The following is a 257,992-nucleotide window of genomic DNA, read 5'->3' on the forward strand; positions in this document are numbered from 1 at the left end:
AGGAACAGGGAGTGACAGCAGGGACAGGGAGAGTGCCAGCAGGGACAGGGAGATTGACAGCAGGGACAGAGAGTGACAGCAGGGACATACAGGTGGGACAGAGAAAGGCAGCAGAGTAAGAGCAGCTCACCTTAGACTGTGATCGGCGGTGCAGAGGAGGAGGCTGGGTTTGGCTGCGGCAGTGCAGAGAACGAGGCTGTGGGCAGCGGATGGGCAGATGAGGCTGCGGTTGCCAGCAGCGGCTGGGTGCAGGAGGTTGCGGTCATTTGCAGTGGCATAGGCTGTGATCTCTGGCGTTATGGAGGAAGAGGCTGTGGATTGCGGCGGTGGTGCGGAAAAGGCTGTGGTCGGGACATAGAGAGTGACAACAGGGACAGGGAGAGCGACAGCAGGGACAGAGAAGAGAGAGAGACAGCACAGACAGTATGTGGTCATTAGGTCATCAGTCAAACGGTTGACCACTATTGATCGACACTCAAAAGGTCAACTCATAATAAAGGTTGACATGGTCAAAATGTTAACACAAGCAAAAGGTCGACATGAAAATTATTTTTTCAGAGATTTTATTTTTTTAAACGGACTTATTTATACTTTACCATCCCAGTGGGTATAGAAGGAGAAAAAACTGTGTGCACAAAGAATGGCGAGTGCAGAAAAACTCATGCTGACGTCTGATGTCAACCTTTTTTCATGTCAACCTTTTGACCATGTTGACCTAATGCATGTTGACCTTTCATGTATACCCCCAGACCCCCCTTCCTTAGGCCAGTGCAGAGGGAGTACTGTGCACCGGCAGGCCCTCTACCCATAGGCCTCGGAGTGTTGTGTACCCCAGGGCCCATAGCAAGGTGGAGTGAAGGAGCCAAGCATGGCAACGGCCACCCCCTCCAGGACTTGTGCAGCTGCAGTGTAATACAATGCTGTGCAAATGAATGCTTTTTAGCGTGCGGCACTGAATTAGGCCCAGAGTCCACATGACCCAGCCATGGAGACAAGGGTCAACATTTTTTTTTAAGTGGATTTTGCTTTTGCTGTGTTTAGTGGAACTGGGGTTATGTGGGTGAGGCACCAATTGATGCCCCACCCACAACTGTAACTCCCCCCACAATATCCAAAATAAGGGGCACTAAAATCTATATTCGCTTACAAAACAATTGGCCAGGGTTGCGCCGTCCCTGGCTATGTGCCCGGTCACAGCCCACACACACTGGTGCATACAGGAGGCAGGTGACAGACAATGTACACTAGGTATTAGAAGTGGGACATGAGTCACATGACCGACATCCCGAGCTTCTTTCTTTGGGAAAGCAAAAGGTCTGCAGGAGCCAGGAGGGCAGGTGCCATGTGGGAACCATTTACTTATTTTATTTAGCCATATATTTAATAGAGTCCACTAATAAAGAAACTATAGTTGCAGCATTTTCAGTGACAAATCTTTAAAAAATCTGTGACAGTCCCACGCTGCATGGCAGGGGCAGCAGGCGGCGGGCAGGAAGGGGTTACTAGAAGAAGCGACGCGGGTAACAAGAGGATACAATGTATCAGTGCCCTTCTTCTGTTCCTGGCTGCTGCTGCGGGGTGGCGGGAACCTTCACCAGTGGGCGGCGCTACTCCGGGCCGGGAGGGGCTGCGGAGTGGGCGGGAACCTCAACTAATGGGCGATTCTACTCAAGGCCGTGAATCTACACTAGTGGGCGGGGCTACTCCGGGCCGAGGAGGGGGCGGTGGCTGCTGCATGCTTCTTCTTCGGTTTCGTTTCTCTGCGACTGTGCGACATAGGACAGGAGCGGGAGACAGGGGCATCTCTACCAGTACCCAGCCTGTAAGTGGCATTCATTATCTCCTGCCTAGCCGCACCACAGGGTTATACACCCACTGTCATGCTGGCACTGCAGCCTGGCGTTACATACGGTGTGATGCTGGCACTGCACCCTGGCGTTATATACCTACCCTGTGATGCTGGCACTGCACCCTGGGGTTACATACCCTGTGATGCGGCCACCACACCCCTGGCATTATATACCCTGTGATTCTGGCACCATACCTCTGTCATTACATACCCTGTGATGCTGCCACCACACCCCTGGCATTATATACCCTGTGATTCTGGCACCATACCTCTGTCATTACATACCCTGTGATGCTGGCACTGCACACTGGCGATACATACCCTGTGATGCTGGCATTGTACCCTGGGGTTACCTGCTGAAGCTGGAACTGTAATCCTGGCCTTACATACCCTGTGGTGCTGACACTGCACCCTGGCGTTATATACCCTGTGATGCTGGCACTGCACCCTAGGGTTACATATGCTGTGATGCTGGCACTGCACCCTGGTGTTATATACCTACCATGTGATGCTGGCACTGCACCATGGGGTTACTTACCCTGTGATGCTGGCACCATACCCCTGTCATTACATACCCTGTAATGCTGGCACTGCACACTGGGGTTACATACCCTGTGATAATGGCACTGTGATGCTGACATTGCACCCTGGCGTTATATACCCTGTGATAATGGCACTGTGATGCTGGCATTGTACCCTGGGGTTACCTGCTGGAACTGTATTCCTGGCATTACATACCCTGTGATGCTGGCACTATACCCTGGCGTTGCATACCCTGTGGTCCTGGTACTGCACCCTGACCTTACCCTCAGATGCTGGCACTGCACCTTAGTGTTATAGTCTGCACCCTGGGGTCACATACCCTGTGATGCATGCACTGCACCCTGACATTACAGGAATGGGATCATTCGTCAGACTGCATTTAGGTCTACACCATTGTGTCGACCTGACTGAAGGTCAACATGGGTTAGGTCGACAGGGTCATTAGGTCCTTTTATTTATTTATTTTTTCAAGCGTCGACACAGGCACAGGCTACGCTCGGCACACTATTTTATTCTCCCACCACGCCCTAGTGGATGGTAGGGCATGAAATACCGCCTGTCGGCACATGTCAACTCATAAAACAGTCAAATGACCCTATGTCGACCTAATGACCCTGTCGCCCTTATAAAAATCGACCTAATGACCCTGTCGACCTTCAGTCATGTGGACCTTCAGTCATGTCGACCTAAATGCAGGTCGACCTAGTGGTGTAGACCTAATGCTTGTAAACCTAAATGCTGTAGACAATATGACCGTATCCCACATTACATACCCTGTGATGCTGTCACTGCTCTCTGGTGATATATACTCTGTGATGCTGGCACTGCACCCTGGCAGTACATACCCTGCATTGATTGCACTGCAGTGCACCCTGGCGATACATACCCTGCGATGCTGGCACTGCACCTTGGGGTTAAATGTACTGTCATGCTGGCACTGCACACTGGCATTACATACCCTGTGATGCTGGCAATGCACCCATGCTGGGCGATGGAGGCCATTGAAGCTGCAGAATGGAGAAAAGATTTTGCGCTACAGTTCAGGGATATGTGTTCTAAATTTGTATTTGATGTTATATTGCTGTAATGTTGCTTCAGTAAAAATGCAGAAAAGTGGGGGTAATCTGTTAAATCTGAAATTAAATGCATAGCTTGTAATTAGAGTGTTTGGGTGCTCTAAAAGGGAGGGATATATTAAGCTAAAAATGCGGTAAAACCCCCATTTTGGGGGTTTTGTAATGTACGAATACCCAGCCACCGCATCATCGCCTATGGCAGGGGTTCCTAAACTTTTTTTAATCAGGGCACCCTGAAGCATCAGAATTATTTTGCGGCACCCCTAGGCTAAAGGTTTTTTATTGAGAAAGTTAGAAACAAATATTAAGTTAAATAAATTGTGTTTATCTCATCCTTAGGGTCAGTTATGTGATAATGAACAGGATTCCCTTCTGTTTGTCCACAATTTGACTATTATATTGGACATAAATAACTTGAATTGGTTCTGGACCACCAACCCAGGGCATCCCTGCAACTCCTCCGAGGCACCCCAGGGTGCCACGGCACACAGATTGGGAACCACTGGCCTATGGGCTTCTATCACCGCCCACTACCTCCGCCGACTCTCCCCCTCCCCAGGCTTACTTTCCTGGACCAGGAAGGTAAACCCCTCCTCCCCTTATCAACGCAGCCGAGCATCCTTCCGGCTGCAGGGGGGAGGAGGAGGTGCCAGGGACAGCCTACTTAGCTGTTCCGTCGTGAGGGGAGGAGGAAGCGCCCCTCCGCACCACATCACAGGTATCGCGGGGGGCCACCGCATATGTTAATACATATGAGCTAGCATTGCTGCGGCTGGGCGGTTATGTATATTGTTGTTGACCCCACAGTGCATTCTATCTATTAATACATCCCGCTCCAAGTGCAATTTTATAAATCCTAATATATGGGGAAACTTAGTATTTTTTCAATCCCAAATCCCCAAAAATTCTCAATCCTGTGATTCCCGGGATTGGCAACCCTAATTTAAAAAAAAAACGTAAGTAGTCGGTGCAGTGGGCGGTGCCACTGGGGAACGGGACAGGTGCTGCAGCTGGTAAGCGGGGTAGGGAGTGCAGGGGTGCCCCACTGAGCAGCGGGGCAGGCGGTGAGTGAGTGCGCCATGCGCAGCGTGACCTTTAACATCACGTCACACTGTGCAGAGGCGCGTGCCAGTTCGGGAACAGCCAGGCAGCGTTTGAGCAAGTGCTAATCCCAATCCCGGGATTGAAATCTCAGCGATTTTGGGGCCAAATCCCGGGATCCCACCGATCCTGAGATTGGTCACCCTAGTTGTCAGTAACAGAAGGTTGCATGGAGAAAGACTCTGTTGGCAGTGAGGCCGGTATCGGGTCTAGAAGGAGAATGCAGACGGGGTTCTGCGGAGAACAAACTGACCTCTTGTGGTTATACTACACCTGCCATGGTGGTGGTGGGGCTGGGGTTCTGTGACAGTATTCCATCCAGTTCGTGCACCAGATTTCACTGCTCCTGTCCCATACCGATAACTACCATGTATCAGTCAAGGAGGTCTACAAGGCGGTCTGTGGTCTTGATTAATATAAGGCACTAATCTATCCTGAGTGTAAAGTGCTGGACTCTGATGTGTCAAGTTTACTAGGTATGTAATAGTGATTAGTAATGTGCCCTGTGCACACCATATAAGTGTTTTTGCACCGTGTTTCTGGCGCTCCATGCAGGACCTCAACAAAGTTAATATGAGCTAGTTTAATGGGGGTTATTGAGACCTGATCACACAGCGGCGCACGTATGCGGCGTGCAATAAAATCCTACTTTTTCTATTTGTTGGCCGCATGCAAAAGAGATTGACAGGAAGCAGGCCTTTGGGGTGGTATCTGGACATTTTTTGGGAGTGTCAGTGTATGGACAGCGATGACCGCGTTCATCGCTGCGGGCAAAGCTGCACAGTGCATACACACTGAGCAGCTTTCCCCCTGCCCGGTGCTGATGGAGGGGGGAGGACGGCATTCCATAGCGGAGCGCTATGCAAAGCCGTCCTGGAAGCCGCTCATCTGCTGGTATAACCAGCAGATGAACGGCTTTCCCGGCGATGTTGCGCAGCAGCGCTCACTGCCGGGCCATACACACTCCTGTTTTGAGCAACTTTCAGCTCAAAGCCGCCCAGTGTGTATGCGCCTTAACTATCATTTGATAACTATTATTGATGTATACGTTCTTATTTTATAGATTGCAGGGAGGAGGCAAATGCCCCAGCGCTGACCCTGCTTACTGAGATAAGAGTAGCGGGTCAGGTTTCCCATCCCTGGCCTAAGTGGATCTCTGTTCCTTACTGACCCCATCAGAGCATGGTGAGTAATGTAAAGCTGTGTACTGTATCTTGTTTTTCCGCTGTTTGAAAATTCGGGAGTATTGTACAAGAGTACACAACAACCCAGGATTTATGTCTGTGGAATCGTCTGAACCCGAGAACCGAGTAGGGTTTTAAAGAGAAGGACCAGTGCCTGACTAACCAATAGAAGGACCAGTGCCTGACTAACCAATAAAAGGACCAGTGCCTGATTAACCAATAGAAGAACCAGTGCCTGATTAACCAATAGAAGGACCAGTGCCTGATTAACCAATAGAACAGGGCTGGGCAACACCGGCCCTCCAGATGTTGATGAACTACACATCCCAGCATGCCTTGCATCCGTTTCAGCATGGCCACATAGCAAAACTAATGCAAAGCATTCTGGGATGTGTAGTTCATTAACATCTGGAGGGCCGGTGTTGCCCAGCCCTGCAATAGAAGGACCAGTGCCTGATTAACCAATAGAAGGACCAGTGCCTGATTAACCAATAGAAGGACCAGTGCCTGATTAACCAATAGAAGGACCAGTGCCTGATTAACCAATAGAAGGACCAGTGCCTGATTAACCAATAGAAGGACCAGTGCCTGATTAACCAATAGAAGGACCAGTGCCTGATTAACCAATAGAAGGACCAGTGCCTGATTAACCAATAGAAGGACCAGTGCCTGATTAACCTATAGGCTAATTAGTCTGTGGCCTAGGGCGCCAGCATGGGGGAGGGGACACCTTGCAGGTGACGGCCGAGGAATAAAACTAAGGCCTAATTTATTCCATGCTTTTTAGCTATCACCCGTCCCGGTGTACTGTGGGGGGTAAAGTTCTTAAGGTGACTGCCAGATGGCTGTGCCAATGTAACTTACTGATGGAACCAATACTTTATGTACATTGTACTACAGCGCCAGCCGGGCAGCCTAAAGCCAAAGTTTCCTTCCCACGCCACAAGCATTAGATCCTACATGTCAGTTGTATAACCTTTGTTACATGCACATGGGCAGTATGACTGGCGTGTTCCTGAGCACCCATACATGTGTGTGTCTAGCAGCATTACAAGGGGAGCTACGTGTATAGGGCACCTCAAACCTTTAATCAGGCCCTGCAGTGAAAATGGGTAACCAAGGTCATCCAATCCAGGACACGTTCAGAGTATGGGGAGAGCCGCTTTCAAGATTAGGTCATATCCAAATGCCGATATTGCACCAGTGTGCAATGGGAACAGCACCGACCCAGGAATAACCTGGGCTGGGTGGGTTTCAAATACTGGCAGGGACCCGGGATAAGAACCAGTGACATCATTAACCATATTCATAAATGTTGTGTCAGTTATAGGGGGATATGCAATCACGGCTAATTGTCGATTGCCGGGATCACGACAATCCACGGCCGTTATCGTCAGAACGGGTCCAACAGCTTCTAAAGTCGGACTTCGTTCTGCCGAGATCCCTCTTCAATACTGTCGGTAAAGAGACAGCATTGAATAGGGTCCCACCGCTATTTCCCTCGTCGGTAATAGCGGCGGTGCATTGCAAACCCCCCCATAAACTGTAAGTGCTGCTGTAGGACAAGTGAAAAAATGACCCCTAGCAACCTATGAGATCCTAGCTTTCAGTGTTATAGACTACATAAGTGAGAGCTAGACTCTGATTAGTAAATGTTTATCAGTTTTGAGCAGCTGAACTCAGTAACGTACAGACACTCATGTGTCAGTTGCTGTGACTAGCGTTCCCGCGACCATGCACCTGCCATCCATAGAATCTCATGGGTGTGTGTACACCTGCGCTAAGGGGTCATAGGCTGTCGTGGCTAGACGCAATCGTTCCCAGGATAGACGGGGGAGGGGACATATTTGTATGTGTGTGTTCCTTACTCTATTCTTCTCACGTTTATCTGGTCAGAAGGTCGACAGTAACTAGTAGGATGTCAACATGGTTCAAACGGTCATCAGACATTCTGAAAATGTGGACGGCTTCACAGTGCGGGCATCTGAATTGAAAATGCGTCATTCTGTGGATGCCGACAGTGAAGGTTTGGTTGTGGGGGACGGGGTTAAGGTGCCCATATATCGGACGATTGCGGTGAATTGGGCCGTGAAATCATCCGAACTCGGCTCGGTTTGATGTCCCCTCAGGTCCCGTGCGCATCAGACCCGAGCAGGTGGTCGGACCTGCTGGCCGTCCGACATGGGACCTCTTTCTCATGCAGCAGGGGGTGGGCTGCGGGGTCTGTCCAGGTGGTGGAGGGTAGCAGGCAGCGGGGTCTGTCCAGGCGGTGGCTGGGAGGCTGCTGGAGCTTGTAGCAACATTTTGCGGGCGTCGGGATGCGGCTGCTAAATATTTTGAAATGACTGGCCGGCCATTGTTTGGCTGAGACTCAGCCAATCAAAGGCCGGCCAGTCATTTCATAATAATCAGCAGCCACATCCCGCTGCCTGGCAAAATGCCGCTACAAGCTCCAGCCACCGCCGCTCAGACGGACCCACTGACTGCCCAAACCCCCCCCCCCCCCACCACCACCACCACCAGATGACAGGACCCTGCTGCCCCCCCCCCCCAGCAGCTCCCCGGGAGAACTACATGCGATTTATTGCATGTAAAAATGGCACATCAAGTGTTAGATCACATGGGAGCCTCCCGGGGAGCTGCCGGGGGGCTCCGGGCAAACTGGTCCGACTTTTCCTTAGGAAAAATCGGGGCCAGTGTATGGGGGCCTTCATGGTTAGATACTAGGGGGTGGAGCATCAAAGGTCCACTTTGGAAGTGGCGGTCACATGCTGCCTTTCCGAAAACATTGTGACAATTGCTCCGCCCCATGTGCACGGATGTCACGGGAGCCCACAGGACAAGCTTCATTCCCCAGATATGTAGCTGTTGCATTCCGTGATACACTGACATTTCTGTCTGGGTTAGTAGTGTTCATTGTAGCACCCGCTATCTTTGAAAACCCATGCAGTTCCTCTTCCGTGCCTGGGGTGTTGCTGTCTGCTGTAGTGCTTCTAGCACAGTGTGGTCTGTATATAAGCACTGGTATGCAAACCAGACCTGTGCTAGAAACACCACAGCAGACAGCGACACCCCAGGCAGGGAACAGGAACTGCATGGGTTTTCAAAGATAGCGGGTGCTAGAATGAACACTAGTGGTGAAATGTAATAGGATGAGAGATTCAGAAAGTGAGAGATTTGGTAAGAAATCTCCAGTTTTTTTTAAACGGCAATCATTTACACTGCAAAACCAGTTTGATTTTGCAGTGTAAATGATTGCCGCTTTTAAAAAACTGGAGATTTCTCACTTTTTGAATCTCTCATCCCTGTTACATTTCACCCTTAGGTAGGATTATGCTCTTGCTTGAATGATGAAGCTAAAAACATTTTACATGTTAACATTGCAGTAAATAAACCTATTTTCCCAGCAGTGGATTGCTTCTAACTAGGCAGAACAATTTGGCCTTACTTTTCCGATCTCTGCTGTAAAAAATGTTTTTGTTAAAAACACCAAAACTTATAATTATATTCCAAAGCAGAAATGATTTCTTCCAGGTGCATCTTCCCTCCTATCCTTCATTTCACATCCAATGATGTTCAGTTAATTAGCTAAACAATAAATGGTACTTGTCCTGCTCAGCTGTGATAGCTCCTGGCAGGGGTCCTTTGTGGAGCTTTAACGCTTTCCTTCAAAAATATGTTCCTTTAACCCTTTCTCTGCGGAGTTTTTGTTTTTTTCCGGCCTTCAATGCAGTTTGCATTGTGGTCTGAGACAGGGCGCATGTGAGGTGCCTGCAGGTCTGTAAATGTGTTTTTTGTATACGTTGTGGTGCAAATGTCCATCGTTGTGGCGCGCTTTGTAGATTAAAACTTACACATAGCAACTTTAGGTAGTGTTACGCTTATAGGCCAATCAGCACCGATGGGGACTTTACCCCAGTGCTAAGTGTGCCCATCAATTGCCTCCTCCCATTTCCTGACCCAGAACCAGTAACAACACGTCGCACAGCGGACGTGGCAGAGAGACTCTAGGTCCATACACACTGGGCGACAATGCCCAGTGTGTATGGACAGCATTGATAGCGTTCATCGCTGGGGGGAATGCCGCTCAGTCTATACACACTGAGCGGCTTTCCCCCTGCCCGGCGCCGATGGAGGGGAGAGGACCGCTTTGCATAGCGCATCGCTATGCAAAGCCGTCATCAAAGCCGCTCATCTGCTGGTAATAAAAGCAGATGAGCGGCTTTCCCAGCGATGATGCGGGAGCGCGCAGCAGCGCTCACCGCTCATTGCTGGGGCCTACACACTGGGCGGCTTTGAGCTGAAAGCCGCTCAAACATGCTGTTTTGAGCGGCTTTTAGCTCAAAGTCGCCCGATGTGTATGGTCCTTTAGTCTGGTGTGAGCAGGTGCTCTGTGGTCATTCTAGTACCCTGCCACTTCAAAAAACCATGCAGTTCCTGTTGCCTGGCTGGGGTGTTGCTCTCTGCTGTGGTGCTTCTAGCACCGTGTGGTCTGTATTTCACCAATCATATGGAGACCAGACCTGTGCTTGAAGCACCTAATCAGGGAGCAACACCACAGGCAGGAAAGTGGAACTGCATGGGTTTTGGAAGAGGCATGGTGCTAGAATGATCACTAGGGGAGACCTCGGTGCCTCTGTATAACCCTGCTGATTCCACCACTGCTTCTCTCTCCATGCCTGTTTGTCCTGTCATTTAGCCAGTGTGTCTCTTTATCTCTGCTGGAGGGCTACAGACAGGTATGTCCAGTAACACCCATAAGGGGGATGCGGCAGTGGCGTGCATTGTGGTCAGTGGCTGGGGAGGTACAGTATTAAAATAAATATTTATTTTTACTTTCCAACTAATAACACCCCTCCATTTTCCAGGAATGTCAGTAAAAACGCAGGCATGTCCAGGTGTTTTAATTGAGGTTGTGTGACGTCAGCTCTGTCGCAGGGTCAGACTTACATTTTCCCAGGAAATAATTTGATGGTGAGTGAATTGCGTATGGATGTGCAACAGGATAGTGGATTGCTAAATGTTCGCAACTCACTCAGATGTGATGTCACCTGGTTCCTAGTAAGTTGATAGGCTGCTTTCTCAGTGATGTCACCTGGTTTCTAGTAAGTTGATAGGCTGCATTCTCAGTGATGTCACCTGGTTCCTAATAAGTTGATAGGCTGCTTTCTCAATGATGTCACCTGGTTCCTAATAAGTTGATAGGCTGCTTTCTCAGTGATGTCACCTGGTTTCTAGTAAGTTGATAGGCTGCATTCTCAGTGATGTCACCTGGTTCCTAGTAAGTTGATAGGCTGCATTCTCAGTGATAGAAGCAAAAGAACAGAGTGCGCCAATATTTTAACTCTCCACCACCAATAAAAAAACTGTAATGACACTTTTCCACAATTTAATACATAATAAAAATTGAATATATTAAAACTTTGTTTGCAGTTTGTGTCGTATTCGTATGGTGCATTGAAACACCCAACGCATTTCGTCACACTGACTTCCTCAGGGGTGACTTTCAATATGTTGTTAGTGTAGTGTATGGCAATACTACACACGGAACGACTTCCACTTTACAGACAAGATGGACCTCGAATGGATCCTACTGGGATGTGCGGTTATGCAGCATCGTTTCTCTTAAAAGTTTTGTATAAAAACCGGGTTCAATCGACAGGGAGACAAATCGTTCTTTCCCAAAATAGGCCTTTGGCAAAAAGTGCTGGAGCTCACAGTCTGTCATCCACTGCATATCAGACTGTGAGCGACACAAACTGCAAACAGAGTTTGAATATATTCAAATTTTATTATGTATTAAATTATGGAAAATTGTGATAAGTGTCATTACAGTTTTTTTATTGGTGGTGGAGAGTTAAAATATTGGCACACTCTGTTCTTTTGCTTCTATCCATTCCCACTCTTCCCCTACTAACAGAGGGGACAAACAGAGTTGCAGCCAACAAACACGTCCTGAATCAGCGCATTGAAAGGGTATTCTCTTTTTGCATTCTCAGTGATGTCACCTGGTTCCCAATAAGTTGATAGGCTGCTTTCTGAGTGATGTCACCTGGTTCCTAGTAAGTTGATAGGCTGCATTTTTAGTGATGTCACCTGGTTCCTAATGAGTTGGTAGGCTGCATTCTCAGTGATAAGCAACTGGTAAAACAGGGTGGATCATTGAAAATGGATCACTTGGGTAAAGTAATAACAACAATACATTTATTATTCATAAAGTACAACAATTATCAATGAATATATAAAAAATAGCATGAGAATGTGCACTTAAAAAGTCAATCAGAAATGGGGGGGGGTGGTTAAATGACATGCAAAGATGCAAATTCCGCAGCTTTGCATGTCAATCAGAATGACCTCAATGAACTGGTTAATAGATCTTGAGGACCGGTTTGGCCACTACAGCTGTAGACACACAGTGCGCATTAACAATCAAACAAAAAAATCCTCTGAAATCTTTTTCTCAGCAGTTGGTAGTGTCACCAAGCGCCCACTGCAAACATGGACGGTACTTCCGGAGGTTATAACACGAGACGGAAAAGAAAGTCGAATGATTCCACTGATACACAGAGAATTGACTGGAAACGAACCAAAGTGGACGGCCTGTCCCGCCTTGCCGACTATGAGTCCAGCACGTCAGGGGAAGAGAACGGGGAAGACGATGAGGACAGCAGCTCCTCGGGGGAGAGCGAAGAGATCGAGTCAGAAGAACGGGCGCCTTCTGCAGGCAGCGGAGAAGAGGGTGGTCGCATTAAAAAACCCAGGCGGAAGAGCGCTACTGCCGTCCTACACAGCAGCGACAGCAGTGACAGTGGCTCCGACTTCGGCACAATTGTAAGAAAAGTCAACATTAAACCGTACCGCCGTGTGATAGAGGACGAGGACCAAGAGATGTGTGCAGACAAAGTACAGAGTCAGAGCACAGCTCTGAGGGACTCCGGAGTGACGTCAGAAGATGAAGAGAAAGAGGCACACAGCAAGAAACAGAAGAGGCTGCAGAACCTCCAGCAGCTTGCAGAAAAGAGACGTTCCCGATGCCGGACAAGCAGTCGGGAACCATTGGAGGAGGAACAGGTATCTCTTTCTTTTTTTATTTCTCCCCTTACTGACAACAATATCTTTTGCTCTAGAGCACAGGTTCTCAAAGTCGGTCCTCAGGACCCCACACAGCGCATGTTTTGCATTTTGCAGGTCTCCTCACAGAAGTAAAGTAATAATATGTGCATATGTAATGAGCGGCTGGCTCATTAATTATGCACTGCGCTGGGGACCAATAGTGCTCACTGCTGCTTGGGTACCGTTTCAGACCCGTTCAGACACCAAAAAAAACGGGTCTGAAACGGGTAGGACCTTGCTTTATTACCGTTTTAAAATACCAGTTACTTTAAAACGGTAAATTCACTCTGGACCTTTCAGACTGCACATATTACCTTTTTGAAACGGTAAAAAAACGGCAATATACCGGTTAATATGTGCGGTCTGAAAGGGGAAATAAACAACCAACCAATCAGCTCCTGCTTAACATTTTTCAAACACAGTCTGACATGGCAGGTAGGAGCTGATTGGCTAGCTGTTTATCACTCTCCATTTTATCACTTTTGAAGCTTAGTGCATCTGGCCCAATGTCTTAACTGAAGGACCTATTTATCAACAAGTTTTAGCCATTTAGAACTCTTTGTGTATGACAAATGGTGATCCAGCCAATCGGCTCCCAGCGGTCGTGTGTTTGAAAAACAACAGTCTGGAGCGGATTAGTTGGAGCAACAGTTAACATACGCAATGAGTTTTAAATAGCCAACACTCATTGATAAACGGTGCCATGATTGTGACATATGTGCACGTATAGAAGGTGCAGATACAGCTGTAATCAAGGGACGATAAAATGGCGCACCCCACCCCCAACAATACAAAACAATGATTGAAATGTTTACATACAAGTTACGTGTAAAGTCAATTGGTCAACTTTGCATTGGTCGACATGGTTTTTTTTTTTTTTTTACTTTTTCACACATTGTCGACCCTTTATACCATTACCTTCACATGTGCAGTGGACATCGTTGTACTCTCCCGTGCGTCGTTAAGGATGATTGATGTCTGCAGAACATGCAGGTTAATTTGGCTATATAGCAACACGACCCGTACATTCCCCTGGGTCCCACTGACGTCGCTGAACGATAACGTTTACCGATATCGTTCAGTGTGTAATCGCAATATTGGCACCCACGACTTTTCCTGTTAATTATATCGTCCACGTGTAGTGTGTTTGGGGCTTAATTGATCTTCTGCAAGATCTGAATCCCTTGTACATCTTTTATTTGATCTCTTACAGTTAATCTCAAGCGACACGAACCCGACCCCTGAAGCACAGAGTGACAGTGAGGACAGTGACAATATGTCAGACTTCATAGCACCTGATGACGAGGAGAATCCGGATGAGGAAGCCACGTGTCAGGAACTGTTTGTGAAACATAACCTTTCTCAGTGTAAGCGTTCATTGTTACTCTGTGAATCTAGTTGGAAAGAATATGGCTTTGATACCCATGAGAGGGCAGCCAGTTCAGTCAGGCATGGGGGGTGTGGCCACTGACAGGGTGTGTTAGGGGCAGGGCAGCCAAGGTACGATGAGTGAGTGTGGGGGGGTGGTTTGCATCCTCGTGTCCACGCCCCATGCTGGTATTTAAGGAAATGCACAGCGGGGGCTGGGCTACAAAGCCACAAATTGAATCGCTTGCTCGCACAGACGCCACTCCCTTTAATATATGCAGGGATATTACTCAAACATGTCTTTGCCCTGTGTAATTGCTACCTATACATATGCAGATCATACATGGAGTAATGATAGATTTCCTATACGTAATAACAGCTTCTGTGTTGTGTTTTCCAGTTGCTGGCAGTGACCTGCAGTCTCACCTTCGCAAGGTCATTCATGCGTTACTAATCAATATAGTTGATAAAGACTTTCTTAGAACACTGTATGGTAAGTAACTTTGTTCTTCCCAATACGTTGCCTACAGTAGTTTGTATTACTCTTAGGAGCGGCAGTGATGCAGCTTACCGGAGAATACAACGCGGGTCCGGGTCCCAGGCTAAAGTAGGCACTGCCACCATTCTGGGGGGGGGGGGGGGATTTACAAACATTCAATGGGTACGAATGCTCCCCCCCCCCCCCCTTCCTCCACAAATATAACCAGCCCCAGGCTCTTGGCCCAGTCCTGGTTCCAAAAATATGGGGGACAATATTTTTGTAACCAGCAGCGGGTTCCAACAGTCAACAGGGTAATGCCACTGCTGGGGGACACTTTTTATATAAGGTAACGTGCCCATGCCAGTAACCTGTGGCCAGTCTGTCCTGGGGGGAGTGGGTACCCCACCCCCGGCCAGAACTGAAGCCCGGGGCTATCCGCTGCACCCCTGGGAGGTGAGTGTCAGGTTTATAGCATAAGAGTAAAAATTATAACAGAAAATAAACAAGGCAGGGACTTGGCGAACCACAAGTCCAAACATACAGGGCATTAATGGGCCCGCTGGGACTTCTAGTCCCACAACAATCCCCAAATAAAAACACACCTAATAGAGTATAACTTTATTACATACACCATCCATACTCCATACATACATACATACTCACATATCTTGAGCCCATAAGTTCGATTCATTTCTCCAGTAGAATCCCAATGCGGACCTGTGGGGAAAAAATTATACTTACCTCCTCCAGTGTAGAATGCGTCCTCTTTGGTCCATAGTAGCATCCAAGGGGTTTAAAAAAAAAAAGTGAACAACCGTAACCAGCGGACACGAGGAGCTGCTTGTTTACACAAGCAGGCCCATTATACTATGCTCTATTTCCGCGCTGTACGGTTCTGCAGAATTTAATGGTAATGAATGAATACACAATAATAATGGTTTGTGTTTTTGTTCCCTGTAGATGGAATAAGGGAGAAGAAATATGCTAAAGACTTGTTGAATTCGCTGAATTACTTAGAGGAACGCATCATAGCACCTCGTCTGGACAAGCTCACCAGCAGCTGTCGCTGGAGCGCCTCTTACAAGGTACGCACCAGACACTAGGACAGTGCTGGAGGACCCGAGTACCGACTAGAGAGGAGAGGGCCTGGACACAGACTGCACACACAGGCCGCCTCCTCGCTAGATGGGCCCCTGGTTCTGAGGCCTACAATAAACACCATGGGGGGGAGATTTATCAAACTTCTAAAGAGGATAAGGGAAGATGTTTCCAATAGCAACCAATAAGATTCCAGATTTTATAGAAAGTACTATATAAGTGCTAGCTGGAATCTGATTGGTTGGTATGGCCAACACCCCTGCTTATGCTCTTCAGAAGGTTAGGTATATTTCTCTTTGTGCAGCCTTGCGAGTCAACCAGAATAAGGGCCTACTGATGGAGCAGCTCTAAATGGAACTGCTCCTGGCGATAGAATCGCCAATCGCTGCCCCACGCCAGCCGCCAGAAGGGGGCGCATGATTCGCGTGTGTGCCCCATTTCGTCAGAGCTGCCGGTCCTCTGCACCTCCCTGCAGCCCACACTAACTGCCCCCACTTCCTGCCCATCTCCCTGAAGCGGAGACAGACAGGGAAGCCGCTCCCCACCGCCTTTGCTGACCTTGTGCGTCCCCGTCAGATGGCGCTCCTGTTCGCTGAAAGGCGCTCCCTCTGTATATGGATAGGTCCTGTCATTGATAAGCTTGGACAATAAAACTATACTACAGCTGAGTATACAGAAAGTGTATGAACCATCAGGTGTGTTCTCCAACACAGTTACATTCAAATGGTTCCATTCGGTCACCCCTGTAATCTCAGGGGCAACCAATCAGAATCTACTTCTCATTTATTTAGCACCTTCTAGAATATAAGAGATCATATATGATTGGTTGCTAATAGCAACATCCCATCTTCAGTAGATCTCCCATCTTAAAATATAAACCTCACAGTGTTTATGTGATCATAGTTACTGCTTCCCTCCCGGGCTGGCTGTACAGTGGGTTATTACTCTATATGTTCTGCTACGTGCCTGAAACTATGGAAGTACAGAAGGCAAAGGACCCGATTCATGCCTGGTCGCACGGCTGCGAATATGCACAGCGGCCGATTACCGTCACACTGCGCATGCGGACAGCCCGTAGTACACATGCGCAAGGCCGTCCTGCGATGGAAGCCTGCTACTTCTTTTATAATCACACGCCATTTGCAAGGTGATTGACAGGAAGTAGGCGTCTGGGGGCAGAGACCGGCCATTTTGTGGGAGTGCTAAGAAAAAAGCAGGCGTGCCTAGAAAAACGATGGGAGTGTCCGGTAAACCTCTAGGCGCACCTGAGCATTTTAGGGGGCGGGTGTGTGACGTCAGCTCCAGGCCGGACATGCCTTTTTCTATCGCACCGCCAGCCTCTCCTTGCGATTTCCCGGCCAGGTCTGATTACTCCCTGAGGGCGAGATGCACTAAGCCTTGAAAACCACCAACCAATCAGCTCCTACCTGACATTTTTTTAAACACCACCTGTGACATGGAAGTAAGGAGCTGATTGGCTGGTGGTTTATCACTCTCCATTTTATCACTTTTTAAGCTTAGTACATCTGGCCCAAAGTGTCTAATAGGAGTACACTTTTGTGAAATTGTTTAAACATTGTATATATTCACTAAACACCTATCAGCCCTATGCATTAGACATAATGGTATGCAGTTATATTGTCGACGGTCAGCAACTTCGTTCAGAATGTCGACATGCAACATGTCGACATTGGCAAAATGTCAACATTTTCCAAATGTCTATCTTATGAACATATCATTATTAGGGGTAGGCTGCGGTTAGGTTGAGGTCAGGCTGTGATTAGAGTAAGATGGTATTGTCGACATTGTCAGCGTCTACATGTGTATTGTCCCCGCGATGTGGATTGTCAAATCTTGGACACAGACTTCTTGGTGTTCAGATCCTACGGCCAGACTGCGATCTGCTATCATCGCAAGTCGCATCCGATGTTAGCGGCAGTTATCTAAGGCCGCATCCTCAGACGCAGCACTCGGATCTCAGGATGCATGCAGGAGGAGGCTGTCTCTGTAGACATTGTCATTTTGTTTGTGCGGATTTGCAGAGCGATTCAGTGCTGGAGACAGAAATGCTGCAGCATCCTCATAGCAAGTGTCTGCTGATTACACAGTCTCAGCTGTGGCTTAACTGGATGTTTCTGATTATTCTTGCAGGAGCGGGTCAGCTGCTACCCTCACCTTTTCATAATGCACACAGGCTCTGCTGAGCAGTGCTGCGATGCCTGTAAGCTGCGCCGGTGTTGCAGGTACAAGGTGGTCTTATCAGGGCAAGCCTACGACAAGAACACTTTACAAAAAGACGACTTTCTGTCACATGACAAACAGGTAACAAGTCCGATGTATGGTAAAGACTCGTTATTCTAGTAGTACAAATGGTATCACAAGCTGAAATGGTTACGTTGATCTTTGTAAAGCTGGTGTAATATTTGCTGTTATCATTGGATCATAGGTTTTCAGTGCAGATCATGATAAAAACACTATTTTTTACACATTCGCCAGCAGGGGGCCGAACTGAAGTGGCTCCCTACCCGTGTCCCCTGCCAGCTCTCCCGGGGAAGCTTCTGCTGCCTGTGTCCCCGGGAACCCTCCTTCTCCCCCACAAATTCTGGGGCAGGCAGGGAGGCTTACATCTCCCTGCCTGCCGCCATCGGAACGCTGCAGAGGTTAAAATTCGCCGCCGTCAGGGGCAGCGAGCCCCTGTGGTGTTGAATAGGGTGACAGGGAGGGCTGAAAGCAAATGCTGCAGCCCTCCGGAACCCTGCAAATGTGCAGCGAATCCTAAACAGGATTCCCTGCACATAGCGTAATTTGTCATTGACTACTGCCCTACTGGTTTTCCTTTTTGATATTGAAATGACAGACACTTGCACGCATACTTGCCTACATGACCCTCTCCATGAGGGACACAATGCTCTGTTCCTGAACTTCCCTGGTAATGTAGGATTGCCATCTCCTGTGGTGAAACACCTTTCTTTTCAATTACCTAGCTCCCCACAGGTGCTGGCAAACATACATTACCAGGGAAGTCCAGGAGCAGAGCATTTCTCCCTGAAGGAGAGGGTCAGGTAGGCAAGTATTCTTGCACGTGGTATCAGCAAGTGAGCAACCACACTAATGGGCCCTACATACGCAGAGATGTGTGCCAGAGATACATAACGGGAGATTCAGCACAAGAGATTTCACTCTTGTGACTCATTTCAGACAATGAGCCACATACAGAGAGATTTGTGTCAGAGATTCATAATGGGAGATTCAGCACGGGAGATTTTAAATCTGTCACAGAAAGTGAAGTAAAAACACTGCACTTCATCACAAAAATGTTATTATTACTGAACACATCTAGCACATAACTTTATGTCTTCTTTAATAAGTATTCTTTCACCTCCCCTAATATGCTACCCCCCCCCCCAAAAAAAAAAAATTAAATCATGGTGGCTAGTGGTTCCCCCTGAACCGAATGCAAACCCATATGCAAACTATTAAACGTTGGTGGTACAGTGGGAGCTGACAAAAAAATACTTACCAAGTCCGGGGTCCAGCGTCTCATCCGCTGTCATACAGACAATAATTTTGTAAAAAAAAATGGCATGGGGTCCCCCCCCCCCCCAGGCATGACCAGCCCCGGGCTTTTTGAGTGGTCCTGGTTCCCAAAATCCAGAGGACAAAGTGCGTGGGGTCCCCCAGATTTTGGGGACCAGCACCAGGCTCTTGAGCTGGCCCTGGTTTCCAAAATACGGGGGACAAAATGAATAGGGGTCCCCCATATTTTGGAGACCAGCACCAGGCTCAACTAGCAGGGGGTGTAATGCCATAGCCAGGGGACACGCTTGATGGTGTCCCGTGGCCAAAGCATTACCCACCCTAACTAGTCAGCCCAGGCCGGGAGTTTTTGGGGAGGTGGGGACCCCCCAAATAAGGGGGTCCCCCCTCTCCAGGGCACCCCAGGCCTGGGCTGCAGCCCGGGGCTATCCCCTGCACCCCTGGGCGGTGGGTGCAGGGTTGATAGCTTATTTAACAGTAATATTGTCTTTTACAGTAGGACTACAGGTCCCAGCAAGCCTGCCCCACATGTGGGCACTTGGGAGATCCACAGGTACCAGCATGTGGGGCATTAAAGGCCCGCCGGTACCTATAGCCCCCCTGTAAAGGAAATATTAAAATAAAACAACAAACACTGGTTTTAAATGTTTTATTTAATAAAAACACAAACACAGAGTTTTTAGTATTTTATTAAACTGCATCTGGTCTTCACCTGGGGGCAGCGGCCCCCTAAGCTCTTTTGCATGGCCGCCGCCTCCCAGGGCTTCTGCCTCTTCATCTGTGTTCTTCACCTGGGGGGCGGCAGCCTTTTAAGCTCTTTTGCATGGCCGCCGCCTCCCAGGGCTTCTGCCTCTTCATCTGTGTTCTTCACCTGGGGGGCGGCGGCCTTTTAAGCTCTTTTGCATTGGCCGCGCCTCCCAGGACTTCAGGAGCTCTTCACTCCTCCTCCGCCGTCGGACTGACTGCCCCGACCCTGTCTCGAGCTGGCTAATATAGCCAGCTCTAGGGGGCGGGGCAATGACGCGGCGAGCCGTGATTGGCTGGCCGCGGCCATTTTGAAATTTGATTTTTTTTTTTTTTTTAACATCTCCGTGACCCGTCCCGATGCTGCCGCCGAGAGGAGAGGTGAGGTGGGGGTGGCGATGGGTGCTCCTGCTGGTGGGGGAGGGAGGTCAGGGGTGGCGGCGGTGCGGGGTGCGGCGGTTCTGCGGTGCGGGGTGCGGCGGGTCTGCGGCGTCCGCAGTCGCTCAGTCTCAGTCCTGCCCGCAGCCACACATGCGGGAGATGAGCAGGAGCTTTCTGAGCGACTGCTCTGAATTGTACAGCCCGTCCGTTCTGAATCTTGGACAGATTCAGAACGGCGGGTGCGCGCATGTAAATCGCTGTGTGGGCTATATACACAGCGATTTACATGCATCTTCAGGCATTTTCTGAGCGATTTGTTAGAATCGCTCAGAAAATGCCTGAATATCGTGCTGTATGTGGGGGCCATAATAGTAATGATGGTATGTTAATCACCTATCTACAAGTGTCTGAAGAAGGTTGTTCATAGTCAGGGAATACACAGCTAAGGTAGGCATGGATTCAGGCATTTGTAGTCCGATATCAAACTCGGAGGTTCGCTACTCATACCCCTTTTACACCAAAATCCCTGGTCGGACCCTGGTCTTGGAACACAGGAGTTTCCAGGGTTGGACCCAGCTTCATACCCCATTTACACAGCACTGTGACACAGGTCTGCACTGTTTACACGGATTCAGTATTGAATCCCGGCGGTCGGGATCCCGGCGTTCGGAATCCCGACAGCCGAAATGCCGACAAGGGGGGGGCGTGGATCGCCCCCCCTTGCGGGCTCGCTGCGCTCGCCACGCAGCGGGCACACTAATTTATTCTCCCTCCAGGGGTGTCGTGGACACCCACGGAGGGAGAATGTGTCGGCATTTTGGCGGTCGGGATTCCGGCGTCGGGATTCTGAACGCCGGGATCCCGACCGCCGGGATTGTAACTGCATCCCGTTTACACTGAACCTGGGTCAGACCTGCATTTCCCTATGGATGACATTAAAAATGGCCATTTTAGGACTGATAAACTGCCAGCCAACCTTCCCTCAATGATTTAAAATAAAAATGAAAAGACATGACAAGTTAGCATTGAAGAATTTTATTCAGTGCTCAAGCACACATAGCAGTTAAAAGTGCAACATCTCCCATGTGCTCCTGTGAGGAGGCCTGCAAAACATGCGCTGGCATGTGTGTGTGTGTGTGTGTGTGTGTGTGTGTGTGGGGGGGGGGGGGGGGAGTATTTCCTGATATCCCGCTGGATACACAACGTCTAATGTGTACACAGCTTTAGTCTGGGGCACAAATTAAAGATCTCACAAACATTGACAAGTGTTTATCTTTATTTAGGTACTGTTCGTGGGCGCTGTTTGCGCCAATCGTAGCAAAGCGTACCACAGGCTTTGGCACTACAAATACTGTCTGTCCCTGCGCTGTGCTCGGTTCCTTCGTGAATCTGAGGACCTTTCTGCAAAGGAAATAGTGCAGCAAGCTTTATCTAAGATGGAAGAGGAGGAATTTATTGACAAGGTAAAGTATGCAAACAGTACTTCAAAAATTGATAAAATGGAGAGTGATAAAAAAGCAGCCAATCAGCTCCTGCCTGACATTTTTCAAACCCAGCCTGTAACATGACAGATAGGAGCTGATTGGCTGTTTATCACCCTCCATTTTATCACTTTTTGAGGCTTAGTGCATCTGGCCCCTAGTCTGCTATAGTGTGCGTCTGTGCTTATTATACAGTACTATATCTTCTATATAATAAGTTGAAGAGTCTGTGTGCGTGTGTGTGTGTGTCCGTCGCATTGCGGACACACCGTGGCACTCAGAGACACCAAATTTGGCAACAATATAATAAGTTGAAGAGTCTGTGTGCGTGTGTGTGTGTGTGTGTGTGCATGTCCGTCGCATTGCGGACACACCGTGGCACTCAGAGACACCAAATTTGGCAACAAGATACCTCTGGACCCGGTGGTGTGCACCTCGAAGCCGTTTTTGGGAATTTTCACTTAGAATTTTAAAAAACACCAAGTTTGGATTTTCCTTCATTGATGATCTGGGGAAAAGATCGACGATCTGGGAAACCGTGGACGAAGGAACAACTCCACACCTGATTTCATTGCTGTCATTGAGTATGACAGACACATTCTAACATTATGGTGAAGGCTTTAAACAATTAGGAAATAATTGAGGATATACATAGACCACATTAACACACACACACACGTACACATTGTACACGCGCACACACAGTACACCACATACGCACACATAGCACACAACACACACATTTATACGGAGAGCACCTCACACACTTAAGCTGTGTACACACTGGGGAGATAGGGGCTAAAATCGCTGGAAACACACCGCATGCAGTACAATACAAATCCATACACACTACAACACACACCCAAAAACAGTACAACAAACACACAACTCCTGGCTTCAATCAATTCTAGGGAGACGGACCACGATAAAATGGCCGCCCCATAAAGCAGACAGTTCTCTGAAACTGTTTGCGGTATGGGGGCGTCCATTTTATCGTGGTTCGTCTGCATAGAATTATTAATTGAAGCCAGGAGGGGAGCCGGGACGCGCAGACAGGTAAGCCTGCGGCGATGGGGGGGGGGCGGGGGGGGCGCCCCAAACCAAGCTACGCCACTGAGAACACACACACTTAAACATTGCCAGGATATGCACAGCACACTACACACACATATATACGTAGCGCACCTCACAAACTTACACATTCGGCAGATATACACACAACACACACACATAACACACAACTCACAGTACAACACACACCAACATTCACTACAACACACACCCAAAAACAGTACAATACACAGAACACACACTTAAACATTGCACAGATACACACACATAACATACCTCTAACAGCACAACACACACCCACATTCACCACACACACCCAAAAAAACAGTACAACACACACAAAACACACATTTAAACATTGCACAGATACACAAAGACACAACACACACATTCTGTAGATACATAGCACACCTCACACACTAACGCATTGGACAGATACATACAATATAACACACAAAACCACATACATTACAACACACACACAAAAACAGTACAACACACACAAACACACAGAACACATAAAAAATTATTTGCCGTTTATTTAACAGTCTGTACCGGCAAATAAAAACTGTACCTAATGTACCATTTTTACTTTGTTCCCCATATCCGTCTCTCCAGTCCTCCAGTTGCACTGACAAATCTTTGTCCTGGCCAATGCACCCATTGATCAATACAAAGTGGGTACACTGCACTCACCCTGTTAGTCAGTTGGATATCAGGCACTGCTCTGCCTTAAGGGTTTCCCAGACTCTTTTGGTTCATAGATAATGTTTGGTCGATGGGCATGAGCGCTGCATGCATTTGTTTGAATGTTATGAGTGTAAGAAGTTGAAGAATAAGACTGAGATGAAGATTTGTCATGTTATAGTGTACAATTTACTCAATAAATCGTGAAAAAAATATGTGTACATAGAAGTACAATCAAGAAATGAAAGTAGGATTAAAAAATAAATTATGATTCAAACTGATAATTGTTTGGATGGCGGTGGGTTGCGAAACAAATCTATAGGTGGAGGGGGTATGGATATTGTGGGCATAATTGGTGTTTGGTACACCTACAGGGGGTACCCAGATGATGAGAACATTTCACTACAGTGTCACCGTAGGGGGATTTCCAGTTGGGGTTCAGGTGGTCTTTTAGGGACCCCTTTACAATCCCGTTGGTCTCTTCTCCTGGAGCCTATGGTCTCCCTCAGTGATTGACTATCATTAAGGGAGACCGTAAGCTCAAGGAGAAGAGACCTACAGGATTGTAAAGGGTCCCTAAAAGACCACCTGGACCCCAATTGGGAATCCCCCTATGGTGACACTGTAGTGAAAATCCCATCAATTGAGGGCCCCATGTAGGTGTAACAAACACCAATTATGCCCACAATATCCATACCCCCACCTATAGATTTGTTTCACAACCCACCCCATCCAAACAATTATCAGTTTGAATCAGAACTTATTTTTTAATCCTACTTTCATTTCTTGATTGTACTTCTATGTACACTTACATTTTTTTCACGATTTATTGAGTAAATTGTACACTTTGTAACATGGCAATTCTTTTTCTCAGTCTTATTCTTCAACTTCTTACACTTAAACCTTATCAATGCACCCATTGATGATTGTTATGGCTGGATCAGTGGATTGGCTCGGCGGGTGTAGGGAAGAATTTGGCCCATTGCACCCATTCCCAGTGGGGCATTACAGTGGTGCAGGTAGCGTGTGTCGCGTCATGACATCATGTGGCCAGGCCCGTGGACCTGCTCCCACACTCAGGGGCTGCCCCACTGTTTGGTAGAGATGCCCGTGCATGTGCTTTACAGATCCCCAGACCTCAGAGACTGCTGCAGGTTCGGTGAGGGGAGTGGCAGTGGCAGGGAGCAGTGAATTTTTAATTAATTATGGCGGGGTAAGTATTGCCCACCCCGGTCCCTTCGCACTCAGCGCCTGTAATTACACACCCTAGAAACTGTACAATTTGAAAGTATAGAAATGGAGGTGTGGCCACGTCCCTTTCTGATTTTGTACCGATTTCTGACCCTCAGATGTTGGAGGATATGTCATACAGTAAGTGCTAAATCTCAGGAGTGGATGTGGAATTCATCAACACATACAAGTTATCAACTCAGGAGCGTTGTGTATCAAACAACAACACCACACCTGATTTCATTGCCGTCATTGAGTATCAATGCAAACACATTCTAACATTATGGTGGAATCTATAACAAATTACAATCTTAGGTCTTTGGCACAGCATATTGTAAGATGACAATTTTCAGCAATTTTGGAAATAAAGAAACCCCAAGGGTTTCCCGGGCAACGCCGGGCGGGTCAGCTAGTAAATAATATTTTATGCTCCCAATGTTCTAAGGGACTATTTTTCACTTTTGCATAAATTAACTACAGAGGATCAATCCCCGATGTTCTAGTGCAGACGGCGTAGTGATATATTTGGGGGAGCATTGCTAGACCACATCAATCTCTTGCAGCTGACCTGTACACCTGCTGTGGTGGAACTACACATCCCAGCATGCCTTGCCATAGTTTTAGTATTCATTAATCGCAAAACTGTGGCAAGGCATGATGGGACTTGTAGGTTCACAACAGCTGGAGGGCCAAAGTTTGGACATGCCTGCTGTACACAGTAGGGCTACTCAGACAGATGAGTTGCAGACTCATGATAATATTGCAGACAAGTAGGTCACTACGGTTTAATCTCATGATCGTTTCTCCTATGTTGCAGGAAGTCGAATGTCTTGAAGAATATTTGAACGAAGCGGATTTTTTCCAGGAAGAAGACCGGGAGTCGCTTATAAGTTAACCCGTGTGCTATGTGCGATGTTAGAGTTGCACCGTTTGTAAAGCCGCTTAACAAATTTTATATCGTGTTTAAAACAAATTTTAATTAACTGTCTATTGGTTTTAGCTCATCGTGTCACTGTTATCTTAAAACAATATTATAGATGCTTATTAATTTTTTATATCAATGTTTTACAGTTCCTGTTTCTTTTTGCATGTAAAAAAGCATTAACTCCACAAACACTGGCGCTACGTATTATTCTGAGCTTATGTTGTCTTTTTACTGAAAGAGTGCCAGGGTACGGCAGGGGCAAACGCAGGATTTTCAGAAGGGGGTTTCCAGAGGGGCGGAGCAAAGCACGGAGATGGACACTTAGGTGACCCAGTATATGCCGGGTCAGTTAAAGTATTATAGATAGACCAAATGTATATAAATAATAGTAATAATAATTATAAATAAATCTCTTATATATTTGGCTACATCTGTCACTCAAAGTGTGTGAGTGTGTCTAACGCTGGGTGGAGCCTCTGACTCACATGACTGACTCACATGACAGAGAACCAGCCCAGTGAGCCCACAGTGCCAGACACCCTCTGCCTCCCCATGTTGCCCAGCTACTCCACAGCCACCAGGTGAGCCCCCCCCCCCCCCCCGCACGAGATTCGCAGCACCCCTGCGACCCCCCTCCCGCGATTAGCTGCAACCCCCCGCGACACACCCCCCCCCCCCCCCCGCGCGATTCGACAGGATTAAATGGCACATGCAAAACACTGACATGGCTATGGTCGACAATTAAAAAGGTTGACATGAGTTTTTGAAGATTTATTTTTCATTTTTTGAATGTTTTCATATTCATTCTCATGTGTCGACATGGACACCAATGAAGTGCCACCCTTATGTCAACATTTACATGTGTCGACCTTTCTGTGTTGATTTTTTCTTGTGGCGATTCGCGGCAACCCGTCGTCGTCCCCTTTCCCCCCTCCTGCGATTTGTGACCCCCCCCCGCGCGCGCGTGATTAGCGGACACCAGGAAACCCCCGCCCGCAATTCTGCACCCCTCCCTCCCTTGAGTCATGGCACCCCCCGCGCCCCTCTCGCATTTCACGGCTCCCTTGCGCCCCTCTTTAGTCCCCAGTATACCCACACACCCCTATCACTACCCAGCTTCCTGCTCTCCTGAACCGTAACTTCCACCACTGGGGAGTCGCTGACGCTGTTTTGCCCACATGCCCCTATCATGCCTCATAGCCCAGCCTCCTGCTCTCATGCACCCGAACTCCCACCCAGTAGGACTAGACACTGACTCAGGACCACCATCCTGTACTCCTGTACTGCCACGCTGGACCCTCACCCACTGGCAGAAGCTGCACAGTGTCTCCCACCCTCCTCTTTAGTCCCCCTTATCCCCACACACCCCTATCACTACCCAGCCTCCTGTTTTCCTGTGTCGTGACCTCCGCCAGTGGGGAGCCGCTGACTCAAAAACACCCTACTATACTATTGCACACACACACACCTAAACAACATGCACACACAGCCCCCCACACCCACAAATGTCACTGTACCATCCACACTATCAATGTACATCTTACTCTGTATCCGCTTTTTAATTAAACAAAACAATACACACCCCCTTCCAAATCATATGCTCTCTATTTAACACATTTCACCTATAACTCAAGTTGCAATACAGGCCATCTTTCATACAATTCTAAACATATTTCTCATATACAAATGTTCACAAATTAAGGGGGCGCAGCCCTTACGACGGTGTGAAGAGCGCCCGTAGGGCGCGATGAATCACCTAATAAATATATTTATATATATATATATACACACACACACACACATACATACATACATACATACATACATACATACATACATACATACATACATAAGAATAATACATGGTCAAAAGGTCCACACAAACAAAATGTCAACAGCTGAAAAGATTGAGATTATTTTTTCTTTTTTTTACTTTTTCAAACTATACCATCCACATAGACTTTGAATGGCCCGAAGCAAGCATGCAAAGGGACGTGGTACATTATTAAAGGGTCCACGCACTCAAGTGTTGATATTGATACCACATACTTTTCCTAATATACCACACTCCATAGGGCCTGGGCAAGTTTCATTGAGACAACCACTGGTGGTGTATAAGGACGCATCAATCGGTATCCCAGCAAGTTCAGGGCAACCTTAGAGCTGTTGTGGGCATTCTGAAGGAAGTGGGTGGGCAGCTGACATCCAGTGATGTCATCTACCCTCCCCTGGCACCCACATCACCGGGCGATTTCCATAGGAATCCCCAGTGTTTTCATGGGAATGCTCCAGCCTGCCGCCCCACCAGCCGCAATGTTGTTCACCTGGCGCATGTGCATTTAGAAAAGATTGAGTTTGCATGCGAGCGAACATACCTGAATAAGGTCCATAGTCACAGATGGACAACTGCCAGTGGACACGTACTGTAGTACCTGAGAGCAACCATCGCAGTCCTAGGAACAAATGACAAACATTAATACCAGTTTGGAAGCGTTGATACAGTAGTCACACAGTATCGGTTTCCGGTAGGCATCCTTGGCAAACCATTCAACCTGTCAGAGCTGGAAAATGATATATAACAGCATATAACCCTGGTAAAGAAGCCCCCAAGTGGAAGGGTGCGACTACATCCCAATTTAGTCAGTTTGAGGGTATGAATACTTACTCCCCAGCAGTGGCGTAACTACTGTAAGGCAGTCCCAGCTGCCGCTTGGGCGAGCAAGCCACAGTGGGGTCTGTGTGGCACTGGCACCAGCTCGATGCACTGTTATGCTGCTGCCTGTCGCGGTCCACTGGCTGATCACCGGAGGCTAGTCAGCTGCAGCGCGGGTGCGGCCATGGCAGAGATGACATCCTTCCACTGATTCAATTGACTGTACACAGAGCCGGCTATTGCCTACTGTGTACAGGATGGGCAGGAGGATGGGCGTGCTGGGGCAGCCTGGGATGCGTTGGAGCCAAGGGAAGAAGCAGTGTCTGCTGGTCTCTCTGCCTCTATCCTACTTCAGCATCCTCGTTATGCATGTGCACACGCTGGGGAAACACGCTGGAGAGGAGTCCGGGGGGGCACACATTTTTTGGCAGGGGGGAGCAAAATTTATAGTTACGCCACTGCTCCCCAGACTTGCTCGCCCCGGTGCAGGGTGCAGCGGCTGATCCACCAATCAGCTGATGAGGCAGCTGCCTTTAGTGCTGGGACTTGGTGGGTGCCACCGGGCTGTAAAAGTACTGTAAGGATGTCTCCCTTATTGGGCCTACACATGAGGCGAAAGCTGAATGATGGCAGATCACTCAGCGCTGCACAGCAATGTGTTGGCGCTGTGTGCTGAGCGATCTGTCAATCTGACTGGATTTATCCTGCATGCTGGACTACGCAGGGGCTACGCATCGCTATGGTACCCACACACGGAGCGATGTACGGTCATTCTCGAAGCGATCTAGTCAAATTAAGTCAGAGTGCTTAGAAAATGGGCTGAAATCACCCTGTATGTAGACCCCATTACTATACGGCTTTTAGCATCTGAGGGCCCACTGCCCCCAGGGCCGGTGCAAGCCTCCCCCCCCCCCCCCGCCCCAGGCAAATCCTCCGCCCGCCACCCGATGCACCCCCCACGTTCTTCTGGGGGGGGGGGGGGCGATACTGCGGCGGGCACCCGCGCTCCGGGGGGGGGGATTGGGGGGGTGTTTGCGGGCGATACTACAGCGGGCGCCTGCACTCCCGGAGGGTGGGTACGGGCAATACTGCTGCCGCAGCCCCTGCGTCCAGGGGGGGGGAGGCAGCATTGATTCACAGGCGGGTTCGGGGGTGGGGGAAGAGAGAAGCCCTCTGTCTTACCTGCTCCCCGCTCCCAGCTTTCTATGGTACCTCTCCTCGGCGGGTCATTACCGCCCTCCAGTGGCCGGCGCCCAAGGCAAATGCCTAGTCCTGCCTAGTGGTGGCGCCGGCCCTGACTGCCCCACTAGTTATTATTATCTACCTGTGGCCGTGCACAGCGAGGCAGTGATGCCAGGGACTAGTGCAGCAAGCTGTCCCCTCCACTGCCCAGCCGGTCATGGAAGCTCTGACACCAGAGGATTTGCCATTCCACACATTATTGTGCTCTTTTGGCCACTTATAAAATGAAGCAATATAAGTGTATCACACACATACACACCTAGCCTGCTGTGAGTGTGGATAATTGGGTTGACAGTAATTAGTTGTGAAACTACACATCCCAGCATGCATTGCCACAGTTTTAGCATTCCCTAATACCAAAACTGTGGCAAGGCATGCTGGGACTTGTAGTTTCACAACAGCTGGCGAGCCACAGGTACCCAGGCCTGGTCTAGGTCAACAAGCTAAAGGTTGACACAGAAATGGTCAACACAACCGTGACATGCAGAGCTCTTCAAAATGAATCAGTCCCTATCATTCCAAGGTGCATTCTCACAATCAGCCACCAGATGGCTCTGTGGTTCATATCTATCTCATGACGGATATCACTGCAGCTGCAGTTACCTGCTTTATCCAGCAGAGGGCCCCGGCGGAATGTGTGCACATTGCAACTTGCACACAATGAAATCCTCTGTGCACTGGTGAAAGTGCTGGCTACAGGCTAGTATCAGCAGACTGGGCTGATGACAACAAGCAACAACAACACAAAAAAGTTTAGGAAAGCGGTAGATACATTGTTATTTCCCATGGATGTCCCTGCAGGAGACCAGTGTCTGTAGACAGGGAAGATCAGGGTCCTCTGTTCCTGTCCTGGTGGAGATGAAACTTTCACATGATGTAAGGGAATATTTCTGCTGAACAAGAGGCTGGAGGATCCTGTACCCAGGAAGCCTGGCAGCGCTCATCACAGTCACTGAGGAGCCCCATAAGGTAAGATTGCTGGGGGGGGGGGGGGGTGGGGGGTGTTATACCATCTGCCTGTCCTATTGCAGAATACTTCCATCCCCCTGTGCTAGTGCCTGTGGGACTACAAGAGTCAGCATGCACTGCCATCCTGCTTGCTAGCCACCTCTGTACTAGACAGGACCTGGCACAATTGCATTTCTTGTGTAGCACAATGAAAGGCTGAGCTCTGTGTAATGTGCACTCATGGGCTGCATGTTACTGTGACCTTAGTGCATGGTCCTCCTGTAATTCTCCTTAACCTTCCGAGCACCAGTGGGAAGGAACAGACAGTTCCTGAACGGATTTGGGTTACAGGAGCGGAGATCTGGGTTATAGTGGCAGGGGTCAAAATGCATCAAATTTGATGCAGTTTCTGATTACGTCGCTTATGTATGTGTCAGGTGTTATAAAGGATTCACCTAAAGACTATTGGGCTGTATTGGTGTCATGTGATTACTGTAAACCATCAGGGGGGGGGGGGGGGTATGCTGAAAGAAGAGATACTGGGGTACATTTACTAAGATAATAGTGCTATTAAAGATGGGATGTTGCCCGTAGCAACCTACAGTATCCGATTCTACTTATTTATTTAGCACCTTCTAGAACATAATAACCATAACTCCCATTTTAGTAAATCTACCCCTGCTCACGTGGAGAGTTAATGGGAGAAATTTACTCAGATGGGAATTCTATTTCACATGGGAAGTTGAATTAATAAGAAGTAGATTTTGTTTGGTTGCCCAAAGCAACTTCCCATGTGAAATATAAAGTACATTGCCCCCAATGTGTCAATTTAGTCTTTATTTACTTACCCAGTTGGCTGATATCATTGATCCAAATTGAACTAGTTTGGTTATTGATCAGTGGGTTGGTGAATCAGACCTATGGCATCCCTTGACACATCTGTGAGATTATTGGCCAACCAAGGAGAGCAGAGATGGGCAGAGTCGCCTGATTGGCCCAGTGAAGGGCGGAGGCGCCTGATTGGCCCAGTCTGTACAATTTTGCCCTCTTCATGTGCAGCCAAATGGCTTCCTGATCCGTCCGTACAGTCAGCTGGGCAATATGTATATATTTTGGCCAGTTCTAAGTCGTAAATATGATAAAAGTTAAATTTTCTATCTTCTAGGACAAGGTCGTCTTTGAACAAATTTGTGTTTTCTTTGGTATCCTTATCCCGGATCATCTCAGAGCTGGCGCCTGCCCGGTTTATGTGGGACTAACGTGGACATATTAACCATCTGTAGCTGAATTGACCCCCGGGGAAACGTGTCTCCATACAGTAACAGAATTATGGGGGAAACGGCCCCCCCTCAACCCCCGGCGGGGAGTCTTGGAATTGGAGTATCTAGCGTTGGTCTCCTTGGCGCTGGGCCAGTAGCCCCTCGTTTGCACAGCGCCATAGTGGAGCGTTTGCGGGCCCGGATCGCCGTGTGCCGCCAGCATCACCTGAACTGCGAAGGACGCTATGAGCGTAGCAGGGCGGAGACCTCGGACAGAGAGCGGGAAAATACCCTCCAACTGCTGACCCTTGTCCAACACGGCCAGGGCACCAGGAAGGGTAGTAAGCACAGCAAGAGCGCCTGTGCGGTGCCGCCGGACTACCGCCAGCAGCAGCTACTGAGCGATAACGGCGGCGAGGCCAATGGCGAGCAGCACCACCCAACGCCTAATGGACTGGGTCAAAGAAACTCGGCTCTCATCGCTGTAAGTACAGTAGCATCAATTTATTGTTATCCGTTTCATTTATTCCTGAAGGTTCACTTGATGTTTTCAATGTAATTTATATCTGGAATTCATGTCTAACAAGACGCGTTGCAACCGTCATCTGGTAGAGCAAAGTTGGTAGAGCAAAAAATGATACAGTGGAGAGTGATAAACAGCCAGCCAATCAGCTCCTACCTGTCATTTTTCAAACCCATGGCGGGATTCTCAAAAACGAAATATCCCGGACCTGTGATCTCCTCCTCCCTGCACTGAAAATCATCTTCCAGGTGCAGTGAGGAGGAAGAGAGGCCGCCCGCAGCAGCAGTAGCTCTGGGTAAGGGAGGGAGGGTGGGCCACTGGGGACCCGCTGCGCATCGCCGGCCACAACGCTAAGGACAGCTCTTAACGCAAGAGCTGTCCTTTGCCATAATTATCGCATATGTTAGTGCATATGCGATAATTATGTCTGCGGTAGAAGGCGATGTGCGGCGAAGTGTGGGCGCGGTTTTCCAACAGTCAGAGAGAATTTATTCACAGAGAGCGCGACAGTTTGGGGCCATTTGGTGGTAGTATCGGGGATTGGTGGCAAAAATGCAGGGGTGTCATGATGTCATGTTTTGGGGGCGTGTTTGATGCTGCAAGCCAAGAACTTGATCTGCGAACAGCGCTGTGTCTTTGTGATCAGCCGTTTGGATCTGCAAAGCTGCCGGTAGCCTTCCTCAGTACTGAACCTTGTAGTTGAGTATTTGAGTATTTTTGTTTGGTATCTGTATGCAAAGCCGCAGCTGCCATGGAATTGGCTTCCTTCTCTGAATCAGGGGTGCCAGGTGACGTCCCGACGGATTCGGGATGTCAGTACACCGACATCGGAATCCCGACTGTAAATTGTCCAGACAGTCGGGATCCCGTCTGACGGGCTATTCTCCCTTGTGACCTCATAGGGGGAGATTAGAACCTGTGGTGGGTGCAGCGTGCCACCAAACCCGCAGCGTGGCATGCACAATGAGCCCGCAAGGGTCTTCTCTGCACTCGCCCCCGTCGGAGTTCCAGTTCGTGGGCGCGCACATCGTTAATGTTATACATATGGTATGCATACAAGCTGAACAATATAACAAATTTGTCGTTACCATTTGTTGTTTAAAATATTGTCTAGTGTGTACCCAGCTTTAGCCACTGACTGGCTGGTTCTCCGTCTCTCTCCACGTGATTTCCCTACAAGGTTTGTTACCTCTCACCCGGTATTGTATAAGTCCGCCTGGTTTGGGATTAGGGCTCATTGTCATGTAGCTTAATACATTACTTCATGCAAATAGAAATGAATGCAGGGTCCGGATGACTGTTCCACTGTGATTCATCCGGGCAGTTTATGTGTTGCTGAAGCTAAAGTTCTGCATAATGTGCACTAATAGAGTGATGACTGATCTCCGGCTTCAGTCTCCCTGTGAGCTCACCAGTGACAGGGACTCCTCACTCACACTTGTGACTCCTCCGACGATCACTCTGCTCTGAGCTGTCCCACCAGTGACAGGGACTCCTCGCTCACACTTGTGACTCCTCCGATCACTCTGCTCTGAGCTGTCGCACCAGTGACAGGGACTCCTCACTCACACTTGTGACTCCTCTGATCACTCTGCGCTGAGCTGTTGCACCAGTGACAGGGACTCCTCACTCACACTTGTGACTCCTCCGACGATCACTCTGCTCTGAGCTTTCCCACCAGTGACAGGGACTCCTCTCTCACACTTGTGACTCCTCCGACGATCACTCTTGTATAAGTCCGCCTTGTTTGGGATTAGGGCTCCTTGTCATGTAGCTTAATACATTACTTCATGCAAATAGAAATGAATGCAGGGTCCGGATGACTGTTCCACTGTGATTCATCCGGGCAGTTCATGTGTTGCTGATGCTAAAGTTCTGCATAATGTGCACTAATAGAGTGATGACTGATCTCTGGCTTCAGTCTCCCTGTGAGCTCACCAGTGACAGGGACTCCTCACTCACACTTGTGACTCCTCCGACGATCACTCTGCTCTGAGCTGTCCCACCAGTGACAGGGACTCCTCGCTCACACTTGTGACTCCTCCGATCACTCTGCTCTGAGCTGTCGCACCAGTGACAGGGACTCCTCACTCACACTTGTGACTCCTCTGATCACTCTGCGCTGAGCTGTTGCACCAGTGACAGGGACTCCTCACTCACACTTGTGACTCCTCCGACGATCACTCTGCTCTGAGCTGTCCCACCAGTGACAGGGACTCCTCACTCACACTTGTGACTCCTCCGACGATCACTCTGCTCTGAGCTGTCCCACCAGTGACAGGGACTCCTCACTCACACTTGTGACTCCTCTGATCACTCTGCTCTGAGCTGTCTCACCAGTGACAGGGACTCTTCACACACACTTGTGACTCCTCCGACGATCACTCTGCTCTGAGCTGTCGCACCAGTGACAGGGACTCCTCACTCACACTTGTGACTCCTCCAACGATCACTCTGCTCTGAGCTGTCCCACCAGTGACAGGGAGTCCTCACTCACACTTGTGACTCCTCTGATCAATCTGCGCTGAGATATCGCACCAGTGACAGGGACTCCTCACTCACACTTGTGACTCCTCCGACGATCACTCTGCTCTGAGCTGTCCCACCAGTGACAGGGAGTCCTCACTCACACTTGTGACTCCTCTGATCACTCTGCGCTGAGATATCGCACCAGTGACAGGGACTCCTCACTCACACTTGTGACTCCTCTGATCACTCTGCGCTGAGATATCGCACCAGTGACAGGGACTCCTCGCTCACACTTGTGACTCCACGACGATCACTCTGCTCTGAGCTGTCGCACCAGTGACTGGGACTCCTCACTCACACTTGTGACTCCTCTGATCACTCTGCTCTTAGCTGTCCCACCAGTGACAGGGACTCCTCACTCACACTTGTGACTCCTCCGACGATCACTCTGCTCTGAGCTGTCAAACCAGTGACAGGGACTCCTCACTCACACTTGTGATTCCTCTGATCACTCTATCGCACCAGTGACAGGGATTCCTCACTCACACTTGTGACTCCACCGACGATCACTCTGCTCTGAGCTGTCGCACCAGTGACTGGGACTCCTCACTCACACTTGTGACTCCTCTGATCACTCTGGATTTATTTTCTTTTGCAAAGAAAGAGTTCTGGTCTAAGGCTGGGCCTGCTGAATATGCCGCTCCCCAGATGTTGTGGAACTAGTTATCTCAGCATGCCCTGACACCGTTTTGATATTAGGGCATGATAAATTCATGCTGGGATGTGTAGTTCCACCACATCAGCTGTAAAGATATACCGTATGTTGAATACCCTTGGTCTAAGGCAGTGATGGCTAACCTTGACATGCGGGTGTGGTATAATACACCAACAGTCGGGATTCCGACAGTCATTACTCAGACGTCGGAATCCCGACTGCACAGCGAGGGGAGCGCAATGAAGCACCTTGTGGGCTCACTGCAAACGCCACGCTGCGGGCACGGTGGAAAGCTGCGCTCGCCACCTATTTCATTCTCCCTCTATGGGGGACTCCTCTCTCACCAGTGACAGGGACTCCTCTCTCACACTTGTGACTCCTCCGACGATCACTCTTGTATAAGTCCGCCTTGTTTGGGATTAGGGCTCCTTGTCATGTAGCTTAATACATTACTTCATGCAAATAGAAATGAATGCAGGGTCCGGATGACTGTTCCACTGTGATTCATCCGGGCAGTTCATGTGTTGCTGATGCTAAAGTTCTGCATAATGTGCACTAATAGAGTGATGACTGATCTCTGGCTTCAGTCTCCCTGTGAGCTCACCAGTGACAGGGACTCCTCACTCACACTTGTGACTCCTCCGACGATCACTCTGCTCTGAGCTGTCCCACCAGTGACAGGGACTCCTCGCTCACACTTGTGACTCCTCCGATCACTCTGCTCTGAGCTGTCGCACCAGTGACAGGGACTCCTCACTCACACTTGTGACTCCTCTGATCACTCTGCGCTGAGCTGTTGCACCAGTGACAGGGACTCCTCACTCACACTTGTGACTCCTCCGACGATCACTCTGCTCTGAGCTGTCCCACCAGTGACAGGGACTCCTCACTCACACTTGTGACTCCTCCGACGATCACTCTGCTCTGAGCTGTCCCACCAGTGACAGGGACTCCTCACTCACACTTGTGACTCCTCTGATCACTCTGCTCTGAGCTGTCTCACCAGTGACAGGGACTCTTCACACACACTTGTGACTCCTCCGACGATCACTCTGCTCTGAGCTGTCGCACCAGTGACAGGGACTCCTCACTCACACTTGTGACTCCTCCAACGATCACTCTGCTCTGAGCTGTCCCACCAGTGACAGGGAGTCCTCACTCACACTTGTGACTCCTCTGATCAATCTGCGCTGAGATATCGCACCAGTGACAGGGACTCCTCACTCACACTTGTGACTCCTCCGACGATCACTCTGCTCTGAGCTGTCCCACCAGTGACAGGGAGTCCTCACTCACACTTGTGACTCCTCTGATCACTCTGCGCTGAGATATCGCACCAGTGACAGGGACTCCTCACTCACACTTGTGACTCCTCTGATCACTCTGCGCTGAGATATCGCACCAGTGACAGGGACTCCTCGCTCACACTTGTGACTCCACGACGATCACTCTGCTCTGAGCTGTCGCACCAGTGACTGGGACTCCTCACTCACACTTGTGACTCCTCTGATCACTCTGCTCTTAGCTGTCCCACCAGTGACAGGGACTCCTCACTCACACTTGTGACTCCTCCGACGATCACTCTGCTCTGAGCTGTCAAACCAGTGACAGGGACTCCTCACTCACACTTGTGATTCCTCTGATCACTCTATCGCACCAGTGACAGGGATTCCTCACTCACACTTGTGACTCCACCGACGATCACTCTGCTCTGAGCTGTCGCACCAGTGACTGGGACTCCTCACTCACACTTGTGACTCCTCTGATCACTCTGGATTTATTTTCTTTTGCAAAGAAAGAGTTCTGGTCTAAGGCTGGGCCTGCTGAATATGCCGCTCCCCAGATGTTGTGGAACTAGTTATCTCAGCATGCCCTGACACCGTTTTGATATTAGGGCATGATAAATTCATGCTGGGATGTGTAGTTCCACCACATCAGCTGTAAAGATATACCGTATGTTGAATACCCTTGGTCTAAGGCAGTGATGGCTAACCTTGACATGCGGGTGTGGTATAATACACCAACAGTCGGGATTCCGACAGTCATTACTCAGACGTCGGAATCCCGACTGCACAGCGAGGGGAGCGCAATGAAGCACCTTGTGGGCTCACTGCAAACGCCACGCTGCGGGCACGGTGGAAAGCTGCGCTCGCCACCTATTTCATTCTCCCTCTATGGGGGACTCCTCTCTCACCAGTGACAGGGACTCCTCTCTCACACTTGTGACTCCTCCGACGATCACTCTTGTATAAGTCCGCCTTGTTTGGGATTAGGGCTCCTTGTCATGTAGCTTAATACATTACTTCATGCAAATAGAAATGAATGCAGGGTCCGGATGACTGTTCCACTGTGATTCATCCGGGCAGTTCATGTGTTGCTGATGCTAAAGTTCTGCATAATGTGCACTAATAGAGTGATGACTGATCTCTGGCTTCAGTCTCCCTGTGAGCTCACCAGTGACAGGGACTCCTCACTCACACTTGTGACTCCTCCGACGATCACTCTGCTCTGAGCTGTCCCACCAGTGACAGGGACTCCTCGCTCACACTTGTGACTCCTCCGATCACTCTGCTCTGAGCTGTCGCACCAGTGACAGGGACTCCTCACTCACACTTGTGACTCCTCTGATCACTCTGCGCTGAGCTGTTGCACCAGTGACAGGGACTCCTCACTCACACTTGTGACTCCTCCGACGATCACTCTGCTCTGAGCTGTCCCACCAGTGACAGGGACTCCTCACTCACACTTGTGACTCCTCCGACGATCACTCTGCTCTGAGCTGTCCCACCAGTGACAGGGACTCCTCACTCACACTTGTGACTCCTCTGATCACTCTGCTCTGAGCTGTCTCACCAGTGACAGGGACTCTTCACACACACTTGTGACTCCTCCGACGATCACTCTGCTCTGAGCTGTCGCACCAGTGACAGGGACTCCTCACTCACACTTGTGACTCCTCCAACGATCACTCTGCTCTGAGCTGTCCCACCAGTGACAGGGAGTCCTCACTCACACTTGTGACTCCTCTGATCAATCTGCGCTGAGATATCGCACCAGTGACAGGGACTCCTCACTCACACTTGTGACTCCTCCGACGATCACTCTGCTCTGAGCTGTCCCACCAGTGACAGGGAGTCCTCACTCACACTTGTGACTCCTCTGATCACTCTGCGCTGAGATATCGCACCAGTGACAGGGACTCCTCACTCACACTTGTGACTCCTCTGATCACTCTGCGCTGAGATATCGCACCAGTGACAGGGACTCCTCGCTCACACTTGTGACTCCACGACGATCACTCTGCTCTGAGCTGTCGCACCAGTGACTGGGACTCCTCACTCACACTTGTGACTCCTCTGATCACTCTGCTCTTAGCTGTCCCACCAGTGACAGGGACTCCTCACTCACACTTGTGACTCCTCCGACGATCACTCTGCTCTGAGCTGTCAAACCAGTGACAGGGACTCCTCACTCACACTTGTGATTCCTCTGATCACTCTATCGCACCAGTGACAGGGATTCCTCACTCACACTTGTGACTCCACCGACGATCACTCTGCTCTGAGCTGTCGCACCAGTGACTGGGACTCCTCACTCACACTTGTGACTCCTCTGATCACTCTGGATTTATTTTCTTTTGCAAAGAAAGAGTTCTGGTCTAAGGCTGGGCCTGCTGAATATGCCGCTCCCCAGATGTTGTGGAACTAGTTATCTCAGCATGCCCTGACACCGTTTTGATATTAGGGCATGATAAATTCATGCTGGGATGTGTAGTTCCACCACATCAGCTGTAAAGATATACCGTATGTTGAATACCCTTGGTCTAAGGCAGTGATGGCTAACCTTGACATGCGGGTGTGGTATAATACACCAACAGTCGGGATTCCGACAGTCATTACTCAGACGTCGGAATCCCGACTGCACAGCGAGGGGAGCGCAATGAAGCACCTTGTGGGCTCACTGCAAACGCCACGCTGCGGGCACGGTGGAAAGCTGCGCTCGCCACCTATTTCATTCTCCCTCTATGGGGGTCGTGGACCCCCACGAGGGAGCAGTCGGGATTCCGACGTCGGAGTAATGACTGGTTGAATCCCGACTGTCGGGGAGCCGTCCGGCACCCTGACATGCTGGTATGTGCAGTTTAACAATAACTGGCGTGTCAAGGTTAGCCATCACTGGTCTAAGGGGTATCCTGGCAGTGGGTATGCTGATAATATCAACGCTCGCTTCCCGATTCCTGCCAGGACACCGGTGCCGGTCATCCATATGTATCATGGTGTAAGAGCTGGTAAACAAGGAAAGGAAAGGTAATTGAGTGCACCCTGTAACTGTCACCACTTTTTAAATCTTTTTTCTGGTACTTGTTTAGTTTCAGGGCGGCAGTTACGTAGTTTATGTAGTGCTGTATTGAGAATACCAATACAGCACTATGGTGCCTACGTAAACTACGTAACTGCTTCCGGAGCCCTGAAACTACACAATGGTTAATATCCCCACTATCCACATCATACCCCTAGTATCCACGTTGGCATAGAGCAGATTTTTATAAAGCGTGGCGAGCGCAGCGTGCCCCGCGAGTCCGCTGGCCACACTTCGGGCTCGGTGGCTCGCTGCGCTCGCCACACTTCGGGCTAGAGATACATGCCTAGTGTGTATCACTTTACAGAGGAACTGAGACTGTCCCTGTGGTATAGGGCAATATATGTGTACTAAGCATTTCCCATAGAGCATTACCCTGCATGAACCCTGCGTGCAATGTGGAAATTCAGGTCAGTCTGAGAGAACACTTTCCTGAAACGTTTATACCTGTCCATCCGACTCCATCATTAATTATCTTTATTTCTTGGCACTATTAACGAGTCAGTGCAATTAGGAGCGATGTACAGAAGTACGCACATCATACGCTAACTGGTGGTAGTCAATGACTTAATACACACACCTGTGCTTCTGCAAGCTGCACATGTTGGGGTCCCTGATCTGTGCAGTTTATGGACATGATGCATCACAGGTAGAGAACACGCACCGTGTATTCCTGCAGCAGCTGAACCGGGTGGTTTCTGTTGCTGGGAGAATGCTAATGACGAGCTGCCAGCTTAGCCGGCTGTAGTGTACTCAGCCTGTAGGGACACGTTGTGGTAATTTATGTAAGGGAACACTAGAAGCAGGCCCACCGGTGCAGCCAGCTTACACTACCGGCCTGATTACACAGAGGGCTTAGCTGTCCCCAGAAACTCTGTACTACAGAATAATGGAGGAATAGTGAAGGGATTAGCACTGTTCATTGCAGGGTTTGGTTTATTTTTGAGAAAACATTTTTAGTACATATGAGTCGTTATATTTATACCGGGTTTTTGCCAGGGCAAGCAGTAATTCCCCATGTGCTGTCTCAGTGTGAAAGGGTCTTTGTGAAATTCCCGGGCGTTATGCCCTGGGAATTACACACGGGTTTTTTGCAGGGTTTTTCCTGGGTAATACACGGGTGTATGGCAGTGTGAACAGGCTAGACCTGGGTTTTTCACACATGATGCCAAAAAACAAGCTCATTGGGTGATGTAATCATGTGATATGTGACAGCCAGCCAATAAAAAGCTGTTTTTTAAACAGCCAATCACAGCAATTTGTACAAATTTTCCAACACCCAATCAAATTCCACACACTTGTTGGAAGGCAGACCATGGAAAGCAGTGTGAAAGGGGCAGACACAGGAAATTCCCGGGTCTGAGGTGCAGTATGAATGGGGTAAGAAAAATCCGGCAAGAAAAACTCGGAATTTTGCAGGGGTGGCAATGAGAACGCAACATTAGTAAAGTCGACGCAATCCTCAAGGCACCCTACATGTTTTAAGTGTATCCATGCTTGTCCACAGGTGACTTAATTACTATCTCAGTCAGTTTAAACATCTGGGCTAAGCCATGGACTGTTAGGGGGCCTTGAGGACCGAGTTTAGTAACCACTGTCATAGCTAGTTGGTTGTCATGGGCACCTTCACTATTTGTCCACTATTCAAGTTTTGACAAATCTCCCTGTATTCACTAAGCTGCACCTGCTAACAGCCCCATTTCCCAGAGGACAGCTAATTACAGATCATACTTGCCTACCTGACCCTCTCCTTCAGGGAGAAAATGTTCTGTTCCTGGACTTCCTGGTAATGTAGGATTGCCATCACCTGTGGTGAGCTAGGTAATTGATAAGAAAGGTGTTTCACCACAGGTGATGGCAATCCTACATTACCAGGGATGTCCAGGAATAGAGCATTTTCTCCCTGAAGGAGAGGGGCAGGTAGGCAAGTATGATCTGTAATTAGCTGTCCTCTGGGAAATGGGGCTGTTAGCAGGTACAGAAGTGATAAGAGATGAGTACCATTTTTTTTTAAATTTCTTTATGGTTCTCAAGTTCAGTCTTCAGGACTCCAAACAGCTCATGTTTTCTAGGACTCTTCACAAGTGAAATAATTAGCTCCACCTGTGGATCTTTTCAAATGTGTCAGTCAGTAATGAGTGCACCTGTGCACCTGCCGGGTGACCTGGAAAAAATTAGCTGTTCAGGGTCCTGGGGAAAGAGTTTTTTTAAGCATTGCTCTTAAATATTTTGCCATGTTCCGCCTTGCTTTCTTTATGTGGTGGCATTTGGAAGCAGGGTACTCTTTACCTAGAAGGGAGCACCCATCGTGGCCATCTCGGGCATTAAATGCACTAAAAAATCGGGTGCGATGCGACCGACGCGATGCCCGCGATTTCCCATAGGGAACAATGTTAAATGTCTCAATTGACCCAATTTTCCTGTTCAATGCCTCAATTGACCCGATTTTTCCATAGGAAACAATGTTAAATGGGCCACAGAGGCCAAATAGGCACCCTGAAGCGTGAAATGGCCCCCACAATTGTTAACGCCACCCCACGATCAACGTGAACCCGAAGCGTGGCGAGCGGCGGCGGTACGCGTCCTACGACCTTTTCATACCCCCACTATCCACGTCGGCGTGGAGTTGAGAATAGAAAGTGTGGCGAGCGCAGCGAGCCACCGAGCCTGAAGCGTTGCGAGCGGACGCGGACAGCTGTGAAGCCCGCGAGGGGACGCGGATACCTGTGAAGGTATCCGCGTCCCCTCGCCACACTTCGAGCTCGGTGGCTCGCTGCGCTCGCCACACTTTCTATTCTCAACTCCACGCCGACGTGGATAGTGGGGGTAAAATCCTCACTCATTTACCAGCATACCTCTGTATTGATACATTGGAAAACAAGTGGCGATACACAGGGCCTTAAGCGACGGGAAATCAAGGCCATTTAAGCAATGACTTCCTTTGGGCCAGATTGCCTTTACGTTCTGGAAATAATAATGTATGGAAGAATCACTGTTCAATACTTCATTTGCATGACATAGGTCTCTAGCGACAGATGTCCAGTTTGTCGCGCAGCAGGGCCAATGAACGTCCAAGGATTACTAACACGAGAAATGGGAATCACCCGTATACACTGAGCGATGTAGCCGGTTATCGTTACACAAGGAAAAATTGTCCCTACATTGCTCCAATGTGTATGGACCGGGTATTGAAGGGGGCGTGGCCTAATCGAGCCCCCCCATCAGACTGGGGCAAGACCTGTATGGTGCCATAGAGGGAGAAAGTGTCGGGATTTCGAACGCCGGGATTATAACTGCATCCCTTATAGAGAGAGTTAGATTTGTGTGAGTTATTTTGTTTCTGTGCAGGGTAAATACTGGCTGCATTATTTTTATACTGCAATTAAGATTTCAGTTTCAGCACACCCCACCCAAATTTAACTCTCTCTGCACATGTTACATCTGCCCCACCTGCAGTGCACATGGGGGGTTATTCTAGTTCATTCTTTCTGACAAAATCCTTCTTAGATGGACAAAACCATGTGCACTGCGGGTGGGGCAGATGTAACTTGTGCAGAGAGAATTAGATTTGGGTGGGGTTTTTCTTCAAAGTGAGATCTATATTGCAGTGTAAAATCATGCAGTCAGTATTTTCCCTGCACAGAAACAAAAAAACTTACCCAAATCTAATTCTCTCTGCACATGTTACATCTGCCCCCCCTGCAGTGCACATGGTTTTGTCCATCTAAGAAGGATTTTGTCAGAAAGAATGAACTAGAATAAACCCCATGGTTTTGCCCATTTTAAGAACAAATTTATACTGCGATCAGATCTGAATAGGGGCCATAGGGTGGATTCGCAGGTCCCGGCATTTCCAGGAATGCTGGGAGTAGTAGTGCCACAACGGCTGTGTGGCCACAGGTCACCTGTGTAGCACTGTTTATATAATGTGAGTAATCCGTGCTGGTTTGTAGGGTGGAGACATCAGTGTAACTAACACCTCTCTCTGCAAGCCATCAGATGCAAGCACAGCCAAGTGTGACTCACTGCCGCTGATGTATGTCACCTCACAGCGCTCTTACTTAATGCTCATTAATTTCCTCTGAATGGTGATAGGTCCTAATGGGAAGAAAGTGACTCTTTCAGATTCCTCTATCTCAGTGATCTCAGCCATCAGTCAGCATCTTTCCACATGTTTACAGAACACCTCGGCTGGAGCAGTTAGCAGAGGTGTGACGGGCGACCCACCCATGTTCATTAGCACCACGCTGCACCTGAAGACTTGCATGACACTTTCCAGCCACGGGGAAGCTGTGACTGTCAGCGAGTGGGACGGGGACACTTTACAGCCACGGGGAAGATCTGACTGTCAGCGAGAGGAACAGGGACACTTTCCAGCCACGGGGAAGCTCTGTCTGTCAGCGAGAGGGACGGGGACACTTTCCAGCCACGGGGAAGCTGTGACTGTCAGCGAGAGGGACAGGGACACTTTCCAGCCACGGGGAAGCTCTGACTGTCAGCGAGAGGGATGGGGACACTTTCCAGCCACGGAGAAGCTATGACTATCAGCGAGAGGGACGGGGACACTTTCCAGCCACAGGGAAGTTCGGACTGTCAGCGAGAAGGATGGGGACACTTTCCAGCCACAGGGAAGTTCGGACTGTCAGCGAGAAGGACAGGGACACTGAAACATGGAAGCTAGAAGCTTACTAGCTGTTACTTTATCTCTCTCACTTTAACCTATCCAAGTACATGTTCCCCAAAGTGTTTTAATATTTGCGGTTAGCCCACAAATACTTTAATTTGAGGAATATCCTGCAGGTATTCAGTGGTATGCCCCAATACTCTATAGTGGTGCATATACGGCATACCACTGTCCACCCAGCCTCAGACACAATTTCAGAACTGGTCCAGTTGCTATGGCGAACAGGGCAGGGGTAACAGGAGGTCAAGTTGGAGAACCCTATGAAGGGTGTAGATAGAAATCTACCCGCCGGCACGTCACCCATCGGTTACTAATACAGCTGCATTACATTTGTACCCCCATAAGTGTAGACATACAGTAACTATCCACGGGTAGCTCTGCTCTCCTGTACAAGAGGTCTTTGCTGTGTCAAGCGAGAGGAAGAATGACACGCGTTGCCGTGGATTAATAATCTAATGTTAATTGAGTTAGATTTGCCAGGCATGAAGCCTGTTTGATCCCTCTGCGTATTATGTTGCGTATAACACCCGTTAAGTCCGATAGCCGGCACTTTGGCTAATATCTTAGCATCAGCGTTAATTAAGTATATGGGGCAGAATGAGCCAAATATCTGTATAATCTGCCTTTTGTTTGAATACAACGATTGTAGGGGGGGGGGAGGGGCTACAAATCCAAAGGAATATTTAATCGAGGTAGAAAATGGCAGAATATTTTTGTTTAAATCTGTGCCATCTGTTCCAGGCATGTGGTTGGCTTTAAGGGCAGATGTACTAAGCCCCGGAGAGAGACGTTGCCCCTTCCTAGCCCCCACATGGCAGTTGTCAATCATGCATCTGCTTAGGGGGCACTGATACTGTCTGCGCAGACAGATATCTGCAAGTAGTCAGTGATCAGGCATGTCCAAACTGTGGCCTCCAGCTGTTGTGAAACTACACATCCCAGCATGTTTTGCCATAGTTTTAGCATCCCCTAATAGCAAAACTGTGGCAAGGCATGATGGGACTTGTAGTTCCACAACAGCTGGAGGGCCATAGTTTGGACATGCCTGGTATATGAGGTAAAGTACTACCACTGACCGCTAGAGGCCACTTAACGGACTAAAGTGAAAGCAAATTTTGCAGGGACACTGATTTGTTTCAAACTTGCTGGATATGGGGAGAGGGAGCTGTGAAGACAGAGATTGTTAGGTAAAGCCAATTATTCCTATTTTTATCCACCTGGCAGCTCCCAATTAGTTTACTGGAGCACTACTGGGAAAACAAAACAATTAAACAAAGAGAGCGCCTTGGATAAAAAATATATAGGAATATATTTTATTGCATCAAAAAAAGTTAATACATAACAAGCATCTAAAATAAGAGACAGTATCTCACCTCAACAGATATATTTAAAAAAAATTATATTCAATCCTTGTGACCCTAGTATACACACACACTTTAAATTTAATAATACCGTGTTCACACTGCCAGTGTGAACTACACGGCATTTACCAGGCATTTAAATGCCAGGAGCAGCGGGGAGGGACCCCCGTTCTCACTGCTAGGAAAATTACCAGGCGAAGCAAATCTACCAGGTATTTTGCCTTTTAAAACAGTTTTTTTGCCAGTGTGAACGGGTCAACCCATGTCTGCATACCCGGATCTCAAACACGGCTAAAAAGAAGGGTTTTACCTGTGTATGAGATCCGGGAATACAGACACGATTGACCCGTTCGGGATGTAGTTTAAATTCCGGCAGTCGGGATCCCGACACTTTCTCCCCCCGTGGGTGTCCACGACACCCTCGGAGGGAGAATAAATTAGTGTGCCGAGCGTAGCGATTCACTGGGCCCGCTGCATGGCGAGCGCAGCGAGCCCGCAAGGGGGGGCGATCCACGTCCCCCCCTTGTCGGGATTTCGGCGTTCGGGATTTTGAACGCCGGGATCCCGACCGCCGTCTTTTCATGCCGAATCTGACCCGTTCACACTGCTTAAAAACCCATGTTAAAAGGCAAATTACTGGGTCGACATGCTAGACCCGGGAATTTGCCTGCACTGAGAATGGGGCATTAGTCAGAAATCCTCACAATTCAAAAAGAGGGCTGACATCCTCTTTCTGAAATTAGGACATTATATCTATTTTTTGGTAATATAGATGGGTATTAGATTTCTTATAAACACTCGTAAGATAGTAACAACCCAGCTGATCCGGATGATAAAGTAGCAAAATAGTTTTGCTTCCAGATATATTTAAGCAATCGTGCTAATATCTTGTCTTCTTATGCAAAATACTGTGGGTGGCTTATTATATACCACGAATGCTTAAATATATCGGGATACAAAACTATTTTTCTACTTTATCATCTTTGTTTAATTGTTTTATATGCCACACCTACCGTAGCAGTTTGTTAAGGTCCGTAGGTCCGTACGGGGGGGGGGGGGCGCGCGGTTCGAGCCCCGTGCTGAGCGATGTGTGCTGAGCAGGGTATTGCCAATGCTTATAGGCAAACACTGCGATGCAAGCACTGTCTGTCTCTGTGGGCGATGGCGACGCCGCGCATCACCAATGCTATAGGCATATACCTGTGTATCTTTATTGGGTATGGGTCATAGGGTCGACATGCATTACGTCGACCACTGAAGGCCGACACCTGAAATAGGTCCACATAGCTAAAGTCGACAGGATCGGAAGGTTGACACAAGCATTAGGTCGACAATGGGAAGGTCAACCTATTGCATGCCGACATTCATAGTGTCGACCTAGTGACCATATCCCGCTTTACTGTTTCATGCAGTTTTTCCAAGATGTATCTGTCTTATTAATGTGTTTTCTTTAGAAGCTGGAGACACAGAAGCTGAGCTGTACTCAGTGTCTGTGTTCCTGTACGGTTTAGGTCCAGATGTTGAAGAACTACATTTCCCAGCATGCCCTGACAGTTTTGGCATGCTCTTATAGGAAAAAATGTGGCAATGCATATTGGAACATGTAGTTTCACAACATCTGGAGGGCCATAGGTTGAAGACCCATGGTTTAGACCAGGCATGTCCAACCTGCGGCTAAAACTACACATCCCAGCATGCATTGCCATTATTCTAGCATTCCCTAATAGCCAAATTGTGGCAAGGCATGCTGGGATGTGTAGTTTTAGCACATCTGGAGGGCCGCAGATTGGACAAGCCTGGTTTAGACTAAACAGACCGTTGCTCCATGTTCCGCCTCTTTCTCTTCATCTGTCGCTCCATGTTCCTCCTCTTTCCCTTCATCTGTCGCTCTATGTTTTTCCTCTTTCCCTTCATCTGTCGCTCTATGTTCCTCCTCTTTTCCTTCATCTGTCGCTCTATGTTCTTCCGCTTTCCCTTCATCTGTCGCTCTATGTTCCTCCTCTTTCTCCATCTGCCGCTCTATGTTCCTCCTCTTTCCCTTCATCTGTCGCTCTATGTTCCTCCACTTTCCCTTCATCTGTCGCTCTATGTTCCTCCTCTTTCCCTTCATCTGTTGCTCTATGTTCCTCCTCTTTCCCTTCATCTGTCGCTCTATGTTCCTCCTCTTTCCCTTCATCTGTTGCTCTATGTTCCCCCTCTTTCCCTTCATCTGTCGCTCTATGTTCCTCATCTTTCCCTTCATCTGTCGCTCTATGTTCCTCCTCGTTCCCTTCATCTGTCGCTCCATTTTTCTCCTCTTTCCCTTCATCTGTCGCTCTATGTTTCTCCTCTTTCCCTTCATCTGTCGCTCTATGTTCCTCCGCTTTCCCTTCATCTGTCGCTCTATGTTCCTCCTCTTTCTCTTCATCTGTCGCTCTATGTTCCCCCTCTTTCCCTTCATCTGTCGCTCTATGTTCCTCCTCTTTCTCTTCATCTGTCGCTCTATGTTCCCCCTCTTTCCCTTCATCTGTCGCTCTATGTTCCCCCTCTTTCCCTTCATCTGTCGCTCTATGTTCCTCCTCTTTCCCTTCATCTGTCGCTCTATGTTCCTCCTCTTTCCCTTCATCTGTCGCTCTATGTTCCTCCTCTTTCCCTTCATCTGTCGCTCTATGTTCCTCCTCTTTCCCTTCATCTGTCGCTCCATGTTCCTCCTCTTTCCCTTCATCTGTCGCTCTATGTTCCTCCTCTTTCCCTTCATCTGTCGCTCTATGTTCTTCCGCTTTCCCTTCATCTGTCGCTCTATGTTCCTCCTCTTTCTCCATCTGCCGCTCTATGTTCCTCCTCTTTCCCTTCATCTGTCACTCCATGTTCCTCCTCTTTCCCTTCATCTGTAGGACAAAGACCGATTTGGTTGCTAATAATTATGGCCCTCATTCTGGTCCGTTCGCACGGACCAGAATATTCACAAGGGCATCAATGGTGGGCATATGCACAGGGTCATTCCTGCGCAGGTGCATACCACGGGTGTATGCGTCCAAGGCGAACCGATTGTTCACCTGGCGCATGAACCCAAGTGTACGGGCGGGGGACGGAGAGGGGCAGCGGGCAGGCCCATTTGCATATAAGAACGCCCAGTGTTTTATGGGCGTTCCCATGAGAATGCTGAGCTTTCTCCTGCTAATGGTCCGATGACAAAGGGGCGGGGGGCGGAAAGCTGACACCATCGGATGTCAGCTGCCCGCCCACTTCCCTCAGAGTGCACACGCACATCTAAGGTTGCTCAGAGCAACCTTAGATGTGCATGTGCCTTCTACATCATTCGATAGTCGAATAAGGTGGGTGTGTCCCCGCAGTCTGTGAAGATCCTGCATGCTGGATCAATCTAGTTAATTGCGGGTCAGGGCCAGTGTACTTACCTGAGGACACTCGCCCTGACCGATCGTTCAGCACGGACGCATCACTGTGCAGCGCTGTGTGCTGAGCGATCTTGCTGACTGATCTACATTGCTAAGTTCACTCAGCAACATCTCCCCGTGTGTAGGCCCCTTAGAACAGATTGATACATATCCCCTCAGGGAGACATTAATACAAAACAATCAACAAAAACAAAACTGAAGAAGAAAGACAGAGCGGATCATACAAGTCAGAGATAAGATTGTGGACAGGCACCAATGTGCGGAATAGTACAGGACATCTCCCAGAGGCCCGCACTATAGTGTAACCGGAGTATACACATACAGCTCCAATGTCCAGATCAGGTCGCCCCTGATGTGGGGCACAAGGCACCCATCAGATAAGCTACGGTGATGCCAGCTGGGCAGAGGCTGCTGAAGTGAGTAGCTGTGATGGAAGATAATGAGCATGGATAGCAATCTCCAAGGCCTTCCGCAAGAAAGGGTGAGAGGTCTGTGAGGAAGCAACCGCAGCTGGATAAATACACATGGGCCCTTATTCTGGTTCACTCGCAAAGGCAAATTCCTGCAGGGGGGGCAGATGTAACATGTGCAGAGAGAGTTAGATTTGGGTGGGGTTTTACTTCAAAGTGAGATCTATATTGCAGTGTAAAAATAAAGCAGTCGGTATTTTCCCTGCACGGAAACAAAATAACTCACCCAAATCTAAATCTCTCTGCACATGTTACATCTGCCCCCCCTGCAGTGCACATGGTTTTGTCCATTTGAGGACATCATTTGCCTTATGATGTCTGCACTCCGTGATAACACATGCTTATTGGGAGTACTCTCTGTAACTTAATTGGTTTAGAACTACTGGGTTAGAGGGAGAAGAAGCAATAAAGTACCAACCAATCCGCTTTTTGACTGTCATTTTACAGGCCGGGTTTAAAAAATGACAGTTAAAAGTGGACATGTGGTACTTTATCTCTCTCCAAGATTTGATACGTCTCTCCCTTGAGTTATTTCCTACATGTAAAGACCAGCTTCATTCTCAGTGTGTGGATAGCAGCTCTATAGGAATAAGACAGCTCTGGGGGAGATAATTATCCGCAGATATATGTGTGATATAACCGAGGTTATCGGCGGCCACAGCAGTACAAGGGAAATGAGAGAGAACCTTATCCGTGCAGGAATTGTTCAGTGTCTTCCTCCTTGCTTTCCCTCAGCTACCTTGCGGTTATTGTAGCAATAGAATTGTGTGGGAAAATGTATTTCCTAAATAGCATACTTTGGATTCCGTAAAGTTACATCTGCATTCCATTACATTGCCTGCTCTTAACTCGTTCAGCACTGCCGGCGGGCTGCCCAGAGGAAACTCACTGAGGGCCAGATGTATCAAGCATCATAAGTGATAAACAACCAGCCAATCAGCTCCTGCCTGTCATGTCACAGTCTGGTTTTGAACAATGGCAGGTAGGAGCTGATTGGCTTGTTGTTTATCACTCTCCATTTTATTACATTTTATCACTTTTTGAAGCTTGATACATCTGGCCCTGAGACCGTTCTTCCCGACTGACGTCTGGATTCATAGCTCACTGGAATCAAGGCGAAAGATCCTCGCTGTTTTAGGGTATATCGATAAAGTAATAATTGAAGAGTTTGAATATTTATACCCATGTTTTGCATGTTAATTAGTTGGGTAGGTTCATCAAGCTCTTAACACATTGGGGTGGACATGTGTCAACCCTTGGAGTGAGATAAAGTGTAAAGAGAGATAAAGTAATAGCCAGGTTTTGTCATTTTGCAGTCAGCATTTAAAAAAAGCTGATTGGTTACGGTCGCTCCCTTTTCCTCCTAGCACTTGCCAATGCCGCCACCCCACTGGGTCCCCGTCACCGTCAATATCGGCATTGGCGGGGACTCGTGTAGTGTGTACAGGGCTTGACACAGCATAAAATCCGCCAACTGGTTCTGCACAGGCACATTTTTTTCCTTTAAAGCCCTTCACCTCTTTTTGACTAAGGCAGGGGTTCCCAATCTTTTTTGAATCACGGCACCCTAGAGTATCAGAATTTTACCATGGCACCCTTGGGTGTAGAAAAATAAATAGAAAATTAAGTAGATTGTGTTTGTATGTGATACTTTGGTTCAGTTATGTGGTAAAGGGCAGGATTTGCTTCTGATTGTACACATATTTGATTGGCAGCCACCAGCACTGGTTTGGACATAAATAATTGATCATAAATAATTTGAATTGGTCTTGGACCACCAACCCGTGGCACCCCTGCAAGTGTCCCGAGGCACCCCAGGGAGCCACGGCACACAGTTTGGGAACCACTGGACTAAGGAGTTGGGACAGAGGAGGGCAGGGAGTGGCCTATCATAGTGCGAGCATAGTAAGGGCGTGTCTGCTAAATTGTGAGGAAACTCAAACCCCTACAGTTACTTGTATACCCCTGATAGTGTTTGTTTATTTATTTGTTTATTTACCATTTCTTATATATTTCAGCATATTCCGCTGCGCTTTACAGTAGCTGTGTAATTTGCAGGTACCAGAGTACTGGTATATATAATATATACATAGTGATGGTGGCCAGTGGTAGCTGACTGCTTCTGATTGACTGACTGATTGCAAATTCACCTTATATCTTATCTAATATGTGTTTGTTCATTTCTTGTGCATCTTTTTTGTAGAATCATCTGCTGAAAATGGCATGTACAGTATAATTGCATTTATTACAGCTGTATGTAAGCGCTGTCCTTTGCGATCCAAGGACTTCTGGGTTTAGGACCTAGGAGTCCTGGCAGTTACAGTGGAGGTATAGCGGAGCTCCTGGCAGTGAGAGTGGATGTATAGCGGAGCTCCTGGCAGTGACAGTGGAGTTATAACGGAGCTCCTGGCGGTTACAGTGGAGGTATAGCGGAGCTCCTGACAGTGACAGTGGAGGTATAGCGGAGCTCCTGGCAGTGACAGTGGAGTTATAGCGGAGCTCCTGACAGTGACAGTGGAGATATAGCGGAGCTCCTGGCAGTTACAGTGGAGGTATAGCGGAGCTCCTGGCAGTGACAGTGGAGGTATAGCGGAGCTCCTGGCAGTTATAGTGAGCTTATAGCAGAGCTATAGCGGAGCTCCTGACAGTGACAGTGGAGTTATAGCGGAGCTCCTGACAGTGACAGTGGAGTTATAGCGGAGCTCCTGACAGTGACAGTGGAGATATAGCGGAGCTCCTGGCAGTTACAGTGGAGGTATAGCGGAGCTCCTGGCAGTTATAGTGAGCTTATAGCAGAGCTCCTGGTGGTTACAGTGGAGGTATAGCGGAGCTCCTGGCAGTGACAGTGGAGGTATAGCGGAGCTCCTGGCAGTGACAGTGGAGGTATAGCGGAGCTCCTGGCAGTGACAGTGGAGGTATAGCGGAGCTCCTGGCAGTTACAGTGGAGGTATAGCGGAGCTCCTGGCAGTTACAGTGGAGGTATAGCGGAGCTCCTGGCAATGACAGCAGAGGTATAGCGGAGCTCCTGGCAGTTACAGTGGAGGTATAGCGGAGCTCCTGGCAGTTACAGTGGAGGTATAGCGGAGCTCCTGGCAGTTATAGTGAGCTTATAGCAGAGCTCCTGGTGGTTACAGTGGAGGTATAGCGGCGCTCCTGGCAGTGACAGTGGAGTTATAGCGGAGCTCCTGGCAGTGACAGTGGAGTTATAGCGGAGCTCCTGGCAGTTACAGTGGAGGTATAGCGGAGCTCCTGGCAGTGACAGTGGAGTTATAGCGGAGCTCCTGGCAGTGACAGTGGAGTTATAGCGGAGCTCCTGGCAGTTACAGTGGAGGTATAGCGGAGCTCCTGGCGGTTACAGTGGAGGTATAGCGGAGCTCCTGGCAGTGACAGTGGAGGTATAGCGGAGCTCCTGGCAATGACAGTGGAGGTATAGCGGAGCTCCTGGCAGTTACAGTGGAGCTATAGCGGAGCTCCTGGCGGTTACAGTGGAGGTATAGCGGAGCTCCTGGCAGTGACAGTGGAGGTATAGCGGAGCTCCTGGCAGTTACAGTGGAGGTAAAGCGGAGCTCCTGGCAGTGACAGTGGAGGTATAGCGGAGCTCCTGGCAGTTACAGTGGAGGTAAAGCGGAGCTCCTGGCGGTTACAGTGGAGGTATAGCGGAGCTCCTGGCGGTTACAGTGGAGGTATAGCGGAGCTCCTGGCAGTGACAGTGGAGGTATAGCGGAGCTCCTGGCAGTGACAGTGGAGTTATAGCGGAGCTCCTGGCGGTTACAGTGAAGGTATAGAGGAGGGGATATGGTCCTATTGTCGACAGCACTTAGGTCGACACCGTTGGGCCGACAGGGGTCAAGGTCGACAGGTCGTTACGTCGACGTGGGTTAGGTCGACAGGTCGGATGGTCGATGTGTTTTTTTTTACTGTTTTTTTAGCCTACATGTGCCAACAGGCGGTATTTCACTAGGGCGTGGTGGGAGAATAAAATAGTGCCCGAAGCATTGCGAGCGCAGCGAGGAGCTGCAGTTGACTTCCAACTGTGTCCATGTCGCCTGTGTCGACATTCGGGTAAAAAAAAAAACAGTAAAAAAAAAAACATGTCGACCTAATGCTGTGCTGACCTAAACCCATGTTGACCTAGCCACCTGTCGACCTAGCCACCTGTCGACCTAGACACCTGTCGACCCAACGGTGTCGGCCTAATGAATGTCGACCTAAGTGGTGTCGACAATATGATCCAGACCCTAGCGGAGCTCCTGGCGGTGACAGTGGAGTTAATCCAGAGCTCCAGGCAATTGCCATAGATTTATGGTGGAGCCAGTTTATGTGCACCAGCGCTGGACCTGACCCACGGAAGGTGGCCACGTAGAAACGTATGGAGGAACAACTACTCAGTAGAAAAGATGAAAGTTACCGGTGACTTCTGGTGTTCCTGCCGGGGTCTGAATCTAGCAGGAAGTAATATGAATGTAGGTAGACTTAGCAGCAGTATTAGTGGCAAGAAGAATGGGGTGTGTTGTTTCCGTTTGGCTGGAAGGGGGATGGCGGGAGTGGAGTTTTCCTTTTAAGTCATTTTAAAGTTATGTGATCGCTTTGGGGTCCTCTTGGTTTCCTCTCCGAGCAGCCTGAACCGTCACCAGTTAAAGTATAGGAATAAATCGGCAAGGCCGCACGCTTTCATCTCGCTGAAGTTGAGAAAGAAATGGTAACGCGATCCGGCCGTTCCCTCACACAAGATAGCTTAGATTAACTGCATTAATATCTATAGCTGTCCTTAGGAGCCGAATAGATGGGAACAATTGTTGTCTGTGCTGATGAGTTCAGTGTTGTCATGGAGAAGCCCAAGACGTGAGGGGAGTTAGTGTTTTGTTGGGCAGGGGTCCAAGCTCCAGAAGAGAGCGAGCTGCACAGAACTGTGTGTGCCCTGTTACTAAGGCAGAAGGGAAAGGGGAAAAGCTGCGTTCGGCGGCAGCAGATGGGCTGGAATACCTATGCGTCTTCCATAGGGTGGTCTTACTGGAGCAAGTGCTACAGTACCGATATATTGTTCCGTAATGTCAGGTTGCTAAATATTTACTTAGCATTATGGGTAATTACGAGTATTTTTTTGCTGCTCCCTGTTCTGTTGACCCAACCGGTCAGATTCTACGTCTTAATTATTTAGCACCTCCATGAAGATAATAGGTAGAATCTTTAATAGAACTCCCATCTTAGTAAATTTATCCGTAACTCACTGTGAGCAGTGCTGCTATATAATGCATGGAAAAGAGGCGTGTCATTGGCGTCCAGCCAATCAGCTCCTGGCAATTTACATATTGGAGCTGATTGGCTGGTGCATTATCACCTGGCACATAAGGTTCTTTATGGGGATAGATAGCAGTTCTCCAAGCTTCATATACTTACCCCTGAGTACTGAGCGCACCTCACGGGTTCTCGCACTGCACATCTCAACTTCTACGTACATATGGTGTTATCGCTTGTGCCTGTTTGCTTACATTTTGCATTATAATTACTGGGGGCCAGATGTACTGAGCCTTGAAAAGTGATGAACTGGAGAGTGAAAAACAGCCGGCCAATCAGCTCCTACCTGTCATGTCACAGGCTAGGTTTAAAAAGTGACAGGTAGGAGCTGATTGGCTGGCTGTTTATCACTCTCTTTTCTTTTCTGCTAGAATGATCTGTGACGGATCCCTCACACAGCGCTGCGATGAGATGCCCATAGGCTTCTGCAGGGAATCGCCAGCTTTTGCTGGCAATTCCCTCCGCAGCTCTGACCCTGCGGTTAGAGCATACAGAAATGCGGTAAAAACCCAGATAGCAGGATATAACAGGATACAATAGAGAAATGATAGACAGACTCTTACTTGGTTGCTAGGGGCAACATCACCTCTCTTCATTTTTAGAAGCTTTAGTAAATGTAGCCCTTAGTGACCACACTTGTGTGTATTATAGGGTGGATTTTGTTATGTAAGCCTTTTCAGGTCATCTGTCCAAGGTAAGCTTTATATAAACTGTTTTTTAACTTTATAAAAAAAAAAAAAAGTGTTCCCCAATGAGTTCTTATTAGGACCTCAAACACCGCTTTTGGCAAAGCCCGTCAGTGCCAGGGATCCCTAAACGCTGCTCATGTCAGCGGCACACAGTAGCTGTATAGATATAACCCAAACGCTATATAACTGTTTACCCAAAACTAACATACATTTTATGGGCTTTCCAGCACACCCGCTGCTCATTAGCTCTATAGAACATAACTGCAGGAGCTCTGGGCCATATAACATACATACAGGAATACATCGCTGGCATACCACCGCGCCAAAATAATCACAAATTGCCAAGACATGCCCCCTTGTTTGCTGCCTCTGACCTTATTTATGCTATAATATCATGTGGAGTGAGGGCCAGCAGCCTCTTCTGTGTGTGGTTCAGTGAGCTGCAGAATACTCACAGTAGAATTCCCTTTATAAGTGTCATACGACCTATATTTAATGTAATATCATGGGTGAAATGTAATAGGAAGAAAAGAAAACGTGGGGCGCTTGGGTATGACAAGGAATTCACAATTTATTTAAAAAACATATACCACAACAATACATACAATGATACAATTAAAAACAAGATGTCAATAAAGTGCTAATGAAATAAGAATTAAACAATCTATCCCCTTATGATAGGAAAAGAAGGGGGTTGATTTTAGATGGTAAAAGTCCAATTCATTTTCCAAGGTACAATGTCCTTTAAGAACAAGGCCGTTCACATAGGTGATTCACCGCGTTGGGCAAATTAGTGTGCACACTTTTATTTAATGCAGCACAGATATCCTGCTCATAGGAGTAGTAGCAGTCACAATTTAAACACAGGACTTCTGTCACACAGAATGCAGTGACAGTGTCCGTCCTCTATTTTTAAAGTGGATCTTACTGCTCTGTAGCGCTGGCAGGTATCGGCAATGATGGATTAGTGCAACTGCACTGTAGCGCCTGCTTACTTGTGCCTCTCGGCTGGCTCAGCTGTTAAATGAGAGCGCACAGCCGGTTGTTGTATTTGGCCGGTACCGTCTCCTTGCCGCAATCGATGTTATCTCCATGTTACGCTCTGCCACAGCGTGTCTGCTGGAGTCAGGAGTCGGCGGCTGGTACAGGTGGTTTCTCCGTTTTTTTAAGGCAGCAGTAGGCAGGTACCTTCAGCAGGGGATCTGGATACTCTGTAGGACGCGTTTCGCCGCACACTGGGCGGCTTTATCAACCAAGCTTGGTTGATAAAGCCGCCCAGTGTGCGGCGAAACGCGTCCTACAGAGTATCCAGATCCCCTGCTGAAGGTACCTGCCTACTGCTGCCTTAAAAAAACGGAGAAACCACCTGTACCAGCCGCCGACTCCTGACTCCAGCAGACACGCTGTGGCAGAGCGTAACACGGAGATAACATCGATTGCGGCAAGGAGACGGTACCGGCCAAATACAACAACCGGCTGTGCGCTCTCATTCAACAGCTGAGCCAGCCGAGAGGCACAAGCAAGCAGGCGCTACAGTGCAGTTGCACTAATCCATCATTGCCGATACCTGCCAGCGCTACAGAGCAGTAAGATCCACTTTAAAAATAGAGGACGGACACTGTCACTGCATTCTGTGTGACAGAAGTCCTGTGTTTAAATTGTGACTGCTACTACTCCTATGAGCAGGATATCTGTGCTGCATTAAATAAAAGTGTGCACACTAATTTGCCCAACGCGGTGAATCACCTATGTGAACGGCCTTGTTCTTAAAGGACATTGTACCTTGGAAAATGAATTGGACTTTTACCATCTAAAATCAACCCCCTTCTTTTCCTATCATAAGGGGATAGATCTTTAATGCTTATTTCATTAGCACTTTATTGACATCTTGTTTTTAATTGTATCATTGTATGTATTGTTGTGGTATATGTTTTTTAAATAAATTGTGAATTCCTTGTCATACCCAAGCGCCCCACGTTTTCTTTTCTTCTTGTCTAATTTTAGAGGCTAGCAATCCTCTAACGTGGTGGCTGCAGGGGGACAAGTTACACCCCTCCTGTCCCGAGCGCCAAAGACCACTTCTTGGTTTCTGAAATGTAATAGGAGATAGAACATCCCCCCCATAGGGTGAAATCTCCTAACATCCGCACCCCAGCCCCGCCCCCTATCGCCCTCCCATCGCATTCATAATTATCGCTTATGCACTACTAACATATGCGATAATTATGGCAAAGGACAGCTCTTGCGTTAAGAGCTGTCCTTTGCGGTGACCCGGCGGCTCCCCCCTCCCTCCCTTACCTGGCTGCGGGGATGCTGGGTCTCCTCCTCCCTGCACCTGGAAGAAGATCAGTGCAAGGAGGAGGAGGTCACAGTCCCGGACGCAGGTGAGGGGGGGGCAATGCGGGGCGGCGGGGGTCCTTGCGGGTCGGTGCGGGGCGGCGGTGGGTCGGTGCAGGGGGGGGGGTCGCATTAGAAGCCCATAGGCCCCTATGGGGCATCGCCAGATTTTTCTTTTTGCTTAGTGCATCCCAAAATGCGGTAAAAACCCCAATAATGTGGTTTTTACCGCATTTTTAGCTTAGAGAATCTCCCCCTCGATCACGGATTCCCATTTATAATTCCGAAACGTCTATGCTACCACAATAAATAAATTAATAATGTAATGACCAGGCAAGCACAAGCGCATGCACTTCTTCACCGCCAGCGACATTGGGGTGAGGGAAACTTGCCGATGTCGGCATTGACAGAGCGCCGGCCATGCTGCGTTCCGCACCAAGGCCTTTGCTGGCAATGTCCTAAGTTATCTTGCATGTACAGAAGACGGAGGTTGTTTCTACATATTTCTACATATATAGATTACATTACTGTTCACCTAACACAATGGTTTTAGTGACTTAAAACCTCATAGTTGGAAACTTTCAAATGTAGTTCTCAAAATTATATTTGTGAAAATTTCAGCGTCAGTCCAATTAACAAAATTAAGGTGACCCATATCCTAAGGAGAAACTCCCGTCTGTAATAAAGAACTAAAAACTCCTTATGTATCCTCAGGATATACAATCTGAAGCTGAGAAAATGTGATTATATCAGGCCTGGTGGAAAACAGTCCGCACTATAAAACTCAACAGCTCACATCATAAAACAATCGCCCTGTGCCACTTTTGTGGTGTTAACAACCTCTCTGAGGACAAAGGGGGCCCAGAGGTGATCTGAAAGTAGACGTATGTCTCTTTTGTCTTCAGTAGGGGCCTCCGAGCCTTATGACTGCTTGGGAGACTGATGAATAATGTGCAAGGTCATATCTCAAATTCCCATGTATAATTCTGAGACGTCTGTGCTACCACAATAAATCCAGTAAACAAGTGTCTGATAGAATGCCGGCTCGTTGTGTTCGCTCCAAAATTGTGCACAAAACTGTTAGAAAATGAGATTATTGCACAGATGGAGTCATGGTAATCTCACATTTCCGCTGATTAAATCACATGTAATTGAATGGAAGTTAATGACATGTGTAGGAAGTAGACCCTTTCCATTCTCCAAGCATCTTCAAGCATAATTCATCTGTGGGTCGAGCTTGCGGCTCCGGCTCTATGCAACTTATTTCCCCTCACAGTTCGAGAGACCCCCACTCTAGAATCCTTCAAAATCAGACTCAAGACTTTCCTGTTTACTCAAGCATTTCCATAATTCCCTTAAGTATAGTTTATGAAAAGCTTTTCTGTCCTTCATTGTTACGGTACTGTATTACATTCATTCTGTCTGTTAAGCGCCTTGAGTCCTATTGGAGAAAGAGTGCTATATAAATAAAATTATTATTATTATCTGGAATACCACCAGTTAGCAGTGAATGGCTCAGAGAGCAGCAATCCTTATGGCCCCCATACACTTGTGCTATTTGGGCTCATTTCACCCAAATCCAATGTATCGAGTCGAGAAATTGGGTTAAATCAGTCCAAATCACATGTGTTTGACATCCCATCCAATCCACTGTGCGGATGGGTGTTGGAGGTCGGACCTGCTTTGCACGTCTGACATTCATCTCGGACCCCCTCCCGGTGGTGGGGAATGCATCACCTGCAGAAGGACCGCATGAGATCGGATCGGATGGCCATTCCCTGTTTTGACTTATCGCAATAGTGAATGGCCACGTTAAGCTAACTCACTATCGTTAACGACTTCCTTCATCTGCTGAACATGCAGGTCAACTTTGGATATATAACTAACGACCCACTAGTTCAGCGGGTCCCGGTGACATCACTGAACAATATCATTTATGGGTATCGTTCAGTGTGTACATTTTTTTTGACAAGCGGCACCGCTGATATAACTACATTATTATATTGTCTAGTGTTTATGGGGCTTGATGCTTAAATACTCCTGGATGCATTTCATCTGGATTCATTTGAGTAGTATTCAATTAAAAGTTTCGTAATGTGCAGCGAATCCTGTTTAGGATTCGCTGCACATTCGCCAGCATTCTCCGGACTGGAGGATTCACTGGCAGCCCTCCCTCTCCCCCTATTCAACGCGCCAGGGGCTCGCTGCCCCTGATGGCGAGTTTGTACCCCCCCGGAGCCAGGGGGACGGCGGAAGGCAGGGAGATGGAAGCATCCCTGCCTGCGCCAGACGCTGCACACAGCAGCAGGGGGGAGAAGGAGAGCTGGTGGGGACACAGGCAGCAGAAGCTGCCACCCCGAGGAGACAGGACAGGCGGGGAGGTGATGGGAATGCTGCACTCGTCCCGCTCGTGCATATCTAATGAGCGGGACCCAATGCAGTGAATATTAATGAGCGACTCCCCGCACCGCTGTGACATCATCTGTAAAAAAATAAATAAAATTACATATATACTCATGTGCTGCAAGTACATGAATCCAAATAGCATGCCCTATGACTATTTTAGGGGTATTCATAGGCAGTCGTATGCCATTGACCAGCTGGAACTACAACTCTAGAGCAAATTCATCATATAGAGCAGTAGTTCCAAAACCCTAAGGGCGGTTTCACACTGTCCGGCTCCTGCCGGACGGTGAAATCCCGCACGGCCAGGGAGCCGTGCCGCACACAGTAGTTGTGAATGGACACTATTGTGTCCATTCACACGGGACGGCCACGGCCCGGCCGCACGGCTGCAGCCGGATCCCACCACTGGAAGGGACGGCTGCCGGGCTGTGGCCATCCCCTCCATGATAAACTAGTGTGTGCGGCACGGCTCCCTGGCCGTGCGGGATTTCACCGTCCGGCAGGAGCCGGAGTGTGTGAAACCAGCCTACCAGTGCATGTTTTCTAGGTCTCCTCACAGAATCGCAAGTGAAATAATTAGCTCCACCTGTGGATGTTTTAAAATATATCATGAGCAATGAACACACCTGTGCACCTTCTGGATGACCTGAAAAATGTGAACTGTTGAAGGTCCTTGAAGACCAAGTTTGGAACCACTGATATAGAGGAACCACTGCTGTCTACAATTCACTGTCTACTGTAGATTAGCGGTTCACATGCGGTGGGTCTTGATCACTAAATGAGTCACGACCATCTCAACATGGAGTTGCGACTCCATGTTGCTGACCCTCAGGCTGATGACTTCTCTGATCTCTTAGTCAGTGAATCAAGGGGTTTTTTTTTTTTCTAAGATGAGATTTCCCTTAAAGATTAGATGTTGCTATGGGCAACCAATCACATTCTATCTAATTTCTTCTAGAAGGTGCTATAATAAGAAGTAGAATCTGATTGGTTGTTATGGTCAAACCCCAAGGAGTCTGAACGGTTGATCAGCCATGTATGTGCCATCTGCTGACCACACGGTAACTTGCTAGGGACCTGTAATTATCATTGATTGGGTCCCAGAGCAAAGTAGTTTGAGAACCCCTGTAGTAGATCCTACACTGGCCTAATCCTCCGTTATCAGTGGTGTCTAAGGAAGAAGAAACTATTTATGAGGGGGGGGAAGCCGCCATTGCATCGGTCATAGCAGTCTCCAGAAATGTTCAATCAGGTTATCCAATGAAAAACTTGTATTGGAACGAACAAAACAGGCCAGTACTTTTTCCGAAGCCTGACTTAAGGATGTGTCAGACGCCAAAGATTTATTAAATCCACAATGTACAGTACATTTAGAAGTATTGCTCTAATAGCCACTTGGCACTACACGGTTCTGAAGAAGCTTCATCAGTGTTCTGACGTTTCCTGTGAAGAAACAACGCTTCCTTAGAACCAACCAAGAGATCGTCATACAGTATACTAATACATGTACCAATTGTTCCCACAATATTGAGCGGCCAACTGGCCTTAATTTCCAAAACAGTCAGAGGATTTATAGAGTTCTCTCTGGAAATGTCCCTATTTTTGCAAATTGCTTCTCTTGTTCTGTTTATACAAGTTTTCTTTATTTTTCATGTTCTGTCTTTGTAAGTTAATCATTTTTAAAGAATAACAGTTAAAGTAATTAATCCCAGCTATGCTCAGTGATTATATCATGATATAAATGATAATGCTCTATGGCCCACTTGGAAAGGACCCACGTGCATGCCTTCCCACCATAGAGTTGGCTCTGGAGCCTACAGCAGGGCGCGTTATCTTGTATTCAGTATGTCTCCTAGAATACTCTATTCAACTTTTTCCATATAGGACTTATTTATTAATATTACATCAACCAATCAGTGACTACCTTTGGCTGGCTGAATTGCTCTAGACAGATTCATTTATATGTATCAGTGCATTCCAATCCCCCCCCCCCCCAGACCCTTTTTTTTTTTTCATACTTACCTCGTCCCCCGATGTCCACGGCGGCCTCTGGGATCCTCTTCAGGGGCATCTCCGGTCCTAGGGGTGAATTGCGCAACGTCACCTGCACGCACTCGCACAATCCACCCCTGGGACTGGAGATGCCGCTGAAGAGGATCCCGGTAAACGCCGGGGGACTCAGTGGGGCCAATGGGGCACCACCAAAGGACCAAGCATGAACAAAAAAAAATTATTCCAAAATCCGAAAAAAATCCCTTATCCAAAATGCTTGTGGTCCCGAGCATTTCGGATAAGGGTTACTCAACCTGTATGAGGACAGCTGCTTGAATATGTCCGCAATGCACACGCCCCATCTTTCAGATCCTCTGTGTCTGGGGAAGGGGTGACAATTTATTAGGGGAGGGCATAGAAATTGTCAAAACTCGCTGCTCACATGAGACCTGTATTTGTCTATTGGACAACTCTTAAGAAAGGTGTATTCCGATGCCAAAACTCAGTAATACAAACATAACATAGCATTTGAAGGCAGATAAGAACCACTTGGCCCATCTAGTCTGCCCCTTTAGGTTTAAAGTATTAGGGTTAGGGTTTAGTGTAGTGGTTCCCAAAATTTCATGAGTCAGCAACCCTAGTATAAAAGTTTTTTATTAATGAATTTGGAATAAAATATCACTTTAAACATAGATAATATGATCTGAGACTCCTCTGCAATAGCCTTGTGGCACTCTAGGGTGTCTATGTACACAGTTTGGGAACCATTGGGTTAAGATATTTGCGCTAGGGTATGGATTAAGGGTTATTTAGAAATAGAGAATTTGACGGTACATAAGAACCACTTTGTCCATCTAGCCTGTCCATTTAGAGTTAGGGTATTGGGGCTAGATTAGGTTTTACATAGAAATATAGAATTTAACAGATTAGAGCCCCTTGGCCCATCTAGTCTGCATGTTTTCTAAACTTAGGGTAACCATAAATCCCATTTGATCAATATATTCTATATTTGCCTCTACCAAATCCAGGGCCTGATTAAAGGTTCCAGGTGCCCTAGGCTAATACACATGTAGCTCCCCTTGTAATGCTGCTGTGTTGGCGCTCAGGGACTGGGCAAGCACAACAAAGCCCCTCGCGGGCTCGCTGCACTCGCCACGCTGCGGGCACGGTGGCTCGCTATGCTCGCCACCTATTGTATTCTCCCTCTATGGGGGTCGTGGACACCCATGAGGGAGAATAGCCGGTGGCCGTCGGGACCCCGAGTTTCGAGGTTTTGACTGTCGGGATCCCGACATCGGGGTAATGACTGTCGGGCTCCCAACTGTCGGGAAACTGTCCGGCACCCAAACACTTGTGGTGTCCTGACGCCCTAGGCTGCAGCCTAAGCAGCCTACACATGCATGCACTGAAAAATGAAAAAATATATTTTGTTATTAATGCTTTTGGCTTGTTATTGGGTTGTCCAGTTGGTTTCTGTTGAGATAATGGAAGAGGTGTCACGACAGATACAGGCAAAAGCTGTAAAATTATTAGGGTTAGCGTATTGATTAGGGCTAGTACCATTAGGGTTAGGTTGACATTAATGTCGATATCGTATAACCATGTCAACATGTTGTACAACGACGCAATCTTGTCGACATTCTCAAAATACACTGAACCCATGAAATCTTACTGTTGATTGGGTACACATGAGGACATGCTTTCGCATAGAATGCTTCATTAGGAACTAAAAGTTCTCCTTTCAGTTCCGCATTTGTAAGCGGTTACCAGTATTCTCTCCACTTCATAGTAAAACCGTATTGTAAATAAATAAATAAATTTGTAGTATTTTCCATTGCCGTCCTTATCTTACCAGATATTACACCCTATTCCTCCAGGCATGTGCTCTGCTAAAGAGCCGGCCAGCTGGGATCTCACATGTTTGAACCCTGGGTTATACATCTCCGCTCTGAACTTCAAGTTTACATATAGAGGAAAAAGTCACATTCCATTCACACTGAGGTTCTTCCACTTCCTTCCGACAGCTTATTTAAGAATCCTCCAACTTTTTCTCACGTCTCCAGACAAAGGATGTTTTTGTGCAGCTGATGAGTGCAACATCATTTTTATATTCTCCTTGATCAGAATAACAATTTTATAAGTGTAGGGGAAAAACTGTGTTTTGTTCAGGAAGGGACAGAGCGCGGCTTTGCAGTGTTAGATAAACCTTACGGCGTCCAGCTCAGCCGCCAACTGCCTAATCAACCGGTCACTGGGTTCCTTGTCTGGTCATAGCTGGTATCCTGAGATCAGTCGCTATTGGTTAATGCAGCCATCACAGCATCCTTAAATGGGCGTGGTTATCAGAAATCTTTATGGTGGTTTAATAAACCAGTGCACATTGTAATGGGAGATCCCAGGAACGGTTTCAAATCTTCGGAGCCCATCGATCAGGCACCGCCGCCGCACCACAGTTCCCCCTGCCCCTGTGGCAAAAGAGTATGGTGGCACAGCACTAGTTTGAGGAGGAATACATTTTACTACTAAACACCATGAGATTAGTGGGCTGTTCAGCTCCCCTGGGACCGGACAGTGGCAAGCCCACATCACCAGTCCCCCAACCCCCCCCCCCCCCCCAAAATCCAAAACCCCATTTTTTTTTACATTTTCTATATGTATTTCATTCATTTTATTTTAATCCATTGTGATAGATATATATAGATATATATATATATAGATATCTATATATATATATATATATATATATATTGTTTGCACGTAATCCGGCATTGTGATCTACATTACAGTGTATATTCAATAAAAATAATATATCACCAACCCAACCGCACTAGTTCCTAAAAATAAGGCAGACACCTATATCTAGCTATAGCAGCATTATACAGCACCCATCAGGAGCTGAGCGCAGTATCACCAATCCAATTTGCTCTTTACTCATTCCAGGCTTGTCACCTGTGATACTGCTGCTAGCCCCGACCACTGGTAACTCGGTGCGCTGTCCAACCCAGCAATTTTTTTCCACATGTCGACTTTTTGCACATTGAACATTTGGTGTCAACATATTGACTATCAACCGAGACACTGTAGACTTATCATCCAGATACCGTTCCTGTATACAGAGGGGTCAAAATGAGACCTTTCCAAGTCTATATGTGACATGAGGATACAGTGTAAACGAGAAAACCGTTGCTCCCAATCTTAGGAGATAGATCTTTCTGAAACATTGCTGGTTCCACAAGGCCACACCTCCTGCAACAGGGGTGTGGTCATGATGCCGTGGTTGTGGTCACTTTATTGTGTGGTGTGTCTATCATTTTTATAAAATTCAGGCCAAATGTAATAGGGTGAGAGATTTTGGGAGAGTTTTCCCTTTTTTTTTTTAAGTGGCAATCATTTACACTGAAAACACCAGGTTGATTTTGCCATGTAATTGATTGACGCTTTAAAAAAGGAAAACTCTCCCAAATCTCTCGCTTTCTGATTCTCACACCGTTACCTTTGGCCCCTCGTGTGCCACCAAAACCATTTTGAAAGTATGCTTTTATTATTATTATTAATAATAATATTTTTTTATATATCTCTAAATAAATATTTTCAGTATTTACACACGGTAGTTATTAAAGGCACTGGTGACATTTGATCCATGATATCAGTCGTCCCTAAGAATTTATTATATAAAGCACAAAAATACTCTTTGTATACAAAAATCTTCCTAATTATAGTCGCAGTAAGCCCCGTCCAAAACATTTTATTTGCATAAAAAACACTGAAGTAAATACGAGGTGTTTATGTGGTGTGACCACGAAGCACGTAGACGTAAATATATTCAGCGTGAATGCCTTGATTTTTTTCCCCAATTAACAAACATTGCTTTAATTTTGTGTGGCTAGGCCGCCAATAATCCCCTCTCAGAGTTAAATTTAGCTAACTTGTTAAACTTAGCTTATTGATGGTTTATGTAAAATACAGATCTTTACCAAATAAGGACTCACAAATCTTATTTTTATTGTTGTTTCAAAATAAAAAAAATATTTCTAAAAGTTGTTAATCTTAATAGATCAAATAAATTGTCCTCACTGACTGCATAGTACAGGCATGTCCAAACTATGGCCCTCCAGCTGTTGTGAAACTACACATCCCAGCATGCCTTGCCATAGTTGTAGCATTCCCTAATAGCAAAACTGTGGCAAGGCATGATGGGACTTATAGTTTCACAACAGCTGGAGGGACATAGTTTGGACATGCCTGGTATAGTACAAACCCCTGGACCTACAAACATGAAATTTGGCGGGAATATTCCTTTCGTGATGTAAGCACCCGCTAAGCAGGGATTTTTCTAAATTCCACACCTAAGGGGGTGAAAAGAGGTAAAAGGTGTTTTCATAGATTCCTCAATATATCTTAGGCCCAATGAGATATCAAGTTGGTTGTAGCTTACAAAAGTTTCCCACACAAATAAAGTATAATAATAATATATTTTTATTATTATTGCTTATTGCTGCCATTGCGAGTCGCAGTTTATCAAGGATTATGATAAACAAATCCATCTAAACGGCCCAGTTTTCAATTGAAAACATCTGAGGATACAGGAAGACCCCCAAGGACGTCATTAATCACACTCAGTCATTCCATAGGGTGCAAATGAAGTAGAGGTTTGTGGAGTTGGTGGTAAAACTGGATGATGCCATCTACTACCTTTCAACATACTCAATCCTCCTGACCTCCAGGGTAACAAGCTTTTCCTAAAAGTGGGGGTTCCAGTGATGTTGCTGCGGAACCTCAACCAGCTAAAATGAAATGGCACCAGGCTGCGGCTGCGGGCTATACACATGGCCGATATTGTTAACTACAGATGGAGCCGGCTTCAGTGTTGCGAAGGCTGGCGATAGAATCACCAGACCTCGCCAGCCGCCGGGCCCCGCCATCCATTAAAAGGGGGCGCACAAGAGACGATTGTGTGCCCCGTTCCGACGGAGCTCACCACTGCCTCGCCGTCGCCGGTTCCCGCCGTCTCTCCGCACCCGTAGGTGGGCAGCGTTTCTGCCGCCCAGCTGCCAAGTCCCTCTCAGCCAGTGCTCGCCAGTGGGGACATTCATCTAGCTGAGGCTAGCTGAGAGGGGCTCCATCTGTATATCGGCCACAGTCGGTATCATGTACTGTGTATGGGCCTTAGGAGGAAAGAACATGGGTAGAAAGCCTTGTCTGCGAAACGCGTTAGGGTGAAAGGACTGGGAGTAAAATGTAAAATCAGCAGCAGAAAATGGGGGTTTATCTGAATATAAATTCATTGATGAGTCATGTATCTTATTACTTGGCGTAATCTGGAACCCATCGTGGTTTGGGTATCGACTGTAGTAAACTGTACAGGGGGTTGGTTGCCAAAATTCGGTAAACATGTTTTTGTCTCTTGTAACGACTGGGAACATGAAAACAGGAGTGAGGAACATAGAGCTTGTAAAAAAAGAGAGTGATGTGGTCAGAGCAGCTGTATCCTCATTACTGGACAACGGAGTAAACAAGCCTATCATTACAGCCTGTTCATATACTGATAGTTCCTGAAAGTGATGACTCAGCGAACATGTATTCTCTGTGCACAGCTTATTTGTATAGCCAAAATGATTTCCTGTTTCTTAATAGTGCACTTTATGTGTGTGATTTATTTACTACACCGGATCTCGGCACCATGCGGCTCTCAAGCTGCTGTTGGACTATAAATTCCAGCATGCAGTAGGAGCCAGCTGAAGTGCCACAAATTGAATGATTCACTTTAAAATAAGTATTACTACTATTAGTATTTATTTATATGGTGGCACAAAGTATCTGCAGCGGCATACAGGGAACATTACAATAAAACAGGTGTCACAATCACAAATGTATAATATATAATTCAATTGTTCATATGAACCACAGTGGCAGGAATAGGTAATGTCAGCAATCACCTAGCAGTGAGTGCTACTTATGTTCGCTCTTTAAAGGGAAAGAATCATGTCTAGCTGGGTCTCTTTGTTCTATGAATGTGTGTATGGCAGATCATAAGGCTGGGAGCCGCCTCTTACGGTGGCAACTTCATGCAATGCTGCCAAATGCTTGTGTCCCATATTGCATCACTAGTTTTTTTGTAAAGAATACACTCTATTCTGATAGAGGATAGAGGTACCTTATATCAGACTGCAGAATGTGACAAAGTAGTACAATATATTAAAGCAGACCAAGAGGAACAATGACTTTTTAACAATAACCGTTAATGACCCATGATAGGGGAGGGCAGATCGACAGGATGAAAGTACCTGACCAGGAGGGGGCGTTACAGACAAGGATAGTACAGGGTGGGAACCAGGAGGATGGAGGCTACTGCCCACAAGTGTATACAGGCTGGGGGAATGGTGGTAAACTGGAAGGTGAACTGGAAATGGGTAATAAGAAGTGCATGATTAACCAATAAGCCAATAACTAGGGCACAAGGTGGGGGGGGGGGATTCCTTGTTATTGGCTGTGAAGAAAGGCGAGGAAAATAAGCACTTCGGCCTGATTGTGTAAACATCTGGCTGCAGAGCACAGACAGAAATTAGGGATGGCCATCGATGGTTGCCATTGTTGACAATAGTGTATATCGATAGTGTAATACTATGCATTGGATGATAATCAGGGTGAAATTTAATAGGATGAGAAATTCAGAAAGTGAGAGATTTTTTTTGGTTTTGCAGTGTAAATGATTGCCGCTTTAAAAACACTGGAGATTTCTTACCAAATCTCTCACATTCTGAATTTCTCATCCTATTCAATTTCACCCTGATTGTCATCCAATGTCATACTATGTTTTTACATATCGATGGTCATTCATTGTCTTTGACTGATTAGCCTGTGGGCCAATCAAAACAAGGGGGCGGGGCTTCACGGGTGATGGGGGGCGTAGCTATGCTCTGTGTCCTGGCCCTTTGAGGAAAAAAAGAAAAACTTTATTACTAGATTATTAGAAATTATTTGTTTAAGCTGGACATCGATGGTGGGAAACCATCTGGTTCTCCCCCATCGATCAGCCATAAACCATCAATGATTTTGAATCAATGGTCATCCCTAACTGAAATGAGAAAGTGAAAGTAATGGACAGTATTTACTATGTGTGAGGGCATCTAGCCAATAAACTTCAAAGATGTGTTCACTTAGTATAATTTTTTATATTTTTATTTTATTTTTGGGGGGTGTAACTAGAACTGTACGTAACACCTTTCTATAATCACAAAATGTCTCTGCTGATTATAGCATCTCCCCTTTGAGATATAATGCAGACAGCATACATGTGCGATACTCTCCCAGAAGCTGCTGTGATGGGGAGCAGCAGATGTTACAGACAGGCAGGAAGTGGCTATGACAAATAGAAAGGATTTGTACGTGAAATCTTGAGCGCTGCTTCCTGCCAGTAATTCTCCCAACACCGAAACCTGTACAGAAATGTACTATTTATTCTCCTTATCCCAAGGTCACGTTACATTTTCTTTACACCCATTGGTTGGTACTAAAGGATAAAATAAACAGACATCCCTCACCGCATTTAATAGCCGTGTATTAGGACGCGGTGCCACCTCTCAGTCAGTAATAATTACACGCAGACGGATATGTGCGTAGCATTCATAAGAACGGATTTCCCTGGGGGTATGGGTCAGGCAGTGGTGGACGGTGAAAAGGTCGGTCACTATTGGTCAACAGGCAGTAGGTCGACTTGAAACATGAAAAAGGTCAATGTGCTTTAGGTTCAACATGGACAAATGGTCGACACAGGAAAATGCTGACACAAGTTTTTCATGTTTTTTTAAGTGAATATCTTGCTGTGCTCGGCACACTATTATATTCTCCCGCTATGCCCACTGGGATGGTGAAGTCGGCTAAAAAAAAAAATTCATGCCGGCATTTTAACTCATACTTGCCGACTTTTTTTTTTTTAAGCATGTCAGGGGGGCGGGACGAGGCAGACGTCACCAAGCCCCACCCCCCATTGCAGTCAAACAAGGCAATTTGCGGGTCCGTGGATTGGGCGAAAATAATGACGCAATGCAACCCAGCGCCGCACTGAATACTCAATGGGATGATTCAGTGCACAATGCATTACCCGTGCACACTATACAGCGGTCATGCAGATTGGTCAAAAGTACCAATATCACATGATATACATGTGTCCACATACATGTAGCCTCCTTTCACGTTAAACAGCCAGTAAATCAGTATACCGTTCCATTTCTTATGCAGATGCTGCTGCAGTCACTTTCTGAATATAGACATATATCGCTTATCATTTTAATCAGCAGAAGATGCGCGTGCATCACATTCACTCTGGTTTGCAAATAAGAAGCTATTTAACAGAAAAAGCAGGAACAAAGACCGAGTCACACGGAGCTCACAGGATATGTATAACACGACTTGTATCATACGGAGCATAGTGTTCTTCTAGTGTTGAGCTGGTGGGCACATGCCTTGTGGGGGCGTGTATTCGTACACCCGGCGACGTTAGAAGGCTCACTAAGCAGCAAGCTACCGCTGCTGAGCGAGACAACCAGAATGACCCCCAATGAGTAAAATGTATTTGCTTCAATATGGCTACATGGAACTTCCAGGTCAAAAGTACATTTAAAAGGTTTTAAAAAAACAACGTATGTAGTACCCATGCCATGACATTACTATTACTGTAAATTCTCTTCTGGTGCTTGGTAAAGGGTCTGTCTGCAAAAGGTCGAGGGAAGGGTTCAGTCATAAAGAGGTTCTCATGTTATCTGATTTCCCCTCGATGACCGAGAGCTGATGAATGGGTAAGGGTTAGACTTAAGCCAAGTCACATTCAAGTGCAAGCCTTTGAGGCAGTCCTGACTATGACTGTAGAAACAGTGAGCTTCATCCGAGGGAACAGCTTTTCGGAGATGTTAGACAGAAGCTCCAGCTTTCAGCAATAGCGACCTGAGCAGAGGCTGAACGAAGCAGAGAGCATGATGCTGGGACTGATGCGCAGAGAGCAGCAATGTGTAGCTAAGCGAGCGGGAAGGAGGGAGTGGTGACTGGACTGCACACCCTGATTCTAAAGGTTACGGTATAAATGGTAGACAGTGTCTAAAGGTCCATACACACTGGGCGACTATGCCCAGTGTGTATGGACAGCGATAATGACAATTACCGCTGGGGGGAAAGCCGCTCAGTACACACTGAGCGGCTTTCCCCCTGCCTGGCGCCGATGGAGGGGGACGAGGATGGACCTTTAGCGGAAACTATGCAAAGCCGTCCTGAAAGCTGATCATCTGCAGGTTTAACCAGCAGATGAACGGCTTTCCCGGCGATGTTGCGGGACCGCGCAGCAGCACTCACCGCTCATCGCCGGGCCATACACACTGGGCGGCTTTGAGCTGAAAGCCGCTCAAACCTCCTGTTTTGAGTGACTTTCAGCTCAAAGCCACCAAGTGTGTGTGGGCCTTAAGTCGACGGTCACTTCGTCAACCACTAATGATCAACAGTGAGTAGGTCCACATACCAAAGGTTGACATTTACAAAAGGTTGGCGCGCTTAAATTTAAAGCGGCACTAATATTAAGCAAGAAAGCTAGAAGGCTTTGCACTTTAGGTTAGCGCTACTTTAAGGGTGGTATTCAATCCGGTGTCACAACTCTCGGGCTGACCCAGTCCCGTTCTCGGTCAGCTCGGCAGGCGGCATTCAATGTCCTGTCTGCCGAGCGCCGAAAAGGGGGCGGGGTCATGAGATACGGCCATAAATCGTCGAGCTGCGGCCGTGAGCTCGACAATTCCCGGCCGTTATCGGCAAAATGGGCCCGACTGCTTGTGAAGTCGGGCCCGTTCTGCCGATATCCCCCATCGGAAATAGCGGCGGGAGATTGAATACCCCCCTAAATACCCCTTCATAAAAACAGATTGCATTATAATATTTTTCATCTGTAGTTGTCCTCAATAGAAAATATTAAACCATGTTTTATAAATAATGGATGTATAAAACTACATACTGCTCAGCAAGCAAGGCTGCCGAGTCAGAGTAGTAGTAGGTGGAGTCAGAGTAGTAGTAGGCGTGGAGTCAGAGTAGTAGTAGGTGGAGTCAGAGTCAGCAGAAATCTATCTCCTCCCGCTACAGGTACAAAAATACTAAATGAAAGCTTCTAAAAAGGAAACTAGTTGGTATTGCCCATAGCAACCAATCAGATTCTTTCTGTTATTTCCTAGGATGCAATAGAGAAATGATAGACAGAATCTGATTCGACCATTGTCTTGCAGTAAATACGTATCAGGAGGGGAATTCGGTCATTGGGTCACCAGCATGTTGGTCGACACCAGTAGGTCGACATGCAGGAAGGTCGACATGGGTTAAGTTGACAGGGTCATTAGGTGGACAGGGTCATTAGGTCGACATGGGTTAGGTTGACAGTCAAAAAGGTCGACAGAGGGTTTAAAAAATAAATAATTTGAGCCGACATGTGCCACGGTGTCCATGTCCATGTCAATTGTGTCGAAGTTGGGGACAAATTTTTTTTGCGAAAAACCCCATGTCGACCTTTTCGACTGTCAACCGAACCCATGTCGACATAATGACCCTGTCGACCTTATGCCCGTCGACCTAGACTCATGTCGACCTTCCTGCATGCCGACCTAGACTCATGTCGACCTAAATGCATGGTGACCTAATGGTGTCGACCTGATGCCTGTCGACCAACACTGTAGTGACCTAATGATCCGTACCCATCAGGAGAAAGCCGATACAGTATTGTTTGTGAGATTCATAGAGATTAATTTGGTCATTTGAGCATTATGTTTTGCTAGTGTAATTTGATATTCATTAGTTTCAGGGTATATCCTACGTTTTTGTCAAACCCTTTACAAAATGCATTATTCATTATTTGTTACACAATTACTTACACAATATTCTTTTTGAGAAGTTGTGAAAAAAATAAATATATTTTATGTTCCCTCTTACGTCGCCTCAGAACGACCTGGCGCTGAATCTGCCTTGTGCTGCTATTTTACCACAGCAAATTTGTAATGACTCCTTAATGCACCTTTGCCATCTATGAGGGCGTCAGACAGTAGTAAAAATAGAGATTTCGCCGAACCACACGTTTCATATGAATAAATACAGTTTACATTGATGAACAGAGAAGCTATTAATAACCTCCATATTGGAAACCAATTAAATTGGTCGAGACGCTATTAATCTTTTTTAATTTACAGCCCGCAAATTATATAACAGTCTGCAGCTTTTATCGCTGGCATTCTTTGGGCGTTACAGATAGCCGGGCTGCAGACTCTCTGTCACATTTCCCACATACTTTGGAATACGCTGAATGTTGCAATCTGTGGGGGGCTAGACTTTTGCGGTTGTTAATGGCCTAATAAAGTTAAATGAAAAAGAAAAAGAAGAAAGGGTTAAGGCAATTTACGTGGAGCCAGAGTGTCCCGATTATGTGTATAGCTGCATTTTATTTAGCCTTCAGTTGACCCTGTATAATCGCAAGGCTAAAGAGTTAGTCCACACTTAAAACTTAAGGCCCATACACACTGGGCGACTTTGAGCTGAAAGCCGTGAGTCAAAACAGCATGTTTAAGCATACCCTCCAACATGACCCATTCCATTAGGTACAAAATGCTCTGTTCCTGGACTTCCCTGCCAGTGGCAGTTACAGAGGTTGGAATCCAGCACAGTCCAATATTCAAAGAGGGGGGGTCACATCAACTGTCAGTGATGTCTGGGGTGGCAGTAGGTGTGACTCCCCTTTTTGAATATTGGACTGTGCTGCAGGCTCATATCTGTAACTGCCACTGGCAGGGAAGTCCAGGAACAGAGCATTTTGTACCTAATGGAATGGGTCATGTTGGAGGGTATGGTTTAAGCAGGCCTTATTTTGGTTCACACGCCCCCCCTGAGCATTCGCACAAGGAAGCAATGTTTTTCTAATGCGCCTGCGCATTTCTATGCATGTGCATATGCTTGGTGCGAGCGTTGTTATTTTGCATTCATGTTCGCGTTTCCATGGAAATTAGGCATGGTGCGGCTGCTGGGGGCGGGCAGCTGATGTCAGCTGCCCGCCCAGTTCCCGTACAGGAAACATGCAAAGCAAAGACACCAGAATGTGTCAACCATCGAATGAATAACATCCATTTTTGGGCGGCTGCGTGAGTGGTGGGCAGCATTAAATCCACACGAAGAGCTGCGAAATTTGTAGAGCCGCGTGTGGACTAGAATAAGGTCCTAAGTGGGAAGTTCAGCAGCAAAGTCTGTGTTCCTGGTAGAGGGGGAAATGTTGAAGACTATAATAAGATATGGTGAAAGACATTTTAAAAACCCATGGAAGCCTATGCAGAGGTGGTGTAGATCGGTAACACATAAATGGGGAAAGACAACATTTATCATAATGCCCAGTGGAATGTGGGAAAAGCTGTCCACCGTACTATTATTACTTCGATCTGTATCTATAATGGATTCAGCGCACATAGTCCAGGGGGCTCCTCACTGCACACCCTGCACCCATTTTTAATTACTCCAGGGTTGCCGACTTTAAAAAAATCCTCTCCGGGAGAAGCCCGGAGAGGAATCTTGCATTACGAGTTTTGGGGCGGGGCTTAACTGACGTCATTAAGCCCCGCCCCCATTACATCAAATAGCAGAAATAACTGCTATCCATGGAGGGGGCGGGGCTAAAACGTCACGATTGTGCCGTTTTAGCTCCGCCCCCTCCCCTGAGACCCGCGGATTGCGGCATATAAATGCCGCGATCGGGGGGCTCATTGGGGGTCCCCCTGATTCCGGGAGGGTTGCCCACCCTTCCGGGGGCCGGGAGGAAGGACCCGATTTTCGGGAGACTCCCGCAAATTCCGGGAGGGTCGGCAACCCTGAATTACTCACCTCTCTGGACTCCCATGGTGGCGCTGCAGCTGCTGCAGAAATCACAAGGGAAATGGAGCGGTTGCCATTTTCTTGGTGATTTGCACATGCACAGCAGATTTTGATCACTGGGAAAATGGCACCCGCGCAATACCAGAGTCTACTTCACCGGAGAGTGGAGGGGGCCTGCTTGGAGTCTACACTCTAGGCTTCCTCCTCTCTTAAACCGTCCCTGCTCCAAAAGCTAGGTTCTCGAAGAGTTGACTTTCGCAAGCCTCCTAGTTTTGCATTAATATTATTACCATTGTAAGTTTCAGGGTCAAAACCACCGGGATACGATCATTAGGTCTACAGCAACTAGGTCCACAAGCATTGGGTTGACACAACTAGGTCCACAGGCAACAAGGTCGACATGGGTTTAGGTCGACATGGGTCTAGGTCAGTGATGGCTAACCTTGACACTCCAGCTGTTGTTGAACTACACATCCCAACATGCCCTGCTACAGTTTTGCTATTTGGTCATGCTAAAACTGATGCAGGGCATGCTGGGATGTGTAGTTCAACAGCTGGAGTGTCAAGGTTAGCCATCACTGGTCTAGGTCGACATGGGTTTAGATCAACAGTTCATTAGGTCGACACAAGCATTAGTCAACATGGGCAAGGTCGACATGGGGGTTTTCACTGTTTTTTTGAGCCAACATGTGCCGACAGGTGGTATTTCATGCCCTACCATCCACTAGGGTGTGGTGGGAGAATAAAATAGTGTGCCCGAAGCATTGCGAGGGGATGCAGTGCACTTCAAACTTGTGTCCATGTCGACAGTATTGAAATTCGGGTAAAAAAAACAGGGAAAAACCCCATGTTGACCTTTTGTCTGTCGACCGTGCCCATGTTGACCTAATGCTTATGTCAACCTAATGTCCTGTCGACCTAGACACATGTCGACCTTGCTGCCTGTCGACCTAGTGGTGTCGACCCAATGCTTGTCGACATAGTTGTTGTAGACCAAACGATCCACACCCAAACCACCAATTAGTAAATCTAGCCCTAAGGCCTGTGAGACTATAACCATATTTACTCAGCATGCGGCAAAACCTTTGAATCTATTCCAAGTCGTTCTTGTAAACTGGATTTATTTTCGTGAATCAAGGTTGTCTGCCTTTGTATCGTTTCTTTTGTCAGCCAACTTGAACCCCAAAAAAAACCCTCTTAATATATATTTCTTAGATTTTCTAAAAAAAAGGAAGAATTATTTTGGTCTCTTTGAAATGTACGAAGTCGGAGTTGAATGTTTTCAAAATAGTGAAATGATTGCCGATGTGGCGATCGTTAACTAAACATTCCCACATTCTTTTATTTTTTTATTGAATTTTTTTTTTTTTTTTACTCAAACAGAAAGTGGATACTGTACATCTCCCCACTACCGCGCCATTTCATGCAATGACTAATGAGAAACATTAAACCTGTGTTGGGTCCCCCCTTGGAATAGTGACAACTCCTTGTTCTCAGGGGATGAGTAAATATCAGTGTTCCCAGGAAGATTAACTCCTAAAACCCTAACAGTCTGTTACTTCTGGGTGTAATTCAGTCACTGAGTAGGCTACACTTTATCACACCTCATTTTTATACTTTTTATTTCATAATGTCCAGTCTATTGTACGGATGTCATTATGTATGTGTGTGTGGTGGTGTTGTTTTCTTTTTTATTAAATAATATGAATGGTTTGTTTTAATAATTTAGGTGTCCCTTTTATTAACACCCTAGTATTTAAAATGTGCCCCAATTTTTGGGCATAATTTCAGGTCTTTTTTTTTCTTCCCACCTTCAGATGACTTTTATTGACTGGCTTTTTAATAGTTTCCTGCAACTTTTATTCTGAAAATATTGTTTTCTCTCTCTGGCTTCCGTAGAGGGGCGGCTCCTACCTCTTTCAGGGAGGGGGGCTGCCTCTGGAGACAGGCACCCCCCTCCCCCTGTCACCGCCATCGCCGCTGCCTTCCCGTCCCCGGCGCCTGTCCTATGACTACAAGCGCCGGGCCTGGCGCATGCGCCGTACAAACATATGTACTGCGCATATGGCCAGCTTCTATGGGCTGCTTCGGCAGCAGCCCATAGAAGTAATCATGGTCCCGGCGCCTGTACAATATAAATGACAGGCACCGGGACCAGCGCATTTGCCATTTTTGCAAGGCATCCCAATGGGACTCCCTTGGTGACTGGCAGGTCGGACTTCCAATAGGAAGTCACTGCCAGTCACAGTGAAGCCAGTGCAGACTCACAGACTGCATCTGGCTTCACTATAGTGGCGAATTTTACCTGGGGGGGGGGGGCTGCAGCCCTGCAGCCAATAGGTAAAAACCGCCACTGCTTCCGTCTTTGTTTTTCAGGCAGGTCGATACATCATCAGGTAGGCTTGTTTTCTAGTGTTGCTCTGGATATGGCCCCTGGGTAGTCGAGTCAGTGGATATATGGGCCGATTCAGACCATATCGCTGTTGTGCGAATTCGCAATCCATTCGATTATTATTATTAGTATGGTTTATAATGGCAAAATAGCAACAAAAAAATAGCATCTGGATCTAATTGCAATCCCCTTGCACTTTGATTGACAGGAAGCTTGGGTTTGGGGGCGGTATCCTGATGTTTTTTGGGAGTGTCATAAATAATGCAGCCGTGCCCACGAGTGTTCAAGGGTGTGTGATTTCAGTGCCGGCCTTGATCAGCCTGATTCTGTTGCACAGTTGTGGAAGGGTCAGAGTGAATTGCGTATCAATTTGCAGCAAATAGCGAGGTTTGCACAATTGTGTACCTAATCCTTGGGGACCGTTACCCTTGGGGCCCAATAAATTTGTCCCCTTTGTTCCCCCTTTCACCAGGCCTGTACTCCCAAATTTCATCAAATATCACCCAGGTCTCTAGTGAAATAAAGGGGGGATTTAGCAAAGCTTGGAGAGAGATCAAATACTAACCAATCAGTTCCCGGCTCATTTTACAGGCTGTATTCAAAAAGTAATGGGTCATTTGTCAATACTTTACCTCTCCGTTTTACCTCTTTCCAAGCTTTGATAAACTTCCCCCTAACAGTTAGTAGACATCATGTATCAAGCTTTAAAAGGTGATTAAAATGTTGAGTACTAAACCACCAGCCAATCAGCTCCTCCCTTCCATTTGAAAAATAACATGTAGGAGCTGATTGGTGGTTTATCACTACCCATTTTATCACTTTTTAAAGCTTGATACACCTGGCCCACTAGTTTGAGGATGCAAGTCACAGTAAATATTGTCAACGCGGCCTGTCCCCGTTTTACCCAAAAAAACGGTGGTGCTACCCCATCAGAGGGCAGGGCAGAGCTGATGCCCCCCAAACTCGCCACTTGGATCTTGTACCCAACACAGAAAGCAAAGGGCATCTGTGTTGTATCACAAGGCACCCACAACTGATCAAAGGCCACCATCTTTTCCTTCTGCCTGGTCATTCTACGCATCTCTTTGTATCATCCCCTCGGGTGTATAGCACTGTGTTGTATAATAAATGCCAAAAAAATTAAAACTAATACATCAACCCCTGCTACTCTATATCCATTGACCCCGGCACTGTGTACACAGTGGAATTGTGTCCTTGTGAAGAAAACAGGAAGGTGGTTTCCCTTTGGCTCATACACTACTTCCTGTGGAGGAAACACTGGGGTTTTTTCTAATACTTTAAAACACTGAAAGAACTATCTATTAAAGGCCAATAAACGCTAATAGGGGGGAGGTAGAGGCACTGAGTATATATTTATATTTCACAACTCAGAAACAAAGGTGAATGGGTAGAAAGGAAGTGAAAGTTTGACAGGATAATTACTTTGTAAAATCAGTAGCACTATCTGTTGTGTAATAAATATATTTTTTTCCCTATGTCGAATACTTTTCTGATTTTAAGTAGATGTATTTTTGAATAGTCTGATATGCTGTCGGCTAGGACGGGAATAGCAACTGTAGTCTAATGACCTGACACGGTGATGATTAATCGAGTCATACTGTAGATTATGATCTCGGCTCGGTGTCACTGACTGGTATAGCATCAGATATAGGGAGCAGAAAGGCCTGTTTACGGTGTGCAAGAATGGTGTATTGAGCTTCATTCAAGCTTCCATAGTGAGCTGGCCAGAGGTATTTTGTTTATGCCGAGTTAACGGGAAATGTTGTTTCGCAAACAAATTTAAATGTGTTTGGTTACCGTGCAAAAAAATAAATCATGCCTCAAAACAGCGTAAAACATACACAGTAATTACGTGACAGTGCAAGTCACGCATGTATTAAGTCATCTGTACCATTATTCACAAGTTCGTTTAATACCGTATCTGTAGGGGATGCGATCGGCAGTTGGAATACCGATGCCGGAATCCTCATCCTGAGACTGGTCAGGAGGCCGGTGTCGGAAGTCCAATGTCAATGTCGGAATTCTTTATATGACGCAACTCATCTGTAGTGTACATTCATTAAACACGGCATTATATACATAAGAGTATGACATTCAATTAAACAGTTCTTTGATAGAATAGTATTTGATATAATCTAAATGATAGTAAAGACTTTTTCTTTTTTAAATCATGCAAAAAAAAAAATCATATTTGTAAATTTGCATGTAAATCCCAATAGCAGCAATTATCCCCCAAGCCACTTTAACCCTACTTTCCCCTATTCTGCTGTTCAGCATACTCTGTTGTCACCTATACCGGGACAACCTAAAAGGGTCCCAAAAAATAACCCAGTTCGATCGATCCGGTTATCCAACCCGGGCAGCAATCAGGGTAAAACACGTGAACGACCTGGGTCACCATGCAGTGTAAACGGTTAACCCAGCTTTATCCGACCTTGGTCCAGTTTGGAACATGGGGAGAGATGGATTTCCCGGTGCTTGGAAATGATGTCCTCTCCAGGTGCCACCAGGACAGACTGCACCCGTTTACAGTGTAAGCGGCTCTGACCCAGGAATAACACGGGTTGGAACTGCAACGTGAGCAGGATTATTGGTCTTACAGGGGTAGTACCACCCACCTTTCCACTCAAGAAACTGGCTGATGGGTGGAGAAAAGTGATTGCTTTTATCGAGTAAGGCTCTTAGCATTTGACAGAAACCATAATACAGGTTGAGTATCCCTTATACGAAATGCTCGGGCCAACGGCTACGTTTCAGTGTCCGTGTCGACTGTGCCAACAATCGGGACAAAAAAAAGTGAAAAACCCCATGTTGGCCTAATGCATGTCGACATAATGACCCTGTTGACCTAACCTGTGTTGCCCTTCAGTCATGTCGACCTAGTGGTGTCAACCTAATGATTATCGACCTAGTTGCTGTCTACCCAATGATCCATATGGAGTTGGCGATAAAGTCCCCATTCCCGGCAATGAGAACCCTGCGATGCTTTTACAGCTTTGCTGAATCCCCTGCAGTTATGCGCAAAGGCGGAAGACTGTCCCGCATTTGACAATAACCCATTGCTGGCAGTGTTAGGCTGTCGGCAACACAGGAGAGGACACCGCTGAGGAGGGAGTCACCGCTGGACCTCAGTGGGCAGCAAGTAATGCTGAATGTTGGCAGTTTAAGGGGGGATACAAATCTTACCTCCCAAAAGTCCCGAAAACCGCGGGAATATCCCGGTTTTCAGGGACATTCCCGCATCTAGGGTTACCAACTCATCCCTTTAATCTGGGACACATATTAATTACACAGGTTCTGTGGCAGTTTAAAACCAGATGAAATGGAGTCTTGAGGTGTGGCAGTTTAAAACCAGGTGAAAGCCAGCCACAGAACCTGTGTAATTAATATGTGTCCCGGATTAAAGGGATGAGATGGTCACCCTACCCGCATCCCTCCCGCGGCCGGCAGTGTCCCACGGCGAGGGGGGGCTGTTGGGAGTCCCCCCTGTCGGCTGGTGAGCAGCGGGGAATAAACAGTGTCTATTCCCGCACAGTGTCTATTCCCGCAGCCAGGGGGCTGGGGGCATGGCTAGAGGCTCACAGATACTCTGGGTCATGCCCCCATAGCATCAAAACGGGGCGTGGCCTCGCGGGTGAGCCGCAAGTATAGGCTACGCCCCTAAATTAGACCACGCCCCCGAAATTTTGTGGAGCGCTTCCGGCGCGCAGTCCCCTCTCCCTCCTCCGGCTTCCGAGAAGTTGGGAGGTATGGTTCAAGGTGGGATGTTGGCCCATAGCAACCAAATGGATTCTACTTTTTTATTTAACAACTTCTAGACAATAGTAGGTAGGAGCTGATTGGTTGCTATGGGCAACCAGGGGTCCACTCAGGGGACACACATCGACGGTTATTTTTGCTAGTTGAAAAGGGTTATAAGTTTACCCCTAAGTATCCATGCGAGATGCAGTGATGCTCATATGAATATACCTCCAGTTACTATAATCAGGCATGTCCAAACTATGGCCCTCCAGCTGTTGTGAAACTACACATCCCAGCATGCCTTGCCATAGTTCTAACATTGTCTATTAGCAAAACTGTCGGAAGGCATGATGCGACTTGTAGTTTGACAACAGCTGGAGGGCCATAGTTTGGACATGCATGCTATAAATGAAATGGACCCGTAATGATTTCTATCTCCTAAGCAATTGACGGGCTACATTTTTCCCAGCATTGCTTCAGCAGCGCAGAGGTGGCGGATCCCCTTATGATCGCGGCAGCACCTTCTTCTCAGGCTGCAACGCCGTTATATGGTCAGTTCAGGGATTTAAACAGATGCAACTTAAAAACAAACACATCGAGTCGCGCCTTCCTCCCATCTGTACATTTGCCTGGCACTAAATCTTTAGTAGGACGACCTGGTAAATTTATAACGTATACAGAGGGAAAGATTCCCACACTGGTTTTTTTTCTTACTTTACTTTTTTTTTATTATTATTAAAACCAGCTGAGTCAATTCTTAGGAAGTTTTAAGAGGACAAGTTGAATTCGTACTCACCCCACACATTTCCTGGGAATACAAGCTAATTCCATCCCTTATCACACTGCGCTTTCACATTCACTTACTTTCACAGAAAAAAGGGCGAGCTTTGGTGCGGTGTTTTGCAGAACGTATAAACGTTGCGTTACTGAGCGCACATTTACTGCTGCAGGGACTGAAAGGAATTGAGCACAGCAAATGCTGCATATGTTGTCTTGTAAGATCACCACTCTTGTGGGACCACACCTGGGGGAAGATGCCAAAAGGCAGAGCGCTGCATGGCGACATTGTCCTGCGGCACCTGGCTCCTATCACTGAGAAGGAGCCAGCAGTACCGCCAGAGTCTCCAGGGGCAACAAAGCGTCTCCTAGGCACGCCCCCAGAGTGATGTAGCCATAGGGTTCCTTCAAGGCCATGCCAATATTGACAGGAAACGTCTGGAAAACCACATCCATTTTTTTGGAGCATAAAATTTCAGCACATGCTGGGGGAGGGGGGGGGGGGGTGGTGGTGTTATTGGCCGCCCCAAGTGCCGCCGTTGCGTATTCACCATTTTGCTTTATTGTTTCTCCACTCTGCTTTTACTGCTTTGAGATCCTGTACTAGCATGGCAACCACAGGCACGTGGCACATGAAGAATACATTAAAAAAAAAAAGAAGTTTGCAGAGGAGAGGGAGAGTGAAATACAACCAGCCAATCAGCTCATACCTGTCATTCTTCAAACCCAGACCATAACATGGCAGGTAGGAGATTGGCCTTAGACTTGCGGCGTCCTGCTCCGAGAACTGAGTGGGTGGCTGACATCCTGTGACTTCAGCCACCCACCCTTGGAAGCCCGGTGCCCATCTGTGTTTGAATGGAGTTGCGCAGCTTTCCTGGGTGCACCCAGCGTTTTGGTGGGTACGCAATGGAAACGTAGGGGGATTGCACGCCCCCTGCCTGCCTCCATCCCACTCCCCCTGTGGGAGCACCACAGAGACTATGCAAGTCTCTGTGTCACGACTGGGGATTTGGGACCCGGGAGTGACCTTGGTGGCTAGCTGACAACCCAATGGAAACAGGACGGAGGCAAGTGGATACAAATGAGTAAGGTTTATTGCATAGAATGAACTGGTACAGGGGACATTTGAAAGTCTGTAAAAGTCTTTGGAAAGCTGGGAACTGATAAGTTACTTGGAGGCACGTAGTAGAGGCACGGGAGCTGGAACGCACAGAGTAGGTCCACTGGAGTGCAGGTGCCGGAAGCACGGAGTTGGACCACTGGAGAGCAGGTGCCGGAAGCACGGTAGGCAGCGGTGAAGGTGGTTGCGGATGCAGGTACTGAGGCACGCAGAGGCAGGTGGACACAGGTGCAGATGCTGGAGCGTGCGGGTGCAAGTGGTCACAGGTGCAGGAAACTCGGAAGCACAGGTGCAGGTAACTCGGAAGCACAGGTGCAGGTAACTCGGAAGCACAGGTGCAGGTAACTCGGAAGCACAGGTGCAGGTAACTCGGAAGCACAGGTGCAGGTAACTCGGAAGCACAGGTGCAGGTAACTCGGAAGCACAGGTGCAGGTAACTCGGAATGCAGGAACGGATGAACACTGGTGCAGATGAACACAGGTACAGGTGAGTCGGAAGCACAGGTGCAAGTAACTCAGAAGCACAGGTGCAGGTAACTTCGGAAGGCAGGAACAGATGAACACTGGCACAGATGAACACAGGTGCAGATAAATTGGAAGCACAGGTGCAGGTAACTGGAAGCACAGGTGCAGGCGACTTGGGAACACAGGTGCTGGGACAGGAAGCAGGTACTGGATACGGGTACAGGATAACACTGGTGCAGGTACTTGTAATGCAGGAACAGGTGAACACTGCTGCAGGGTCTTGAAGGCACACAGGTGTAGGAACGCTGATGCAGGGTCTTGGAAGCACACAGGTGTAGGAATGCTGGTGCAGGTACTTGGAGACACACAGGTGTAGGGATGCTGGTGCAGGGTCTTGGAAGCTCACAGGGGTAGAAATGCTGGTGCAGGGTCTTGGAAGCTGGATACAAATGCTGGGTAACTGGAATACCACAGAGCTTAAGCAGGAACACAAGCTGAAGCTTCCTTCCAAGTTATTGACAACAATGCAAAAGCAAAGCGTCTATGCAGGGCTGGGAGGATAACCCCTCACAGCAGCACTGATTGGCCATCCGGGTGATTGGGAATGGCCACACCTGGAACAGTCTCTGGATGAGGCCAACAGGGAACTTGTATCTTTCAAGTGGTAACCACATAGTTAATGGCTGAATCAGAATCACCCAGGTGCTCGTTACAAGCAAATACTCAGATCTTGCTGCAGCAGGCTGAGAAGCAAAACTGACAGGCAGGTAAGACAGGACAAACACACTGAGTTCTGGCAGGATTGTGACACTCTGAAGGTGCTTGCACAGAAGCCCTGCACATGCGCATAATCGAATATGTGCATGCGCAGTGCTTCACCATTGGTCCCCCGTACGAACGCATATCTCCATTTTTACCCAAGTTTGTGTCTCAACACTAAAATAAACCATGTAGCTAATAATGGTTCTGCGTATACTCCCAGCCTAGCGCACAGGTCAGCGTCGCCCACCAACGTCTCTACGGCTATAAATGCAAAGGGTTACAATTATGTAAGTAAAAGGCATCGGTTACCGATCTGCATAGATAAGTGGGTGCCGGACGGGGTCCCGACAGTTGGGATCCCGACAGTCATTTACCAGACGTCGGGATCCCGACTATTAAAATACTGACGCGCGGGTTCCCGATGGCCACCGGCTATTCTCCCTCGCGGGGGTCCATGACCCCCATAGAGGGAGAATAGAATAGGTGGCGAGCGCAGTGAGCCACTGTGCCCGCACGATGGCGAGCGCAGCGAGCCTGCAAGGGGCTTTGTTGCTCTTGCCACGCTGTCTGAGTCCGGCCAGTCGGGCTAATGACTGTCGGGATCCCGACTGTTGGAACCCTGTACCACACCCAGATAAGTGGGCTAGCTAACATTTATGAGTATTCGGCAAACACAGGGCTAATAAACAGAGCCCTTAATCACCGGGATAACCCGCCATTGTGGAAGCATATGACAACCGGCGGACTGTTGTGTTTTGTAGTGAGAAGCGATGTAACATCAGTCCCCTCTCTCCCAGCAGGGAGGCGTGTCATGCTAATCGGTAGCGTATATATGTGTCTGCCAATGACTTTCTTAAGCATATGCTTTGAAAAACTCTATTGAGCTTCACCCAGGCTAAACCGTGAAGTACGGAGTCATTGTTGATGGAAGAGATTAGCGGGCCGTGAGAGAACAGACAGGAATGTAATGTTCTGTTTATGTGAGATAATGTAACAAAGGCGCGATTACATAAGGAACAGCTAGACAGCAGTACGGTATAGCCTGGGTTTTATGTTGGTGTTTGTTAGTTGTCATTCTGTCTGACGCTATCAGAGAAGGACTGATCTGATGTACTGTATGAGGGGGGGGGGGGGGGGGGGTACATAATAAAAGACCTGAGTCAGGGACAGGAAGGAAACATATGTCATAGAATGAGAGATGCCCAGGTCCCTCTCTGATTACTGACGTTACCCAGCCCATTGGATGCTGGGAGGAGAAGAATGGATTAGGAGAGAGGATATATGGAAGAGCAGCAGGACCAATCAGAGATCTATAGATTCTGCTGCATGACATCAGTTTGTTCCTGTTTTGGTCTCCGTTAATAATACTGCGTTCACCTCTGAATCAAGCCCAATGTGATATTGGGGGTGATTCAAGGTTGATCGGACTGGGGGGCGAATTTAACACCCGTTCCGTTGGTGGCGGGTCTGCGCATGACCAGACCCCGGGAGCAAACGGCTTTGACGAGTGTGAAACTCCACAGGGTTATGAGACCGGAGCAGGGGACAACCAGCATTTTATTGGATGGATGTCCCCATGAATACGCTGGGCATCCCCTTGGGAATGATACCTGCTCGGGGCAGGTGGCTGACGCCCCCTTTTTGGCCAGAAATAACAGTCCGTTACCATCGAATCGAATTATTTTTCTTCACTTCGGCCGCATGCGAGGGGAGGCGTTCTCGGGCACATCCCCTCGCATGTTATCAGGGGGATACAGGCGGCGCTGGGGGCGTTGGGCATTCGGTGGGTCTGAATTATTGGGTGTGGTATAGGGGTCCGACAGTCATTATGCCGACGTCAGGATCCCGACTGGATGGACCCAGACAGCATGGTGAGCACAACTAAGCACGTTGGCTTGCTACGCGAGCCACCTATTCTATTCTCCCTCTATGGGGGTTGTGGACCCTCACGAGGGAAAATAGCAGGTGGCCGTCGGGAACCTGGCTGTCGGTGTTTTGACAGTCGGGATCCCGACGTCGGGTGAATGCCTGTCGGGACCCCGTCCGGCACCCAAATTATTATATTGTCATTACTTTTAAGAATAAATATTTTCGGTACTTGTTTCCTAGCACGGCCACAATCGCGGGCATCGCGGGTAATTTTTAATGGTCTACGATGCGACCGACGCAATGCCCGCGATTTTCCATTGAAATGCATTGAAAAAGTCAAAATCGCATCGGTCGCATCGTATGCGGCCAAAAAAAGCATAAGATGGTACCGACGCGATGCCCGCGATTTCCCCATAGGGAACAATGTAAAATGCCTCAATTTACCCAAATCAACATAGGGAACAATGTTAAATGGGCCAGAGACTCCAAAAAACCCCCCTGACCAGTGAAATGGCCCCCCAAAAATAGTTAACGCCACCCCACGATCAACATCAACCCGAAGCGTGGCGAGCGGCTGCGGTACGCGTCCTCCGACCTTTTCATACCCCCACTATCCACGTCGGCGTGGAGTTGAGAATAGATAGTATGGCGAGGGGACGCGGATACCTGTGAAGCCCGCGAAGGGACGCGTTTACCGGTGAAGGTATCCGCGTCTCCTCGCGGGGCTCGCTGCGCTCGCCACGCTTAGGCCTCGGTGGCTCGCTGCGCTCGCCACACTATCTATTCTCAACTCCACGCCGACGTGGATAATGGGGGTATGAAAAGGTCGGAGGACGCGTACCGCCACCCCTCGCGGGCTCGCTGCGCTCGCCACGCTTCTGGTTCACGTTGATCGTGGGGTGGCGTTAACTATGTTTGGGGGGCCATTTCACTGGTCAGGGGGTTTTTTGGGGGTCTCTGGCCCATTTAACATTGTTCCCTATGTTGATTTGGTTAAATTGAGGCATTTTACATTGTTCCCTATGGGAAATCGCAGGCATCGCGTCGGTCGCATCGCATGCGATTTTTTAGCTCGCATGCGATGCGACCGACGCGATTTTTTTACCTGCGATGCCGCAGATCAAGATCGTTGTGGCCGTGCTAGGAAACAAGTACCATATTTTCTTCTGCCAAAAGCTGTACTGAAAAGTGAAGGATTTAAGAACTTACACAGCCTAACATTGACCTACTAGTACCCCTTTCACACCGGCCGCAAATTACCAGGTTAAAGCTTTTCAACCCAGGAATTTGCTGAAAACCCCGGGGTTTTCCTGTCGTGTGAAAGGGTCAACACAGGTCTTAAATCACGGTTCACCGACCCTTGCAAAGAGCATTATCAGCAGATGAACGGCTTTCCCGGCAATGATGCGGGAGGCTCACTGCTCATCGCCGGGGCAAACACACTGCTGTTTTGAGCGACTTTCAGTTCAAAGTTGCCCGGTGTGTATGAGCCTTAACTGTAAAGATCGAGTGATACCAATTCATAGACTGAGCAGCCTCACGTTCCCGTTCCAGTAATTAAAATCCTCCCTTATGATTAATTACATGGGAGGTGAAGAATAATTAATCCACACAGAGATCTCTTCATCCCTTAGTGTTAATACTCTGAATTATAATCACAATTCTTCCTTTATTTCACAGATACTTACTATGCTTTTTACATGTTTCACTGCTTATAATGGCCCTTATTCAGATCTGATCGCAGTACAAATTTGTTCTCAAAATGGGCAAAACCATGTGCACTGCAGGTGGGGCAGATGTAACATGTGCAAAGAGAGTTAGAATTGTGTGAGTTATTTTGTTTCTGTGCAGGGTAAATACTGGCTGCATTTTTTTTTACACTGCAATTTAGATTTCAGTTTCAACACACCCCAGCCAAATGAAACTCTCTCTGCACATGTTACATCTGCCCCACCTGCAGTGCACATGGTTTTGCCCATTTTGAGAACAAATTTGTACTGCGATCAGATCTGAATAAGGGCCTATATCCCATTGTAAGAAAGCTTCGAAGTTATGTAATAAAATGTAGGGCTGCATTTAATCATGAGTAATAATGTGAATGGGCAAATATTCTCTGTACAGCGCTGCGGAATATGTGTGCGCTATATAAGAAACTGTTAATAAATAAATAATAAGGGATTTATTACTTGTTGCTTATGTTAAATGCAGATCCTGCTTTATAACAAACCTGTTTTTCTGCGGATTGGCAGCTGCCCTGTTTAGTTTGCTCATGCCCATGCAAAATGTTATGGAAATAGTATATAACAATGAGCGGCATAATTAATTTATCTGTGAACTATCCAGAGTCCTCTTGGTTTTATTCAGCACTAGCAAGCGATCTTGTCCCGGAAGGTGCGCTGCGGCTTCCAGGTTCGTGTGTTTGAAAAAATGACAGTTGGGAGCATTATTTATCATATGCAACAAGCTTTAATCACAATGAGTTATATCACTTGTTGATAAATGGGCTCCTTATTATCCATAACGGGGGTTATTCTTGTTCTCATGCTCGCATGGGAGTGCAATGGTTTTAAATGCGCATTTCTGCACATGTGCATGCGCCAGGTGCGTGTTGCCACAGCAAACGGGTGCGGTTTAGCCGTCTGATTCTTGTCTCTGTGAGGGTCCTGCGATGAAATCCTGTGGGTTGTTTTTTTATCGCTGGCCGTACGCAAGGTGATTGGAAGTAATCGTCTGGTGGTGGTAACTATCCGTTTTGTGGGAGTGCCAAGAAAAACACTAGGAGTGCCAGGAAAGAAACGCTTGGAGCTACACGGAAAGCGCTGGCGGGCCTGAGCATTATAGGGGAGGGTTTGTGATGTCCGCTCGAGGCTGGATATGCCTGTATTCATCGTATCCGCTTAGTAAGTCCCTGGTTAGTTGGTGAATGGCTGACAAATGGTTGTGAACATATTAGTTCGGCCAACCACAGGTTCTGGTTGGCTCACGGGCCAGTTAGTCAAAGAAAATGGATGACCATGGATAGACTAAACCATTGGCGGTCAATAGATTTGCAGCCACACACAGCCATCCCCACAGCAAACACATTCATTTGCAAGACGGGGTTTCACTCTGGTGGGGCATCGTCAACCTGAACGTTGGCACGCTGCAATTTCACAGCCGTGCAGTCAGGTCTGAATTACCCCCAATGATGATACATAAGCATGACACTGTGACTATGCCAAAGGCGATGATCCCTTGCATTAATTGAATGCATTAGCGCCCTGGCGTTACGCACTTAGGAAACAAGCCTTACTATCGCTAATGACGATGAAGCAGCTTTTTAGCTGCATCGTGACCCCTACTACAACCCAAGCTTTAATTCAGTGCTTTGTGGCCTATTATTCAGTGCTTGCTCTCAGGGAATTTGGGAATAAAACATTTTTCCTTGAATAGTGATTAACACCAGTTTGTATCTGGCAGAACTAAGTAATTCCTACCATTATTTTACTGCGCAGTCAAACCTCTTTAATCGCTGCTCCAAAACCACTTCCTTAATCAGTCATTGATGTGAATAAAACAGATTTGGAACATACTGTAGTGGCTGTATGGGATTGATTCACAGCCTCAATGGAAGTTATACACATAGTAACATTTGGGGGGGGGGGGGGAGGCACAGAACACAAGACTGGGGCAAAGAGGTGTCCGTGATACATTGTAAAAGATAAATCTGGATTTAAAACACCTACTTTCAAATTGGGAACAAGATAGACCACCAGGATAGCAGATGTTCTCCAATGTGTTGGATTTGGCTTAAAACATTAGATTTCTAATTTTTCAAGCTTGCCACCCGTTTTAAGGCAAATTATAAAACTCACGGAGCCAGCTGTTACGCAAGTACAAATGTAATCGATTAGCCAGCAGGGGAGATATACTTGTGTGTTTTATACATTACTTTAGTGAGTTATTTTTGATGTCATTCTACAGTGTTTTTAGTTCCAAAAAAAAAAAACCCCACAAATCAAAACCCCAACTAGGATCAGTTTAAACACTTACAATTCTGGACCCCATATTTGCTACTTGTGGTCCTCTGTGACCAGGATGTGACCAAGGTGGCAGTTTTCATATTGGTCTCCAAAATATTTTGCGCCCGTTGCAGACAACATACACCCCCCTAAGTGCATACCGCTATAAGATTGCACCCGCCAGGGTGGATGGGGAGGACACCATCACTGGGACACTAATGCACTGCTCTGGGCATCCTTAGTTGTACAGCCTGCAGAGTGCGTGGCCTATAAATCCAAAGGCACGCCGCCCAGCACTGCATCGGTGAGACTGGCTACAGGGTGCTGAATGGCAGGCAGATGCAGGGTCAGCAATGGTTCTAATTGGTGGCAGATGCTTATATGTCTGGCCGGGGAGCCTGGCTGATTTCATGATGGCTGCAGTACCTAGCCTTCCGGTGATTAATATCAACAGTAGGTGGGGCTTAGGTTGGGTGGGGCTTAAGGCGGAGGACAGGGCTTAATGCTAATCAGGTTGGCTTCTTTGGACTCCATTAGCTGCATCCCATAGAAGACAGGCAGACAGACAATATAGCAGGGGAGTGACTTGCCATGAGTCCCAGGGGGAGAAAACACCTCCTCTTGGGCCTGACTGTCTGGTTTTGATTAGTAGCGAGTGCTTCTAATGGGTAGTCACTGCCACGGCTATGCAGTAGGGATAGCCATTGATGATTCATAATTATTGGCGTTTATGTTCGACGTAGAATACTATTGCCATCGATTGGGGGAGAACGAGGTGCCCCCCCCCCCCCCCCCCCCCAGGTTCTGGAACAAGGAACATAGCTCCTAGCTCCACTCCAACACCAGTTAAGCCCCACCCTCACGTTCTGGTTGGCCCACGGGCTAGTAAGTCAAAGAGAATGGATGACCTTGGATGCACTGAACCATTAGTGGTCATCGAAAACATACGGGTGCATTCTGCCATCGATAGACATTTGCACTCCGATGGCCATCCCTGTATTCTGCACTGGGGATGGGGGCTAGGTAAAGATGCCAATCACAGGGGGGGGGGGGGGGGGGTCAGACAGTCACAGTGGGGTTCCCATCCTTCCACCTGCTGGAGGTAGGGGGGTTGCATGCAGTATATCTTGCTGGGCGTAGAGGGGTCCCGGGACTCCCGAAAAAGTGGACAGGAGCACCCGAAGCATGATAGGGCAGCACACAGTCTTAGGTCATCCTGGTGAGGTGTTACATGCCCCAGAATTTCTTTCTGTTTGGACGGCTAAACTCCAGGCTGTCAAAAAGTTCTATAGCTTGTGCATTTTTTAGTTTCAGATGGAGAGGACTTTTTTGCCACATTTGAAGTCCTACCAACTTTACTCAATATTCCAACTTTCCCAGTGAAATGAATGGCTGCAGTGGGCAAGAAATCCTGAGCGGTGAGGCCGAATTATAAATAGACGTAACCTTTAGAAACAATTATTTGGACGAATAAAGCAACACAATGTGTAGAATGACCTAAAAGCAAACATTGTTCCTCTGCACAAACCATTACCTACAAGCATCCCAGCGGGGTGCGTGCTTCCAGAGCCCAGCGGCTGACCAGTTCCGCCCTGGTTGCCAGCAAGCCTTTAGTTGGGAAAGAATAAAACTGCTGAGACGAACACTTTCTCCTGGAGTGTGCTACATCACAGCACCATACACCTAATTACAAAAACACATGGGAGCACTCCAAGACACGACTTTTACCATATTGTCTAGTAAGTAGTCAGAAAGCGCACAAGCCCCACACAGGCTGACCCTCATGCACTTCCTATGGGATGGTACATTGTACTATGTACAAGTGGTGCTTGGTGGCACAATGATGTCATGTGAATCTTCTTCGGTCTGCAGCGTATTACTGTGCCCTGTGCATGGGAATTCAGATGCCAATGTTAATGTCAAAATTAAGCTTCGCTTGGTCATACCCCACCCACTCATGGGGGAGGGAACAGATGGCAACTCCTCCCCCACCCAGCCCGCAGCAGTGCAGTACTTCAACTCACATGATATGTGCACACAGTCAAGGCCACAAGGAGGCGTCACCACGCACCTGTACTGCTCATTTCTCCAGGAAGAAGGCGGAGTCTGTGACCTGTTCTCCTGGGAGTCTGTAGGGAGCCTTTAATTGGGTGTGGATTTAATAACACGCCCCTCCTTTGCCATCTCTCCACTTGCTTCCATAAAGTGACTGGCTGCCAAAGTGATTGGTGGATATAGCGCCACGCATCTACCAATCAGCATGCTGACAGCCATGCACTGTCTGGCTGCAGGCTGGGAAGCAGGAAGAGAATATTGCCATGTCCCTCTGTTTGTGTGTGATTCACAGTCATGGTGACCAGGCAGCAATCTCTACTACCTCCCAAGAAGCTCAGGAGGCAGATGTCCACAATCCAATCTGCCCCAGCTCGAAGCCCCCTAGAGTTGAGGGGCCCATGAGCAGTTGCCCATTGAGCCAATATATTAAGATGGTCCTGCCTGTGAGAGATTACATGATGAGGGAAAAGGTGAACGAGTAGAGAAGAAGAGGAGGTCACGGGAGGTTAGGTAAGTGGAAGTCTTGAGGGGGACGGTTGGCTTCAATTTAAAAATGCGCTCTGGGTGCATATTTGCGAGGCTGGAAGAAAGTGAGGGAGCGAGTTCTGGAGGAGGGCAGCGGAGCAGGGGAGGAGCATAACTTAATTGCTCTCCTGAAACCTTTGGAAGATTCACAATTTTTCATGTAGTTGCCGGCACCCCTAAAAAAATCAATACCGTCCTTCGGAAGTGGGAATGGCCTAATGATGCCATCTATGGTCATTCTGTTGTTCTAGCTCCCTATTCAGATCTGCACGAATCACATTTTTTTATAGCGCGAGGGGCGGGACCTAATGATGGAATAAGTCGGCCCTCCCCCATCACTGCCCACCTGCTTCCCCTCTCAAACTTCAGATATCAGAGTGTATGACCTAGAGTTCAATGTAGTGGGAAAGTAACAGTTAATAGGCCCACAGTCAGCTTGTTTTCTACTTGGATCCGTGCAGGATTGCAACATCCACATGGAGAAAAATAGCATACAGAAGCTGTTCATCACGGAGCCGATTTAATCATTCACACCGGTGCCAAGACTAAAATGTGCTTTTTCTCTCTGCATCCTATCCAGATGTCCAGCCATTCAGTAACATATACAGCTGGCCGCAGACCATCCGAAAACAAGGAGTGGATTAGAGCACAAAGTGGCTGCATTCTCTCCTGTTAATCTGACGTACTGTACAGTAGGTGGCAACTCGCCTGATGCGATGCAAACATACAATACAGAGTACATACCAGTGACCCCAGGAGAACGGCATATTTCAGCGAGCTAGTCATGCTGGCCACATGTAAAGGCATCTTCCCACACATATGCCACCCATATTAAATGACTATCTCTTGGGAAGGAACGAGCAATGGTTAGTGTAAAAGATCCTCATCCGTTACTGCATGTTTTCCGTGCAGTCGCTTAAAGACGTTACTTATTATTATTTTCTATTTTATACAGTTTTTATGATCATTTTGGACAGCAGATTGATCAATCACGCCGGACATCGCAGGAACTCGTGAGAGTTTTGTTTTCCAAATCTCAGATATTTACTAAGAATCGTATATTCATGAATTGAGTTTTTTTAGTTTTAGATTTCTCTTTAGTGTTTCCCATGGGAAAACTCTTCCGCACATGAAGCGCTGCATCGGTCAGTGATATCCATGCAGTGCTTCTGTGCGCCAAGGTGTAGAAAGTGTATACAAATAGAAACAGAAATAGCGTGGGGTCCCCCCTCCCAACAGGGCCGGTGCGAGGCACCGGAACGCCCCAGGCGAGTCAGGGTGGGGGCGCCCCGGTGCCGGGGGGTGGGGGGTACCTATTGCGTTGTCTGGGGAGCGGGCAGGGGGTCCACGCATCACTTAGGGGCATGCTCAGGGCCGGCGCCACTGGAGGGTGGCAGTTCGCCCCTCGCCCCCCCCATGCAAAGGGGGTACCTGCTGCGCTGTCTGTGGAGCGGGCAGGGGGGTCCATGCCGGCTTCTGACAGGAGCCTGCAGTGGTGTCCTTGCCGTGCGGGTACCTGCGGCGCTGTGTATAAAGCTGGCGGCAGCGGGGGGTCCCTACAGTGAATAAGAAATAACTAGCGCTATGCGGCGGCGCGGGAAGCTCTTCTGTTTTGAAAACACTGACCGCACGCTGATTGGCTGAATCTCAGCCAATCAGCCTGCGGCCAGTGTTTTCAAACCCAGCAGCGCTTCCCGTGCCGCCGCATAGCCCGGCGGATAGCGCTAGTTATTTCTTATTCACTGCAGGGACCCCCTGCCGCTGCCAGCTTTATACACAGCGCAGCAGGTACCCGCGCGGCAAGGACACCACTGCAGGCTCCTGTCAGAAGCTGGCATGGACCCCCCTGCCCGCTCCCCAGACGGCGCAGCTGGTACCCCCTTTGCATGGGGGGGCGAGGGGCGAACCGCCGCCCTCCAGTGGCCGGCGCCCTTGGCAAATGCCTAGACCTGCCTAGTGTTGGCGCCGGCCCTGCCTCCCAAGCATAACCAGCCCTGGGCTCTTTCAGCCGGTCCTGGTTCTAAAATGTGCGTGGTCCCCCAAAAGAGATGTAATGGTCCCCCGTATATTTGAAACCAGCATCAGACTCCACTAACATGGGAGGTATTGCCACAGCTGGGGGGCTCCCTTATGTTGGCCCCTGTGGCCGTAGGCTGAAGATCATTGCTATGCTCAGCACCCCTGGGAGCTGGGTACCTAGTTCATAGCATTAAAGTATTAAAAACAGAGATTGTATTGTCTTACAGTAGAATTACAGGTCCCAACAAGCTTCTTCTGCATGCTGATACTTGGAGAACTACAAGTACCAGCAGGGCATTAAAGGCACACACCAAATTGAAATTCAATGTAATGCATGTTATACCCCTTTCACACCGGCCACCCGGCAATTATGCTGCATTTTTGAGTGCTGGGTCATTTTGACGGGTGCAGCCTGACCCCAATTCACACCACCCGCAAATTACTGTGTTAAAGCTTTTCAGTCCGGGAATTTGCTGGGAAAACCCAGGGTTTTCTGTGGTGTGAAAGGGTCAACACAGGTCTTAAATCCTGGCACTCCGACCATGGTCAAGAGCAGGGTCGGAGTTCCGGAATGTAAGACCCGTGTTGACCCTATCACACCAAAGAAAATCCAGAGTTTTTTTTAGCAAATTCCCGGGTTGAAAAGCTTTAACCCGGTGATTTGCTGCTGGTGTGAACGGGGTATTAGTCAACTGTGTCACTGGTCAGATAAAGAGGTGTCAAAGTTTAGGTTCCATATTGATCCTTTATTGAAGGCGGGAACATGATAAGGCAGCAGGTCTTCAGTTCAGCACGTGGATGTACTTGTTCTTGTTGAGAGTTTCACACTCGCCGCGCCGTTCATTCCAGTGGGGGCGGGCCGGGGTAGGGCCGGGGGCGTGCAGGGGAACACCTAGAGTTTTATAGGCGTTCCCATGAAAATGCTGGGAATTCCCCCGGGAAACCCAGTCGAGTCGATGCCTGCTCGGGGCGAGCGGCTGCCGTCAGTGGCCACCCCGTATTCCGCGATCAGCGGCGGAAATAAATGTCAGTCAGGGGAGAGAAATCATTCATTGTCAGAGACCATCGGATGATTTCTCTCTTCTTTGTCTTTATGCGAGGGGACGTGTTCATGTTCACATCCCCTCCTGTGCTAGTGAGGGGGTTCAGCGGCAGGGGGCGCTCGGCATGGTGCCACCTACCCGTTCAATAGGCTGCGAGAATATGCAGCCTAACGAACAGATCTGAAATAGGCCCTTTATCTCTTTACTTTTTTTAATAAGTTTTTCATCTGTCGACCTAATGCATGTCGACAACTGATGACCATATACTGTTTTTCTAGATAATTCCATTCCCTGGGTAGTAAAACGACACTGCTCGTACCAGTGAAAACAGGGCAGACCCTCCTCCCTTTCTGGAATGAATTCCGATCCGTACGCCCAGCTGCGTGCTTCCGCATGTGACCGATGTTTTGTGTTTGCGCGCTTCACATGTCAATGCGCTTGGTGCGTGCGGCTACGGCGAAGATCACCGGATGTCAGCTGCCCGCCCACTTCTCCCCAAGCGTATTCGAGCACCGCCCACTATCCCCCTATCCCCCTTAAATATGCGCGCACCTTCCACCTCTTCCGATGGTCTTCCCACTGATGTTTGAATGGATGTTTATGTAAAACATCCATTTGCAGCCAGCGGCGTACCAGCAATCGCAAGGTGGGATCTTGTTGACGCCCAAGGATGAAAATTCCGCCCCCCCCCTGCAGAGCCAGATTAAGGTCTAAATGGGCCTGGAGCTGAAAATGATCAAGGGCCTATTATGCGCAATAATAGGGGTTGTGGCCAGCACCTAATAATGTGGGGGGAGTGACCAGTGTTCTGGTTGGGTGGTCTGCTCATGGGTGTGTCTGTATTTGTGTAAATACTTTCAACTAATTATATATGCCTGGAAAAGGCAGGGGGCTGGCATAAGAAAAATGCAGGGAGATATAATGGCTAGTGCACTCCAAATGTGCACCCGCAGGACGCCGATGTCCTAAGATACTTGCGGGGTGAGGCGGCACTCCAGTGATAAAAAAAATAATGAAAGCCAAAACTTGGTAGACAATATGTCAGCACCTTTTATGTGGTCACATAAGTTTACCACACCATATACCCCTTATACAAATCATGCAACACAATAGTAACCCCTTATACTGTACTTGCTTCTTACACATTATGCCACATGGAGTGAGACAAAATTCACACCGACTGAGCAAAAATTCAGACTATGGCAAACAGATTGAGTCAAAATTCACATTTTGCCACATGGATTGAGCCAAAATACACACTATACCAGGCATGTTCAAACAGTGGCCCTCCAGCTGTTGTGAAACTACATGTCCCAGCATGCCTTGACATAGTTTTAGCATTCCCTAATTGCAAAACTGTGGCAATGCATGATGGGACTTGTAGTTTCACAGCTGGAGGGCCATAGTTTGGACATGCCTGCACTATACCAAACAGATTGAGCAATAATGCACAATATGCTTCATAAATAAGGGCATTGCGCGCCAAAGGCGCACATTAAAAATTTACACCACAATGCCCATTACATGTTAAGCCTCACACCATAATCTCCATTACGTATTATGCCAAACACCATAATGCCTATTAAAAATGATGCTACATAAGTGTTGCTTACCTACTTGTTCATTGCCAGGGGTTCCATGTTCATTGCCAGGGGTTCCATGCTCATTGCCAGGGGTTCCATGCTCGTTGCCATGTGGGATTACATGCTCATTGCCAAGGGGGAATACATGCTCGCGGTAACTGGGGGACAGTCGCCGCTGGGCAGAAATGACAGCCATTAACAGCCGGGCAGAAAGCAGGGGGCTGCCCGGCTGTATTCAGAGCACTGCATGTCCCGGCTATTTGAAATAATACCCCTTTCATACCAGAAAATGCAGGGAATATGGTCCCAGGATCATGCAGGATCATGCAGGGACATTCTCGGACTGGCCCCTTTTACACCTTTTGCATTTTCTGGTGTGAGGGGGAGAGAAAACCACCCCGCCCCCCTTTAAACAACCAGCTATATCTTTGGAACCAACTGACACATTTACATGTAGGCTTCGAATTATTTTGGTCCCGTGAGACTGGGCCGTTTGGTTCCAGAGAAATCTGTCCTCAAACAACATGAACAGCCATGAAATTACATTTCAGAAATGAAAAAAAAAAAAAAGTTTTACCTGCAATATCTCTATTATTATTATTATTATTATTATTATTATTATTATTATTTTATTTATCTCTAGAACCAATGACCCCATATGGACCAGGTATCAGATTAAAGGCCCAGCGATTTGGGTTCGACTGAGGTCAACCTCGAGTTTCTGTGATGCTGTAGGGGGAAATGGCAGCCGTTGGAACTGGATGGAGGTCGGAATTAGCGGGTCCCATGTTATCCTATGGGGAAAACATTCCAGGTTTGCCTGACGGTATCTCCGGTTCTCGGGGCGCTAGCGACGCGGGACTGTCTCGTTGGAAAGACCTGGCCCTCAGCTACAAAATGGGCCTATTTGAAGAGTGGGCCTAGAGCTATAGCTCCATCAGGTCCATTGTCAATCCGGCCCTGCCCCCCTGACCTCCGGAACGCCGGAGCTTTCCTGACGCGGCTTCCCCCCGCTGCCCGTCACATTCAGCAGTGACGTCGGCGGCAGGCTGGAGGATGTTCATGGCATACCACTCAAGGGGTTAATAAAAAATAAAGAACTTATTCATACTTTAACATCCCAGTGGGCAGAGAGGGAGAATAAAATAATTTATAATAATTGAGTCACCGTGCCTGAAGCATGAACGCAGGATTTGGCAGGGGGAAGTTTCTGGGTACTCAGAAACCCCCCCTGTGTGCGCCACTGAATCCACACGCTGGCTCCCACAATGCTCAGCTCCCTCATGTACAGAAGTGCACTGCCCTGCTGTTAGCATCCCGATAACATCATTGCGTATAGGCTGCTCTCACACAGCCATGGCGTCTTACTGTGGTTTCAGTCCCAACCATTTAATGTAGTCTTTACTTGTAATTACAGCCCATAAATCACAAGGCTTCTCATTCTCCTCAAGCTAATTTGTTTTACTCAGAAAGTAAAGGTTTTCCTTGGCAGTGAGCGCATATGCTGCATGCTAATAGCATGGCTGATTTAAGATGTCAGTGTTTCTGTCCGCCTCATCTGGGGCATTTACTGTATCAAGGTCTGTTAAATAAAACACTATTTAAAGGCCTAGCCCTAGACAAAACATTTTACTATGTACTAAGCCTTGAAAAGTGATAAAGTGGAGAGTGATAACCTGATTTCCCCCACAGCTCACAGGGAGCCGAGCTGCAAAAAAAAACCATACAGATGAATAGGAAGCCACTGATTGGCTGGCTCAGAGCTCTCTCAATCCGCAGCCTCTCATTTGGGCTCTCAGCCAATGACTGGCTGCCCATTCATTTGTATGTTGTTGTTTTTTTTTTAAGTTCTTCCACTGCCCGGCTTCTTCAGTCAGCCTGTCAGCGTCCCCGCCCGTTGCCATTCTGTGCCCCCTGCCGCCGACTCTCTGTGTCCCTCCCATCCCGGCTCCAGGCTACACATAAGATGTATTAAATCTTATTTTCAGCCCGTCCGACCTCCCGACTCCGATCTGATGCGCATGGGATAGCGCATTGGGTCGGACGGGCTGTCAACACATGTGATTCTCGTGGAATCGGGTCAAATTGGACCAAATCTCACTAGTGTTACATGGCAGCAGAAGTTTATTGGTTGGTACTTTATCTCTCTCTCCACTTTATCACTTTTTCAAGGTCTAGTACATCTGCCCCTCCAAAAGAAGCCAAAACATTCATTTATTTTGCTTGCATGCACTATAAAGTGCTGTGTACATAATCCCAGCGACCCAGAGGAGGGTACCGAATGCCTGGGGTGCCTGTGGTGTAAGGCTTCTCAGCACCCTAGGCAAAACTTCAACCAATTGCCCCCCCCCCCACCCCCCATACAGCCTCCTTGGAATGGCAGGGAGGCTCTCAAAAATTGGGTGGTCCACCCAGCACCCTGGGAAGGTGGGAAAGTCCCCTGCTTTCGCTGGAGGCCATCCACAATAGAGTACAAGGAGGAGGGGGCAGCAAAGTAGAGAAGTATGCCACCACCTGCATTAAGTACAAGGATCCTCACAGCCATATTTCATTTTTTGATAGGCAGACTTGGTGGCGGCCCCCCAGATCCAGGTGTACTAGGCAGCTGCCTAATGGTAGAGCCAGCCCTGCCTGTGGGAGACCAGTCAATGACACAAAATTACACAATTCTACCTAATTTTTGCCCTGTCCCTCACCACGGACCTGCAAAATTCAGTATTTAGCGCAGCGGGGAATGGGGGTGCAGGGACAGTGTGGCTGATGCAGAAGACTTGTCCACCTTCCCAGGGGGACGGGAGGGGGACCTAAATTGGGAGCCTCCTGCCCATTCCAGGAGTGTAGGCAAGCCTGCATGTACCCTGGCCCACATTAAGGGCCTAATGTAGAGATGATCATACAGCTGCAGTCAGGTATACACCGCCCCACCAGTGAAATCCAGCCCTGGTGCTGACGTCACATGACTTCCCCTCAACAACCATCCGGTTACAACCCCAAACGCCAGCTAACTGTCAATCACCTTGTGTACATCCAGTGATTAAAAAAGTAGCAGGACTTTATTGCAGGTCTGTCTCGCGTATCCGTACTATGGGCCGCCAAATCTCTGGGTTATCACTAGTCCTGCTAATGTGCAGCAGTGTGATCAGGTCTGAGTTAGGCCCCTATGTATCAGAGAAGGGGGTACACTGCGCTAACAATAGAAATAATAATGAAAATGTGTGCTAACGGAGTGAGAAATTAGCAAAATGTTTAATAATAAAAACATGAAACATGGCATGACATGGTAAAATGTAAAAATATGAAATTGAAGCAATAAAAAGAGGGGTATAGAAAAATAGTCCAGTTCATACGGTACCGTATTAAAAGAAACCACTGGTGAATGAGTCCGTTCCTATATTGTCTTCTGGTAAATGACTGGGTAGAAAAGATATCCAATGTGTCCAGAGTAGCCCGCGGTTGATCACCTTGATAAAGCCAAAATTTGGCGAAACGCGATGGTGGACCAAGAGGGTGTTTACATCCAATTCTGGACCTTGTCACTTCCCACTGTACTGATCCAGACCAGTCTCCTCCACAATACTCTGTTTATTATCACGGCCACCAGTTGTGATCTCCATCAAGGGCCCTTCCAGGATCTAACCCGGACGGAGGTTATCTACTCGAAGTAGGGGAGTATCACTCCACAAACAACACCTACCGCGGGCAGCTCTGGACACATTGGATATCTTTTCCACCCAGTCATTTCCCAGGAGACAATATAGGAACGGACTCATTCACCAGTGGTTTCTTTTAATACGGTACCGTATGAACTGGACTATTTTTCTATACCCCTCTTTTTATTGCTTCAATTTCATATTTTTACTTTTTACCATGTCATGCCATGTTTCATGTTTTTATAATTAAACATTTTGCTAATTTCTCACTCCATTGGCACACATTTTCATTATTATTTCTATTGTTAGCGCAGTGTACCCCCCTTGTGTGTTTTTTGTATCTAGAAGGAGGCTGACTACCCCCTATCCACACTGCAGCTTGGCGAAGCACCCCATATCTACTGCGCCCCCTACACGAGTCAGTAACTAGTTACCCACTTTCCTTCCAGCCACCCTATGGGCGGTATTCAATGTGAATACCGGCGACGTGCAGCGAATCCTGTTTAGGATTCGCTGCACATTCGCCATGGGTCGCCGCGTTCCGGAGCCTCGCCGGCTCCGGTATTCAACGAGTCAGGGGCTCGCTGCCCCTGACCGGCGAATATGAGCTCCTGCGGCGAATGCTGCAGGGAGCCTGAGGACGGTGGCAGGCAGGGAGATGGAAGTCTCCCTGCCTGCCCCACAACGTTTGTTACAGCACATGAATAAAAATAACATGCCCCTCCTCAGAATACAATTCCTGATTTTTTGACACCAAATGTAAAAAACAAAACACTTTATTTTAAAAGTTCACATTCCACTTCACCATAAAAAGTCCAGAAACAGAGCATTTTTGTACTTGGGTCATATTGGAGGGTATGTTGAAGATGGTATGTTGCTATGGGCAACCAGTCAGCTTCTATCCATTATCTTCTAGAAGGTGCTAATATATATATATATATATATATATATATATATATATATATATATACTAGGTGATTCATCGCGCCCTACGGGCGCTCTTCACACCGTCGTAAGGGGCTGCGCCCCCTTAATTTGTGAACGTTTGTATATGAGAAATATGGTTAGAATTGTATGAAAGATGCCCTGTATTGCAACTTAGGTGTCCGCGAATCGCGGGAGGGGGGGTCGCGGAGGGTGCCGCGAATTGCAGGAGGGGGGGGTCGCGGGGGGGTGCCGCGAATTGCAGGAGGGGGGGTTGTGGGGGGGGGTGGATGCTGCGAATCGCGGGAGGGGAGGGATTGCAGAGAATCGCGGGAGGGGGGTCGCGGGGTGGGTTGCCGCAAATCGCGGGAGGGGGGTTACGGGGGCGGGGGTTGCGGCGAATCATGGTAGGGGGTGTCGCGGGGGGTGTGCCGTGAATCACGGGAGGGGGGGTCACGGGGTGGGGTACCGAGAATCGCGGGGGGGTGTGTGTGCGCAGTGAATCGTGGGAGTGGGGGTTGCGGGGGGGGGGGTGGGTGGGGGGGGTGTGACGCGAATCGCCACAAGAAAAAATCAACACAGAAAGGTCAACACATGTAAATGTTGACATAAGTGTGGCACTTCATTGGTGTCCATGTCGACACATGAGAATGAATATGAAAATATTAAAAAAATGAAAAAAAAAACTTCAAAAACTCATGTCAACCTTTTTCATTGTCGACCATAGCCATGTCAGTGTTTTCCATGTGCAATTTAATTCTGGAGCTGCCGCGAATCGCGGCGGGGGTGCCGCGAATTGCAGGAGGGGGGGTCGCGGGGGTGGGTGCCGCGAATCGCGGGAGGGCGGGGTTCACAGGGGTTCCGGTGGGGGGTTGCCGCGAATTGCGGGAGGTGGGGGGTCACGGGGGGTGCCGCGAATCGCGGGAGGGGGGGTTGCGGGGGGGTGTGAAGCAAATCGCCACAAGAAAAAATCAACACAGAAAGGTCAACACATGTAAATGTTGACATAAGTGTGCCACTTCATTGGTGTCCATGTTGACACATGACAATGAATATGAAAACATTCAAAAAATGAAATAAATCTTCAAAAACTCATGTCAACCTTTTTCATTGTCGACCATAGCCGTGCCAGTGTTTTGCATGTGCCATTTAATCCTGGGGCTGCCGCGAATCGCGGGGGGTGCCGCGATTTGCGGGAGGGGGGGTTGCGGGGGTGGGTGCCGCGAATCGCGGGAGAGCGGGGTTCGTGGGGGTTCCGGTGGGGGGTTGCCGCGAATTGCGGGAGGGGGGGGGGTCGCGGGGGGGTGCCGCGAATCGCCGGAGGGGGGGTTGCGGGGGGTGTGACGCGAATCGCCACAAGAAAAAAATCAACACAGAAAGGTCAACACATGTAAATGTTGACATAAGTGTGCCACTTCATTGGTGTCCATGTCGACACATGAGAATGAATATGAAAATTTATAAAAAATGACAAAAAAACTTCAAAAACTCATGTCAACCTTTTTCATTGTCGACCATAGCCATGTCAGTGTTTTCCATGTGCAATTTAATTCTGGAGCTGCCGCGAATCACGGGGGGGGGTGCCGCGAATTGCGGGAGGGGGGGTCGCGGGGTTGGGTGCCGCGAATCGCGGGAGGGCGGGGTTCACAGGGGTTCCGGTGGGGGGTTGCCGCGAATTGCGGGAGGTGGGGGGTCACGGGGGGTGCCGCGAATCGCGGGAGGGGAGGTTGCGGGGGGGGGTGTGACGCGAATCGCCACAAGAAAAAATCAACACAGAAAGGTCAACACATGTAAATGTTGACATAAGTGTGCCACTTCATTGGTGTCCATGTCGACACATGACAATGAATATGAAAAAATTAAAAATAAATCTTCAAAAACTCATGTCAACCTTTTTCATTGTCGACCATAGCCATGTCAGTGTTTTGCATGTGGCATTTAATCCTGGGGCTGCTGCGAATTGCGGGGGGGGGGGGGGGGGGGGTGCCGCGAATCGCGGGAGGGGGGGTCGCAGGGGGGGTGTAGCCAATAGTGCAAGAGGGGGGTCGCGGGGGGGTTCTTTTTGCCGCGAATCGCGGGAGGGAGGTCGCGGGGGGGGGTGTTTTTTCTGCGAATCGGGGGGGGGTCACGGGGGAGGGTTTGCCGCGATTCGCGGGAGGGGGGGGTCGTGGTTATGCCGCGAATTGCGGGAGGGGTCGTGGGGGGGTTCTTTTTGCAGCGAATCGCGGGAGGGGGGGTCGCGGGGGTGTTTTTGCTGCGAATCGCGGTAGGGGGGGTCGCGGGGAGCGGGTGTTTTTGCCGCGAATCGCGGGAGGAGGGGGCTCACCTGGTGGCTGTGGAGTAGCAGTGCTGGGCAACATGGGAAGGCAGTGGGTGTCTGGCACTGTCTGTGGGCTCACTGGTAAGGTTCTCTGTCACATACCTCCCAACATGACCCTCTCCAGGAGGGACACAATGCTCTGTTTGTGGACTTCCCCTTAATGTATGATTGCCATCACCTGTTTTAAACATGTTAATTTCTCAGAAAGGTGTTCAGCACAGATGAAGGCAATCACACATTAAGAGGAAAGTCCAGGAACAGAGCGTTATAGACACAGACACCCACTTTGAGTGACAGATGTAGCCAAATATATAGGAGATATAAAGTAGATTCTGATCTCAATGTCAATAGAACGCCCATCTTAGTATATAAACCCCTCAATGTCCAATAATCCTGAACAGTCTTGGAGTTTTATTGCATCAATGTAAAGGCCTCTATCGCCCCAGTCTATCAATAAATGTTCATCGGAGAAGTTCTGTCCAATTCATCTGGTAGGAACAAAAATCTGGTAATAAATGGATGCATACAAAAATTAACCATACGACCGGAGCTCTCTCTCTGACCGACAACCAATCAGGAGCCACCACTCCTGATTGGCTGCCGGACCGTGAGCTAGCTCTGATTGGCTTGCGGACCCGGCAAGCGGCCGCACAAGATTTAAAATAGCCGGGACCTAGGCTGCTGCAGTGCAGTGCTCTGACTCTGAATACAGCCGGGCAGCTCTCCACTCTGCCCGGCTGTCAATGCTTTCTTCCTGGAGGCGAGCGGCGGCAGCGAGTTTAAAAAAAACAACAATGTGTCAGAAATGACAGCAGGGGGTGCACGTGCCCGGTTGCCCCCCCCCCCCTGAATCCGCCACTGTCCACTTGTATGGTAACGAGGTGATTCGGGGGGGGGGGGGGGGGGGGGAGCTGTTCAGCCAGACGCCCCTCTGCATTAAGGGGCTCGCTAGGTAGTGAACGACCGCTGCCTAGCAACCCAACCTGAATCACCCCCTTAGTCTTGTGTGTACAGTTTGTGGCCTTGCAGTAATACATCATACATTTTTATTTGATTTATATATATTTTGAAGGGAAGAGCAATACAAGAGATTTTCGGTCGTATCTGGGTAAATTAAATATGGGTTCTTGATTTGGCTGGCCCGTTTCATTTGCTTGAGGGCATTGATGTATGTGCCAAGTATAGTACACCAAAGAAGAAGCTGATACACCCTGTAGAGTAAATGTCGCAAAAATGTGTTTTGTCCTAGTATCTACCTTTATGTGTATAGTTTTCTATCATTAATATTATTATTGTTTATTTATATAGGGCCACAAGGGTTCCGCAGCACTTAACGGTACTTGTGGAGTATCACGGCTCCCATCGTATGGCATCGTATGCTATATGTAGTGGCATACGATGGCATACGATGCGATGCGATGTTTTACCGATTTTTGAGCATTTTTGCTCAAAAATCGTATGCCATCGCATGGCATCGTATGCCATATGTAGTGGCATACGATGTCATACGATGCGATACGATGTTTTACCAATTTTTGAGCATTTTTGCTCAAAAATCGTATGCCATCGCATGGCATCGTATGCCATATGTAGTGGCATACGATGTCATACGATGCGATACGATGTTTTACCGATTTTTGAGCAAAAATGGTCAAAAATCGGTAAAACATCGGATAACATCGTATGCCATATGTAGTGGCATACGATGTCATACGATGCGATACGATGTTTTACCGATTTTTGAGCAAAAATGGTGAAAAATCGGTAAAACATCGCATGGCATTGTATGCCATCGATGCGATACGATGTTTTACCGATTTTTGAGCCATTTTAGCTCAAAAATCGTATGCGATCGCATCGGATGCCATACGATGGCATCCGATGCGATGCGATGGCACCCGATTTTGCACTGAAATGCATCAGAATGCATTGAAATGTGTATTAAAGTAGTGAAATGCCCCCAAATGCCATTTTTTATAGTGCACCACCCCCACTATCAACGTCAACCCGAAGCGTGGCGAGCGCAGCGAGCCCGCGAGGGGCGGCGGTACGCGTCCTACGACCTTTTCATACCCCCACTATCCACGTCGGCGTGGAGTTGAGAATAGAATAGTGTGGGGAGCGCAGCGAGCCACCGAGCCCGAAGCGTGGCGAGGGGACGCGGATACCTGTAAAGCCCGCGAGGAGACGCGTATAGCTGTGAAGGTATCCGCGTCCCCTCGCGGGGCTCGCTGCGCTCGCCACGCTTCGGGCTCGGTGGCTCGCTGCGCTCGCCACACTATTCTATTCTCAACTCCACGCCGACGTGGATAGTGGGGGTATGAAAAGGTCGTAGGACGCGTACCGCCGCCCCTCGCGGGCTCGCTGCGCTCGCCACGCTTCGGGTTGACGTTGATAGTGGGGGTGGTGCACTATGAAAAATGGCATTCTGATGCATTTCAGTGCACAATCGGGTGCCATCGCATCGGATGCCATCGTATGGCATCCGGTGCGATCGCATATGATTTTTGAGCTAAAATGGCTCAAAAATCGGTAAAACATCGTATCGCATCGATGGCATACGATGCCATGCGATGTTTTACCGATTTTCCACCATTTTTGCTAAAAAATCGGTAAAACATCGTATCGCATCATATGACATCGTATGCCACTACATATGGCATACGATGTTATCCGATGTTTTACCGATTTTTCACCATTTTTGCTCAAAAATCGGTAAAACATCGTATCGCATCGTATAACATCGTATGCCACTACATATGGCATACGATGTTATCCGATGTTTTACCGATTTTTGACCATTTTTGCTCAATAATCGGTAAAACATCGTATCGCATCGTATGACATCGTATGCCACTACATATGGCATACGATGTTATGCGATGGCATACGATTTTTGAGCTAAAATAGTCAAAAATCGGTAAAACATCGCATCGCATCGTATGCCATCGTATGCCACATGCGATGCGATGCGATTTTTAGCATACGATCTGCATACGATGCAGGTCGTGGGAGCCGTGATACTCCACAAGTACCCACTTAACAAATACATAAACAACATAAACAAGAATAAATAAATGACAGTATAAGGCAATATAGGACAATTACATGGTAAAAGAAAAACAGTTGCATAGGGAACTGAGAGAATGATTAGGTTGGCAGAGACCTAGGGTTAGGTTGAAAGGAGTACAGAAAGAATATATATTCTAAGAGAGGAAACAACACATGAGGAGAGAGGGCCCTGCTCGTCAGAGCTTACATTGTAAAGGGAAGGGGCCGACAGATAGGAGTAATCTATTAATCCCACGCCATTATTATCTGATTGCAAGTATCTTGTTTATTTCTTCCACTCCGTAGAGTATTCTCATCGCAGACTTCCAACCGTATTTCATTTCTCAAATTCCCTCTTCATCATGACGGCATAAGTGAGCATTTTCCATCTCCCAGCGCTGAGATTGGGTTACAGCGCGGTCTTTGGTCTGCCAGAGCCTGCACAATTCATTTTGAAGGACTGCTGCTGTTTTCTTGCATGAAACACACTTACAGGAAAAGCGGAGAGGTGATTAGAATGGATTTCAGATAGGAGATGTACTACACCTTGATAAGTGATAAAGTAGAGAGTGATAAAAAAATACTAGCCAATCAGCTCCTAACTACTATGTTACAGTCTGTGCTTAAAAATGACAGTTAGAAGCTGGTTGGTTAGTAGTTTATCACTCTCTGTTTTATCACTTTTCACTGCTTATAAAATCTGGTCCAAACTTCCATCAAGGATCATTAGGAGCGCGGCAAAAACAAAATAGGACAGGACTTCTTAATTGTCTATGTTTAGTTAAGGCCCATACACACTGGGTGACTTTGAGCTGAAAGCCGCTCAAAACAGCAAGTTTGAGCGGCTTTCAGCTCAAAGCTGCCCAGTGTGTATGGCGCGGCGATGAGCGGTGAGCTTTGCTGCGCACTCCCGCATAATTGCTGCCTGGCCGCTGCTCATCTGCTGGTGTTACCAGCAGATGAGCGGTTTTGAGGACGGCTTTGCATAGCGCTGCGCTTTGCAAAGCCGCCCTCCCCCCACTGACGGCGCCGGGCAGTGGGAAAGCCGCTCAGTGTGTATGCACTGAGCGGCTCCCCCCCCCAGCGATGATAGCGATCATCGCTGTCCATACACGCGGGGCATAATGTCCCAGTGTGTATGATCTTTAGTTGTAGTTTATGTATAACTATATAATTTTAAAATATGGAAACAAAATTTACATTTTAAGAGTAATTTAACTTTATAAGTTTACTTTGAATTTACATATTTGCAGCATATTGGCATTAGGTGCAACACCAACACCAGAGGGATGACTGATACCCAATAGAGGGAATCCTTGCCAGTGCAGTGTTGGTTCCACTTAGATGCTTTTTTTTAGATTCAAATAAAGTACATATAATATAGAGCTAGGGCTAGATGTAATAGGGTGTGAGATGGATAAAGTGAGAGATTTTGGCAGAGTTTTCCCGTTATTTTAAAGTGGCAATAAATTGCATGGCAAAACCAACCTGGTTCTTCAGTGAAAATGATTGCCGCTTTAACAAAATGGGAAAACTCTCCCAAAATCTCTCACTTTCAGAATCTCATGCCCAGGGGTTAAAGTGAGGGGGAACTCGGGGGAACTGAGTTCCACCACCTATAATGGTAGGGGGAACTGAGTTCCACCTGAACCACAGCCCTGGACAGTAGTTCCAACAGAATAGCCGGTTCCAGCGGCTTCCTTTTCTGGCACGGCGTATGTGTTGTCATGCTGTCACCACTGCTCAGGTGAATATCAGAGTAGAGGTAGCTGCTGGACAGAAGGGGACAGATATGTGTCTTATGTCAGATATATGAAATGGGCACTTACTGACATTTTTTGCTAGGGGTACTGCTGCTGTGGGCATTATGTGTATAATAAATACTACTGTAGGCATTATGTGCAAGGGATACTACTGTGTGCATAGATGTAAATGAGACACTTATGTGTCATAAGCATAACATGAATAAGGAGCACTACTTTGTGCTGTAAGATAAATCAGGGTCACTACATGTGGTGTAATGTGAATATGATTGTCCTACTGTGTTGCATAATTTAAATTGGGAATAATTTGGAGATCACTGTCCCTTTATAAAGTATCAGAAGTATGGCATAAAGTTTATAGGTTGCATGGGGTGCCAAAAACCCTGGCAGTACCCGGGGCTCCACCTAATTGGGGTGGGAGGGGGGGGGGGGGGGTCCGTGGAAGGGTACATTAGTTCCACCACCTCTCTGGGACCACTTTAAGCCCTGCTCATGCCCAATTAAATTTGGCACCTTGTGTGGAATCATCATGGTTCTCTCACATCTTATCCAAAACAATAAAAGCATACCAACTATACTTAGAAACCTATAGGGCAAACATCAGGGGCCAGTCTGGTTGTCTCCCTGATGCAATGTCATTTTGGGGCATTCCTCAACTTTCTATCCAGTGACAAACCAGACATGTTGCCATAGGAGCAAAACAAGTGACATGTTTTAAATAATCCGTCTTCACTTGCCCTATTCCTTACCCCTTTCATGAAAGTCCCCTACTGTGTGTCCCCTCACTTGTATCACCAACTGTCTCTCTGCTATTGTATGTCTTCCTGGAGGTCCAAGCACTTTTTAAACTTAACCATGTCTAGGGTGCGGGCGGCTGATGGTCTTCCTACCCTCCCAAATAACCTCACCTCCCTCAATTTCATGGCAATTCTCTCACTTTTCAGTACCTTTCCTCAGATATATCTCCAGGTTCACACTGGAGGTAAATTAGACCCTCATCTACTCATTGGTCATCTCTAGACTGGACATCTCTAACCTCCTCTTCTCTGGCCTCATTGACTCTAACCTATTTCTACTCTGGTATACTTGCATTGGATCGACCACTGAAGGTCAACACCTGAAATAGATAGACACTTAAACCTACCTTGCCCAAACTCACATATATTTGAATGCAGTCCTATGAGGCTACTAACAAAAAACCCAGTGAGTCCGGAGATACCATTAGTCCCTACACAAGTCGACTCGCAGCCGATAGGATCCAGCCCTCTTTTTTATATTTTTGTTCAGAGTCTGTGGACTGATGGGTCACCTTTAATGCAAGTTTCGGGTCAACAGATCAATCTCCAAAGTTTGTTTCCTGTTCCCTAAAGCTTCTCTTTTAGATTATAGAACCTCTGACGGTCATCTTAGAACATGGTAGAACAGTCTGAAATGGGAAACTAATACTGACAGTCAAGTGAAAAATAACTTTTAATCTCTTTTCCATCAATATATTATCCCACTGCCATAAGCTAGGTCAAGAGCTCGGAGACTTTTGGGAGAGTGATCATGCTGCCTAATTATTCCCCTGGTTTCCTCATATAGGGGAGAATAATGTCTTCATTGTTTTAGACAGCAATCCTTATAGATGTCCGCTGGACTGGGTTAAGCTTCGTCTAGGTGTAGTGTGGACAGTTCTGGATTAAAACGTCTACAGTGTCCCCATAGGCAGTCAGCACAATAAGGTTCACATGCCCAAGGTCAACAATGACGAAAGGTTGACACATGCAAAAGCTAAATTCGGAAAAGGTTGACATGAGTTTTTTTTTTTAGGATTTTTTGGCAATGTTGACGTGTTTTGATGTGCTCGGGACACTTTATTGATTCCAGTATCGAAGTATGCGAGAAAGTAAAAAAAAAATTTGAACTTTTCATGTGTCGACAATTGAGATGTTAACCTTTGCTTGTATTGACCTTTTGGTAATGTCCACCTCGTGCGTGTTGACCCTTTCTCAATGTTGACCCTTTTCAATGTTGATCTTGGGCAAGTCAACCTTTTGTCAATGTTGACCTAGTGAATGTCAACTTTTTGGTGTCGACCTATTGACTTTCTATTTAGACACTGTTGATCCATCATCCGTATACCAGTGTGGACAAGTCTCCTGATATTAGGTTAAACATCAATCAATTGTTGTTTGCATAACTAAGGGCCTAATTCAGGTTGGCTCCCAACAGCAAAATCTCTCTGTAATGGGCAAAACCATGTGCCCTGCAGGTGGGTCAGATGTAACATGTGCAGGGAGAGTTAGATTTGGGTAGGGTTTGTTCAAACTGAAATCTAAATTGCAGTGTAAAAATAAAGCAGCCAGTATTTACTCCGCACAGAAACAAAATAACTCACCCAAATCTAACTCTCTCTGCACATGTTTCATCTGCCTCACCTGCAGTGCACATGGTTTTGTCCATTAAAGAAGGAGTTTGCTTGTGCACACCAACCTGAATCGCCCCCCTAAATCCAATATCTGGTGGCTAAGACTGTCACAGAAAAGATGGAGAATGATCAGAGGCGAAAAATATCTTGAAAATTGCCATTTCATGACAATGAGCACTTCCATATGTCTTCGGTAGTCTGTCCCACATCTCAATTTAGAGGACCACAACATGGAAGTTGTATAATAATTGCTAACAGTTTTTGTGGTTTACTTTAAAGAAAAGGAAAAATACCCGAAATGAGAAGCAACGGACAAATAAATAAATACATGAAAGCATGAACAGGTTTATCAAGAGAATAGCATTAGATGGATAAAAAGGACATGAGGAGGTGTTATCCATATTAACCAATCACATGGTAGCTATAATATTTTAGACAGTTCTAGATAAATGATAACTCGAATCTGATAGGCACCCCTGCCTTTCTTTATCTGGTGGAAGTCACACAGAGATTTCGCAAATGCCAGGAACTGGCCTTTTATCATTGGGAAACTTGAGTCCCCATTTTCGTAGAGAAATTCCATTCTGAGGGTGGAACATCGTGAGGCGGTTTTCCGTCCGGCACTTGGCCCTCCATCTATTTTAATTGCTTTAAGTTGGGAATTGAGAGGATCCATTCCCCGTTTCATGGTGTTTGGATTTTCTACTGTTCGAGATTGTGGGATGTCTGATTAAGACCGCCATTGTACACAAGTGTCTGATCTCTGATTATTCTTTTTGTGTATACCAAAAAACCCCTGAGGAAGACTTTGTAAAATGGCGAAACGCGTTGGGTTAACACGGCTACTTGAAAGAAATCATTAAATACAACTAAAGAAATTTTAAAGAAAAATCTTTTAATAAAAATGTATTTGTTTTATGATATATTGTTGTATCAAATATGATTATACTTTGAAACACTGCACACCAATTAGGTGGAGGATTATATTAGCGTTCTCTATATTTCGGTGTCTACATTTCTTTTTCGTCTCCCGCTAACAGGGGTTGACTTATAGATTAGCTGCTCACTGGTGGCGTACTTGGGGTCACTGTCCTACTTTTATATATATATATATATATATATATATATAGGATCGGATCTACCCGGCACTCTGCTTGTGTAGTCAGATAACTTGCTGCGGTGCCATCCAAGGAACTTGGAAGATCCAATGTAATGTGGGAAGAAGGCGGCACTCTCACAGGCTTGATTTAAAGATTAAAAGTCCTTTATTGCAGCGGTCCTACGCCGTTACGGAGTTACCTCCGTCATCAGGGACACCTGTCCCTGATGACGGAGGTAACTCCGTAACGGCGTAGGACCGCTGCAATAAAGGACTTTTAATCTTTAAATCAAGCCTGTGAGAGTGCCGCCTTCTTCCCACATTATATATATATATATATTTATCTTTATATATAAATGTTGGTGACTCTCCTCTGGAATCATTAGTTGGGTGCATGCAGCCTATGAAACAAGCTTTCAAAGTAATGTAAATGGCCTAAATTTCCCTTTTTTTCTTGCTTCTTTTCAGCTTCAAGGCTCACTGAAGAGAAGGTTGGTGGTGAACGTATCTCCAACCAACAGCAAGAGATCGAACGGTGTGTCGGACAACGCATTCCTTGACTTTAAGAAAATCAGAGCCAATGACTGTCTGTCTGTAGGCCAGAACAACTATCATGGAGTTGATGGTTTAAACCAACCGGTAAACGGCGCGATGCCAATGGCACAGGCAATGCATAGGAAAAATGGTAATAAGTCAAGTAATTGTGAGGCTAATAATATTTTTAACTCAACGCTAAAGGATATTAAGAAGGAGCCTGGGGAAAATCTGTCCTGCAGCAAACATCTCGATTCTCGTCTGTCTCATGAAAACCTTTTCAGATATGGAGATGATAATGGGGAACAACTTATGGACCCAGACCTCCAAGAACTATTTAATGAATTTACTTATATTTCAGTGCCCCCAATGAGCGATATTGAATTACAAAATATGATAAATATAACCATTAAGCAAGATGAACCTTTCAACATAGATATTGGGCAACAGAGCCAACGAAACACGCCGTCATCAGCTTCTTCGTCATTGCCCTTGGACAAGATCGTCATCAAAAGTGAATATCAACAATGTTTAAACCCAACTCGAGTTGGTTCACCACAGATGAGACCTTCGTCTACAGGGCCGGCTTTTTCCATGTCTAGTTCCCCGCTGACATCCTCGCCTAGCGTTACGGCACCCCAGGACCAGCCACAGGTGTCTTCTTGTACAAACCGCCTGAGTAACTGGCAGGAACTCTCTCATGCCCAACAGCTTAAGCAAATTGCCGCCAATAGACAGCATACCTTAATTCAGCAACATCAACCAAATCCGTCCTCTAACTGGTCAAATGTCAACTCTGCAGGACAGTCTTCAAGACAGTTTGGCCTGGAGAAAGTCCCAAGTCCCTTTCGACAACAACAGTTGAGTCCTCATGGGACTTCCGTGAGCACGGGTCCTGTAAGTGGAAGCCAGCAAAAAGCAATAAGTAACTACCTCTATAAAACCAACTCCAGCTCCCAAAGCACACCTGTTGATATGATGAAGACCCAGGATCCTATCAAGAACTCCATCAATTCCAGTCATGTGCCGCTAGATCAGCATCACAACATGGCTAAGCCTCTGTTCCACTATAGTTCTGATCAGTCAAGCCAGCAAGTATCTTCCGTGTTAGGCCCACCAAGCAAACCTATTTTACAGTTCACCCAACAGCAACCACAGAACTCTTCAGCGGGTCAACAACATGAAACAACCCAGCAGGTTACTTCCATGTCCAATCAGTCGCTGCCAAGGATGTCGGGTTTCCAGCAAAAGTTAATGATCCAGACAATGCAACAGAACCAGCAAATGCCCGGACTTCAGTATTCTACTGTGCACCAACAGCAGGTATAGCGACATCTTATTCCCATTTATATTTGACATCGTTTTTAAATGTATATCTCTCATATGTTATGAGTGATTGGTCATGATATAGTGTAGATTTATGTTTTTATAGTTTACTTTGTGTTATTTAAAATGTTTGAGACAGATAAAATGGAGACGTTTCCCATAGCAACTATACCCTACACTGAAATCAGCCCATTTTGTGTTATTTCTTTTAGGGGTAACCTTTTTTCACCAAGAGTTTTCCTACTCAGTGCGCCAAAGATGGCTGCCTCCCCTGGTACCTAGTTGGGGGGGGGGGACACAACTCGTGGAGATATTATCCAAAATGCCGGAACAACACTACATTGTTTCGACTGTGCTCTCAAGGCTTTCTTTTGCCTCTGTGTGACTTACAGTATCTATTGATGTACTACCTAAATCCTATGTACTATGGGGGTCATTCTGGTTCACTTGCAAAGGCAAAATCACTCTCTAATGGACAAAACCATGTGCACTGCAGAGGGGGTGCTGATGTAACGTGCAGAGAGAGAGAGTTAGATTTGGGTGGGGTTTGTACTTCCAACTGATATTTATATTGCAATGTAAAAATAAAGCAGTCAGTATTTACCCTGCACAGAAACAATATAACACCCATATCTAACTCTCTCTACACATGTTACATCAGTAATTGATATAGTAAAAGATATAGCTCAGAAAGCTCTTTCTCGGATCGGAGTTGGAGGTCGGAACTGTTGCATGTCTGACCTCCAACTCGGACCCCCTCCCGGCAGCTGGAAAACGGGTTGCATGCAATATATCACATGCAGAAGGACCGTCCCGGGTGGCTGGAGGAGGATCGACTGGCCATAGACTGCTGCGAGAATTTGCAGTAATGTATGGCCACCTTTAGAGATAACGGTTTGCAACTTGTTGAGCATTCATCAGAAAACCATCGGGGGTTATACATTGTGAGCTGTATCGTTACTTGCTCCTCGTACAGTCATACCTAGGATGTAATGCTGTCTGTAGCTGGCTCGTTACATGGCTATCCCAGCTAGAACCGCCAAGGTCACCCACACAATAACCTAAGTAAATAAGAAATATTCCTTATTTATTCCCCCAGTTGTATTTTTCCATATCATGATATCAGTCATGTTGGAGAGCAGGAATGGCTGGGTTGCAGGCAGGTCACGGTCATACTAATTTACATTGGCAGTGGTATGTGGGAAAGCCTGCACAGAGCTCGCCTGTCTTTTATTTTGCTGGAGATTTTACTTTTCTGAGACCAACATTCAACAGATCCACATAAAACCCGTGAGCGCGGGAGCCAGAGAGAACACACACATCTGTGGAAATCTAATTATTGCGGAGTAGTAACGCCTGGGGCTCTCCCGTCTCCCTCATTAGAAGTCAGACACATTTATTCCATAGTTAAATACAATCTCCCTGTTACAATCAAGTCTCTGAGTAATATTTTTTGTACCATTGGCGTTAGGCAGCGGTTGACTATTTGCACGGAAAGAACAATTTTGTCTTCAGGGTAGTGATGGCAGAAGTGCAACTGGCCATGGATAGTTTAAAACTATGCAATGGATGATCATCGTTAGATTTACATCTCAATGGTCATCCATTACATTTGAGTGATTGGCCTGTGGGCCAATCAAAACATGTGGGTGGGGCTTCATGGGTGTCGGGGGCGGAGCTATGTTCCTTGTCCCTACACTTTGAAGAAAAAAAACAATGTACTTGTGTCCTAGCACGGTGCCCAATTAGCATACGTACAGTAGTTAATATGGTGTAGGACGTTAGGCAGTTAGTGTAGCTGTGCTGTCAGAATAAGCGTAGGCTGCGCAATTCAAATTAATAGTTAACACATGTCGTCATTACTGTCTCAGATGTATGATATGACAAGTGTGAATGTGTTCCTAAAACACCCCCCCACTATTCACGCCACCCTGAAGCGGCGGGGGCAATCTGCATCTTTATCTCACCATTCCAAGGGGGTGCGGTGGGCTAGGTGCTCAGATGCAAAGTCCCACTCATCGCCGGGCCATACACATTGGGCGGCTTTGAGCTGAAAGCCACTCAAACTTGCTGTTTTGAGCGGCTTGCAGCTCAAAGTCGCCCAGTGTGTATGGGCCTTTAAATTAAAGTATATAAGAGTTACGGTTATTAGGTTTGTCGGCCTAAGGCAGGTGAAACAATATTCCCAATGTGCGGGTTTATCTGGGCTAATAAATAGCCGCCCGCGACGCAGTTACCTGTAATCTATGATCACGGGTAACCAGATATGTTGTAGAATATTCTATCTATACACAAGTACTTTGATGTACAAAGTGGGCGCGTGGTGATGTGCGAAATAAACCAGTGACTAATGATTCTGTAACCTGGGACATCTGCAAAACATCTTTTGTTGGGGGCCGGGGGATTAAACATGTAGATTTAAAAAAAGATTGTTGACATAATAGATTAGTTTGTGTTAAACAATTATTTATTGTAACAGAATATCGCTTTATCATTCCTGCAGTGCAATTTTACATAACTGCTTTAGTGGCTGCAACGTCTGTTTCATGTTACATTTTGTTTAAATCGTGTTGTTAGGGGGGTATTCTGGTTGATTCTGGCTAATTCGCATCCTTGCAAGTCAAGCGGTGGTACGCTGGCCCACCATTCGCACGGCACATGTTCGCACGGCATGTGGATGGAGGTTTTACATATACATCCATTCGCTGACCGTCGAAAGATGTGGTGCGCACACGCATATATAAAGTGACTCTCAGGTCACATTTATATGTGTGTACGTTCTCGTGGAAATGGGTGGGCAGTTGACATCCGGTGATGTGAGCTCCCCGCCGCCGGCGCCCACGTCACCGGGCGATTACCGTGAGAAAGCGTTTTTGCTGAGTACACCTGTTTGACACCCACCAGCCGCAAGGTTGGCCAATCTCGGGATCGGCGGGATCCCGGGATTTGGCCCCTAAAACGCCGGGATTTCAATCCCGGGATTATGCCGGGCAGAGCCTGAGTGAGTCCTCAGACGCTGCCCGGCTACTCCCGTCCCGGCAGTGCGGCTCTGCGCAGCGTGACAAGGTCACAGGTCACACTGCCCGCCCTACCACCCTGACTGCATTGCATGACATGGCTTCCCGACACCACCCACCCGGCACCTGTCTTCACTGCGCTCCCGACCCACCGGCTCCCGGCTACAAAATGCCCGCCCAGCTTCACCGCCCACCCTCCCGGCCGCACGGCACCTCACCGCACATGTAATTTAATATGCGAGGCGGCCGAGGCAGGTTTTTCTTATTAGGGAAGCCAATCCCAGGAATCCCGGAATTGGGCATTTTTCAATCCCGATTTCCAGGATTGAAAAAAATGCCCCAGGATTGGCATCCCTAGTTGGGTGCGTACACACAGTAAACAGTCTGTTCGCCGTGGCCGCACACACCCAGCACATACACATGCGCAGAAATGTGTATGCGCATTGAGAAAACCTGTGAGAACGAACACCCACTACCGAATGGACCAGAATAAGGTCCTAAGTACATTAGCTTGAAACCAATTTTATGGCTAAGAATCAGTTTGCACTACGGATGTGTCCTATTTGTGCGTCACATGGAATGAGGCGCTGGGCGTGACTTTGATGCTCTGCCAGGGGTAGTGATCCTCTTACCTTTAGTACTGCAATTCTACTAAAATCATACATCATATTTACCCTGTAGCTACATACATAGTCACTTAGGGGTAAATTTACTATTTCATATGAGATGTTGCTAAGGGCAACCAATCAGAATGTACTTATTTATTAAGCAGCTTCTAGAAGATAATAGATAGAATAATATTGGTTAACCATAGCAACAACCCATCTAAAATAGAACTTACAGTCTACTTGGAACATTAGATTAGTACTTGTGTTGGAAATGACAGATTAAACATTGTGATACATCACAAAATTTTGGGGCCTAGTGGTTAAGGCCTATGCTTGCGGCGCTGCCACGAGGCCATGCCCCATTTTTGCCACTGTTGGGGCAGGGCCAGTAGCTCTCAGAGCCTCTGGCCATGCCTTAGCCCCTCCAGGTCTCTATTCAGGAACTCCCAACTGCCCCCACTGCAGGATACTGACGGCACTGGGTGGGACACAGGGACCATTCTAAAAAAAGTGACGTCCCATAAATATCGGGACAGTAAGGTAGTATGGATCTAAAGTGTCTAGATAGAGAGTCAATGGGGTAAATTGACTAAGATGGGAGTTCAAATGAAGATGGGATGTTGGGTAACCAATCGGAATCTACTTCTTATTTATTTATCACCTTATAGAAGGTAATAGATAAATATAATTGGTTGCTATGGGCAACATCCCATCTTCAATAGAACTCCCATCTTGGTAAATTTACCCCAATAGGTGTACCCCTAAAGGTTGTCAGGGTCAAAAGGTCGACATGAAAGAGGTCAACATGCAATATGTCATCGTGAAATTACGACATGAAAAAGGTAGACACATGACAAGGTCGACATGAGTTTTTCACAATTTTTTTTAAACCAGGCTTGTTCTCATTTCACCTTTCATGTCGGCACAGAGGGAGAATATAATAATGTGTCGAGCGTAGCAAGGGTTCATGGTACACTAATCGGGGGTCCATGTTGACAGTTGTCGACATTGACACAAAAATATGAAAAGTCATGTTGACATTTTCATGTCGGCATATTGACCCTGTCGAACCTTTCCCACGTTGACCTTTTGACCATATTGACCTTTTAATCCAGTCTACTTATTGCATGTTGGCCTTTTGACCAAAGTTTGCGGTGGGTGCACGCACCTAGGGTGACCAACTCATCCCTTTAATCCGGGACACATATTAATTACACAGGTTCTGTGGCTGGCTTTCACCTGGTTTTAAACTGCCACACCTCAAAACTCCATTTCACCTGGTTTTAAACTGCCACAGAACCTGTGTAATTAATATGTGTCCCGGATTAAAGGGATGAGTTGGTCACCCTACACGCACCCTGTGTCTGCACATGCGCAGAAACACGCATGTGCAGACACTAAACATCGGTCCTCCATGCGAACGCATGGAGGACCGAATGATTCAAAATAAGGCCCATAGAGTGTGGTATATTATGTCGACGTACATCATGTCAACATTTATATCATCATGAGAATGTCAGCATGGTTGCAATGTTACAGTGCAACATATCAACAGGACTGGCATGACTGGCACTGTAAGTGTCTGATTCTTTTCACGGTGTGATGATAAGGTCAGGATGACTTCTGGCGGATCTGTGTCACTTCCGGTGGTATGGTTGCGTCTTCCTAGTGCAGGCCAAACCCACCATCTCTTAGCCTAAAGAGCCACTCCCATAGCATAATCCTCCTATAGTGCCTAGCCTAAAGAGCCACTCCCATAGCCTAACCCTCCTATAGTGCCTAGCCTAAAGAGCCACTCCCATAGCCTAACCCTCCTATAGTGCCTAGCCTAAAGAGCCACTCCCATAGCCTAACTCTCCTATAGTGCCTAGCCTAAAGAGCCACTCCCATAGCCTAACCCTCCTATTGTGCCTAGCCTAAAGAGCCACTCTCATAGCCTAACCCTCCTATACTGCCTAGCCTAAAGAGCCACTCCCATAGCCTAATCCTCCTATAGTGCCTAGCCTAAAAAACCACTCCCATAGCCTAACCCTCCTATAGTGCCTTGCCTAAAGAGCCACTCCCATAGCCTAACTCTCCTATAGTGCCTAGCCTAAAGAGCCACTCCCATAGCCTAATCCTCCTATACTGCCTAGCCTAAAGAGCCACTCCCATAGCCTAACCCTCCTATAGTGCCTAGCCTAAAGAGCCACTCCCATAGCCTAACTCTCCTATAGTGCCTAGCCTAAAGAGCCACTCCCATAGCCTAATCCTCCTATACTGCCTAGCCTAAAGAGCCACTCCCATAGCCTAACTCTCCTATAGTGCCTAGCCTAAAGAGCCACTTCCATAGCCTAACCCTCCTATACTGCCTAGCCTAAAGAGCCACTCCCATAGCCTAACCCTCCTATAGTGCCTAGCCTAAAGAGCCACTCCCATAGCCTAACCCTAATCCTACCTCTAACCGTCCCCTCCAGTATCCTAACCCTCCCACTACTGCATAACCCTAACCTCTCCTTCCATACCCTAACCCTTATCCCCACCCCCTAATGTGTAACCCTTTGCTCCTGGTCCATGTAGAGCATTAGCATTTCACATGTGCACATTGTGAACATGGTCAATGTTGACATTTTAAGAATATTGACATCATCACTGTTGTCTTTGGGATGCCAATACTGATATCATATAATTGTTGTTATTTCATCTTCTCAGATAAATCATTACCAATATCACATGTTCCAGTGCTTGTATTCAGACAACACGTGTTTCTATTCATTATAAACTAAACCCATGTGTATATCTCATGGAAATGTTCTGCTTGGAAATAACATATACGCCCAGTGGTCTTCTATTCACCTTTGTAGCTCTGGGGAGGAACCCCCTTTCCAAAACACCCTCAAAGGTGACGTTATTTGTCGACTGCACATTTGTGCTATTAATTTCCTGTCCCACCACATCTCTAAGGTTCTATATTGTACTGAGATATAGTAACTGTGGGGTCAACAACAGAAATAATGGGGTCCTGTATACCCACATTTTTGGGGACCCCTATCCCCGGCAGGTACATGTCAGTCACTTGAAAGTCCTCCTCACCTATATGGTGGCTTCTCTGCAATGAAGAACATCTGAAGAAATTGTTCCTAACTGGCCAGAGGTGTGGATCATTAAGTCTACAGCCAATAGGTGCACCAATATTGGTCACATGGAGACTTGAGTCGATAGTCACTATTCACTATTCAAGTCCAAGAACACAGGGGCTGGAAGATGCCTATTTGTGTAGGAATATAAACAACGTAGTCAGAATATAGTTATGTTAAACTAAATAACACATTGGAGGGGTGCCAGACGGGGTCCCAACAGTCGGAATCCCGACAGTCATTTACCCGACTTCAGGATCCCGACTGTTAAAATACCGACGCACGGGTTCCCGATGGCCACCCGCTATTCTCCCTCGTTGGGTCCAGGGCCCCCATAGAGGGAGAATAGAATAGGTCACGAGCGTAGCGATGCTGTCTGAGTCCAGCCAGTCGGGATCCCGACATCGGGCTAATGACTGTCGGGATCCCGACTGTTGGAACCCTGTACCACACCCCATTGTAACATTTTGCAAGACTCAATGTGAACTTCTCAGATCAAATTTGGTACTATTTGTATAACTCATTTATTTTTAAATTGATGCCTTAATGAAGATTACTGTACATTAGCCTTTTCCTTCTATTTCAGCCAGTTTGGGATGCTCACCTGCTGCTTTCCCAAAGTTGTCTTCAGCCTCATTCCCCCTTGTGTCACTCCAGACTCGCTATATTACCATACCCCAAGTTTACCTCCAGTTACAGTCCACCAGCGTCTCTCCAGCTCAAGATTCCTCTATGTCTGTCCAGTTCCTCAGTATCTCACCAGCACCAGACTCCTTTTATCCCTTCAGCCCCCTCCTTCTGTCTCTCCAGTATCAACCTCCTCCTATCTCTCCAGCCCAAGCCCCCTTCTGTCTCTCCAGTTCCAGTCCCTTCTGTATCTCCAGCTGGAGTCCCCTTCTGTCTCTCCAGTTCCAGTCTCTTCTGTATCTCTAGCTTGAGTCCCCTTCTGTCTCTCCAGTTAAAGTCCCCTTCTGTCTCTCCAGTTACAGTCCCCTTCTGTCTTTCCATTTACAGTCCCCTTCTGTCTCTCCAGTTCCGGTCTCTTCTGTATCTCCAGCTCGAGTCCCCTTCTGTCTCTCCAGTTCCAGTCCCCTTCTGTCTTTCCAGTTCCAGTCTCTTCTGTATCTCCAGCTCGAGTCCCCTTATGTCTCTCCAGTTCCAGGCCCCTACTGTCTCTTCAACTTGAGCCCATGCTGTCTCCACAAACCCTCGTTAGCGCTCCATCACACCGCACTTCTGTCTTAACAGCCTGCCCCCTTCTGTCTCTCCAATTCCAGTCCCTTCTGTCTCTCCAATTCCAGTCCCTTTCGTATCTCCAGCACGAGTCCCCTCCTGTCTCTCCAGTTCCAGCCCCCTTCTGTCTTTTCAGCTTGAGCCCATTCTGTCTCCACAGCCCCTCAGTAACGCTCCATCAAACCCCACTTCTGTCTTACCAGCCTGCCCCCTTCTGTCTCTCCAATACCAACCCCCATCTGTTTTTCCATCTCCAGTGATAGTCTCTCTCTACAGCTCCAGATCCCTTCTATCTTTCCAGTAACCCAGTATCTCTCCATTTTCAGCCCCATGCTGTCTCTCCAGCTCTGGCCATTGCATCCCTCCTGCTCTAGGCCAATTACTTGAATTCTTTTGTATCCTTTTTCTGCTCCTCTTGTGTAGCATGAAATCACAATGTCATACATGTTTCCCCACAATACATACAAAAAAATCTTTATTGCGCTGGCCACAAGTGCTGTAAGATTAAGAGATATCAGATACAGGATGTGATAGATACCTGCAGCCATCTGTACACTGAAGCAACAGGGGCATTGGTTAGAGATGAGGACCCTTGGAGTTTTGGAGTGATTGTGGAGATCATTGGATGCAGTGATCTCATTGTCATGTTTGTGGAAATAGGTTGAGATGATGCGTGTATGACATTAGAGTGTGCATATAGAAGGCATGGTCAGATACAACATTTGGGTATTTAACCAATGCTCATTGGGCATTAAGGGGTATCATTTGTGCCAAGAAAACATTCTCCACCCCAATAACAACCTGTCAGGAGGATGGTTCCATGCAGGGCTGCCACTAGAAATTGTGGGGCCCAGGACTGATTTCCCCCCTCACTTACCGTCACTTGGAGGAGGGGGGGCAGAGTAAAGTGAAGAGAAGGGCAGGGTTCCCCACCTCCCCTTCTGCTGCACTGCCCCAGTTGAATCCCACTGGTCCCTGAGCACAGTCTTCTCCTCCACCTCCGGATGCCATTTAAAATATGGTGCAGACTTGTAAGCCAATCGGGGCTCCTGAGTCAGTGCAGCTACCGGTGTGCAAGCTCTGATTGGCTCACTCACCAGACGGTGTCAGCATCAGGAAGTGAAGGAGAAGCCTGCATTCCAGGACCAGTGGTCTTCAGCGGTGACAGCTCAGCGGAGGCAGTCGGAGGAGTGCGGTAGGTGGAATGTGTGGCCTGGGCCCTTCCCTCTCTGTCACAGTTGCCGGGCCTGAGACAGCTGTGTCCACAGCACCCCCTTGATGACAGCCCTGGTTCCATGGAATCACATGTATAACATAGCAGAAATCAAGATTCATCAAAATAGACCTTTTTGGAATCGTAAGCTGTTCATTGTCGGTGTTCATTGTTGGTGAGCCTGTGCCCGCTATTGTCTGAGATTTCTGGTAGGACTGTAACCGTGTGTTCTGCTGCTCTATATTATGCGCCTCAATGTGTTATGCGTTTCTTGAGTTATTGCAGATACTGTCACCTTCCTTTCAGCTGTTGAATCTCCTCTGACTCTTTTATTTTTATTTTTTTCAATAAGGCCTATTTTTATTTGTTCTCAGAGCTGCCACTCACTGGATATTTTTTATTTCTTTGTGCATTATTAGCTGTGTTTTCCAGAGACAGTTGTGCTAAAAAATCCCAGGATATCGGATGCTTCAGAGATCCTTAAACTCTCTGTCTGGCACCAACACTCGATCCATGGAGAAAGTAACTCATATCACATATATTTTCCACATTCTGGTGTTTGGTCTGAGCAACAACTGAACCTCTTGACTTTTTTCTGCTCCGCAGTTTGTTATACATGCGGCTGCTGACACATGATTGGTTGACTAGATAGTGCATTCATGTTCCAGTGTACCTAGTAATATGGCTACTGTATGATGACAACTTTATCTGTGTTCTGGGCAAGTGGTGTCCATACACTAGTAAGATTTATCTGCAGATCTGGCTGGTTGGAATAAAAACATGGTAATGGATGAGTGACAGTTTGTCAGTTTTCCAGCATTTCCAAGCAAATGGTCAACCGTCATTTGCTCTCATCCATAACCATGTTTTTGTTCCAACCAGCCAGATCTGAAGATAAATCTGCATGTGTATGGCCACAAGACTGTCAGCAGCTGATATCACTGATAGTTATTGATAAATGCAGTGATAAATGGTGTTTAATAATTATTGATAACAAAATTGTTGCCTATGGCCTCGCAGTGCACATTATTGTTGTGTCACAAAATATATAGGACACGTACTAGCCTCATAATGGGTTAAATAGGAGTTCTATTGAAGATAGGATGTTGCCCTTAGCAACCAATCAGATTCTATCTATAATCGTCTAGAACAGGACAGGCCAACCTGTGGCTCTCCAGATGTTGTGAAACTACAAATCCCAGCATGCCTTGCCGCAGTTTTAACACTCCCTTATAGCAAAACTGTGGCAAGGCATGATGGGATTTGTCGTTTGACAACATCTGGAGAGCCGCAGGTTGACCAGGCCTGGTCTAGAAGATTGGTCGGTTGCTGTTGGTAACATCTCATGTGAAATAGAACTCCCATCTTAGTACATTTCCTCCTATGGGGTAGATGTATGAAGCAGTGATAAGGGAGGAGAAGTGATAAAGTGCCTGGTACTTTATTACTGGCCAATCACCTCCTGACTGTTAAGTTACAGGCTGGGTTTGAAAAGGGACAGTTAGAAGCTGATTGGCCGGTGATAAAGTACCAGGCACTTTATCACTTCTCCTCCCTTATCACTGCTTCATGCATCTATACCTATACGAGAGTGTGCGGCAAAAGTCTGGCACGCAATCAGCGCATGGCATCAGGCTTCTGGTCGTTCTCATGCTAATGAGGCCATGACGTGGGTGCGGGGGGCGGGCAGCTGACATCAGCCTTGCGAATCAACCAGAATAACCCCTATAATGTAGTATATGCAAATACTGTTCCCGTACAAGATTAATGCATCCTCTGATCACTCAGCAGTTGGATCCCGTTTCTTAGCATTAGAAGTAATCAGACAATCTAGGTAAATGGTAACTGTTTTCTGCTTTTGAACATTTCCTACAATGCAATGTGTTTTGCACATGTTGCCATTCCCAGGGCCCCTAGTACAGCCTGTATATTGTTTCCAACACTGACTCGAGCTGGTTCAAGTATGGGACTTGGTCTCGTCATATGTTTTGCTTTAAGCACTTGCTGAACTTTCGGCCACTGCAGGAAACAATTATTTGGAGATGAGGGTTACGGTTTGCATATGGCTGCAGTGCATAAGCTCTTTATACACTGCTGACATGGGTGAGGTTCTGTTTTCTGTATGCGCAGGTACATCGCTGCCATTTGGGCCTAATTCGGCTTGGCCCGCATATTAATCATTTGCACATGTGTGACCCCTTAATCTGTGGTCGCAGGAAAATGCAACCACGGTCTGAGGGCTTGGGGGGGGGGGGGGGGGGGGGAGCAGCGACGGAGCATCGTCGCAAGGTTGGTCCGGACAACACAGGCGTAAAACTACGACTGATGCTGAATTAGGCCCATTGTTCCGTGTAATTGGTTGTGCGCCTGAGAAGGCGGAGCATGATTGATGCCCGTGCTTCACACCCAATCATATCCTGCTCATCAGTTGACACACAAGTGACACATTGCCTAGGTGTTCCATATGGATTCAGTACTGGTACTGAATCCCAGCGGTCGGGATCCCGGCGTTCAGAATCCCGACGCCGGAATCCCGACAGCCAAAATCCAGACAAGGGGGGGACGTGGAGCGCCCCCCCTTGCGGGCTCGCTGCGCTCGCTACGCTCGGCACGCTATTTTATTCTCCCTCTATGGGTGTCGTGGACACACACGGAGGGAGAAAGTTTTGGGATTTCGGCGGTCGGGATTCCAGTGTCGGGATTCCGACCGCCGGGATCCCGACCGCCGGCAAATTGACTGCATCCCGTTCCATATGCCACTTGCACACCTTCCTAGTACATGTAGAGCGCCGCCCTTCAGGCCACTTCATGAAGCACAAAAGACTTTTATCCTGACCCCAAGAGGAATAAGGCTCCCAAAAAAAAACCACAGGTGTCTTCAGGCATCCTATGTTTCAAAGCGGACCTCTAGGCATCCTAATGGTCCTGGTTTTAAGAATATCCATAGTTTAGCACAGGTGGACGAATCAAAGGTCACCTGCGGCCAAGCATGCATATACTTAAAACCTGCACCTTGAAGACCACGTTTGGGAACCTTTGCACTATAAACAGTAATTTTGGGCCTTTTCTACAAATAGTCGTATGTGCTAGGGCCAAAATGGCCGCCAGATTTTTCACCGGTAAAGACCAGAAACCAATTTATTTCTCCAGATCTATCAAGAAGCTGTTATTAAAAACACCCACAATGCACTGGAATGACGCACTGTAAACAAAGACGCGTAGCTCTGAGATGCAAGAGTCCGAACAGCATGACGAGTAGACTTATTATTTCATTATGTAGTTACAGTTATAGTATTATAAAATAATAATTGTTGCCCCATTTATTTATTTTTTTGCCCCTTAACTTAAGATCACTAATAAAAATAATAATACTTATTAACATAAATCAGACATTCATTTGTACCCCTAATATAACCATAGATAGGAACCTTTCAGCCTATCCAGTCTGCCCCTTTTTTATCCTTTAGGTAACCTCAACCCTATTGGTTCTTAGTTCTTTATATAAATATCGCAGGCGTGTTTATATTACTGTCTAATGGGGCCTCATACACTGCTCCAATTTGGCCTGCATTAATCCGATTCCGACGGTTCGGCCCGAGGGATGGGATGAAAACTGGTCAAATCGGATGTTCTTGACATCAGAACCGACCGTACTGTGTGCATCGGAACGGATCCTCGAGATCTTATGAGCAGCACATAAGATATATTGTGATTGGACCGTCGGCGTCACAGTTGCTTTTTAGTATCACATCTGATCAGAGCCGTAATTAGGTTGTGTGCTATCATCACCCATTCTGATGTACTATGGGGGTAAAGTTGTAACTGCCAGTTCACTTTATGTACATTGGACTACAGCGCCAACTGGGCAGCCTAAAACCTAAGTCTCCTTCCCATGCCACAAGCATTAGATCCTACATGCCAGTTGTATAACCTTTGTTACATACACATGGGCATGTGACATCAGCTCATTTAGGGACAGATGCACTAAGATTCAAAAGTGATAAACTGGAGAGTGATAAACAGCCAGCCAATCAGCTTCTACCTGCCATGTTACAGACTGTGTTTGAAAAATGTCAGGCAGGAGCTGATTGGCTGGCTGTTTATCACTCTCCATTTTATCACTTTTAAAGCTTAGTGCATCTGGCCCTAAAAGTGCAGGAACATCTCAAGCCTGTCATTGAGTGGGCAGGTATCCCTTTCCTCAACCTGCAAACCCACCCAGATCTGTGGTTAGTGTGGCCGGTGTCTGACTGAGGAATTGGCTTTGCCTGGTCGGAGTCTGGATCAACATATCTACAATTGTTAACAATTATAACTTTAATGATTTGTCTTTTATGACAATCTTACTATAATATGAGTATGTCAATGGCAACCAAATACAGATGCCTTAAGTGTATGGACAGAGTTGTAGTAAAAGGCAAAGCTCTCATGTAGTCCCTGTGCTACATATCCGGTGTATGTGCAGCTAGCAAAACAAATGCTTCCTTGTCAGCCACTGAGATGAGGAGCCCAGGACACAGCCCCAGGGAGGGGAGCCCTGCAAGTCAGATCTGCAGCAATCCATGGCAAATCCTGATGCAAGCCAGTGCCTGGGCACCACCCAGTGGCAGGTGTGGGAAGTACACCTTTCATGAAAAAAAAGCTAGTCTGTACACTTAGGACCTTATTCTGGTTTGTTTGCAGACAGCGTTCGTTCGCATGGGGACTGATGTTTGGCACATGTGCATACGCCGGGTGCGCGCGGCCACGCCGAACCCAAGGCTGCGGGCAGGGGGCGTGGTCCGACGGCAGATAGTTGTGTCCATGGGAACACCCATGTAGCAATTATCTGCCTTTATTTAGACAATAAATACATTATCTGTATTAGCACAGGTTTGTAACCATGTTTCCTATATGACAATCAAGGCTCAAGGGAGGGATGTATCAATCCTATTTAAGAGGACAAGAGGATACATCACTCATAGCAACCAGATTCTAGCTATCATTTATCAAATGCGTTCTATACAATGACAGCTGGAAGCTGATTGTTTGGTTGCTATGGACAACGGATCCAGTGTCCTCATTAGAGGTTTTGCTATAAGTTGCATGCAAATTCACAAGGGTTCATCTGTAACACACAATGGGGCAGATGTATTAAGCCTGGATAAAGTGGAAGGTGATAACACAGCAGCCAATCTGCTGCTAACTGTCCTCTATGTAATCCAGCTGGTAAATTGGCAGTTGGGAGCTGAACGACCAATGCTTTATTAACTTCCACATTATGACTTCTCCAGGATTAATACATCTGCTGCCCCAAAGTGAGGTGTGCAAAGGAAATTTCCCTCATGCACACCACACACACACACACACCACACATAGCACACACACACAGAACACACACACACACGCAGACACTCTCCGGCCTGCAGGCTGGATTTTAAAGGCATATTATGCCTGAAAGCAAATGTGTTATGTGGAAGGAAACAATACCGCAGAGAGTATTCGCCTTGGATCCTGGCCGTTACCTGCTCTTGGCTGCCAGACCCCGCTGAACACTTCCAGCGCAGGGTTCTCAGGCCGTCTGCTTAGAGTTTGCTGAAGTACAATCGAGGTACGAAATATATTGTAACAGAATGGAAACCCACTGCAAACCCATTGTCCATGGAGAGGCTGGTGATTTATCTGAGGTCTCTGTACAGACAATAGAAGCACTCTATTCGCCTCTATTCAGTGGGACTGGAAGGATTGAGTCCCCTGTCTTGTGAGCTGCAGCTGCCGCCTTGGTATAACCAGAGGGGTCTGGCTCCCAGCAGCAGGTAATGGTGGGGGTCTCGGTGTAGGATGAAGGATGGGGTGGTTTGCCAAAAGGGAACGAGCCCTTTAACTCCTGGATAATTCATGTAGACAATAAGTGGGAAAAAAACGCTGTAAGTATTCTCCTGGGTTGTGTTGGCCCATTTATATGCTAACTATGGCTGAAACGATGATACGATCGCCTGAGTCCGCTCATACACTGTGCTGGCCCTTTAACTACATATGGCCCTTTACACTTATATGATATGGCTCTTTTCACACGATTTCGACCAATCGGGCCGAGAAATCGTGAGACAAGTGGCATATCGTATGTGTCGCCGACCATTGAACGATTTCTTGCCCGTTCATAAATAAAAATCAATGTACAGTAGACTTATTTGCCTCAGATATGGCCGAATTCGGGGCCCGCCCCATGCAACCCGCCAGTGTTTGCATGTGCCTGTGGCTGCAACCTGAATGTGTCCCGCCCAGTGTTTTTCTGGGCACGTCAACCATTTTTGTGGGCACGCCCTGGAAACCCTGGGACATGCGACACCCTCGTGCCACCCTCAGTGTGAAAGCCTCCGTGATTGTGATAGTTGCCGAAGGCATTCACACAGCGGACCGGCACATGCGTATATTCATCCGATACGCATGCGCAGACCCAAAACATCGGTCCCCGGAACAAATTCGTTTTACAGCGAGTAAACCTGTATCACCCCCCTGATCCGGAGACCTCCATGACTGCCATAAGGATTAATGGATCCTATGGCAGCCACGGGCATCGCATACGATACATCGAGTGCATATGGTGTATCCTCTACGATCCTGCCGCCCAGAAGCCTATTGGTTTTCATCGGGTAGTTGGCGAGGTACGCATGCGGGGCTTCTAAGCTTCCCTGAAGCATTGGTGATTTGGGTCCTAAAATTATAAGGGCTCTTTAGAAGGTTTGATACATCTCCCCCACTATACAGTCATGGCCGGTGCCAGGTACGGTAGCTCCCCAGGCAGGGAGGGGGGGGAGCGCCCCACCACCCACCCGCTGCTCACCTGCTCGGGGGGTGGGGTGGGGGTGTGATGCGGCCGCAGAGTCGGTCCACGACGGGGGGGGGGGCTTTGGAGAAGAGCTGCGGCGGGTCGCTCCATCTCTCACCCACACACACGCTCCACACGGTGCGAGCGCCGCTGTGCTCACCTGACTCCATGGGGGGGTGGGAATGGTGCGGGCGCCGCTGTGCAGCTCACCTGGCTCCACAGGGGGTGGGACAGTGCGGGCGCCGCTGCGCTCACCTGACTCCACGGGGGGGGGGGGGGGTGCAGGCGCTGCTGCAGCTCTCTCTCAACTGGCTCCATGGGGGGGGGCTCCTAAGTGCCACCCTCCAGTGGCCGGCTCCCCAGGCAAATGCCTAAAGCTGCCTAGTGGTGGCGCCGGCCCTGTTTACAGTACCTGGTCCCTAATGATTTGCTATTATCTCAACAAAAAAGTGAAATGGATTTGCTTTTTCTAGTTCTCGGATGTAATCTAGTTCTCCGCTAGCAATTGCAGGCAGCGCGGCGGGACGCAGGTTAGCGCCAGCTAGGGTGTAAGTATTTGCATGTGTAAACCAAGGCTAAACTTTTTTTTTCCCCAACCGTAATTACTATTGGTCTGAACGAGCAGATTGGGAAAATGCAGTTTTATTATTTTGTAAGGATTTACTGTGACTATTCCTGGCCTGTTTCTCCGTGTTCTCGGCAAAGCGTTTGCAGATTTTTTTTTATTTTTTTATTATTATAATTTTATTTATTTATTTATTTGTAAGGATTATTTCCAGGTGGAAATTCTGAATAAGCCGCAGGGAGAAAAGGGAGAGGAACTGCAGCTCACAGGCAGCGGCGGGGGAACAGCCCAGAGGCCCCCCCCCAAAAAAGAGCGCTACCATCCTCGTACAGAGCTTGAAAACTGAGCCCATCACCTTACATTACCTTTTACCCAGGCATTAGCCTTCCTAAGTATTTCCAGCCTTTTATTCAAAAGACGGTTCTGCTTCTCGGGCTTCCTGAACGGTTCCTGCCCACGTTATTGTTAAATGTGCATATAATTACGCTTAGCCGCATCTGGTAGCCATGTCCTCAGTCTGGCTCGGCTTAAACATGCACAGCAAATTTATGCTAAAAATAAAATAGCAAACACTTGATACTCTTATGCCAATGAGCCGGAAGACCCCGCTCTCTGCATTATACATATAGAAATGTGGGGTCAATGGGGGTAATTCAAAATGCGAATTCATTTGCACGCCATGCAAACGGATGTGTGCGCCTTGTGAAGACATTGCAGCCGAGCGAATAGGCCTCGTTACAAACTTATCATCGAATGATTTTTCCACCGGTCATCACATTAGCCAGAGACTTACTCAGTGGCCGGGAAGGATAAGCCTGTATTGGCTTATCCTTCCCGGTGCTGACGTTGCACACCCTCCCCTAAAATGCTCCGGCCCGCCATGTCAATCCCAGCGTTTTTCTGGCAAGCCTAGCATTTTCTTGGTAGTCCCATGAAACGTCCGGTTGACCCCCACAGACCCCCACAGACGCCTACTTCCTATCGATCATTTTGCAAACGGCTTGCGAATAGAAAAAGTAGCAGGACTTCATTGCTGGAAGCCGTCGTTGCGGCCCATGGGGATGATTCTTACTGAGTCTCCGAAGACGCCCACACAGAATTCCTGCACATGCTGACTCCTCAGCTACGCAGGATTGATGCAGTAACCGGGAACATTTATGGTCACACAGACTGTCTGTGGCAGTAGCGACGCTGGAGACAGATACCCAGGGCTATTTTTGTGCAGGCTCCAGCAGGAACTGAGGCCCTTATTCTAGTTCACTCTTTCAGACAAAATATTTCTTAAGGTGGGTACACACGGGGGCAATATTGGCTGAAAACGCTGGGAATATGGTCGCTGAGCGACCATATTGCCAGTGATTTGGAGTGCTGCTGGCGATAAATCGCCAGCTGCGCGCTCCCGTGTGCACTCCCTAATGGTCGCTGGTCGCAGACAGCATGCTCCTGTGACCAGCGGCTTCCCCCTGTGCTGAGCAGGAGGTCAGCGGAGTTCAGCGGCAGAAGGATTCCCTTCTGCTGCTGCTCCCTCCTCCGTTCGGGTCTCTCTCCTCCCCGCTGCGTGATAGCAGCAGCGTCTGCTTCTGCTGCTCCCTCCCTCCTCCGTTCGGGTCCCCCCCCACCGCATGATAGCAGCAAGCAGACGCTGCTGCTCCCCCCCGCCCCCTGACAGTAGCAGTGTCTCCTTTTCATCGCTGATGAAAAGGAGACACTGAGCAATATGATTCCTGGCAATATATTGCTAGCAATCATATTGCACCGTGTGTACTCAGCATTAGATGGACAAAACCATGTGCACTGCAGGTGAGGCAGGTGTTACTTGTGCAGAGATAATTAGATTTGGGTGGGGTTTTACACCTGCCTCCCCTGCAGTGCACATCGTTTTGTCCATCTAAGAAATATTTTGTCAGAAAGAGTGAACTAGAATAAGGGCCTCAGTTCCTGCTGGAGCCTGCACAAAAATAGCCCTGCAGATACCCACCACGAAAATGTCCATATCTCCTCTGCTTTCGCGCCTCTCCCATACCGTCCCTTCCCGTCAATCACTCTGTGTTTAAATTCATCCCTGCGAGCCGCATTGCAAAGGTGGCAGTGCCATCACGGTGCCAGCGCAGTCTACCGATAGTCGCTCAATCGAGTGAACAACACCACTGTTTATGGTAAGTATGATCGGCAGTGTCTAGGTCGACAGTCACTGAGTTGACCACTATACGTTGACAGTGATTAGGTTAACATGGTTGACATACACTTGGCCAACATAAACAGAAGGTCAACACAAGCAAAATGTTGACATGATCACGGTCGCCAAAAAAAAGGGTTGGCACAAGGTTTTCATGGTTTTTGGCGTCTATGTCGACATGGACACCTTATAAGTGCGTTCGGGCACAGTGCCTTGCTGGCACACTTTTATAATCTAACTCTATGCCCACTTGGATCGTGAAGTAAGAACAAGTGGGTTAAAAAAAATCATAAAAAAAACTTGTGTCGTTCTTTTGCTGGGACGACCATGTTCATGTAGACCACCACCACCACCATGCCACCCAGTTGCGGCCCTTGGCCCTTATTCTGGTTCACTCGCAAAGGCAAATTCCTTCTCAAATGGACAAAACCATGTGCACTGCAGGTGGGGCAGATGTAACATGTGAGAGAGAGAGTTAGATTTAGGTGGGGGTTTTACTTCAAAGTGAGATCGATATTGCAGTGTAAAAATAAAGTAGTCAGTATTTTCCCTGCACAGAAACAAAATAACTGTTACATCTGCCCCTCCTGCAGTGCACATGGGGCCTTTCTGACAAATTCCTTCTTAGATGGACAAAACCATGTGCACTGCAGGGGGGCAGATGTAACATGTGCAGAGAGAATTAGATTTGGGTGAGTTATTTTGTTTCTGTGCAGGGTGAATACAGACTGCTTTATTTTTACACTGCAATATAGATCTCACTTTGAATTAAAACCCCACCCAAATCTAACTCTCTCTGCACATGTTACATCTGCCCCACCGTCAGTGCACATGGTTTTGTCCATCTAAGAAGGAATTTGTCAGAAAGAGTGAACTAGAATAAGGCCCATGGTTTTGTCCATTTGAGAAGGAATTTGCCTTTGCGAATGAACCAGAATAAGGGGCTTTGTGCAAACTTCCGTTTTTGGGTTTTCTTTCTCTTCTGTTGAACTGCGAAAAGTTAATTTGAGTTTTGCTGAAGGGAGCAGCAGTGATATTGTACACAAGGATACACATCACTTTTCCAGGCTGTCATAAATCATTCCATATACACACTGGAGACACTCTTCACACATATCTCTGACTAATTATATCAAAACAGGTCCACAGAGCTTAGAAGAAGCCTGGGAGAAAGAACAACAAATTAAGTAAAGGCTGCAGGAGAGGGGCTTCCAAGCCAGTAAATTTAAATCTGAGTGTCATCTGAACATGGAAAATCCATTAAATGTCATATGAGTTCAGTATGTATATGAAAGTCTGGGTGGTCTCATAGTAGCTGTTGTCCAGCCAGCATAATCAGAGCAAAGACGTTCTGTGACCGGGTTCTTAAACTACTGTATAGTTCCCCACTCCTGAATTTACCGCAGTCCTAGGCGCATCCCTCGGCATCTCATAATCCTGTCAACATAACGGGGGCTGCGGCAGATTCCATCCAAAGGGTATAATTACTATTTGGAGCTAAAAAGGAATTGCTTTTAAAGCGGGCATTATTTTAGGTTTACTGAATATGAGGGGTGATTCAATATTTAACGCCGCCTGGCCGGACACCCGCCCCCGAATCTCCTCCTTGGTAACATGCGTACACATACCCTCGCATGCGGCCAAAGGGGCGATAAATCATATGCTGTTCACCAAACATCGACTGATTTCTTGCCCCCTTCGGAAATAAAAGTCAGTGGGATCTGACTGTTCTCTGATAAATGCTAAGGGGGGTATTCAATCGCCCACCGCTATTCCCGACGGGGGAAATAGCGGTGGGGCCCTATTCAATGCTGTCTCTTTACCTACAGCATTGAAGAGGGATCAAGGTAGAACGAAGTCCGACTTTAGAAGCTGTCGGGCCCGTTCTGCCGATAACGGCCGTGGATTGTCGCGATCCCAGCCGCAGATCGACGATCCAAAGCCGTATACGCGGACACACCCACTTTGGCAGGTGGGCAAAACGCAAACGGGCCCGGTTCACAGCTGTCTGAAGGGATTGACAGCCATTATCCGGGATGCAAATGTATTCAAGACTGATGCGGCCCTGTGCATGTAAAGGACAACATTTTGGCTTGCGTTGAATTCCGCGATGCTCTGTTTCTGTTTACGGATGCTCTGTTTCACGTCATTATGCAGCAGGCGCCGCGTGGCCATGACCAGCAATTATTAGTGATGCGCGGCATTGCAGCCTCACCCACTGTACTGCAGTTCTAGGTGAAACGGACGATGGTTCTGTACTCACCACAAATCCTGGCTCCCTGAAATTTGGGATGTCCAACTGTGCAACCAAGTATGTAACAAACATGGGGAGAACATACGAACCCCAAACCTATAGAGCCCTGGTGGGAATCAATCCCATGGCCCAATCATTGTGGGGCAGCAGTGTACAGTTTACTGCTCTGTAGATGGTAAAATGAATGTAGGGGCTGTACATTGTAGGGTTAACAGGACAGGATGGCTGGGTAACACTTGGGAAGAGGAGGGACTGTGGGCCAGATGCACTAATGTAGGGTACACACCACGACGACCCGCTCACAATGCACATTGTGAGCCGGTCGTCAGTGTTTCTTCAGACCCACTCACGATGATGCGGGGGGGGCACGACCCGCTCACGATGTGCACCGTGAGCGGGTCCGATCCAATGGTGACCCGCACCCGGCAGTATGGTCGTTATTCAGATCCTACCTGCAGCAGGTAGGATCTGAATAACGACCGACCCGCGGGACCGCGCATCGGATCGGTATCGGTCCACACCAGGACAGAAAAGGGCCCAATCACCACACAATCTACATCCAATTGGTCGGAATTGGATCTAGATTGAGGGGATCGGGCCCTAGTCGTCCTGGTGTGTACCAGGCATTAGCTTCAAGGGTGAGATGCACTAAGCTTCAAAAGGGATAAAATAAAGAGCAATAAACAACCATCCAATCAGCCTCTGCCTGACATCTTTCAAACACAGTCTGTGACATGTCAGGCAGGAGCTGATTGGCTGGCTGTTCACTCTCCATTTTATTACCTTTGAAGCTTAGTGCAACTGGCCCTATAACTGAGATAGTTGATGGAAGGAAGGATATGAGAGTTAAGCCCTGTACACATGCATCGATTATTCCCGATTTTCGATTTGATTTGGCTTATAGAAGCAAAATCAAATCGAATCCTAATCGAAATCGAATGGTTTTTGTGCCACTTTCGATCTACATTCACATCCCAAAATTGAACAGAAAAATGTACTGTGCAGCCAAGGAAATATCGAATTCGATCTAGTAAATCTAATGCAAAAGTACAGATCTAATGCCAAATCGAATGGACAGATCTAATGCCAGATCTAATAGAAAATCCAATCTAACATCGACTCAAAAGCAAATCGATGTGTGCGTGCAGGGCTTAAGGAGGGATGTCAGGATTTAGAAGCAGCAATTCTTGTATTGTGTGTTCACATGATTCCATCACAAACATATTAAAACAGTTATAGGATTACCATGGTAATCTTCCAAACCGCCATGAAACCACACAGTACAGTAGTTTGCTCATAATACAAATATAATAAATAGGGAATAAAACAATTTGCGCTTATCCTGTATACATTTTCTAGGCTGAAGGAGCAACCTCGCGGCATCTGGGCTGGGTGGGCTTACTTGTACACCAGGAGTTTTCAGTGCCTCAGTCCTCAGGGACCCCTAATAGATCATCTTTTCCAGACCACCTGTGAATCTTTAAAAATGGATATGTTAGGAATGAATGCACCAGTGCACCAGCTAGCCTTAGCGCTGTAAAACATGCACTGTTACGTGTCTCTGGGGACTGAGATGGGCCACCACTGATGCCACCATTCCCTGCATCTTATTTGCTTGATCACTGCATACAAATATGGTTAGTGTTACTGCCTCACAGTACTGATGTTGTGGGTTCTATTCCCACCATGGCCCTAACTGTGCGGAGTTTGTATATTCTCCCTGTACATGCGTGTGTTTCCTCCGGGTACTCCGGTTTCCTCCCACAATCCAAAAAAATACTGGTAGGATAATTGGCTCCCAACAAATTAACCCTCTGTGTGTGTGTGTACATGTGGTAGGGAATATACAGATGGAGCGCTTCTCTTCTTTTGCCGGCTCCATAGCCACGGGGTGCGCGTGTCTCGTGCGCACGCGCCCCTGGCGAGAGCCGCCTGCAAAAATCCATCTGTAGGTTGTAAGCTCCACTGGGGGGCAGGGACTAATGTGAACGTTAAAATATTTTCTGTAAAGCGCTGCGGAATATGTGTGTGCTATATAAGTAACTGGTAATAAATAAATGATCTCTTTTCCACTGCCGCTAAAAAACGGGTTATTGCCATGATAACATGGGGCCCCGGCTGTGGAAAAGGGTTAACCCAGTGACCTGTGAATCCAACCCGGTTAGCTTGGATAGGTCCTGGATTAAGGGGCAGTCTAAACGAGTAAGCTGGGTCATCTGACCCGGTCCCCATTTGCAGCATGGACACTTGACATGGACACTGCCTCCTGCAGAAATGACACACACACACATATCCAGGAGGCGGAGCCAGTGGCATCAGGGGGTGGAGCAGTTGTCAACTGCTCCTACAACAACCCAAATCGGAGGCACGGAGCAGAGGGGTCTGACCTAGATAGGAACTGTGTGCAAATGCCTGCTGAAGTGATAAATCGGTGAGAAAGTGAAAGGTGATAACGCATCAGCCAATCGGCTGTGTTTGAAAAACGACAGTTAGAGTTGATTGGCTGGTGCTTTATCAACTTCCACTTTACCGCTTCATCACCACTTTATCACTTTTCCCCATGTTCCAAATCTCGGGTCAGAGGTACAGTATTACAGGGTGCACACTAGTTTTATACTTTTGTCGCAAAGGAATTGGTATAAAGATGCTGACACATGGCGAAAAACCTTGTGCATGTATCGGAACTCTGGGTCTGATTCAGACCAAAAATCGATGTCGGTTGCAGTAAGGAGTTAATTGGTTAGTGTTTTAACTCTTTACTGTATCTCTTTCCAAGCTTTGCTAAATACCCCCCTAAGTAATAAAATGGATAATACCCATATACCTAGGGTAATGCGTGTACCCCTACAGGGTGAGTGGCACTCCCCAGCCAGTGTCTATATGACCTCTAAATCTCGTTGATCATTTGCTTCTTGTTTCTACTCCGTGGAAAAAGTTGGAGTTGTGCAGCTGGTCCGTCCCGGCTTCCTGGCACAAATCATACGGCTATAAAACACTGTATACATTTTATGTTACTCAGAAGTGGGTCAAAGGGCTCTCTGAATGCAATTCACTGCAGAGCGCCAGGCCCTGGGGAGCTGGGGCTGCTTTTTTCATACAGCCAGTGACACAGCGCAGGTATTAAGCCCCCCCTCTGGCCAGGCTTTTGTCCCTGTCTGTCCTTCAAGCCTTCATTATCGATGTATCACCGCCTTGTAGGTGCACCAAGGAAATAAGTGCAAGACTTGAGAATGTTGCCATGTTTTTAAAACCGTGTTTTGGGAAGTCAGCGCTGACTTTCATGGAAATGAGATCCATGGCCAAGCCAAGATGCCTGACATTTCCCTGGAGGCTAATTCTCAGCTGGAAAAGAAGGGGGGGTTGGGGATACTGTGAGAAGTCTCTGGGCCCTGTGTATGTCTATGTCAGCAGCATGGACTTCACTTCTGCTTCCCCGCATGTGCTATTCATTTGGCACCGGCTTTGTTCTGCAAGCTTCAGCGTATAAATCTCTCCGTGCGCTTAATGGAGAAATAAGTAAAAGTATCAAGGAGCGAGATTACATTAGCTTTAACTAAATGCGCTCTGTGCTTTTGGGAAGCTTCTATTGTACTGCGGATCTTGCAGCTTACACCGTCTATCCCAGGGCTAGTACTGTAATCAGAGTCGTGCAGTACACACACATCGGTCAGGATGCAAAAGCAGGTTTGGCGCTCAGCCGGATGTAGGGTGTATCATAGGGGGAAGTAGATGAGGGGACATCGCGGGGTCACCGTAGCCTGTGACATCATGGGAACTATCCACAGCTCTCGGAGGCTGGCTGTCACGTTCAGTCAGTGATTAGATAGCCGGCTCTGATGTCTGAGATCTAGAACCACAACAACTACAATTCATATTGTCCCATCGCAGAGACTGAAAGACAACCAGAGGCAGAGACTGACCGTAGGATGAAATAGCTTGGCATACACTTATATTGTTACTAGATTAAAGCCTGTGAAAATGGCGACTTAGTCCCTGTATGTTCCTACCCCCAATCTGTCTTCACTGCTCCCTCTTTCCATGTCCAGCAAGTTTGAAACAGATCATTTTGCTTTCACTTTCTGTTAAGGTGTCATTTGATCCATTGAGTGTCCACTAGTGGTCACAGACGGTACTTCACCTCAAATGAGTGAAGAGGATCTACCTCAGGCATGTCCAAACTATCCCCCATCAATTGTTGTGAAACTACACGTCCCATCATGCCTTGCCACAGTTTTGCTATTAGGGAATGCTAAAGATAGCTGAAGCCGAAAACCAGAGAGCAGATAGAGGGGGAGATATATAAAACAGTGGAGGCAGATAAACTAAAGTACCGGACAGTCAGCTCCTAACTGTCTAATTACAGGTTGTGTTTGAAAAATGACAGCTAGCATAGATGCCAACTTTTGTCCCTCTGAAATTGGGACCTACCCAAAAAAAGAGGGCAGAGCTAAGGGGCGCGTATACTTTTTCTTCGGGTAGATGGGGTGGAGCCTAGAGCCGCGACCCCTTTTACATTATTTTCGTGGGCGTTCCCAGCAGTCCTGTTATGACTGGGCAGCCCCCCTCAGGGCCCCCTCCCTGCAGTCTCTCCCCCTTCGCTTTCTGCAGTGCACTGAAGAGATGCCGGGTACTCTTCAGCACAATGCAGACGGCATCTTGTTAGTGCACGGCGTCTCTGGGGGAGCCAGAGAACACCAGAGCTCTGGCTCCCCTCAGTTGACCCCCCCCTTTGCCCACGGGACATTGCCAGCCGTGAGAGGGCCAGTCTCCATATAGTGGGGCTGTCCCGCTGTAAGTTGGGAGCTGATTGGTCTATTTACTAAGCCTTCAATGGAGATAAAGTTGAGTGGCTGCTTTTAGCAAATGACAGGAGCTGATTGGTTGGTATTTTAGCCTTGTCCACTTTATCTCCATCCGAGTTTTGAAACATCTACCCCCAGCACCAGGTCCTCTTCTTGCAGCACTGGCTGTGGGAATGTTTCTAGTGTGTGTGGGCAGAGTATGAATACACTGAGGCGGAAACAGAGGAAATGGGGGGGGGGGGGGGGATTAAGCAATGATGTGGTGAGGACCACGGGAGAGGATTAGTACTCAGAGGAGTAAATCACAGAAAATGGATGCAGTTTAAATGCAATTTGCAATTGTCTTGATTCAGAGGTGCAAGCGATTCCCCTCCTGCCTGTGTCTTTTTTTTTTTTAGCACTGGCTGTGTATTGAGACACTTACAGTTGGTGTCACAGGGCCTAATTCGGATATCTCATTAAAGGTTTCTGCTACGCTTCACCTACTTATGGCGACTGACATTACCATTGTAACGTTGGCCATGCATCGGAGTTCTAATGAGCATCACCTCTCTCAGAGTGGCTGCCTAAACTAAGACCCTGGACCCAGTGAATCTGTGTCGGAAGACTCAGTCGCTTTGCAGATACAACACATCGCCACTCCCCATTACCTCCCCCAATCAGCCGCTTCTGTCACTCACTCTGGGCAGGATGCTCTAACATCCACTGCCTCTTACCGCCCCCCTCTGCATCGATACTAAGGCTTTAACATATGTGATTAGTATCACAAAGGGCAGCTCTTGCGGGGCAGTGGGGGATGCGGTAAGAAGCTCATAAGCTTCTATGGGGTGATACCCCCGCCGCGGAAATCCGGCGTGCAGATTTTTTGCTTTAGTGCATCCCACCCTCTGTGAGTAATCCTGTCTGTGACTGCCGACATAAGACCATTGTAGACCATCGTAGCCGAGTGAGACTCTGATGCATGTGCCGTATTAACAACATCAGCCAGCTGCCTCTGAATAGGCCCAGTGTGTGGATCATGGTAACCTCTAACACAGCTACTTATTTATTAGTATAATCATTTACACAGAATATTTGTTCATTGAAGTAACGCAATTTTATACTCCTGTCTGGAAAACTCCCAAATTTCAAAGAGTTATCCCAGTTGAATATACCAGTGTCCTGGATCCCGCCCATTGGGCCATGGGAGGAGATAGCTGGTGCGATATGTGTCAGGATGTGCAATAATGGCCCCACCTCTCTGGGTCACACACGCCAATTATGGTATTATACACCTGGCGCGCAATGCTGTATTGGCTATCACACATGGGCTTAGTCGCAATCTCGTGATACCGATGTCCGGTACTGTAAATGTAGCTTCTGCTACTTGATACTGTCAGTAGTCCACCCCTTTGCTCCCATACAGTGATTTGATAACCCCAGCACACTGAATGTATCAGTAACCAGATTTAAAAACCGCATGGTAGAAGGATTCAGAGATCTTGGATAGATATATATTTGCAAATACATTGGTAAGCCCCCAAGCCATCCGTATTAGGGGGCAGCTAAGTGTACTTACCTGATTTCTGGCGTCTGTATCCTGACCGCTGGTCATCTGCATGCAACAGGTTTTGAATAATAATTATTTGATTTATTTTCTCATTTTAAATACTAACGATGCCAGGGGCATAGCCAGAACTGCGTGGGCCCCATAGCCACATTCTGAAGGGGCCCCTGTCCCAATGCTTCTAGATTGGCCTCTCTCTCTCTCTCTTTCTCTCTCTCTCTCTGCAGTAGTTGTTACTTTTATTCCCCAAATTAGTGCCCTAGCTAATTTTTTAAACTAGTAGTATCCTACCTAATTACTTGCTGGCTGCCATGTCGCTCAACAGAAGGCGTAGCATTGTCATAGGTGGGCGGGGCAGGGGACTGGAGGCACAATCATGGCCCCTCCCCCCACTCTACAATGCCCAGATTACTGGTATCTCATGACCTAACTCACAAACTGTTACTTTGCAGTGTTGACCATAGACATTATGGGCCGATGTACCAAACATCGGAGAGAGGTAATGTACAACCAACCATTATCTACTGTCATTTTTTGATTGGCCATGATTTCCCATTCAAACATGATCAGTATTATTTTGGTATTTATTAATGAATAAGTGCTAACAACAAACTATAAAGTTTATATAGACTTAAAACATGGTTGCTTACCCACTGATTGTCTATAACCAAATATGGGAGAGATATACTGTATTGGACTTAGGGAGCAATAAAGTGGAGAGAGAAAAAGTAGTAACCAATCAGCTCCTACCTGCCATGTAATAATCTGTCTGAAAAATGACACTGATGAACTGATTGGTTGGTGGTTTTATTACGTTATGGAATGGTTACGCAGTAGAGTAGTTTTCCTATTAAGCTCTATCGTAGTATAATATATAATCGTATACATTAATTACCAAATGTATTGCTGTAATTGTTGTCTTGTGTCGTTATTTATTAGGGCTAAGTATGTTTTTGTTACTCATTAAGTGCTATGTTTTGAAAAGGATGCAAACTAACATCTGCCATTAAGTGGTTTATAAGAAAACATGTTTAATGCAAACTAACACTTTCATTCCCAAACCACACATTGGTTTCGGTTGTTGCTTTTTCAATGCAATTGTCACGAGTTTTGAAAACGATTGACTTAAAAAATAAAAATCCTCAAGTTATTGTCACACACTGGAGCTGAATTGTACACATGTGCATTTGCGCGAGACAGATTTTTTGGTGGTATTCAATTGTTTTTCACCAGCATTTCAGCTCGCTATCCCCGGGGGTGGTGAGCTGAAATGCAGAAATGTGTTGCTAAACTTGACCATAATAAGCCCAATATGCCCCCAAAAATATATCAATTGAATATTACTCTATGATCTCTCGTCATTTTAGACAGGAGATCGGGTGCAATATAACAATTGAATACCACCCTTTGTGTCAATTTGCAGTGTGCCCAGAGGCGGCGGAAAGGGAAGAGAAGGGGGACAGCTCGCCACCCCTATATGAGAACACCCGCCGGACTCTGTACACGTAGCATTGCAGTGTTTAGATAGACAGTTAATAGGTCTACCCCAAAAGGACAACATGCAATAGGTCGAAATGGGCAAAAGGTTGGCATGTAATATGTGGCATGTAATATGTCAAAATGTTAACATGGAAAAGGTAGACACATCACAAGGTAAACTACTTTTTTCATGATTTTTTTACCAGCTTGTTCTTACTTCACCATAGAGGTAGAATAACATAGTGTGCCGGCTGTTGGGAGGCACCGATCCCAAAGTATGGCAAGCGTAATTAGCCATGCGAGGGTACGAATTAACTAATTGGGGGTCCATGTTGACTGTTGTCGACATTGACACCCAAAAATTCTACCTTTTCACCTCCCGTGGAGCAGAAGGGCAAGTCGACCTATTGGGGTACACCTACTGACTGTCTATCTAGAGTAGACACTGTCTATTTAATAATCCCCACTGGTGCAAATCACCACAAGACGCTGGAGAACTGCAGAAGTTTGACTTTACTAGCTACAGTCATGCTGAACAATGGCTGAGATTCGCCAGGCAGTTGAGTTGACTCCTTCTTTGTCAAATTAGATAGTTGTGCGTCCGGGGCATTATTTGGGCCCGCTTTCTCACGATAATAGGCAAAGCAAAGCCGGGCGTTTAATGATAATCAGCCCCACTGTGGGGAGTAGCAGATGGTGTCGGCATATTGAAAGATTACCGAAAGTGTCTCTATGTTAATTCTATTTATTTTGTCAAATCTTCCCTTCTACTGACGGTACAGACTAAATCTTATTGGATTGGGGAAAGTGCATGAAACTGCTGACAGCCTGCATTCCTGGGCTGCTTTCAGCGCAGCACTTTACAGTAACACAATTTATAAGTGTATTTATGAGCGTTACTTTTCCACTCATTTCCATTTAATTGGATCAGCACTTTTATTGAACAAATTCCACCACCAGCTAATATCCTCATTAAATCCAGCAATATGTCGTGTATAGGAAATGTTGCTGGTTCTGCAGTTTTACCTCAGGTTACATTTATTCCGTGCAGGGATTTGGACTCTTGCGTAAAAGCAGCTAAATGCCTGTCCGGTTACCGCCTGGAAGGTGGCGGCATGTACGAGGCACGCGGCCTCAGAGAAACATTAGCCTGTTCCAGGATTTCTTACTTGATCTCCTACTAAATGAAGCAAACCCAGCCAGTTTCTAGGAAAATCTGGATCACACTGCCCGAATCAACGCGCTACAACGCTTACACCATACGTGCCTACTTTTGAAAACTAATTTCAGGGAGATTATAGTTGGCAGGAGAATTTTGCACAGCGCCCCATTGAGGGGGCGTGTCACGCTCCACCCAAAGGGCGTGTCTAGTTCCATATAAGGAGAGATTGGGAAAAGAGATTGTGAACGTGGCACCTAGAAGCGTGCTACATCTGAGAGGAATCTTTCAAAATGACTTATATCCAAATGTAGATGATCCCCCGAAGCAGTTAGTAAGAGCTACTGAGAAATGGTGCTGATGATTCAGTGTAAATATCTGTCTCGAATTCCATTTTTACCCCAAAAATGTAACCGTGTAATGTGGGCTAGGTGACATGAGGGAGATTGCTAGACTAATGAGGGAGAGAGGGAGATTGCTGCTATTTCAGGGAGTCTCCTGCAGAATGCAGGAGGGGAGGTAACTATGATGTAACAGTGTAATGTGGGCTAGGTGACATGAGGGAGATTGCTAGACTAATGAGGGAGAGAGGGAGATTGCTGCTATTTCAGGGAGTCTCCTGCAGAATGCAGGAGGGGAGGTAACTATGATGTAACAGTGTAATGTGGGCTAGGTGACATGAGGGAGATTGCTAGACTAATGAGGGAAAGAGGGAGATTGCTGCTATGTCAGGGAGTCTCCTGAAGAATGCAGGAGGGGAGGTAACTATGATGTAACAGTGTAATGTGGGCTAGGTGACATGAGGGAGATTGCTAGACTAATGAGGGAGAGAGGGAGATTGCTGCTATGTCAGGGAGTCTCCTGCAGAATGCAGGAGGGGAGGTAACTATGATGTAACAGTGTAATGTGGGCTAGGTGACATGAGGGATATTGCTAGACTAATGAGGGAGAGAGGGAGATTGCTGCTATGTCAGGGAGTCTCCTGCAGAATGCAGGAGGGGAGGTTACTGATGTAACAGTGTAATGTGGGCTAGGTGACATGAGGGAGATTGCTAGACTAATGAGGGAAAGAGGGAGATTGCTGCTATGTCAGGGAGTCTCCTGAAGAATGCAGGAGGGGAGGTAACTATGATGTAACAGTGTAATGGGGGCTAGGTGACATGAGGGAGATTGCTAGACTAATGAGGGAGAGAGGAAGATTGCTGCTATGTCAGGGAGTCTCCTGCAGAATGCAGGAGGGAAGGTAACTATGATGTAACAGTGTAATGTGGGCTAGGTGATATGAGGGAGATTGCTAGACTAATGAGAAAGAGAGGGAGATTGCTGCTATGTCAGGGAGTCTCCTCCAGAATGCAGGAGGGGAGGTTACTGATGTAACAGTGTAATGTGGGCTAGGTGACATGAGGGAGATTGCTAGACTAATGAGGGAGAGAGGGAGATTGCTGCTATGTCAGGGAGTCTCCTGCAGAATGCAGGAGGGGAGGTAACTATGATGTAACAGTGTAATGTGGGCTAGGTGACATGAGGGAGATTGCTAAACTAATGAGGGAGAGAGGGAAATTGCTGCTATGTTGCCATTTAATCAGGCAGCAAGTGCCCCGGCAATTGAAAAATGTGCCGACGACCCTCACTGCAGGGGTTTGCATGTTCGCATTTTCGCACATGCCCAGACCCCCACCATCGGGGACGGGGCCAAATGTGGACCTGTGCTAACATGCCTGAATCGGTCCCTTAGTCTTCTCAGAAATGGGGAAGTAGGATAAGTAAAATGTCTCTCTAGTTTAATAGGGCATGTTGGCATATAGGGTCATGGGACAAATTGCAAAGCATTGTGGGGCATATTGTCTGTGTGTGTATGCTGTCACCTGTCTGCGACCCCTTTGCTGGTGTGTAAGGACTGAGATGCCGCTGTCTCAGTCCATATAAGCGGAAATACCATGCACTAAGCTTCAAAAGTGATAAAATGGAGAGTGATAAACAGCCAGCCAATCAGCTCCCACCTGCCATGTCACAGACTGTTCGAAAAATGTCAGGCAGGAGCTGATTGGTTGGTTGTTTATCACTCTCCATTTTATCACTTTTGAAGCTTAGTGCATCTGGTCCACTATCACAACTTGCTCCAGCTATGTAGCAGGTGCAGTTTCCCCCGTTGTGAGTGGCTAAGCGTATGTGTATCCGCTAAGGCCCTGTTACCTCCCATAAACGCCCTCTGCATTTTCAAGATCACAGGTGTACCTCGTGCCACAATCGCAACTCCGCACACTGGCCCTTATTCTAGTTGATTCGGACGGATTGCGTATTTCGGACAGGAACCGAGCGTTCTTAGCCCCGCCTACCATACGGATCGCTCACACAATCCGAATGCGGTAAGACGCCAAGCGAACGGAACGCGAGTGGATGTTTCATGTGAACACCTTCTCATCTGTGGGAACCTCCCCCATTCTCCGATGGTCGCCGACCATCGAATGATGGACCAAGTGGTCAGGCAGCACAGAGTGCTCCAGACCACTCTGACATTTTTCCGTATGAAAGCAGGGATATGGGCGTGCAGCTGGCATCCGGCTCTGTCAGCTGTCCGCCCCCCACATGTGCGTCACGGCTGCATTACCATACATACGCCCAGCGGTTTCATGGGAACGCCCATGAAACGCGGGGCATACACATATGGTAATGAGCCCAAACATCCCTTCACGCCCCTCTCCACACCCTGCTCGGATGGTTCAGACTGATAATTTTCTACACGGAACTCACACCATGTTCGGACGTGCGAGGCATTCGCACATGCGCAGAAACGCCTCTGCACATGCGCAAACACCAAACATCGGCCGTCCGTCCGCATTCGGAGCCATCTGACTCAATCAGAATAAGGGCCACTGTCTGGATGCACAATCAGTGCGACATAGATACATCGACAGAAGAAAAAACCTGTTCTGCTGCGTCCGACGTTGGCAGGCCGTGCGAATTAGGCCCTGTGTGTCCAGGTTCAAACTTATTCTAATATTGGATATTCTTATTCACCCCTACGTGATCACACATGATGATGCAGCTCATAGCGGGGGAGGGTCCAGTTGGGGCTGATTATTCCCCCGGGATAACGGGAAGCTTAACCATAACCGCGAGCCCCCAGGAGCGTAGGCCGGTATGACATGTTACAAGGACACAAATGGAATGTTCGAAATATGTCTTTTCTGCAGCCATATTCCGCATTCCTGACATTACTAACTTTAGGCACACCAAGATAATGGGGGCTGATATGCCCTGTCCCTAGAAGTAGATTCTGATTGGTTGCTATGGGCAACATCCCAATAAAACTCCCGTCTTAGCAATTTTACCCCTATGAATCTGGCCCTTATTTTGTAATCTGCAGATTTCGGTAATGCCAAATTGCTAAATTTAGGCTTAACTACAGGGTTGCCGACTTTCAAATCTCCCGGAGAGGATGAGACTTTCATTACCCGTTCGGGGGGGGGGGGGGGGGGGGCTTGACTGTGACGTCATTAAGCCCCGCCCCCATTACGGGAAATAGTCTAAATCACTGATCTCCATTGAGGGGGCAAGGCTAAAATGAAACGAGTGTGTCATTTTAGCTCCGCCCCTCCTTTGAGACCCGCGGATTGCGGCATTTAAATGCCGCGATCGGGGGACTCAGCGGGGGTCCCCCTGATTCCGGGAAGATTCCGGAAGGGTCGGCAACCCTGCTTAACTACCAGGTAATAGGAGGGAAACGACCCATCCTAATTTGTGCTTCCCTAACCACACCCCTTACATCTTTAAGAGTTTCCATTATTCGTCTAATATTATCAGGCGAAAGCAGCGGGGTATGTGGGGGAGGGGTTTATGACCAAGATAAAAGTCACAATGATTGAATATGATTGGTCCTCTTGATCACACCCACCAGCAGCCATATTAAAGCAGTGAGCCAGAGAGATTTGCAGGCGGAGCAGCCTGAAGAGAAACCGCCCAAGTCCCAGGACTCCTCCATGAAGAAGCAGCAGGTAGGAACTACAAAAGTATCCGCTGACTGGGAACGCGGCAAACCAAACCAAGCGGAACATTTTTTTATTAAAGCACAGATGCTTCCATTAATGGATAACAACTTGTTTTTTTTTTTAAAACGGCTTATTTTGGTTTCATTCTTGGCAAATTCGATGTTTTGTATAAAAAGATCAGATACACGGATTTAACAGCTCTCCTGGCCGAAGTCCGACATAACGGAAAATAGTTTCATATAGTTTTCCTCGCTCTGCCTAAAATCTCCTTTTCTGCGATTGATAATAAACTGCTTGTTGCCTAATAGAAAGTAGAATGAAATGCTTGTCAGCAAGTCTGCCTTCCCAGCTTACCACAACCCACTCTGATCAGGGAACACAAAGCTTTAGAATAAACACTTGTATGCTCGCACATTGTAGGGTAGTTTTTGTTGTCGTTTTTTTTTTTTTTGTGTTTTTTTAGGGCGGTGCCTGTGAACTGCATCATTTGGCTCGTTACCCCGTGGCACAATGACACAGATTGCAGCATTGAGCAGAGGGTATGGGGCTGTAATGACCTGACTTACTTAGTACCCCTTTCACACCAGCCTAATTTCCCGGGTTGGGCCCGGGAACAACCCACAACAAGCGCAGGTGTGACAGGTTCCCGGGCCTATGGAGCAGGGTTGTTCCTGGGTTCAACCTGGGGACCTGGCCAGTGTGAATGGGGTAGGGGATACTTACCCGGGTTGCCGGTCCTCGGTGTGCTGTCCAGCTGGGGATTGACAGGCGGTGAATGAAGATGACGCAGCTCTCCAGCAGTAGTGAGCCGGAGAGCTGCGTCATTTTTATCTGCCGGCTGTCCCATCATTTGCACCCACCGCCTGTGTGGATAACTGGCCTGCACCGAGGGGTGAGTATTCTACACCTCCTGCCCGCCTCCGCAGACTGCCGGCCTCCTCCCCACCTCCTGCCGGCCTCCTCCCCCCTCCTTCCCGTCCCCTTCACACACCAGAAAATGCAGTGACTTTTCTGGTGTGAAAGGGGCCAACCCGGTAATGGCTCGGCATGATTCCTGAGCCATATTCCCAGGTGGATCCCTGCATTTTCTGGTGTGAAAGAAAATGCCTAATCACTCACTATGTGGGTGGGATGGGGGAGGATCCCCCGCTCTTACGGGAGTCCATGGAACTTCCCAACACTTTAGAAGTCTCCTGGAAGGTCCCGGAAGGTGGGCCAGTGTGGAATAAAAAAATTCCATAATAATAATTGTAATCTAATAATAATTTTTTGTTTATATATTGCTTTCTCCAACAGGACTCAAGGAGCATAACACTTAACAAACAGGGGGCCAAATGTAATGTAAAGGGTGTGAGAGATAGAAAGTGACAGATTGTGGGTGAGTTTTCCCATTTTTATTAAAGCGGCAATCATTTACACTGCAAATCCTGGTTGATTTTGCCGCGTAAATGATTGCCACTTAAAAAGAAATGGGAAGCCTCTACCAATATCTCTCACTTTCTGATTATCCCACCATATTACATTTGGGGGTTATTTTAGTTGATTCGCAAGACTGCAAATTCACAGACTTATGAGTCCACCAACCCCATCAGGCCGCACGCACCCCCCCCCCCCCCCCCCACACACACACAGCGTGAAATGTGCAGTAAAGAAACATTGGTCCCTGTGCGAACTCAGGCTAGCTGCGTGCGGACCAGAATAAGGGCCTTGGCCCCCTGTGTGTGAGGTAAGGAGTTATATTACGTTTAGGGTGAGGTCACAAAAAAACTTGGATTTAGAAGTGGGACCATTGGTAAAAAGCCGTTTTAGGGCATACGGCAATGACATCCTGTTTAAAGACTGAATAATTATAGTTCACTTCCAGACTTACTGAGCACCTGGACCAAATTCAGCCAAATGCACGCCAACCTGAATCACCCCCATAGGGAGTGATTCGGATGTGGGTGATAACTACGCAATGCTGATGTCTGTGTAGCTGACTGAAGGGTGTCACATTCAGGTACACACTAGAACACTAGGGGAAGGCTGAAGCTAGCATTTGCATATTATTGCACCCATGAACACCAAGCCATCAGTGGTTGTCAGTGGCGTAAGTTCGTCCCAGTTGCCCGGAGGCAAGATGTGTATTGCCCCCATACACACACAAAACCTTATATAAAGTATATACTGTATATTCTGTATCTCTGTTATGAAATATAACAGGCAAATATACAGTATATCTATAGAGAGAGAGAGATAGAACACATATTTCAGAACTCCGAAGTGATAGGAATGGCTTTCAATTAATGGATTTAAAATTGCAGGGGAGGAGAGGTGCCCCCTTGAGAGCAGGATCCCGGCAGCAGATGACTCCATTGCCTCCCAGAGTTCTGCCTCTGGTGGTTGTCAACCATTGATGCTCATTGGCCATCCTTAGACCAGGCCCACATTTCACCAACCCATTTCCTACACACATTCCGGCAGTTAAAAAAATAAATATAAGATACACCCACCAGGCAGGGTAGCCCTATGACCAAGCCGCCCAGAAGACACCCATAATTCTAGTAGTTGAGAGAATAGGCATGTTGTTGACTACACAATTTTGTACATTTTAGCCACTGGAAGCATCTGATAAGTGTGTGACACTGCGCTTTTTTTTATGGTTTAGAATTTTGCAATGTTGTGGTCATTAGCAAGTTAACAAGACAAAGGCCCAAATCTCATTGGTAATGGAAAATGCCTGCTAAATGGGATCATATTTGTTCAGTAATCACCACAACCACGGAGCATTTGCTTTTGTGTGTGAGAAAGTAACACAAGCCGCTCAAAATGCTGATGTTCACATAGTGTAGCTGAGGAATTATTTGCAACTACTGTATGAAAGCGCAAAATTCCAGAAAACCCGTACTTATAAGCCTTACACCAAGGCCCTTATTCAGATCTGATCGCAGTACAAATTTGTTCTCAAAATGGGCAAAATTATGTGCACTGCAGGTGGGGCAGATGTAACATGTGCAGAGAGAGAGAGTTAAATTTGAGTGGGCTGTGTTGAAACTGAAATCTAAATTGCAGTGTAAAAATAAAGCAGCCAGTATTTATCCTGCACAGAAACAAAATAACTCACCCAAATCTAACTCTCTCTATACATGTTACATCTGCCCCAGCAAATGCTCCACACCCGCACAAGTGTTGCGTGCACTAGTGACCACCACCAAGAAATGCCCATCACTTTTCTGCCACCTTTCTGATAACGTATGAATTGATCGCAGCAGCACCTTTGTCTTACACTTGGGCCCTTATTCAGATCTGATCGCAGTACAAATTTGTTCTCAAAATGGGCAAAACCATGTGCACTGTGGGTGTGGATCATTTTATCGACCACAGTTAGGTCGACAGTCATTAGGTCGACAGGTGGGAAGGTTGACAGGGTTCTAGGTTGACATGGGTGAAGGTCGACAGGTGTCTAGGTCAACATGGGACAAGGTCAACATGGGTTTAGGTTGACACATGGGTTAGGTCGACATGGGTTTTTTCACTGTTTTTTACCCAAATGTCGACACAGTTGGAAGTCAACCGCAGCCTTCGGGCACGGTGCCTCGCTGTGCTCGGCACACTCTTTTATTCTCCCACCACGCCCTAGTGCAGGGGTTCCCAATCTTTTTCTAATCACGGCACCCTATCAGTATCAGAATTTTTCCAAGGCACCCCTAGGCCCCAAAAAATATATATCAAATTAAGTAGATTGTGTTTATATGTGCTTCTTAGGCTCAGTTATGTGGTAAAGGGCAGGATTTGGTTCTGATTGTACACATTTTATGATTGGCAGCCACCAGCACTGGTTTTGTCCAGAAATAATTGATCATAAATAATTTGAATTGGTCCTGGATGACCAACCCGAGGCACCCCTGCAAGTGTCCTGAGGCATCCCAGGGAGCCGCAGCACACAGTTTGGGAACCTCTGCCCTAGTGGATAGTAGGGCATGAAATACCGCTCGGCTCAAAAAACTGTGAAAAAACCCATGTCCACCTAATGACCTGTCAACCTAACCCATGTCGACCTAACGCATGTGTCGACCAAAACCCATGTCGACCTAGACACCTGTCGACCTTCACCCATGTCAAACTTCCCATCTGTCGACCCAACGGTGTCGACATAACTGCGGTCAACAATACGACCGTATCCCCACTTGTGCTTTCCCATCCGCACACATGCAAGAGGGGGCTTGGTGACACCATATTGCGTTAGCCACACCCATATTGAGTTAGCCACACCCTCTCATAGGCCCTTATTTTGATCTGAGCGGTACGGCCCGCGTGCGGCCGTACCGCCGATGTTTACACTCTGCACATGCGCAGAGGTCACTCTGCGCATGTGCAGGGGAATTCGCCGAGTAAAAAATTTAGACGCCGCAAAGGGGGCGTATAGGGGTGTGAGGGGCTTAATAGCCTCATTACCCTATGTATACGCCCAGCGTTTCATGGGCGTTCCCATGCAAACGCGGGGCGTATGCATGGTAATGAGGCTATGACGCCAGTGATGGGGGCGGAAAGCTGACATCGCCGGATGTCAGCTGCCCGCCCCAATACAAGCTTTCACACGGACGATTGTCCGTGTGCTCTAAGCTTGCGTGAGCGGGGGGAGCGTGCGGCCCTGCCTTCGATGGTCATCGACTATCGAATGCAGGGGGCAGCTCCCAACATGGTGGAGGCGTACGCCCCGCCATTTTCATGCGGATCGGCAGCCGTCCGTGTACGGACGGCCGTGCCGATCCGTCTTGTAGGCGGGGATTCGTCTGGTGCGGTCGGAGCCGCATATGCGGCTCGACCGCACCAACCAGAATAAGGGCCCTAGTCAGGGGCGAATTTAGGGGTCAGGCCGCCCCTAGGCACAAAATTTTTGGCCGCCCCCCCCCCCCCCCCCCCCATTTTAATGTAATCATTATTAAGTTAAGTCCCAACTTGCCAGTAAAATTAGCCTAGAGATAAAACATTTCGCAGCGGGAAGTCGGCGTCTGCACAAGGTGACTTGCACACTATATAGCCTACGAGTGCCGCCCACCCACCAGTATTATCCTATCTCCCTGAGCTTTTGGAAGCCACCGGGCGTCAGTTATATATTTTAAGCACTAGCCAGCCACTAAACACATAATATATATATATACAAAGTTAACTGTAGCCCACCTCAAAAAATGTTAAAGCAGTCTGGACTGTATGGAAGACCCGGAGGGAAGGTGGCCGGGAGTCAGAGTATTTGCAGTCTCTCTCTGTCTCTCTTACACTGACTGAGAGTGCAGGGAGGTTCGCGCCGCTCAGCTGCTTTCCCTTCCCTTTGGATGCACAGAAGCCAATAGGCTGTGTGAACACAGCAGCCAATGGGCGCCGGCGGCAGTGAGCCTCAGCAATCCAGCGGCGGAGCCGGACGCACAGGGGGACCATAGGATGAGAAGTCGGTGAGATGATGATTTACTGTGTACACTGCATGGCAGAGCGGGTGGGCAGCGGTGGGTGACGAGCGGCGCTGCCGCCGACATATGATGAATCATGCCGGCGGTGGCGCTTGTCACTTGCCGCTATCCACCTGCTCTGCCATGCTGCTATTTAAAAGCATGACAGCCTGCCGTGCCGCCCTCAATTGGTGCCGCCCTGAGGCCCGTGCCTCACGGGCCTAGGCACAAATCCGGCCCTGCTCATAGTACTGCACAGGAGAGCTGTCAGCGGCCCAATGACTCAGAATCAGACCCGTTCATTTCTTAGCTGGTTCATAACAACAGATTTGGATACAAACAGAGACGCTGACCCATCAGTCCACTTACTGACAGCCGGGTTAGATCCTTGTAGAGCTTACCATTGTGAGTCATAGATCTATGTCATAACAGGACATCTGGCTGAGGTGCGAGGTTCCTGAAATATAGGCTTCAAGTCCTGCTGTTGCTGAAGCATTCCATGTTGTCTCTGCGAGATGGCTTTCCGTGGGATTTCTATGTATATCACTGGGCATTTGAAGATCAGTTCTTTCACTTACAGTATCGCAAAATTCTGAGGAGCAAGCATCTAAAATGTTGCAGCCAGATGCAGAAGTAGGAAAATATCTTAGGAATTAGTTTGGGAAATGTCAGCTATCTCGAAAGCTGTGGCTGGGATAGTGCAGGGATTTAGAAGTAGATGTATGACGCAGTGATATGGGAGAAGTGATAAAGTACCTGGTACTATCACCGGCCAATCAGCTGCTAACTCTCCCTTTTTAGACCCAGTCTGTAACTTAACAGTCAGGAGCTGATTGGCCGATGATAATTACCAGGTTATTTATCACTTCTCCTCCCTCATCATTGCTTCATACAGATGGAGTCAGCTCTCACTCAGCTCCAGCGCTCGCCAGAATGTCCCCGCTGGCGAGCGCTGGCTGAGAGGGACTCCATTAGACTCGGACGCACGAGGGTCTTACACTCGGCGGCTAGATGGTGGAACCTTGCCCGTCTCAGCTTCAGGGAGATGGGCAGGGTTGGGGGGGGGGGGGGGGGGTTCGGGGAGCGATACTGGCGACAGTAAGCGGGGAGGCGGCGGACAGTTCCGCCGGCACGGGGTGCGCGAGCGTCTCGTGCGTGTACAACCCCTTCCGACAGATGGCGGGGGCTGGCGATTCTATCAAGAACTAGAGGCGCTTCATCTGTACATCTACCCCTCAGGGTCATACTGATCAACAGGAACACAGGGAAAATGCCCAATGGGCCCCATTATTCGAGGCCCCACCCTCTCCTCTAGAGGTCAGTAACATTCTGGAGCAAGATCGTGGATAAAATATGGCAAACGCTCCTACATCTGAATGTCAGAAACTGGTACAAATTTCACTGGTCACTGGTAAAGGGGGTGGGGGGCATTGTCACATATACTGTCAATGGAGAGTCTGAGATTTAGAAAAGCGGTACAAAGCCCTTTTTGGCCAGTACAAACCCCCCCACAAAAAAAAACGATACTGTTCCTGCCAAAAAGGTACAGCTGGAGGGTATAATATGGTGCTTAGTTTGTTTCTATAGAAACTGCACCAAGATTAGCCCTCCTGCCAATCAAAGTAGGTGGACCTGACACTCTCCTGTACACTTCTTCATAGGGGTCCTGTTCTTTGCAAGTCCTCTCTGATAGTTGGCCACATCTTTTTGTGGTGGCTGGCCACATCTGTTAGGCTAGGGCAGGGCAACACCGGCCCTCCAGATGTTAATGAACTACACATCCCAGGATGCTTTGCATTAGTTTTGCTATGTGGCCATGCTGAAACTGATGCAAGGCATGCTGGCATGTGTAGTTCATCAACATCTGGAGGGCCGGTGTTGCCCAGCCCTGGGCTAGGGCCATTAACACTGCATTGATGCTGCTGGGGATGCTTATAGCCTTACCTGCCCCGCCAAATGGGAAGCTTTGTAGCCAAGCAATTATTTTGGGGAAGTTATTGAAAATGTCTCCTTCTCTAAGCCATGTTCTTAGGCAGAGATAGAGACATCAGGCCAGCTAGGACTGGCTCGTACTGATAGAAAGCCAATGAGTTCCAGTTGTACACAATTCCAAGGTCTCTCTCGAGCAACATTCTTAAGCCTCCTTACATTCCAGTGCAGACTTTGATCTCGTCTCCACATAACAATAAATTCTGGGAGAAGATGCACTAATGGCATTCATAAATCTTCGCTACCTTCTTAATCCAAATGTTTATGACACAATTTGGGCGAGCGGTCTGGTAATTGAGCTGTTCTGCCTATTTATCCCTCAGCTTCCTTGTGAAATTGTTTTTAAGTTATTTTATCTCAAATATGTTTAAGGAAAATACCGCTAAATAAGGTGCATTTTATAACTCACAGTCATAAGTTCTAACTCACTGACTGGCAAATAACATTCTGCAGGCTAAACGCAGGAGCAATGTTGTAGGGATTTCCTAAGGAGAGACAGATTTTAAAATTCAAAGGGGTTTAACTTTATTTACTAAGATGGGAGTTTTATTGAAGATGGGATGTCCCCTCTGTAGGGATGGCCATCAACCATTGATGGTTCGAAAAATCATTGATGGTTTATGGGCGATGTTGAATACTTTTGCCATCGATGGGGGAGAACCAGATTCTTTCCCTCCATCGATGGCACAGCAAAACCGATGTTTTGCTTTTGTTGTTTTTTTTTGAAGTGCCGGGACATGTATAATAGCTCCACCCCTGACACATGTGAAGCCCCGCCCACGTGTTTGATTTTCCCACAGGACAATCAGTCAAACATAATGGATGACTATCGATATGTAAAACTATCGATGGTCATCCATTGCATAGTTTTACACTATCGATGGCCAGTTGCACTTTTGCCATCGATGGCAAAGACAACAATGGCCTTCCCTACCCCCCTGTCTCTGAATAGAGACTGTAGGCACAGCATCTATTCACCTCCTCTCAGTGAGTAACGGGGTTTCACAACTGCCCCACCTCCACATGTGGCGCTGCTGCCCGTGGGTGGGACAGCGGGACTGTCCAGCAAAAATCGGGACAACTGGGAGGTATGTATATGAATCTGTCCAGTGTATAGCAACTAATCAGCTTTGAGTTAGCATTTATCAAGTACATTCTATAAAATGAAAGGAAGAAGCTGATTGGTTGCTATAAGCAACTCCTCCACTGGTCCACTTTTTACGCTGCTTGATACATCGTCCTCCCCCAGCTTTCTGCTAACATTACTGATAATCAGGTTCCGTGCACTCACCAGGTAACTCCTAATTATAATATATGACTCGAAAAGAGGGTCTTAATGGGGGAGCCTAGGCCGACCAGTATACAGTATATAATACAGTATACTCTATACAGAATATATTATTATACAGTTGTGATTGCCTCGCGCACACTATTATTTTCTCCCTTTTTGTCCACAGGGATAGTAACGTATGGACAAGTTGGTTGAAAAAAACATCATAAAAAACTCATGTCAACCTTTTTCTTGTGTCGAGCTTTTGGCCATATCAACCTTTTTCATGTGTTGAATTTCTGCCTGTCTACATTTTCACTGACGACCTAATGACAGCAGTCCCCCAGATCTAGACAGCTTCCTATTGGTAGATCCGGCCCTCGGTCCATTACCGGAAATCACTGATAGATGGGTACTATATCCATTAAGTACTGGCAGTGAATCTGCTATTAGTAATAATTTAATAATATAATTGTATGTATTATGGTTTTATCTGGAATCATAGTGGTTTGATGAGAGAGTGCAGGCATTCATCCGTTAAGACAGAATGGAAGCCATTTTGTTTACAAATGTTAATTGAGTACAACAGACAGCATGTAATTGGTCAATTGCCACATTAAGAGGAACCTTAACCATCCTATGGACAGCCCTCTGATGAAATCCTGTGATGAAACGCGTTAGACTGTGTTCTACTGTCACTGCTTCCTACTGCTGCCAGTGTCCCCTCTGCGATCTTCAGCATGCTGCTTAATGGTGCGCCGGGGGAATGGGAGACAGCAACCCTTCAATACTGGCGTGGAGGGTGATCCCGGAGTTTTGTGATGCACGCAGTTCCGAAAATCAACCGTCATATTTATGTAAATAATTCACACACAAACAAACACACCAATCAGCCATATATAAGGAAGCAAGTGAACAGTCCATTCTGAAAGATCTTAAGACTTTGACAAGGGCCAATTTTTGATGGGTAGATGACTGAGTGAAAGCTTCTCCTTAACAGTCGGTCTTGTGGGGTGTTACCGGCATGTAGTAGCTAGTACCTAACAAAAGTGGTCCAAGGAAGAGTGAATCAGCAACAGGGTCCTGAGTGACCAAGGCTCACTGTTGCACCTAGGAAGGAAATGCTAGCCAGTCTGGTCCTATCCCATTCCTGCTTCCACCGCCCCATCATCCTTCCAGCACTTAAATCCCCCGCCCCCCATAGAGGTGAGGACCAGCATTAGCCTTTTATTATACAAGATACGTGTGTGTATATAGATAAGTGTATATACATGGGACTGATACATGTTTGTAAGTAAATGAAAAAAAGCAAGCAAGTAGGCAACATCATATTGCAGTGCAGGTGGGGCAGATGTAATATGTGTAGAGTGTTAGATTTGGGTGGAGGATATCCAAACTCATCTAAAATGTCTAATGTGTGTCCAGCCTTATAGGTGAGAGGGGTGTGTCTTAACTGAAATCTAAATTGCAGTGTAAATTAAAAAAAACTGTATAACATTTGTGGGCTACATGCAAAAGCAACCAGTGTTTACTCTGCACAGAAATAATATAAATTAATTTTCTCCCCTTGCCTTGGAATTTGATTTGTTTCAGACACAAGGGGGGCAAAGGGAATGGGGGCATTCATACACAAGGTATGGTTTTACCTTGTAAGTGCCCTTTAAAAAAAAATACAAGTTGGGCTGGTATCCCACACGGCCGTCGAACTCGGAGGCTATTACATTCGAATTTTTCTTGCTTTACTTAAAAAAATGAATCAGGCCCATTGTACGCCGGCATGACATAAAAATACTTAATGCAGATTCAAGAGTTATTGTGCATGTACCATGCCTACATTGTATTCTATGAGAAAAAGGGCATGTTTTCATACGTTACATGCTAGCCTTTGGGGTTAATAAATGACTTTTTGTCCCTGAACAAGGTAACGCACTATATCTTTCTGACCTTCCATTTATTGATTCTTGGCAGCTTTACAGCGAAGCTTACTTATAATAATTTCCAAACATCTTTGCCATAACCACAGCTTGACAGCATTAAGCATGAAACTCATCTAATCCGCTGAATGCATGTACCATGCTCGGTTCTGCCAATGACAGCACAGCCTCGGTGTACGGTTAAGCCGTGCTTTTCCAAGGAGCGGGAATGGAATTCCAGACCCCACATTTATTCTCAAGCGACTGCCTGACAGCTCTCTGTGGAAGCTCTTTCATCTCCATCATTGTGTGATAAAACTCTGCTTCTCCTCAGTCACCATCCGTGTGGTCTGAACTCGGAGGCCATATTTGTTGTTTAGCTTTTCAGTTGTTTTTTTTTCCTCCAATGAATTGTCCACCAAATACTGTGGGGTGGCGCCAAGCATAGGTGCAAGGGGTGCTGCTGCTATGGGGCCCAGAGCTGAAGGGGGCCCATCTTACTGTATTAGTACTATGTTTTACATACATTTGTCATCATCAACTGCTATATAGGGGCCCTGAAAAACCTTTGCTATGGGGCCGACGAATATCTAGTTATGCTCCTGGGTGGCGCATAACTTATACAATATGTGGGCAATGCAGTTAGGTACTACTTAGGACCTGTGAGCCGTTCTCACACTGAACTGTGGTCGTTGTATGGTGATGCGGCAAGAGGCGTCAGAATCAGCGTAGTGTTCCAGCGGCCAGGGTAGTCAGCATCCCTGTCAGTATGAGCATAGTGTTCCCGCCCGTTCGCGGCTAGCCGGAGCTTACGTAGTTAGCGTAGTCAGTCAGCGTTACGTAGTTAGCGTAGTCAGTCAGCACTTATTATATTGTGGGGGAACCATTGACCATTTTAACCTGCCTGACATGACAGGTGTTAATGTGTTCCTGAAAACACACCCACTATCCACGCCAGCCCGAAGCGTGGCGAGCATACGCGATATGCATCCTCCCGACCCGTTCATACCCCCACTATCCACGTCGGCATGGAGTTGATTTTATAAAGTGTGGTGAGCGAGCAAGTAATATGTGTGCGTTCGCCACGCTTCAGGCTCGCGGAGCTCGCTACGCTTGCCACACTTTGGGCTGGCATGGATAGTGGGGGTTTGGAATGGAGGCATTTGCCAGTATATAACATGGAGCACTGGCAAATGCGTCCTGTATTGTGCATGAGACGCACTTGCGCACCGCACCCCCTCTTTGTGCAGGAGACGCACGCTGTACCGAAACCCTAACCCTGTCCGTCTCCCTGAAGTGGACACAGGCAGGGTTGCTGTACCCTGCCGCAAGAATTACTGAGATGCACAAGCGTATGAGACGCTCGTGTGTCTCAGGCAGATGGAGCGCCTCTCCGCCGGTACCCGCATGATCCCCTTTCCGCCGGCATCTGCCGGCACTGTGTAAGGAGCGCTCACTAAGCTTGCCGGGGACAGAGGTGCAGCTCTCGGGGACAGTACGGTGACTATGCTACCTGACGGGGACACTACGCTGACTACACAGGGCTGCCGCAGCGACACTATGCTGACTACGTTTGGCAGCTGTTGGGCTATGCTGACAACGTAGCTCAGCCTACCCTGAAAACGTAGAGTAGCCTGCCGCCGTGAACCGCCATTGCCTACGTTTCAAGACCGAAGTCTTTTCATCAGGGCATGTAGCTGGAAACACAGAAAGTCCATATAAAATCAGCTATGAATGGATCTGTCTCTGCCTGCAACAGATCCCCACCTACGGCTACTGAAAGGTGCTGCCATGATTGGCGCAGTATAGAGCAGTTATATTCAGTGGTGGCTCTTACCTCTGTGGAGGAGGTGGGCTGCTGCGATGCCGCAGCCGCCCCCCTGCACTACCGCTGGTCCCCACCGCTGGTGCCTACTGATCCCTGTTACCAGTCCCGACCCTCGTTGCGGGACCAGCACAAGCGCAGTAGCTTCTTCGGTACTGCGCATACGCACTGGCTCCCAGCCTCTATGCAGTCCATAGAAGCATATTCACGGTCCCGGGTCCGGTTCATTCTCAGTATCGACCTCGGTACTGCGCATGTGTAGAACTTGGTTTTATGGGCTGCCCCCGCACACCTTCCTAGGTGACTGGCAGGCCGGACTTCCTATAGGAGGTCACTGCCAGTCACAGTGATGCCAGTGCAGTCTCACAGACTACATCTGTCTTCACTACAGTTTTTTACCAGCCCATAGGTAAAAACCGACACTGGCTATATTGCTATATGTATCTCAGTCACAGTACGCTTTTACATCTAGGCATGGCGAGTTGAGTTTTTTCACCGGCTGCGCTGGTATAGAGCCTGGAGTGATGACTTACCCCCAGCACAGATCTGAAGCACTGGGCAATGGCTGGAACAGAGAAACTATCATCTCTGACCTAATTTGCTACACGCGAAGAATGTCTAATTATGTGTCAGACCTGTATGGACGCCAGGGGAATAAATAAAACATAGACCAATCTGTACAAAATGAATAAACACCAAAGCGAGTGCTTATTAAGGCTATTCTGAGACAAAGAATCTTTCACAACGCCATAAAATAGCTACAAAACCAGCTTGTACAGGGAAGATGGCAGCGGATGAGCGCAGTACACAAATTGGATCATGTGGAGTTGGGCTTTAAGTCATAGTTGCCGACTTTTATGCTGCCCTCCGGGAGAGGGCAGCCAGCTCACTGAAGCAGGGGGGCGGGGCCATCGTCGTGAGGGGAAAGAGGTGGTTCGAGGGCGGAGCCATGGATGGGCTGCCCTATTGGGGGCGTGTCTAGAGTGAACGCATCATTTTAGCACCGTCCCCCGCAGCGCAATGCCGGTATTTTAGGCATTGCACTGCGGGGGCAGGCTAAAATGCCTTGTTTGCGTCATTTGACCCGCGGACCCCCCGCCGGGTATGGGATCGCTGGTGATGGAGTGAAATGCTGGAGGGTTGCCCCCCTTTCTGGTGGGCAGGGAGGGGGACCCAATTTCCAGGACCAGGAGGGTAGGCAACCCTTCTTTAAGTATTGTTTTGGCTAATATCGACCGCCAGGATTCCGACTGCCAGGATTCCGACTGCCAAGATCTTGACCATGTCCCCACACACACTTTGATCAGCTGTTTCTCTTATTCTGGGAAGGTTTAAAGGTTGGCAAGTATATCAATGGGCTACCGTCATTAGCTTGACCTGGGTCAACACCTGAAATAGGTTGACGTGACTAAGATCCACATGGATAGATAAGTATGAAAAAAACACCTGAAAAACTTATGTCAACCTATTGTGTCGATCTAATGCACGTTGGGCTTTTATCTGTCAACCAATAGTGGTCAATCTATTGACTATCAATCGCATCTGCATCCCGTTGGTGGTCCCTTGGTGATGACATTCATGTCATCAAGAGGTTCGCCAAGGCGTTCATTGTAGTGACATGATACAATATGTGTCATCAAGGTGCATCCACGCACAGACCAGTCAGGGTTCATGCTGGTAAGTACCTGTTCTACTGGGAGTCCTACCTCTAATTTAGGTAAAATTGCAATGTTGGAAGGTATTGTAATTTGGATAAAGTGACAAACTTTTACCAAACTACAATGTCCTGGCGCTTATTCCTCACAAATATTTAAATTAGATATCAATTTAAATTTAGATGAGCTGCTGCGGGCATCTAGCGAGTTTACCTGGGCTCACAAAACAGAGAAAAAAGACAGAAATAAATATTTCAGATGCTCTGCGCTGCTGAGAGTGAATTCTTACATAGGTCTACTGATTGAGAATGATTCCGGACACACTGTTTAAATTTGTAACAATTTTATAATATTCAAATGTATCACACAAATACAAATAAATACATATACATAATAAACAAATATAAAATATCTAGAATGTAGCTTAATTCATACGGGGTAGCTCAAAATGAAGGGACGTCTCCAGATCTATATTAGTTAATCATGGAAAGGTAATATATTATTTAGTATTAGCGGCAGTTCAGTGAATGGCAATGGTTTCCGCACAATGCAGGGTTAATAAGCCGGTATGGAAGAGGTAGCCAGTCCTTTTAGCATGTAAGCAAACGGGATGCAGTCAAAATCCCGACAGGGTCAAAATCCGGAATGGGTCATAATACCGACAAGGAATAAAATCCAGACAAGGTCAAAATCCCGACATTTAAAATCCCGAAAGGTCAAAATACCGACATATAGAATGTGCAGGTTGAAACAACATGACTTTGGGTCGACATGGGTTTTTTCACAGTTTTTTTACCCCACATGTGCCGACAGGTAGTATTTCATGCCCTACCCTCCACTAGGTCGTGGTGGGAGCATAAAATAGTGTGCCCAAAGCGAGGGGCTGCGGTTCACTTCCAACTGTGTCCATGTCGACTGTGTCGATATTCGGGTAAAAAAACTGTGAAAAAACCATGTCGACATCACAAACTGTCGACCGAAAGTCATGTTGACTGTTTCACCTGTACATTCTATATGTCTGTATTTTGACATTGTCGGGATTTTAAATGTCGTGATTTTGACCTTGTCGTGATTTTGACCTTGTCGTGATTTTGACCTTGTCGGGATTTTGTCCTTGTCGGTATTATGACCCATTCGGGATTTTGACCGTCTGGATTTCATACCGAATCCTAGCAAACACGCATATGATGTTGGTTGAAAATTGCAATGTTGAAAGTTTTGTGGAGGCATTTATTATTATTATTATTAGTGGTAGTAGTACAGGTTGAGTATCCCTACGTAAAGTAGTACTCTTATTATTAGGGGTAGACAGAGCTTCTGCTAAGCAGATCTGATTGTAAGGTGGCACATCACGAAGGTGGCACATCACAAAGGTGGCACATGTAATAAAACAGTCCAAGTGTCCCCTCTTATGAATCCTTATAGCCAGTGGTTCCTAGGGTGCCATGACACCATGGGGTCCACAGGTTAGTGGTCCAGGACCAATCCAAATTATTTATGGTCAATATGATAGGCCTAACCATAGTTACTGGCTGTCAATCATGAAATCTTTGGACAAACAGAAGTGCCACAATGTCCACTACCACACAACTGACCCTAAGGATGACAACTTACTTCCTTTAATATTTATTAGCAGAATTTCTCGGAAAGAAACTTTTTGGTCTTGAAAAAACCGCTGATACTCTTGGACACTTGGACACAACGGTATAATTATGGAATAAATACGACAGTACCTTAGGAGATATAATATTAATTGTATTAACTGAAAGCGGTGGTAATAAGCTCATTGGATCATTTTGACATTTCCATGATTTTTATAAAGCGTTTTCCTCCTGTCCGCACATGCAGCTGCCAGGACTTGCCCATCACTGCTGGAAGCAGACATGCTCCTTGGCATCAAACCCAGTTGATTTGTGGTGTGTTCTGGTTGTGCTTCATGAATGAGGCCCATTGTGTATCGATGTCATGGAAACTGGAACTTTGCTAAGGTTGTACGTTCTATCTCCCTACAGGAACAGCACACTGCTGCCACACGGAGTCCCGGCCCTGGCTCTCAGCCTACGTCCTGCCCAAGTCCAGCTGGTTACACCACCCAGCAGCTGATGGAGAAGACTAACATTGTGCAGCGACAGATGATGCAGCAGCAGATGTTAGCTGGAATGGTAAAAACGCCTCATTATTACCGTATGAGCATGAGAGATGACATAAAAGTGTTATATATGCACCAACTGTACCCAGGAGCAAATTTAGGGATCAGTAAGCCCCTAGGCACATTACTGGTCACCCACTTCCAACACCAATTAGGTGACTGCCCCTTTCTTGAGGGCTAGTCCGGATGCCTTGAGACAACCAAAATAACCCCAACCTAATACTACCACCTCCGAGACCACAATTTACTGTCCACTCTCCCACTCCCGTCAGTTGCAAAATAAAATATTTAAAAATATAAGTTTAAATGTCCCAATATACCATTGTCCAACTGCAAAGTAGCATTTGTTTGTCTGTATGTTAGATCACAATAATGGCATTATTATTTAAATAATTTGAGCTTTACATTTTAATAGGCTATATATTTAACAAGAAACGCAAAACAAATTCCTAATACATATTATTTAACATATTAACATAGTAATTAAAGCTGAAAAAAAGACGTTAGTCCATCGAGTTCAACCTATCTAACTTGTAACCACCCCCACCGGCAATGAGCTCCAGAATGTTACTGCTCTAATGGTGAAGAATCCTCTTCTTAATTCAGTACGGATTTTCTTTCCTCTAGCCTCAGTACATGCCCGCGTGTCCTAAGTATAGTCCTGTTAGTGACCAATCATCTCCCAGTTCCATATGATTCCCAATCCTGTATATGAGCATACTAATCATATCACCTCTCAGCCTCCGTTTCTCCAGTGATAACATATTCAGCCTGGTTAACCTATCTTTGTATTCTAGTGATTCGAGACCTTTACTAGCTTAGTCGCCCATCTCTGTACCTGTTCCAATTAATTTATGTCCTTTTTAAGGTGCGGTGCCCGGAACTGAACACAATATTCCAAGTGTGGTCTCACCAATGCCTTGTAAAGAGGCACTATCACATTGGCATCCCTTGAATCCATTCCCCTTTTAATGCATGCCAGTGTCCGGTTTGCTTTTGCTGCTGCACTGATTAGTCTGGTAGTATTTAAAGGCCCATGATGATAATGCTAAACCCTGTAAGGAAGCATCAAAGCCCATGAGCCCTAGTTTGTCTGTAAATACGGTTTTACTATCGAGTACGGACACATTTTGAAAGAATCACAGTGTTTCACTAAAATTCTAGACACCAGTAAATTTTTATAAGAACTTCCGTTGGATTTTGTTGTTAAGGATTGGCAGATCTGTTTTATTGTTTGTCTTGAAGTTGTTTATAGCGGGTAATTAGAATTAAACCGAAGAGACAGATGAGCTGGCTCTTTCCTTGGCAAACAGGCAACGGTTGTCTATCATACAGAACCGGAGGAGCGCCATGCAAAGAACGTTTCGGACGCCAGTTCCCGTAGCTCTAGCGCAACTTAGTGGAAACGTAACGCTCAGCAGATAACTCATAGACCAACACTATCTAACAAAGGGAGAGCTTACTCACAACTCAGTGCTTCTGTATCTATCCACTGCTCAGGTGATCGAATGGAGCCACTGGCATCCCAAATGTGGTCATTTTAGTAAAAATAATTATCTGGAGTATCCTGAGATATGTAAGTTGGGATTGTTATGACTTCAATTATATTACTTAGTTAAATCACCTGGTTGCAGGATTTGTGGCATCGAAGTCTTCTACAGGTTGAAAATCCTTTATCCAAATTAGTTTCCAGAATGTACTTTTTTGGTTGTTGCTAAAACCACTACTGAGGGCATCTGTAACTGGCACTACTGGGGACATGATATGTAACAGCACTACTGGGGACATGATATGTAACTGGCACTACTGGGGACATGATATATAACAGCACTACTGGGGACATGATATGTAACTGGCACTACTGGGGACATGATATGTAACAGCACTACTGGGGACATGATATGTAACTGGCACTACTGGGGACATGATATGTAACTGGCACTACTGGGGACATGATATGTAACTGGCACTACTGGGGACATAATATGTAACAGCACTACTGGGGACATGATATGTAGCTGGCACTACTGGGGACATGATATGTAACAGCACTACTGGGGACATGATATGTAACAGCACTACTGGGGACATGATATGTAACTGGCACTACTGGGGACATGATATATAACAGCACTACTGGGGACATGATATGTAACTGGCACTACTGGGGACATGATATGTAACAGCACTACTGGGGACATGATATGTAACTGGCACTACTGGGGACATGATATGAAACTGGCACTACTGGGGACATGATATGTAACTGGCACTACTGGGGACATAATATGTAACAGCACTACTGGGGACATGATATGTAGCTGGCACTACTGGGGACATGATATGTAATAGCACTACTGGGGACATGATATGTAACAGCACTACTGGGGACATGATATGTAACAGCACTACTGGGGACATTATATGTAACTGGCACTACTGGGGACATACATTATGTAACTGGCACTACTGAGGACATCTGTAATAGCACTACTGGAGACATGATATGTAACTGGCACTACTGGGGACATGATATGTAACAGCACTACTGGGGACATGATATGTAACTGGCACTACTGGGGACATGATATGTAACAGCACTACTGGGGACATGATATGTAACAGCACTACTGGGGACATGATATGTAACTGGCACTACTGGGGACATGATATGTAACTGGCACTACGGGGGCCATGATATGTAACTGGCACTACTGGGGACATGATATGTAACAGCACTACTGGGGACATGATATGTAACAGCACATGTATGTATAAATAAACGTACTACTACTACTACTACTACTACTACTTCTACTACAGCACTACTGGGGACATGATATATAACTGGCACTACTGGGGACATGACATGTAACTGGCACTACTGGGGACATGATAAATAACTGGCACTACTGGGGACATGATATGTAACAGCACTACTGGGGACATGATATGTAACAGCACTACTGGGGACATGATATGTAACAGCACTACTGGGGACATTATATGTAACTGGCACTACTGGGGACATGATATGTAACTGGCACTACTGGGAACATGATATGTAACTGGCACTACGGGGGCCATGATATGTAACTGGCACTACTGGGGACATGATATGTAATTGGCACTACTGAGGACATACAGTATGTAACTGGCACTACTGAGGACATCTGTAATAGCACTACTGGAGACATGATATGTAACTGGCACTACTGGGGACATGATATGTAACTGGCACTACTGGGGACATACATTATGTAACTGGCACTACTGAGGACATCTGTAATAGCACTACTGGAGACATGATATGTAACTGGCACTACTGGGGACATGATATGTAACAGCACTACTGGGGACATGATATGTAACTGGCACTACTGGGGACATGATATGTAACAGCACTACTGGGGACATGATATGTAAGCACTACTGGGGACATGATATGTAACTGGCACTACTGGGGACATGATATGTAACTGGCACTACTGGGGACATGATATGTAACTGGCACTAATGGGGACATGATATGTAACTGGCACTACGGCGGCCATGATATGTAACTGGCACTACTGGGGACATACAGTATGTAACTGGCACTACTGAGGACATCTGTAATAGCACTACTGGAGACATGATATGTAACTGGCACTACTGGGGACATGATATGTAACTGGCACTACTGGGGACATACATTATGTAACTGGCACTACTGAGGACATCTGTAATAGCACTACTGGAGACATGATATGTAACTGGCACTACTGGGGACATGATATGTAACTGGCACTACTGGGGACATGATATGTAACTGGCACTACTGGGGACATGATATGTAACTGGCACTACTGGGGACATGATATGTAACTGGCACTACCGGGGACATGATATGTAACTGGCACTACTGGGGACATGATATGTAACTGGCACTACGGGGGCCATGATATGTAACTGGCACTACTGAGGACATCTGTAATAGCACTACTGGAGACATGATATGTAACTGGCACTACTGGGGACATGATATGTAACTGGCACTACTGGGGGCATGATATGTAACTGGCACTACTGGGGGCATGATATGTAACTGGCACTACTGGGGGCATGATATGTAACTGGCACTACGGGGGACATGATATGTAACTGGCACTACTGAGGACATACAGTATGTAACTGGCACTACTGAGGACATCTGTAATAGCACTACTGGAGACATGATATGTAACTGGCACTACTGGGGACATGATATGTAACTGGCACTACTGGGGACATACAGTATGTAACTGGCACTACTGAGGACATCTGTAATATCACTACTGGAGACATGATATGTAACTGGCACTACTGGGGACATGATATGTAACTGGCACTACTGGGGACATACATTATGTAACTGGCACTACTGAGGACATCTGTAATAGCACTACTGGAGACATGATATGTAACTGGCACTACTGGGGACATGATATGTAACTGGCACTACTGGGGACATGATATGTAACTGGCACTACTGGGGCATGATATGTAACTGGCACTACTATGGGCATGATATGTAAGTGGCACTACTGGTGGTATATGTTTCTGGCACTACTGGGGACATGATATGTAAGTGCACTACCTGGGACATGATATGTAACTGCACTACTGGGGACATCTGTAACTGACACTACTGGGGACATGATATGTAACTAGCACTACTGAGGACATGATCTGTAACTGTCACTACTGGGGACCTCTGTAACTGTCACTACTGAGGACATGATATGTAACTAGCACTACTGGGGACATGATATGTAACTGGCACTACTGAGGACATGATCTGTAACTGGCACTACTGGGGACCTCTGTAACTGGCACTACTGAGGACATGATATGTAACTGCACTACTGGGGACATGTTATGTAACTAGCACTACTGGAGACATGATATGTAACTGGCACTACTGAGGACATGTTATGTAACTAGCACTACTGGGGACATGATATGTAACTGGCACTACTGAGGACTGTAACTGGCACTACTGGGGGACATTATGGACCTTATTCAGGTCCATTCTCAGATTGCCTGCATTCGCACGGGGTCAGATGTTTTCGCTGTCCGCTTGCGCATTTCTGCGCATGTACATACGCAGGGTGCGTGCCCCCACTGCGAGTTTTCTGATCGCTGGGTGCACGCACCCAGGACAGAGGGCGGGGGGGCAGAGAGGGGCATGGGGCGGCCCCATTAGCATATGGAACGCCCAACATATTCATGGGCATTCCAATGAGTGTTATCATAGTAATGAGGCCGTTATGTGGGTTCCCGGGGGCAGGCAGCTGACATCACCGGATGTCACATCACACTTCCTTCTGAACGTGCACTCATATGTAAGGGTGCCTCAGAGCACCCTTACATATGAGTGCACGTTCCCCATCATTCGCCGACCATCACATGGGGCCTTGTGCACTGCAGGTGGGGCAGATGTTACTTGTGCAGAGAGAATTAGATTTGGGTGGGGTTTTACTTCAAAGTGAGATCTATATTGCAGTGTAAAAATAAAGCAGTCAGTATTTACCCTGCACAGAAACAAAATAACTCACCCAAATCTAATTCTCTCTGCACATTTTACATCTGCCCCCCTGCAGTGCACATGGTTTTGTCCATCTAAGAAGGATTTTGTCAGAAAGAGTGAACCAAAATAAGGCCCATGATGTGGATATTCCCCCGCAGGCTGCAAATGGCTGTTTATGTAAAAATCCATTCGCAGCCAGTGTGAAGAAACGTGCCTTGCTAATGGTGGGCCGGCGTACCACCATTCGCAAGGCGGAGCTAGGTTGACTCGCAAGGATTCAAATTTGCATCCGAGCAAATCAACCAGAAGAACCTCCATATGGAACTGGCACCAAATATGCAAGAAAGATTGCTTGGCATTCAAATTCAGTGCCAGAGATACAGATGAATCGGGTCTTATCCCTGCTGGCGATCCGCCAGCAGTGTGGGCACCGGGTGACCGAGGGCAGCACCGTCGGAAGGGGGCGCACGCGCACCTCGTGCGCGCGCGTCCCCTTCCGGCATACAGATGGCGGCAGGGGATGGCGATGGCGACGCCATCGCCATCCCCTGCAAAGATGAATCCCGCTACATCTGTAGTACACAAACTTTGCTGTTTTGGAACCTTGTTTCATGCACAAATAAAATATATTTGTGTATTTCATGTGTTTGATGTTTTTATATAACAAGATCCCTGATTGAAATATAAAAATATTACAAAATACGGAAGAGTCTATTATGCAAAATGCTTCTGGTCCCGAGCATTTTGGCTAAGGGATACCGAACCTGTTTTACTATATTCACAACTACTGAATTTGGGATTGTCTTGCAAAGAGAATATTTTTTTCAATAAGCCAATTAACCTACCAGTATATTTTTGGATTGTGGGAGGAAACTGGAGTACCCGGAGGAAACCCACGCAAGAACGGAGAGAATATACAAACTCCGCACAGTTAGGGCCATGCAGTGCTGTGAGGCAGTAATGCTAACCATTACATTTTCCTGGTAATAACATTTTATTTGTCTAAATAATTTTTATTTAGGGGTTCTGCCAAACAAATATAATAATAACTAGGTGATTCAGCGCGCCCTACGGGCGCTCTTCACACCGTCGTAAGGGGCTGCGCCCCCCTTAATTTGTAAATGTTTGTATATGAGAAATATGGTTAGAATTGTATGAAAGATGCCCTGTATTGCAACTTGGGTGTCCGCGAATTGTGGTAGGGGGGGTCGTGGGGGGTGCCGCGAATTGCGGGAGGGGGGTTGCGGGGGGTGGGGAGGGTGGTTGCTGCGAATCGCGGGAAGGGAGGGGTTGCAGAGAATCACGGGAGGGGGGGTGGCGGGGGGTGTGCTGTGAATCGCGGGAGGGGGGGTCACGGGGTGGGGTGCCAAGAATCGCAGGAGGGGGGGTCGCGGGGGGGGTGTGTGTGCCATGAATCGCGGGAGTGGGGGTTGCGGGGGTGGGTGGGGGTGTGACGCGAATCGCGGGAGGGGGGGGTGCCGAGAATCGCAGAAGGGGGGTCGCGGGGGGGTGTGTGCCGTGAATCGCGGGAGTGGGGGTTGCGGGGGTGGGTGGGGGTGTGACGCGAATCGCCACAAGAAAAAATCAACACAGAAAGGTCAACACATGTAAATGTTGACATAAGTGTGGCACTTCATTGGTGTCCATGTCGACACATAAGAATGAATATGAAAACATTAAAAAAATGAAAAATAAATCTTCAAAAACTCATGTCAACCTCTTTTATTGTCGACCATAGCCATGTCAGTGTTTTGCATGTGCCATTTAATCCTCGGGCTTCCGCAAATCGCGGGGGGGTGCCGTGAATTGCGGGAGGGGGGGTCGCGGGGGGTGGGTGCCGCGAATCGCGGGAGGGCAGGGTTCACGGGGGTTCCGAATGGGGGTTGCCGCGAATTGTGGGAGGGGGGGTCGCGGGGGGGTGCAGCGAATCACGGGAGGGGGGTTGCGGGGGTGTGTGACGCGAATCGCCACAGGAAAAAATCAACACAGAAAGGTCAACACATGTAAATGTTGACATAAGTGTTGCACTTAATTGGTGTCCATGTCGACACATGACAATGAATATGAAAACATAAAAAAAAATGAAAAAGAAATTTCCAAAAACTCATGTCAACCTTTTTCCTTTTTCATTGTCGACCATAGCTATGTCAGTGTTTTGCATGTGCCATTTAATCCTGGGGCTGCTGTGAATTGCGGGGGGGGGGGTGCCGCGAATCACGCAAGGGGGGGTCGCGGGGGGTTCTTTTTGCCCCAAATCGCGGGAGGGGGGGTCGCGGGGGAGGGGGTGTTTTTGCTGCGAATCGCGGGAAGGGGGGTCGCGGGTGGTGGTGTTTGCCGCGAATCGCGGGAGGGGGGGCACGGGGGGTATTTTGCCGCGATTCGCGAGAGGGGGGGTCGCGGGGTGGGGGTGTTTTTGCCGCGAATCGCTGGAGGGGGGCCGCGGGGGAGGGGGTGTTTTTGCCGCGAATCACGGGAGGGGGGGTCGTGGGAGGGGGGGTCATGGGGAGGGGTGTTTGCCGCGAATCGCGGGAGGGGGGGTCGCGGGGGGGGGGTGCTCACCTAGTGGCTGTGGAGTAGCAGTGCTGGGCAACATGGGGAGGCAGAGGGTGTCTGGCACTGTCTGTGGGCTCACTGGGCTGGTTCTCTGTCATGTGAGTCAGTCATGTGAGTCAGAGGCTCCACCCAGCGTTATACACACACTCACACACTTTGAGTGACAAATGTAGCCAAATATATAAGAGATAATTTGCCTTGAAAAAGACATAAGAGTGAAACGAACATCGTTTTTGTAACCATAAGAACTGTTAAATGTAATGCAGTAGCTTTAATTATATAGTTCTGTATTCATTCTTTACTAATAATTTGTGTTTTCATGAATAAGTTTCAAGCAACATTGGACATAGCAAAGAAATATACACCATCCAGGCACCATATTATTATTACATATGGACAAAGATGGCATGGAGGTGCATTGTATAACATGAAGACGAAGTGGGTAGGCAGTGAGTGGCGGTGAGAGACACTTTGTGATGAGGACAAACAGTGGAGAGACTGAGGGCACCTTGTAGATACAGATGATGGCAGGGAGAGATAGTGGGTGGCAGGGAGAAGCAGAGGATGGCAAAGAGAGGCAGTGGGTGATGGAGTGAAGTAGTGGGTTTCGGTTCTAAAGCATTGTGGATCCCTTGTGGCTTCATTTATAGTAAATAAAGGTTAATGATAATACTTGTTCAGTTCCCCAAATAAACTCATCTTGTCTTCTTGCCCCTCTCTGTATTCATGTTAATGTATCTGTACCAAACAGTAGGGCCTTTAAAATTATTTGGTTTGTCTAAAAATGTGAAATGCTTATAGATTATTATTTTATTTTTGAAGGAGAAGTGTAACAGCCAGGATCAGTTAAACCGGCATCTGACGAGGCCACCGCCTGACTACAAGGATCAAAGAAGAAACACCGTTGGCATGCAGCAGACAAATCAGTTCTCCGGTAAGTATGCCATGGTGACAGATACCCCAGATACTGCTAGGGGTTATTGAATAAGCCCCCTGGGATCAGTTAACCGTGGGAATTTACCGCAGCAAAATGAATTTCCCTGATGGTATAAAATACACATAAAAAGTATATAGTGTTTGAATAAGAAATACATATAGGGGGTGATTCAGCATTGATCAAATTCAGCCCTGTCCCGATGGTGGGGGTTTGCACATGTGCAGACCCCAGGAGCAAACGTCTTCAGCGTGTTTCACACTTGCTGATCTGTTCGCTCCAGAGGGGGCAGGCGGGGGCGGACACCGGGCCGGAGCAGGGGAATGCCTGATGCCTGCTCTTCGTGGGCGGCTGACGTCACATGACATCAGCATGACATCAGCATCTGCGCCCTTTTCGGACATCTCCGGGGGAGGGCGGGGATAAAGATGCAAATTGCGTCATTTAGCCCCATCCCCTCCTCGAAGACCCGCGAATTGCGGGATTTGCAGTACTGAGGGTGGGGTTTGATGACCTCTACATCAGGTCCCGCCCCTGAAGTGCTGCTGATTGATGACCTCTACATCAGGTCCCGCCCCCGAAGTGCTCTCCTCTGGAGAGGAGACCTAAAAGTAGGCAACCCTGACATATATATATAAAATATGTTTGTAGATATCGACTAATAAAAAGATTTTAAGGAGAAATGTTTTATAGAATGTTACCATGAATTCCCATGAGTGCATTGAGTAAAATAAATCTGTGTATTTGATAATAGATGACTATACACAATACCCTTTATAGACCCCATTTTGCTGGTCTCCCTGTGATTCCAGCGGCATAGTCAATAGATTTCATGCCCCAACTGATTTTAAGGCAGTAGTTACATGGTCTTCTTTCAGTCATAGGTGTCAGAGAAATGAGCTCCTCAATAATACACCTCATTATATGTGCGCGCACAGAGAGATGATCAAGTATTAAGAACACATTTTGGTAAAATCTCAGTGAATTCTTTATTGGCTGACTGCTTGCAGCGTTAATTTATTACCCTCTCGGACACCTTCACCGAGCTTGTTAAATCAGCTCTTGTCCCCGCTGCCAAAGCAGAAGAGAGGAATCCTTGTAGAAATATGTTAGTAAATAAAAGCTGAGAGTTCAGAATAAACTTAGCGATTCATCCTTGTCTCCTGACAGCTACTGTTTGATCGGAGTAGTAGGAAAAAATATGTCAGGCAATGATGGCCATTATGGAATACTGTAATGTAATTATGAATTTAGTAACGTAAAAGAAGAAGGCGCCTATTTACTAATTATGGGGTCCTAGACCTGATCAGTATAATTTCTTATTGGCGCTATTTGCAGCATTAAGAAAGTAAATAATGCCTCTCCCGATGCGGTTTCTGATATAATAATAATAATTGTCTTCAGGGGACAGCCCAGAAAAAAATAATTGATAAATAGGCCCAATAGGGATACAAAAATATATCTATATATAATTATTTGTATTTAAGCAGTGCCATGCATGGTAAGATGTCGTTGGTGGTTACTAACAAACCTTTTATTTGTCAGGTGGCTTGCCAACAGTAGGTGTCAACTCCGAACCACCAGTAGCAAATTTAACTTCAACACATATGACCACTCAGAATCAAAACCATTCTTCAACAAACCATAGCCCTAGAATGCCTTCTCTTCAGGGAAGTCCAACTATGTACGCGAACGTATCATGTTCACAACAACCTATATACAATGGTGTTACCCAAATGCCACCACAAACCAGTCCCAACCAGATGGGGGCAAGCCAGAATGGTAGCGTTCTGTCACGTCCCTCAACAAGTACACAAGGAAATAACATGCCAACCTATGGTGCCTCCTCTGGAGCCAATCCTCCACCTTTTAGACCTGCTTCAAATCATGGTTCAAATGCAGCGGGACAAAGGACACCTAATGCCATCAGTAACTCATCTACCGCACAGAAATGGCTGACTTCAGAGTCGAAACGACAGGATATGCTCACCTACTCCAACAGCAACCAATTTCCTAACCAGTCAATCCAAGGCATGATGGGCCATCAGCAATTCCCTCAACGTGCTTTGTCATTGCCCAATCCAGTAAACCCAGGGGTACAAATGAGCCCTGGTAATCAAATGACCTCAACAAACAGTGGTCAAATGATGGAACCACTCCGAGGCTTCAATCATGGGCAAACTCAGATGAGGTCACAAATGTTGGCCAACCAAACCCAAGCTGGTGGAAGCACGACAATGCCAGCCACTACCTTCAGTTCAACCAGTCCAAATTTTAGATCCTTTTCCAGAAATGACTCCAGTAATGACTTGAGTTCCTTTGATTTCCTTACTCAGAACGCTGGACTAGGTTCATCTCCCAATAGTGATTCGGAATTCATTGACGCTTTACTGAAAACCGGTCACATAAATGATGACTGGATGAAAGATATTAACCTGGATGAAATCTTTAAAGGCCATGCATGAAATCGTACTGTCAACAAAGGACGCAATAGACTTCTGTATAGTTTCTAAAAATGTTTAATATGCTGCATTGTGCCTCTACAAAAGCTACAGATACCATATTTTAATGGATAAGCTGGCCATGATGGTGATTTCTGGTGGTGGGGGGTTTAAAGCAAAAGACTGGATCTAAGGCTCTATTTTGCAGTTATAACCTGAATCCTACCCATTGGTTGTATACACTCAATAACAGTAATTGTGCATTTTTTTATATGGGGGCAGGGCAAATGGCTTTCTACGTTACTCTGTTTTGAACACTGAGACAGTAGGGATTAGATAAGGGACTGCATTTGCTCTGGCGTCTGTCTGACATATCAGTCTGCAAAATGTGTTATATTTGCAAATACGGACACCATCCACAAAAGTTTTACAAAATACCTTCTTCCTCGCATATATTTGTCAGTTTTAGTTCATTCACAAATTGTGGTTCTTTATTTACGGATTTAAATGTCCTATACACTAAACACCATTAATGTGCAAGCAGGGTAGGCAGAGCCTCACCTATCATAGGGGCAGCGGTATTAAGCCTTAAAAAGAGATAAATGCAAGGGTGATAAAGAGTGATAAGGATCCAGCCAATCAGTTCCTAACTCTCATGTTATAGGCTGTATTTGAAAAATAGGAGCTGATTGGCTGGATGTTTATCACTCTTTATCACCCTCACATTTATCACTTTTTGAGGCTTAATACATCTGCCCCATAATCTACTATACGCTACTATTTGTGTGTATAAATCTGTCTGTTATACTAGCCACTGCTTCCCCGGCCACTGATTTTACCGCTTGTCACTGCTAAACACAACTGACGGCATTGTGTGTGTGTATATATATATATATATATATATATATATATATATATATATATATATATATATATATCCATGCATTAGGAAGCCAGCAACATCTTAGTGCAAAAATATCAAAAGGGTTTTATTTATATTGAAAAAAGGCATAAGTGCAATCAAACAAATATTAAAAACATGAAGGGGCATATACTTAGCATGTAGATATCAGTAACAGACAGCATAGTGCAAGCACAGCCAGTACCCCTCCGGGCAAACATTCATGGCGCCGACAGCTGTTTCGGTGCGTGTCCCGGTTAACATTTGCCCATGACGAAGGTGCGGGACACGCACCGAAACAGCTGTCGGCGCCATGAATGTTTGCCCGGAGGGGTACTGGCTGTGCTTGCACTATGCTGTCTGTTACTGATATCTACATGCTAAGTATATGCCCCTTCATGTTTTTAATATTTGTTTGATTGCACTTATGCCTTTTTTCAATATAAATAAAACCCTTTTGATATTTTTGCACTAAGATGTTGCTGGCTTCCTAATGCATGGATGCATTATAACATATATGAGCCTTGGCACTCTGAACTTATTTTAGTTAGTGTGTGCAGTTTTGGCCTCATGGTGTGAAAGTGTATATATATATATATATATATATATATATATATATATATATATATATGTATAGTACAGCCCACTAACCTGTCTGAAGGGTGACCATTAAAAATAAAATAAAAATCACATGTATGGCATATACATAACAAATTTGGTAACAAATCTATGCTGGGAAACAGTGTGACTAGTTGCAGGTGCAGCCCCTGGGGATCAGCAGCGCTCAATATAGCGGAAGCAATGCAGCCTCTGGGAATTAGCTTGCTCACACACCGGAGTCCGTCCCCGGAGTCCCATTGGCTAGTTTCACAGGAGTCCGGGCGGGCTTGGGAGTGTCTGAAGCATGCTGATTCATGGGTGCCGCAGTGTTCCCGCCGTATTCAGCAATGCCGGTCCCCGGGGGAACCATCCAGCACGTATCTTAGTAAATGTATAAACAGTTTTACCCTGCAGTGTTCCTGCTTGCCCCTCTTCTGCTTATACTTACTGTACAAACAAAAATACATATCTTAGTTTTTTGAGTAACGCTTTAACTAAGTCAATTTCACAGGGACCACGGTTCAAATTTCAACATAAGCAATGGTGAAAAATCATTTTGCAGGAAATCATCATGAACAAGCTAATAAAATAATGTTCTTCCTTATAGTGCAGGGAAATATGTATAATTTTAAACATGTTGTTCTTTAGCCATAAATCATTGTCATATAATCGGGAATTGTGGCATATATTTTTACTTGCTACTAATTCCCCCACCTGGTACGGTATATCCATATATAAACACAGTTATAGCTTGGCTGATCATCTGTAGATAGAGAATGGTCACATACTGTGTATTCCATGTATTCAGTGTTCACATCGATATAATTATAAGTGCACCAACACACATTGGGGGACACAGCCAATCAGCTCACTTAAAAGTGGTGACATCATAGTGATACTGCTTCCAGTGTGTAAGATTTTCACTTTGGTGTTATGTCATCACTTTATTAGACCCATATTTGCAGGTGGTTTAACATGGTTCTGAGGGATGCTCAGTGTTGCATTCATCCCCGGGTAAACACATCCTTATCCAAACCAGAAACACTGGGACTTCTTTTTAGACCATGCCCCAAGTCACTTAAACCATGTAAGGCCATGCCACTATTTGCAGTTATCCATGGTCATTTTTACTATGTATGATTTGTTTGGTGTATAATATGTGTTATGTATGATTTGTTTGGTGTATAATATGTGTTATGTATGATTTGTTTGGTGTATAATATGTGTTATGTATGATTTGTTTGGTGTATAATATGTGTTATGTATGATTTGTTTGGTGTATAATATGTGTTATGTATGATTTGTTTGGTGTATAATATGTGTTATGTATGATTTATTTGGTGTATATTGTGTTATGTAAGATTTATATGGTTTATGATTTTGCATTACGAATGAGTTGGTTGGTATATAAGTTGTGTCATGTATGCTTTGTTTGGTGTATGATTGTGTATTACAGTATGTAAGATTTGTTTGGTGTATAAATTGTGTTATGTATGAATTGTTTGGTGTATGATTTTGTATTATGTATGATTTGGTTTGTTTCTGATTTTGTATTATGGATGAGTTGTATGTAAGAATAAATAGGGTAGGTAAAAAATTCTGATTTGTTTGGTGTATGTTTTGTATTACAGTATGCATGATTTGTTTGGTGTATGATGTTTGGGTTTATGATGTTGATTTGTTTGGTTTGACTTGCATTATATATGACTAGCTGTATTATGTATGATTTGTTCGGTGTATTATTTGTATGGTTTATAATTATGTATTGCGTATCATTTGCTTAGTGTATGATTTGTATTACAGTATGTATTATTTGTTTGGTTTATGATTAAATGTTCCATAATATTTTTTAGTGTATGATTATTATTACAGTATGTATGATTTGTTTGGTTCATGATTTTATATTATTTATGATTTGCTTAGAATAGAATAGAATCAACTTTATTGGCCATGTATGCTTGCGCACACTAGGAATTTTTTGTGGATTACGGATGAAGGAGGGGTGGGCATTACATACGTTACATTAAGACATTACATACTGGGGGCACATGCCTGCCGAGCTGCGCAGCAACTAGGCAGCCATCAGCGGCGCCCACTGGTCATTGCAGCAGCCAGGTGGGTAACAATATAAGCAGGACAGTACAGTTATTAAACGGGAACACATATCCTCCGAGCTGCACAGCTCCTAGGCAGCCATCAGTGGCACCACTGGTCGGGCAGCAGCACTAATCTTAGTGTAAGATTATGTCTGATTTGTTTGGTTTATGCTTATGTATTGTGTATAATTTGTTTGGTGTATGATTTGTATTACAGTATGGATGCTTTGTTTGGTTCATGATTTTATGTTATGTACAGTATGATTTGTTATTTTTAATGATTTTGTATTATGTGTGATCTTTTTGGTGTATGATTTGTATTGTGTGATATGTTTGGTATATGATTTATATTGTGTGATTGGTACTCTTTACCTAGAACGGCGCCCACGATTGAAATCGCGGGCATCGCGGGTAAAATCGCGGTAATCGCGGGCATCGCGGGTAAATCGCGGGTACATCAAAATCGGGTACCCGCGATTACCGCGATTTTCCCATAGAGAACAATGTTAAAAAGCCTGATTGACCGCGATTTTAGCGTTAAATGCCTCAATGCCCGCGATTTTCCCATAGGAATCAATGTTAAATGGGCTACAGAGCCCAAATAGCCCCAATTAACCCTTAAATGTCCCCCCAATTTTTGTACGCCACCCCACGATCCACGCCAACCCGAAGCGTGGCGAGCGCAGCGAGCCCGCGAGGGGCGGCGGTACGCGTCCTACGACCTTTTCATGCCCTACTATCCACGTCGGCGTGGAGTTGAGAATAGAATAGTGTGGCGAGCGCAGCGAGCCACCGAGCCCGAAGCGTGGCGAGCGCAGCGAGCCCCGCGAGGGGACGCGGATACCTTCACAGTTATACGCGTCCCCTCGCGGGCTTCACAGGTGTCCGCGTGGCCACGGACACCTGTGAAGCCCGCGAGGGGACGCGCTTACCTGTGAAGGTATCCGCGTCCCCTCGCGGGGCTCGCTGCGCTCGCCACGCTTCGGGCTCGGTGGCTCGCTGCGCTCGCCACACTATTCTATTCTCACACCACGCCGACGTGGATAGTAGGGCATGAAAAGGTCGGAGGACGCGTACCGCCGCCCCTCGCGGGCTCGCTGCGCTCGCCACGCTTCGGGTTGGCGTTGATCGTGGGGTGGCGTTAAAAATTTGGGGGGTCATTTAAGGGTTAATGGGCTCTGTAGCCCATTTAACATTGATTCCTATGGCCAAATCGGGTGGATTGAGGCATTTAACACTAAAATCGGGTCCATCGCGGCTTTTAACATTGCTTCCTATGGGAAATCGGGAGCATCGCGTCGCGGGCATCGCGGGTACGTTTATGGCCGGCCGCGACGCGACCGACGCGATTTTTCAGGTTTAACATGGTTTTCAATGGGAAAATCGCGGGCATCGCGTCGGTCGCGTCGCGGGCAGGCATAAATGTACCCGCGATGCCCGCGACGGGCGCCGTTCTAGGTAAAGAGTACCGTGTGATTTGTTTGGTGCATGATTTGTATTATGTAAGATATGTTTGGTAAATGATTTGTATTGTGTGATTTGTTTGTTGTATGATTTGTATTATGTAAGATCTGTTTGGTGTATGATTTGTATTATGTAAGATTTGTTTGGTGCATGATTTGTATTATGTAAGATTTGTTTGGTGTATGATTTGTATTATGTAATATTTTTTTGGTGTATGATTTGTATTGTGTGATTTGTTTGGTGTATGATTTGTATTATGTAATATTTGTTTGGTGTATGATTTGTATTATGTAAGATTTGTTTGGTGTATGATTTGTATTATGTAAGATTTGTTTGGTGTATGATTTGTATTGTGTGATATGTTTGGTATATGATTTATATTGTGTGATTTGTTTGGTGCATGATTTGTATTATGGAAGATTTGTTTGGTGTATGATTTGTATTGTGTGATTTGTTTGGTGTATGATTTGTATTGTGTGATTTGTTTGGTGTATGATTTGTATTGTGTGATTTGTTTGGTGTATGATTTGTATTAGGTAATATTTGTTTGGTGTATGATTTGTATTATGTAAGATCTGTTTGGTGCATGAGTTAGTGATTATTCGTTTCTTGCACCCTCTGTCCAGGATAGCAGAGTGTAGTGGCTCCTTATACAAACTATAGCAGCAGGTCTATATTTAAGTTAATTAAAAAATATGTAAAGTGTCACATCACTCGCATAAACCTTCCAATGCTCTGCAATCCGGCAAGGCTGCGTTGTGTCAAGTGATCTGGTCATTCTGCAGAGGCCTCCATCGAGACCACTTTTTAGAACTACCGTTTTTTCCAGCAAATGAAGAAAACGACCCATTTCAGGACCACCAGGATAACACCTGCAAAAATTAAAAAAATTGCATCACTTGTATGTAGTTAAGGGGTCCATTTATTTTTTTATACAGATAATGGATTTATTATCCACTTGGGGACTACAGTGTCCAGACAAAGAATTCTATCCCAACCTTTTCCCAAACAGCTCATGATACACGTGACATGCACAAACACCTTTTGATCACTAAAAATCAGGGCTGTACTGCAAAAATCAGGCCATTTCCCCAAATCAAAATAGGGCAGTCAGCAAATGAATGCTGTTTCATTTAAATGAGTGGTCACAGTGAGCAAGCTGTAAAATCTCCCACAGCATGTGTAATGCCCAAAATAACATTTTCTCTTTCAGTATACAAATAATTAAATTCAGTTCTGATTTAACCACTAGAGCGACATGTTCTTGGTTTGTAATACCAAGTACTATACACAGCAAACAAAACCACATCCTCTAAATGAAGATCTGCTAAAGTAAACTGCATGACAGAAAGCAGATGCATACACTGCCATCTGCTGGTAGAATTGCATGCATGCACTCGGCCACAAAATACATTTATATTACAGTTATTTTTAAGGAAATGATATATTATATTCTAGAAGAATAGAAATGAAGAAGGCATTTCAGATTCCATGCCAGGTAAAGTGACTGAAGTAATCACAAATATTTGCAATTTAGATCGATTTAAGTAAACAAAGGGTGGTAAAACCGGGCCTCGAGATCTATCAACAGTTCATATTTTCCAGACCACCTATGCATCTGTAGACTATGTCGGTTAGGAATGAATTCAGCACATGCTTGAAAATGTGACAGTTAGTAATGGCTACACCTGTGCACCAGCTAGGAGGTCTGGGAAACATGAAATGTTGATAGACCTTGAGGGCCAGTTTGGCCAGCCCCAAAGTATTGTATAGCATGAAAAATGATTGTTTCAACATTTTTTCCAGTTTTCTAAGAACAATTTAAAACGGTACAACACTCTAATGCTTTCACTAATCATTACATGTCCTATGTCATTTGATTGCACTGCCTTAGTTTTTAAAAGATATTTTAGAACTCTCACAAACATATAAATAAGCATTCCCACACCTTGAAAGGATTTATCAACACATTTTCATATTGTTAACTTATTGGCTTGTAACTTTTCTAAAATGTATTGTCCTTTTCCAATATCCTTGTTTGTTTTTTTTTATGCGATTTATTTTTCATATTTTATCTGGTTTATTTTAATAGCTATTAAATGACACTGCTATCTGCCGTGGATGGAGGGGAGCAGGGTAAATTTGTCAAATTCTCAGGGTGGTGACAATGTACTTGGGCCTGTCTGTGAGCCTAAGCCTGCTTGGCGGTTGCAGCCACTCCCCCTTCTATGATGGCCCAATGAAATGCAGCCATTACACCACATTTGGCCTCACCCCCTAGTACTAAAGGTTCTCCTGGCGGCCCTGCGTATTTACCTCTGCACTTAATAAAATTATATCCTGTGAACAGCTTTGTGTCATATCCTTGGACATTGTAAATAAATACTGATAATACAAAGACATTGCTGAAATGCATATAGGGATGTTAGTAAAATTTAGTACAAGCTAAAGCGTTCAAATATGGCTCCAGGTCACTCCAACCAGATCAGCTATAGAAGCTGGTGGTTCTCCGATTGTTGTAATACAACAAGGAGGTTGGCACCTAATGCTGAGATTTGTAGGCCTAAAAAGTGCTGCGATTTGTGTCTCTTCAATTATGCAGACAATACAAAATCATCTGCATTTCATGGTTCGTCTATCAAACCCGGCTTTCGATGATCAGCAATTTGTGGGGTATCGATAAACATATCATTGTAAATTATATATATGTGGGAATATCTGTTTTTGATTTGTAAGCATTTTGAATTTTTTTTAAAGCTTTTGTATAATATTTTTTGTAGATCAAAAACATGTTAGTATGAAACTTATTTACTTTATATACTTTAATACAAATACACATATCATTAAAATGTCACAAGTCTTTTTAACAGCACTGTATAACATTTAAGAAATGTTTTTGTTTTTTTTAAAGACCAACATGTATCACATTTTACCTTGTTATATAGAATCGTTCTCTGCATATTCATGTTTTTTACATTTTGTATTTGTGTAAATACTTTTATCACAGCAAAATATCAATTGATTTTATATTAACACAAGCATAATAGTTAAGAAAATAAAATATTCAGTTTTCAATTTTCAAATTGTTGATTTTTTAATGTGTAAAAAATAAAGTTTTATATTGTTGTAATAACCCCAATAAAATTTCACTACAAATTAAAAGAAAAACAGGGGCTTTCTATAAAAATGGAAAATGATCTTTAAATGATCTTTAAAAATGTATTTGATTGGCGTTTTTTTTTTTTTTTTTTTTTGTTCCTTTTAGCTCTTAAGGTCACTTTTTGCTATGCTGGCTTAATATTCATTTTACAAAATATGGTCCAACTAAAATCAATTATTTATAATCTATTGTATAATTCTTTTTCCAATCTATTTTGTAATCCATTTTTATATTTAATTTTTATTTTATAATCTATTTTTATCATCTATTTAAACGCGGAAAACTAAGAAAATAGCTTAGTGGGCGCCCAACTAACATATAAGTACCAATATTTTATTTTAGTCCTTAGTGTATAATCAATTTGTTAGAATTTCTAATCTAATGATTTATTTGTATTATTGGGGGAAATTTACTAAGAATACAAATACAAAATATTGTATTTGTATTCTTAATACGAATAAATACGACTGCATATGGCTGTTTAAGCTGTATGCAAATTCGTGTTCCGGAGGGTTATTTACAAAGCAGTCAAATACGACTGCTTTGCAAACCTCCCATGTCGTATTGATTCATATTAGTGGCCATATATACGGCTGCTAATACGAATTCGTATATTCAGTCTGCACGGATCAGTCAGATCCGTGCAGGCTGCAGTGTGTAAAAAAAAAAAGACAAATAAATAAATAATTTAAAAAAAGGCATGGGGTCCCCCCACAGCCGTAACCAGCACCAGGCTGAAAGAGCTGGGGCTGGTAATAAAAAATCAGGAAACCCGACAAATAGGGGTTCTTGATTTTTTAAAACCAGGCTCCAGGGCCGGGGCTGGTTCCCAAAATACGGGGGACAAAATGTCTAGGGGTCCCCCCGTATTTTAAGAACCAGCCAGCAGGGTAATGTCACAGCCAGGGGACACTTATTATATAAGGTCCCGCGGCCAAAACATTCACCCTACCGACCAGTCAGCCTGGCCAGGGGCCCTGAGGGAGTGGGGACCCCGGATAATCGGCGTGCGAGGGGGGCGGCATGCGTGCAGGCGCCGTTTAAAGCACACGCAAAACTGTGAGTTTCTCCGCTTTGCGTGTGAACCAGAAAGACCTCCATATTCCAGCTCAGAGAACTGTGAAAACAACAAGCATAAAATAGTGTATACCAGTCAAAAACCAAAAACAGCCCAGGAAAGCATTGGAAAACAAAAACAAACGAGGAATAGTGCTCTCAAAACTTAAAAAAAAATAGGGTCACATTACTTTAAACCTTATCAGGAACTGTACATCATTAAGTCCCTAATTATTCTCATGTTGGTGTATTCAGGGGGAGAACTACCTTGTTTTAGCTGCAGTACTGCCTTGCGTCTACTGCCTTTATGTTAAGCCACACTAACCAATGGTCCCTAGAACCCAAGTTCTCTTCTACAAACACATTAGTGTTGTTAATTATATAATAACCTACACTGGTGCATTTTCTCATTTTTCTTTTTCATTTTTTCATCATGTGATATTACATTTTAAATATGACTTTTCTTTTACCCTTTTTAAAAAAAAATACCTTATTTTATCACCTTATGTAATTTTATGGTCTACAATAGTTAAAATGTTTGACATTATGGTGCTAGCCCTAAATTGGGCATGGGCATATATTTTGCCACAGGGGCATCTGCCTCATTAAGCTATTGCCGCTACAAACTTGCCTGGAAACTCCTCCCTTCCCCCCACAGCCTGGCCAGCGGCCGCTACATGCAGTACAAAGGGCGGAATTGAGCTGCTGCACATGCCCAGTGGCAGCAGAATTTCCTACCAAGTCCGGTGTGTGCGCCTGTGGATCTGGGAAGTAGTTACCGTGATCATTGGGTCTGACTATGTCTGAAGTTCTGTATTACATAAGCTGCACTTTATTCGGGACAGATGATAGCTTGTTACTGTACATGCTAATTATGAATCCTTATGTCAGGTGCACATGCATACAAATACATTGCAACCCTGCGTCCACTACGGCCATCTCTGAATAACTTCTGTTTTAAAAACAATTTATTATACCATTATATTACTTCACGTTCTTTTTTACATGTGTCTTATGGAGCAATAAGATCTGATCAGCTTTTATTCCATATAGCTTACCCACATTAGTGAGTAAAAGATGTTTTTCATTGAGTGCATGATAGACTCATGCCCTGTAAGTTGCGTGTTACAAAACCCATTCATTATTATACATCACAACGCCGTAGTAATTCTGTATTTCCAAATATCTAGTCTAGGGCTTTGTTGAAAGACTCCCAGTGGTAAATTGACTAAGATCGGAGTTCTATTGAACATGGGATGTTGCCCATAGCAACCAATCAAATTATACTTCTAATTTATTTAGCGCCTTCTAGAAGATACAGTAATAGATAGAATATGATTGGTTGCTATGGGTGACATCTAATCTTCAATAGAACTCCCACCTTAGTCAACAGAACTCCCATCTTAGTCAATAGAACTCCCATCTTAGTCAACAGAACTCCCATCTTAGTCAACAGAACGCCCATCTTAGTCAACAGAACGCACATCTTAGTCAATATAACTCCCATCTTAGTCAACAGAACTCCCATCTTAGTCAACAGAACTCCCATCTTAGTCAACAGAACTCCCATCTTAGTAAATTTACCCCCCCCCCATCTTTTTATAGATCGTGAGAAGGTTGAAGAACACGGAAACCTTTAAAATGGGGATCGGCCGGCGGTGATACACTGTGGGGAAGAGCCTTCCCCCCTGAATAGGAATAAAACAATACAAGGATGGTGTATCTCACTTGTCGTCCACCTCTGGTTTTCCAGACAGTGGGATTGGAATTGGAAGAAAATGCAACATATATAAAAATAGAATTGATTTTGCTGGCGATCAGTTTCCTCTGCCAATTATGAGGTATTGTTTTTTAATTGAATGGTGATCAGCTCTGTAACCATCAACTGAAGGCTCAATCTGGGGTTACCTGGTGGAAGCTGCAGCACTCTCCCTAATGTCTGCTATGCACACCAAGAAGGAACCTGTCTCTTCAGGCTGCAGTTTAGGGTTCCCATTGGCACCATATATAGTATCTTCTCAATGTGACAAATAAGCCAGGCGTACCCTACAAGTAGAGAGGGGGAAAGGAAGAGGAGGGGGAACAAAAGGACATGGGGTGAGTAAGCAGGAACATAAGATAAAAGCCAATCTGGTTTTGCCTTGTAAATGATTGGCACTTTAAAACACGTCCATTTGCAGATGAACACACTAAGTCAAATCTGATTGGCTGCCATATGCAACCTCTCCACTGGTCCACTTCTCTATTCTTCACACTTCAATGAATGTGTTAGTTACCCAGCTGTTCCGAGGCGGTGCTAATTTAATAGTTCTTAGGGAAAAATTGACTAAGATGGGAGTTCTAATTCACATGGAATTTTGCTACGGACAACCAATCAGATACTATTATCTTCTAGACCAGGGCTTGACAAATTTTTCTAAAATCTAGGAGCCAGGACAAAAGTGTAGGAGCCAGACAAACAAAAAAATAAAAAGACTGAAAACTTGAACAAGGTGTACTTTAATTAAAGCAGCATGAAACAGGACATGCAAATAACAATAATGCCTATCACTAATGAACCTATTTGTTGTGTTTGTGTCCATGTACATGGCGTGTTCCTTTGGAGCTGAAGTACCACCTGTCAACAGACATGTCAGGATCGAAATCTTCAGTAGATGGACCGTTCATATGGATCATCATCAGGTCACCTAAACTTTCCTCTTGCATGGATGATCTTAGCTTGTTTTTAATGACATTCATCAGGCTAAATCCTCTCTCACAGGACACTGTGGAAACGGGCAACACAGAGACAATGCACAACAACCTTCCCAGAATCGGAAATCTGTCTGGATTAGTCAGTGATAACTGAAGGAGGTCACTCAGTTTTTTCCCTTTGCCAAGAACTTTGAATTCATACCACTCATTGAGTAGATTTGTTTCACAAAAAACTTTATCTTCTGACAGCAATTCTTTCAAATGAAGTGCTATTTTTTTTATTTCAAGGACACCATAACTTTCCAAGCTGCTTTCAGTTGGCCAAGAGAACGAATCGAAAATTGTAGTGCATTTCTCAATTTCTTGCATGCTGAGGAATCTCTCTTTTAAGTATTTTACGGCATTTTCAATTAAAGTTTCCTTGTTTAATTGGACAGAAGATGCTTCTGCATTACTTACACCGTGCAGCTGCACATCTTGATACTTCCCAGTTAAAGTAGTAGCATTCAGAAACTTTTCTTCGTAATCTCCATTGGAAGATTTAAGTGATAAAAGAGATGAGATTGTGTTTTTAACATGCATCTCTACTGTGCTCAGAAAAAGCTCTTCTCTTTGAAACAAGAGTAAAATATTTTTGTGTAACACCAGGTAGTCCAGCATGAAGTGCAGCATGTGCACAAATTTGTAATCTGTGAGTTTTTTCAACAATCCTTTTGCAATTGATGAAGTGGTATCATTATCTCCTGCTGCAACACTTTCCAGATGAATGGTGACACACTTCCAATCTGTAACAAGGGCTGAGAGAGCACCCACCTTGCTTGCAACCCACCGTACATTATGCAAGCATTGAAACTTTCTAATCTTGAGTTCCAGGTTTTCAGCAACAATTTTTAATTCTCGCATTCTTTTTGGAGACTGCTGATAGAATTTATACAGCGTCTTCAAGACCGTGTCAAGGCCCTGCATGTACTTCACATTTTTGACGGAAGATAGAACACTCAAGTTTAATCTATGTGCAATACAATGGACACCAGTAACATGTTTCACTTTTTGCTTAATTTTCTGTACCAGCCCGTTTTCTGCACCGATCATGTTTGCTGCACCGTCCGTTCCAATACCAATTAGAAGTTGATCGTAGAACAGTGATTTTAGAAGCCCAAGTTTTTCTAGTTCCTTCTCCATTGTATTTAGGTAGCCTTCTGAAGTAGCACTTTCAAGAGGAACAACTGACAAAAAGGTTTCACATACAGCTTTGTTCTTGATGTATCTCACATACAGGATTAACTCTTCAACATCATTATTATCAGTTGATCCATCAAGTAGTATAGTAACATATTTAGCTTCTTTTAGTTCAGAAATCAAACGATCCTTGATAACGTTTGCAATGGAGGAGATAAATTTTTTACATCTTTTGTCATTGCCATATTCATTTGTTGTTTTAACCCCCAATTTTCTTGACAATTTCAGTAAACCCTCAAAATCAGAAAAGGGCTTGTTATTTTTTGCTATGTAGTAGGCCACATTAAAAAGAGTTTTTAATTGATCAAACATCTTTTCATCCATTTTCTTTATGCATGCAGCCCAAGGAGTAGCTTCTGGAGCAAGTTGCGCATCTCGAGCTTTTAAACACTTTTGATGCTGGTACGATTTTTGATGCTTTCGAAAGCTGTCCATCTTGAATGGCCCTGAATAACCTTGGACTATCTTTGAATTTCCATCTGCCATTTCAGGAAATGAGGCACACATATCACATTTAGCAATACCGGTAGTCTGATCATAGATCAGCCATGGAAGTTCCTTGCACCATTCGGTTTTGAATTTCCTTCTCCTCAAGGGTTGAACCAGAACTACAGGAGTAGAGGTTGTATTAGAAGTTGTGCTTGAGCTATTTTCAAAACTTGTGGATGTCGACACCTCAATCTGTTCATCGCAGCTAGTGGAACATATGGGTCTTTCTTCTCTCTCTGTACGTATGGGTCTTTCTTCTCTCTCTGTACATATGGGTCTTTCTTCTCTCTCAGTAGAGTTTAAATTTACTTCAGAAGGCTTAGTAAAAAAATGTGTCAGTCGTAACTGTTTGGGATTTTCATTAATAGCAGTGTTTTTTCCATGTGTACGCTTCATTTTATAGTTGAGCCAAAGATGAAGTGCAAACTGTGTGTAAAAAAAAACAGAACAATTATAACTGATCTATACAAAAACATATGGGTCTGTAAGTGTGCTAAGCAGCATTCCATTGTGCAATCGCTTAAGGCCTTTGGTATTTCTGTGCCGCCCAGGTTCTGTAGATGGTGGCCTTGGGATGATGCTGCTATGCAGTTGGTTGTATTCCAACAAGCTTCAGAGGGCTCAGGGGGTATGCAGTCCTGTCTGTGGTGCCGACCGTTCCAATGACAGAGAATAGTTGAACATTCACATCAGTCCCTGCCCCAGTGGAGCTTACAATCTATACTCCATACCACATGTACATGCACACACAGACATTCGGGTTAATTTTGTGAGGAGCCAAATAACCTACCAGTATATTTTTGTATTTGTGGGAGCAGCCAGAAGAAACCCACGCAAGTATGAAGAGAATATACAAACTCCGCACAGTTAGAGCCATCGTGGGAATGGAACCCAAGACCTCAGTGCTGTGAGGCTGTAATGCTAACCTTTACACCCTATAGCACAAGTATAGCTCTTTTCTGCATAATAATTATTTGACTGCCACACCAAATGTATAGGGATGCATGCACAGGTGGATTTAAAACGGCGGGCCACCAAACACAGAGATAAAGCACAATGGAATATGCTGCGCTATATAAGAAACTGTAAATAAATATGCTGCAGAGATTTAATAATGAACACGAATATAATTCCTGATCCTCAACTGCAGTCAAACAAGCTATTACTATGCACATAAGAGCAATATATACTGCATTTCTAGAATAAAGCCAGTAACTGAATAATTTCAACAAAAATGTAGTTGACATTATGCAGTTACTGACTTTTATTGTAGAAATGCAGTATGTATAGCTCTTTTCAGAATTGCAGTGGGAGCAGGGTTTGAACAATGGCAGTTTGCAAAACAGCACCATAACAACCTATGCTTAGTAAATGAACCCCGATTGTCCCTTTCAAAATATCACATTTAAAAAAGAAAAAAACTACTCATTGTCACTATACCAGCTCCTGTGCTTACACCTGATGAGGACGGAGCTGAACTCCACTCAGCAATGCGGGCAAATAGTGTTCACTCTAGGATTTTTTTATGGCAGGGCACATTATACAGTAATAATGCCCCAGTAGTGCCATGCTGCCAATAGTGACACAGATATAATTATCCCAATAGTGCCATCGACATAATTTCACCAGCATTGACACATATAATCCCCCAGCAGTGACACCCAAGTAATGCCCCCAGCAGTGACACCCAAGTAATCCCCCCCAGCAGTGACACACATGTAATCCCCCCAGCAGTGACACCCAAGTAATGCTCCCAGCAGTGACACCCAAATAATGCCCCCAGCAGTGACACCCAAGTAATGCCCCCAGCAGTGACACCCAAGTAATGCTCCCAGCAGTGACACCCAAGTAATGCTCCCAGCAGTGACACCCAAGTAATGCCCCCAGCAGTGACACCCAAGTAATGCCCCCAGCAGTGACACCCAAGTAATGCCCCCAGCAGTGACACCCAAGTAATCCCCCCAGCAGTGACACACATGTAATCCCCCCAGCAGTGACACACATGTAATCCCCCCAGCAGTGACACCCAAGTAATCCCCCCAGCAGTGACACCCAAGTAATGCCCCCAGCAGTGACACACATATAATGCCCCCCCCAGCAGTGACACACATATAATGCCCCCCAGCAGTGACATACATGTAATCCCCCCCAGCAGTGACACACATGTAATCCCCCCAGCAGTGACACACACATAATGCCCCCCAGCAGTGACACACATGTAATGCCCCCCCCAGCAGTGACACACATGTAATGCCCCCCAGCAGTGACACACATGTAATGCCCCCCAGCAGTGACACACATATAATGCCCCCCAGCAGTGACACACATGTAATGCTCCCCAGCAGTGACACACACGTAATGCCCCCCAGCAGTGACACACATGTAATGCCCCCAGCAGTGACACACATGTAATGCCCCCAGCAGTGACACCCAAATAATGCCCCCAGCAGTGACACCCAAATAATGCCCCCAGCAGTGACACCCAAATAATGCCCCCAGCAGTGACACACATGTAATACCCCCAGCAGTGAAATATACAGTGTATAACGCACCCAGCAGTGACAGAGATGTAGTGCACTAGTAATGCTCACCGCACCGCCCTCTTCTGCTGAGGAGAGAAGCAGAGATTGCACTTTTCCCACCAATGACCCCGGCAGCTATTTCAAATCTGAAGCCAGCTCCTCAGCCAATCACTGACCCCGGGTGCTAGCAGCAGAGCTCCGATTGGCGGGCGCTTTCAAGTATACTTAGTTAGTTACAAAATGGCCCTGCAAAATAAGCGTAATAGGAATCGGGTCCGCAGCTGAGCGCTGCAGATGTCAGTGCAGGAGCTGGTGTCAGTAACATTCACTGCTCCAGCTCCTGCGCTGTGTGATTTGTCCCCCTAGCTGAATGCGGCTCCCCCACTGCCCGCATAGCAGATCAGATACCTGCGGGTGTCAGCTGTGTGCAGTAGCCGGCTATTTGAATTCGGATCACTAGTAGCCGGCCACCGCAGGAGCTGGAGTAGTGTCTGTTAAGCCACCAGTTCCTGCGCCCTCCCCAGCAGCACTCCGCTTAGTTATGCCGGAGTGGAATTCAAATAGCCGGCTACTGCACACAGCTGACACCCGCAGGATCTGATCTGCTATGCGGGCAGTGGGGGAGCCGCATTCAGCTAGGGGGACAAATCACACAGCGCAGGAGCTGGAGCAGTGAATGTTACTGACAGTAGCTCCTGCGCTGACACCAGCTCCTGCGCTGACACCCGCGGCGCTCAGCTATGCAGGCAGGGGGGGAGCGGGATTCAGCTAGGGGGACAAATCACACAGCGCAGGAGCTGGAGCAGTGAATGTTACTGACAGTAGCTCCTGCGCTGACACCAGCTCCTGCGCTCAGCTATGCGGGCAGGGGGGGGAGCGGGATTCAGCTAGGGGGATAGCGCAGGAGCTGGAGTAGTGTCTGTTAAGCCACCAGTTCCTGCGCCCTCCCCAGCAGCACTCCGCTTAGTTATGCCGGAGTGGAATTCAAATAGCCGGCTACTGCACACAGCTGACACCCGCAGGTATCTGATCTGCTATGCGGGCAGTGGGGGAGCCGCATTCAGCTAGGGGGACAAATCACACAGCGCAGGAGCTGGAGCAGTGAATGTTACTGACAGTAGCTCCTGCACTAACTCCAGCTCCTGCGCTGACACCCGCGGCGCTCAGCTATGCGGGCAGGGGGGGAGCGGGATTCAGCTAGGGGGATAGCGCAGTGTCTATTACCGCTGACACCCGCGGCGCTCAGCCATGGGGGCAGGAGGGGAGCGGAATTCCAATAGCCGGCAAATGAGACACACCACTGTCGCAGCTCTACCTATCACCTCAATAGACGGCAGGCGTCAGGTGAGAGCAGAATCTAGTCGCCAGACAGAAAAATCTGGTCGCCATGGCGACCTGGCGACCGGGGTTTGTCGAGCCCTGTTCTAGACGGTGCGAAATAAATAAGATGTAGATTCTGATTGGTTGCCTATAGCAACATCTCATGTGAAATAGAACTCCCATCTTAGTAAATTACCCTCCTAGTGTCTAGCACATTGCTGTGGCCATAGGACTATGGGGCAGATGCATTAAGCCTTGAAAAGAGATAGAGGCAAGAGTGATAAAGAGTAATAAATGTCCTGCCAATTGGCCCCCAACTGACATTTTTTAATGCATGTAATATGGCAGTTAGGTGCTCATTGGCTAAATGTTTATCACTCTTTATCACCCTCGCATTTATTTCTCCTAAAGGCTTAATACATCTGCCCCAGTAACTTACTGCTTTATGTAGATTACGCTACAATACCACCTGGGTAGTCTTCAGAGCTGTATGTAATTATTTTTAGTGTCTTCCTTATATTACCCAGAACTTAAAGCTTAAGTTAAACATCACAAACCTCATTAGATCTGTAGGTGCCAAGAACTAATCAGCTTGTGACAGGGATTTACATTCATATTTTCAAATACTAGGACATACAGTAACAGGTTATTGGTTTAAACAATCCGGCCTGAAGCAAAGAGAAAGCCTCTTAACAGCAGAGAAGATGTGTGTTCTGTATTAACCTTTCACATTGGTTTTTCAAGTATCTTCATTAATAAACACTATCCCATTCCTGTCATGCATGATTTGTTTGAGGACTGTGATTGTTGATTATTCTTCTGGATAGTTGTACTTTTATACCACATTCACACTGTCAAAACATTTCAAAAACCGGTATCTTTAAACGGTATTTAAAACGGGTCTGAGCCTTCACATTGCAGTAGGTTACCGTTTTAAATACCGTTTAAGTACCATTCACATCAGTCAATCCGTTTAATCCCCTGAACATGTTTCAAGGCAGAATGCAGGGGACAGCCTATCACAGGTCTGTAATCTGCTGTTATTTTCTAGATACCATTTCAGAGCCATTCTCACTGCATAAAAACGGCTCTGAAACGTGTAGGACTCTGCTTTTTAAACATTTTGAAATACCGGTTATCTTTAACCGGTAAATCAACTCTGGCAATTTCCCACTGCAGCCTTAAACATTTTGAAATGGGGAAAAAAATGGCAATATACCGATTAATAAGTGTGGTGTGAAAGGGGTATTATTCAAATTAACATTATGTGTTGACATACTGTAGGTGAAGCAGATTGTGTGAAGGTAAACAACATCCATTTGAAATGCTGATAAACAAATTTAAAAAAAATGTGTTGGCCCAGTGGATAGGTTTAAATTATTTACAACAATGATTGTCAGTCATTACAGTGATTTAGTAGTCCTGTTTCAACATGAAAGTGCCCATATGCACAATACGTAAATATGTTACACGAACAATCTTAAGGTGTAACATATACGCACACATCTCTTATATATTTGGCCAGATCTGTCACTCAACGCAGTGTGGCAAACGGTGGGCGGGGTTTCACGGGTGATTGACAGGCCCATCCACCGTCAGCCACACTGCAGAAGCAAGGCACTTCCGCACTTCCGTCCTACATGCTCTCCACAAGCGCACACACCCCTCCTTGCCCAAGACTCCCCAGGCCTGCCCACTAACTCCACACCCCTCCCCCAACACGCCCATAGGACATGTACACGCCGCGCGCCCAGCCACCCCCCTCATAGACCGCCCCGCAGGACATTTTGCCCGCCCCCCCCCTTCTGACTCACACCTAACAACGGGCACCAATAATACGCCCGCCCATTAACTACAACACCCCCCACAACACCCACAGCGGTCCCAGCCTACGGCAGCAAATAACCCCGCCCCCCGACACGCAGCGCTGTGTCGGGCGACGGACAGACCCCGCCTGCACGACACCCCTTAACACAGCGCTCCCCGGCTACTCCGCCCCCCGACACGTAACCCCGCCCCCGACACGCAGCGCTGTGTCGGGCGACGGGCAGACCCCGCCTGCACGACACCCCTTAACACAGCGCTCCCCGGCTACTCCGCCCCCCCGACACGTAACCCCGCCCCCCGACACGCAGCGCTGTGTCGGGCGACGGGCAGACCCCGGAGCCACGACACCCCTCCTCACACAGCGGTCCCCGGCTACTCCGCCCCCCCCGACACGCAGAACTGTCAGGCGACCGGCGGACACCGGCTGCACGCTGCCTATCAACCCCAGCTGCCACTCCCGTGCCCACCGTCACCGTCCAGCAGAGCCTACACGCCGCACCCCCCCCCCCCGCCTCGCACCCTGGACACATTAGACCAGGTTAGTATGCCCCGTTCAGCGCACAACCCCCCACAGGAGACTCTGCCTGCCGCCCCAGCTGCCACTCCCGTGCCCACTTTCACCCTGTAGCAGAGCCTACACGCTGCGCCCCCCCCCCCCCCCCCCCCAGCCACGCTCCCTGGACACATTACACAGCAGGAGACGCTGCCTGCCGCCCCAGCTGCCACTCCCGTGCCCACTTTCACCCTGTAGCACAGCCTACACGCTGCGCCCCCCCCCAGCCACGCTCCCTGGACACATTACACACCAGGAGACGCTGCCTGCCGCCCCCAACTGCCACTCCCGTGCCCACCTTCACCCTCTAGCACAGCCTACACGCCGCACCCACCCCACCCAACCTTGCTCCCTGGACACATTACACACCGGGAGACGCTGCCTGCCGCCCCCAACTGCCACTCCCGTGCCCACCTTCACCCTCTAGCAGAGCCTACACGCCGCACCCCCCCCCAACCTCGCTCCCTGGACACATTGCACCAGGTTAGTATGCCCCGTTCAGCGCACAACCCCCCACAGGAGACTCTGCCTGCCGCCCCAGCTGCCACTCGCGTGCCCACTTTCACCCTGTAGCAGAGCCTACACGCTGCGCCGCCCCCCCCCCCCAGCCACGCTCCCTGGACACATTACACAGCAGGAGACGCTGCCTGCCGCCCCAGCTGCCACTCCCGTGCCCACTTTCACCCTGTAGCACAGCCTACACGCTGCGCCCCCCCCCCCCAGCCACGCTCCCTGGACACATTACACAGCAGGAGACGCTGCCTGCCGCCCCAGCTGCCACTCCCGTGCCCACTTTCACCCTGTAGCACAGCCTACACGCTGCGCCCCCCCCCAGCCACGCTCCCTGGACACATTACACACCAGGAGACGCTGCCTGCCGCCCCCAACTGCCACTCCCGTGCCCACCTTCACCCTCTAGCACAGCCTACACGCCGCACCCACCCCACCCAACCTTGCTCCCTGGACACATTACACACCGGGAGACGCTGCCTGCCGCCCCCAACTGCCACTCCCGTGCCCACCTTCACCCTCTAGCAGAGCCTACACGCCGCACCCCCCCCCCAACCTCGCTCCCTGGACACATTGCACCAGGTTAGTATGCCCCGTTCAGCGCACAACCCCCCACAGGAGACTCTGCCTGCCGCCCCAGCTGCCACTCGCGTGCCCACTTTCACCCTGTAGCAGAGCCTACACGCTGCGCCGCCCCCCCCCCCCAGCCACGCTCCCTGGACACATTACACACCAGGAGACGCTGCCTGCCGCCCCCAACTGCCACTCCCGTGCCCACCTTCACCCTCTAGCACAGCCTACACGCCGCACCCCCCCCCAACCTTGCTCCCTGGACACATTACACACCGGGAGACGCTGCCTGCCGCCCCCAACTGCCACTCCCGTGCCCACCTTCACCCTCTAGCAGAGCCTACACGCCGCACCCCCCCCCCCCCAACCTCGCTCCCTGGACACATTGCACCAGGTTAGTATGTTTGCCCACTGACACACATCCATACTTCCAATACACAAAACAAACACACCCCGCCATTCCTCCAATCATCACAACCACACACACACACACACACATCCATGCCTCCAATACTCACAACTACAAACACACAACCATCCATCACTCCAATAATCACTACGAAACACACATATACACACACAAACACACACACACCAATCCATGCTCACAACTACCCACACACACACACAAACATCCAAGCACACACACCCACCCACCCATTCCAGCATCCATTACTCACAACTACACACACACACCCACCCACCCATCCATGCCACCAATACTCACAACTACACACAAACCCATCCATGCTTCCCATAATCACAACAAAACACACACACACACAGCTATGGCTACAATAATAATACACACACACACACACACACACACACCTATCCATGACTCCAATACTCACAACGACCCCATACCACTACACTACCAACACCTCTTCTAACACACTATTTTGTGTACCTTCCCATCTCAGGTCGGTACATGCTACATTTTGGACTTCAGCACACCTCATTCAACTTTAGCACACCTCATTATATGTCTTATGACCCACAACAGCCCATACCACAAAACCACCAACGCCTCTCCTCCCTTCAACATTTAGTCTCACACTATATTGTGTGCCTTTCCATCTCAAGTCACAAGCTAACGCCTTTACAACTTTAACACACTACATTTTAGGTTTTATTACACACAACACCACACACACACATCCATGCCTCCAACAACTACACACACCCATCCATGCCTCCTATACTCACAACTACACACACACATCCTTGCCTTCCATACTCACTACCACACACACACACCTCCTTACCTGCAATACTCACAACTACACAAACACCATCCATGCCTCCAATACTCACAAATACACACACACCATACACATATCCATGACTCCAATACTCACAACTACACACACACATATCCATGCCGACAATACTCACAACACACACACACACACACATCCATGCCTGTAATACACACACAACCACCCATTGCACACACACACATCTATGCCTCCAATACTTACAAGTACACACATCCATGCTTTCAATACTCACAACTACACAAACACACACACCCATCCATCCATGCCTCCAATACTCACAAGTACACACACACACACACACACATCCATTCCTCCAATGCTAACAACTACACACACCCATGCATGCCTCCTATACTCACAACTACACACACACCCATCCATGCCTCCAATACTCACAACCACACACACACATCCTTGCCTCCCATACTCACAACTACACACACACCTCCTTACCTGCAATACTCACAACTACACAAATACCATCCATGCCTCAAATACTCACAACTACACACACACACACACACACACACACATGCCTCTAATACTCACAACTACAGATGCGCGCGCACATACACAAACACATCCATCCCTAAAATACTCACAAGTACACACACACAAACAATGCCTGTAATACACACACCCAGCCATACCACACACACACATCTATGCCTTCAATACCCACAAGTACACACTCACATCCATGCTTTCAATACTCACAACTACACACACACACATCCATGCCTACAATACTCACAACTACACACACATCCATCCATGCCTCCAATGCTCACAACTACACACACCCATCTATGCCTCCTATACTCACAACTACACACACACCCATCCATGCCTCCTATACTCACAACTACACACACACCCATCCATGCCTCCTATACTCACAACGACACATACACACACACACCCATGCCTCCTATACTCACAACGACACATACACACACATCCATGCCTCCTATACTCACAACGACACATACACACACATCCATGCCTCCTATACTCACAACGACACATACACACACACCCATCCATGCTTCTCACGGCCGTAGCTGCAGGGTTTAGGACTTAAGCACACTTAATTTTATCTATTATAATTTTTGCTTTCACTTTAAGGTCCCTTCAAACATCACGGTGTGCCACTGTACACTTTACTATGTTTGCTAATAATACACACACACACACACACACCTATCCATGACTCCAATACTCACAACGACCCCATACCACTACACTACCAACACCTCTTCTAACACACTATTTTGTGTACCTTCCCATCTCAGGTCGGTACATGCTACATTTTGGACTTCAGCACACCTCATTCAACTTTAGCACACCTCATTATATGTCTTATGACCCACAACAGCCCATACCACAAAACCACCAACGCCTCTCCTCCCTTCAACATTTAGTCTCACACTATATTGTGTCCCTTTCCATCTCAAGTCACAAGCTAACGCCTTTACAACTTTAACACACTACATTTTAGGTTTTATTACACACAACACCACACACACACACATCCATGCCTCCAACAACTACACACACCCATCCATGCCTCCTATACTCACAACTACACACACACATCCTTGCCTTCCATACTCACTACCACACACACACACCTCCTTACCTGCAATACTCACAACTACACAAACACCATCCATGCCTCCAATACTCACAAATACACACACACCATACACATATCCATGACTCCAATACTCACAACTACACACACACATATCCATGCCGACAATACTCACAACACACACACACACACACACACATCCATGCCTGTAATACACACACAACCACCCATTGCACACACACACACATCTATGCCTCCAATACTTACAAGTACACACATCCATGCTTTCAATACTCACAACTACACAAACACACACACCCATCCATCCATCCATGCCTCCAATACTCACAAGTACACACACACACACACACACACACACATCCATTCCTCCAATGCTAACAACTACACACACCCATGCATGCCTCCTATACTCACAACTACACACACACCCATCCATGCCTCCAATACTCACAACCACACACACATCCTTGCCTCCCATACTCACAACTACACACACACCTCCTTACCTGCAATACTCACAACTACACAAATACCATCCATGCCTCAAATACTCACAACTACACACACACACACACACACACACGCCTCTAATACTCACAACTACAGATGCGCGCGCACATACACAAACACATACATCCCTAAAATACTCACAAGTACACACACACAAACAATGCCTGTAATACACACACCCAGCCATACCACACACACACACATCTATGCCTTCAATACCCACAAGTACACACTCACATCCATGCTTTCAATACTCACAACTACACACACACACATCCATGCCTACAATACTCACAACTACACACACATCCATCCATGCCTCCAATGCTCACAACTACACACACCCATCCATGCCTCCTATACTCACAACTACACACACACCCATCCATGCCTCCTATACTCACAACGACACATACACACACACACCCATGCCTCCTATACTCACAACGACACATACACACACATCCATGCCTCCTATACTCACAACGACACATACACACACATCCATGCCTCCTATACTCACAACGACACATACACACACACCCATCCATGCCTCCTATACTCACAACGACACATACACACACACCCATCCATGCTTCTCACGGTCGTAGCTGCAGGGTTTAGGACTTCAGCACACTTTATTTTATCTATTATAATTTTTGCTTTCACTTTAAGGTCCCTTCAAACATCACGGTGTGCCACTGTACACTTTACTATGTTTGCTAACGCACCAACGTCATTTTCAAACACACACACACATCCATACTTCCAATACTCACACAAAACAAACACACCACTTCATGCCAATCATGACAACTACACACACACACACATCCATGCCTCCAATACTCACACTAAACAAACACACCACTCCATTCCAATCATGACAATTACACACACACACACACACACACACACACATCCATGCCTCCAATACTTACAACTACACACACACACAACCATCCATCCCTCCAATACTCACAACTAAACACACCCACACAAACACACACCCATCCATAGCTCTAATACTCACAACCACACACAAACATCCAAGTACACACACCCAGCCAACCATCCCAGCATCACAACTACACACACACACATCCTTGCCCTACACACACATCCATACCTGTAATACACACAACCACCCATTGCACACACACACATTTATGCCTCCAATACTTACAAGTACACACATCCATGCTTTCAATACTCACAACTACACACACACACCCATGCCTCCAATACTCACAAGTACACACACACATCCATTCCTCCAATACTCACAACTACACACACCCATGCATGCCTCCAATACTCATTACCACACACACATCCTTGCCTCCCATACTCACAACTACAAGCACCCCTCCTTACCTGCAATACTCACAACTACACAAATACCATCCATGCCTCCAATACTCACAACTACACACACATGCCTCCAATACTCACAACTACAGATACGCGCGCACATACACACACATCCATTCCTAAAATACGCACAAGTACACACACACAAACAATGCCTGTAATACACACACCCAGCCATACCATACCACACACACACACACACATCTATACAAACAATGCCTGTAATACACACACACACACACACACACATCTATGCCTCCAATACCCACAAGTACACACTCACATCCATGCTTTCAATACTCACAACAACACACACACATCCATGCCTACAATACTCACAACTACACACACACACACATCCATCCATGCCTCCAATGCTCACAACTACACACACACACACCCATGCCTCCAATACTCACAAACACACACACACATCCTTGCCTCCAATACTCACAACCACACACACACACACACACACACACACACACACATCCTTGCCTCCAATATGTGACTTTACTCATCTTATTTATATCAAAGCACTTTCCTAACTTTTTACAATGTTTACAATAAAAGCATCACAATGTTCAACCTCTTTTCAAACTGGTATAAAATATTTCTATTCAAATACATATTTCCGACATCTAAATTAGGTAACATTTAAACAATAAAAAATTCATCATAACACTATCACACACTACACCCCCTTTGCAATTATATGCACTTTCTTTTGTAAACATTTATGCTCTCACTCAAATTAACTTTACTCACATTATTCACCATATTACACTACATCTCACACTCACATATATTTCTACTTCTAATGGGGCGAAGCCCCTCACGACGGTGTGAAGAGCGCCCGGAGGGCGCGATGAATCACCTAGTCTCTTATATATTTGGCTACATCTGTCACTCAAAGTGTCTGACCCTCTAACGCTGGGTGGAGCCTCTGACTCACATGACCGAGAACCAGCCCAGTGAGCCCACAGTCATAGGAGGGACACATTGCTCTGCTCCTGCACTTTCCTTTTAATGTATGATTGTTATCACCTGTGTTGAAGCACCTTTCCTATCAATTAACCTGTTCAACACAGATGGAGGTAATCATACATTAGGAAGAAAGTCCAGCGGCAGAGCATTGTGTCCCTCCTGGCATGGGTCATGTTGGGAGGTATGCACAGTGCCAGACACCCTCTGCCTTCCCATGTTACCCAGCAAAGACACAGCTACTCACCAGACACACCAGGTGAGCGCCCCCGCGAACCCCCCCTACCGCAATTCGCGTGACCCCCCCACGATTTGCGGCAACCTCAGCCCCCACGACCCCCCCTCCTGCGATTCGGGGCACCCCACCCCCCGCGTCCCCCCCTTCTGCGATTCACTGCAACCCCCCGTGCCCATCCCCCCCTGCACCCCCCCCACGACCCTCCCGTGATTCGCGGCACCCCCCCCTGACCCCCCCCCTGACCGTGATTCGCGGCAAACCCCCCGGCCCTGCGACCCCCCCTCCCGCGATTCGCTGCAACCCCTGCGCCCACCCCTCCCGCAATTCGCAGCACCCACCCCCGCGACCCCCCCTCCCCCAATTCATGGCACACACCCACCCCCGCCACCCCCCTCCCGTGGACACCCCCCACCACCCCCCCCCAGCCGCCGCGATTCACAGCAACCCCAGGATCAAATGGCACATGCAAAACACTGACACGACTATGGTCGATGATGAAAAAGGTTGACATGAGTTTTTGAAGATTTATTTTTCATTTTAAGAATGTTTTCATATTCATTCTCATGTGTCGACATGGTCACCAATAAAGTGCCACACTTATGTCAACATTTAATGTGTTGACCTTTCTGTGTTGATTTTTTCTTGTGGCGATTTGCGGCACCCCAGCGACCCCCTCCCGTGATTCGTGGTACCCCCCCCCACGCGACCCTCCTCCCGCGATTCACGTCACCCACCCCCCACGACCCCCTCTCCCGCAATTCGCGGGACACCCGTGACCCCCCCTCCCGCGCAATTCGCAGACACCCCCCACCTCCCTCCCCCCCCCATTCACGGCAACCCCACGATTAAATGGCACATGCAAAACACTGACATGGCTATGGTCGACAATGAAAAAGGTTGACATGAGCTTTTGAAGATTTATTTTTCACCTTTTGAATGTTTTCATATTCATTCTCATGTGTCGACATGGACACCAATGAAGTGCCACACTTATGTCAACATTTACATGTGTTGACCTTTCTGTGTTGATTTTTTCTTGTGGCGATTTGCGGCACCCTCCAGCGATTCGCAGCACACCCCCCACAATTCGCGGCACCCCCAGCGACTCCCGCGATTCGCGGCCCCACCCCGTGACACCCCCCCTCCTGCAATTCGCGGCACCCTGCGACCCCCCCTCCCACGATTCGCGCCAACCCCCCGGGCCCCCCTCCCGCGGTTCGCGGTACCCCCCTACCGCAATTTCCTGACCCCCCCGACTGTCATTGCGGCAACCCCCCGCCCCCTTGACCCACCCTCCCATGATTCACTGCAACCCCCCGCGCCCCCCCCCCACGATTCGCGGCACCCACACCCCCCCGCGACCCCCCCTCCCGCAATTCACGGCATCCACCCACGACCCCTCCTCCCGTGATTCGCGGACACCCCTCACCTCCTCCCTCCCCCCGTGCGTGATTCACGGCAACCCCAGGATTAAATGGCACATGCAAAACACTGACACGGCTATGGTCGACAATGAAAAAGGTTGACATGAGTTTTTGAAGATTTCTTTTTCTTTTTTGAATGTTTTCATATTCATTCTCATGTGTCGACATGGACACCAATGAGGTGTCACACTTATGTCAACATTTACATGTATTGACCTTTCTGTGTTGATTTTTTCTTGTGGCAATTTTTTTCCAGTGACAACTATGTGCACGTCAACCTAGACATCATCAACCAATTCTTTGTATAATATATAACACCTGTTCTGTTTTACTGTAGGTGCTTTAAGTCAGATCTTTTACTGCTACTATTACTGTTTATGTAAATGCATTCTGAATGACCGCAACATCCTACCATCCTTCTACAAGAATATATAACCAACTAGGTTGATTCATCGCGCCCCGTGCCCCCCCCTCCCGCAAATCGCGGACCCCCCGCGCACCCCCTCTCTCGCGATTCACGCCCCCTCCCACGATTCACGTCACCCCCGCGCACCCCCCCTCCCGCAATTCGCAACCCCCCCTCGCGTGATTCACACCCCCTCCCGCGCTTTGCGGACCCACGCCCTCTCCCGCGATTCGTGGACACCTGCGCCCCCTCCCTCCCTTGATTCACGGCACCCCCCGCGCCCCCCCCCGCAATTCACGGCACCCCTAAGCCCCTCTTTAGTCCCCCGTATACTCACACACCCCTATCACTACCCAGCTTCCTGCTCTCCTGAACCGTAACTTCCATCACTGGGGAGTCGCTGACGCTGTTTTGCCCACATGCCCCTATCATGCCTCATAGCCCAGCCTCCTGCTCTCATGTACCCTAACTCCCACCCAGTAGGAGGAGACACTGACTCAGGGCCACCATCCTGTACTCCTGTACTGCCACACTGGACCCTCACCCACTGGCAGAAGCTGCACAGTATCTCCCACCCTCCTCTTTAGTCTCCCTTATTCCCACACACCCCTATCACTACCCAGCCTCCTGTTTTCCTGTGTCGTGACCTCCGCCAGTGGAGAGCCGCTGACTCAAAAACACCCTACTATACTATTGCACACACACACACCTAAACAACACGCACACCCCCCCCCACACACACACACCCACAAATGTCACTGTACCCTCCACACTATCAATGTACATCTTACTCTGTAACCGCTTTTTAATTAAACAAAACAATACACACCCCCTTCCACATCATATGCTCTCTATTTAACACATTTCACCTATAACTGAAGTTGCAATACAGGCATCTTACATACAATTCTAACCATATTTCTCACAATACAAACGTTCACAAATTAAGGGGGAGCAGCCCCTTACGACGGTGTGAAGAGCGCCCGTAGGGCGCGATGAATCACCTAGTATATTACATAAGAAGCATGAAAGTGATATACAGTATGTGTAAGCTAACAAACTGCTTACAGTTTACCTGCATTGAGTAGATGTGGTGAGTTAATTGGTTAATGAGAGAAACTTGTATGGTGCATGCGTGAGTATTGTGTGCAGGTGCATGAGTCAGTATTGTGTGCTGGTGCATGGGTGAGTATTGTGTGCTGGTGCATGGGTGAGTATTGTGTGCAGGTGCATGGGTGAGTATTGTGTGCTGGTGCATGGGTGAGTATTGTGTGCTGGTGCATGGGTGAGTATTGTGTGCTGGTGCATGGGTGAGTATTGTGTGCTGGTGCATGGGTGGGTATTGTGTGCAGGTGCATGGGGGAGTATTGTGTGCTGGTGCATGGGTGAGTATTGTGTGCTGGTGCATGGGTGAGTATAGTGTGCTGGTGCATGGGTCAGTATTGTGTGCTGGTGCATGGGTCAGTATTGTGTGCAGGTGCATGGGTCAGTATTGTGTGCAGGTGCATGGGTGAGTATTGTGTGCAGGTGCATGGGTCAGTATTGTGTGCAGGTGCATGGGTGAGTATTGTGTGCAGGTGCATGGGTGAGTATTGTGTGCAGGTGCATGGGTGGGTATTGTGTGCTGGTGCATGGGTCAGTATTGTGTGCAGGTGCATGCGTGAGTATTGTGTGCAGGTGCATGGGTGAGTATTGTGTGCTGGTGCATGGGTCAGTATTGTGTGCTGGTGCATGGGTGAGTATTGTGTGCTGGTGCATGGGTGAGTATTGTGTGCTGGTGCATGGGTGAGTATTGTGTGCAGGTGCATGGGTCAGTATTGTGTGCTGGTGCATGGGTCAGTATTGTGTGCAGGTGCATGGGTGAGTATTGTGTGCAGGTGCATGGGTCAGTATTGTGTGCAGGTGCATGGGTGAGTATTGTGTGCAGGTGCATGGGTGAGTATTGTGTGCAGGTGCATGGGGGAGTATTGTGTGCAGGTGCATGGGTGAGTATTGTGTGCAGGTGCATGGGGGAGTATTGTGTGCAGGTGCATGGGTGAGTATTGTGTGCAGGTGCATGGGGGAGTATTGTGTGCAGGTGCATGGGTGGGTATTGTGTGCAGGTGCATGGGGGAGTATTGTGTGCAGGTGCATGGGGGAGTATTGTGTGCAGGTGCATGAGTGAGTATTGTGTGCAGGTGCATGGGTGAGTATTGTGTGCAGGTGCATGGGGGAGTATTGTGTGCAGGTGCATGGGTCAGTATTGTGTGCAGGTGCATGGGTGGGTATTGTGTGCAGGTGCATGGGGTGAGTATTGTGTGCAGGTGCATGTGTCAGTATTGTGTGCAGGTGCATGGGTGAGTATTGTGTGCAGGTGCATGGGGGAGTATTGTGTGCAGGTGCATGGGTGAGTATTGTGTGCAGGTGCATGGGTGAGTATTGTTTGCAGGTGCATGGGTCAGTATTGTGTGCAGGTGCATGGGTGGGTATTGTGTGCAGGTGTATGGGGTGAGTATTGTGTGCAGGTGTATGTGTCAGTATTGTGTGCAGGTGCATGGGTGGGTATTGTGTGCAGGTGCATGGGGTGAGTATTGTGTGCAGGTGCATGTGTGAGTATTGTGTGCAGGTGCATGGGTCAGTATTGTGTGCAGGTGCATGGGTGAGTATTGTGTGCAGTTGCATGGGTGAGTATTGTGTGCAGGTGCATGGGTGAGTATTGTGTGCAGGTGCATGGGGGAGTATTGTGTGCAGGTGCATGGGTGAGTATTGTGTGCAGGTGCATGGGGGAGTATTGTGTGCAGGTGCATGGGGGAGTATTGTGTGCAGGTGCATGGGTGGGTATCGTGTGCAGGTGCATGGGGGAGTATTGTGTGCAGGTGCATGAGTGAGTATTGTGTGCAGGTGCATGGGTGAGTATTGTGTGCAGGTGCATGGGGGAGTATTGTGTGCAGGTGCATGGGTCAGTATTGTGTGCAGGTGCATGGGTGGGTATTGTGTGCAGGTGCATGGGGTGAGTATTGTGTGCAGGTGCATGTGTCAGTATTGTGTGCATGTGTCAGTATTGTGTGCAGGTGCATGGGGGAGTATTGTGTGCAGGTGCATGGGTCAGTATTGTGTGCAGGTGCATGGGTGGGTATTGTGTGCAGGTGCATGGGGTGAGTATTGTGTGCAGGTGCATGTGTCAGTATTGTGTGCAGGTGCATGGGTGAGTATTGTGTGCAGGTGCATGGGGGAGTATTGTGTGCAGGTGCATGGGTGAGTATTGTGTGCAGGTGCATGGGCGAGTATTGTTTGCAGGTGCATGGGTCAGTATTGTGTGCAGGTGCATGGGTGGGTATTGTGTGCAGGTGTATGGGGTGAGTATTGTGTGCAGGGGTATGTGTCAGTATTGTGTGCAGGTGCATGGGTGGGTATTGTGTGCAGGTGCATGGGTGGGTATTGTGTGCAGGTGCATGGGGTGAGTATTGTGTGCAGGTGCATGGGGTGAGTATTGTGTGCAGGTGCATGTGTGAGTATTGTGTGCAGGTGCATGGGTCAGTATTGTGTGCAGGTGCATGGGTGGGTATTGTGTGCAGGTGCATGTGTCAGTATTGTGTGCAGGTGCATGGGTGGGTATTGTGTGCAGGTGCATGGGGTGAGTATTGTGTGCAGGTGCATGGGTGAGTATTGTGTGCAGGTGCATGCGTGAGTATTGTGTGCAGGTGCATGGGTGAGTATTGTGTGCTGGTGCATGGGTGGGTATTGTGTGCAGGTGCATGGGTGAGTATTGTGTGCAGGTGCATGGGTGAGTATTGTGTGCAGGTGCATGGGTGAGTATTGTGTGCTGGTGCATGGGTGGGTATTGTGTGCAGGTGCATGGGTGAGTATTGTGTGCTGGTGCATGGGTGGGTATTGTGTGCAGTTGCATGGGTGAGTATTGTGTGCTGGTGCATGGGTCAGTATTGTGTGCTGGTGCATGGGTGAGTATTGTGTGCTGGTGCATGGGTGAGTATTGTGTGCTGGTGCATGGGTGAGTATTGTGTGCAGGTGCATGGGTCAGTATTGTGTGCTGGTGCATGGGTCAGTATTTTGTGCAGGTGCATGGGTGAGTATTGTGTGCAGGTGCATGTGTCAGTATTGTGTGCTGGTGCATGGGTCAGTATTGTGTGCAGGTGCATGGGTGAGTATTGTGTGCAGGTGCATGGGTGAGTATTGTGTGCAGGTGCATGTGTCAGTATTGTGTGCTGGTGCATGGGTCAGTATTGTGTGCAGGTGCATGGGTGAGTATTGTGTGCAGGTGCATGTGTCAGTATTGTGTGCTGGTGCATGGGTCAGTATTGTGTGCAGGTGCATGTATTTTAGCTATTGTGAGTGCAGATTGGTGCTGCAAATATCAGGCCGCTAAGCTGCAGTCCTGCAAGACTTGAAAGTCACTTTTTTCTACGAATGTTTTTTTTCCCCAGTAGTGCAAGTGTATGCAGTGTTGTGAAGCCAACACCCAGCATTTGTAGTCAACTCCCCCTGTATACACCCCAGTTGACACCCATTTTTGGCCACTTGCGAGGCCACACCCACAGACACACCCACAACATGCCTTTATTTTGGGACTTGCTCACAAGGGTGTTTCTGTTCGTATGGGTGCTGCCGTAGACGGATGATCAAAGTTGCACATGCACAATACGGCTTCTGCGCACTATGCGAAAATACGCACTGCGTGCAAATTCGAATGTGAGCGTATCAACCAGAATATCCTCATAGTTACAAACTAAATGATTGTATTAGGGATCAAATATAGACACATATTAGAGAATTTTTTTCCCCTAGTGTCCATCATACATTTAATGCTAACACCTTGTTATCATTACAGCACTGTGCATGCTTGAATAGAATAGAATAGAATCAACAAAAACAGGGGGGTTTGTCAATCGCACAGGAAGGTATCGATTATATTGATAGGACCCCTATACACCTATATACATGGTATTATTTATTGATTGTGGGGTGTGCTGCCATTGGACAATGAATAGAATACAATAGGAAGGAAAGAAAAGATTGTCACTAATTCGGCGCACCTGAGAGAAAGAATTTACTAAAATATAGCTTTTATTGGTTTATTTATTAAGAACTGCGACATATAAAAACACAAAAATAAAGGTAAGACAGGGTAAGTATAAAAGGGGATTTGACCCCGCGTAGTGTGTCCCCTCTATCCCCAACAGGTCTGTGGTAATTCTTAATAAAAGATACTGTAGGATTGGATCAGCGCTTTTGATTGTTGGGTATTCTTAAGATACCTTCTAATTGGTTACAGGGCGAGTGATAAGTATATGTGTGGTGCTATTTCCAGCGTTTTGACAGTTTGCTGCGATATAGCCAGGTATATTATATCTCACTGTTGTTTGATAGGGCACATACAATAAATTGTTTACAGAAACACAATGTGTACCCCTTGAATCATCGGCTGTATATATATACTTATATATATATATATGCACCTACATGACCCCCCAGAAACACTACACAGATAGGTACAACAAAAAATGGGAGATACAAAAATACATCTCATGTGACACGGCGGGCGTGATCTATAACCTAACATGTCCGTGTGGAAAACAATATATAGGGAAGACGCGGAGACCCCTAAAAACAAGGATATCAGAACATCTCCTGAGCATAAAAAATGCCAGCAAAGATCAACAAAATTTCAAGACCTTAACACCTGTGGCCAAACACTTTGCAAAACATCACAAAGGAAGTGCTGTTGGCCTGAAAGTTTATGGAATGATGAAAATAGAGATGGGCATACGCAGAGGAGATTGGGACAGAGAACTCCTGAAACAGGAAACACGACTAATTTTCCTGATGAAAACTATGTCTCCCAATGGAATAAACGAGGAAAACAATTATACCGTCTTCCTATAAATATCTCATTACAATCAAAAACAAGAAATTTTTCTGTCCTGCCATTAGGTCGTATTTATACCCACCTAACATCTTGACACCTAACCTATGTCAGATAGAAGGTAATACCACCAGTTTGGATACATATAGATGAAGGGATACCTCAACAATAACACAATCAGCAATATCCAATACCCTCCAAATATTAATAACAACAGAGAAACACAAATATCATTAACCACACAATACCCCCCCACTCCCTACCTTATCACTTCACGAGTGTTGAGAATTAATTTGATGTGTTGTATTGCAATGTGACATCACTACCCTCCTCCCCCTTGTCCTTTCTACTCACCTATAAATTTCTTCACCATATACCACTCAAACACAAGCAAGCTTATGTAATATTACCCCCATGCACAATAATAAATGAAGTACGTGTAGACACAAAACCCGGACTTCATGATCATCACATTTTATTATTCACTTTTTGACACCGTCCATACACAGAATTTTGTGTACCACTAATCTTTATGTACCACCAAATTTCTATATGCACCAAACAAAAGATATCCGAAAAATAGGATAATACTAAATATTAATGTTAAAAATTAAAAATAAATATAATTAATGCATCTGCACACGATCATACACGGATATTCCTAGTACCGATATGAAGTTTCCCTACACAAAACACCATTCAAACACAGAACTTTATTGTACAACTAATTCCCTATATGTACCAATTAAAGGATAATAATAATAGGACATAAATATTAAACATATAACAATGCATATACGATTATGCATGGATATTCCCAACATTAATATGAAGTCTCCCCATATCATATTTATGCTATACACAAGGGTATTTCTACGCAAAAGACAACCTATCATAGCAGTTTAAGAGATGACACAGATACGGGGACACTTGGATTAATTTTATCCAGATGTCATGAACAAATCTGGATATAATTAATAAATACCTGACCCTCTAGTATTCTGCAGCCCCCCAGATGGTTGAAAATACGTAACAACAGGACATATCACAATCTATCAACACAGCAACAATCATGAAATTAGGTCTTACATAATAATTTTTATGCATGCTTAGGGAGTCCAGCGGTGATAGTATTCGCACTGTCAGTGACAGTTTCACTTCCCCCCTTCCTTTCCTTTCCCTTTTCTTCTCCCTAAGATGAGAGATCATTACTTTAACATGTGGAATCCGGACATATTTATTTATTTAACTTGTCCATACTTGAACAGACACAGTCATTAATAAAACCACAAACATACTGAAAGAATGATATAATTGAATATCAACATCAACTTAACCCTTCAGTCACTGCACTGAGATACCTGATAGCCTCAACAGGTGATGTAGCCCTGCTCACAACAATGTAATTGCATCAAGCAATTAGTGAAGTCCTGTTCTCATAACAGATAGACCAAGGCGTATCAGCAAAGTAATAACAGCACAAGAGGCTACTTAATAACTAATACACATGGACATATACAATACACTATGACAAAGAGAAACATGCCAATAAGTACAAAAGTATAAAATAATAAACAATGAGCCGATTACTGATAGACACACCCATACCTGAATGGATGAATATTCATGAGGTGTGCAGGTATAAAAAGGACTTCCGGGAGCTGACCTGGTTGGTCCTGATGAAGCTGGTGGCGACACGCGCGTCGACCAAACACACCTAGTGTGTTTAAATCCCCTCTTTCCCCTCCCCACTGAAATGTATATTTTGATCTGTACCTAGATAGATTGGCAGCGCAATACGTATCAGAGGCGAGTCACGGGCGTCTGGGTGTGGATCACCTGAGCATTCACTGCTAGTGATACCACAGAGACCCGACACCCCCGTGCAGCAAAGGCACACTTGCAATCGGTGTCCGGCGCGGCTCTCCCTAACACACGGAGAGGAAGCCGGGACACAGACTGCACTTACAGTGTAGCGCCTGAACTTTGAGCGCCCTGCACGACTCTCTCCCATTACTCAGGGAGAAGCCGGCACTAGACGCAGCATCAAAGGGTGTATACCAAACAGGGTGCATCCTGTGTATCACTCTTGAACGATTATAGTGAAGTGCTTCTAGTTTATTCTAGGTATAAACAGCAATACCCCCGGTAAAAATATATATAGCCGCTGATTTAAGGGGTATACTTTGCTGTTTTTCCTAGATAACTTATTGTACGTGCCTCACCTACACAGTGAGACACAATACACCTGGCAACATCTCAATAAATTGTGAAATCGCTGGAAACAGCACCATACACATTGTGCGAATAAAGTGCTTCCAGCAGATATCAGCACAACAGACATTAACAACAATACCCCCGGCAAAAATATATATACAGCCGATGATTCAAGGGGTACACATTGTGTTTCTGTAAACAATTTATTGTATGTGCCCTATCAAACAACAGCGAGATATAATATACCTGGCTATATAGCAGCAAACTGTCAAAACGCTGGAAATAGCACCACACATATACTTATCACTCGCCCTGTAACCAATTAGAAGGTATCTTAAGAATACCCAACAATCAAAAGCGCTGATCCAATCCTACAGTATCTTTTATTAAGAATTACCACAGACCTGTTGGGGATAGAGGGGACACACTACGCGGGGTCAAATCCCCTTTTATACTTACCCTGTCTTACCTTTATTTTTGTGTTTTTATATGTCGCAGTTCTTAATAAATAAACCAATAAAAGCTATATTTTAGTAAATTCTTTCTCTCAGGTGCACCGAATTAGTGACAATCTTTTCTTTCCTTCCTATTGTAGAATAGAATCAACTTTATTGGCCATGTGTGCTTGCGCACACTAGGAATTTTTTGTGGATTACAGTGCAGCATCAAGCAGGGATGAAAAGGGGGGGAGGGAGACATTACATATATTACATAAAGACATTACAAGCATTTCATTTCTAGCTACGACTATGGTGGTCAGGTCGCCAAGTAGGGACACCTTGTTTGGCTGTTGATATTGGGATTGCATTCGCTTAGATTGGATTGTTCAGGTGATGGACGGCTAACGGAAAGAAGCTTCTTGCGGATCTGGACGTTTTGACGGAGATGGACCTGAACCGTCTTCTGGATGGTAGGATGTCGAACAGGTTGTTACCAGGATGCAGCTTGTCGTTTGCGATCTTCTCAGCACGTTTCCTTACCCTGGATGAGAACAGATCCCTTATCGGGGGGAGGTCGGTCCCTATGATCCTTTCCGCAGTCTTCACTACCCTCTGCAGTTTTTGTTTGTCGTTCTCGCTTGCGCCACCGTACCAGATTGTGATCGAGGAACATAAGACAGACTCCACGATGGCGGTGTAGAATACGCACAGCAGCTCCTGTAGGATGTTGAATTTCCTGAGTTGCCTCAGGAAGAACAGGTGCTGTTGGGCCTTTTTGATGTTTGTGGATATGTTTAATCCCCATCTTAGGTCACTGGACATGGTTGTCCCTAGGAATTTGAAGGAATCAACCCGCGACACCACTGCGTTGGCTATTGTTAGCGGGGCTAGTGCATTTGGTTTTTTCCTGTAGTCGACCACCATCTCAACTGTTTTGGTGGGGTTTAGATTGAGGTTGTTGCTGCTGCACCACTGTGTCAGCTTCTCCACTGCATGCCTGTACGCGGTCTCGTCACCATCCTTGATTAGGCCGATGATAGTGGTGTCATCTGCGAATTTGATGATTTTCACTGACTGCTCAGCTGAGGTGCAGTCATTCGTGTAGAGAGAGAAGAGCAGAGGGGAGAGGACACATCCTTGGGGGGCTCCAGTACTGATTGTTCGTGTGCTGGACGAGAAGGCGCCGGCTTTGACCACCTGTTCCCTTGCCATTAGAAAGTCCACTATCCATGAGCATGTTGATCCTGGGACTCCTAAGGAGAGGAGTTTTGGCTGCAGGATGCCGGGAACGATAGTATTAAATGCTGAGCTGAAGTCCACGAATAGGACTCTTGCATAGGTGCCTTGGTGGTCGAGGTGTTGTAAAATATGGTGCAGCCCGAGGTTGACCGCATCCTCTACACTTCTGTTCGCCCGGTAGGCAAACTGCATGGGGTCAAGGTGAGAGTTTGTCACTTCTCTCAGGTGCTTCAGTACTAGTCTTTCAAATGCTTTCATGGCCACTGAGGTTAGTGCAATTGGCCTGAAGTCATTTAGATCCTTTGCGGGTGTTTTCATAGGGACCGGGATGATGATAGAGCGTTTGAAGCAGGCAGGAACCTTGCACAAGTCCAGGGAGGAGTTGAATATCTTTGTGAAGATGGGGGCGAGCTGAGCTGCACAGGTCCTAAGGCTGGATGGCGACACACCATCCGGTCCTGCTGCCTTCTTAGGTTTTATTCTTTTGAGTACTGCTTCTACCTCGCCTTGGTCCACGTGGAGGGCCTGGGTGTGGTGGTCTTTGTGATGGAGTGGGGGAGGTACGGCCTGCTCAAATCTGCAGTAGAACTTGTTCAGTTCTTCTGCAAGTTCATGGCTGGTTTCAGACTGTGTTTGGGCTTTCTTGTAATTTGTGATGTTTTGCATGCCCTTCCATACTGCCGCAGGGTCCTTTGCTGTGAGGTTGTGAGTCAGCTTGTTTGTATATTCCCTTTTTGCGAGTTTGATACCCCGAGTCAAGGAGTTCCTGGCTTCTTTGTACTGTGTCCTGTCCCTGCTGTTGTATGCCTCCTCCTTGGCTTGGCGGTGTTTCCTGAGCTGGCTAAACAAAATACCTATGGATCATAAATGTATTGTAGTTGCAGTTTGACAGCAGGATGCCGGTGTTTGGGGGGTGCGAACCTGTCATTTTCTGGGTATGGATGTAAAAACAGGTGTGCCCAGATGTTTATGAGGAGGGTCTGTGGCATCAGTGATAACCACTTCCACCCTGTCTCAGTCCGAGATTACTGGAAGCTTTTGACCTACTCACAGCAGAAAGATGGTTTGGGATTTGTGAGTGCACGGGGATTACCGATCCCTTCTCAATTGTCTCGCAAATTCCTCGCAGTCCACTGCAAATTTTCACATTAGCGATCCAGGCTGAATTTGGCACTAGGTTGGATCGCCTCTTCAATAGCTTTGCAAATCCCTATACCAATGGTATACTAGTACTCAGAATTATTCCCCAATTATCAGATGAATGACTATATACAGAGGTGTAATCAAACACAACAGTAACACACACAGCTGAATTTTAATTCACAAATTTTTCACACATTTATTATAATGCTGCATTATATTTTGCTGTAGAATTTACAACTACACTGCTCAAAAAAATAAAGGGAACACTTAAACAACACAATGTAACTCAATCACACATCTGTGAAATCAAACTGTCCACTTAGGAAGCAACACTGATTGACAATCAATTTTGCATGCTGCTGTGCAAATGGGATAGACAACAGGTGGAAATTATAGGCACAGGGCCGGTGCAAGGGTGTCCGGCGCCTACCTGCAAACTCTAAATTTGCGCCCTCCATACCTTATAAAAGAGCGCACATGCCACAAAAAAAAGGAGTTGCGTTCATAAATGACACCACACAGTAGTATTCATATTACACCACATGTAGTGCCACTGATTCGCATTATACTACACATCAGTTTCCCTTATTACCATTACGAAAGAAAGTAGAGTCCATTATTTATGCCCCATACACATAATGCACACAGTAATGCCGCTTAAACATAACGCACAGGCTAGTGCTGCTTACAAATAATGCCCAGAATAGTGCTCTTTGACATGTCAAGAGTAGCGCCACTTACACATAATGCCAACAATAGCGGTGCTTATGCATAATGTCCACAGTAGCAAAGCTTTCACATAATAATGCCAAAAGCAGCACTGCTTACGCATAATACCCAGAGAAGCACCCCATAGCCATAATGCCAACCATAGTGTTGTTTGCCAGAGGCCTGACTGCCATTAGGTACCGAGATGATATCTCCAGACCCCCTGTGAGACCATATGCTGGTGCGGTTGGCCCTGGGTTCCTCCTAATGCAAGACAATGCTAGACTTCATGTGGCTGGAGTGTGTCAGCAGTTCCTGCAAGACGAAGGCATTGATGCTATGGACTGGCACGCCCATTCCCCAGCCCTGAATCCAATTGAGCACAACTGGGACATCATGTCTCGCTCCATCCACCACAGACTGTCCAGGAGCTGGCGGATGCTTTAGTCCAGATCTGTTAGGAGACCGTCCGCCACCTCATCAGGAGCATGCCCAAACATTGTAGGGAGGTCATACAGGCACGTGGAGGCCACACACACTACTGAGCCTCATTTTGACTTGTTTTTAGGACATTACATCAAAGTTGGATCATCCTGTAGTGTGTTTTTCCACTTTAATTTTGAGGGGGGCTCCAAATCCAGACCTCCAGACGTCTGGCAAGAGCGGGCAGGGGTGTCCGTACTGCAGGGGTACCTGCGGTGCTGTGTATTAAGCTGGCGGCGGCAGTGGGGTCCCTGCAGTGATTAGCAAATAACAAGCACTATCGGGCGGCGGCGCGGTAAGCGCTTCTGATTTTGAAAACACTTGCTGCAAGCTGATTGGCTGAATCTCAGCCAATCAGCGTGCGGCAAGTGTTTTCAAACCAGCAGCGCTTCCCGCGCCACCGCCCGATAGCGCTAGTTATTTGCTAATCACTGCAGGGAGCCCGCCGCCAGCTTAATACACAGCGCCGCAGGTACCCCCACGGCATGAACACCCCTGCCCGCTCCTACCATACGGCGGCATGGACACAGCGCCGCAGGTAGTGGTACCCCCGCAGCATGGACACCCCTGCCCGCTCCTGCCAGCACCTCTGCTCACCTCCATGCGGGGGGCGAGGGGCGAACTGCTGCCCTCCAGTGGCCGGCGCCCTAGGCAAATGTCTAGAGCTGCCTAGTGGAGGCGCCGGCCCTGGTTGCTGGGGGTCCAATGCATATGCTTCCACCTGGGCCTACAAGTCGCTAGTCCCACCACTGCTCACTCAAATCTATTTAGATTTGCTGCTTGTTTCTTTTATTTACAATATTTTTTTTCTTCAATTTATTTGTGTCATCCTTTTCATTGTAAAAAAGTTCCTTCAGGTCACCTTAGTATTCATATCTTTTAACACACACAGTGGCAAATAAAGACTCTGGGGTAAATGTGCTATGGCATCATAGAAGTTGAGTGCAGTGGGGTTTCATACAGTTCACCAGTCTGTGAATGGCAAAGACAACCCTTCACGCCTTCAAAACAGGAGCAAATGATGCAAGCTTCTGACCCTGCTCCGCCTCCAAACACTGCGGCATGTCAATCATGCTGCGGCTGACATGGGCCTGCGAGCGATATCCCAACAGGTCCAGTAAAGAAGAAACTGTACTGCACCTCTTTGTAGGAATTTCTCCTAGTGTAGGTTATGTTACTTCCATGAAATGAAGATGACGTATTTTTAGATTACAACAGTAGGTGGCAGTAAAGGAAAGTCTGACCTCGTAGGAAAGGAAATTAAAAGTTTTTTTTTTTTTTATTGCATACTGATGGATACAACTGCTCTTCCGCACTGCACATCCTGATAACTAAGCAATACAGGCATACAATTAGTCTTATTTTATTCTTGCATAGCAGAAGGACAAGGCGCACCGAGCAGATGTGTTTGATCTCTTCCCCGGTACGTTTCAGACAATAGAGCCGGTGGCGGGTAACCCTGGGTTATAGCGGATCGACGCTGTCTAAATCAACCATGTTACGGTCCACCGCCCTTAGTCAAACCTGTCTAGTTACTAAACATAGTCGACGGCATCTAGATCTACGGTAATGAAAGTTAGACGTGAGCAGTAGATTGACGGGAGCATTGGAAACCACTTTTACCATAAAGGTGCGGTCAGGTATGGCATGCGGGTGATAGCAACTAGTCTGCCCATATCTAACCTTCTCTGACCGTGACTAATGTATTACAGCTCACCGTTCTCACTGATCGGTACGGGGAGGAAAAGGGACAACATAAGAAAAAGAAAAAACAACATTTTTGAATTTGGCAGTTTTGTCATGAAGCGTTTACCGTCATTTCTATAAACAGAAACATCATCTCATGAACTGATGGATAGATTCTTAGCGAGATGTAGCAACAGGGCCAGGGCCACCACTAGGCAGCTTTAGGCATTTGCCTAGGGCGCCGGCCACTGGAGGGCGGTACTGAGCCGCCAGGTGCCATAGAAATCTGCAGAAGCTGCCAAGGACGGAATTCATCCCAGCAGGGTCAGGGAGTGGGCAGTCCCCCCGGCAATCCCCGTGTGGTGCCCCCCGTGGAGCGCGTGTAATTACCGCGGGTAGTGCAGTAGTGAAATCCCCCCCAGAGGGGAGCGTTCGGTGAGGGGTAAGGGGAGGGATTTGCCTGGGGCGCTGATGGGGCTTGCACCGGCCCTGCGTAGCAACCCTATAAATGTGGTTAAACCTTCAAAAACTGCTACGGTCCGCATCAGGTATCGGAGCTTTCCACTGCAGACTGCCGGCACTGCAGTCCCCATAGAATTCTATGGGGCTTCAAATTGCCGGTAGGCAAGCTGCTCTGAAATTTGAAATCTATAGTGTTGCCTCAGAAAGTCTATGGGCTTCTTAACACAGAGTACCCATGAGAAGTATAGACTGTAAGCTTGTGAGCACGGCCCCCCTACCAATTTATCTGTAACTATCCAGTTTGTTTCACCACTTTTTCCGATAGTGAGGGGCAACAGAATTTGCTGCACTATATATAAGAAACGGTTATAATAATAAATAAATAATAAGTATTGTATCCAAAGGAACCCTCTCTGATCATACTTACCTTTTACGCTGGTAAGCGAGTCCCCTTTCTGGATCACTCAAAGCATATTTGGTTCGCTAATGGACAAACCCATGCTGCACAAGGTGGGGCAGATGTAACATGTGCAGAGATAGTTAGATTTGGGAGGGTTTTGTACTTCAAACTGATATCTATATTGCAGTTTGAAAATAAAGCCGCCAGTATTTACCCTGCAAAGAAATAAAACAACTCATCCAAATCTAACTCTCTCTGCACATGTTACATCTGCCCCACCTGCAGTGCAGCATGGTTTTGTCCATTAGTAAACCAAATGTGCTTTGCGAGTGAACCTGAATCAGGCCCAGAGTCTCCTAAAGACCACAGCACAATACACAGAGCCTCCTAGAGAACACAACACAGTACACAGAGCCTCCTAGACACCACAACACAGAGCCTCCTAGAGACCACACAGTACACAGAGCATCCCAGTGGCCACTATACAGTGCTCAGGGCTTCCCGGTGGCCACTATACAGAGCTCAGGGCTTCTCAGTGGCCACTATACAATGCTCATGGCTTCCCAGTGGCCACTATACAGTCTTCAGGGCTCCACTTATAGAGCATACTAATCCAACATAACAGACCGTGGGATTACGATCGCGAGGAACATGACCTTGTTTCCTTTAACACTGCTGATCACAGCCACATACCTCTCATAGACAACACAGCAGAATCCCAACCTGTCATGGAGCGTCTGGCAACGTTCAACCTTCGGCTGGTTGACCCATGAAGTTTCCCTATGATGCGCAACAAACACCGGGCCCCTTTCCCCACAGTGCGGGCGTCACCCACATAACGACAAAGGTCAAGCTTTCCTTATCTACTGTATCTATGAATTTTGGCGCAATCCAAGTGTATTTAAATGATCCGTTGAAACAGATGTCGGGACAGATGCTGCTACCTGTATACTCCAGGGTTGCCTACCCTCCCGGAATGGCCGGGAGGGTCCCGGAAATCGGGTCTCCCTCCCGGCCCCCCGGAAAGGATGGCAATCCTCCCGCATATCCCCCCCAGCTCCCGGGATGTGTCCCTCGGCGGGGGGGTCCGCGGGTAAAATGTCGCGATCGTGGCATTTTAGCCCCGCTCCCCCGCCGTGCAATGCCTGAAATACCCCCTGCCTACCAGAGCTGGCTGCCCTCTCCCGGAGAGGGCAGCTGAAAAGTCGGCAAGTATGGTATACTCACCTGTACACCAATGGAATAAAAATAAGTTTTCTTCAAAACCACACGTGCCGGTTCTGAATCCTTCCACGCCAAATTAAAGATGGGTCGTTCGCGAACGAAGTGGGTCTTTTGAACGGATCCCATAAAAGACTGAGGGAGCCGCCGATCCCAAAAAGGTGAACCGTCGTGCTTTTACTTTCAGTTTCGTTTTTCATTACAATGCATTTGCCTATGCTCAGCACTGCCACCTGTGGCAGCTGAGATGTACTAACTCTGGAGAGTACAGTGCTGTGACTGCAAGTAAAAGAAAGAATAACAAGGGCTGCTGCTGCTAGGGATGGCCATCAGTGCAGACACCATCGATGGTTGCCATCGATGGCGATTCTGCACTCAGCCATTGATCAGCATTTTACTCGGTTATGTATGTTCTTATTTGTTCAGCTCACTGCTTTAAAAAAAAAAAAGTTAAAAAAAATGGCAATAAATGATTGTAAAACAAATTATGCTTCGTTATTATCAAAATACCCCTTCTTTCAAAGTGAACCGTCGATCCGCCTAAAAGATACAGATCTTTTCACTGACTGATCTGCTGGATCCCAGCTCTTGTTAGTGACCCATTTTGCCCATCACTACGCCAAATATCATCAGCGTTTCGCTGATTTATTTATCCCCTCAACACACCACGTGAAGTCACGGGTACCGGAAGTAGACCAAAAGCTCGCAATGAAGACGTCACCCCTCAGTCCCGGTATCCATAGTAACCATAACGGTACTTGTTTCCTAGCACGGCCACACCGATTTCCATCGGGGTGGTCGTGTCGGAAAAATCGCGTTGACCCGATTTTTTTATTGAATCAAATGTGAATAGGGTCCCTGGGACCCGATTTTACATTGGATTCAATGTAAAATATTCCCTAGACCCCCAATTTTATACCGTAAACCCCACCCCACGATTGACGCCAACCCGAAGCGTGGCGAGCGGCGGCGGTGTGCGTCCTCCGACCTTTTCATTCCCCTACTATCCACGTCGGCGTGGAGTTGAGAATATAAAGTGTGGCGAGCGCAGCGAGCCACCGAGCCTGAAGCGTGGCGTGCGTAGCGAGCCCCACGAGGGGACGCGTATAACTTCACAGGCATATGCGTCCGCTCGCCACGCTTCGGGCTCGGTGGCTCGCTGCGCTCGCCACACTTTATATTCTCAACTCCACGCCGACGTGGATAGTAGGGGAATGAAAAGGTCGGAGGACGCGCACCGCCACCCCTCGCGGGCTAGCTGCGCTCGCCACGCTTCGGGTTCACGTCAATTGTGGGGTGACGACGGGGCCATATGTAATGTCAAATGGGTCATATTGGCCCATTTCACATTTTTTACTATGTGAGATGGACTTAATCAAGTCCATCTCCTCTTGTGCCATTATAATGGCACAAGACCGACGCGATGCTCCCGATTTCAATGTTAAAAAATATTTTAACATTGAAGCCTATGGCAAAATCGGGGGCATCGCGTCGGTCGCGTCGGGGCCAATGTTAATAGACCCGACCGACGCGATGCCCGCGATTTTTCCTTTGCTGGCAAAATGGACCTGATTTCAAAGGAAATTTGGGGTCCATCGCGGGCATCGTGTACCTTAACTTAAAGGTACACAATGCCCGCGATTGTGGCCGTGCTAGGAAACAAGTACCAACATAACTGGCTGAAAGTGCAAATACAAGAGAATGTGCATAAATAATCTGAGCCCATAATACACAGTAAACCAGGTAGACAATGATATACAAGGTCACATATTACCATCTATGTGGATGACCTGTCCATGGTACTGATTGCAGTTCACCACCACGTACTAATAAGTATCTATGGGGCAGGTGTATTAAGCCTTAACAAGAGATAAACTATAGGGGGGGGGGGGGTTTGCTCTTACATCCGCGCCCCCTTACCGCCGCCCATCTCCGGCTACGCAAACATAATTATCGCATATGATCTAACATATGCGATAATTATCACAAAAGACAGCTCTTGCGTTAAGAGCGGCGGGTCCTCCCTGCACCCGGAAGAGGATGTAAAGTGCAGGGAGGAGGAGGTCACAGGTCCGGGCAGCACAGCTCTGTGGTCAGCAAGGGTTCGGTGTGGGCGACGGGGGATCGTGTTAGAAGCCCATAGTTTTCTATGGGGCATTGCTAGATTTTTCTGGCGATGCCCCCCATATACGATCCCTCTCTGAGGGATACGGTCACTAGGTCTACAGCAGGATGGTCGACAAGCATTAGGTCGATATGCATCAAGGTCAACATGCAGGTTGACACAAGCATTAGGTCGACATGGGGAAGGTCGATAGTCAAAAGGACGACATGGGGTTTTTCACTTTTTTTTTAAACTGTCATGTGCCGGCAGGTGGTATTTCATGCCCTACCATCCACTAGGGCGTGGTGGGAGAATAAAATAGTGTGCCGAGAGAAGCGAGGCACTGTGCCCGAAGAATGGTGAGCACAGTGAGCAATGCAAGGGGATGCGGTGCTACGTTTCAGTGTCCATGTCGACTGTGTAGAACAGGGGTGGCCAACTGGTCAGAGGTAAAGAGCCGAAAAATATCGGCAGTCAAGCCAAAGAGCCAACATCATGCGCGCCAAAAAGGGGCGTGGACAGGGGAGTGGCCAGGAGCGTGGTCATATGACACAAGGGGGAGTGGCTACATACCAGAACTTTATGCCCCCAGTGCCAGATATGACCCCCACAGTGCTAGGTATGCCCCCAGTGCCACACACATATACGCTCCACAGTGCCAGATATGCCCCACAGTGCCATATATGCACCCACAGTGCTAAATATCATATGCTGGAGGGCTCAGCTTCCTAACTAAAGGGCCCACCTATTCTCTGAAGGGCCAGGAGGGCCCAACAAACAAATGAGCCACGTGAGCCAAAATGTGTATAAAAATCGCCAAACATTTAGACCAGGTTCTGATATGAGAATTGGCCAGAACCCTGCACAGATCATTGAGATCTGTGCATTGTCCTGTGTTAAAAAATGTGCTTTTTTTTTTTTTTGGTACTTGTTTCCTAGCACGGCGCCCGTCGAGGTTGATCGCATGCCTTAAGTTAAGGTACTCAAGGCATGCGATCAACGCGATGGACGCGATTTTAACTTTAAAACTCATTTAACATTGTTCTCTATGGGAAAATCGCGTTGATCGCGTCGGTCGCATCGCGTGCCATTATAATGGGACTCGATCAACGCAATTACCAGCTTTAATTGCCGGTAAAGAGAAAATCGCGTTGATCGCGTCCCATTATAATGGCACGTGATGCGACCGACGCGATCAACGCGATTTTCCCATAGAGAACAATGTTAAATGAGTTTTAAAGTTAAAATCGCGTTGATCGCGTCGATCGCAGCTCATTATAATGGCCCGCTATGTGATCAACGCAATCAACGCGATTTTACATAGGGAACAATGGGAAATGGGCCAATATGGCCCATTTTTCATTGTATATGCCCCCTTAATTGGTATTAAGTATGCTTAATGCCCCTCCATTGTTAACGCCACCCCACTATTGACGCCAACCCGAAGCGTGGCAAGCGCAGGGAGCCCGCGAGGGGCGGCGGTACGTGTCCTCCAACCTTTTCAGACCCCCACTATCCACGTCGGCGTGGAGTTGATTTTATAAAGTGTGGCAAGCGCAGCGAGGCACCGAGCGCGAAGCGTGGCGAGCGCAGCGAGCCCCGCGAGGGGACGCGTATACCTGTGAAGTTGTGCGCGTCCCCTCGCTTCTAGTTGGTGTCAATAGTGGGGTGGCGTTAACAATGGAGGGCCATTTCACCCATGAGGGGGGTTTGCATTGAAAATGGGGGGTTTGGGGGCTGTTTACATTGAAATCAATGTAAAATTGGGTCTCAAGGACCATTTTACATTGATTCCAATGCAAAAATCGCGTTGATCGCGTCGATCGCATCGCATGCGATTTAGTTGGCATGTGATGCGATCAACGCAATTTTTGCGGCCGCGATCAATACAATCAAAATCGCAGGCGCCGTGCTAGGCAACAATTACCTTTTTTTTTTGCGGCATGGGGTCCCCCCTCCTAAACATAAGCAGACCCCGGACCTGGTTCCAAAAATACGGGGGACAAAAAGCGTAGGGGCCCCCCGTATTTCTGAAACCAGCCCTGGACTCTTTGACCGCTCCTGGTCCCAAAAATATGGGGGACAAAAAATATGGGGGTCCCCCATATTTTGAAACCAGCACTGGGCTCCAACAGCCCTCGGTGTCATGCCACAGCCGGGGGACACTTTTTATATAAGGACCCCCGGCAGAACCATGAGCACCGTGGCTGGCCAGCCTTGGACGGGGTACCTGGAGGAAAGGGGACCGTCCAGGGCTGAAGCCCGGGGCTGTCACCGGCGCCAGCCTGATAGGGTTAATTCTCACATACCTAACATTGCTTTATGCAGGAGAACTACAAGTACCAGCAGACTTCACCCCACATGCTGGGACTTGGAGAACCACAAGTCCGGGCATTAATGGGCCCGCTGGGACTTATAGTCCACCTGTAAAAAGAATGTTAAAAGAAAAGACACACACACAGAAAATTATAACTTTATTTCACACACAAACACACACCTCACTTTTATACCAATATACTTACCAATCCAGGGTCCAGCGCTGGTCTGTCTGCAGCATAGCCGGCTCACCCTGCACTGACAGCAGGGTGAGCCGGCTTTCTCCGGTGCAGCTATCACCTTCTGTAGCACTGTCCCAGCACTACAGAGGCTGATAGCGTGATTGGCTAATGCGTCTCCATGGAGACGCATAGCTCAGCCTTGATGGGCACAGCCCTGATTTCCCCACAGCTAAACCTCAACCTTCCATCCCAGCCTCCCCTCCCACAGCCTAACCCCAACTTCCCCTGCCACAGCCTAACCTAACCTGCCCTCCCACAGACTACCCCTAACCTCCTTCCCCACAGCCTAACCCTAACTTCCCCTCCCATAGCCTAACCCTAACCTCATTTCCTCACAGCTAATCCTCAATCTCCCCTCTCACAGCCTAAGCACAACCCCCCTCTCACAGCCTAACCCCAACTTCCCCTGCCACAGCCTAACCTAACCTGCCCTCCCGTAGACTACCCCTAACCTCCTTCCCCACAGCCTAACCCTAACCTCATTTCCTCACAGCTAAACCTCAACCTCCCCTCTCACAGCCTATCCCCAACCTCCCCTGCTATGGTCTAACCCCAACCTCCTCCCCATGCCATGTAAAAGGAAGGGGCTGACCCATGGTGCATGTTGTTTATGGTAATACAATGAGGCACCCACCACCACCTTATAATGTCTATAGGACACCCCCAGACTTCCTTGCATTCACCATATAATGTGTATAACATCCCCCTCCCCCACGCTCACCTTATAATGACTATAGTGTGCTCCCTTCACTCCCCTATGGTCACTTCACTGGCATCAAACATCTGAAAATGTACATTACTGTGCTACTACATGGTCAGTGGTCACTGCAGTGCAGGGAGCTCGATCCCCTTGACGCAGGCGCGCAGGAGTGGCTTCCTCGACTCCGAACACTTGAATGCCTGTTATGCAGAGACAGTGCTGCTGATTGGCTGCTGTCTCAGGGCATCTCGGACCATCTGCAGCACACCTGCCCCTACTGACGCTTCTCACATGACAGAACAAATGGGAATGTAACGTGGGGTGATCATGGAGTGAGCAGGGAAGAAGGTGTTGATAGATGTCTGCAAGGGTGGGGGGGGGGGAAGCATTATAGGAACGGACACTGGACACCATCTATCCGGGACTCTGGGTGACTATCCTTGTTCATACAATCCTCTTTTGGTACCAGCTATTTTATTATTGCCATTGAGCTCATTTATTTACCCCCCCCCCTCTTTTTTTTAAGTATATTGTATTCATTTTAATGTAATAAATCTGAATTATATTTTACACCTGTTGCATTCGTACACCTTTAGCGCAGTTTCACACCACCCCATTTTTCTCTCCCTGCTCATCTCCCTGAAGCGAAGACAGGCAGGGAAAATGCTCCTCGCCGCTGTATTTTGCCGTACAGACGGGGGTGCCGTACCTGAGGGTAGATGGGAGGGGTGCCAGTGTCAGAATGAAGGAGCCTTACCTTCAGTGTACAATATACACACAAATATTTGGGAAAGAGGGGGGGACTGGACTGCACACCATATTTTTAAACATAATGAGGTGCTACCAAGTTAAGGCTTCTAGTACCATACAGGAAAAAAAAAACAATACTGATGCACACTCTAGGTGCTAAGAGCACTGATAGTAAAAATAATTTTGATAACTCTTACAATTAACATGGAGTATAATTGAAGTTCTTAGCACACATTTGCGCAAATATGTGGGCCCATCCACCGCGTCCAGGGGAACTTCATTAGATGGGTCCCTAACATTTCTAATACTAACACATTATATAAATTTATCTAGGTCTTACCTTCAAATAGAGCCCATATTAACATGCAGTCAGCAATGTAGGAACCTGTGCTAATTAAAACACCTGAGGGTAGATGGGAGGGGTGCCAGTGCCAGAATGAAGGAGCCTTACCTTCAGTGTACAATATATACACAAATATTTGGGAAAGAGGGGGGGGGGGGGCTGGACTGCACACCATATTTTTAAACATAATGAGGTGCTACCAAGTTAAGGCTTCTAGTACCATACAGGAAAAAAGAACAATACTGATGCACACTCTAGGAGGCGCTCCATCTCATTACTGCTAACATAAATATTCCTTTTTATAATTATGAGGTTGTTAGCATAGATTTGGCCATTGATATGAACCTGCCCACTGCGTTAGAGTCACCTCTATCAATCAGGTCCCTAACACTCTGGGGTTCACGCCAAGGCACCCCTAAAACAGGGCACCCCCAAAACAGTCCAGCAAAACCACCCCAGAGCATCACATAGATAAAATATTGCTGTGAAGTGTAATAGAGTGTAAGGTGTCATAGAATGTAGGGTATGTGGAAGCCACTAATAGTGATGATGGGTGCATCAAGTAAAAAAGATATGTGAAAATATATATATATATATATATATATATATATATATATATGACATACAGCGAAAAAAATGTTTGTACGAGTCTGTGTTAAAGTAGCAATGCCCTGAAGTGGTCCAGCCAGACAAGACCACGCACCCATGAATGTTTAGGTGCGGGCCCCCTGGGCTTGTCTGGCTGAACGACTGCAGGGTATCGCTACTTTAACACATAGCCTCACAAACATTTTTTCCCTGTATGTCTGTTTATATTTATTTTTTCATATTTTTTTTTTTTACTCCTGACACACCCTTTATCACTATTAGTTGTTTTCACATACCTTATAGTCTATGACACCTTACACACTATTAAACTTCACAGCTATATTTTATTAATGTGATGCCCTGGGGTCAGTGGTGTAACTACGCTGCAGCCGACCCCGCATTGGCTTGGGGAACCAGTGCCGTCATGGTTTATGGAGCAGAGCGCAGCCAGTGCCCCCCCTCACGCTCGTTTAGGATTTTTTTTTAAATTAATGCTGCCGCGGCCCGCCTACCTGGAGAAAAAGCTGCTGGGTCTGCTCATTGGCTCCTGCACACAGGACAATGCAGGAGTCCAGAAGCACCGCCCCGCTGCCCACCCCTGCCAGCTCTCCGGGGATTTACATTGCATTTACGGCATGTCAATTTGGCACATCAAGTGCCAAATAGTAAGCGAGGCTCCCGGGGAGCTGCCGGGGGCTCTCTAGGGCAAACTGGTCCGACTTGTCCTTAGGACAAGTTGGACTAGTGTATGGGGCCTTAAGCTAAAGGTCTGCGTTCCCACCTCCTCTCCCCTCCACACACTGCACAGATCAGATCTGGACAGAAAGTATGCTGAGTGGGCTGCTGCAGGATACTGACAGTAATAAACCAATGTATTGTCAGTTGGATTTATTTATCACACAGGTAGCTAAGCAAAACTAGATAATTCTTCCTAAATGAAGTATACTGTCAGTACACTGTCATTTTACGATATTATGCCGTCGCGTCCCCTGAATTGAGTCCCCGCAATGGCCCGTCCACCCAACAGAGGCTGTAGCATATCCGTGGGTCTGGTACACGCTCCATCTTACCATGATTGGCTTATGCACACATGTGACAGTGCAGGAGCCCAGCAGTATCCACCATGCAGATGTGGCAGCTGCATAAAAGGCAACGGGCATGAAACCCACATGGCAACAAGCATGCCAGAGACTTTTTGGCTGGGGGGCACAAAATTTCAAGTTATGCCAAGTTATGCCCTAGCTGGCACCAATATCACCCTGCCCCACTACTATAGCGGTAGATATACATAGGCAGCGTGCCCCATTCCCTAGCTGGTACCAATATCACCCTGCCCCACTACTATAGCGGTAGATATACATAGGCAGCGTGCCCCATTCCCTAGCTGGCACCAATATAACCCTGCACCACTACTATAGCGGGAAATATACATAGGCAGCGTGCCCCATTCCCTAGCTGCCACCAATATCACCCTGTACCACTACTATAGCGGGAGATATAAATAGGCAGCGTGCCCCATTCCCTAGTTGGCACCAATATCACCCTGCACCACTACTATAGTGGGAGATATACATAGGCAGCGTGCCCCATTCCCTAGCTGCTACCAATATAACCATGCACCACTACCATAGCGGGAGATATACATAGGCAGCGTGCCCCATTCCCTAGCTGCCACCAATATCACCCTGCACCCCTACTATAGCAGGAGATATACATAGGCAATGTGCCCCATTCCCTAGCTGGCACCAATATAACCCTGTACCACTAGTATAGCGGGAGATATACAGAGGCAGCGTGCCCCATTCCCTAGCTGGCACCGATATAACCCTGCACCCCTACTATAGCGGGAGATATACATAGGCAGCGTGACCCATTCCCTAGCTGCCACCGATATAACCCTGCACCACTACTATAGCGGGAGATATACATAGGCAGCATGCCCCATTCCCTAGCTGCCACCAATATCACCCTGCACCACTACTATAGCGGGAGATATACATAGGCAGCGTGCCCCATTCCCTAGCTGGCACCGATATCACCCTGCACCACTACTATAGCGGGAGATATACATAGGCAGCGTGCCCCATTCCCTAGCTGGCACCGATATAACCCTGCACCACTACTATAACTGGAGATATAGATAGGCAGCGTGCCCCATTCCCTAGCTGGCACTGATATAACCCTGCACCACTACTATAGCGGGAGATATACATAGGCAGCGTGCCCCATTCCCTAGCTGGCACCGATATAACCCTGCACCACTACTATAGCGGGAGATATACATAGGCAGCGTGCCCCATTCCCTAGCTGCCACCAATATCACCCTGTACCACTACTATAGCGGGAGATATACATAGGCAGCGTGCCCCATTCCCTAGCTGGCACCGATATCACCCTGCACCACTACTATAGCGGGAGATATACATAGGCAGCGTGCCCCATTCCCTAGCTGGCATTGATATCACCCTGCACCACTACTATAGCGGTAGATATACATAGGCAGCGTGCCCCATTCCCTAGCTGGCACCGATATAACCCTGCACCACTACTATAACTGGAGATATACATAGGCAGCGTGCCCCATTCCCTAGCTGGCACCAATATAACCCTGCACCACTACTATAGCGGGAGATATACATAGGCAGCGTGCCCCATTCCCTAGCTGGCATTGATATCACCCTGCACCACAACTATAGCGGGAGATATACATAGGCAGCGTGCCCCATTCCCTAGCTGCCACCAATATCACCCTGTACCACTACTATAGCGGGAGATATACATAGGCAGCGTGCCCCATTCCCTAGCTGGCACCGATATAACCCTGCACCACTACTATAACTGGAGATATACATAGGCAGCGTGCCCCATTCCCTAGGTGCCACCAATATAACCCTGCACCACTACTATAGCGGGAGATATACATAGGCAGCGTGCCCCATTCCCTAGCTGGCACTGATATAACCCTGCACCACTACTATAGCGGGAGATATACATAGGCAGCGTGCCCCATTCCCTAGCTGTCACCAATATCACCCTGCACCACTACTATAGCGGGAGATATACATAGGCAGCGTGCCCCATTCCCTAGCTGGCATTATCACCCTGCACCACTACTATAGCGGGAGATATACATAGGCAGTGTGCCCCATTCCCTAGCTGGCACCGATATAACCCTGCACCACTACTATAACTGGAGATATAGGGCCTTATTCTGGTTGGAGCGGCCGGGCCGTACGCGTACGTCCCGGGATTTTTTATGATCTGCGCATGCGTACATTCGCCAATGCGCAGGCGCGACCACTCACCAACGCTTACGGACGGGGTCTCTACGTGCGAAAAAACCGGTACGCGAGTGTACGGTATTGGGGGCGGCATAGGGGCGTGAAGAGGGGAGCGGCCGAAATAATGAGGGAAAATGGGCGTAAATATGGGCGTACACGGGGGTGTGCACCAAAAATGAGCGGTGCTACTACCGCACGATCGACTAAGGCACCGTTCATTTCGGACACAAAACAGGCGGCCGCCAACCGCCAGCTCAAACCACCCCTACAGATACCGCATGCCAGCGTGCGCCTGAGTTTGCTAATTAACGCTGATTCCTACTCAAACACATACACCTGAATGTAATAAGCAATGCTGCAGTCTATTAAGTCCAAACCATGATTTCACTACCTGCAAGCCACACACAGCACTCAAACACATTGGAAGCTTATCTTTCTATACTTCTCGACATTTAAAGGTTTGTTTAATTTAAGGTAAGAATCTTTTGAAGACCTGCTTATATATGCTAAGGTAGCTATTTGCTAAACAGTTAGACACATTCACTACGTGCTTTCATAGACTTTACACAGTAGCACACTCAATCTACACAAGTCGACATGTGTCAACGTGTTCACTCTAATACAAACATAGGTTTTGTATTTAGGATACAATAACATAAACCACATCTAACACCTACAAAGGATGTTTCAGCAATGTTTTAAGCCCATGCCCACTATTTTGCACACAATCTTTGTATAGTACCCAAAATACAGAACTGTACCACTATCTGATCTGCTATGAATTGGATTTGACTACACTCTGGATGTAAGATGCCACCAATCACATTATTGCACTCACATCTCTCTAACAAAGGATTCCTACATCTGCTTATGACACTGTAAAATCATATATATTTAAAAAGTTATACATGTTTGTTCACAAGCAATTTTCTCATGTTTGGCCGATTCACACATCTTTTTTTAGGGAGGACACATATGCATTCCTACACAAATGTACCTTTTGACCCTTGTTTGTCTGCCTCACCCACTCCATGAGGAAAGCATTGTTCTGGACCTGCTTTTACCTACTACTGTAGGAGCTACCTCACCTGCACACAAACTGCTTTCTCACCTATTAAGTTGCTCTGCACATGTGCTGACACAAACTAATTAGCAGGGAAAAGTTGGATAGGAACATGGGAATGGCCATGGAGAGGGTTACACATGGGAAACTTCGACCACACTTCAACAAATGTTCAAAAATACCCTGGTCAGTAAGTACACATAAATCTAGTATTTGTTTCACACAAGAAATTACACATACAACAATTTGGATTTAATTGGTAAAAGAAATTTATTTGCTGTTCAGCATCACAGCTTAAAGTGTGAACACTTTAATGTCAGAAATCAAATAAACAAATCAAATAGACACAAAAATAAAAAAACAGCCAGAACAAGAGGTTGCATATCTCCAAACATGTGTTACCCTGCAAATGCAATGGTGAAAGAAATGGGGACACCAGAATACATACTGCAACAACCAGGGTGAATACTAAGCAAGATACACACCACCAAAAATTTATCCTGCATTTGTAGAGGTCAAAATAAGAACTTTAATGCCCATGGCACGCAAATGGATAGATGGCCAACTCAGGAAGTGGATGTCCAGTGCAATTTAAACATTTGGGGTCCAACCACAGAGGAAGTGAACCAGGTCTCATTATTTGGGCCCTTTTTTCCCCCTTTTAGATGGGGCCTTGGGGACAGGGGCCTTTGGGTCAGCTGGCTTGCGGCGTCTTCCCCTAGTGGCCACAGGAGGGTCAGCAGAGGTGGAAGGTTGGGGAGCAGCTTGGGGTGGGCCAGCAGATGGGGGATTGTCCCTTAGGGACCTGGCGGTGGTCAGCTGCTCCGCAAGAAGTTCATTCTGGCGGCTGAGGTGTTGGCCAATGCTTAGCATGCCAGCCGCCAGAGTGTCATTAATGCGGTTCAAGGCCTCACACTGCAGCCTGTTTGTGGCCTTCCACTCCGCCAGAAATTCCGCCACCTGCTGTTGACGGATCGCAGCATCCACCCCTTGCTGCTCGATCCTCTCCAGCGTCACCATCATGCTCTCTTCCCATGTCTCCTGTGGCTGGGGCTGGGGGTGTCTTCTTGGTGGAGGCTGGACCACTCGCTCCACCTGTGGCTCTGCAGAGGAAGATGCTGCCGGTACATCCTGGGTTTCTGCTTCTGCTAGGATAATAATTGAAAAAAATGTCACCATCACATACGCACAAAAAAATCTCTTTCAAAATACAATGCATTACTGTGACTTACCATCAAAAGCAGCATCAAAGACCTCCGCCGGGAGCTCACTGTCCATATTGGAGATCCCCCTGACCTTGCCCACATCAATCACGTCCAAGGCGTCCAGCTCCAGGGGGGTATACTCCAAATGATCGGGCATAGGACCTCTCCCGGTGGACATGCTGTGGTTGTACCGGTCAGTCATCTTCCTCTTCATTGCCCTTTTGAAGTCAGTCCACCTACAAGTTTAAAAATACAAATATCACCATGAGATATGTGCACCACTGTGCTACGTGTAGGGTTACCACCTAGTCCCTTTAATTCCGGACACATGTTACTTACACAGGTTCTGTGGCAGTTTAAAATTAGGTGAAGTGGAGTCTTGAAGTCAGCCAGCCACAGAACCTGTGTAATTAATATGTGTCCGGAATTAAAGGGACTAGGTGGTACCCCTAGCTACGTGACATTTCCTAGTGTGGGTGATCTTATGTTTTTTAGCCATATGTGTCCCACACACACATTCATGTCTCCATTAGGAGGCATTTCAGTGTCTCATCACATTCATTAGGCCACTAAATGCACATACATACATCACTATGCAGAAATGACATCATCCATGGCCAAATTATGCACCTCCACCTGTTGTGAAACTACACATTCCACCATAGCTTGACAATGTGGTTATTATGGAGTAATTTAACTATGGGATGGCATACTGGGATGTGTAGTTTCTCACCAGCTACATGTGCACAGTTTGCTCATTCTTGTTTCAGTAGCATCATATGGAACATGTTACAACAACTCTTTCAAAAACACACTTTCTGTTGTCCCATCACATACTTCACATGAGCAGAACTGTGCCCATAACCTCACATCACACCAATGGTGCATGTTTCATATATCAATGTGGGTTATTAGACATGGTTGTGTTCACATGTGACATTGAAGTGTAGCACTATCTACAAACACACCTTTCTATTATTCTCAAAACATACATGTAACATATGTACACACATATGACATTATCAGGGGGACAAACACCAGGGCTATTTTTCAGCAGGCTCCAGCAGCAACTGAGGCCCTTATTCTAGGTCACTCTTTCTGACCACATATTTCTTAGATGGTCAAAACCATGTGCACTGCAGGTGAGGCAGGTGTAAAACCCCACCCAAATCTGATTATCTCTGCACAAGTAACACCTTCCTCACCTGCAGTGCACATGGTTTTGTCCTTCTAAGAAATATTTTGTCGGAGTGAACTAGAATAAGGGCCTCAGTTCCTGCTGGAGCCTGCTGAAAAATAGCCCTGACAAACACACTAACCTTTTCTTCACCGCTAGCCAATCTCTGACCACTGGTGACACCTGGTTCACTTCCTCTGTGATCTTGTCCCAAAGCTTTCTCCTTGCACTGGCACCCGGCTTCCTGGTTGCCAATTCTATCCATTCGCGTGCCCTGGGCACTAAGATTCTTAATTCTGCCTCTACAAATGCAGGGTTTCTCTTTCTGGTGGTGGCATCCTGCTCAGTCCTCACCCTCGATGTTGCAGCCTGTTTTCTGGTGGCCCCAGTTCTCTCACCATGCACCTGCTGGGTCACACCTGTTTGAAGAGATGCAACCTCTTGTTCTGGCTGGTTGCTTGGCCCTTGTGGAGCTGGTGGAGGTTGAACAGGGCCTGTTACTGAGGGGCCCGCTTGGTGTTGGGTCCTCCTTGTCCTCTCCTGCTCCCTCTGCCTCAACCTTTCCAGCAAGGATTCTGCTCTGGCTCTCTGGAGAGCGTCCTCAGCTGCGGAATCGTCTGAACTAGACATGTTTGCAGCAATTGTGGCCTGCATCTGACTGAATATTTATATGTTAATCTCCCGCCATGAACAAGGGGGCGTATATTTTTCCCCGCAATGTACTTGCTCATTTACGCCGATATTTCCCGCCGATAATTGCCGCTTAAATTACGCAGGTCTCCACGCACCTGATCAATCACCTGTATATGCACATACACAGGTTGTGGAGCATTGTGTTCTGCAGCGTGAAATGTGTGCACCTGTCATTCCAATGATGAGTGTTGTCAGCTGGTATCTGTTGGAGTTCGTGTATGCTTTGTGAGTCACATTTCAAAACATCACGTTATAATGCTTTCCTTACATATGTAATGAGTATGAAATTGTCATACACCAACATGTTGCATTGTGCCCCTTTAAGCAGCGTATTTATAAGGTAGACGGTTGCGTGAATTATTTTCCGCACACTGTATATACAGTACGGCTCTCCATGGTAATCGGTGTATTGTGCCCCCTTTAAGCAGCGTATTTATAAGGTAGACGGATGCGTGAATTATTTTTCGCACACTGTATATACAGTACGGCTCTCCATGGTAATCGGTGTATTGTGCCCCCTTTAAGCAGCGTATTTATAAGGTAGACGGTTGCGTGAATTATTTTTCGCACACTGTATATACAGTTCCTCTCTATACATTGAATGCTTGCTGTTGGTTTTGGTCTGTGTATATCGGAACGGTTCGCGAAAGTTTCTACTCGCATCCAGTTTGTTAATGTAAGAAGGATTAATAAAGTTAATACCAAACAAACAATTTTTTAGACCAATCAGCAAGCACCAAAAGTGATATATGTACCTGCAATTATTAACTGCGCCATTGGCACTATGACTTCAACCAGGGCTAGGCCGTTTTCGACCCAGGAGTTGTTGGCCTTGGTTGAGGTCATGGACCGTCACCTGGGGCCCAGGGGCCCATATGTGAGTAATATGGACAAGCGGCGGGCGTATACTGCTGCCCGCCGCCTAATCTACTCCACGACCGGCGTCCGCAGAAGCCTGGGGCAAGTGGAGCGGCGCTGGTCAGACCTGCGCCGGCGGCAGCCAGTTTTTCTCTGCACACTTCGCCGCCATATTGCCCGATGTAAGTTTTTATTACTAGTATGTCTGCGTTTTTTTGCAAATGTTTTCTGTACTTTTTATAAATGGTACTTGTTTCCTATCTGGGCGCCCAGGTTTTCTACGTACGGCACCGTAATGAAATCTGATCGCATCGCATCGTACACATACACGATATTGAACGATGCGATGCGATGCGATGCGATCCGATTCGATTTCCCATAGGAAACAATGTGAAATGGCTTAATTTAGCCAAATTATCATAGGAACAATAGTAAATGGGCCAAAAACACCCCTGAACATTGAAATGTCCCCCCAAAAGTAGTTGACGCCACCCCGCCATCAACGTGAACCCGAAGCGTGGCGAGCGCAGCGAGCCCGCGAGGGGCGGCGGTACGCGTCCTCCGACCTTTTCATGCCCTACTATCCACTAGGGCGTGGAGTGAGAATAGAATAGTGTGGCGAGCGCAGCGAGCCACCGAGCCCGAAGCGTGGCGAGCGCAGCGAGCCCCGCGAGGGGACGCGGATACCTTCACAGTTATACGCGTCCCCTCGCAGGCTTCCCAGGTGTCCATGGCGAGGCGGACACCTGGGAAGCCCGCAAAGGGACGCGTTGACCTGTGAAGGTATCCGCGTCCCCTCGCGGGGCTCGCTGCGCTCGCCACGCTTCGGGCTCGGTGGCTCGCTGCGCTCGCCACACTATTCTATTCTCACTCCACGCCCTAGTGGATAGTAGGGCAAGAAAAGGTCGGAGGACGCGTACCGCCGCCCCTCGCGGGCTCGCTGCGCTCGCCACGCTTCGGGTTCGCGTTGATGGCGGGGTGGCGTCAACTACTTTTGGGGGGACATTCCACTGCTCTGTGGGTTTTTTTGGGGTTTCTGGCCCATTTATCATTCTTCCCTATGCTGATTTGGGTAAATTGATCCATTTAACATTGTGGTACTTGTGAGTTATCTGGGCGTCCGATTTTTTGATTGTATGCCTTAAGTTAAGGCATACAATCAGATGCGATGCGATATCGCATCGCATCGCATCGCATCGCATGCGACCATCGGATGCGATGACCCGATTTTTCCATAGGAATCAATGTTAAAATGGACTGAGTCCATTTTAACATGGAATTCAATGGGAAAAAGGGGTCCTTTTCATACCCCTACTATCCAAGTGGGCATGGAGTTGGATATAAACCTGTGGCGAGCGTAGCGAGCCACCGAGCCCGAAGCGTGGCGAGCGAAGCGAGCCCCGCGAGGGGACGGTATTCCGTGTCCCCTCGCGGGGCTCGCTACGCTCGCCACGCTTCGGGCTCGGTGGCTCGCTACGCTCGCCACAGGTTTATATCCAACTCCATGCCCACTTGGATAGTAGGGGTATGAAAAGGACACCTTTTTCCCATTGAATTCCATGTTAAAATGGACTCAGTCCATTTTAACATTGATTCCTATGGAAAAATCGGGTCATCGCATCGCATCGCATCGCATCCGATGGTCGCATGCGATGCGATGCGATGTCCCGATCCGACCCGATTTAAAAATCGGACGCCCGGATAACTCACAAGTACCATCATTGTTTCCTATGGGAAATCGAATCGGATCGCATCGCATCGCATCGTTCAATATCGTGTATGTGTACGATGCGATGCGATCAGATTTCTCTACGGAGAGTAGCATGGTGCGCAATTAACTTAGCGGGCGCCCAGATAGGAAACAAGTACCTTATAAATATGTTCCTGAGTATGGGGGTGTATATGGGTGTATAGGGGGTGTATAGGGGGTGTATAGGGGGTGTATATGGGTGTATAGGGGGTGTATATGGGGTGTATATGGGTGTATAGGGGGTGTATAGGGGGTGTATAGGGGGTGTATATGGGGTGTATAGGGGGTGTATAGGGGGTGTATAGGGGGTGTATAGGGGGTGTATATGGGTGTATAGGGGGTGTATAGGGGGTGTATATGGGTGTATAGGGGGTGTATATGGGGTGTATATGGGGTGTATAGGGGGTGTATAGGGGGTGTATAGGGGGTGTATATGGGGTGTATAGTGGGTGTATATGGGGTGTATATGGGTGTATAGGGGGTGTATAGGGGGTGTATAGGGGGGGGTTTAAGTAGTTGCTCAGTTTTTGGGTGTAGCATATCAATTAGTTTGCATGATAAATGTCTGAAATATAACAGCTATGATAATTTGGAAGGTTATGAGCATGACTAATGTGAATTTTTCTTTCCCCCTTTTTTATGCAACCCAATCTTCGATTTCTATGTCATCAACATGAACATTTCAGCACGGGCAAGGGCACGCATGGAAGCCCGGGAGCAGGCAGCCCGGGACCAGGCAGCCCAGGAGCAGGCAGCCCTGGAGCAGCCAGACGAGGAGGAGGGAGAAGAGGAGGAGGAAGAAGAGGAGGAGGAAGAGGAGGAGGAGGAAGAGGAGGAGGAGGAAGAGGAGGCCGAGACAATGGCTCAAGCTGGGGCCCACACAATTTCCCCATCCCCTTCCCCCACCCCCTCCCCAACCCCCACCCCCACCCCCACCCCCTCCCCAACCCCCACCCCCACCCACACCCCTACCCCCACCCACACCCCTACCCCCACCCCCACCCACACCCCTACCCCCACCACCTCCCCACCCCATTTCCAACCCCCCTACACCTCTCCACCACCCACCCCCAAACCTCTCCAATCCCCACTCACACCCACTACCTCTATCCAAATTCCCATCCCATCCCCCTTGCTCCTGACCCCCCCAACCACCGCACAGCCAACCAGCGGCGACCAGGATGGCTCAAGTAGCCGTAAGTAAATAATGTGTCTAATGTTTACCTACACATTTCTACACATAAACAATCACAACAACCACATATGTGTATCCAACATCAACATTAGTTGCAACATATCACTGCAGGGCGACCATGAGGTGTGTCCTGTCCTTCTCCAGGAACAAGGGTCCCCTTGGTGGTTTTTTTGAGTGTGGCCATGCCTTACCCCTTGAATAATTGACATAACAGTACATCCAATGAGATATCCGACATTAGTGGTGTGGTAGTAATGTGGCTCCAGGTGTTGGGTAACTCCAGTTCCCAGCAGGATGTGCAACATAAATGTAGAGATTGTTTTGTTAATAGTGTGTGAGGCCATGCGGATGCATGCTTTACAAACATAGCTGTAGGCCTATAATTTGTACAGCAATGTCCTAAATTTAAAATAGTAATGAGTGCTTAACCCACAACAATGTCATAACCCTTAAATAGCACAGCCTAATTGTGAGGTTAGAGGACAGTCCCCCAAAACCAAACTACCAATTGGGTCTCAGCATACATACATTCAAGAAGGAGTAATTTAATTAATGTTATTTACTATGTACAGTATGTGTGTGTTAACATATTATTTTTTAGTACTGTGTTTACAGCAGACCCATCTTCAATGTAGTTTCAAAATGTATGTGGCCTTCACACATAACTCTGAACTTTTTATTATGTACAAATACAACAAACATTTGTGTATGTTATATATTAATTTTTTGTTTTATCCCTTCATTACAGACACTGAACAGCAGCAGGAGGAGGTGGCAGCCCTAATGCGGGAGATTGTCCTCACCCTCCTGTACCTCCAGATCCGGTTTGGCCTTCTGGAGGCCCGCATTTAATTTTTTTTATCCCCCCCCCCCTTATTATTTTTGTTCTAAATAAAAGTTTATGTACAGTTCGAAATTGCCTGTGTTTTTAATCAGAAATATGTTAGAGGGCTTGTAAGGGTAGGTACATACAGATGTGTACTGTAAGTTATACTTGTAATTTGAGGTGAGGGGTAATGATTGATGTGTGAATGTGTGTGTTTTTGAGTAAAATAACACATAGTGAAAATGCATGAATGTTTAATGTTGTTCGATTAAAACATCACACATAACATCAGGGTAGGTATACATGTTACACATTGTGATCAAAGTAATTATGGACATAATTTAGTACATATACAGAAACACCAACATAACTTGATTTAAAAGTAACAGCAATATGGGGACACATAGATAGTGATTAAAATGCCACATTAGAACATAACAAATATACATGTAATGAGGGTTCAAATGTTGTTTTATTAGGTCTTTATTAAGGTAGACAATTGAGTTATTAGAAAACAATAATAGATTAACAAATAGATTAATTAATCAATTGTCAGAATTGTAGTTGAAAGGCAAGATGTGCAGGTCCATATATGTGAAGGGTATGGCAGCGTACACGGACGTACGCTCACTCTCACGAGCGGTGACATAAGCTGTGTTTTCCATTGAAAACAATAGGGACCCGTCCGTGCAAGCTGGCGTACGCTCAGATCTCCGCAAGAAGTCGGTGGGAAGACGGACGGAAGACGTCCGTAAACGGCGCCGTACGCTCAGTTGTACGCCTGTTGTCGGAGTGCAAGGGCTGGGCCGTCCGCGTACGTTGCCGTACGCTCATTTGTACGCCACTCCCCTTCTACGTTATTTCTGCCCGTACGTAAGCGGCTGATTAGTGGGTGGACTTAACCCTAACGGCCGCGTACGGCTAGCGTACGTTAATAGTGAACTTACGCACGTTTGGGCGCTCCGATCAGAATAACCTGCATAGATAGGCAGCGTGCCCCATTCCCTAGGTGCCACCAATATAACCCTGCACCACTACTATAGCAGGAGATATACATAGGCAGCGTGCCCCATTCCCTAGCTGCCACCAATATCACCCTGTACACCTACTATAGCAGGAGATATACATAGGCAGCGTGCCCCATTCCCTAGCTGCCACCAATATCACCCTGCACGACTACTATACCGGGAGATATACATAGGCAGCGTGCCCCATTCACTAGGTGCCACCAATATAACCCTGCACCACTACTATAGCGGGAGATATACATAGGCAGCGTGCCCCATTCCCTAGCTGGCACCTATATCACCCTGTACCCCTACTATAGCGGGAGATATACATAGGCAGCGTGCCCCATTCCCTAGCTGGCACTGATATAACCCTGCACCACTACTATAGCGGGAGATATACATAGGCAGCGTGCCCCATTCCCTACCTGGCACCAATATCACCCTGTACCACTACTATAGCAGGAGATATACATAGGCAGCGTGCCCCATTCCCTAGGTGCCACCAATATAACCCTGCACCACTACTATAGCGGGAGATACTGTATACATAGGCAGCGTGCCCCATTCCCTAGCTGGCACCGATATAACCCTGCACCACTACTATAGCGGGAGATATACATAGGCAGCGTGCCCCATTCCCTAGCTGCCACCAATATCACCCTGCACCACTACTATAGCAGGAGATATACATATGCAGCGTGCCCCATTCCCTAGCTGGCACCAATATCACCCTGCACCACTACTATACCGGGAGATATACATAGGCAGCGTGCCCCATTCCCTAGCTGGCACCAATATAACCCTGCACCACTACTATAGCGGGAGATATACATAGGCAGCGTGCCTCATTCCCTAGCTGCCACCAATATAACCCTGCACCACTACTATAGCGGTAGATATACATAGGCAGCATGCCCCATTCCCTAGCTGCCACCAATATCACCCTGCACCACTACTATAGCGGGAGATATACATAGGCAGCGTGCCCCATTCCCTTGCTGGCACCAATATAACCCTGCACCACTACTATAGCGGGAAAAATACATAGGCAGCGTGCCCCATTCCCTAGCTGCCACCAATATCACCCTGCACCACTACTATAGCGGTAGATATACAAAGGCAGCGTGCCCCATTCCCTAGCTGGCACCGATATAACCCTTCACCAGTACTATAGCGGGAGATATACATAGGCAGCGTGCCCCATTCCCTAGCTGCCACCAATATCACCCTGCACCACTACTATAGCAGGAGATATACATAGGCAGCGTGCCCCATTCCCTAGCTGGCACCAATATCACCCTGTACCCCTACTATAGCGGGAGATATACATAGGCAGCGTGCCCCATTCCCTAGCTGGCACCAATATCACCCTGTACCACCACTATAGCGGGAGATATACATAGGCAGCGTGCCCCATTCCCTAGCTGCTACCAATATAACCCTGCACCACTACTATAGCGGGAGATATACATAGGCAGCGTGCCCCATTCCCTAGCTGCCACCGATATAACCCTGCACCAGTACTATAGCGGGAGATATACATAGGCAGCGTGCCCCATTCCCTAGCTGGCACCGATATAACCCTGCACCACTACTATAGCGGGAGATATACATAGGCAGCGTGCCCCATTCCCTAGCTGGCATTGATATCACCCTGCACCACTACTATAGCGGGAGATATACATATGCAGCGTGCCCCATTCAATAGCTGGTACCAATATCACCCTTCACCACTACTATAGCGGGAGATATACATAGGCAGCGTGCCCCATTCCCTAGCTGCCACCAATATCACCCTGCACCACTACTATAGCGGTAGATATACATAGGCAGCGTGCCCCATTCCCTAGCTGGCACCAATATAACCCTGCACCACTACTATAGCGGGAAATATACATAGGCAGCGTGCCCCATTCCCTAGCTGCCACCAATATCACCCTGCACCACTACTATAGCGGGAGATATACATAGTCAGCGTGCCCCATTCCCTAGCTGGCACCAATATCACCCTGTACCCCTACTACAGCGGGAGATATACATAGGCAGCGTGCCCCATTCCCAAGCTGGCACCAATATAACCCTGCACCAGTACTATAGCGGGAAATATACATAGGCAGCGTGCCCCATTCCCTAGCTGGCACCGATATAACCCTTCACCAGTACTATAGCGGGAGATATACATAGGCAGCGTGCCCCATTCCCTAGCTGGCACCAATATCACCCTGGACCCCTACTATAGCGGGAGATATACATAGGCAGCGTGCCCCATTCCCTAGCTGGCACCAATATCACCCTGCACGACTACTATACCGGGAGATATACATAGGCAGCGTGCCCCATTCCCTAGCTGGCACCGATATAACCCTGCACCACTACTATAGCGGGAGATATACATAGGCAGCGTGCCCCATTCCCTAGCTGCTACTAATATAACCCTGCACCACTACTATAGCAGGAGATATACATATGCAGCGTGCCCCATTCCCTAGCTGCCACCGATATAACCCTGCACCAGTACTATAGCGGGAGATATACATTGGCAGCGTGCCCCATTCCCTAGCTGGCACCAATATCACCCTGCACCACTACTATAGCGGGAGATATACATAGGCAGCGTGCCCCATTCCCTAGCTGCCACCGATATAACCCTGCACCAGTACTATAGCGGGAGATATACATTGGCAGCGTGCCCCATTCCCTAGCTGGCACCGATATAACCCTGCACCACTACTATAGCGGGAGATATACATAGGCAGCGTGCCCCATTCCCTAGCTGGCACCGATATAACCCTGCACCACTATTATAGCGGGAGATATACATAGGCAGCGTGCCCCATTCCCTAGCTGCCACCGATTTAACCCTGCACTAGTACTATAGCGGGAGATATACATTGGCAGCGTGCCCCATTCCCTAGCTGGCACCAATTTCACCCTGCACCACTACTATAGCGGGAGATATACATAGGCAGCGTGCCCCATTCCCTAGCTGGCACCGATATAACCCTTCACCAGTACTATAGCGGGAGATATACATAGGCAGCGTGCCCCATTCCCTAGCTGGCACCAATATCACCCTGTACCCCTACTATAGCGGGAGATATACATAGGCAGCGTGCCCCATTCCCTAGCTGCCACCAATATAACCCTGCACTACTACTATAGCTGCAGATATACATAGGCAGCGTGCCCCATTCCCTAGCTGCCACCAATATCACCCTGTACCACTACTATAGCGGGAGATATACATAGGCAGCGTGCCCCATTCCCTAGGTGCCACCAATATCACCCTGCACCAGTACTATAGCGGGAGATATACATAGGCAGCGTGCCCCATTCCCTAGCTGGTACCAATATCACCCTGTACCACTACTATAGCGGGAGATATACATAGGCAGCGTGCCTCATTCCCTAGCTGCCACCAATATCACCCTGCACCACTACTATAGCGGGAGATATACATAGGCAGCGTGCCCCATTCAATAGCTGGTACCAATATAACCCTGCACCACTACTATAGCGGGAGATATACATAGGCAGCGTGCCCCATTCCCTAGCTGCCACCAATATCACCCTGCACCAGTACTATAGCGGGAGATATACATAGGCAGCGTGCCTCATTCCCTAGCTGCCACCAATATCACCCTGCACCACTACTATAGCTGGAGATATACATAGGCAGCATGCCCCATTCAATAGCTGGTACCAATATCACCCTGCACCACTACTATAGCGGGAGATATACATAGGCAGCGTGCCCCATTCCCTAGCTGCCACCAATATCACCCTGCACCACTACTATAGCGGTAGATATACATAGGCAGCGTGCCCCATTCCCTAGCTGCCACCAATATCACCCTGCACCACTACTATAGCGGTAGATATACATAGGCAGCGTGCCCCATTCCCTAGCTGGCACCGATATAACCCTTCACCAGTACTATAGCGGGAGATATACATAGGCAGCGTGCCCCATTCCCTAGCTGGCACCAATATCACCCTGTACCCCTACTATAGCGGGAGATATACATAGGCAGCGTGCCCCATTCCCTAACTGCCACCAATATCACCCTGCACCACTACTATAGCGGTAGATATACATAGGCAGCGTGCCCCATTCCCTAGCTGGCACCGATATAACCCTTCACCAGTACTATAGCGGGAGATATACATAGGCAGTGTGCCCCATTCCCTAGCTGGCACCAATATCACCCTGTACCCCTACTATAGCGGGAGATATACATAGGCAGCGTGCCCCATTCCCTAGCTGCCACCAATATCACCCTGCACCACTACTATAGCGGGAGATATACATAGGCAGCGTGCCCCATTCCCTAGCTGCCACCAATATCACCCTGCACCACTACTATACCGGGAGATATACATAGGCAGCGTGCCCCATTCCCTAGCTGGCACCGATATAACCCTGCACCACTACTATAGCGGGAGATATACATAGGCAGCGTGCCCCATTCCCTAGCTGCCACCGATATAACCCTGCACCAGTACTATAGCGGGAGATATACATATGCAGCGTGCCCCATTCCCTAGCTGGCATTGATATCACCCCGCACCACTACTATAGCGGGAGATATACATAGGCAGCGTGCCCCATTCCCTAGCTGCCACCGATATAACCCTGCACCAGTACTATAGCGGGAGATATACATAGGCAGCGTGCCCCATTCCCTAGCTGGCACCAATATAACCCTGCACCACTACTATAGCGGGAGATATACATAGGCAGCGTGCCCCATTCCCTAGCTGCCACCAATATCACCCTGTACCACTACTATAGCGGGAGATATACATAGGCAGCGTGCCCCATTCCCTAGCTGGCACTGATATAACCCTGTACCACTACTATAGCGAGAGATATACATAGGCAGCGTGCCCCATTCCCTAGGTGCCACCAATATCACCCTGCACCCCTACTATAGCTGGAGATATACATAGGCAGCGTGCCCCATTCCCTAGCTGGCACCGATATAACCCTGCACCAGTACTATAGCGGGAGATATACATAGGCAGCGTGCCCCATTCCCTAGCTGGCACCAATATCACCCTGCACCACTACTATAGCGGGAGATATACATAGGCAGCGTGCCCCATTCCCTAGCTGGCACCGATATCACCCTGCACCACTACTATAGCTGGAGATATACATAGGCAGCGTGCCCCATTCCCTAGCTGCCACCGATATCACCCTGCACCACTACTATAGCGGGAGATATACATAGGCAGCGTGCCCCATTCCCTAGCTGCCACCAATATCACCCTGCACCACTACTATAGCGGGAGATATACATAGGCAGCGTGCCCCATTCCCTAGCTGGCACCAATATCACCCTGCACCACTACTATAGCAGGAGATATACATAGGCAGCGTGCCCCATTCCCTAGCTGCCACCAATATAACCCTGCACCCCTACTATAGCGGGAGATATACATAGGCAGCGTGCCCCATTCCCTAGCTGGCACCAATATCACCCTGCACCACTACTATAGCAGGAGATATACATAGGCAGCGTGCCCCATTCCCTAGCTGGTACCAATATCAACCTGCACCACTACTATAGCGGGTGATATACATAGGCAGCGTGCCCCATTCCCTAGCTGCCACCAATATCACCCTGCACCCCTACTATAGTGGGAGATATACATAGGCAGCATGCCCCATTCCCTAGGTGCCACCAATATCACCTTGCACCCCTACTATAGCGGGAGATATACATAGGCAGCGTGCCCCATTCCCTAGCTGCCACCAATATCACCCTGCACCCCTACTATAGCAGGAGATATACATAGGCAGCGTGCCCCATTCTCTAGGTGCCACCAATATCACCCTGCACCCCTACTATAGCAGGAGATATACATAGGCAGCGTGCCCCATTCCCTAGCTGCCACCAATATAACCCTGCACCACTACTATAGCGGTAGATATACATAGGCAGCGTGCTCCATTCCCTAGCTGCCACCAATATCACCCTGCACCACTACTATAGCAGGAGATATACATAGGCAGCGTGCCCCATTCCCTAGCTGCCACCAATATCACCCTGCACCACTACTATAGCGGTAGATATACATAGGCAGCGTGCCCCATTCCCTAGCTGCCACCAATATAACCCTGCACCACTACTATAGCAGGAGATATACATAGGCAGCGTGCCCCATTCCCTAGCTGGCACCAATATCACCCTGTACCCCTACTATAGCGGGAGATATACATAGGCAGCGTGCCCCATTCCCTAGCTGCCTCCAATATCACCCTGCACCACTACTATAGCAGTAGATATACATAGGCAGCGTGCCCCATTCCCTAGCTGCCACCAATATCACCCTGCACCACTACTATAGCGGTAGATATACATAGGCAGTGTGCCCCATTCCCTAGCTGGCATTGATATCACCCTGCACCCCTACTATAGCAGGAGATATACATAGGCAGCGTGCCCCATTCCCTAGCTGCCACCAATATCACCCTGCACCACTACTATAGCGGTAGATATACATAGGCAGCGTGCCCCATTCCCTAGCTGCCACCAATATCACCCTGCACCACTACTATAGCGGTAGATATACATAGGCAGTGTGCCCCATTCCCTAGCTGGCATTGATATCACCCTGTACCACTACTATAGCAGGAGATATACATAGGCAGCGTGCCCCATTCCCTAGCTGCCACCAATATCACCCTGTACCACTACTATAGCGGGAGATATACATACTGTAGGCAGCGTGCCCCATTCCCTAGCTGCCACCAATATCACCCTGTACCACTACTATAGCAGGAGATATACATAGGCATACCCTGGTTTCTGTTCCTTTTTTTTCCCTTCTCTCTCTTGATATATAGCTCTTTCTTACTACTCGCTTTCATTAAGAAGATCTATTTACCTTTCCTTTTCCCTTTTCCCTTCCTTAGATGTATCTGAATTATGGATAAAATGACGACAATAGATAGAGAAAAATATAATGAAGAAATAAGGAGGCCTATATAGGTCACTCTTTGTTAGTTGATTGTTTTTATATTTTGGAACAAATAAATACCTTAAAACCTAATTGGAGTCATAATTATATTGATACAGATTACTCTGAGGCTATAAGATTAAAACTCAATCATTTTCCCTTAGACCGATATACAGGAAGTTATTCCTTTACGCTATGCATGTTATAGAAATTGAGCTGATGTCTTATTATATGTAATATACATATAATTATTATATACAAATTGTCAAAACATATACAGGTATGAGCTCCAGGCTGGGTCTCGAACCAGCCCATCTTGTGGGCTGTAGTCCCAGGTCGGACGCGCTACACTTGAGCCATAAGGTCTCTTGCGGTTTAATATGAGAAAGGACAGATATTTGAAGTTTTATGTTTTCTCCATATAAATAAATAGAAGAACGTTCAATGATGCCAAACAAAGTAACAACAACTAATAAGATATAGAAATTATATTAAAATGTATCTATGTACAGAAATTGTATTAAAATGTATTTATGTATGGTTTTTGTTTTAATTTGATAAAGAACTGCATTACACAGCACTTAATATGCAATAATATATGCACCAAGTTCCTGACCACAGATTGATCATGGTGCGCACACAGGTGTGACTTAATTAATGCTCTTCAATGATTGGACAACCCACCTTTTTAAACCTGGCCAGGAAGACAGATAGATTATCTTCTGAGGAAACCGTCAGAATTTATGGACGGAGAAACGCGTCAAGACTCTATCTATATTAAAAAATTCCGACTACCACCATCAGGAACAGCTAAAACTACAAACCAACTGTTGCCCAGTATCCAACCGACTGAACTGAACCACGTTACCGCTCACTTGATTGATCTTAGCGGCACCCCAACGGCACAAGAGGTGCAGTTTTCATCGCAGAAACCAGGACGTCTACACCTGTGTCAACTCCCAGCGCCGGCCCCTTCCATCTCGGGGCTACGCTGGTAACGAGTGGACCAAGCGTCACCCGCCTTCAGCTGCATACTCCGGGAGAGGTATACCATCAACAACTGTGTCAGCTCCCAGCGCCGGCTCCCATAACATCGGGGCCACGCTGGTTGTTAGCAGACCAGTCCTCACCTGCTTCAGGAGTGTCTGCTCCCGGTACCGGTTCCCAGTCCATCGGAGCAACACCGGTGGAAGCGGACACGCAGCTGCATGATCTCTGCTACCCTCACCATCAGCCGGTAATATACCTTCATACAAACACTGTTTCCTAATTAATTGGATAACCACAATAACTTCACTTGGAAGTGACATCCATTATACCTATTTGGGAGCAATATACAAGGTTGGCAACTGAATATGAACTTGGGCCATTATTGGTGCTAGTCGGAATGCATTTTAAATTTTAAATTTAAATTTATTTTTATTGTGTACATGTATGTATTTATAATTTTGTATTTTAAGGTGTACTTATTATATTAAAAAATAATAATCAAGTAAAAATTTAATAACAAAGATCAACACAGTGCGCTCTCTTTATTTTCTGCATTTTGTTTCACCAGCAAGGCTTAGTAGTCTTTTGTTGGGAGCAGCACATAAGCTGTGGATTCGAGTTCATATTTATTTTTGTTTATATAAATCATTTGCATACATAAGCAAAACTGCGCCTGATTTTCCCATCTGGGCAACCCTTTTCTGCTATATATAAGAACCTGTATTTTAATCTGCTGCGCTATATATGAGAAATTGTAACGGAATCTGCTGCGCTATATAAGACACTGTAACGGAATCTGCTGCGCTATATAAGACACTGTAACGGAATCTTCTGCGCTATATAAGAAACTGTAACGTAATCTGCTGCGCTATATAAGACGCTGTAACGGAATCTGCTGTGCTATATAAGACGCTGTAACGGAATCTGCTGCGCTATATAAGACACTGTAACGGAATCTGCTGTGCTATATAAGACACTGTAACGGAATCTACTGCGCTATATAAGACACTGTAACGGAATCTGCTGCGCTATATAAGACACTGTAACGGAATCTGCTGCGCTATATAAGACGCTGTAACGGAATCTGCTGCGCTATATAAGACACTGTAACGGAATTTGCTGCGCTATATAAGATGCTGTAACGGAATCTGCTGCGCTATATAAGACACTGTAACGGAATCTGCTGCTCTATATAAGACACTGTAACGGAATCTGCTGCGCTATATAAGACACTGTAACGGAGTCTGCTGCGCTATATAAGACACTGTAACGGAATCTGCTGCGCTATATAAGTCACTGTAACGGAATCTGCTGCGCTATATAGGACACTGTAACAGAATCTGCTGCGCTATATAAGACACTGTAACAGAATCTGCTGCGCTATATAAGACACTGTAATGGAATCTGCTGCGCTATATAAGAACCTGTAACGGAATCTGCTGCGCTATATAAGACACTGTAACGGAATCTGCTGCGCTATATAAGAAACTGTAACGGAATCTGCTGCGCTGTATAAGACACTGTAACGGAATCTGCTGCGCTATATAAGACACTGTAAAGGAATCTGCCGCGCTATATAAGTCACTGTAACGGAATCTGCTGCGCTATATAAGTCACTGTAACGGAATCTGCTGCGCTATATAAGTCACTGTAACGGAATCTGCTGCGCTATATATATAAGAAACTGTGACGGAATCTATAAGAAACTGTAAATAAATAAATACCACTACTATAGCTGGGGATACACATAGGCAGCGTGTCCATGATGAAATCCATGATCCAGTTACACATAGAACTGTTGATTCCTAGTTTGGTAATTAATTTTACTGGAATAATGGTATTAAAGACAAAAGGTTAGCCTTTAAAAACCCTAAAACCAAACGTTCAAAACACTTCATAATGATCGGGGTAAGCGCCACGGGCCGATAACCATTCATACCCACTGGACTAGTATTCTTTGGTATCAGGATACCCCCCCCCCCCCCCAGGAAGGTAGGCAAGTCTCCTGCATTTTCGCAGGAGCCCCGGCTCCCCCCTTCCCCGCAGTAATACACTCTGAAGTTCTCCCGGAGAGGAGTTTTACAAAGTCGGCAAGTATGCTCTAAGTACATGCCCCAAGATACCATCAGGCCCAGCAGCTATATTTACATCAATTTGACTCATAACCTCACACACCTCTGCAGATGTAAGAGACAAGGGCTGACTATCCGAAGGCAATCTAGTCGCATTCGTATCATTCCCTCTGTCAAACCATGCATAGAAATGATTTTACTTGTTTAAAAATGATACATCTGAGGCTAATAAGTTTGATTTGTTTGATTTACAGTCACTGATGACTTGAATGCCCTGCCACATGCGTCGGGGATCAGATCTTAAAAAATGCTCCTCGATCTTTAATCTATTGCAACACTTGCCCTCATAATACCCCTTCTCAGGTTCGCCCTGGATTCACTATATGCCTGGGCATCGCCCTTCCTGAAGGTAATGTTACGGGCCCTCAGAAGGAGCCGAACCTCCTTGTCCGTCCACGGCTTCTGATTGGGGTACACAATAATCTGCTTCCGGGTTGTAACTTTGGAAATAGCAGTGTTGATAGTCCAACACCGAGGAAGTATAGCTGTTAATATTTACATACAACCCCTCCGCAGCCTGGGCTTCAAACCCACTCCAGTCCGTATATTCAAACTCCGCTTGCAGCACAGAATCAGCCCCCTTTGGCCAGACCTTAATATCCTTGATCACTGGCCCCACTTGCTGTATGAGCGGAAGATACTTTGGTGTCAAGAATGGGTTGGGATCATTTGGTCTATTGCATTATGGTAGAAAGTCATTAGGTCGAATCCATTAGGTCGACATGCTAAAAGGTCGACATGATTCTAGGTCGACATGGGAAAAGGTCGACATGATTCTAGGTCGAAAGGTCATTAGTTCGACAGGTCATTAGTTCGACAAGGTCATTAGTTCGACATTGTCTATGTCGACATTCACAAGGTCGACATGGGGATTTTCACTGTTTTTTTACCTGAATGTCAACACAGTCGACATGGACACAGTTTAAAGTGCACTGCATCCCCTCGCATCGCTCGCTGCGCTCGCAATGCGTCGGGCACGGTGCCTCGCTACGCTCGGCACACTATTTTATTCTCCCACCACGCCCTAGTGGATGGTAGGGCATGAAATACCGCCTGTCGGCACATGTTGGCTCAAAAAACAGTGAAAAACTCCATGTCGACCTTGTGAATGTCGACATAGACAATGTCGAACTAATGACCTTGTCGAACTAATGACCTGTCGAACTAATGACCTTTCGAACTAGAATCATGTCGACCTTTTCCCATGTCGACCTAGAGTCATGTCGACCTTTTAGCATGTCGACCTAATGGATTTGACCTAATGACTTTCTACCATAATGCAGTAGACCAAATGACCGCATCCCTCAAGAATATAGAAAGATGGTCAGACTGCCCCAAATGAGGGAGAGCAGTTGCAGTAGCTCCAGCAATGTTTGTGTAAACAAGATCCAATACTTTTCCTTCCTTGTACCACCAGTGACATTCTGATGGAACTTGGGAAGAACTGTTATAAAGTTTGCATGGTTAAAGTCCCCAGCAACAATAAATGCTGCCTCCGGGTGAGCAGTCTGCTGCTTACTAATAGCAAATTTAGCTACTGCAAGTAAATTCTCGCGGCAAGTAAAAGGTCAGCGCTTAACCATGAGAAACCCAAGGTCCACCGAGCAATGTTTCTCAAAGATAACAGAGTCTCCACACCAAGTTCTATTAACATAAATGCACAACCCTCCACCCCTGGTTTTACCAGAGCCATCAGATGTTCTATCTGCCCGTAGTATATACCGTCCAGCAAGATCTATAACACTTTCCAATATCCCATTACTTAACCATGTTTCAGTGAAAATTGTAATATTGCAATCCATGCACTGTGAAGCCGCAGTTCATCTATTTCATTCACCAACGAGGATGCTGGGTAAGGGAAGTCGAGATGGGGCTCTTCTCAGCCTCTCCCGCAGCCTTCCACGTCTTTCCCTTCTCCTCTGCTTCCCCTCCAGTCGCCATCTGTGCCACCTGTATACACCCCAATGTCTGACACTACAGTCCAGTTATTAGATTTTATTACCAAATAGAAGATACTGCCCCTTCTTCTGGAATTTCTGAGTCAGGTCTCTCCTCCAAGCTGCCTGTACCTGCCCAGGAGCTGCAGCCAGCCATCCCTCAGTCAGCAGGGCTAACTCTGGCAGATGGGACAGCACAAATGGAGATGGGGGCATCTAGTGGCACCCAGCAGTATTGCATTCAGCAGTGACACTGAGGGCAGACTGTAGACCAGTGATGGAGAACCATGGCACTCAAGGGCGTAACTACCATAGGTGCAAGGGGTGCAGCTGCTATGGGGCCTAGAGCTGAAGGGGGCCCATCTTACTGTATAAGTAATATATTTTACATACATTTGTCATCATCAACTGCTAAATAAGGGGCCCTTAAAAACTTTTGCTATGGGGCCCACGAATATCTATTTACACCCCTGATAGCACTACAGCTGTTGTTGAACTACACATCCCAGCATTCCCTGCAACACTTTTATGGTCAAAAAGCAAAACTTTTGCAGGGCCTGCTGGGATGTGTAGTTCAACAAGGTTCTCCATCACTGCTTAGACACTGTGCCCAGCAGACTTGTAAGAATTACATACCTCCCAACTGTGTGTGTGTGTGTGTGTTTATAGTGACACAGAGGGAAAACTGGGGGTGAGGCCCTCATTTGCATAGGCCACACCCCATTGTCGGCCGGCTCTGCCGCATGAGCATCCCTCTTCTGCTAGAAATACAAAATACGAATGACCTGGCCCTAAACAATAGTTCATCACATAACAAGCTGCTACTTTTCTCCTTGGAGACCATCAATCTCCTGAATGTGAGGAACGTGGTTGCAAAAATAGATTTGGAAAAAACCAGCGCTGTAGTTGAACTTGCTTCAATATAGCAGTCCCCGAATGGATTATGATGAACCGGATTCCCGTTGTTTCCACACTTACTTATATATCCATACACGTGTTTGTATTATACATGTGGATGAATAGCAAAAATCAAAGGGAAAGTCGGGATCCCGGTCTCCGCATATTGACAGACACTTACTTTAATTTTCTGCCTCGTGTAAATGTAGCGTTTTCGTTACGCGACAGCTGATACCACACAGGCTTTCACTAGACAGAGTGGTATGACACTTACTTTAAGGTTCTATCTCGTGTTCCCGTAGCAGGTTCTTTAAAACACGTTCCCCCACTCTTCAAGATTAAAAACATTGGTACTTATGTACTAACTGGGCTGCAGATTTTGAAATCGGGTCCATCGCATCGCATCGCATCCGACCATATCGCATGCGATGCGATGGACCCGATTTTTCCATAGGATTCAATGTTAAAATGGACTGAGTCCATTTTAACATGGAATTCAATGGGAAAAGGGGTCCTTTTCATACCCCTACTATCCAAGTGGGCATGGAGTTGGATATAAACCTGTGGCGAGCCCGAAGTGTGGCGAGCGTAGCGAGCCCCACGAGGGGACACAGAATACCGTCCCCTCGCGGGGCTCGCTTCGCTCGCCACGCTTCGGGCTCGGTGGCTCGCTACGCTCGCCACAGGTTTATATCCAACTCCATGCCCACTTGGATAGTAGGGGTATGAAAAGGACCCCTTTTTCCCATTGAATTCCATGTTAAAATGGACTCAGTCCATTTTAACATTGAATCCTATGGAAAAATCGGGTCATCGCATCGCATCGCATGCGATATGGTTGTATGCGATGCAATGCGATATCGCATCGCATCGCATCTGATTGTATGCCTTAAGTTAAGGCATACAATCAAAAAATCGGGAGCCCAGATAATACATAAGTACAAAAACATTTAATATACAAACGATAAAACATGCAGTAATTCACAGATACACAGAAGTTCGTAGGAATGGGGCTGAGACGCGATGAAGTGAAGATGTACTGGCTACAGACGCTGCAGACATAGAGCACTCATCCCTCTCCGCTGGAAACTCCCATCCTCCTCACAAAAGCGCTGCCCAGGTGGATGGCAGGTACGGTATCAACGCATTTTGGAAACAATTTTCCTTTCTCAAGATATGCTCCATTTTAAAGCCGGTCTATTCATCACATGACTTTCATCCGCCAATAGGATAGAATAGCCCGGCTGTTAATGAGTAACATGTCTAAATATTCTCTCTACATGATACATCATAAAAAAACCTTTAACAATGATTCTATACATGTGCAATGTAATGAACATTTACCAATTAATATCAATATAAAATACACATGGAGCGATGTAGGGGCATTTTCTAAGTGATCTGGTTAGATCGCTTAGAAAATGCCCTGAAACGTCTGAGGGGTGACTCTGTGCTGAGGCTGGAGTGAAACGGAAGCTGGGTTCTTTAATAAGCTTAGAACACAGACTGTAAATGAGGATTTCTAGGTATGAAGAAGAACTAGGAGGCCCGAAGGCGTAACTGTGAGGATCGTTAGGAACTTGGAGAGAATTGTTAAAGAACTGGAACCAGGAGACAATAGGTAAGTTCAATGAAGAAAACAACACTGGAAATACTGAAGATAGGAATCAGTCCTGACCGATCTTGACCATCGATGGTGGAGCACACACTGAGGAATATTACAGGTAATTATATGGCTGAGGCATATACCACTAACACACACACAGGAGAGGTCCACCGATGATGACTGCAACCGGTATTTGAGCACTGATGGTGGTAATATCGATGTTGACTCTGAGATAGTGGCTGGTAATTTGGGTGGTACTGGATACACGAGCAGGGGGCAAATAGAAGTGAGCAGCAAAAAAATTGTGAACGATGGTATAATGATGGTAATCAAGAAACCGATGGAAGAACAATATACAGTAGTCTTGGTTGGGACCAAGGCAATTTCCAGACTGGATACTGGAGGAAGTCCGGCTGCAGTAGAATGAAATGCTACATGGGCTGTAGAATAGAGATGGGTCGATCGCGAACGAAGCGGGTCTTTTGAACGGATCCCATAAAAGACTGAGGGGTGATTCTCTAAGAATCTCCGCCCCCCTTCGCCGCCCATCGCATATTTAATTATCGCATATGTTGTAACATATGCGATAATTAAGGCAAAGGACAGCTCTTGCGTTAAGAGCTGTCCTTTGCGGTTAGAGTCGCCGGGTCCCAGCAGCGTGAGGGAGGGGGGAGCCGCCGGGACGGCGGCTCCCCCCTCCCTCACACACCCGGCGCTGCTGCTGCTGCGCCGGGCTCTCCTCCTCCCTGCACCCGGAAGAGGATCAGTGCAGGGAGGAGGTCACAGGTCCGGGCAGCACAGCTCTGTGCTGCCCCGACACAGGTGAGGGGGCGATGCGGGGCGGCGGGGGGTCGGCGCGGGGCGGCGGAGGGTTGCGGCAGAAGCCCATTGGCTTCTATGGGGCATCGCCAGATTTTTCTGGCAATGCCCCCCGCCACGGTAACCCGGCGGGGGATGCTTACAGCATCCCAAAATGTGGTAAAAACCCCGATAACGGGGTTTTTACCGCATTTTTCACTTAGAGAATCTCCCCCTGAGGGAGCCGCCGATCCCAAAAAGGTGACCCGTCGTTCTTTTACTTTCAGTTTCGTTTTTCATTACAATGCATTTTGCCTGATCTCAGCACTGCCACCTGTGGCAGCTGAGATGTACTAACTCTGGAGACCGAGTACAGTGCTGCGACTGCAAGTGAAAGAAAGAAAAACAAGGCTGCTGCTACTAGGGATGGCCAGCGGTGCAGACACCATCGATGGTTGCAAAAAAAAATTATCAAATTAAACCTTCTATCAAAGGGAACCGATGACCTGTGTAAAAGATGCGGATCTTTTCACGGGCTGAGCTACTGGATCCCAGCTCTCGTTAGTGACCCGTTTTGCCCATCTCTACTTAGAAAGCATGAATCCCTGGAGACACTGTTACTCTAAGGACATCATTGCACTGACTGTTTGTCGAGCCCATTTCCAGCATATTTATAGGAAGTTGGTTCAGGGGATTGGTTGTTGAAAGGATGATGTCAGAATAGCTGGACCCGGATTGGCTGAGAAGCTTCCTGTAGGTAAAACCAATATGGCTGCGCCCATACTGAGAATGGAGGGAAATTTGGCGTGCATGTGGACTAGGCCTGAGGCCTGGTACTTGAGTGTGAATATCGTGCTGAAGAGTGATGTCAGGAAGGCCGCAGGTCATTTCAGCTGCACTCACCGGAAGCTGTCAGCTGCACGCAATCGGACGGGCATCAATGACCATGGGAGAGAGTCTCTGAGCAAGTCTGGAGAAACATCTGGATGGTAAGTAAGTGTTTCTCAGGCACTGGATCATGACAGTGGGAATCTGTTTAAAAGGGCTCCGGTGCAAGCGGACACAGATTTTTACTTACAGTATGTCAAGTCCTGTTGTGCTTCATCTCCAAATTTCTCTGTGTAAGATGAAAGAACAATATTGTACTGTACACTACCGTATAGTCATGGCCTTAATACATAACTTTAGTGCTCTTTGATGACATAAGCCAA

General features: G+C 47.1%; 3 protein-coding genes across 8 annotated transcripts; 2 read left to right on the forward strand and 1 right to left on the reverse strand.

Moving 5' to 3' along the window:
* Nucleotides 1-1,688: 1,688 nt before the first annotated feature.
* CCDC82 (coiled-coil domain containing 82) lies at nucleotides 1,689-26,299 on the forward strand. Of its 6 annotated transcripts, none has more exons than XM_083170089.1 (10): nucleotides 1,689-1,822; nucleotides 5,633-5,754; nucleotides 10,622-10,727; nucleotides 12,218-12,824; nucleotides 14,080-14,233; nucleotides 14,635-14,727; nucleotides 15,676-15,800; nucleotides 17,965-18,135; nucleotides 21,759-21,938; nucleotides 25,762-26,299. In XM_083170089.1, the coding sequence occupies exons 4-10, from the start codon at nucleotides 12,252-12,254 to the stop codon at nucleotides 25,837-25,839; spliced, it is 1,374 nt and encodes a 457-aa protein (XP_083026215.1). In that variant the 5' UTR covers nucleotides 1,689-1,822; nucleotides 5,633-5,754; nucleotides 10,622-10,727; nucleotides 12,218-12,251; the 3' UTR covers nucleotides 25,840-26,299. The 6 variants fall into 6 exon arrangements, with proteins under 6 accessions (XP_083026215.1, XP_083026216.1, XP_083026211.1 ...); XM_083170090.1 differs by having other exon boundaries at nucleotides 12,221-12,824; XM_083170086.1 differs by lacking the exon at nucleotides 10,622-10,727 and adding an exon at nucleotides 3,808-5,045 and having other exon boundaries at nucleotides 1,692-1,822.
* A 4,132-nt stretch (nucleotides 26,300-30,431) lies between these two features.
* On the forward strand, nucleotides 30,432-177,248 carry MAML2 (mastermind like transcriptional coactivator 2). The gene is made up of 6 exons (XM_083170091.1): nucleotides 30,432-30,733; nucleotides 31,878-32,455; nucleotides 113,595-114,983; nucleotides 165,039-165,188; nucleotides 174,102-174,213; nucleotides 175,759-177,248. Exons 2-6 carry the CDS (start codon nucleotides 32,042-32,044, stop codon nucleotides 176,676-176,678), a joined length of 2,985 nt encoding a protein of 994 aa, XP_083026217.1. The 5' UTR covers nucleotides 30,432-30,733; nucleotides 31,878-32,041; the 3' UTR covers nucleotides 176,679-177,248.
* Nucleotides 177,249-188,490: 11,242 nt separating this feature from the next.
* Nucleotides 188,491-190,350, reverse strand: LOC146058569 (zinc finger protein 862-like). Its single transcript, XM_083170848.1, has one exon. It carries the CDS (start codon nucleotides 190,348-190,350, stop codon nucleotides 188,491-188,493), a length of 1,860 nt encoding a protein of 619 aa, XP_083026974.1.
* Nucleotides 190,351-257,992: the final 67,642 nt, after the last annotated feature.

Source organism: Crinia signifera, chromosome 2 (genome assembly GCF_055691185.1).
Source record: "Crinia signifera chromosome 2, ASM5569118v1, whole genome shotgun sequence".
Lineage (NCBI taxonomy): Eukaryota > Metazoa > Chordata > Amphibia > Anura > Myobatrachidae > Crinia > Crinia signifera.

What these genes read in the sequence shown, in the direction of transcription:
- CCDC82 (XM_083170089.1), top strand. Translation starts at nt 12,252, where the DNA reads ATGGACGGTACTTCCGGAGGTTATAACACGAGACGGAAAAGAAAGTCG. An exon ending in CTTTCTTAGAACACTGTATG is followed by an intron (nt 14,728 to 15,675) that starts GTAAGTAACTTT and finishes TGTTCCCTGTAG; the next exon opens with ATGGAATAAGGGAGAAGAAA. An exon ending in TTCTGTCACATGACAAACAG is followed by an intron (nt 18,136 to 21,758) that starts GTAACAAGTCCG and finishes ATCTTTATTTAG; the next exon opens with GTACTGTTCGTGGGCGCTGT.
- MAML2 (XM_083170091.1), top strand. Translation starts at nt 32,042, where the DNA reads ATGGGGGAAACGGCCCCCCCTCAACCCCCGGCGGGGAGTCTTGGAATT. An exon ending in GAAACTCGGCTCTCATCGCT is followed by an intron (nt 32,456 to 113,594) that starts GTAAGTACAGTA and finishes GCTTCTTTTCAG; the next exon opens with CTTCAAGGCTCACTGAAGAG. An exon ending in AGCAGATGTTAGCTGGAATG is followed by an intron (nt 165,189 to 174,101) that starts GTAAAAACGCCT and finishes TTATTTTTGAAG; the next exon opens with GAGAAGTGTAACAGCCAGGA.
- LOC146058569 (XM_083170848.1), bottom strand. Translation starts at nt 190,350, where the DNA reads ATGGCAGATGGAAATTCAAAGATAGTCCAAGGTTATTCAGGGCCATTC.